The sequence below is a fragment of the Bufo bufo genome, chromosome 3, assembly GCF_905171765.1.
Source record: "Bufo bufo chromosome 3, aBufBuf1.1, whole genome shotgun sequence".
Classification (NCBI taxonomy): domain Eukaryota; kingdom Metazoa; phylum Chordata; class Amphibia; order Anura; family Bufonidae; genus Bufo; species Bufo bufo.
In genome coordinates this window covers 187,452,317-187,740,674 of record NC_053391.1, presented here as the reverse complement: position 1 = coordinate 187,740,674, position 288,358 = coordinate 187,452,317, and the positions used below count along the sequence as shown (strand labels likewise).

The 288,358-nt window shown below is 44.9% G+C and overlaps 2 protein-coding genes across 2 annotated transcripts; one reads left to right on the top strand and one right to left on the bottom strand.

The window, feature by feature from the left end:
• Positions 1-96,961: 96,961 nt before the first annotated feature.
• On the bottom strand, positions 96,962-269,291 carry TSPAN2 (tetraspanin 2). Its single transcript, XM_040423829.1, has 8 exons — positions 269,152-269,291; positions 213,602-213,707; positions 125,611-125,708; positions 121,377-121,451; positions 119,570-119,665; positions 113,259-113,339; positions 108,152-108,235; positions 96,962-97,493 (listed from the first exon to the last, which is right to left on the bottom strand). Exons 1-8 carry the CDS (start codon positions 269,218-269,220, stop codon positions 97,428-97,430), a joined length of 675 nt encoding a protein of 224 aa, XP_040279763.1. The 5' UTR covers positions 269,221-269,291; the 3' UTR covers positions 96,962-97,427.
• Positions 177,463-181,497, top strand: LOC120994932. The gene is made up of 2 exons (XM_040423828.1): positions 177,463-179,847; positions 180,770-181,497. Exons 1-2 carry the CDS (start codon positions 178,135-178,137, stop codon positions 180,785-180,787), a joined length of 1,731 nt encoding a protein of 576 aa, XP_040279762.1. The 5' UTR covers positions 177,463-178,134; the 3' UTR covers positions 180,788-181,497.
• Positions 269,292-288,358: the final 19,067 nt, after the last annotated feature.

Genomic DNA, 288,358 nt, shown 5'->3' with positions numbered 1-288,358 from the left:
CCGGACGGTCGCAGCATTCGCCCCATAAGACGCACTGCTATTTCCCACCCACTTTTGTGGGCGAAAACTCTTATATGGTGAAAAATACGGTAAATGCTCATTCACACTTGTTTAAAGGATACTGAAGATGACCTTAAAAAAGCATAAATATTAATATAATTTTTGCACATTTTCTCAGCAGTGAACATGCCCTTAGGGATAGTATTATAGATTACCTTGGCTTACTTCCATAGGGTATCAACATGTCAGTTCAGATGCTAACATGACAAGATAATTAATTCTGAATGTTTAATATGAGATGCAGAGGGACTGATGCAATATTTTCAGTGTTGCAAACTTTTCTATAACAGCTCAACAATGATTTGGTCGTGTAACCAGTGGTACAGCTATTTCTCCAGAGTGCCACAGAAGTCGTTTTCAACAGCAAAATGCTAGGCTGCATGTTGCTCTTGCGACTGTGAGCAGCTGAGTGACCTAAACATGCTACCATGGCCTGCAGTGTCTCCAAATGTGTCTCCCATCGAACACATCTGGGACGTAATTTGTTGGCAATTGCAAAGGGAGCTGCCAGCAGTGGGCATCTTCAGTGTGGCAGAACATTCCTCAGACCACCATTAATAGCCTCATAGATAATATGCCAAGGCATGTTAGTGCATGTATTTCTGTGCGTGGTGCTCCTACTCGATACCAAATAAATCAAGATGTTTTCAATATTTTGCTTCCATTTTTTTATAATATGCATATCGTTAATATATCTATTGATCCTGTGATTTCTCTAATTCCACGACTTTTCCTTTATAGTGGTGCAATTTCAATATTGAGGTGTGTATATCAACAACAATACATACAAAATCAGTCCATAATGTGAAACAGTATAATTAACTATCACTCAGAATCCTACCAAACTAAATAAAAAGATATTTGGCATACAGAACAAGTCTTGCATAAGGGGCAATGTACGTATCTGACACATATCTCTGAGTAGTCTTGAGCGAGGAAGCTCGGCCAAATACTAGTTCGGCTCGAGCATCACTATGCTCGGCACATGGCGGTATTTGGCCGAGTACCTCATGTGCTCGAGTGCAATGCTCGAGTCTCCTACCCGCACGTTTCGCGGCTGCTAAGCAGCCAATAAACGTGAAGGTAAGTACTGCCCTCACTGTAATGCCAGTAGCCATGTTGGCTACTGGCATTAAAGTGATTGGCTGGCCGGAACGCGCCATCAGGTGATATATAGTACCCTATGACTTGTGTTCGGCTCATTCTAAGTCAGGTAAAACTGAGCTTAGGAAGGGACAGAGAGTGTAAGGAGTGTAACTTAATAAAATTTTTCTACAAAAAACGTTTCATATACCCAAAAGTCCTTGTAAGGACTATTGTGTGTGACAGCAGCAATATATGTTTGTAGCGCAACCTGCGCTAAATTGCTCAGTGTTAGGGAGAGCTGTGCATAGGAGGGGAGAGACAGTGTAGGCAGTGTAATAGGAAGATTTTTATACAAAAAACTTTTCAGAGACCCTAAAGTCCTTTTAAGGACTATTGTGTGTGACAGCAGCAATATATATTTTTAGCGCATCCTGCGCAAAATACAGTGTAATAGGCCGCTGCGGACAGTTAAATTATTCACGCCACATCTACTGTGTAAATTGTGCGCATCCCTAAAATATCAGAGACATCCTGTGCACTTTTTCCATAGACGGTATCCCCTGCGGACAGTTAAATTATCCGTGCCACATCTACTATTTAAAGTGTGCGCATCCCTAAAATATCAGTGACATCTAGTGCAGTTTTTCCGGAAATGGTGTCCGCTGCGGACAGTTAAATTATCCGCGACACATCTCCTGTCTAAAGTGTGCACATCCCTAAAATATCAGTGATATCCAGTGTACCTTTTCCATAGACGGTGTCCGCTAGGGACAATTATTATCCGCGCCACATCTCCTGTTTAAAGTGCGCGCATCCCTAAAATATCTGTGACATCCAGTGCACTTTTTCCGTAGACGGTGTCCCCTGCGGACAGTTAAATTATCCGCGCCACATCTCCTGTATAAAGTGTGCGCATCCCTAAAATATCAGTGACATTCAGTGTACTTTTTCCGCAGACGGTGTCTCCTGTGGACAGGTAAATTATCTGCGCCACATCTCCTGTTTAAAGTGTGTGCATCCCTAAAATATCAGTGACATCCAGTGCACTTTTTCCAAAGATGGTATCCCCTGCGGACAGTTACATTATCTGCGCCACATCTCCTGTTTAACTTGTACGCATCCCTAAAATATCAGTGACATCTAGTACACTTTTTCCGTAGACGGTGTCCCCTGCGGACAGTAATATTATCCGGGCCACATCTCCTGTTTAAAGTGTGCGCATCCCTAAAATATCAGTGACATCCAGTACACTTTTTCTGTAGACACTGTGAAATGTGACATTACCTGTGATACCTGTCCTGTATAACGTTTCCTCATCACAAATACCTTTGTAAAAAAAATTCACATACACTTTCAAATCTTACACTACTGTACGTGTGACATACTTTCAAGCATATATCACATGTAAAATGAAGAAGGCGAGCAGTAAGGGACGGGAAGTGGCCATGATGCTGATGTTGCACGCAGAGGCCGTGGCCCTGGGCGAGGAGAAACAGTGCCTGCTGCCAGAGCACAAGAAAAACAATCATCCAAGATACCTAGCTTCATGTCCCAGTTTGCAGGACAAAACTCTTAAAGTCAGACCAGTGCAACCAGGTGGTCGGTTGGATTGCAGCAGATAATGCAATGCTTCCAGTCGGTTAAGTACCACCCTGTCATTTAAGTCCAGTCTCAGTAGCCAGGAGTCTGGTTAACAGAATCCTCACCCTGATCCTCCTTCCTCCCACCATGGAGAGTCTTGCCAAACAAGTGATCCCACACTTGGATATTCCAAGGACCTCTTTTCATCGCCATTACTTGATTTCGCCCTCTCGCCAAGCACGCTTGAAGAGGGACATAAGATCTTGTGCCCTGATTCCCAAACTCTTGAACATCTACAGTCACAAGAACATGATGGTGGGGAACGGCAATTAGTGTTTAATGAGGTGGATGATGATGAGACACAGTTGCCAATGAGTCAACCGCAATTACTGTCTCAAGAGGTTGATGAAGAGGATGAGACACAGTTGGCAATCACTGAGGTTGTGGTTAGGTCAACAAATCAGGAGGATGATCAGAGTGAGGAAGTGGAAGAGGAGGTGGTGGATGATGAGGTCACTGACCCAATCTGGGAAGGTGGAAAGCCGAGCGAGGACAGCAGTACAGAAGAGGAGGGATCTGCAGCACCGCAACAGGCTGGAAGAGGCAGTGGGGTGGCAAAAGGGAGAAGGCGGGCCACACCAGACAGGTCCGCAACTGTTCCACGGAGCAACCCCTTGCGGAAATCTCCCTTGCCAAGGGGTAGATGTTCCGCAGTATGGCGCTTTTTTGAGGAAGATGCGGACAAGAAAAGAATAGTAGCTTACAACCTGTGCCATACTAAAATTAGCCGGGGCGTGAAAACTAGCAACCTCACCACCACCAACATAATCCGCCACATGCCATCTAAGCACCGTAATAAGTGGGACGATTGCCTGGGTCCGCAATCTGTGTCTGCAGGTCACACCACTGCTTCCTCTTCCTCTGTGTTACGTGCTGGCCAATCCAATGTCGAAGGCGCAGGTCCCAGATGCATCCCGCCCTGCACCTGGACCTTCGCAAGCACCATCAGCGACCACATCCACTTCCGGGTTCCAGCACAGCGTACAAATGTCCTTACCCCAGGCATTTGAATGCAAGCACAAATATCTAGCCACCCACCCACAGGCCATAGCACTAAATGCGCAATTTTCCAAATTGTTGGCCCTGGAAATGTTGCAATTTAGGCTTGTGGACACTGAGGCCTTCCGCAGCCTAATGTCGGCGGCCGTCCTTCATTACGCAGTCCCTAGCCGCCACTATTTTTCACGGTGTGCCGTGCCCGCCTTACACCAACATGTGTCCCATAACATCACACGGGCCCTGACCAACGCAGTTACTGGGAAGGTCCACTTAACCATGGACACATGGACAAATGCATTCGGCCAGGGACGCTACATTTCCCTGACGGCACACTGGGTGAACGTTGTGGAGGCTGGGAGCGAGTCGTACCCTGGGATGGCACAGGTGCTACTGACACCAAATATTGCGGGCCCTACGTCGATCAGGGTTTCCACCAGCACCTACATTAGTAGCTCCAACCCCCACTTCTCCTCTTCCGCCTCCTCCTCCACTTCCACCTCCGAATTATCCGCGTGCAGCACCAGTTAGTCATCAGTTGGTAGCTGGAATCAATGTAGCACTGTAGTGGGGAAGCTGCAAGAAACCGTGCTGAAGCTGATATGCTTAGGGGACAAACAGCACACCGCCGCAGAGCTGTGGCAGGGGATAAGAGACCAGACTGAGCTGTGGCTCTCGCCACTCAACCTAGAGCCAGGCATGGTTGTGTCTGATAATGGCAGTAACTTGGTGGTGGCTTTGGAGCTTGGCAAGCTCAGACACATCCCATGCCTAGCCCACATGTTCAACCTTGTGGTTCAGCGGTTTCTCAAAACCTACCCCAATTTGCCTGAACTACTGGTGTGTGCACATTTACGCAAGTCACCGACAGCTTCAGCTGGTCTGTCAACGCTGCAGCAGCGCTTGTGCGACGTGAGCAGGCGCTGGAACTCCACGTTCCACATGTTGGCCAGGCTTTGTGAGCAGCAGAGGGCAGTAGTGGAATACCAGCTGCAACATGGTTGTCGCCTTTCCATTCAGCTTCCGCTATTCACAAGCAAGGAGTGGGCATGGATGTCTGACCTCTGTGAGGTTTTAAGAAACTTTGAGGAATCAACACAGATGGTGAGTGGTGATAATGCTATTATCAGAGTAACCATCCCACCAACGCTTACTGCTCACAATTAAGGACAATGATTTTCATGTGGAAGAGGTGAGGGAAGACATTACATAGGGTGATAGCCAGACCACTCTCAGTTCGTCTTCTCAGCGCGAATTGGACGATGAAGAGGAGGAGCAGGAGACGGTTGCCTCCGCTACAGAGGGTAGTACCCATGGAAGTTTAATTCCATCTGTTCTGCGTGGAGGGGCAGAAAAGGATAAGGAGATTGAGAGAGATCCTCCTGATGACGACAGCGAAGTCTTGCCTGTTGGTACTCTGGCACACATGGCTGACTTTATGTTAGGCTGCCATTCCCGTGACCCGCGCGTTATACGCATTTTAAACAACACGGATTACTGGTTGTTCACCCTTCTCGACCCCCGCTACAAAGAAAACTTCTCATCTCTCATTCCTCTGGTGGAGAGGATGAGCAAAACGGTGCAATACCAGAAGATCCTTGTTGAAAAATTGCTCCAAAAATTTCTATCTGACAACGTTGGCGGCAGGAGAGACAAGGTGAACACACAGCAGTTCCAACAGAGGCAGGGCAACACTCTCCAAAGCCTGGAACAGTTTCATGACACCTCGCCAGCACCCTCACCCTGATGCATGGCCTAGTGTCACAAAGAAGGGAAACATTCTGGAAGATGGTCAAGGAGTACATAGCAGACCGTGTCAGCATCCTCAATGATCCCTCTGTGCCTTACAACTACTGGGTGTCCAAGCTGGACACGTGGCACGAACTGGCACTCTACGCCTTGGAGGTGCTGGCCTGCCCTGCCGCCAGGGTTTTGTCTGAGTGGGTTATTAGTGCTGCTGGTGGCATTATAACAGATAAGCGTATCCGCCTGTCAACTGAAAATGCTGACAGGTTGACGCTTATAAAAATGAACAAGGCCTGGATTGACCATGACTTCTCGACTCCACCAGAGGAAAGAGTCTGAACATAAAGGCACTTTAAATGTGTTGTTTATAATGTACTGAATACACTGTATTCCCATGCACCCCTTCCACCACAAACAAGGGTATATGGTTGAATCTTCCTTTTCTCATCCTGCTCCTCCTCTTCCATCATATAAACATGCTTATTCGTCGCATATAATGCCCTCGCATATATGCTCTTCGCATTTAATGTTTTACAGGGTTAGCTCAGCTGCAGGCTCTCATATATAATTTTTTAGAGGGTCGGCTCACCAGCAGGCCCTCACCTACAATGTTTTACAGGGTCAGCTCACCAGCAGGTCCTCGCATATAATTTTTTAGAGGGTCAGTTCATAAGCAGGCCTTCACCCACAATCTTTTACTGGGTCAGCTCACCAGCAGGCCCACACCTCAAATATTTTATAGGGTCAGCTCACCAGCAAGCCCGCACCTCAAATCTTTTACAGGGTCAGCTCACCTCAAGGCCCTCCCATTTCATTTTTTAGAGGGTCATCTCACCTGCAGGTTCGCACATAAAATCTTTTACAGGGTCAGCTCACCAGCAGGCCCGCACCTAAAATCTTTTAAAGGGTCAGCTCACCAGCAGGCCCGCACCTCAAATCTTTTACAGGGTCAGCTCACCTGAAGGCCCTCGCATTTAATTTCTTTGAGGGTCAGCTCACCTACATGCCCTCGCATATAATGTTTTACAGGGTCAGCTCACCAGCAGGCCCTCGCATATAATGTTTTACAAGGTCAGCTCACCTGAAGGCCCTCGCATATAATGTTTTACAGGGTCAGCTCACCAGCAGGCCCGCACCTAAAATCTTTTACAGGGTCAGCTCACCTGCAGGACCGCACCTAAAATCTTTTACAGGGTCAGCTCACCTGCAGGCCCTCACCTAAAATCTTTTACATGGTCAGCTCACCTGCAGGCCCTCACCTAAAATCTTTTGCAGAGTCAGCTCACCTGCAGGCACTCACCTAATTATACCTAATAGGTAATTTGCGCGTATGCTGCCTTGCTTAGATGTGGAAGCCATAGCTGTTTCTCAGGCTCCCTATCCGGAATCGAACCATGATTCCCCCGTTACCCATGGTCTACATGGTTTGGGCTGAAAATAACATCGAAAGTTGATAGGGCAGACATCCGAATGTCACGGGGACGTGCGATCGTCCCCAGGTTGTCTAGAGTCACCAAAGCGGCAGCAGGCCCTCGCCCATAATGTTTTAGATGGTCAGATCAGCAGGCCCTTGCTCCAAATGTTTTTGAGGGTCACCAGCAGGGCATCAATCATTTTTTTGCAAAGCTGTGTATGATGCCCTCCTTTATGTGTAACAAAGGGTGTATTGGAGTGCCAGTTCCTTGTAATTTTTGGCAGCCCTTTCACTTAGTGCATAGGCTTTATGAGTGTAGGAGTCCCACTATATGAACAATTGTACCACAATGTGTATGAGGCCCTCCTTTATGTGATATGCAGGTTATATCGGAGTACCTCTTCCTTGTAATTTTTGGCAGCACTTGCACTTTATATACAAGTAAATATACAGGAAAGAATGTTTCCTATAAATTTTTCCTCCAAAATTGATTTTTTTATTCGGTTTTGTGCGTATTAAGCCTCCTGCACACGAACGTATTTTTTTGCGGTCCGCAAAAACGGGTCCCGTTTTTCCGTGATCCGTGACCGTTTTTTCGTCCGTGGGTCTTCCTTGATTTTTGGAGGATCCACGGACATGAAAAAAAAGTCGTTTTGGTGTCCGCCTGGCCGTGCGGAGCCAAACGGATCCGTCCTGAATTACAATGCAAGTCAATGGGGACGGATCCGTTTGACGTTGACACAATATGGTGCCATTTCAAACGGATCCGTCCCCATTGACTTTCAATGTAAAGTCTGGAGTCCATTTTATACCATCGGATGGAGTTTTCTCCAATCCGATGGTATATTTTAACTTGAAGCGTCCCCATCACCATGGGAACGCCTCTATGTTAGAATATACTGTCGGATATGAGTTAGATCGTGAAACCTCATTTCCGACAGTATATTCTAACACAGAGGCGTTCCCATGGTGATGGGGACGCTTCTAGTTAGAATATACTACAAACTGTGTACATGACTGCCCCCTGCTGCCTAGCAGCATCCGATCTCTTACAGGGGGCTGTGATCAGCACAATTAACCCTTCAGGTGCCGCACCTGAAGGGGTTAATTGTGCTATCATATCCCCCTGTAAGAGATCAGGGCTGCCAGGCAGCAGGGGGCAGACCCCCCCCCCCCCCTCCCCAGTTTGAATATCATTGGTGGCCAGTGCGGCCCCCCCCCCTTCCTCCCTCTATTGTAATAATTCCTTGGTGGCACAGTGTGCGCCCCCCCGCCCCCCCCCTTCCTCCCTCTATTGTAATAAATCGTTGGTGGCACAGTGTGCGCCCCCCCCCCCTTCCTCCCTCTATTGTAATAATTCGTTGGTGGCACAGTGTGCGCCCCCCCCCTTCCTCCCTCTATTGTAATAATTCGTTGGTGGCACAGTGTGCGCCCCCCCCCTTCCTCCCTCTATTGTAATCGTTGGTGGCACAGTGTGCGCCCCCCATTGGCCCCCCTCCCTCTATAGCATTAACAACATTGGTGGCCAGTGTGCGGCCTCCCATCTACCCCCCCCCCCCCCCCCGATCATTGGTGGCAGCGGGTTACTAGCAATAGTACAATAGTAAAAGATTCATACTTACCTGGGAGCTGCGATGTCTGCTTCCGGCCGGGAGCTCCTCCTACTGGTAAGTGACAGTTCATTTAGCAATGACACTTACCAGTAGGTGGAGCTCCCGGCCGGACACGAACATCGCAGCAGCCGGTAAGTATGAATCTTCTACTATTGTACTATTGCTAAGTAACCATGGCAACCAGCGTCCTGGTTGCCATGGTTACCGATCGGAGCCCCAGCGATTAAACTGGGACTCCGATCGGAACTCCGCTGCCACCAATGATGGGGGGGGGGGGGAGATGGGAGGCCGCACACTGGCCACCAATGTTGTTAATGCTATAGAGGGAGGGGGGGCCGATGGGGGGCGCACACTGTGCCACCAACGAATTATTACAATAGAGGGAGGGAGGGGGCGCACACTGTGCCACCAACGAATAATTACAATAGAGGGAGGGGGGGGGCCGCACTGGCCACCAATGATATTTAAACTGGGGAGGGGGGGAGGGTCTGCCCCCTGCTGCCTGGCAGCCCTGATCTCTTACAGGGGGCCGTGATCAGCACAATTAACCCCTTCAGGTGCCGCACCTGAAGGGGTTAATTGTGCTGATCACGGCCCCCTGTAAGAGATCGGGTGCTGCCAGGCAGCAGGGGGCAGTCTTGTACAAAGTTTGTAGTGTATTCTAACTAGAAGCGTCCCCATCACCATGGGAACGCTTCTGTGTTAGAATATACTGTCGGTTCTGAGTTTTCACGAAGTGAAAACTCAGCTTTGAAAAAGCTTTTATACAGACGGATCTTCGGATCCGTCTGTATAAAAACTAACCTACGGCCACGGATCACGGACACGGATGCCAATCTTGTGTGCATCCGTGTTCTTTCACGGACCCATTGATTTGAATGGGTCCGTGAACCGTTGGCCGTGAAAAAAATAGGACAGGTCATATTTTTTTCACGGCCAGGAAACACGGATCACGGATGCGGCTGCAAAACGGTGCATTTTCCGATTTTTCCACGGACCCATTGAAAGTCAATGGGTCCGCGAAAAAAAGCGGAAAACGGCACAACGGCCACGGGTGCACACAACGGTCGTGTGCAGGAGGCCTTATTGTCAGTCTGTAAAAGTGCCGTACTATTCGGACAACATCGGTCCCAGCAGCGACCTGCGAGTACAAGATGCATCCAGACATCCTCCCCATGCTGTTCTAGAACTATTTCGGTGGTGTTTCCATAGATTTCTGACATTTTACTATGAACCAGGCACCCTCCCCTCTTCAGAGCAGGGGATACCTGGTTTAATGCTCGGGTTCTCCCAATGACTTCCATTGTGCTCGGTCGAGCACTCAAACATCCCAATGTGTTCAGCCTGTGCGCGGTGCTCGATCAACACTATCTCTGAGTATTGCTGCATATTCAGTAACCTAGTGGCAAGTTTCACAACAGGTTTTTATGTAGTCACCTAAAATAATAAAACAATCACCTCTAAAATTACAAGTAACTGTTTAAAAATAAAAGCTTGATATAAATACTATGCAATGTTCTGATCTTCTTAATCCAGATATAAATACTCACATCTGTCTGTTAAGATAATACAAGTTTATGACCCTTCGTACTACATTAGTCATCCAAAGAATGTTTAAAATGTTTCTAGAAAATCTACCTTACCTTCAGTTAATAAAATCATGTTTAATAATGTATGCTATGTTTAATTAAAGATGAATTGAGACTGGAATTTTGACATTTTTGCGAGTAGTCTCATGACTCAGATAACCATTTATTTTAATAGTATTGTAGATGTCCTCTATCTAAAATGAGAATTATTAGGTTATGAGGTTACTGGGAGATTGCTTTGAGTCGGACCTTGCGCTCCTGTAATTCGCCCACTGGCTCCTCATATTGCCCATACGGCCTAGGTAGGTTTAGCGTTAGGTCCCGAGCTACTTGAGAAACCTTGGCGCGGTGCTCGGGCTCAGACATGTCCTCACGTAGGACATGTTGGCTAATCTCTCAATTTTAACACCAGTTTGAGGGCTTAGTAAGACCGCAGAGTGCACCTGTTTTTGTTTTTGTTATATTATATATACTGTTTATCACATCCACACATTTGCTATCCTGTGTAGGATGTCCATTGTGGTACTTGTGGTTCGCTGCAGGCATCCTCCATTGTATGCATTTTTACTGGGGATTGCCATTAGCAGGGGACCACAAGTGCAGGATCTGCCCCCCGGTATAGATGCACCACTGCATGTGGGGTTGACCACTTCCTGCTTTTTAATACCACGCCAATTTGTAGTTTGTATCTTTAATTTTTTGGAGGTGTAGAAACTCCTAGTCTGAATGTGCCTTTATTTCCATCTACAGGCAGCATTCTGGTGCACATGTGAGGCCCGGGCTATATCAGCCAGTCTTGGGTGGGGCTCAGAGCTCTCTGCCTCCTCCCATTGTATGCATGGTCACATGCTGGAGGTTACTGGGAGATTGCTTTGAGTCGGACCTTGCGCTCCTGTAATTCGCCCATTGGCTCCTGGTATTGCCCATACGGCCTAGGTAGGTTTAGCGTTAGGTCCCGAGCTACTTGAGAAACCTTGGCGCGGTGCTCGGGCTCAGACATGTCCTCACGTAGGACATGTTGGCTAATCTCTCAATTTTAACACCAGTTTGAGGGCTTAGTAAGACCGCAGAGTGCACCTGTTTTTGTTTTTGTTATATTATATAAAATGAGAATTATGGCAAAAAATGACAATCCAGCTCCTGATCAAAGTGAAGTTGCCCAACTCGCCTCCAAAATTGCCTACCAAAGTTAGAAATAGAGAGATAATCATCGACCTTGGACCTGGGCATACAGGTAGCTGCAGGAGTGGTCTGCAAGAAGACCATGGTGATCTTTAGATGAAAGCAGATAACTTTAGGGAGTAGGGTGCGTACTTTCACGCTGGTATAGGCATGATTAAAAAAAGTTAAAGAAATACTAAAAAAGAATCCATGCAAATAAATTCATAGATGCACATAAATTCTGAATAATTCTGTACATTGTATGTTGCATTACAGGAGTACATGGAGGCCTATACCTTCTAAATGTACATGGTCATTTTGTGACATGCCTAATTATCGAAAATTCTGGGACACTAGCTTCCCGGCTATTGGAATTTTGCTGTATATAATCAATAAAGAAAGCTTTAAGAGTTTTCTGATTTTATGTAAATAAGGAGAAATCTTTGTATAATGGTAAGGCTACTTTCACACGAGCGTTCGGGTGTCCGCTCGTGCGCTCCGTTTGAAGGGGCTCACGAGCGGCCCCGAACGCATCCGTCTGGCCCTAATGCATTCTTAGTGGAGGCGTATCCACTGAGAATGCATCCGCCTGCCAGCGCTCAGCCTCCGCTCCGCTCAGTGAGCGGACACCTGAACGCTGCTTGCAGCGTTCGGGTGTCCGCCTGGCCGTGCGAAGGCGAGCGGATCCGTCCAGACTTATAATGGAAGTCAATGGGGACGGATCCGCTTGAAGATGACACCATATGGCTCAATCTTCAAGCGGATCCGTTCCCCATTGACTTTCAATGTAAAGTCTGAACGGATCCGCTCAGGCTACTTTCTGACTTAGAAAATTTTCTAAGTAATAATGCAGACGGATCCGTTCTGAACGGATGCAAACGTCTGCATTATAGGAGCGGATCCGTCTGATGAAACATCAGACGGATCCGCTCCGAACGCTCGTGTGAAAGTAGCCTAAGGCCTCATGCACACGACCGTTGTTTTGGTCCGCATCCGAGCCACTGTTTTTGCGGCTCGGATGCAGACCCATTCACTTCAATGGGGCCACAAAAGATGCGGACAGCACTCCGTGTGCTGTCCGCATCCATTGCCCCGTTCCGTGGTCCCGCAAAAAAAATATAGCATGTCCTATTCTTGTCCGTTTTGCGGACAAGAATAGGCATGTCTACAAATTGCAGAAGGCACACGGGCGGCTTCCGTTTTTTGCGGATCCGCGGTTTGCGGACCGCAAAAAACAGCACAGTCGTGTGCATGTAGCCTAAGCCTGTAACTTTAAAATCACAAAGGCTTCAAAAGACCCGCACATCAGCTGATGGACGTCCTGATTCTAATGATTTGAATCGACCCCCTTTTCACCCTGATGGACTCTTATGGCACATAGCGAATATTCAAACCATTTAAACCCTTGAAGTGACAGAGCTGCAATTAACCTCTTTATCAAAGAATCTCTACACGGAGGGCTACATCATTCACACTGCACCTGCTGAACTGCTACAAACAGGTACCGCTGAATCTGACTCCATCAGCCACGTGGGACGCCACCGTGTGCTATAGTCAGACGGTATTTTGCAAGAGTTAGTGTGTATTTCGTTTTGCCATACAGGGAATATTGACTAAATATTATTTAATCGATAGAATAACTACAAGTTTATATCGAATTTCAGTCTGGACATTCATTCGAAATTTTTTTTAATTATTTATTCGAATATTTATCTTCACACAGTCGAAAATTTCAGTTTGGACATTCATTCGAAAATTTGCATATTTATTCGAATATTTATCTTCACACAGTCAAAAATTTATTCTTATAGTGTCGAATAATCCAATATCGATTCTCTTGTTTTTTTCTAATTAGGACATATCCCTTTTATTCAAATTGCATATATTACTCTTGGGTAAACCACCGCGTTTAAGTATTTATGCTTTTTATCTGAACAATTTGTATAATTTGAATATTATTTTTAATGTGTATCTTTATTGTGTATTTTGTTTTATTGTTATTTTGTTTTTAGATCTATATATTGGTGTAATAAATCTAATAATTTTTAAATAGTCTTTGCGTGGTCCATTGGGAGAGTGCTCAGCCTCTCTGTATACAATATTAATCTTTTTGACTGGGTGAGTCATTAGGCTTAGTAGCACCCACCCATAGTTATAGGCGATAGAGAGCCACCATACTCTTTATATTAACTTTAAAATCACAGCCTATGGAAAACATAAAAAAGAAAAAAAGTTTTATTGTATGGGTGATATAGGCAAAAGAATGAATATTGCAACATAGATGTATCCCCTGACTGTACTGATGTAAAAGGTTTTATTGGTCACCGTGCTCATAAATGTATTGCCTGTTCTGATGAAGTCACAGGCAATGCATTTTCCATATCGAAAATAACGACCCAATAGCCAGCAAGCCAGGTGGATGGTAAGGATTCTGGAAGCAGCTATGGACCAACCTGTCCTTCAAAATTTGGCCACTACAGCAAGTAATTGACGAAACTTCTCTCACCAAATGACCCACATCAGGGTCAGACCGAATGATCCCCCAATATCTGGACAGAAACTATTTTACCGCTTTATGGGTGGCGGTAGAGTACAGTCAGGGGATATATCTACTTTGCAATAGTCATTCTTTTGCCTATAACACCCATACAATCGGGGTGTGACCTCTCTCCTTTTAATAATTGTGTATAAAGGATGAGCGAACCAGTTCGTAATGAATCAGGTTCATTATGAACTTTGATACATTTCGGCCAGCAGACGAACCCAAGCCTTTTCTGGTTTGTTTCAGACTAATCCAGTAAAACAGCGCCATATTACTGCACATGTTGGTAGGAAAACGCACTAACGAGGAAGAAGAAAGGTTCTCACATGACCCTGAGAGGAAGGGGGGTGGGCGGCTTGCCCTGACTGGATCATTCAGGCAGTCTGTCAGCCTGGGAGCCAATCAGTGCTGAAGCAGACAGGGAAGTGCCCTTCAGAACGTCATTCTGTGTTGGGCTGTGTATAAGGGTGGATGGGTCTTGCAGTCTCTGCCATAAAAACAATCTTAGCGATAGTCAAAAGTCACAATCAAGCTTCTATTCTACTGCCAGGGACATTGAAGGGAAAGGCTAGAATTAGAAAGAAGAAGAATTGTGTAGGATAGGGACAGGCAGGGAAAGCTGTCAGCCAGGGAGTGATAAGTGAGGAGCTGAGGCTGAATATGCCTCCTAGCAGAACTGAAGCTGCTGCAGACCTCAAAAGCAGCTACCTGGAAGGACCCTTATTGTGGGTTGAATTTTCTGAATCTGCATATTTTAATGAGCAAAAGTCATTGGGCACAAATCTGTTAGTGGCACCCACACTGCTGTATTTTCAAAGTCAACTATCAGTGGCGTGTCTTCAATGTGTTTGTGGAAAGGGAAGTGCATTGTATTGCGCCTCCCTGTCTTTAACCCCTTAGGAACCCATGATGTACCGGTAGGCACCTTGGCTAAAAGCGCGGGGGGGTCCCGTGACCCCCCCCCGTGTTGGCGGCTTTTGCGGCTTTTACCTGGTGCGGCGGCGGTGGCGGTGGTGGTGCCATCGGGTCCCCATAGGGCTGTGGGGGGGGACCCGATGGCATGGAAGGCATTAAAATAAAAACTGTGCTAAATAAACCATTTTTTGTCACGTTACATCGCAAAAAGTGTAATAGCAAGCGATAAAAAAGTCACACGCACCCCAAAATAGTGCCAATAAAAACGACATCTCATCCCGCAAAAATCATACCCTACCCAAGGTAATCGCCCAAAAACTGAAAAAATTATGGCTCTCAGACTATGGAAACACTAAAACATGATTTTTTTTGCTTCAAAAATGAAATCATTGTGTAAAACTTACATAAATAAAAAAAAAAGTATACATATTAGGTATCGCCGCATCCGTGACAACCTGGTCTATAAAAATATCACATGATCTAACCTGTCAGATGAATGTTGTAAATAACAAAAAATAAAAACGGTGCCAAAACAGCTATTTCTTGTTATCTTGCCTCACAAAGAGTGTAATATAGAGCAACCAAAAATCATATGTACCCTAAACTAGTACCAACAATACTGCCACCCTATCCCGTAGTTTCTAAAATGGGGCCACTTTTTTGGAGTTTCTACTCTAGGGGTGCATCAGGGGGGCTTCAAATGGGACATGGTGTCAAAAAAAACTGTCCAGCACAATCTGCCTTCCAAAAACCATATGGCATTCCTTTCCTTCTGCGCCCTGCCGTGTGCCCGTACAGTAGTTTACGACCACATATGGGGTGTTTCTGTAAACGACAGAATCAGGGTCATAAATATTGAGTTTTGTTTGGCTGTTAACCCTTGCTTTGTAAAAGTAAAAAAAATATTAAAATGGAAAATCTGCCAAAAAAGTGAAATTTTGAAATTGGATCTCTATTTTCCATTAATTCTTGTGGAACACCTAAAGGGTTAACAATGTTTGTAAAATCAGTTTTGAATACCTTGAGGGGTGTAGTTTCTTAGATGGGGTCACTCTAAGGCCTCATGCACACGACCGGTTTTTTTTGCGGTCCGCAAAACGGATTTCCGTTGATTCGTGATCCGTGACCGTTTTTTCTTCCTGTCGGAATATTTATGCTGTCTCCGATTGACAGTCTATATTATTTATGTGAATAAATTAAAATCTATAATGAAGGAGATTATAATTTATTATCATAAATATCAAGCTAAAACAAGCTCGTGATCTGCGTTAAATTGAAGACAAAACCCAGTTACAAACAAAATATATATGTAATTTATTAATACAAATTTTAGTACAAAATAATATATATTAAAATTGGTGATAATAAAATTCAATCAATGATATGCAAAATAGTAAGAAAGTCAAAAATAATTAGGAATATATATCTACACAATTATGCCTTCTTATAATGATACCCCTCAATTATATTTTAAATCAATTTAGTACTTGATTTCTCTCAGCCGACAAATGTCCGATTAAACCCAAATGTGGTTTATCTTTTATCTATACAGATATTTATACATATATAATCAACCGTACCGGTCTAGAACTGAATTTAGTTCCTTGGAGATAATACCGTGTTTTCACCAGTATATTTTTAATCTCCCTGTATTGGATTAATTTTCAGGATGATGCTGCAGGTACACCCCAATCTTATTCCAAAACAGATACTATACGCAAGGTATGGTTAATTGAATATATATAGATATGTATTATATTAATTAATTATCCTATAAAATATAGGTAAGGTTATACTATACCCAAAATGTCAGCTAGCAGAAATCAGTTTCAATGGTTCTAAGATGGCTGCCTCCAATGACTGAAAAGGTGGTCAGGGCTGGATCTGGTCTTTTCCCTTGATGATCGTCCCTTGATGATGATAGTTAAAGAGAGAGCTCCAGAGATAGATTCATGGATGGATCTGGATGGATGCATGGATCCTTTCTGTCAGCTCAGACCATCTTTTTATCCTATCTTAGAAAGGGCTTGGCCAAGCTTTATCATTAACTAGTGACCTCACTTATAACCAATAGAACCTCCCTCTAGGGAAAATACACCCGAGATCTTTAGGTTACCCTAACACTAGATGGCACTAGTACTCCATACAAAATCAAGGCATATTATTAGTTCTCTTATTCATTTACTAATGATACACTTTAACTAAGGTTTCAGACACAACCTTGAGGAGATCTTGAATAGACAATGACTTTTGTATCTCGTCAAACACCTCGCATATCCCTTAATCTTTTGACCAGACCTAATTAAATCAAGATACACATGACCATACTCAAGTCATTGTTCTGGGGAAAAGACAAGGTTTGTTTATGGTCACCTGTGTACACATTTCTCCATACAAGAAAACCTCAAGCAAAGAAATAATTTACTTGAGTTTCACACTGAGAGAAATTCTACAAAAAATGACAATAATGACAGTAATTTCTAACCTTAAAACTGAATATATCTATAAGGACCACACTCTTATATATACAGTACAACACACGTATTTAAATTGATGATATAAAATCAATCTACTCATACACTGCTTAATATAAAAACCCCAAAGAAAGATTAGAGTCTTTCTATACACTGAAAATCATCAAGACTCAGCATATGTCTAATACATTGTCTTATCTAGGCAATTACTAAAAACAGACTTGGGTAAACACCTTGGAACAGATTGTGAATCTTAGGTTAGTAATTCCGAGTTAAAATCTTGAACTCACTCTGCCCTCTTAAAATAAGACAAAATGGTTGTTCTTTAGGCTCATGTTCAGACATCTTATATAGGCCTTATACTTATAGACTTTATTTATACCCAATAGTTCTGACATTCCGTGGGTCTTACTTGATTTTTGGAGGATGCACGGACATGAAAAATGAAAAAAAAATCTAAGTCAAGTTTGCCATTGAAATGATAGGAAAAAACGGACACGGATCACGGACACAGATCACGGACGCGGATGACAATCTTGTGTGCATCCGTGATTTTTCACTGACCCATTGACTTGAATGGGTCCGCGAACCGTTGTCCGTGAAAAAAATAGGACAGGTCATATTTTTTTCACAGCCAGGAAACACGGATCACGGATGCGGCTGCCAAACAGTGCATTTTCCGATTTTTCCACGGACCCATTGAAAGTCAATGGGTCCGCAAAAAAACCCGGAAAACTGGACCATGGACGCGGACGCACACTCGTGTGCATGAGGCCTTATGGAGTTTCTACTCTAGGGGTGCATCAGGGGGGCTTCAAGTGGGACATGGTGTAAAAAAAAACAGTCCAGCAAAATCTGCCTTCCAAAAACCGTATGGCATTCCTTTCCTTCTGCACCTGGCGTGTGCCCGTACAGTAGTTTACGAACACATTTGGGGTGTTTCTGTAAACTACAGAATCAGGGCCATAAATATTGAGTTTGGTTTGGCTGTTAACCCTTGCTTTGTAACTGGAAAAAAATTATTAAAATGGAAAATCTGCCAAAAAAGGGAAATTTTGAAATTGTATCTCTATTTTGCATTAATTCTTGTGGAACACCTAAAGGGTTAACAAAGTTTGTAAAATCAGTTTTGAATACCTTGAGGGGTGTAGTTTATAGAATGGGGTCATTTTTTGGTGGTTTCTATTATGTAAGCCTCGCAAAGTGACTTCAGACCTGAACTGGTCCCTAAAAATTTGGTTTTTGAATATTTCAGAAAAATTTCAAGATTTGCTTCTAAACTTCTAAGCCTTGTAACATCCCCAAAAAATAAAATATCATTCCCAAAATGATCCAAACATGAAGTAGACATATGGGGAATGTAAAGCAATAACTATTTTTGGAGGTATTACTATGTATTATAGAAGTAGAGAAATTGAAACTTGGAAAATTGCAATTTTTAAAAAATTTGGGGTAAATTTTGTCTTTTTTTATAAATAAAAATGAATTTTTTTTACTTAATTTTACCAGTGTCATGAAGTACAATATGTGATGAAAAAACAATCTCAGAATGGCCTGGATAAGTCAAAGCGTTTTAAAGTTATCAGCACTTAAAGTGACACTGGTCAGATTTGCAAAAATGGCCAAGTCCAGATGGTGAAATAGGGCTTTAGGGGTTAAAGGGGTTGTCCAAGTTATTTTTTTGTTCTTTCCATGTTCCTAACTAGGCAAAAGTAACAGCTTTCCAATTAACTTACTTTATCTCCAGTGGCTGGTTTCTCAGATTTCACTGAGGGTCACATGACCTGTGATGTCAGCTTCTCTCCCTGCTCTGATAATGTTCATTTACAAGGCTGCAAACGAGATGTCACTGTGCTGGCCACGCCCCCTTCACTGCCTCTCTCCTAGGATTCTTAACCCCTTCAGCTGCACACACTGGGTAGCCACTAGCTGCAGCAGTGACAATTCTGGGCAAAGTAGCTGAAGGACTAGAGAGAGCATTGCACAAGAAGGTAGGGGGAAGATCCTGTGTGTATTAGCAGTGTCATTATACAGCTGGGACTTGTAGTTCTACACTTACAACATGCTGCAGAGTCTCCCAGCAGGCAGACATGTCACTCAGGACAGCTCTTGTATTCACTCCCTTAGCAGTGTCATTATACAGCTGGGAATTGTAGTCCTACACATACAACATGCTGCAGAGTCTCCCAGCAGGCAGACATGTCACTCATGGCAGCTCTTGTATCCACTCCCTTAGCAGAGTAGGGCGAGGGGCAGAGAGTGTTTTTATTGCATGTAAACAAAGGGCTAGAAAATAACCAGGGAAATGAGGAAATATATATACAGTTGCAAGAAAAAGTATGTGAACCCTTTGGAATGATATGGATTTCTGCACAAATTGGTCATAGATGAAGATCAGATCACATTTTAAGTCACAACAATAGACAATCACAGTCTGCTTAAACTAATACCACACAAAGAATTAAATGTTACAATGTTTTTATTGAACACACCATGTAAACATTCACAGTGCAGGTGGAAAAAGTATGTGAACCCCTAGACTAATGACATCTCCAAGAGCTAATTGGAGTGAGGTGTCAGCCAACTGGAGTCCAATCAATGAGATGAGATTGGAGGTGTTGGTTACAGCTGCCCTGCCCTATAAAAAAACACACATCAGTTCTGGGTTTGCTTTTCACAAAAAGCATTGCCTGATGTGAATGATGCCTCGCAGAAAAGAGCTCTCAGAAGACCTACGATTAAGAATTGTTGACTTGCATAAAGCTGGAAAGGGTTATAAAAGCATCTCCAAAAGCCTTGCTGTTCATCAGTCCACGGTAAGACAAATTGTCTATAAATGGAGAAAGTTCAGCATTGCTGCTACTCTCCTTAAGAGTGGCTGTCCTGTAAAGATGACTGCAAGAGCACAGCGCAGACTGCTCAATGAGATGATGAAGAATCCTAGAATGTCAGCTAAATGTTAGCATATGCTAATATACCTGTTAGCGAATCTACGATACGTAAAACACTAAACAAGAATGGATATCATGGGAGGATACCACAGAGGAAGCCACTGCTGTCCATAAAAAACATTGCTGCACTTTTACAGTTTGCACAAGAGCACCTGGATGTTCCACAGCAGTACTGGCCAAATATTCTGTGGACAGATGAAACCAAAGTTGAGTTGTTTGGAAGAAACACACAACACTATGTGTGGAGAAAGAGGCACAGCACACCAACATCAAAACCTTATCCCAACTGTGAAGTATGGTGGTGGGGGCATCATGGTTTGGGGCTGCTTTGCTGCGTCAGGGCCTGGACGGATTGCTATCATCGAAGGAAAAATGAATTCCCAAGTTTATCAAGACATTTTGCAGGAGAACTTAAGGCCATCTGTCCACCAGCTGAAGCTCAACAGAAGATGGGTGTTGCAACGACCCAAAGCATAGAAGTAAATCCACAACAGAATGGCTTAAACAGAAGAAAATACGCCTTCTGGAGTGGCCCAGTCAGTCCTGACCTCAACCCGATTGAGATGCTGTGGCATGACCTCAAGAAAGCGATTCACACCAGACATCCCAAGAATATTGCTGAACTGAAACAGTTCTGTAAAGAGGATTGGTCAAGAATTACTCCTGACTGTTGTGCACGTCTGATCTGCAACTACAGGAAACGTTTGGTTGAAGTTATTGCTGCCAAAGGAGGTTCAACCAGTTATTAAATCCAAGGGTTCACATACTTTTTCCACCTGCACTGTGAATGTTTATATGGTGTGTTCAATAAAAACATGGTAACATTTAATTCTTTGTGTGTTATTAGTTTAAGCAGACTGTGATTGTCTATTGTAATGACTTAGATGAAGATCAGATCACATTTTATGACCAATTTGTGCAGAAATCCATATCATTCCAAAGGGTTCACATACTTTTTCTTGCAACTGTATATTTTTTTGTTTGCATAAAACTTGCTTAGCTTAGTTATATATTGCTGCCCATCAGATTTTAAGTGCTATATATATTTTTTTCTTAACTCGGACAACCCCTTTAAGTTCCAGAAACCAGATTTGCAAACCGTTCTTTGTGTGACTGTGTACATTCAGGCAAATAAAAAAATGGCGTGGTGTTACACAGGCAGGAAGTGCTCAAACCCATATGCAGTTGTACATGTATATACAGGGGAGCAAATCCTGCACTTGTGGCCCGTTGCCAATGGCGATCCCCAGCAAAAATGCATACAGTAGAGGATGCCCGCAGCGGACCACAAGTACCACAATAAACATCCTACACAAGATAGCAATTATGTGGATGTGATAACCAATATAGTAAAATAATAATATTAACAAAGACAGGTGCACTCTGCGGTCTTCCTAAACCCTCAAACTGATGATAAAATTGAGAGATTAGCCAACATATCCTACTGTGGAGGACATGTCTGAGCCCGAGCACCGCACCAAGGTTTCTCAAGTAGCTCAGGTCCTAACACTCACTTACCTGTGCCGTATGGGCAATACCAGGGGCCAGTGGGCGAATTACAGGAGTGTAAGGTCCGACTCACAGACAACTCACCAGTTACCTCCAGCATATAACCATGCTTGCAATGGGAGGAGGGAGGAGTCTGTGAGTCCCACGCAAGACTGGCTGATATGGCCCAGGCCTCGCAGGTGCACCTAAATCTGCACCTTCCTGCCTGTGTAACACCACGCCATTTTTTTATTTGTCTGTATATAGAGAGGCTTGGAGGTATATAAACTCCAATTTAAATGAGCCTGTTTTCCATTCACAGACTACATTTAGGTGCACCTGTGAGGCCTGGATATGTTGGCTAATCTCTCAATTTTATCATCAGTTTGAGGGTTTAGGAAGACTGCAGAGTGCATCTGTCTTTGTTAATATTAATATTTTGCTATATTGGTTATCACATCCACATAATTGCTATCTTGTGTAGGATGTTTATTGTGGTACTTGTGGTCCGCTGCGGGCATCCTCCACTGTATGCATTTTTGCTGGGGATCGCCATTGTCAACGGGCCACAAGTGCAGGATTTGCTCCCCTGTATATACTGTACATGCACAGCTGCATATGGGTTTGAGCACTTCCTGCCTGTGTAACACCACGTCATTGTTTTATTTGTCTGTATATAGAGAGGCTTGGAGGTGTATAAACTCCAATTTAAATGAGCCTGTTTTCCATCTACAGGCTACATTTAGGTGCACCTGCGAGGCCTGGGCCATATCAGCCAGTCTTGAGTGGGACTCGCAGACTCCTCCCTCCTCCCATTGCTAGCATGGTTACATGCTGGAGGTAACTGGTGAGTTGTCTGTGAGTCGGACCTCACGCTCCTGTAATTCGCCCACTGGCCCCTGGTATTGCCCATACGGCACAGGTAAGTGAGTGTTAGGAGCTACTTGAGAAACCTTGGCGGGGGGATCGGGCTCAGACATGTCCTCCACAGTAGGATATTTTGGATAATCTCTAAATTTTATCATCAGTTTGAGGGTTTAGGAAGACCACAGAGTGCACCTGTCTTTGTTAATATTATTGTGTACATTTAGGCCCAAAAATGGCAGGGCAACAGAGGGGCTACGAGCAAAAGACCCAAAGCCAAAATATGGGTAGTATCGGCACCAGCTATTGGGACAGAAGTAGTAGTAGTAGGCCGCAGTTGTCCCTGGCTTTGGAAAGGCACAACATTATCATTGAGGAGAAGGAGGATGATATTGTGGATTGGATGGCTCGTCCTTGCAGCCCCAGATAAGGCTTTCAGTTGAGTCCTGCTTGTCTTCAATGCCCCTTCGTAGTGGGGCACCTTCCTTTTTGCAATAAAGTGGCAAGAAAACCCTACCACGCCCTATGGCAGACAGTCAAGCGAGTCTTCCTGATAATGACTTGTGTGAGAGCAGTCAACGTTTGAGCTGCCCTGAGGAGGAGGTTCAGGAGGAGACTGGGGACCCTATGCATAGCTGTGTTTATGGTGGTGGTAATAGTGGCACCTGTAGCCACTGCATTGGCATTGGGGGCAGCAACAGTGGCAGTCGGGCAAATGCAAAGCAGGGGAGGGGGGCCAAGGAGCCCACCATGATATCATACAGTCTGATAAAAGTAGCGAGGATGGCGAGGACTCCAATGACGATTGTGTGCTGGACAGGACCTGGAAGCCCGATCGGGGTGCTGAGGAGGAAGCAACATCAGAGGAGTAGAGTGGTGGCAGCAATAAAGAGCAGAGGTGAAGTACCTTGACCCTATCAAGGTAAAATTTTTGGATGCTTGGTAACCCAACAAGCCACCGTGTGTGTTTAAACAACATCTGCCCCCAATAAGGGCCAATTTTTGGAAGCTTTGGAATATGAAAAACCATAACCCATGTGACGGTGTGTTTTTAAACATGCTGTTTGTTAATGCCATCAAACATGCATTCACCCATAGCTTGTATATCAGTGTCACTCAAACATCATTTACTATTGCTGTCACTGCATTCAAGAGCTTGGGGAGGGGGCAGGAGGGAGGGGAAAAGAAAAAAAAATAGACAAAAAGAGATAGCAAGTTTTCCTAAAAATCCTAGGAGACTGGAGGGTGTTATATACGAATTTTCCAAACTTTTTGAAAAGTTCGGAGAACCTGAATTTGGCAAATCTTAACTGATTCGCTCATCTCTACTGTATTCTAATAAAGCTTTTTTGTTTTCATTTTAAAATGTTTTCATAGACAATGATTTTTGACGAGATTGATACTCATACCTTGTATTTTTCATTGTCCGTGAGTTTTAATCCTGGAAACTTTACAATATTCTCTATATGTCAACTCATTGAGATCTCTGCTGCCCATGAATGGAAACATCCTTGTTTACACCTAAAGGCAGAAAACCTGTTTAAACCACATACTTCTCCCAGATTATGGTTTGCTGCAAAGTACTTCATCTAGGAAGATCTGTGTGAGAATCCGTCTATTTACTGCCAGCAAAGAGAGCTTGACAAAGGTGAAAAAAACACAGAAAGTTGCAGATGTTTTATCATGCGATAATTCCCAGCAATTGCTTTTTACCTGGAGTTTATCCGTGAAGAATTGTCTGCTTTTAGGCTAGGGCTACACAACAACACCGGTCGCGAAACACCTGTCGCAGCCAGGATCGCTGAAATCCAACACCTTTTGGAAGTGGCTCCCTATGAGTTAAAGGGGTTATCCGAAGTCTAAAAGATCCCCCACAATGTCCGGGGGAAGGGGGGAGCAGACATTAGCAGGCCACAACGATGACCAGCCTCCCTAGCAGCTAGATATTTTGCTTAGCTATTTTCCATTATCATGTCCCAAGGCTTGTTCAAAATTTGGACTTTGACTTATAGGGAGCCACATCAAAAGGTGGCACTTTTGAGACAGTTCTCTTTGCCTGGGAGATATATATTATTTTCCCATGAAGCATTGCCACTAAGTCTCCATACATAGCTGGTCTCATTAAGGAGAGCCAGTACCCTGACTAATCTAAACTAGTGATAGAATTTAAGCAAACCATTCTATTGGAGAGTTCAAAAATCGATGCATTCTGGATGTGTATATAAGATTAAAATTAGCTTTAGACATGTTCTAACTTGCAAAAATATGTGTTGCTGCTGATGACTAGCTACTTAAAGGGGCTATCCCATGACTAATTTAAAAAAAATTAAAATCAGACATTATGTAGTACATGACAATCTCTTTCTAACAAAGCTAGAACCAGCCCTGTACCTCACATGGATCCCGAGATCTACCCATTCATTGCTCTGCTAGATTTATATCAACACTACCGAAATAGATACCTCAACCATTGATTGGATCCACATTAAAGTGCTGTCCTAGCCTATGGCAATAAATACATATAAATAACCTACATAGAAAATGCCAGACCGCTGGTACTAAATTATTCTTTATTACAAAATCACATTAAACAACATACATGATTAAAAGAATCAGTGCAGGAGATAAAAAGCAACATCATTGGAGGAGACATACAATGAACGGAGTCCCTATCCTAGAACATTGTTCAGAAGACATGATTATGCATACAAAAAATTATACATGATAGGAAAAAGGGACATTTACCCATACAGAGTCTCCTCCAGGATGGCGCCAACCCCAACGCGCGTTTCGGCGTACCTTCGTCTGGGTACGTACCAGTTACCTCCAGACGAAGGTACGCCGAAACGCGCGTTGGGGTTGGCGCCATCCTGGAGGAGACTCTGTATGGGTAAATGTCCCTTTTTCCTATCATGTATAATTTTTTGTATGCATAATCATGTCTTCTGAACAATGTTCTAGGATAGGGACTCCGTTCATTGTATGTCTCCTCCAATGATGTTGCTTTTTATCTCCTGCACTGATTCTTTTAATCATGTATGTTGTTTAATGTGATTTTGTAATAAAGAATAATTTAGTACCAGCGGTCTGGCATTTTCTATGTAGGTTATTTAGATTTATATCAAGTTGACAGCTCAAGGGAAGCTACAGCTAAGGGGGCGTGTCTTTTCTGCTACAGCTAAGGGGGGGTGTCCATGCTCTGCCTTTCACAATTCAGGAGGAAGTTGAAGGATGAAACTGAGCATGGGCGGCCTTCTCAGTGAGCAGGACAAAGAAATAAAATAAAATAACAGCAGGTGGCGCTATACAGATACATTTAATTGAAAAACTCAGTGGCTATGCCACTTTTTTTTTTATTACATATGATTACAAAAGAATTCAGATCCAATTCAGATGCTGGTTTGAAAACTGTAGAATATTTTTCATAGAACAATCCTTTTAAAGAGACTTTCAAGATGTTTTAAAAAATGCCAGAGCAGAGGGCCACTTTTTAAATGTCCACCTACTGTCACACCACTGCTCCCACTGCCGTTATGATCTGAGCTGCGCCTGAGTGGAGGCATGCCATTCATCGTTTACATAGCTGCTCCAGCCAATTAATGACCTTGGCAGTCATTCATGCACTTGTGACTGCTGTGGCCAGTGTATGGCTGCAGCGGTCATATGAATAATTAACTGTACTTGCAGGCCTAGTGGAGGCAGCACAGCAATACTGGACATGTAATAGGTGAATTTAATTTTTTTCTTAATTTCAGAAAGTTCCTCATCTGCCACTACCATTTTTTCTAAATAAGCAAAACAAAAGACCTACTAACAGATCTTATTATAAGTAAATGGGGGTGTCCGTCCTGAGACAAATATGGCAGACCATTATGCATGTTAAAGCATTAAAAGCAAAAGTCACAATGCAGAGGTCAATAGAGCCTGAGGTGTAAATACTGTACATGTAGTCCTTACAACATTAGGAGAAAGGTATTTACATCCATATTGGAAGAAGGTTAATAATCTAAGAAGGATTATATCTGCATTGGCCTTACTTTGTTTTTGTTTTTACATTTTCAGTTAAGTAATCCAATGAAACTCAAGTTGATCTGGAGGATCAGTCACCTGTCATCTGCTCCTGTCTCTGAGTTAAGCAGTCTCTAGGACAGCATTTGTCACTCAGGCATCTCATTGCGGTGACCTCATGAGCTATATTGTTTCGTTACAACAGAATGATCTCTTAATTCTTCTGATGATCACATTGAAGTGGATGAAATCCGGACTCCAAGGGTAGAAATATAATCCATGGGAATTTTCCACAGTTCATTAGTGGAGCCATGTTAAACATTACATAGATCTGAAAGAAGCTTTTTAGCAATTGTGGAGGAGCACTACTTATGGTCTTTATGTTGTTCAACTGTATATTTCAGATTTTTGTACTGGCACTGATTTCTGGAAATTGTGCAAGAATCAAAGAAAGTTGAGTCTCTGTCAGTTTCATCTTCTGCCTATACAAAGCTTGAATGAATTATTTTATAATATATAAAATAAATTGATCTATGTTGTTCCCCCAACCTTGGTCCCTCCATCCAAACAATGTGCAGGGTCTGCTGGCCACCATTGTTCCCTTTAAGCTGCAGAGCTGCGCGGCCGCGCATCTTCCATAATGCCCCCGCTTAGGGCCTCTTTAGGCCCGCTCACCCCTGCAGCCACGTCCTGGACTTCACCAAACTGCCTGTTCTGAATTCTAGGGCAGCTCACCCCAGCAATGCAGGCAATTTTCGCTGAGTGCACTGCTGGGCTGGGCAGCCCCAGAACGCAGAACAGGGATGGTATTTCCTAGTGGGTTAAAGGACCTTCCTGATCATCACCCATGTGACCAGTATGGGAGTAGCCGGAGGAACAGAGAGCTGTGTTTCTGTGCTTACAGAGAGGAGCCCAAATGGAATGTGGTGAGGCCTAGCTGTGTGTGTGTGTCTGTCCGTGTGTTTGTTTGTCCCTGGGAGGTAGCTGATGGCATGGGGGAACTGATGGCACTCGGGGGGAGGCTGATGGCACTGGGGGAGCTGATGGCACAGGGGGAGCTGATGGCACTGGGGGAGCTGATGGCACTGGGGGGAGCTGATGGCATAGGGAAACTGATGGCACTGGGGGGAACTGATGGCACTGGGGGAGATATTGGCACTGGGGGGGAGCTGATGGCATTGGGGAACTGATGGCATGGGGGAACTGATGGCACTAGCTGATGGCACGGGGGGGAGCTGTTGGCACTGGGGGGAGCTGTTGGCACTGGGGGAGGCTAATGGCACTGGGGGGGAGTTATTACCGTGTTATTTGTGTTGTTACATAGAGGGAACACTGCTGGCCACCCTACCATACCGCACAGTGATGACCAACTCTCTGCACAGATTTCATGAACCATCACATTTAAATAATTATTCTAGAGAATTGCTGTATATAGGCAGTTTTATGTCACCTTTGTAGTCATACAGTGCTTTAGCTATACTAAGGTAACACATTTGCTATACTAAGGTTTAGCAGGCTTCCACATTACAAAGAACTATATTTTATCATAGTGGCTTTTCATCCAGCTACTTCCCCCTGGTTTGGCTTGATTAACAAGTCTTTTGACCTATTGATTAAGCTAAGCAGGGTAAGGAGTAGCAGGAGAGGAAAAGCTTAGCAGACATGTAGTATACGGGAGTTGTAATACCCGTTACTACCAAAGGTCACTTGGTGTGCTGTCGTCCCTCCATATTATGGGAAGTTGCTATATGTCAGTTTTATAAGATGTAATGTGTGTATTTTCCTGTCACTGAAACTTGCACTTACAGGCCTGCTAGGGGTGTCATTCCTACTTCTAGTCCATAGAGGGAGCTAGGGAGCCCTAGTTTATATAAGGCCAGACAGGGAAGTGCAGGGAAAGACGGAGTCTAGTATCTGTAATCTACAGTTGGAGTTTAGACAATGTCTGAGACAAGTCCAGGCCTGAAGCCTGCTGTTCAGGAGAAGATTCCCTCCTGAATACCCATATGCAGAAGCAGGAACATCTTAGCCTAAGGGCCTGAGGAACCATTCAGAAGCTAGGAGAGACTGAGGCAAAGATCAGAGGAGCCAGAGGTACTGAGAGAAACAGAGGAGGTACTTATTTAAGCCATCATCAAGGAGATAAAGCCAGACTTAGGTTAATGGGCCTTGGTGAAGAATTGCTACGTTCCAGGATCAGACAGAATTAGAGTGCTAGCTCCTGTGCTGCAAGTCCTGTGTTCAACACTCTGTAATTACCCTGCTGTACTGAATTGCCTGCATCGACCGAATTGCAAAATCGACTGTATGCTGAGGAACTGCGTTTCCAATATTGTCTCTGCCTGCAAACTACTAAAGTTGAAGTTCTGTTTTAACACCACGTTTCCTCAAATTTATTCCTGCATCCACAAACGGCGTGCCACCGTTTACTTGGCACTGGCGTCACGAACTATTCCTTACCTATACCTGCCCTTGCAGAGAGTCAGCTGTACCAGGTTAGTGTATATTGCACTACATCACCCAGAAACACCTACTACACACAACTTGAGTACACTGCACTTCTCTTTTGGCGTCACGAACAGGATACGCACGCTTTCTAGTGCAAGAAGCGTGAACTTTGTGCCTTATACCGTTGCCCTGTGACCAAAGTGACATTTTCCTGTTTTATTCAAGTGGACTTTGTGGATTAAAAATCATACCCAAAGTGTGTCAAAAACTTCTAAAAAGCGCTGTACAGTATTGCGCTGCACAGAGGAAGAAAATCGCCGCATTGGAGTGTGGTTTTGTGGACTTTAAACATTCCTGCTTGCCGTCAGTGAATCGACAGCGTTTGTACCTAAAGATGGCCGCTGGGCTTGCTGAATTTACTGCTGCGTCACCTTCATCCCGAAAAGGCGGGAAAAATTGGCGCCTTTCTGAGGAAAAAGCGGGAAGAAGGTCAAGGGCAGGCGCCACGGCTTATCTGGACATTTGCATGTCTACCAGCATGGACACCGCCTTCCATATACTGGAATACCTGGGGGGCGGCTCCCCAGTGCAGTGGGAGGAGCTGGCTACTCTAATTGACGCGACCCTATCGCTCTCCTCAGAAGGATCGAGCATGTTGGATTGTGAGCAGAGTGTTGCTGCAGCGTCCGTACCAAGGATTGAAAAGATGACTGACACCGGTGTAGAGCCAGAGGAGGCTCCACCGGCCTACGCTCCGGGACCGGAGCAACCCGCCTGCCGCACCAGGGAGAAAGAACCCGAGCCCTACTATGGCTCATGGAGGGACTTTTTTCAGCCATCGTTCAAATGGTCTTCCCTGATGGCGGAGATTCGAGAGGCCGCTATCAAGCGAAATACCAAGACTAAGATCGTGTATGAGGAATTGACCAAGACCATTCACGAGAAGCATACACACACCCAACCCCGCCTGGAAAGGAGAAAGGGAGTGGTGCTGTCGTTTGACAAACCCCGTGGCTACGGGTTTATTCAGGACTATCTTACTGGCAGAGACCTCTATGTCAATCGAAGGTCTGTCAAAAGAGACTACCTCCCTTCGTACCAGCACAGCCTCCGCGAGGGAGAGGAAGTGGAGTACACCCCTGCCGAGGGCCTGCGAGGCCCCTATGCGACTGCTGTGACCCGTCCGAAGCAAGGACCTGAGGATTGGGAGGCAGAAGAAGGAGAAGACTACTCTGGCTGCGAGCGAGAACCGGAACGCTCTCCAGAGCCGGCCCATCACGCCTTTCAGGAGCGGAGCTCCTTCATCGGGCCGAACGTCTTCTGGCAGCCAACCGTGTTGGAGAAATGGGTGAGCCCCTATCCTTCCCCCGAGCTGCCTCGTCGGGAGAAGACAATATCTGAGCTGGAACAGTTAAAAGGACTTAGTGCTACCTTTGAGAACATCCGGATGGGACGGAGACCAGATGCAAGTCCAGAACCTGAAGAGGCCGAGTCTGCGTCATCGGTGACTGTACCTGCGCCGGCGGCGCCAGCAGAGAACAGCGACTCCGACACAGAGAGTATCGGTGAGCAGATCGTCCGGCTGGAGGAGAAGTTGCGGGAGTTGCGTAAGACCTACACCGCCAGGATCCAGACACCGCCGAGGAAGGATGAGGTAAGGGTGCCTGTCACCACCCGCCGTCCGCCTTCTGTTGTCACCGCTCTGTCAGTGCCCCAGACCGGATCCACGATTGCCGTGAATTGCTGCACCCAGAGCACCGGACCGCTTGCTGCGGCGGCGCCAAGCATGTCACACCCTGCAGTGATTATGCCAGGGCCGGCACGGTCCATCAGAGGGTTCACCCCTAGGCCTATGGGGCCAATACCTATTAGGGGCCCCTTTACCCTACAGCTGCCCCCTGATACTGTTATGTGGGCACATCCTCCTGTAGAGGACTACTACAGACGATACCTGCCAGCAGAGCCAAGTAGCTACAATATGCCACTGTGATCAGCCTGCTAGGCCTTTGATTTATTTCTTCAGAAGGTGATGTTAACCCTTCCAGGACAGGAGTCCTATGTTGCTGGTCCTTTGTTGCAGCTGCCAGTTTGTCCACGGCTCAGTGGTAGGTGTTGACCACTGAAATCACAAAGTCAGCAAGGCCACGTTTGTTTCCAGGACCTCCTGCCTGCTTTTGTTACCCCACACCAAGTTGTGCCTGTTCCTTTGTTGCACCTTTTACCCTTCACCCCCTTTTCAGGTTGATCAGGGGTATTACAGCACTTGTCTTTGCTGTCCATTTTATTGTGCAACCTGTTACCAAAGAACCGTGCCCGGAGACAGACTCAAAAGTACCTGAGCCTCTGAGATTCTTACTCTTTTAAAAGTATTGTGCCCAGAGATGGACTCCACCGCATGAGAGCCTCTGTGATTTAATAAGAAATAACCTGGGTACGGACTCATGTTTGTTCTTTGAGCCTCCAAGAACTTTTATACTGTTTTATCCATTTTGCTGTTCTATCATGGACTTATTCATTGTCATGGACTATCCTGGTTCTAATGTTACGCTGTGCCAGGTCAGCGCCCCCGTTCCATTCACTATCCTGAGAGAAGAGAACGACGCCCCTTGTCACTACCCTGCACCTTTGCCAATTGGACCTGATGTAAATGTAAATGCAGATTAATTACATGTATGTATGCCTGCATGTCTCTATTTTCTATTTCAGGTAGAGATTCCAGTTGGGAGACCCATGATGGAGTACGAGGTCGTACTCAGCTTAAAGCAGTGGGGTATGTAGTATACGGGAGTTGTAATACCCGTTACTACCAAAGGTCACTTGGTGTGCTGTCGTCCCTCCATATTATGGGAAGTTGCTATATGTCAGTTTTATAAGATGTAATGTAATGTGTGTATTTTCCTGTCACTGAAACTTGCACTTACAGGCCTGCTAGGGGTGTCATTCCTACTTCTAGTCCATAGAGGGAGCTAGGGAGCCCTAGTTTATATAAGGCCAGACAGGGAAGTGCAGGGAAAGACGGAGTCTAGTATCTGTAATCTACAGTTGGAGTTTAGACAATGTCTGAGACAAGTCCAGGCCTGAAGCCTGCTGTTCAGGAGAAGATTCCCTCCTGAATACCCATATGCAGAAGCAGGAACATCTTAGCCTAAGGGCCTGAGGAACCATTCAGAAGCTAGGAGAGACTGAGGCAAAGATCAGAGGAGCCAGAGGTACTGAGAGAAACAGAGGAGGTACTTATTTAAGCCATCATCAAGGAGATAAAGCCAGACTTAGGTTAATGGGCCTTGGTGAAGAATTGCTACGTTCCAGGATCAGACAGAATTAGAGTGCTAGCTCCTGTGCTGCAAGTCCTGTGTTCAACACTCTGTAATTACCCTGCTGTACTGAATTGCCTGCATCGACCAAATTGCAAAATCGACTGTATGCTGAGGAACTGCGTTTCCAATATTGTCTCTGCCTGCAAACTACTAAAGTTGAAGTTCTGTTTTAACACCACGTTTCCTCAAATTTATTCCTGCATCCGCAAACGGCGTGCCACCGTTTACTTGGCACTGGCGTCACGAACTATTCCTTACCTATACCTGCCCTTGCAGAGAGTCAGCTGTACCAGGTTAGTGTATATTGCACTACATCACCCAGAAACACCTACTACACACAACTTGAGTACACTGCAGACACTTCTACACATTTTCAGCTCTTCTTAACCCCTTAGGGACGCAGCCCTATTTCACCTTAAGGACCAGGCCATTTTTTGCAAATCTGACCATTGTCACTTTAAGTGCTGATAACTTTAAAACGCTTTGACTTATCCAGGCCATTCTGAGATTGTTTTTTTCATCACATATTGTACTTCATGATACTGGTAAAATGAAGTAAAAAAAATTTCATTTTTATTTATAAAAAAATACCAAATTTACCATTTTTTTAAAAAAAATTGCAAATTTCCAAGTTTCAATTTCTCTACTTCTATAATACATAGTAATACCTCCAAAAATAGTTATTACTTTACATTCCCCATATGTCTACTTCATGTTTGGATAATTTTGGAAATGATATTTTATTTTTTGGGGATGTTACAAGGCTTAGAAGTTTAGAAGCAAATCTTGAAATTTTTCAGAAATTTTCAAAAACCCAATTTTTAGGGACCAGTTAAAGTCTGAAGTCACTTTGTGAGGCTTACATAATAGAAACCACCCCAAAATGACCCCATTCTATAAACTACACCCCTCAAGGTATTCAAAACTGATTTTACAAACTTTGTTAACCCTTTAGGTGTTCCACAAGAATTAATGGAAAATAGAGATACAATTTTAAAATTTCCCTTTTTTGGCAGATTTTCCATTTTAATAATTTTTTTCCAGTTACAAAGCAAGGGTTAACAGCCAAACCAAACTCAATATTTATGGCCCTGATTCTGTAGTTTACAGAAACACCCCATATGTGGTCGTAAACCGCTGTACGGGCACATGGCAGGGCGCAGAAGGAAAGGAATGCCATACGGTTTTTGGAAGGCAGGTTTTGCTGGACTGGTTTTTTTGACACCATGTCCCATTTGAAGCCCCCTGATGCACCCCTAGAGTAGAAACTCCATAAAAGTGACCACATCTAAGAAATTACACCCCTCAAGGTATTCAAAACTGATTTTACAAACGTCGTTAACCCTTTAGGTGTTCCACAAGAATTAATGGAAAATAGAGATACAATTTCAAAATTTCCCTTTTTTTGGCAGATTTTCCATTTTAATAATTTTTTTCCAGTTACAAAGCAAGGGTTAACAGCCAAACCAAACTCAATATTTATGGCCCTGATTCTGTAGTTTACAGAAACACCCCATATATGGTCGTAAACAGCTGTACGGGCACACAGCAGGGCGCAGAAGGAAAGGAATGCCATACGGTTTTTGGAAGGCAGATTTTGCTGGACTGGTTTTTTTTGACACCATGTCCCACTTGAAGCCCCCCTGATGCACCCCTAGAGTAGAAACTCCATAAGAGTGACCCCATCTAAGAAACTACACCCCTCAAGGTATTCAAAACTGATTTTACAAACATTGTTAATCCTTTAGGTGTTCCACAAGAATTAATGGAAAATAGAGATCCATTTTCAAAATTTCACTTTGGCAGATTTTCCATTTTAATATTTTTTTTACTTTTACAAAGCAAGGGTTAACAGCCAAACAAAACTCAATATTTATGACATACGGTTTTTGGAAGGCAGATTTTGCTGGACTGTTTTTTTTTACACCATGTCCCATTTGAAGCCCCCCTGATGCACCCCTAGAGTAGAAACTCCAAAAAAGTGGCCCCATTTTAGAAACTACGGGATAGGGTGGCAGTATTTTTGGTACTAGTTTAGGGTACATATGATTTTTGATTGCTCTATATTACACTTTTTATGAGGCAAGATAACAAGAAATAGCTGTTTTGGCACCGTTTTTATTTTTTGTTATTTACAACATTCATCTGACAGGTTAGATCATGTGATATTTTTATATACCAGGTTGTCACGGATGCGGCAATACCTAATATGTATACTTTTTATTTATTTATTTAAGTTTTACACAATTATTTTTGAAGCAAAAAAAATCATGTTTTAGTGTTTCCATAGTCTGAAAGCCATAATTTTTTCAGTTTTTGGGAGATTACCTTGGGTAGGGTATGATTTTTGCGGGATGAGATGACGGTTTTATTGGCACTATTTTGGGGTGCGTGTGACTTTTTGATCGCTTACTATTACACTTTTTGTGATGTAAGGTGACAAAAAATAGTTTATTTAGCACAGTTTTTATTTTTAATTTTTTACGGTGTTCATCTGAGAGGTTAGGTCATGTGATATTTTTATAGAGCCGGTCGATACGGACGCGGTGATACCTAATAATATGTATACTTCCCCCCCCCCCCTATTTTTTACCAATTTTTTTAAACTTTATTTGGGGAAAATGATGTTTTTGTTTATTTTTACTTGAAACTTTTAATTTTTTGGGGGGAAAACTTTATTTTTTCAACTTTATTTTTTCACTTTAGTTTTTGTCTTACTTTGGGACTTGAACTTTTGGGGGTATATTCCTTTACAATGCATTCCAATACTTCTGTATTGGAATGCATTGGCTGTATGAGTAATACTGTGTGTATTACTCATACAGCTTCCAGGGCCTGTGAGATCCAGGGGGCTGGATCTCACAGGCTCTTCACCGGAAGGCAGCACAGATGCCTCAGGAAGGCATCGCGCTGCCTTCCATGCCATCGGGTCCTCCCCACAGCCCCATGGGGACCAGATGGCACCGCCACCGCACCAGGTAAAAGCCGCAAACCGCAGGTCTGAATCGCGCATTTAGCCTAGGTGCCTGCTCAATGATTTGAGCAGGCACCTTGTTCCGATCACCGCCCGCCGGGCGGCGGTGATCGGAACAACACATGACGTACCGGTACGTCATGTGTCCTTAAGGACTCGGGAAACATGCCGTACCGGTACGTCATGTGTCCCTAAGGGGTTAATACTATTCTGTCTCCATAGTTCTTTATAATGTGGGATCTTGTCTCTGCTTCATGCTGCCTAGTTTAGGTAGCATAAATCTACGGACAGATTCCCCCCTTCCCCACTGATTAGTCCGGTGGCTTTGTGGCTGCAGAGAGGAGCTGTTTTATAATGCAGGTAGATTCACATTCTTAAAGGGGTTCTCCGGGAATTAAGAAAATGAAAATACTTAAATATTAGTTTATTATAAATATATTCCCAAATACCTTTCATTAGTTATAATGGCTCGTTTTGTCTGGGGAGCAATCATTAGGAGAAATAAAATGGCAGCCTTCCTATTAGTACACACAAAACCTGTCCTAATCACACAGGAGGACGAGTTACTTCACAACACTCAGCTAAAGAGCTGCCTCATCCTTTCTCTGCTCTGCTTGTCAGTGAATATGGTCCTGAATACATATGATAAGATCTTTAGCTGAATCTCTGTAGGAATAGTCCATGAGGAGACATTAAGTACAGAGAGGATGGACAGACTGTGGTAATGGAGACTGCATACAAGTGCTGCTGCTCATTATACACACCCTCCGCTCTGTACTTCATGTCTCCTCATGGCCTCCATTCCCACAGAGATTCAGCTGAATATCCTATTAAACTGTATTCAGGACCATAATCCCTGACAAGCAAAGCAAAGAGGAGGATGAGGCAGCTCTTTAGCTTAGTGTTGTGAAGTAACTTGTCCTCCTGTGTGATTAGGACAGGTTTTGTGTGTACTAATAGGATGGCTGCCATTTTATTTCTCCTAATGATTGCTCCCCAGACAAAATGAGCCATTATAACTAATGAAAGGTATTTAGGAATATATTTATTGTAACTGCGGCTGCTGTACCCCGCTTTTCCCCCACTTACCGCCGTGGACCTGGGCACTGTGTTCAGCGGTGATCCTTCCCTCCACCGCTGCAGTCCTCAGCTTTGGTGCTGAGGATTCCGATCCACAGGTTCCACTTAGTCCTGGCCACAGCATGCTTGCTGCTGGTTTCTGGTTACACTGCTGTAGGGGCGGAGCACATCACTCCCTGGGCTCCATGAGTTGGGTCATGTGACCTCGCTGACCAACCCAGGCTCTCCTGCAGGTAGTACAGTGGCTCAGCCCCCTTCTGAGATGCCTCAGTGTCAAGGTCCTTGTGTTTGCTAAGTTCCTGATACTCACGTGTGCTCCTGATTTATACTTCGTTCCTGGATTCCGCTACTTGTCTGTTACCTGCCTGCTTGCCTTGATTCTCCTGTTGCCGATCCGGATTGCCTGACCTGTACATATGACGCCTGCCCTGACCTTTTGCCTGTCTGACTACGCCTCTGCCTCATCCTTCGGTTCTGCACTGTTGCTCCTGGTAACGACCACGCCTGCCTGACTACGCTTGTATTTCTGGTACCTACTCAGGTATCTACTGGTTCTCATGGACCAGCTGCCTCGTGTGCCTATCCTCCTCAAGAAGTAGCGACCTGGTGTTCCTCCTGGGAAAGTCTATCACCACCATCAGGGGTACTGTGAAGAATCGAGGGGAACACTTAGACAATGCCCTTAGAGGAGGTGGGACATGTGGCCCAGTGGGTTCACACCTGCTGGTTTGAGACAGTACACCGAGGCCATGGACCCCGCTGGTCACTCTAAGCCTGTCGTGCAGGAATTACTACGTGAAGTGAGGCGCCAGAGTGAACGTCAGGATGTCTTGATGCAGTTCATGCAAAATGTTGTTGCTCTTCTGGACCCTATCTCTTCTCCAGCTACTGCAGGGTCGTCAGTCATGGCTACTCCTGTCATTTCCACACCGATGAATCCGGATTTGTGTGCTGCCAGGGTACAACTCCCGCTGCCATCACACTATGGTGGAGATCCAAAAACCTGTCGTGGATTCCTGAACCAGTGCCTGATCCACTTTGAGTTGCATGGGCAGAAGTTTCCCACTGAGCGGTCCAAAGTTTCCTTCATTGTGTCCCTGCTGTCTGATGAGGCCCTTGCTTTGGCAAATCCTATGGAACTTGGAGGACCAGAGACCAGTAATCTGCAGACTTTACTGGCTACCTTCCGGCTGGTCTTTCAAGAGCCTAGCCGCATGTCCTCCACTGCATCAGCTCTGCTCCGTCTACGACAGGGTTCCTCGTCTGTGGTTCAGTACGCCATCCGGTTTCGTACCCTGGCTGCCGAACTTGCTTGGAACAATGAGGCTCAACTGGCAGTGTTTTGGGAGGGCCTTCCTGACCGGATTAAGGATGAAGCAGCTGGTCGCGACCATCCGTCTTCTCTGAATGACCTGATCACCTTGGCCACGAGGATAGATATGCGTTTCAGAGAACATTCTAAGGAGGTCGCAAGCACTAGAAGACGACCTCATTTGGCTCCATCCTTCCCGAGGTCGGTTCTTCCTCTAGTGTCCACCCCATCTGAAGAGCCCATGCAAATAGAGCACCTTCTATTGTCTGACCTGGAACATTTACGCCGCAAAGCAGAGAACCTGTATCTGTATTGTGGAGATCAGTAGTAGTGACTAGGAAGGTCTAATATGGTTCACTGGATAGTGGACCAAACTAGACTAGTCAAAAAAGTTTGACCCCCATGAGAAGCGCCAAATTCCAGAGTGTTCCAGAAAAGAATCCAAATGACCAACAGGGTGATCTAGGAAGTGTTAGCTAGCGGATGATGAATGAGAGGTGACCCAAGAAAAAGGGGTAATTGGTAGACCACACAGTTGACTCCCTAATAGAATACACACTGTGAGATTCACTAGTAGAAGATATTCACATGGACTAACCATATAAATACTGGAATAGCCAAATAAATGCTAGGTGAATGATAAAAAGTTAAATAACTCACTTCACAGGGGGGTGGCCTGCTGGATGAACTCAAGACACCATCAGGGACCAACAACCCCCCAGCCAGGATTGCCGGGGGGGTTGTTGGTCCCTGCTGGTGTCTTGAGTTTATCCAGCAGGCCACCCCCCTGTGAAGTGAGTTATTTAACTTTTTATCATTCACCTAGCATTTATTTGGCTATTCCAGTATTTATATGGTTAGTCCATGTGAATATCTTCTACTAGCGAATCTCACTGTGTATTCTATTAGGGAGTCAACTGTGTGGTCTACCAATTACCCCCTTTTTCTTGGGTCACCTCACATTTATCATCCGCTAGCTAACACTTCCTAGATCACCCTGTTGGTCATTTGGATTCTTTTCTGGAACACTCTGGGATTTGGCGCTTCTCATGGGGGTCAAACTTTTTTGACTAGTCTAGTTTGGTCCACTATCCAGTGAACCATATTAGACCTTCCTAGTCACTACTACTGATCTAATTCACACGCTGATCTCTTTCAGCGTGAGCACCCCCTTAGCTGCCTCTCCTGTTCTTTTCTTTCTTTATTTCACTTTCTTGTTCTTATTCCACCATTTTTCTCTACCCTCCATCCGCTGGTGCCTCTAGCTATATCCTATCTCTTCGAGTGCAAAGAAAAAGGGGATCAGTCAGCACATCCCAAAGCGCAGGGGCATGTTGTTATGGCTGAGAACAACACTGTAAAACAAAACATGCAATGCAACAGCTCTCTGCAAACCAAATAAAGTACAAAAATGCATAATAATTGCTAGTGCTATACTTATAAATTAGAGATGCTTGGCAAATCATTTTGTACAAAATTATTTGAGCCCGTCTGCCGCACGTCAAGGCGATCTCTGTAAGACGGGTTCCTAACACTAAATTCTACCTGTTATGTGCCCTGACGGCTACCATACAATTCAGGGAGTGTAGGTTCCATATGCATGCTGGGCCTGCTTTAATTTCTGTCATTTTTGGTGCCAAAATGGCCTCCATTATATCCAAGGAATGCAGGTACCAACATGCATGCCAGGCCCACTCTTGGAGTCCTCCACTAGATTGGATTATTCCTCGTTTTTTTCCTTTCTTTATATCTGTATTGTGGAGGCCAGAGCCACTTTGTGCATATATGCTCACAGAAGCCGGGAAATGCCAATGTCTAGGATCAGTTGGAGAGGTGCTATCACTCAGACATAAAGCAGATCCCGGTAGATTTCATTTACCAACTCCTGGAATACTGCGGGAGCATTGCACAGGCCGAAAGGCATGACTAGATACTTGTAGTGTCCATCATGAGTGTTGAAAGCAGTCTTCCATTCATCGCCCTTTCGGATGCGGACAAGATTGTATGCGCTGCGCAGATCGAGTTTAGAGAAGACCTTAGCCCCCCCGGATCCTGTCAAAGAGTTTGGAGATTAGCGGAGGATGGTATCGATTCTTGACAGTGATAAAGTCCATCGAGATATGGGACCAGGGTCTACTGGGAATGGGTAGGGGTAGTAGATCACCAGCAGGGCGAGTCCTAGGGGATTAGACCTAGCACAAACCTCATAGGCCGATACATAGAACTTGACATCCCTAGCTAGAGTGGGCCACCAATATGATCTAGAAACCAGCTCCAGCCCAGAATACCAGGATATCCACAAAAGGCAGAATCATGACACTCACCCAACAGTCGGAGACAAAGCTGTACGGGAACAAACAACTTATCTGTTGGGGTGGGTGCCGGGGCCAGATGTTGTTCAGCCTTAATGAGAGCCGTGATATCCTGGGTCAGGGCTGCTAGAAAGATATTAGCTGGTAGAATGGATTCAGGTGGTGCATCTGTAGGCTGAAACGCACAGAAGCTCAGAGACAATCCGTCAGCCTTCACGTTTCTACTTCCAGGCCGGAAAGTGATGGAGAAATCAAAACGTGTAAAAAACAATGCCCATCTGACCTGACGGGGATTTAACCTCTTAGCAGACTCGAGAAACATTAGGTTCTTATGATCAGTGACAACAGTGACACAATGTTTTGCCCCTTCCAGAAAATGCCTCCACTCCTCAAATGCCCATTTAATAGCCAGCAATTCCAGATTCCCTATGTCATAGTTTCTCTCGGTGGGGGAGAATTTTCTGGAAAAGAAGGCACAAGGCCTCAGGTTAGTAAGGCTAGCGGGACCTTATGAGAGGACCGCTCCTGCCCCGTCCTCGGACGCATCCACCTCCACAATAAAAGGTTTCTCCTGATCTGGCTGGATCAGAATGGGAGCGCTACTGAACGCCTTCTTTAGGGTTTCAAATGAAGTTAAGGCCTCAGTAGACCAATCCTCCAAATCCGCCCCTTTCTTAGTGAGGTCGGTCAACGGTTTAGCAATTACCGAAAAATTCTTTATGAATTTACGGTAGTAATTGGCAAACCCTAGGAAACGTTGTAAGGCCTTTAAGGATGAAGGTCTTACCCATTCCTTAATAGAGATGTCCCGAACTATTCGCCGGCGAACAGTTCCCGGCGAACATCGCTCGTTCGCGTTCGCGGTGGCGGGCGAACATATGCGATGTTCGGTCCGCCCCCTATACGTCATTATTGAGCAAAACTTTGACCCTGTACCTCACAGTCAGCAGACACATTCCAGCCAATCAGCAGCATACCCTCCCTCTCAGACCCTCCCACCTCCTATTAAAAAGCAAGGACAGCATCCATCTTAGATTCATTCGGAAGCTGCAGTGTTAGTGAGAGCAGGGAGAGTGCAGCTGCTGCTGATTTAATAGGGAAATCGTTAGCTAGGCCAGTGTTCTGTGTCCACTCCACTCCTCAAAGACTCATCTGATCTGCTGTAAGGACAGCGTCCTGACAGCACCCCAAAAAGCCCATTTTAGGGCTAGTACATCAGTCTGCTTTTTTTTTCTCTGTAATCTAATTGCAGTTGCCTGCCAGCGTACTGTGCCCACTACTGCCAGTGCCCAGTGCCACCACTCATATCTGGTGTCACAGTAGCTTGCATTAAAAAAACAACAACAATTTTTTCACTGTAATCTAATTGCAGTTGCCTGCAAGCGTGTGTGTCAGGCCCACAGCGTGTACTGTGCCCACTACTGCCAGTGCCCAGTTGCACCACTCATATCTGGTGTCACAGTAGCTTGCATTTAGAAAAAAATATATATATTTTCACTGTAATCTAATTGCAGTTGCCTGCAAGCGTGTGTGTCAGGCCCACAGCGTGTACTGTGCCCACTACTGCCAGTGCCCAGTGCCACCACTCATATCTGGTGTCACAGTAGCTTGCATTTAAAAAAAAAACATTTTTTTTTTCACTGTGATCTAATTGCAGTTGCCTGCCAGCGTGTGTGTCAGGCACACAGTGTGTACTGTGCCCACTACTGCAGGTGCCCAGTGCCACCACTCATATCTGGTGTCACAGTAGCTTCAGTGGCGTAGCGTGGGTTGCCAGCACCCGGGGCAAGCCATTTATTGCGCGCCCCCCCCCCTCCCAACCTGTGGACACGCCCCTTTTACAGATAATATAGCAGTCCTATATAACACCACAGATAACATGGTGGTAACTCTCTAAGTACAGATGATGTAGTAGATGGGTATAAGGCCCCACACAGTGTGACCTGAAGTCTGGGGCCAGGATGCGGCAGGGTTGGCCAAATTCTCAATCCACCACCCAACCCTACCGTGAAACAAATATGTGTTTGGACATTACATACATCACTACAAAATATACAGTATAATATAGCAGCACACACCTCATCCATCCAGTGACATCTCCTGTGATGTAGACTTTCCTCAGCGTCTTCATTCGGAGATAAGACCGCCATGACACCTTCTTTCAGCCGCGTCTCATCTCTGCAGAGTTTTATTATTATTAGTTATTATTATATATAATGGCCCCCTCTGTATAATATATAATGGCCCCCTCTGTATTATTATTATTATATATAAAATGGCCCCTCTGTATAATTATTATATATAATGACCCCTCTGTAATATTAGGATATATAATGTCCCCTCTGTATTATTAGTATATATAATGTCCCCCTCTGTATTATTATTATTATATATAATGACCCCCTCTGTATTATTAGTATATATAATGTCCCCCTCTGTATTATTATTATATATAATGGCCCCCTCTGTATTATTATTATATATAATGTCCCCCTCTGTATTATTATTATATATAATGACCCCCTCTGTATTATTAGTATATATAATGTCCCCCTCTGTATTATTATTATATATAATGGCCCCCTCTGTATTATTATTATATATAATGTCCCCCTCTGTATTATTAGTATATATAATGTCCCCCTCTGTATTATTATTATATATAATGGCCCCCTCTGTATTATTATTATATATAATGTCCCCTCTGTATTATTAGTATATATAATGTCCCCCTCTGTATTATTATTATATATAATGACCCCTCTGTGATATTAGGATATATAATGGCCCCCTCTGTATTATTATTATATATAATGACCCCTCTGTAATATTAGTATATATAATGTCCCCCTCTGTATTATTAGTATATATAATGTCCCCCTCTGTATTATTATTATATATAATGACCCCTCTGTAATATTAGGATATATAATGGCCCCCTCTGTATTATTATTATATATAATGACCCCTCTGTAATATTAGTATATATAATGTCCCCCTCTGTATTATTAGTATATATAATGGCCCCCTCTGTATAATTATTATATATAATGACCCCTCTGTAATATTAGGATATATAATGGACCCTCTGTATAATTACTATATATAATGTCCCCCTCTGTATTATTAGTATATATAATGGCCCCCTCTGTATAATATATAATGGCCCCCTCTGTATTATTATTATATATAATGTCCCCTCTGTATTATTAGTATATATAATGTCCCCCTCTGTATTATTAGTATATATAATGGCCCCCTCTGTATAATATATAATGTCCCCCTCTGTATTATTAGTATATATAATGGCCCCTCTGTATTATTATAATATATAATGGCCCCTCTGTAATATTAGGATATATAATGGCCCCTCTGTAATATTAGGATATATAATGGGCCATTATATATCCTAATAATACGGAGGGGGCCATTATATATCCTAATAATACGGAGGGGGCCATTATATATCCTAATAATACGGAGGGGGCCATTATATATTATAATAATACAGGGGGGGGGGTCATTATATATAATAATTATACAAGGGGGCCATAATATATTCTACAGGGGGCCATTATATATTATAGTTATACAGAGGGGCCATAATAAATGATAATTATACAAAGGTGCCATTATATATTATACAAAGGGGCCATTATATATAATAATTATACAAGGGGCCATTATATATTATACATAGGGGCCATTATATATTATAATTATACAGAGAGGCTATTGATAATGGGCCCTCTGTATAATTCTAATATACTGTATAATGGCCCCCCTGTATAATTATTATATATTATGGCCCCACAGTATAACTATAAATTATAGTTATACAGTGGGGCCATAATATTTACGGTAATAATTATACAGGGGGGCCATTATTAATAGCCTCTCTGTATAATTATAATATATAATGGCCCCTATGTATAATTAATGATGGCCCCCTTATATAATTATTATATATTATGGCCCCAATGTATACCTATAAGCTGCCACATCAGAACCATGAATGCCAGACTGCCACGCCACCTATTTGGCCTGGCAGAGATCTGGCACTTCACTCATTGATTTATTACCATTATTATTGCATGCTGCTCAGCCTGGCTCAGACAGTGGTGGCACCATCCCCCCACACACAGACTCAGGGACAGGGAGGGAGGTCATCATTGTGACATCTGACATGGCCACCCACTAACTCCCTTTCTACCTCTGCTCTGTAGTAGTCTCAGGACAGTCTGGACGGCTCACTGGCCCAGGGCTCACTCAGACTCAGGGCCTGGTCAGTCTCTGACTCAACAGTTCTCTGTCTGGACTGGAGTCTGAAGTGACACAGTGCACACTGACTAGTGGACTCAGTCTGTCTTCTGCCGCGGCGCCGCCTCCTGCTCCTGGCAATCTTCTGCTGGCTCTGGCTCCCGCACTCCGCACTGTGTTTCCCGCCTGGAAAGTGGGCGGAGCCGGCGGGAGCCAGAGCCAGTCAGACTGTCTAGTTGTTAACAGTTAACTAACCAACACAGTAGTGCGCCCGCCGCGACGACCGCACAAATGAATCATCAGGGCCGGGCGGGCGCACGCACTAAACAGCTTTCTGCCTCAGACTCTGGCCGGCCGTTGCGCGTCCTGGAAGCAGGGGGAGGTCATCGCAAGGAGCTAGTGGCACAGTCAGACAGCATGTATCGGCACCCAGGGTCAGCCAGACAGCACGCCAATCAACGCATGCTGTTGCCACCACCAGAATGCCGTCATTGCAAAGCTCAGCAGTGTGGCATTTTTTTTGCGTGTCTGCCTCTGATAACAGCGATGCCATTTGAAACCTGTGCCAAAAGAAACTGAGTCGTGGGAAGTCCAACACCCACCTAGGTACAACTGCTTTGCGAAGGCACATGATCTCACATCACAAACGCCTATGGGATCAACACAGGATGAGTACAAGCAGCACACAAACTCAAAGCCACCATCCTCTTCCTGGTCCAGCATCTTCAGCCACGTCAACGTGCTGTCCTTCTTGCCCCCTCTCAACCATCCGCCACTCAGCCTCTCACCTTCAGCGGTTCCTGCTCATCTGCCCACAGTCAGGTGTCTGTCAAGGAAATGTTTGAGCGTAAGAAGCCAATGTCACCCCCTTGCCCGGCGTCTGACAGCTGGCTTGTCAGAACTCTTAGCCCGCCAGCTTTTACCATACAAGCTGGTGGAGTCTGAGGCCTTCAAAAAAAAATTAGCTATTGGGACACCGCAGTGGAAGGTACCCGGCCGAATTTTTTTTTCACAAAAGGCAATCCCCAACCTGTACTCTATTGTGGAAAAGGAAGTCATGGCATGTCTGGCACACAGTGTTAGGGCAAGGGTCCATCTGACCACTGATACCTGGTCTGCAAAGCATGGTCAGGGCAGGTATATCACGTACACTGCGCATTGGGTAAACCTGCTGACGGCTGCCAAGCATGGAATGCGTGGCTCTGCAGAGGAGTTGGTGACACCGCCACGACTTGCAGGCAGGCCTGCTGCCACCTCCTCTACTCCTCCTACTCCATCCTCTTCGCTAACCTCCTCGGCTGAGTCCTCTTCTGCTGCTGCGTCTTGCTCTACATCAACTGCACCCCCCAGCTCCCCAGGGGCTATTCCACATCCCGGATACGACAGTGTCACGCCGGCTTGGGGTTGACTTGCCTGAAAGCAGAGAGTCACACTGGACCAGCACTCCTGTCCGCCCTGAATGCACAGGTGGATCAGTGGCTGACTCCGCACCAACTGGAGATCGGCAAAGTGGTGTGTGACAACGGAAGCAATTTGTTGGCGGCATTGAATTTGGGCAAGTTGACACATGTGCCGTGCATGGCACATGTGTTGAATCTGATCGTACAACGCTTTGTGCATAAGTACCCAGGCTTACAGGACATCCTCAAGCAGGCCAGGAAGGTGTGTGGCCATTTCAGGCGTTCCTACACGGCCATGGCGCACTTTTCAGATATTCAGCGGCGAAACAACATGCCAGTGAGGCGCTTGATTTGCGACAGCCCGACACATTGGAATTCAACTGTAATGACCGGCGTCATGCAAAGGGAGGGAAATGGAAAGGCCCTGTCCAAAGGAGAGGGAAAGGTGGTGACCCCTGACTCACCTTGCGGCTGGCACCTGACTGCCCTGACGTCCCTAGACGGGTTCCTCACCCGTACGCCGATCACGTGCCTAAACCCTGGCTTTCCCTAAGATGAGCCCTATGTAGTGAACGGGGCGGTGGGATCACTAGTCCGCACCGCTGACACTAAGAGGAAAACACCAAGGAGAGGACAGACAATACAGACAAACATATAATCCCAGGTGGGCGACAACAGCAGACCACCAAGGCCAAACAGGGATCCGGAGGGTAACGTTCTGGAACAACAACCAGGGAACCCAGTTACACAGCTCCAGTGGGTCAGTATAGAAGTCGAGGCAGGAAGCTCTATATCTGGCAATCAGAGAAGTGTGAGAGGGGAATATAAGGAGGTTGGGAGTGCTGGACAAGAAACAGCTGAGGAGAAGAAGCTACGGATCCCTGAGTGAGCCAAAAAGGGTTGCAAGGCAAACCCAGAAAGCTACCATAAAGAAACAGCACAATCTTACTACATAGAGCGCGCAGCCACCCGCTGCGACTTCCTGACCCCGGGTATAACGGAGTCAGGCGTGGCTCTTGACACCCTCGTGACATCAACACTCCTAATGTTCGACCACCTGCTCCAACAAGAAAAAGTATTTGTATGACCGGGTTGCTAGGACAGCCTCTGCGGAGCTGGGTATTTTTTTGCCACGCTACTGGACGCTCATGCGCATTGCCTGTAGGCTCATGCGTCCTTTTGAGGAGGTGACAAACCTAGTCAGTCGCACCGAAGGCACCATCAGCGACATCATCCCATTTGTTTTCTTCCTGGAGTGTGCCCTGCAAAGAGTGCTGGATCAGGCCATAGATGAGCGTGAAGAGGAAGAGTTGTGATCACCATCACCACCAGAAACAGCCTTATCAGCATCGCTTGCTGGACCTGCGGCAACGCTGGAAGAGGAGTCTGAGGAAGAGGAGTCAGAGGAGGAATGTGGCTTTGAGGAGGAGGAAGACCAACCACAGAAGGCATCCCAGGGTGCTCGTTGTCACCTATCTGGTACCCGTGGTGTTGTACGTGGCTGGGGGGAAGAACAGACTTTCAATGAGATCAGTGAGGACGAGGAACGGGACATGAGTAGCTCGGCATCCAACCTTGTGCAAATGGGGTCTTTCATGCTGTCATGCCTGTTGAGGGACCCTCGTATAAAAAGGCTGAAGGAGAACGACCTGTACTGGGTGGCTACGCTACTAGACCCCCGGTATAAGCAGAAAGTCGCTGAAATGTTACCGAATTACCGGAAGTCGGAAAGGATGCAGCAGTTCCAAAACAAGTTAAAAAGTATGCTTTACACAGCGTATAAGGGTGATGTCACAGCACAACGGGAATCTAACAGGGGAAGAGGTGAAAGTAATCCTCCTCCTACCACGACCACGCCGGCAAGAACAGGACGCTTTACAGACGTGTTGTTGATGGAGGACATGCAGAGCTTTTTAAGTCCTACTCATCGCCACAGCCCTTCGGGGTCCACCCTCAGAGAACGACTCGACCGACAGGTAGCAGACTACCTCGCCTTAACTGCAGATATCGACACTCTGAGGAGCGATGAACCCCTTGACTACTGGGTGTGCAGGCTTGACCTGTGGCCTGAGCTATCCCAATTTGCGATAGAACTTCTGGCCTGCCCCGCTTCAAGTGTCCTGTCAGAAAGGACCTTCAGCGCAGCAGGAGGTATTGTCACTGAGAAGAGAAGTCGCCTAGGTCAAAAAAGTCTAGATTACCTCACCTTTATTAAGATGAATGCGGCATGGATCCCGAAGGGACTGACAGTGGAAGATGCATTTGACTAAAAAAGGCCTGATGAGATGCCTTGGGCTATAAAATGGTGCACACTCTGCTGTATTTAATCTCTGCATGCCGGATGACGTGCGTGACTTCTCCGCCACCAACTAGGGTTCAAGCCGCAATGTTTTAGTGCACTTTCTGCCTGGAAAACATCAATTTTTCCGGCCGCTGCTACAGCAGCAGCTGCAACAATACCTAGTTTTTCAGGCATGTGTACATGCCTAATTTTTCTGGCCTCTGGTGCTGCACTGTGGCTGCAAAAACAAAACAAAAAAAAAAAAGGCACATACATGTGTCAATTCCCCTTCGTGATCGTTACCTTGTTGTAGTGAAGGGGCTTGCGTAACACAATGAAGCGATCACCTCTATGAGTGTGTTGGCAATGGCAATGTTGGCACACCCCAGATGAGATAAGGTCGTTGCTTCATTGTGAACAGACCAAAAGCGATCGGCTGGATAATTTTGCATAGAAAAAACATTCATTTTCTTTGTGATCATCTAAGGTGATTATTAAAGCCTTCTAGTCCAACAATGGGCCCACACTGCAGAATCATTGTTTTCTGGGTCACTTAACTGTCACTGAACTACCTCAGCACGACCATAGGCTTTGAAAAACCCCCATCGACTGCAATTTCCCAAACGTGAGCACGAGCACAGTCATCACTACACCAAGATTGACGCATGGAGGAATAAAATTTATGTCATAAGTGTGTCAACTATTGACAACTCTTTGCGGTTGTCTAAACTCTATTCCATACACGTCCCCTGATAGGAATAGTACTACTTAACATACCACTCATATCGGGTAGCACAGTACATTGCACGGCGCACGCGCAGTGCCCCAAATTGGAAGTAAGAGGCCCAACCAAGCATCTTTTTCCATCTCCCGGTTCCTAAAATCTATTCCATACACGCCCCCTGATATGGGAGGTAACAGGGATTAAACTGATAGGAATAGTACTACTTAACATACCACTCATATCGGGTAGCAGAGTACAGTGCACGGCGCACGCGCAGTGCCCCAAATAGGGAGTAAGAGGACCGACCAAGCATCTTTTTCCATCTCCCGGTTCCTAAAATCTATTCCATACACCACACCGGCCCCTGATAGGGGACAAAACAGAGATTAAACTGGTAAGAACAGATTTTTTTTAATTTAAAAAAAAGAGGACAGCCTCTGCGGAGCTGGGTATTTTTTGGCCGCGTTACTGAACGCTCATGCACAATGACTGTAGGCTCATGCGTCCTTTTGCGGAGGTGACAAACCTGGTCAGTCAAACCCAAGGCAACATCATCGACCTCATTCTATATGCGTTTTTTCTGGAGCGTGCCCTGCGAAGAGTGCTGGATCAGGCCGTAGATGAGCATGAAGAGGAAGAGTTGTGGTCACCATCACCACCAGAAGCAGCCTTGTCGTCGTCGATTGCTGGACCTGCGGCAACGCAGAGAGAGGAGTCTGAAGAAGAGGAGTCAGAGGAGGAAGGTGGCTTTGAGGAGGTGAAAGACCAACCACAGCAGGCTTCCCAGGGGGCTTGTTGTCACCTTTCGGGGACCCTTGGTGTTGTACGTGGATGGGTGGAGGAAGAGACCTTCAATGACGTCTGTGAGTTTGGGGTTGTGCAAATGGATTGTTTGCGGTTGTTTGCGGTGCGTTAAACGGGGAGTTTGGTCTGTCAGAGTTTGGTCTGTCACTGTGAAGCGGGCGTAACCCTTACACTACCTGATCGATACAACATACCTGATGTTTTAAAGCACGTTATTCCAAACAATTTAGGAATGTTAGGTGATTTATGCTCTTTATGGATTAAAACCCGACTCTGCGTCAACTACGTAATTTTCCATGGGAGTTTTGCCATGGATCCCCTTCTGGCATGCCACAGTCCAGGTGTTAGTCCCCTTGAAACAACTTTTCCATCACTATTGTGGCCAGAAAGAGTCCCTGTGGGTTTTAAAATTTGCCTGCCTATTGAAGTCTATGGCGGTTCGCGAACATTTGCGGAAATTCGCGTTCGCGAACGGAAAATTTTATGAAAATATCAAAATGCCGTCAAGGTAGACAATGACAAATTTACCCAAGAACTCCCTGAGAATATCATTCATTAAGTTTTGGAACACAGCTGGGGCATTGCTGAGTCCAAAAGGCATAACCAGATATTCAAAGTGCCCAGCCTGAGTATTGAACGCTGTCTTCCATTCGTCTCCCTCCTTGATTCGGATTAGGTTATATGCCCCTTTCAAGTCAATTTTAGAAAACCAGGTCGCCCCTAGTACCCGGTTAAACTAATCCAGAATCAATAGGAGGGAGTATCTATTCCGGATAGTAATCTTTTTTAATTTCCGATAATCGATACAAGGTCTGAGACCACCATCCTTCTTCTTTACAAAGGAAAACCATGCCCCCATCGGAGAGACAGAGGGTCTAATGTGCCCCTTAATGAGACTTTCTTTAATATAATCCTCCATGGCCTTGCGTTCAGGCTTAGAAAGATTATAAATACGCCCCTTAGGAAACCTGGCACCCTCTACTAACTCTATGGCGCAATCATAAGGTCTCCGGGGTCGATGATGAGAACACATCAGTATATTCCTTAATTACTGCGGGTAATGTATCAGATTCTACTGAAACCCCAACCTGTACCACGGACAAGCACGAATCGCACTTAGGTCCCCATCTCACCAACTCTCCTCTAGTCCAATCTATATTGGGGTTGTGTAATTTGAGCCAAGGCATCCCCAGTACCACCTCGACCGGTAAGTTCTCTAGGACTAATAGGGAGCATTTCTCAGAGTGACACACCCCCACAATTAGAGAAATCTCTGAGGTACACAACCTCATCGTACTACCCACCAGGGGAGTGGCGTCGATAGCCATGATGTGGATAAGCAGAGGTAGAGCAAAAATTGGAATACCCAGTTTTATTGCATACTGAGCCACAGTCAATAAAGGCCTTACCGACCACTTATTTACACCCAGAGATATTGTTATAGGTACTAAAAGCTTACTTTTTATAATATCAGGGTGTACCTCGTCTTTAGGTTGCCTTGCCTTGGAAGATTTGACGGAGAAGATCTTCTTAGGACACTGGTTAATCCAATGGTCAGGATCTCCGCAGTAAAAACACACTCCACGGCGCAGATCCCCTCGGGTTATGTGACCTGTATGGGTTCTTCAGAAGAGACCTCTGCTCTGTTCCTGGGACAGACCTCAGGCTGGACCACCACCTGAGAAAAGAACTGTCGTTTCTGTCGTCTCTCTCTAACCCGTCTGTCAAGTCGAACAACTAGGGTCATCTTCTCTAGAGTCTCTGGAAGCTGATAACTCACTAGCAGGTCTTTCAGGTTATCTGACAGATCTGACCTGAACTGACTCTTAAGGGCTGGTTCATTCCACCCTGAAGGAACACACCACCTTCTAAATTGGGTGCAATACTTCTCCGCGGGTTGATCGCCCTGAACCAGTGCCTTAAGAGCGGTCTCGGCTACCAGGGCCCTGTCCGGTTCATCATACAGGGTACCCAGGGCCTGAAAAAAAACCTCTACTGATGCTAAACAACTGGCGTCAACTGGTAAAGAAAACTCCCACTCCTGGGGATCACCCTGTAAATCGTGAAATGACAATGCCCACGCGTTGACTCTCAGAGCCGGAGGACAAGGGCATAAACGTAAATAAAGTTTACAATTCTCCTTAAAAGAAAGAAACTTCCTCCGGTCTCCAGAGAAGGGCTCTGGAAGCTTAATCTGTGGCTCCATTTGCGGACTTGAGGCCTGAGGTATGGAAGAGCCTTGTCCTAACTCAAAAGAACTGAGTTTTTCCCCTAGCTCCTGCACTATCAGCGTCAGGTTAGAAACGTGATCTGTCAGGGTCACCAGAGGATTCATGATACAGTGGTTAGATAGGGCCTGTTATTCTGTAACGGTTGCGTACACACACACACCGGCATCCCGTGACATTACCTGGATAATATACTGATCTACTCTCCAGATCTGACCACTCACCGGAAGCATGCATGTGTAGTTTTACGGCGGTCGAGAGAGAATCGACTTTATGCCAAACTCGAGAAATGCATCTTTGAAAAATCTACCGTACCGTTTCTTGGATACATCATCTCAGATGCCGGGTTGCAGATGGATCCTGAAAAATTGAACGCAGTAATGGACTGGCAGGGGGCTTCACACAGGGGCTTCGTGCTATACAGCGCTAATTTCTATAGTCAGTTCATCCCGAATTTTTCATCCCTTACATCTCTGATCTCCACTCGAATGCCAAAGACTGGACTCCTGAGGCAGAGGCCGCCTTCGTCCAATTAAAGAGGTCCTTTGCTTCTGCACCTGTTCTGCGTCATCCTGATGTCTCCTCCATAGGAGCCGGTGCTGTTTTACTACAGAAAGTTTCCAAGTGCAAGATGTTGACATGTGCATTCTCCTCCAAGCTCTTCTCATCTGCTCAGAGGAATTACTGTATAGGAGACAGAGAACTTCTGGCCATAAAACTTGCTTTGGAGGACTGGCGTTATCTATTAGAGGGGGGACAACATCCAGTGATAATCTTTACTGATCACAAAAACCTCACATATCTGCAGACTGCCCAGCGTCTAAACCCTCGTCAAGCATGGGCGTAGGAAGCGCGGGGGGGGGGGGGGGGGGACGGATCCCCCCCAGGAAATAATGCGGGGGGGGACAGGTTTGGTTAAATCCCCCCCAGCGGCAGTGTGTGCGGCGGCGGCGGGGCAGGCACTGAGATGAGCGCTTCCATTGTGGAAGCGAAGCGCTCATCTCCATAGTGATCTGACTGTTTGTATCACCGTCCTCAGGACAGCGATACAAACAGAAGGCTGCGGAGGAGCAGGGTAGGGAGGTGTGTCCCTTTCCTGTTCCTCTAATAGGCTGCCGGCACTACTAGGCCGGCAGCCTATCAGAGGCCGACGCAGGCGGCGCGATGACGTCATCGCGCCGCCTGAGCCGTACAGCGCTGGAGTCGGGACACAGGCTGGAAGAGTCCTACATCGCATCGCTCCTAAGAGGTAAGTATAAGTGTTAATTATTTTTTTACTGGCACATAATGGGGGGGCCCTATTACTGGCACATGATTGGGGGGGGCGGCCTGTTATTACTGGCACATAATGGGGGGCCTGGTTATTACTGGCACATAATGGGGGGGCCTGGTTATTACTGGCACATAATGGGGGGGCCTGGTTATTACTGGCACATAATGGGGGGCCTGGTTATTACTGGCACATAATGGGGGGGCCTGGTTATTACTGGCACATAATGGGGGGGGCCTGGTTATTACTGGCACATAATGGGGGGGCCTGGTTATTACTGGCACATAATGGGGGGGGCCCTGTTATTGCTGGCACATGATTGGGGGGGGGGCCTGTTATTACTGGCACATGATTGGGGGGGGCCCTGTTATTACTGGCACATGATTGGGGGGGCTGTTATTACTGGCACATGATTGGGGGGGCCCTGTTATTACTGGCACATGATTGGGGGGCCCTGTTATTACTGGCACATTATTGAGGGGGGCTGTTATTACTGGCTGATGAGAGGCGCTGGGGGGCTGATGAGAGGCACTGGGGGCTGCTGGAGAGGCACTGGGGGCTGCTATGAGGCATGGGGCTCTTATCTGAGGTCTGATTGGGGGTCATTCATATTGGGGTCTGAGCTGAGGTGTGATCTGAGGTCTTATTAACATTGGGGATCTTATTGGGGCTGTTAGCTGAGGTCTGATTAACATTGGGGGTTTGATTGGTGGTCGGACCTGAGGTGTAATGAAAAATATTTTTTTCTTATTGTGCCCACTTCCAGCCCGGAGCCCAGAGCACTGATCCGGAGCAGCTTGGAGAAAAAGGCCTCACAGTCTCCCACACTCCTTCTGCCCGGCCAAGCCAGCACCCCTGAGTCTTCAGAACTGTAAGTTTATACCCGGCGAGCAAAAATGCTGTCCCCCCCAGATTTTTGGGGGTTCCTACACCTATGTCGTCAAGCCAGGTGGACTCTCTTCTTCTCCCTTTTTGATTTTGAGCTGCACTTTCGCCGAAGAACATCAAGGCGGATGCGCTGTCTAGGTCCTTTGACTTCTCCGAGCAGTAGGAGGAGTCTCAGTACATTGTAGATCCTGCCCGATTGATCACAGTGGCTCCTGTCCTGATAAAAGAAATCCCTCCCTGAAAGACATGCGTGCCATCTGTCAAGAGGAGACGTATTTTAGCTTGGGGGCACAACTCCAAACTAGCCGGTCACCCAGGGATCCGCAAAACCACAGAACTTGTGAACTTCCTATTTGGGTGGTCGTGGACCACTTCTCCAAGATGGTGCACTTCGTTCCTTTGACTGGAATGCCCTTGGCTGCGGGACTTGCTAAACTGTTCGTGAAAAATATAATCCGTTTGCATGGTTTACCTGGGCATATTGTTTCTGATCGAAGGGTCCAGTTAACTCTAAGCTCTGGAGAGCTCTCTGCCAACTGCTAGAGATCGACCTAGACTTCTCTTCCGGTTATCATCCCCAGACCAATGGGCAGGTTAAGCGGGTCAATCAGATATTGAAGAACTATCTTCTGCATTTTGTTTCAGCTCAACATTACAACTGGGTACAATTGCTACCTTGGGCAGAGTTCTACTATAATAACCACATTAGTGAGTCCACTGGATCCTCTCTTTTCTTTGTACCCCTCTCCCTGTTCCTATATCTTCTAGGGTACCAGCGGCGGATTATTCTTTTAGGGATTTTTTGAAGATTTGGCGTGATACCAAGGTCTGCATCAGTAAAGCAGTGACCTGCATGAAGATGAATGCAGACAAGAAAAGAAGAAAACCACCTCAGCTTCAAGTTTGCCCCTAGGTTCCTTAGACCCTTCGTAGTTTTGAGGAGGATTAATGAAGTGACTTATAAGTTACAGCTACCGCTCTCTCTACATATCCCCAATCCCTTCCACGTGTCCTTGCTTAAACCTGTAGTCCTTAACCACTTCTCGACGGCTCCATCTACTCCTACCGAGATATCTAAAGATTCGGAGGGGACATTCAAGGTCAAGGACATCTTGGACTTCAAGAGCCGTGGCAAGAAGACCTACTATCTGGTGGACTGGAAGGGCTTCGGTCCTAAGGAGAGGTCATGGGAGCCAGAGGAGAATATTCATGCGCCGGACTTGATAAAAAGGTTTTTGTACCGTCATGGACTCAAGAAGAGGGGGCGTAAGAGGGGGTACTGTAACAGCGGCTGCTGTACGCCGCTGTTCCCCCGCTTACCGCCGTCGACCTGGGCGCCATGCTCAGCGGTGATCCTTCCGTCCACCGCTGCAGTCCTGGGCTCTGTCACTGTACGTGCTGTGGTGCTGAGGATTCCGCTCCACAGGTTCCACTTAGTCCTGGCCACAGCATGCTTGCTGCTGGTTTCTGGTTACACTGCCCTAGGGGTGGCGCACATCACTCCCTGGGCTGCATGAGTTGGGTCATGTGACCTCACTGACCAACCCAGGCTCTCCTGCAGGTACTACAGTGGCTCAGCCCCCTTCCCAGATGCCTCAGTGTCAAAGTCCTTGTGTTTGCTAAGTTCCTGATACTCACGTGTGCTCCTGATTTATACTTTATTCCTAAATTCTGCTACTCGTATGTTCCCTGACTGCTTGCCTTGATTCTCCTGTTGCCGATCCGGATTGCCTGCCTGTACCTTTGCCGCCTGGATCAGCTGCCTCGTGTGCCTACCCTCCTCAAGAGGTAGCGACCTGGTGTTCCCCTCGGGAAAGTCTATCCCCACCATCAGGGGTACGGTGAAGAATCGAGGGGAACACTTAGACAATACCCTTAGAGGAGGTGGGACATGTGGCACAGTTGGTGCACATCCGCTGGTTCGTGACATTTATAATAAAGTAATATTTAAGTATTTTCATTTTCTTTATTCCCGGAGAACCCTTTTAAGGTGGATTTAAACTGCCCAATATTAAGGCAGATTCTTCCTGCGAATGCTCGTTCCCAACAATCTGCCCATCTCAACGCTCCTTCATTGGGTGATCCTGTTGTTCGTGCAGGCACGCACATGATCATTTCTGGGCAGCAGATCGTGCTGTCTAAACAGTGATCTGCTGCTCAGAAACAGTGCAGCTGTATGAGGACGAGCGATTACAATAGCAACCACTCGTCCTCATACTGTGAAGGAGATCACTGCATCAAAATACAGAGGTCTTCTTCAATGAATGAGCAGCGGACTGTCAGGAAGGAATGTGTTACATTGGGACGTGTAAACCTACCTTTAGTCTTAAAAGACAGAAACATGCAATGCGACAATAAACTGCAATATAGAGTACAAAATTGCATAATAATAACAAGTGCTACACTATAAGTGCGAGATACTTGGCAAATCGTTTTGTACAAAATTATTTGAGCCCGTTTGCCGAGCGTCAAGGCGATCTCTGTTAGACGGGTTCCTACGCTAAATTCTACCTGTTAGGTGCCATGACGGCTACCATACACTTCAGGGAGTGTAGGTTCCACGTACCTGCATTGAATACTACCTGTTAGGTGCCATGACGGCTACCATACACTTCAGGGAGTGCAGGTTACACAGCAGGCCCACTCCACGACACCACCGGCGCCAAACGGCTACCAAGGATTGCAGTGAGAGTCCACAAACTATCTCACTCCTGGTGCCATGGCTTCAGTGAGTGAGGGGGAGCAGGCCTGACTATGTACTAATTTAGCGTAGGAACCCGTCTAACAGAGATCGCCTTGACGCTCGGCAGACGGGCTCAAATAATTTTGTACAAAACGATTTGCCAAGTATCTCGCACTTATAGTGTAGCACTTGTTATTATTATGCAATTTTGTACTCTATATTACAGTTTATTGTCGCATTGCATGTTTCTGTCTTTTAATGTTGTTCCCTGCCATAGCAATGTGCTACTGCGATTTGGTATGTGCTGACTGACCCCCTTTTTTGGCTTTTCTTTGCAGTTTGTACTGGAGGTGTGTCTGCCTCCTCAGTCATGCACTCCTGACCATCCTGTCTACCCTATAGGCTGATTTTAATTAGTGTTAGTACATAGTCAGGCCTGCTCCCCCTCACTCACTGAAGCCATGGCACCAGGAGTGAGATAGTTTGTGGACTCTCACTGCAATCCTTGGTAGCCGTTTGGCGCCGGTGGTGTCGTGGAGTGGGCCTGCTGTGTAACCTGCACTCCCTGAAGTGTATGGTAGCCGTCATGGCACCTAACAGGTAGTATTCAATGCAGGTACGTGGAACCTACACTCCCTGAAGTGTATGGTAGCCGTCATGGCACCTAACAGGTAGAATTTAGCGTAGGAACCCGTCTAACAGAGATCGCCTTGACGCTCGGCAGACGAGCTCAAATAATTTTGTACAAAACGATTTGCCAAGTATCTCGCACTTATAGTGTAGCACTTGTTATTATTATGCAATTTTGTACTCTATATTGCAGTTTATTGTCGCATTGCATGTTTCTGTCTTTTAATGTTGTTCCCTGCCATAGCAATGTGCTACTGCGGTTTGGTATGTGCTGACTGACCCCCTTTTTTGGCTTTTCTACCTTTAGTCTTGTTAACAGGGAATCTGTTGACCTGAGAGATGTGCATTTGTCAGCTAAATTTTATGGTGTTGGTCCTATCTCACTATGTCCCAGGCATTGCTGAGATGGGACCAACAGTATGCAGTAAAACTGACTTATTCTATTAATTCTCCCGGTCACTGCGATTACAATATAAATATATATATATATTTTTTTTTCTTGTTTTAATACTGAAAAAAATAAAAACTTTGGAAAAAATAACTTTTTCTTTTTATTGCCATATTCTAACCCCCCCCCCCCCCCCCATAAACTTATGTCTACAGAGCTGTGTAAGGCCATTATTTGAACCATAAAGCACATGCCCAGACAGACACACCGAAAGATCAGGGCCGTCTTTGCCGCAGGGCAAAAGGGGCAGCTGCCCGGGCCCAGTTGCTCCTGGGGGCCCAAGGGAGCTCCGTTTCCCGTCTCCCATTCACTAGTGACTGCTTCGCTAGGTTAAAACATTCGGGGCCTGGGCCCCTGATGTTTTGTCCCAGGCCCTGAATGTCCTGCCTGCTAGATACAACTGTATTGCCGTACACAGAACGGCAATACAATTGAATCTAATACACTGGGAAGAGGTGAAGGACCTGTGGTGACATCACAGGTCATGTGATCAGCAAAACAGGCTGTGATAGGATGACCTGGATGATGTCACCATCATGTGACAAGTGCAGGATTGGACCGGAGTCAAGAGGAGAAGGAGCCTAATGCTGATGCCTGTACATGAGGAGAGGTAAGTGAAGGGAGAGGCAGAGCAATGCTGGGAGTTGTAGTTATTTAACTAGGATGTATGTTAGGGCTGAAGGGAGGGATGTTATTGACATGGAACTGTGTGCTTGAGGTGGCTGAGGGAGGGAGTGATGTTATTTACATGGGACTGTATGTTGAAAGTGGATGGTGGGGGGAATGATGTTTATGTACATGGGACCTAATGTTTAGGCTACGTTCACACTTGCGTTAGGGGATCCGCTTGTGAGATCCGTTTCAGGGCTTTCACAAGCAGCCCCAAATGCATCAGTTTAACCCTAATGCATTCTGAATGGATGCGGATCCATTCAGAATGCATTCGTTCGGCTCCGTACAGCCCCCCATTCCGTTTTGGAGGCGGACCCCAAAATGCTGCAAGCAGCGCTTTTGTGTCCTCATGGCCTTGGAGCCAAACGGATCCGTCCTGACTTACAATGTTAGTAAATGGGGACGGATCCCTTTGCATTGACACAAAATGGTGCAATTGTAAACGGATCCGTCCCCCATTGACTTTCAATGTAAGTCAGGACGGATCCGTATTGGGACTTAGAAATTCAAATCTAATACAAACGAATCGGTCCTGAACGGATGCATTCGTTTGTATTGTCGGTGCGGATCCGTCCTGTACAAGTACGGGACAGATCCGCACGAACGCAAGTGTGAAAGTAGCCTTAGGGGGTGATGTTTACATGGGATTGTGAGTTGGAGGCGGCTGGGGAGGAGGTGATGTTATTTACATGGAACTGTATGGTGGAGGGAGGATTATAACTGCAGGGGGCACTGCAGATCCAGGGGACATTATAGGCGGTCTTATTACTACTGGGGGCTCTATTGGAGGGTCTTATAGATCCGCCTTTTTTCTACTAAGCGCACTATGGGGGCCTTATTACTACTGAGGGGTCTGTAGGAAGCTTTATTACCACTGGGGGAACAATAGGGGGCCTTATTTCTACTGGGGACTCTGTGAGGGTATTATTAATATGGGAGGGCTCTTCTAATAATGGTGGCATTGTTGAGGAGCATTATCACGGTTGGGGCAGTGTTACTAATGAGGGCATTCTAGAAGGGAATTACTATTGGTGGGACTATGAGGAGCACTGTTACTATGGGGGGCAGTAATGTTTCTTCAGGATAGTATTGGGGGGGCATGGGCGTAACTAAAGGCTCATGGGCTCTGGTGCAAGAGTTCAGCTTGGGCCCCCCTTCCCTCAATGCTTTGTGTGTCTTCTTATGTGGCACAAGGGTCTTTGGGCCCCTTCATGCTCCTGGGCCCGGTAGCGACTGCTACCTCTGCACCCCCTATAGCTACACCCCTGGGGGGGGGGCACAGCAAGCAGCAGGATAACACTCTGCAGAGACGAGGAGGCTGAGAGAAGTTGTCCAGACCGAGTGGAGAAGATGATGAGAGAGAAGATCTACAGAGAAGATGATGACAGAGAGGAGACGTCACCTGGAGGCCCTGGACGTGACAGGTAAGTGCTGCTGTATAGCAAGTACAGCAAAGTGCGGGGGGTGGGGGGGGGCGGGATCCAGGGGGCCCAAGTAAATTCTTGCCCAGGGTCCAATCAATATTAAAGACGGCCCTGCGAAAGATCACAATTTAACATATAAATCTTTATTAGAAACAATAAAAAATCTGTTGCTAGGCATGCGCTTTCTGGTTCTTCAAACAATAGTCATATAAATACATGCAGACTGCACCCCTTAATACGTTTGTGGTGCACAATGTTTTTATTTATTATATAGAGCTCTGTAAGGGCTCTTTTTTGTGGGATAATCTGTACTTTTCAGTGATACCATTTTGGGTTGTGTATGAGTTTTTGGTCATTTTATCTTAACATTTTTTGGGGAGGTGAAGTGATGAAAAAAATTTTAATTGGCCATTTTGGATTTTTACTTCCTTTACACCATGGAATAAATATTTTTATATTATGATCATTTTTGGACATAGCGATTCCTATGACATTTTTCCAATTGTTTATTTTCATTTTGAGGAAAGAGTGATTTGAACTTTTATATTTTTAAATTATTATTTTTAAAAACTTTTTTTATTTATTTTTTAACTTTTTTCTATAACATGCAATCATTGGAATGCTATTTTCTGCTATTTTTTTTCTGCAATTAATTTATATTCATTACAGAAGACAGTTTTCAGTATACTCCAATGCAGTGCTGCCATCTGTAGGCCTAGATGTAACAGTAATAGGTTTCAGAGTCTCAACCAGGATCCGATCTATTACTACAGTGTAACTGCTTCCCCCATCTCAGAGTGGGGAGGCTGTTACAAGCAAGAAAGATGCCGAGGTCACATTTGACCATGGCATCTGAGGGGTTAAATGTCCACAATCGGCATTACCACTGATCCAAAGCGAGCGCCATCTTTGAAGACCCGACATGTGGGGTACTATTATGTCACGTTAGGAAAGATTAAATCAAGAATGCATCGTAATGCATTAGTAATCTTAGTATGGAAGTATGTAGGAGCTTGGCTGTGAGTCGGTCCTTAGCACTTATCAGACTGTGTTCACACACGATAGGTAATTTAGCAGTATGACCCACGCCACACTGAGATACCTTGACGGTGTGCACAGGGCTCCGATATGTTCCTGACTGGAAGATATTGGCTAAAGTCTCAGCTTTTAACATCAGCGCGAGGGTCTAGCCACTATGGTCAGTCACATATTTTTTTGTGATTTATGTATTTTTATATTTTCATCCACACATTATTTCATCTTGTGTAGGATGTTCTTGTGTTTTCATGTGGTCCGCTGCCAGCATCCTCCATTGTATGCATTTTTGCTGGGGATTGCCGTTAGCAACAGATCACTTGCGGAGGAATTTCTCCCCCGATTGAATGTGCTAATGTGTCATGGTAGGGAGTGGGGGAAACCCCACACCGTACAATGTTGCCAATTACTAGGTCATAGGCAGGGAAGAAGTGAACTGGTCACCCCCTAAAGCTTCCCTCAAATAGCCCTAGTCTCCTGACTGTATGAGCCGCCTTCAATGGTAAGGGGGCTAATACCCACGAACCTAGGAATCTAGGAATCTCTGCATCGCCCTCAACATCGTGACAGGGCAGAGATCTCCTGTTCATCCATCACCACCTCCAGAGGACCAGTAGCGGACAGGGAGAAAGACAGAATGCAGCAACTGCACGGCAGGTAAGTACACAGTGTAACAACAGAACACTAGCAACAACCAACACTTACCTGCCGCAGCAGAGATGGAAAAATGGCACCAACATCTACCCAGACCTCCATGCAAACACCAGATGCACGGAAGCTCCAGGCAGGACAGCACACTTTCTTGAAAAGTAGTTCCCCCTCCGGGGAACCAACCCCCTTCCGAAGGACACACACACAAAAGGGGAAAACGTCAAATGTCCATGCAGGCCAGTACACACCTACATGAAGCAAACACCCAGACGTATAACAAACCTCCAACTCAAACCCACACCATAAATTATGCACCAGAAGGGGAAGGAAGACAAGGAGGAAACACACAGTATGACATCACAGAAGACATTGCTGAGAACATTGATGTCAAACATGGATGGCCCTCAGATCTCATCAATGCACAGAGCAAGCATCTCACATGCAAGGCAGACAAACCAAACTCATCTCAGTCTCCAAGCCAAAGGATATAACGAGACCTGAGACCACATCCAACTCACTACTTTGCTCCAAACCAGCCAGTGAATTAACCCCACGCACACCAGACAGGAAAGGGAAACAACTAAAAGGGAAATCATACATGCATGTGTGGCCACCATGTCACGGCGCCAACCACAGGCCGTGACATAATGATTGTCATTGGTAACATTCTGGTGCACCTGGTAGCCTGTGTCACATGGCCTGTTATAGGTGGTGCTCGCAGCCTCCTCCTCCCTCCAACCCAGTGTATTAGCGATCTTACTATGGAGGTATGTAGGAGCTTGGCTGTGAGTCGGTCCTTAGCACCTATCAGACTGTGTTCACACACGATAGGTAGTTTAGCGGTAGGACCCACGCCACACTGAGATACATGCCTTTTTTAACTGGGCACTATCCTCCTATTTTACTAGTCACCTTCCATTTATATTAATGGTCACTGTCCTCCCTATTTTATTGGTCACTATCCTCCTACTTCACTGGTCACTGTCCTTCTATTTTAATGAACACTTTCCCTCCCTATTTTACTAGTCACTGTCAATTTATTTTAATGGTCATTGTACTCCCTATTTTACCGGTCACTTTCAGCTCTATTTTGCTGGACACCGCCCATCCCTATTTAAATGGTCATTGTCTTTCTGTTTTACTGTCACTGTTCACATAACCATATGAGGGATTATTTTTTGTGGGATAAGATGCATTTTTTTGAATCATTTAATTTAGCATGTTTTGTATTGGAAAACTGGCAAAAAAATTCTTTGTAGGGTAAAATTGAAAAAACAACAATTTTTAAAGTTTTGACATTATAGTATTTACTGTTCGTTAAAAATGACATGATGCCCTTATTCTGCAGCGCAATACGATTGCAGCAATACTAAATTTGTATCGTTTTTATTTTGTTTTATTACTTTAAAAAAAAAAAAAAAATTTTTAAAAAAATCTAAATTTTCTTTACATCGCTATTTTCTGGCAGCCATACATTTTTTATATTTCGGTCTACAGACTGAATGAGGGCTTGCTTTTTGCCGGACGAACTGTAGATTTTATTGGTACCATATTTGGGGTACGTACAACTTTTTGCTAATTTTTATTCAACTTTGTGGGGGGACAAGGTGACTAAAAAATAGCAAGTGCTGGCTGATCTACTTGTCATAAAAAATAGCGAATCGCGTGTTTTTTTTGTTAACCACCTCCGGACCGCCTAACGCAGGATCGCGTTCCGGAGGTGGCAGCGCTGCGCACAGTCACGCATATATGCGTCATCTCGCGAGACGCGAGACTTCCTGTGAACGCGCGCACACAGGCGCGCGCGCTCACAGGAACGGAAGGTAAGAGAAATGATCTCCAGCCTGCCAGCGGCGATCGTTCGCTGGCAGGCTGGAGATGTGTTTTTTTTAACCCCTAACAGGTATATTAGACGCTGTTTTGATAACAGCGTCTAATATACCTGCTACCTGGTCCTCTGGTGGTCCCCTTTGTTTGGATCGACCACCAGAGGACACAGGTAGCTCAGTAAAGTAGCACCAAGCACCACTACACTACACTACACCCCCCCCCGTCACTTATTAACCCCTTATTAGCCCCTGATCACCCCTGATCACCCCATATAGCAGGGGTGGGCAATTATTTTTTCGATGGGGCCACATGAGAAACTGAAAATATTTTGGAGGGCCGGGCAAAAAGGCTAAACTCAATACTGCATAAAATCACCGCGTCCTGGCACAGGCGGGCGTGATGACATCATCATGCCTGCCTGCGCTGGGATTTCACTACCAAATAGACCTCAGGCCTGTAGCCTATGACAAGTCTTGTCGCCATCTGCAAATTTTAAGGCGCATTGGCGACCATTTTGGTCGCCATCTGGAGCGCTGTATTGCATCAGTGACATGAACACTCTCCACATAGAATGTTATATTACATCAGTGACATCACCGCTCTCCACATATAAGTGATATTTTACATCAGTGACATCACCGCTCTCCACATATAATGTTATATTACATCAGTGACATCACCGCTGTCCACATATAGGCGATATATTACATCAGTGACATCACCGCTCTCCACATATATGTGATGAGCGGTGATGTCACTGATGTAATGTATTACTTACCGGTATATGTGGACAGCAGTGATGTCACTGATGTAATATATTACTTATGTGTGGAGAGTGGTGATGTCACTGATGTAATATATCACTTATAAGTAATATATTACATCTGTGACATCACCGCTCTCCACATATAAGAGGCATATTACATCAGTGACGTCATCCCTTGGCGCTGGGGTGCGCAGCCAGGGCCGGCCTTAGGTGTTCAGGCGCCCTGTGTGAGCTAACCTTGTGGTAGTGTTACCTGCAGTCCTATGTAAAACCACAGATAACACTAGTGCTAAATAATGTAGTAGTGTTACCTGCAGTCCTATGTAAAACCACAGATAACACTAGTGTAGATCATGTGGAAGTGTTACCTTCGTCCTTAGTGTGCCTCCCTGTGTCTATCGCACGGACTCCATGCTGGCGCTGCCTCCTCTTCCATCTTCTTCCCCGCACAGAACGTTCTGAAGCAGCTGCGTCAAGACATAGGAACACTGTGGGCAAGGTGATACACACAGGGAGAGACATACACACAGGGACGGGGACACACACAAAGGGACAGACACACTCACACACACACAAAGGGACGGACACACACAAAGGGACAGACACACACGGACGGACACACACAGGGACGGGGACACACACACAAAGGGACAAACACACACACACAGGGATGGACACACACACACACACACACACAAAGGGACAAACACACACACACAGGGATAGACACACACACACAAAGGGACAGACACACACACAGGGACGGACACACACACACACAGGGACGGACACACACACACACACTGGCACACTCAACATCAGCAGCAAGTCCAACCCTTAATGACCCCCACAATCCCTGGGGGGGGGGGGGGGGGTGTAGTAGCAGGCAGGAAAGCACACACTGTCCCCCTGTCCTATATGAGCCCCCACCCCCACCAAATACCTGTAAGTTCTGTTAGTTGCTTGGCTTTGGCTGTGGCTGCTGGCTGGGGCTCCGCCTCCTTCCTCTTTCTGCCTGTGCGGCAGCTGCATCACGCTCCAGCAGCCACTGGTCTGCTCTGTTAAAGAGACAGGCAGGCCAGGCAGCAGAGCGGAGCGCAGAGCGGCCGCGGGCCCCGCCCCCTCCTCACTCCGGACAGTGACTCCGTGCTGTTACAGGGCCGGCGGCGGCGGCGGCAACAAAAATGCCGGGGGCCGGATTAAAAGGTCCGCCGGGCCGTATACGGCCCGCGGGCCGTAGTTTGCCCAGGTCTGCCATATAGACTCCCTGATCACCCCCCTGTCATTGATTACCCCCCTGTCATTGATCAACCCCCTGTAAAGCTCCATTCAGACGTCCGCATGATTTTTACGGATCCACTGATAGATGGATCGGATCCGCAAAACGCATCCGGACGTCTGAATGAAGCCTTACAGGGGCGTGATCAATGACTGTGGTGATCACCCCATATAGACTCCCTGATTACCCCCCTGTCATTGATTACCCCCCTGTCATTGATTACCCCCCTGTAAAGCTCCATTCAGACGTCCGCATGATTTTTACGGATCCACTGATAGATGGATCGGATCCGCAAAACGCATCCGTACGTCTGAATGAAGCCTTACAGGGGCATGATCAATGACTGTGGTGATCACCCCATATAGACTCCCTGATCACCCCCCTGTAAAGCTCCATTCAGATGTCCGCATGATTTTTACGGATGCACTGATAGATGGATCGGATCCGCAAAACGCATCCGGACGTCTGAATGAAGCCTTACAGGGGCATGATCAATGACTGTGGTGATCACCCCATATAGACTCCCTGATCACCCCCCTGTCATTGATTACCCCCCTGTCATTGATCACCCCCTGTAAAGCTCCATTCAGATGTCCGCATGATTTCTACGGATGCACTGATAGATGGATCGGATCCGCAAAACGCATCCGGACATCTGAATGAAGCCTTACAGGGGCGTGATCAATGACTGTGGTGATCACCCCCCTGTCATTGATCACCCCCCTGTCATTGATCACCCCCCTGTCATTGATTACCCCCCTGTAAAGCTCCATTCAGACGTCCGCATGATTTTTACGGATCCACTGATAGATGGATCGGATCCGCAAAACGCATCCGGACGTCTGAATGAAGCCTTACAGGGGCGTGATCAATGACTGTGGTGATCACCCCATATAGACTCCCTGATCACCCCCCTGTCATTGATTACCCCCCTGTAAAGCTCCATTCAGATGTCCGCATGATTTTTACGGATGCACTGATAGATGGATCGGATCCGCAAAACGCATCCGGACGTCTGAATGAAGCCTTACAGGGGCATGATCAATGACTGTGGTTATCACCCCATATAGACTCCCTGATCACCCCCCTGTCATTGATTACCCCCCTGTAAAGCTCCATTCAGACGTCCGCATGATTTTTACGGATCCACTGATAGATGGATCGGATCCGCAAAACGCATCCGGACGTCTGAATGAAGCCTTACAGGGGCGTGATCAATGACTGTGGTGATCACCCCATATAGACTCCCTGATCACCCCCCTGTCATTGATCACCCCCCTGTCATTGATTACCCCCCTGTCATTGATCACCCCCCTGTAAAGCTCCATTCAGATGTCCGCATGATTTTTACGGATGCACTGATAGATGGATCGGATCCGCAAAACGCATCCGGACGTCTGAATGAAGCCTTACAGGGGCGTGATCAATGACTGTGGTGATCACCCCATATAGACTCCCTGATCACCCCCCTGTCATTGATCACCACCCCTGTCATTGATCACTCCCCCTGTCATTGATCACCCCCCTGTCATTGATCACCCCCCTGTCATTGATCACCCCCCTGTAAGGCTCCATTCAGACATTTTTTTGGCCCAAGTTAGCGGAATTATTATTTTTTTTTCTTACAAAGTCTCATATTCCACTAACTTGTGTCAAAAAATAAAATCTCACATGAACTCACCATACCCCTCACGGAATCCAAATGCGTAAAATTTTTTAGACATTTATATTCCAGACTTCTTCTCACGCTTTAGGGCCCCTAGAATGCCAGGGCAGTATAAATACCCCACATGTGACCCCATTTCGGAAAGAAGACACCCCCAGGTATTCCGTGAGGGGCATATTAAGTCCATGAAAGATTGAAATTTTTGTCCCAAGTTAGCGGAAAGGGAGACTTTGTGAGAAAAAAATTAAAAATATCAATTTCCGCTAACTTGTGCCAAAAAAATTTTTTTTCTATGAACTCGCCATGCCCCTCATTGAATACCTTGGGGTGTCTTCTTTCCAAAATGGGGTCACATGTGGGGTATTTATACTGCCCTGGCATTCTAGGGGCCCCAAAGCGTGAGAAGAAGTCTGGTATCCAAATGTCTAAAAATGCCCTCCTAAAAGGAATTTGGGCACCTTTGCGCATCTAGGCTGCAAAAAAGTGTCACACATCTGGTATCGCCGTACTCAGGAGAAGTTGGGGACTGTGTTTTGGGGTGTCATTTTACATATACCCATGCTGGGTGAGAGAAATATCTTGGTCAAATGCCAACTTTGTATAAAAAAAATATGGGAAAAGTTGTCTTTTGCCAAGATATTTCTCTCACCCAGCAAGGGTATATGTAAAATGACACCCCAAAACACATTCCCCACCTTCTCCTGAATACGGCGATACCACATGTGTGACACTTTTTTGCAGCCTAGGTGGGCAAAGGGGCCCATATTCCAAAGAGCACCTTTAGGATTTCACAGGTCATTTACCTACTTACCACACATTAGGGCCCCTGGAAAATGCCAGGGCAGTATAACTACCCCACAAGTGACCCCATTTTGGAAAGAAGACACCCAAAGGTATTCCGTGAGGGGCATGGCGAGTTCCTAGAATTTTTTATTTTTTGTCACAAGTTAGTGGAAAATGCTGTTTTTTTTCTTTTTTTTTTTCATACAAAGTCTCATATTCCACTAACTTGTGACAAAAAATAAAAACTTCCATGAACTCACTATGCCCATCAGCGAATACCTTGGGGTCTCTTCTTTCCAAAATGGGGTCACTTGTGGGGTAGTTATACTGCCCTGGCATTCTAGGGGCCCAAATGTGTGGTAAGGAGTTTGAAATCAAATTCTGTAAAAAATGACCTGTGAAATCCGAAAGGTGCTCTTTGGAATATGGGCCCCTTTGCCCACCTAGGCTGCAAAAAAGTGTCACACATCTGGTATCTCCGTACTCAGGAGAAGTTGGGGAATGTGTTTTGGGGTGTCATTTTACATATACCCATGCTGGGTGAGAGAAATATCTTGGCAAAAGACAACTTTTCCCATTTTTTTTATACAAAGTTGGCATTTGACCAAGATATTTATCTCACCCAGCATGGGTATATGTAAAAAGACACCCCAAAACACATTCCTCAACTTCTCCTGAATACAGAGATACCAGATGTGTGACACTTTTTTGCAGCCTAGGTGGGCAAAGGGGCCCATATTCCAAAGAGCACCTTTCGGATTTCACAGGTCATTTTTTACAGAATTTGATTTCAAACTCCTTACCACACATTTGGGCCCCTAGAATGCCAGGGCAGTATAACTACCCCACAAGTGACCCCATTTTGGAAAGAAGAGACCCCAAGGTATTCGCTGATGGGCATAGTGAGTTCATGGAAGTTTTTATTTTTTGTCACAAGTTAGTGGAATATGAGACTTTGAATGAAAAAAAAATAAAAAAAAAATCATAATTTTCCACTAACTTGTGACAAAAAATAAAAAATTCTAGGAACTTGCCATGCCCCTCACGGAATACCTTGGGGTGTCTTCTTTCCAAAATGGGGTCACTTGTGGGGTAGTTATACTGCCCTGGCATTCTAGGGGCCCAAATGTGTGGTAAGGAGTTTGAAATCAAATTCTGTAAAAAATGACCTGTGAAATCCGAAAGGTGCTCTTTGGAATATGGGCCCCTTTGCCCACCTAGGCTGCAAAAAAGTGTCACACATCTGGTATCTCCGTACTCGGGAGAAGTTGGGGAATGTGTTTTGGGGTGTCATTTTACATATACCCATGCTGGGTGAGAGAAATATCTTGGCAAAAGACAACTTTTCCCATTTTTTTATACAAAGTTGGCATTTGACCAAGATATTTATCTCACCCAGCATGGGTATATGTAAAAAGACACCCCAAAACACATTCCTCAACTTCTCCTGAATACAGAGATACCAGATGTGTGACACTTTTTTGCAGCCTAGGTGGGCAAAGGGGCTCATATTCCAAAGAGCACCTTTCGGATTTCACAGGTCATTTTTTACAGAATTTGATTTCAAACTCCTTACCACACATTTGGGCCCCTAGAATGCCAGGGCAGTATAACTACCCCACAAGTGACCCCATTTTGGAAAGAAGAGACCCCAAGGTATTTCGTGATGGGCATAGTGAGTTCATAGAAGTTTTTATTTTTTGTCACAAGTTAGTGGAATATGAGACTTTGTAAGAAAAGAAAAAAAAAAATAAATCATCATTTTCCGCTAACTTGTGACAAAAAATAAAAAGTTCTATGAACTCACTATGCCCATCAGCGAATACCTTAGGGTGTGTACTTTCCGAAATGGGGTCATTTGTGGGGTGTTTGTACTCTCTGGCCATTGTAGAACCTCAGGAAACATGACAGGTGCTCAGAAAGTCAGAGCTGCTTCAAAAAGCGGAAATTCACATTTTTGTACCATAGTTTGTAAACGCTATAACTTTTACCCAAACCATTTTTTTTTTACCCAAACATTTTTTTTTTATCAAAGACATGTAGAACAATAAATTTAGAGCAAAATGTCTATATGGATCTCGTTTTTTTTGCAAAATTTTACAACTGAAAGTGAAAAATGTCATTCTTTTGCAAAAAAATCGTTAAATTTCGATTAATAACAAAAAAAGTAAAAATGTCAGCAGCAATGAAATACCACCAAATGAAAGCTCTATTAGTGAGAAGAAAAGGAGGTAAAATTCATTTGGGTGGTAAGTCGCATGACCGAGCAATAAACGGTGAAAGTAGTGTAGGTCAGAAGTGGCCTGGTCTTTCAGGGTGTTTAAGCACTGGGGGCTGAGGTGGTTAAAGAGTACCACCATGCAGGAACATTTTTTCAATATTTTAATAGTTAAAACATTTTTGGACTCAGCGATACCTGATATGTTTTTTTTATTGTTTATATATTTTTATATGTAAAATATATAAACTTTAATAATTTTATTTGAACTTTAATAATTTTATATTTTTTTTTTTACTTTTTACTTAATAACTTTTAGCTCCCTTGGGGCTCTTTCACACGAGCGGATCCCATGCGTGGAATCCACTACGTGAAAGAGAGCCAAGCCCCGTTCCGGACAGCAGAGACACGGAGCATAACATGATTGATAATGCTCTTTGGTCTTTGCCTCTCTGTGATCTTTTTACTACAAAATCACAGTGACAACTGTATCTCACTGTGAATTTGTAGTAAAAAGATCACAGAGAGGCACGGAGCATTATTAATCATGTTATGCTTCGTGTCTCTGCTGTCCGGAACGGGGCTTGACTGTCTTTCACGCAGCGGATTCCACGCACGGCATCCGCTCGTGTGAAAGAGCCCTTAGGGGGCTAGAACCTAGGATCTTTTGATCCCTTGTCCCAGTCACCATAATAGAGATCTATTATGGTGATTGACATTCTGACAAGCTCCCTGGTGAGCTGAACCTCGTGCAGGGAACACGCTTAAAGGGGTTGTCCAGGTTCAGAGCTGAACCTGGACATATCCCCGTTTTCACCCAGTATCGCGCAAGGCAAGGGTTGTTTGTTCACAGACAGTTCATTTTACAGGCTAGGGCAGCGCTAAAGCCTGCCCATTAGTGTCCGTGATGTCACCGGGCTCACTGCTAGGTGGAAGCCTCCGTCTAGCATTACCATGGAGAGCCCAGTATGTCACCGGATCTCCAGAAAAAGCCTTTGCCCTGAGCGATTCAGCGATACTCATGTCAGAGGAGCTGAGGGGGGGGGGGGGGGGGGGGGGGGGGAGGGGATATGTCCGGGTTCAGCTCTGTACCTGGACAATCCCTTTAAGCAGACAGCGTATCATGGCAAGCCTGGGAAACTCCAGCAGGCCCCAGGCTGTCATGGTAACCGATCAGAGCTGTTACACGTGCAGAGAAACTGCAGCGTATTACAGTACCATAAAAGTGTATGAGATTACACAAATCTCATGTGCACTTTGCAGAATTTTTCTGAGTGGAGATTGACCTGCATTGTGGATTTCCAAATCGGCAGCATGTCAATTATGTTTGCTGTTTTAGCTGCAGATTTCACCCTTTTCATTGCAGATATTGGTGCGGATATGCTGCAGAAATGCGCAGAAATCCGCAAGGAAATGTATGTGGATCTTATATGCATTCAGATGCACCTGTGTGCAGATGGCCTTACTGGTCACTGTCCACCTCTTTTACTGGTCACTGTCTTCCTTTTTTACTGATCACTTTCCCTCCCTATTTTAATGGTCAGTATCCTCCTGTTTTGTTGGTCACTGTCCATTCTATTTTACTGTTGAATGTTCTGCCCTATTATAGTAACAGAACAGTTGTGGAGCCACAGACTGTTTGGTAACTGATCTATATGGTAATATGTCAATATATAATATTGGAACAAGTTTTCTTTACATAAGGCAACATGCACACGAACGTTGTTTGTTTCCGTGTCTATTCCGTTTTTTGTGTGCGCCCCGTGGCCGTTCTGCGGCCAGAAAATTGTGGGCCGCAACGCATGAACAGCCACCGTGGGGCAGCCGCAGCGGATCGCGCACCTATTCACTTTAATGGGTCCGCGATCCGCTCCTTCCGCAAAAAGATAGGACATGTTCTATCTTTTTGCGGAACGGAAGCACGGAACAGAACCCCAAAGAAGCACTCCGTAGGGTTCCGTTCCGTGCTTCCATTCCGCACCGTTCCGCATCTCTGGATTTGCGAACCCATTCAAGTGAACGTTCGTGTGCAGGAGGCCTATCCCACAGTATGTTTTCACATTAATTATATTACACAGTGGAAGTTGAAATTGCTATTTGTTTTTTAAACCTCACCCAAAAGATGTTAAATAAAATTGATTTAATAAAATATATGTATAATGTATCCCAAATCAGTTCCTATAAAAAGCAACAACTTTAGCAACAGCTACACTGAAAAAGAAAAAAGTGATGATCACTGGAACACAGAGAGGGAAAATATTACTGTTCCTGAAGACTAAAATGTGTTATGGTACTAAGGGGTTAAATGCACTTAAGTCTTCTGAGTTGTGCATGAACTATATTTATTTAAGACATAAATTCTAAATCTACAATAAAAAAGTGACATTTTAGGAGTTTTTTTCCAATTTTAATGTGACTTAAGAGGTTAAAACAAAAACTTTTCTGAAGGTGACAATAAATGTTGTTTTGCATATACATTACCGATTTGTTGTATAAACAGTGCTATTGTGTTCTACCTTAGTATAAGCAGAGACCTGTCAATCAAGCCAGTCGTGAGGAAGCCAGTTGGGTCTCCTCATGCTCGCACTCTCTCTCTCTCTCTCTCTCTCTCTATATATATATATATATATATATATATATATATATATATATATATATATACCTGACCCTGGTTATCTTCTTTTTCTGATGCTGACCTTGAGTGCCGAGGCCCCAGTGATAGTGCCACTCCTGACAGCAGACCTGCCATCATAAATGTGCTGGAGGAGACACTGCCCTATACCATTATATCTGTGATGGCAGTGCACTACCCTAGGCAAGGGGTATCTGCAAATGGTTTGTTATGTAATATACTGTTATGTATTGTCATGTTATATATTGTACCCAACATAGGCCTCTTTCACACTTGCGTTGTCCGGATCCGTCGTGTACTCCGTTTGCCGGAAGTGCCCGCCGGATCCGTAACACCGCAAGTGAACTGAAAGCATTTGAAGACGGATCCGTCTTCAAAATGCGTTCAGTGTTACTATGGCACCCAGGACGCTATTAAAGTCCTGGTTGCCATAGTAGTAGTGGGGAGCGGGGGAGCAGTATACTTACCGTCCGTGCGGCTCCCAGGGCGCTCCAGAATCACGTCAGGGCGCCCCATGCGCATGGATGACGTGATCCATGCGCATGGGGCGCCCTGACGTCACTCTGAAGCGCCCCGGGAGCCGCACGGACGGTAAGTATACTGCTCCCCCGCTCCCCACTACACTTTACCATGGCAAACAGGACTTTAGCGTCCTGGCAGCCATGGTAACCATTCAGAACAAGCTAAACGTCGGATCCGGTAATGCGCCGAAACAACGTTTAGCTTAAGGCCGGATCCGGATTAATGCCTTTCAATGGGCATTAATTCCGGATCCAGCCTTGCGGCAAGTGTTCAGGATTTTTGACCGGAGCAAAAAGCGCAGCATGCTGCGGTATTTTCTCCGGCCAAAAAACGTTCCGTTCCGGAACTGAAGACATCCTGATGCATCCTGAATGGATTTCTCTCCATTCAGAATGCATGGGGATAATCCTGATCAGGATTCTTCCGGCATAGAGCCCCGACGACGGAACTCTATGCCGGAACAGAACAACGCAAGTGTGAAAGAGCCCATAGTTATGTATGGATGGCACAGCCAGGGTTAACAATCCTGTTTCAGCCCTTGTAGAAGGTGATATATGGGCAGGACCCACCTCTAACCTTGGGGAGAGTCCAGGCTGGAGTTCAGAGAGAAAGGAGGCAAAGTCCATGTGCTCCCTCTTCTTAGGCTCGGAAAGCTATAGAGACTCACCAATCTCTGCATAATCTACAGACAGAGAGAGAAGACCATACTTAATCCATATATCATTGTCTGGAAAGAATTGCACTGTGTACAGTTGGAACTGTGTCTACTATAAATGGATGTACTAGAACCCCTTTTTTGCTCTTAGGTAATTGTTAGCGGTTTTCTTCAGGCAGGTTTATGATGGTTATATGATGAGGCATCAGACCTCCAACCCATGAATATTTCCCTGTGCAACGAATATCCGGTTTGCTTCTGATCAGGAGGTAAATAACCAGCCCAGACTGAACTTAGGTTGTTAAATATCTGACATCTTTATTTTTCAGCACATACTTATAGGGCTTTTTGGGGGTGGGCGCATATTGTCTCTCAAGATCCAATTGGAACAATCCTGGTATTTCTTAGGAGGCCTTGGGAACATGTGTTGTCAAAATACAGTTGAAACTTTGTTAAACAATGCTGGTATCTGCTATATACAATACTTGCAAAAGAGCTATTTTACATGGAACAGGTTTTCCTCTACATGCTATTAAGTTGAATAGGTTAACACAGTTCGTTGTCATTGTATGTGAGGTGAGATGTTAAATAGCCTTTTGTTCAGGGATGCTGCTATTGTGTCCAGCACTGGCAGGGTGTGAGCTATGTTAATTCGAGGTACTGCATTTCCACAAGAGATGAGGCTTGTATAATATATATCTAATCTGTGATGTATCAAAAAGTAAGATTATGAAAATCCCTTTCAATCCAACCATTGATCCCAACTTTTATATATATAAAAACGGGATCACTGTACGTTTTCCTCCATCTAAGGCCGTGTGTATGTATATGTATATGTATATATATATATATATATATATATATATATATATATATATATATATATATAAACATGTTCATAGACTATGAAGGAGATAAAAAAAAAACTTCTGTGTAATTTGGCGCACAGTAGGAAAAAATCTCCTGCATAGTGAAGAGAGAGAAGAAAGAAAAGTAAGAAAGAAGATAAGGCATGCAAGCTCTACACATAGATAGGATATTCGGGTTAGATCGTTTACTGGGCTAACCCCGCCCTCCATGGCACATGGCTGCCCAGTAATGTTACATATAGGCAGGTACATTCCACCTCATGCCTTGACCAATAGAAATACCCTTTAGACCTGGAAGGTACACATTCGCACATTTCCAGAGAGTGGCGGTGGGTGGCGCTCAAACACTCACCATCCACTACCACACCCAGAACATGCGCAAATGCTCCCAAATGAATCAGCCTTCTTTTAAACAAATGTGGCCCTAATCGGACAACATCTATTTAATCTGGTACAAATATGTTACTGACCCACAGTGAATCTCTGTTAGACATGGTTCCGAAAGGGGGGATCAGTCCCTGAGGAAGGTCTTTTAAAACAGGGTCGACCAATAAAGGTGATATAGCATTCACATGGACACCAGTCCCACCAACCAATATTTCATGTTGGGGCCCCCATGGTTCAGTGAGACCAGCATCAGTGTGCCATACCCCACCGTTGCTGATGAGGACCCGCTGGCAGCCTTCACTAAGAACATTGCTCTCAGAGCAAGCAGCCATTGGATCCCTCTCAAACCAACGGTGGCGGCTTTCACATGGGAAGTAGGGACCAGAGTGCTGATTTATAGAATTTCCCTTGCAACAACCTGACCCGATCACGCTCTCATAACCGTAATCAGGTCAGACCTTACACAGGGAGGCATATAGAAAATAAACCTACATACCATTCCTAAGCCAAAAGGAAAGTCTACTATAGTCATCCTATGCTTAATAAAACATTCCACGACAGTTCCCTCCTCTCTGTAATATGTCCCCTGTGTTCTTTGAGTCTCTTGCTGAATTTTCGGTTTCCTCAGCTTGCCCTCGTCGATTGTGATACTCCTTGGGTGTCATTGCCTCCATGATGATGCTCCATCCTTCAGTTCGATTCTTCGGGGAGTTGACTCTGAGCGAGGTCCTGATGTGGTAAGGTGTAGCGTGGTGTGGCGATGAACGTTTAGTTGGACATCCTTTCCATCAAAGACATAGGTTGATCCATGGTGTATCTGGGAGCTGCGATTAGGATGTGATTATCTGCACGTGACTGGGCGATCCGATCGATCAAACAGCAGGAGCATCTCACCAGGATATATATGATAAAGAGAAAAACAACAACATGAGGATATATATACTCCTATTTCCTTCAACCAGTTACCTATGGAAAACAGGAAATCTCCAAAACCACCCAAAGCTGCGAAAGGATTCTATCCCTCAGTAATAGCCCTATCTCTGTCCTGAATTACAGTGACCTTATCCATATGGGCCTGGACTTTATCCCTGGTATCTGCAGTCCTCTTCTATAAACTCACAGAAACCCCCCCTAAGAACCTAAAAGATAATCCAGTGCCATCTTTTCCTGTAAGACGAGGGTTGGGTTGGTGCACCTGTTGGCAAGGGAAACAAGAGCGAAATATCATCATAGTCAATGTTTAATTTCTTAATCAGTTTTGCCACATATTCCTCTTGTATCTGCTGCAAGTCTCTAGGCATCAGAATTAATGGACTCATTGTCCATGGGGTTGGGAAGGGTCTTCCCATCCAATTTACTACTCCTCCCTTTGACCATAGACCGTTAAGAGTCTTTGGTCAGCCCTTGAATCTTTAATGCCCTTGCATATATTGTTCTACTGGGCTGTGCAGACTGTACAATAGGCTGATTAGCATGCTCAGACAAAACTTGTTCCTCAGGTTCTGTAAAGCCAGGAACCTGTGGTAGAGTCAAGTGTGCGCATATCTCATCATCTGATTCTGTTGTTAATTTTGTTTCTACAGGGTACAATGGCAGATATGGGGGTGGGACAGGAGTTGGAGTCACAATGGGGGTTTTACTTTGTTGTCTTGTGTTTGAACTGCACAAGTCAGTCCAAAACTTTTGCACAGATAGCCATGCTTGGCCACAAGTTTTCATATACATTTTATTCCAGTGAGGGTCTCCTTTGTACCATGGAAAAGTGTCTATGTCATTCAGACATAGCCCCTTGATCATGGCCATATGAAAGTCTGAAAAAGACCCTTCTTTTGGGAACGGGTCAGTACATTTCATTCCTTCTGTCCATTTACACATATTATCAACCCAAGGATCAGTATAAAATGGACCTAAACACCTCTGGACAAACATTTTTGGACTTTCTCCCAATTCATTTTTAGGAGACAGTTTTACCATAGAGTGATTCGCAGCAGACTTAGGAACATGATTTTCAGTTCTAAATTTAAAATTCAGCTTCTTTTTGGGATCCTCCTTACCATAAGAATTGCCCATTTTTACTTAGCTAAAATATACAGTGAGATCAGCTGAATTTGGAGGTTTATCAAAGGATGTTTGTGTTCAGTGCAAAAATACTTACTGATAAACCTTATGCTTATCAGTTTATGTGGGTTTTTTATCCTATTTCTTCTAATTCAGGTTCATAACTACTCCTGAATTTATGGCAGATTTTTAAACTATTCTGGATGGTATTACTTCTAATTCAGGCTCATATTACTCCTGAATTTATGGCAGATTTTAAACTATTTATGGCCAATTTTATACCTTCAATTTCAGCATGATCTCACATATAATCTATACATAATCTATACACAGTCTATACAGTAAAATTCAACCTTATCTATATATAATGACTAAATATGCTTAAGCAACTATACAGCAATATACAGGTTTTAGCAAAGGATATTCGTTGCACACAATACTGTTTTTCAGATTAGGGGACTACAGACCCCATTTTTTTCAGATCCCTCTATTTCTTTAGGAATATCAGATTCCTCTGGGACTTCAGATCCCTCTATTTCTTTAGGAATATCAGATTCCTGGGAGACTCTTATCAGAAGCGCTTACCGGGTTCAAATAATCCACTCTTACAGTATAGGGCAGTAATAATATATATCTTAAATATAGAATCACTTACCCGATACTGTATTTTGGTGGATCCCACCTTCTGACACCAAACTGTTAGCGGTTTTCTTCAGGCAGGTTTATGATGGTTATATGATGAGGCATCAGACCTCCAACCCATGAATATTTCCCTGTGCAACGAATATCCGGTTTGCTTCTGATCAGGAGGTAAATAACCAGCCCAGACTGAACTTAGGTTGTTAAATATCTGACATCTTTATTTTTCAGCACATACTTATAGGGCTTTTTGGGGGTGGGCGCATATTGTCTCAAGATCCAATTGGAACAATCCTGGTATTTCTTAGGAGGCCTTGGGAACATGTGTTGTCAAAATACAGTTGAAACTTTGTTAAACAATGCTGGTATCTGCTATATACAATACTTGCAAAAGAGCTATTTTACATTGAACAGGTTTTCCTCTACATGCTATTAAGTTGAATAGGTTAACACAGTTCGTTGTCATTGTATGTGAGGTGAGATGTTAAATAGCCTTTTGTTCAGGGATGCTGCTATTGTGTCCAGCACTGGCAGGGTGTGAGCTATGTTAATTCGAGGTACTGCATTTCCACAAGAGATGATGCTTGTATAATATATATCTAATCTGTGATGTATCAAAAGTAAGATTATGAAAATCCCTTTCAGTAATGAGAGATATTTATTCTACCTCTAGCCTGTTTTTTTTAATCCTACACCAGGGGTAGGCAACCTCCGGGACTCCAGCTGTTGTGAAACTACAACTCCCATCATGCATACTTGCTCTGCTCTTCTAAAAACTCACATAGAAATGAATGGAGCATGCTGGGAATTGTAGTTTCACAACAGCTGGAGTGCCGAAGGTTGCTGATCCCTGTCCTACACCATACGCTGGCAATGCACCCTACAACTCCTGCCAGGCACCTACAACAAACCTACAACACCAAGTGCACCTCAGGTACCATCAGGCAGGAGTCTCAACATCAGGGAGTGCCACTGTGGTAAAGAGCCATTACCACTCTCATCTTCCACCCCAGCTCTCCTGGGACACTGCAGCAGGTCTGTGAGGTCAGTACAGCTGACACATGCCCTATCTAGATTCAAACTGCAGTTTACCAGTTGAGGATCACTAATATAGCGGAATTCTGTATAGGTGGCACTTTATTATTTAGCCAGGGCCAGAGTTAGACGGCAGCGTCTAGGGTCCTCAACCTTAAAGACCCCTTAGCTCAGGGAATATCTGCTCCTAAGTGTGGAGAGTGACATGCATGTAGTGGAGCTTGTGAGGAGATATGGATGGCAGGCGACATACAAGGAGGGAACATGTGGAGTAGTCTCTGAGTGAGAGGGAGCAACAAAGAAGGGACCATGAAAAAAAGTCTTTGAGAGAGGGAACATAAGGAACAGTCTCTGTAGCAAAAGGAGAAATGTGGAGCAGTCTGTGTGAGGGCCATGGGAAGCATGAGAAAGGGGAATAGTTTGTGACAAAGGGTGCGTTAGAGCACTCTGTGAGATAGAGGGGCAAGGAAAGCAGTCTAGATAACAGGAGGGCATCTGAGCATCATTCTCTGGAGTACTATCTGTGTGGCAATGTTATTTTGTGGTGATTATTGTTTTCAGGAGAATTTTCTGGTGGTGTAACTAGTTATGACACCACTATATGTAAAGTACAGTATTTTAGAGCACAGTGCTACACAGTAGGTACAGTAAGCAAAAGGGGCAGCAGAATGCACAGAACTTGGGGTAGCACCTAGGTTGGAAAAACCTTGAGAGGGTGCTGGAAAAATGAGGAGCAAAGGTGTCTTGACAGAAAACTACCTACACAGTTGGCTGGAGGAAATCTTCATGGAGGTCTAGGCAACATAAAAAAAGACATAAAATGTAAATCAGTCCAGTCAGAGGGGGGTCACCTGTGAGTCACTGAATTTTATTGTATTGCATACACTTTTATGGTCTGCAGAGCACTAGGGCAGAACCGGTATCTACCACTATATGGTCAATGTATGGTTTTGATATTGGTCTTTCTACAGTGGTTTCTAAAACAGTATAATTATATTGAGTCACTATATGATATTAATGGTCATGGTGTGTTGTTATTATTTGGGCACTGTAAAAGTGGTATTATTAGTCTCTGTATAATTTGTTGTTTTTTAAAGGGGTTCTCCGGGCTTTTAATATTGATGACCTATCCTCAGGATAGGTCATCAATATCAGATCGCCGGGGGTCCGACACCCGGCACCCCCGCCAATCAGCTGTTTGGAGAGGAGGCGCACGCCGTGCCAGCGCTGCCTCCTCTTTACTGTTTACCTTCTCACTGTCGCCTCTGCAGCGGTGAGCAGGTGTAATTACACCTAACCGTCCCATTAATTTTAATGGGACGGATCGTTCCCATACACTTGTATAGGAGCGATCCGTCCCGTTAAAATGAATGGGACGGTTTGGGTGTAATTACACCTGTTGCAGAGGCGACGGCGAGAAGGTAAACAGTGAAGAGGAGGCAGCGCTGGCACGGCGTGCGCCTCCTCTCCAAACAGCTGATCGGCGGGGGTGCCGGGTGTCGGACCCCCGCCGATCTGATAATGATAACCTACAGTATCCTGAGGATAAAGCCCGGAGAACCCCTTTAACAGTATGGAAGTAATATTTAAAGGGGTTGTCCCATTACAAGAAGTTATTCCCTAACCTGCACTTGTACTCAGCTATCTCTTGCAGCCCCATAGAGTTGAAAAGAGTGGAAGTATGCATGCGTGTCTGCTGCTCAAACAAGGTAATACAGGCCTCTGTTCTAGTTATTGACTGGGGCCCCAGCAGTTGGAGCCCGCCAATCAGACACTTATCCCCTTATTACTGCCAAGGAGAGGGAGATGGCAGCTGGTATGAACCACTGCTGTAAGGTGCCTGCACACGGTGCAGATCTCTGCAAGAAATCTGCGCCAAACCTGAACATAAATCCACACTATTTATTGTGGTTTTGGCACATTTTCTTGTGCAGTTTCATCGCAGATCTCACCCTTCCATTGAAAAGGGTAAAATCGTCAACAACAATTGACATGCCGTGGATTTAAAATTTGCATAGCAGGTCAGTTTCAGCACCTAAGAAAAAAGTATACAGGAGAAAAACTGCTCATAATATGTGCAGGTAGCCTAACAGTAGGAGACAGTAATTTAATAATTAATAAAAAATAATAATTTTTGTTTCTTTGTATCATTACATTATCACAGTTAGGCTGTGTTCACATCTCCATTTCGGAGATCCAGCTACCTGATCTGGCACAAATGCGGGTACCCCGCATTTATGATATGTTGGAAATCGGCCAGATCACCTCATTGCAGTCAATGGGGATCTGGTGGTGAATTAGAGGATCCGGAAGGCTGCTCTGTGCCAGAACAGCCTGCTGGATCTCCTAACGGAGATGTGAACTCAGCCTTAAGCAGATGGTGAGAATGTCATTGGGTTTTGAAATGAAATTTAATAGGTTAAATAAATGAAAAGAATTTGAAACCGAGGCTTAGGCATGCCCTGATTATTTGGTGTGTGGTTTCCTAAGCTCAGCACACTCAGCAGAGGAGGATAGCTATCACAGTACCTGCAGAAGCATGAGCACATACAGTATGTTATGGTATGCATGTTTATAAATACACACAGCTCTTCAGACGGAATTGATATATGTTTGTAAATACGATCTGATGTATATTTGCATTTATATTTGTAAATGTTATGGTACGCTCAATGCTTGATTCTTGGGCTTCATACTTTTTAAGGCTAGGTTCACATCTGAGGTGGAGGATCCATTAGAAAGAAAGGGTGCACCCTAGTGGTGGATTAAAGGGAATCTGCCACCGGAAATTTACTGTTAAGCCAGGCATGATATGATACCTTGTAGGGCTAGCTCAGCTGAATGTAATAATACCTTTCACTTAACGATCTGTTGCTTCATTTTGGAGAAAAAGTACTTGCAGTTCATATACTAATGAGCAATTAACTGCACCGAGGGCAGAACCAAGCCACTCAGTGCACCCCTGCTGCCCTGGCTTTCTCTGCCAGGTCCTCCCTCTCCTTATTAATTGACAAGGCTAGCTTCATGCATAGTCATCTTACCGGCCCTGTCAATCAAGAAGTATATGGAGGGGTTGGCAGAGGAACTGTATGGGTGCACAGAGTGTCTTGGGTCTGCCCTCAGTGCACTTAACTGCTAATTTGCATATGAATGTAAGTGCTTTTTCTCCAGAATAAAGCAACAGACCACTAAGTGAAACGTATCATTACATTCAGCTGAGCTAGTCCTACAGGGTATTGTGCCTGTTTCCTCCATACAGATTCCCTTTAAACATACTACAGGCCGACAAGGTCTGAAACATGCAAATCAGATTGTGTTTCTTTCATGCTGACTCTGCCATGGAAGTTTCACTTTTGCCACTTTCCTATCATCATGGATTTTAACCTTTTCCCTACCACTACACAACTTTATACGTCGGCAATAGAGAGTTCAAAGATGGAGTCCGCTCCAGAGCAAAGCGGGGGCCATAGCCACAAATTGCTTTAACAATTTAAATTTCAAACACATTCACATGACCCCTGCTCCCCAGTTCTTCTCTCTGGAGCACTATGGAACTTCTGTTTGCAACAAGCTTTTCTTTATCCATGACCTCTTTATTTTTCACAAACTCACCTTTCTGGGTCCCACAGCAACATGTCTGAAATCCACAACTCAACAACATGTCTGAAATCCACAAGTGAAATGACACAACTACTGCTGCATTCTTCTATAGCAAACTTCCATTTATCCACATTCCCTGTCCTGGCAATAGACATGGTGGGGTTGTCAGCAATGCCTCTCCAGAATATTATCACTTTATTTCCGAAGCCCAAATTATCGGATTTGAATCTAATGACAGATCGATTGCAAGCTGATGAGATGATCTTGTTTCCTAATATCCATATTATCTTTATTTCTGCAAGAGATTAAGACAGGTCTAATATATAGTCTATATCTTTCGGATTTCCATCTACCAAGCTTTTTAATTGTATTTTCCTTGAGTTCTATGTACGCATGCGTAGCTGGCCCTATTCGAAACGAATGAGCAGATATTTTTTCTCTCTTAGATTGAAGTGTTCTTTACATTTTGAAAGGATAAAATTGAATTGAAATTTTGTTAAAGGTGATTTGTCTATATGCATGAAAAGAGGATCTGGTATTTTAGGCCTAATAAGTGTCCAGTCTTTTGTGTTAAAAATTTAATAAACTGTTTGAATAACTGAACCCTTTCAGTATCAAAAGCGTCAGTACTCAAAAGGTTAATGGTAACATGTTTTGTAGTGCCCTGCAAATTGCAGTCACTAGTGCCTGTATTAGGAAATGATTTCTCACCCTGCTTTGTAATAGCTGATGCAGGTGCTTTGATGTCTGTTGGAGCTATGCTGGCGGTTGCTGCAGGAGACCATTGATGAGTATGGCGTTTCTTCTCCTGATGTCTCGAGCTATGTGGCGCAGCGAATTTAACATTCCTGTGTTTTATGGGGCCCCTTGAAGGAGGAGAGTAACACTTATTTACTTTTCTTCTCCTTTTCGCAGGTGCCGGGGAGGACGGAGCGTCGCAGTAAGGTCGCTCTGGTATGATGTCAGAGCGCAGGTCCGGCTTTGTGCTCCTAACAGCAGAGGGAGCGCAGACTGGAAGAGTTGATTGCAGATCCGGATATTCACCAGCAGGATCATAGGTGAGGCATCTTCTGAGCCATGTTTCTCCATGAGTTTCTGCTTTAGCAATTAGTTGTTTTAAAAGGTCTTCCATTCTTCTGCTTTCTTTTTCAAGTCCAGTTTCTTCGCTGCTGCTTACTGGTATGAGCACTAACTGTCATGTCCTTTCTTTTATAGGTACTCACGTGCAGCAGTTGACCTTTTCTCCAATCAAGCAGCCGGAAGATCTTCTCGAGGATGTCAGACTGTACCATGTGGTCATCTGTTACCAGGTAAGAAAGACACCATACATAAATATTGCCCAAAGCAGGTGTCATGACACCATGTCACCCCTTAATTGCATGGGCAATTAGGTCTGGTCATTCTCACATATTCTGTGTTCAAGTGCCCCTCCTGTCCATAAACTAGCATTCCCTTGTAAACTTAAAACGTCTCGATATTCACACACTCTCTGACTCTCTTTTACCACTCTCCACCATATATTCATGATGCAGATGCAGCCACTATGGTCTATACCAGCACAAATATTTCAGTTCAGTACTTATATATTCTCTGTTCTACAACCCCAAACAATTATTTAATAGTTTTAACACCCTAACCGATCCCTCAGTGCTCTCTCCCACACCACTCATCTCAGATAAAGGCTTTGCCACATATTTCAAACAAAAGACCCACAACATTAGAGTAATCATCTCAGATGAAGGCTTTACCGCATATTTAGAGGTGCAGGCCTCTACATACGTTTGGCACTTCGTCCAGCAGGCCATGCAACAGCCTTAAAAGGGGTTGTCCGGGTTCAGAGCGGAACCCAGACATATCCACATTTTCACCCAGGCAGTCATTGTGATATGAGCATCAGAACATTTCATGCTCCGATGCTCTCCCTTTCCCTGCGCTGAATTGCACAAGGCAAGGGCTTTTTTGTTTATAATAACACACTGCTAGCCCAGCAGTGTTCCCGGTGACGTCACTGGCTCTGATGGGCGGGGTTTAGCCATTTTACAGTCTAGGGCAGCGCTAAAGCCCACCGATTAGTGCCGGAACTCCATAAAATGCCTTTGCCCTGCGCTGGATCGCGCAGGGCAAAGGCATTTTATGGAGTTCCGGCACTAGGAAGAAGAGCATCGGAGCATGAAATAACATAACAGGAAGCTGCCTGGGTGACATTGTGGGTATGTACGGGTTCAGCTCTGAACCCAGACAACCCCTTTAATTTTACGCCAGCTCCCTTACTGGCATAGATTTAAACCATTTTCTACACCAAAAAACGCTGTGGAAAATGGCAGGGAAAAGTCTTAAATTTTACCACACAAATTGCGTATGACAAAGTTTGCAACCTAATAACGCCACAGAAGTGGCATAAATAGTTTAATAAATGTCCCCCTTAGTGTCTCCTACATACCACCTCCTTATCCTGCCCTCTGTCTGTGTCCATCAAGGCACTGTCCTGGGACCCTTTTCCATTAATACTTTCGACCCGGGACAGCTTGTAGCGTCCCATGGCTTTCAGTACCGCTTATATGCTGATGACACTCAAATTTATTTCTCTAGCCCAGATGTCACTTCAATGCTATTGCAGCATCCAACAGCAGAGGAGCAGTACACTGAAAAATGGGTTAAAAATGTACTTTTATGTGAATCAGCATTTACTGTATTAAATGTATGCACAAGGTGTTAATAGGCCATAGTATCCACCACAAGTCACTAGATGGGGCTATTTCCCTTTCCCCATAATAAAAAAATGGATCAGTATAGATCTAGTATAGACTGAGTTTAGACTCTGAAGTGTGAACACATGCTAAGTGGCAGTCTGAGAGAGAAGCCAACGCTGGGTTAGGTGACAGCCAGGGCAGGCAAGAAAATACTTGGAAATTCATGTTAGATGTAGAAGAGAAGGGGTAGTGAAAACTTTTGGAGAATTGTTGTCTTTGGGGTATGGCAACCTGTCCAAACTATGCACAGCATATTCTAACATTAGGGTCCTCCCTAAGGTTACATTACAAAGTCTACAAAAACATATGAAAAGTGCATTTGTGTACCAACTGTCAATTCATGCCTACTGAGAACTGTACTGATGTGCTTACATTTGAAGCTTCAGTAAGGCCCCATTCACATGAGAATATTTTTGGTCCACATCCGATCCACATTTTTTGTGGATTGGATGCGGACCTATTCATTTGAATGGGTCCGCAAAAAATGTGGACAGCACACCGTTTGCTCTCCGCATCTGTATGTCCTTTCTGCAGTCCTACAAGAACATGTCGGACGGACTAGAAAAGGCATTGTTACAATGGATTCCCCAAAAAATTGATGCAACATGGATGTTACACGGATGTCATGTGTTTTTTAGGATCCGCGTTTTACGGACCGAAAAATAAATGCGGTCGTGTGAATGCACCCTAAAGAACCGTTTGCTGTTAACCTGGATTCATTATTTCCTGACCCGCTACACTGCACCAACATCCACAGGGAATCTGCCTTGCACCTCACAGCAACTTGAAACTCCAAGGTCACCTCAACTGACACCAGGCAGAGAGGGCCCCAAAGGGAAGAACAGGTGCTCCCTTCCCATCACTGAACGGCTGAGCATCAGAGCGAATACTAACTACAACCACCATTCTTGTTAATATCACTCCTATCCTATCCTCTGCTTTCCTTTCCTGCATCTCACTGCAATATACAGAACAACATACAAGTCCGTCCACAATCTACCTCCTTACATTTCTGACCTTATCTCTGGATACTTCCCCACAAATAATCTCTGATCATCACAGAAACTACATCTTTGCTCTTATCTGCTCCTCACACAGTTGTCTACAATAGGGATGCTCAATCTGCGGCCCTCCAGGTGTTGCAAAACTACAACGTTGTCCAGACATGCTGGGAATTGTAGTTTTGCAACAGCTGGAGGGCCGCAGGTTGGGCCTCCCTGGTCTACAAGACTTCCCACATGCATCTCCAATACTTTGGAACTCACTACCCAAGGACATTCAACTTCCCCCACCATCCAAACTTTCAAAAGCTCAGCTCTTAAAGGGAACCTGTCACCTGGATTTTGGGTATAGAGCTGAGGACATGGGTTGCTAGATCACTGCTAGCACATCCGCAATATCCAGTCCCCATAGCTCTGTGTGCTTTTATTGTGTAAAAAAAACGATTTGTTACATATGCAAATTAACCTGAGATGAGTCATAGCTTGAAAATATGACTCTTCTCTGGTCACACAAGTAAGATATGACTCTTTTATGTTAATTTGCATATGTATCAAATCAGTTTTTTTACACAATAAAAGCACACAGAGCTATGGGGACTGGGTATTGCGGATGTGCTAGTGGCCATCTAGCAACCCATGTCCTCAGCTCTATACCCAAAATCCTGGTGACAGGTTCCCTTTAAGGAAATTTTTCCAAAAGAGTTAATGCAATGTTCTTAAAGGGGTTTTCTGCTTTCCCTAACTCCCAGCACCCTCACAGATCAGCTGTATGAAGAAAATGCACCGCTTCTGAAAGCAGGAGCACTGCATTCTTTTCATACAGCTGATCATTGCAGTGTAAAAAAGCTACCTAACAGTTAACATTTGGTAGACTCTATAGGTTACCAAGTAATAGACTAGGTCCACCTCCTGGTGAGCTACAGGAAGACCAGGCATCATAAATGTTTAGAACCCACAAGGCTGGTCAGGCAGCAAAGTATTGTGTGTGTCTATGGCAAAAAACTTTGCTGCTTTGGAGAGGGAATACTGCTAAAGCATCCCCTATAATTTTACATGGCTTGGCCACCTACGAATGAACGGACGTTACATTCATTATGGTCTATTTGCTGCTACTGAGGATTGCACTGTGATCTGCCTTGAAACTGTGCTTTTGATGCTATTTGTACTTCTGTTCCTGTCATGAAATTCAGTAAAGAGAAGCCGTATTTATTGCAATCAACAGGGCTGGTTATTGTTTCCACCAATCGCCAGTCCCTGCAACCGCCCTCCTGCCTTTCACCCTGCCAACTGATCAACATCAAGGGCAACCCAGCTAGCACTATGCAGGAACCTCAATATCAGGGAGTACCCAGAGGGAAGTAATTCAGTTTACGGCCCCAGAGAACACTGGAGGGAGGACTCCCGCTGTGAACTGAGTACTACTAACACCCTTGCAGCTCAATGCACCATCCTTTGTAGATTGTAAGCCTTCACTTGAAGGGTCCTCTCCAACTCTGTACTGTTTATGTCATCAAGTTAGCACATGTTTCGTGCATTAGGTTTTGTTTTATATAGTGCACTTGAAAGAATAATGTTTTTAAATATTCTATTTATAGTTTTAACGTGTATTCAAAATATTTGAGAATGAATAGGCTTACACAGGCTAAGTGAATAAATATATTTACTAAGTGTGATTAAATATAAAATAGGACAGACAAATTACATACAGAATAATAAAAAGTAAATAAACATCACTAGCCTAAATATGCAATATGGGGTAGGGCTCCAGTCAGCCATGCTATAACACATGGCTGTCTACCATGTTAAAACACATGTTCGACAACCCAGGGTGTACAAGAGATAGGGCAAATCAATACTTACATCCTACCTAGGATGAAGTTCCAAGTGGAGTCCCCACTAATGCATGTGTGTAACCAGAGCTATACACCTTGGCCCAGCCCCCAGTGTGAATCATGCATGTCCTGCGATGTGTCTCTGAGATCACTACTCGGGACTGTGGTCTTATCAACAGAATGGGGAAGGATAGGTATGTCTAACCCGCATTATTACAAGGAATATCTTACACAGAATACTAAATATAATATAAAAGAGACAGAATTAAAAGTGACAGAACCAATCAGTACTTAATAATACCCTTACAATACAATAGTCTATAATCTTAAATGATACAATACATTTATTGTTGTTACGGTCCTAACAATATCAAATATATGTGTATTATTTAAAGTTTTAAATCTTTATTATTATTAACTTTGGTATTTTTAATCCCATAGAGGGATTTTCAATTAAATTTTTTAATATTTTTTTTTTTTCTTCAAGTATATTGTACTGGAATATATCTATATGCCAGTTCATTATCTTGCGTATTAATAGTACACAGGCAGTTATTGTAGCTGGCCAGCTAAGACATGTCCTAGGTTGCTAGTATAGCTTATATGTGTATACAGCTGGACCTGCTAATAACCTTAATACAGTTCCTATGTTTATGTGTTAAAGACAAAAGCAGAGTTATTTACTGTGACATCATGTTTTGGATGTTATATAACTGTTATATTTTGTGTTCACAGAAGCAGAAAAGATAATATGCCTTTAAGATTCATTTTATAGTGTAAAGTAAGCTCAGTGACACAGCAGAAACAACAGAAAGCATAGTGTTAATCTGTTGTTGCTGGGCAGAAGTCTAGACCAATCACAGCCAGCTTCTCACACAGCAAGAGTTTTCACCAATCACAGCCAGCCTCACACACAGCCTGTCTGGGAATTCCCCTAGCAGGAGCTGCTGGAATCATTATTCACCAGAGACAGGAGCTGAAGAGACATTCACTCCACTGAGAGCTGAGTTTTATGGGAACAAGTGGCCAAAATAGGTAGTTAAAACAGTTATATAATGTTCATATTGTTAGTATTGTGTTTAGATATATATGTGTTTACAGTTCCTCCAATTGCAACCATACAATTGCAAATACAAATTGCAAGCTACAAATTGCAAGCATACAATTGCAAGCATTCAGATTCCATATTGCAATTCAAATTGCAATATGTATGCAATTCAAATCAACCATACCAGATCATACTCAACCAATCTGCAAATAGTCACTGCTAACTGCATACTGCAAGTAGAACTACTAGTTAGACCTCAGATATACCTCTCAGAGAGATCATAAAGTGCTTAAATAACTTAAAGTGACAGTACGGATACTGAAGAGAGAAATATATCCACCATTTTATGTTGAATGACAAGATTGAACAGTTGAACCACCATCTTAATCATACCGCCATTTTGTGATATCTTTTCAACACATGTTATGTACATGGACTATCTGCTGCGGAGGTGGCAGTGTTATATGAAGAAAAGTTAATAAAGAAGTTATTTCAAGCATTTGTTGTGCTCTTTAAACCTACTGTTTCCATAGAACGGCGCTAGAGGAATTACAGAGTAATAGACAGTCTGGTTAGACTAAAAGTCAGAGATATCAAAATTCTTCTAATGCCACAGCGCAAAAGGCACTTCATAGTGCTGCGCCTGCCACAGTTATTATGGCATACTTTATCTATCTATTAATAATGGAAGACATGGTCAATAAACCTAGAGTTCCTCAATTAACCTCTTGACGGCTGCCCACTGTCTCTTGAAGGTCTCTAGTCTGCAGCAAAAAATGTTGCCATTGCAGATGAGTGAGTTAAATGGCTGCCAGAGCACTCCAGCAGTAAGAACTGGCTGTTATTAGCAGCCTGTGTTCTTAGCTCTGGCTCCTGCATGTCCTGCATGACAGCTGGAATTGGACAAAGCCATTTTCCCGAAAAGGGGGCAGGGAGGGGTCGAGCCAGTCAGCCCAGCATAATTATTTTGTGGCAGAAAACTGGCATAAAAGAAGACTGAATTCTATGCCAGCTCCGAACTGGCATGCATTTCACTTTAGGCACACGGACTGCCAGAGGATGTGCCTAATTTATGACAAGGTGTGCACCTCATCATAAATTAGGCATATCTTCCGGCAGCGCAGGGGATATCATTGACTGGCATAAAACGCTGGTCTCTGATAAATCTCCCCTTAAGCCTTTGCCCAAAGACTTGCTTCCATCCGAACATTAAATATAGATTACGGTACTGTGTTCGTTTTTTCTTTTGCAAAAACACCATCGTTACAAATCGAACTTATGGTTCCATTTAGACTATGTTCACATTTGCGTTGTGACTTTTTTCACATTTATGTCAATAGACAGAAAATGAATATCATTTACAATTTTACTGAAATTATATAAATGGATGTTACATTAAAATTAAAGGTGTTCTACAACAGTTTTCATATGGCCAGGCAGGGTGCAAGGGCTCTGATTCTAGTACTGAGCTCCCATCTCCTCTGCTTCTGGTCCCTGCTGGACTGGAAGTATGACGTGCCATCTACATGTATGCCACCACTGGCCCATGAATAGACTTAGTGAGTGGTGGCAGTGGTTACATGCTATGGCTGCACAAGTCATAGCTGAGGCCTGAAATGGAGGAGAAGGGAGTTTGAAGCTGGAACCAAACTGCTGATGACAAGTGGGTCTTTATTTTTTTAAACTCCTGCACCCTGCCTAGTCATATAAAAAGGAGATCCTGGCCTCAACGACTCCCATTATTTACTTACAAAGACCAATCAGAAAATTAACATAAAAAATACTAAGTAATTGTGATATTATGTTGGTTCAAAGTCAGGTTCTACAGCTGACTGTAGCATGAATGGACAGATGCTAAATAAAGACAAGAGCAAGTGTGCCAGTAAAATAGTCTTACCCACTGACCAAGTTACAGTAGTTCTCTGAGCTACCAAATGCTAGTGGTAAACATCAGTATCTGCAGCAGCCAATAGATAGGGGCCACACTCTAGGGGTCAAAAGCTACATGTAGCACCTGAAGAGCTGGTTATAAATCTTGCAGAGCCGTCATATTGGCTTGGAGTGTTAAGTATTCTTTTACCGGCCAATACTGCCACCTTGCGATGTATGCTATATTTTGTTCATATCGAATTTAATATTAGTCAAAGCCAATAGATTTGCTCAGACACCTGTTTAGAGCAGGTAACTGCTGAGCACTTGTAGCGTAGTTTACTACAGGAGGCAGGCACCACATTTACTGCAATGGCAATGTTCCCTGGATTATAAAGTGGAATAGCTTGCTGATATTATGTTACTCGCAGTCTATTTTTATACTTGGTGCTTGGTTTATATCCATAATTAGATAATTTCATTTAACGGGAACCGGTCACGTTGAAAATGGTGTCTGAGCGGAATACATGTTACAGAGGAGGAGCTGAGCAGACTGATATATAATTTTGTGTAGTAAAGATTCAGTAAACCTTGTACTTCATTCCGGCTCATTCTGGGCTTTGAAGTCAAGGAAGCGGTCCTATCAGTGATTGACAGCTATCTGTAGGCACAGTCATAGAGGGAAGGCTATCCATCACTTATAAGACCACCTATTTGGCTTTTAAATTAGCCGTATGAGGGTTTGTTTTTTGTGGGAAAATTAGGCACCATTGGAAAAAATTCCAAATGGACTGGAATAAAAAAACAACAATTCTGCCATAGTTGTGTTTCGTAATGTGTTTCTCTTTTACATCGTTGCCTATGCTGTAAAACTGACCTGTTACTGTAATTCTCCGGGTCAGTATAAATATAGCAATACTAAATTTATATAGTTTTTCTCGTGTTTTAATACTTAAAAACAAAAATAAAAAAACAAACTTTTTCTTTGTATCGCTGTATTCTGACCCAGATAAGTTTTGGATATTCATGTCTACGGACCTATGTGAATGCTCATTTTTTGTGGGGCAATCTGTACTTTTTATTGATATCATTTTAGTGTAAATGACTTTTTGTGCACTTCTTATTCAATTTTGGGAGGTGAAGTGAAAAAAAAATCAGCAAATTACCCAACTTGATTTTTTTTGTGATATGGCTAGGCTTGAGCGGATTGAGCTTCGAATCATAGATCGTTTTAATGCAGATTTTTTTATGTATTGCCTCCGTGGGGGTTATATTAATTTCACCTAAAGTTGTGCGAGACTTCAGTGAATGAATTCGGTATTCATTTCTACGAAGTGTTAGAACGAATCGACTTCAGATCTATGATCTGAAGCCCCATTTGCTCAACACTAGTTATGGCATTGAACTTATGGGATAAATACATTTACATTTCAATAGTATGAGCATTTTGGGACACAGTGATAGCTTTATTTTTTATTGTTTATTTTTATTTGTAACATGGGGAAAGAGGATGATTTTAATTTTTAAAAACTTGTTTTTCACTTACTGTCACGACCATGGTCATGGTCGTGACTCCTGGACCCGCATGCAGTTGCCTGCGGTTTGGTCTGTTGTCAACCACATGGTGAGGGCTGCTGGTATGTTGCCTCACGTGTGGTTGCCGCTGGCAACATGATGTGGTTGGCAGTGTAGCAGCCGGAGCTGGACGCTTGGCGGCTCGCTGTCACGGCATGCGTTTGCCTCTGGCAACGTGTGGTTTTTATGTATGCACTTCCTGTCTGGTGTGCACGGGATTTATGTTATGTGTGCACTGTGACACTTTTCTTCACTGGTGTTGCCCGTGACAACGTGTGGAGTTGTGTGCATGTGGTGGCAGTGTCTCGGCCTTCTGGCTGATCCCCAAGACATGCTTGCCACGCATGCCGTTGCCGGTGGTAACAGGTGGAGTGTGTGCTTCTTTGTGCTTTTCCCATTTAAGTAGTTTCCATCCCTTGCCTGGTGAGAAGGGTTAATTCCCTTCTTTCTGTGTGAATACTGGGTGTGTCTGACTATGGGTGTGGCTACTTTGGGCTATAAAGCCTCAGTTGAGACCTGATGTCTGAGGGGTACTCCAGCCTTGTTTGTAATCTGGAGGCACCCTCCTGGTCCCTTATACCATCAGCCAGTGTGGGCCACCCTTGTGGTCATAAACTTATGTTAGACATTATTGTTTCTTTTTATATTATATGTCTAGTGGTGTCTCTATCATTATTGCAGCGTATGGTCCTGGGTTCCTGTCTGATGTGTGGTGTGTGCTGTGTCTATCTAGGTTGTTGTGGACTGCAGCACTTGTGCACGGGTCCCAGGCTGTGTGTCTGTGGCAGGTAGGTGTGATACTAGTTTCAACTACCTGCCATTGCCATATGTCTGTATATGTTTCCCTTCTCCTTTATAGCTTGGCCAGTGAGACTCCTGTTGCTCCGTGTCTAGGAGGAACAGGTCGTCTTAACCTGCTCCTAGTCCAGGGCCACCCAGAGGGCTAGTAGGCATTATAGGTTCCAGTGTATGAGCCCTCCCACCATCAGGGTCGGCTCATACGGCTAAGAGACAGGGTCAGAATTAGGGATGTGATAGGAGGTGACCGGCTCCCTGATTCCTGTCCTGGCCTAACAGCTATGCTTCAGAGAGACATCGCACGGCTGAGGGTTTCCCCCATCCTCAGCCGTGACGCTTACATCCCCCTAGGGAACTTGAACATGCGATCTGATCACTTCTCCCATAGACTGCAATGAATTACCATTGCAGTCTATTGGGGATCCACTATGTTCCTATAGAGCCCTGCCACGTAAGTACATTGCTGTTGCTGGCCAGCTCCCTCAATCTCAATGTAATGGGGCTGAAAAGACCTCTCAGAGGCTGTGGTTGCAATTGACCATAGCATCTGAGAGGTTTAAAGTTCGTAATCAGCATTAATGCTGATCGCGGACAATGTCTCCGGGTGTCTGCCATGTAAAACAAGAGGCACTCAGCTCCTCCCCTTCTATAAGATGATGTCTGCAGTGTGCTTTACCTTTGAAGCACACAAATGTGTATTAGCGACCCAGATAAGACTTTGTTCATTCATTTCTCTTTAAGTGTACTTACCATTTTTAATAACTAGGTCCAATATTTTAGCTGATTAGCTTTATAATCATTATAAAGTAGTGAGAGCTGTTTTTCCTGATGCACAGCTCAAAATAGTAGTAGTACCCACTAAGGTGAGCTCAGGGTGGGTTTACATCACCTTTTATGCCTCCGTTTGACGTACAAGTTAGGAAAAAAGGATACAAAAATGCAGCACACCACATTCTTGTATCCTGCACAGTCCAGTAAAAAATACGTATACATATTTTTTATTTTTACAATGGAACTCTATGGGGAACGGATGCCACTGTATGGTATCAGTCTGAGGCATCCGTTTAACGGATTTGTTTTTTGTATATGTTAAATGGACAGGAAAAACGTGATGTGGACTCAGCCTTAGTGAGGTGGAATCATTTCCAGCTGAACTCGATGTTAAATCTGTTTTCCAGCCTGGAGATATTGAGAATATCCTGAGGTCATTAATATCTGATCTGTGGCCATGCTGGCGTCCTGCTGCGCAGCTCCATTTCACCTGAATGTGGCTTTACAAAAGAGATTTTCCTTGCTGCATTATTATACTGTACTAAGTGCTCTAGAAAGAAAGAACACTTGAAACCCCTGCAGATGCTGCACTTGCAGCCGGGGGCCTCATATTTCATTTCTTCAACACATGTATATAACAAAGTTTTGGCAATTTTGGTCAACGACTTCAGTCTGCCAAAAGTGATGGGTCGGGTTGGAAAATTTTGAATGTTGTCACCCAAAATTACATGTTTATGGAATGATTGGCCAAACTAGGACGAATTTTTGCTATTGTGCTGCAGCCAGTTTAGTCTGGCATGTTGCTGGTGCTCGTGTATGGCAGGTCTACAGAACAGCTTCATCACGCGGGGACATTTTGGCCACTGTGTGGCACTGTTCCCACATGCAATTTTCCTACGTGAAAATCATTTAGACCTTTACATTTTACAACGTGTCTTGAGTTTGCATTACTCTGTATACGGTAGATCACGTCATTTGTCCCTTCACAAATAAACAAGCAAGTAAACAGGTCCTCTTTTAATATTTAATATCCTTTATAGTCAAAAACATAAATGGTCTCAAATGATATACATTAATCTACTTTCTTTACAGGAACTATACAGCAATATCGACATTTTCACTTAAATAGGTTGGAACTACATATAAACATAAGGCCTCAGTCATTTCACACAAGAAAAAGGAGCACATCAAATCTGTACAGTAGTAAATTACATAATGCAACAGCTTCAATATATGCCATGACATGCAATGTGGCGTCGCCTCTTTCATGCTGTAATGCTTGATAGCCACATATCAGTCGATATCATTCAATGTCAACTCCTTCACTGTATAAACTATAGAACAACTCAAGCCATTCCGTCATTGTACATTGATAAAAGCCCTTTATTATACCAGTGGTGATCAGGCTTGTAACATGTAGAATATTCCTGGCTTCATGCATCCCAATAGTCTTATCATTTAACAGACATGTTTAAATCTTTCCACTCCTGGGTGGAGATAAGTGACGTCCTATCAACTGACACCTCGTTTGGGAAGAGTAAAGGTGGATTTACATGTCCAGATATTGGGGCAGAGCGAACGCTCGTTCCCAACAATCTGCCCATGTAAAAGTGCCACAGATCACCTGATGAACGAGCGAAATGCTCGTTCATTGGGTGACATGAATAACGATCTATAGTGCAAGCACCTAAATGATCATTTCTGGGCAGCAGATCGTGCTGTCTAAACAGAGATCTGCAAAACAAACACTGCAGTTGTATGAGGACGAGTGATCGCAACGAACAGCCGACTGTCAGGAACGAATCCTTCCTTCTCGACAATCGGCTTTAGCTCTGTGCATGTAAATGCACCTTAACTAACATACAGCTGACACATTTACTGATGACTCGTCCAGATAATAGCCAGGAGCCATCTCAATGTAGAAACTATACTGTGACAGCGATTTCAGGGTGTACAAACACAAAAGTACAGTAAGAACGAACGGTTAACCGTTTTCTTCATTTTTCACTTGAGTTTTTCTTTAAGTACTATAATGTTTGTGCATTTTAATACTAATGTATGTTAAAGGGGTTTTCTATGATTTTGATGTTTATGGCCTATCCTCAGGATAGTTCATCAACATGAGATTGGCGGTGGTCCAACTCCCACCGTCCCCGTGAATCAGCTGTATGAATAGACCATGGCACTCCACGAGTGCTTATGCCTCTTTCTAAGCCTGTGACGTCACATTCATTGGTCACATGGCCTAGGTGCAGCTTAGTCCCAAGTTCAAGTACATGGGCCTAAGTTGCAATACCAAGCACACTGGCTATCAAATGGACGAAGAGGTGATTGTTAGACTGTGAAGAGCCCACGGCGTTCAGCTGAGCTCCAGTAAGCACCACAGCTTCCTCAAGCAGCTGATTGGCAGGGGGGGGGGGGGGGGGGGGGAGTTCTCTGGGAGTCGGACAGCTGCCGTTCTCCAAGAGAAATCCCAGAGAACTCCTTTAACTCATATTAGTTTAGCTTTAGGGCTCTTGCTAATGGGAATTTTAGGGATCTGTGTTGTCCAGATGGGTTCCTTGTTGGTCTCTACTTCCTGGGCCCTCTCGAGACAAGAAATATGAATGCTTAGCCAATCACTGGCTACAGCGGTGACCACCTCAGCTGACGAATACCTGAGCAGTCACAATTCTGTGTTGAGGGGGTCTAGAAAGTAGAGATTGGTGGTGGACCTGTGAAGCATTGGGGCTGAAGTTTCAGGGATCTGTATGACATTTTCTTACGCAATTTTGCCATGTTTAAAAAATGTTTAGTTGCTAGAACAACCTCTTTAAGGCTTGGCTCACTGTATTCCTTCCGAAACTCAGGTATTGATATTATATAAAAAAGAGACCCTTTCTTTCTTATCTCAGACAACCCTTTGATAAAGCCTATGGCAGATTTATCAGAATTAGGAATCTGTAAACTTAAAAAAAATTACAGAGAATTGTGTATTTTTTTGAAACAGGAGCTAGATGAAAAAACTTGCTTCCTAAATCTGATCCTCACTCCAACTTTGAACTTTCCGACTTCACAGCAGCCTGCAACTGGAGCACTGTGTACAGATGACAAACTCCTGTCAAGTGCAGCCTGCAATGTGTAGTTACAGGGAGGAATTCTGAAACCCACTGACTGAGAGGTGTATCTCGTTCCAGCTTCAAAGCAGAGCTTTTTCCCCCCGCTTTATAAGCTATTCTTTAAAGCCTTAGCAAAAATGTAGCTTCATGAGGGGCATTTTTTAACTCCAATAACCTTTGTAATCTAGTATATTGCATAGCTTTATACAAAGCACACTTTATAGCACTTTGCTATTTTACATAGCTTGGTTACAAAAACAGAAATATTGTCCAAGCAGATGGGTGTCTAACAGTCCCTGTGCCAGCAGGTAGCGCTTTCATCCTGATTGGGAGAAGAAGGCACAATGCATGGGATTATCACAACATATCTCTGGAATTGCGGATGGCACAACACAGGACCATACTGAAGATCATGCCGAAGATCTGTAAAACAAAACAAAACAAAGAGTTAGCTATGGGTAGAAAATATTAATTGCATGAAGTTCATGTAGAATAACAGAGGTATGAATTGTACAGTTGGCTTCTATGGGTCCACGGGCAGTTCGCTGTGCATGAAAAATATGGCCATCTGAATCAGGCCTAACGTCTGTGCCAACATAGCGTAAGCAATGATTTCACGGTGTTATAGTGTGGAGGGTCACACTCCATTAATAAGGGGAATAACACCCCCTTCTCAATTTTTTCATACAAAGGAATAGCACAACTTGAACTTTGTTGAATTAAAAAAATTACTTTTTGATCTTGATTTCAGATCTGAAATCCTCGACCCTAAACATACAGTACAGACCAAAAGTTTGGACACACCTTCTAATTCAAAGAGTTTTCTTTATTTTCATGACGATGAAAATTGTAGATTCACACTGAAGGCATCAAAACTATGAATTAACACATGTGGAATTATATATATAACAAACAAGTGTGAAACAACTGAAAATATGTCATATTCTAGGTTCTTCAAAGTAGCCACCTTTTGCTTTGATTACTGCTTTGCACACTCTTGGCATTCTCTTGATGAGCTTCAAGAGGTAGTCCCCTGAAATGGTTTTCACTTCACAGGTGTGCCCTGTCAGGTTTAATAAGTGGGATTTCTTGCCTTATAAATGGGGTTGGGACCATCAGTTGCGTTGAGGAGAAGTCAGGTGGATACACAGCTGATAGTCCTACTGAATAGACTGTTAGAATTTGTATTATGGCAAGAAGAAAGCAGCTAAGTAAAGAAAAACTACCTGAACCCAATCGAGATGGTTTGGGGTGAGCTGGACCGCAGAGTGAAGGCAAAAGGGCCAACAAGTTCTAAGCATCTCTGGGAACTCCTTCAAGACTGTTGGAAGACCATTTCAGGGGACTACCTCTTGAAGCTCATCAAGAGAATGCCAAGAGTGTGCAAAGCAGTAATCAAAGCAAAAGGTGGCTACTTTGAAGAACCTAGAATATGACATATTTTCAGTTGTTTCACACTTGTTTGTTATGTATATAATTCCACATGTGTTAATTCATAGTTTTGATGCCTTCATAGTCATGAAAATAAAGAAAACTCTTTGAATGAGAAGGTGTGTCCAAACTTTTGGTCTGTACTGTACTTCAGATTAATACTAGGATCTATAGTCTTTTCTCTTTGTTGTCTAGACAGGATACATGTTTCACTCGCCAGAAGATTTCAAATTACAGCAAAAATGAATCACAACTACACAGATGATAGTCAGTTGTATTACTTAGTGGTTTGTGTGGTTTTAGACTTGAGCAATATCCAGGTTGCGAGCAAAATAATGGAATTAGACATTTTTGATGTATTAGATATACTTTGGTTTAATAAAGTAACACAGGGCAGAGACAGCCAGCAGAGAACCCATATATACAAACTATGTGTTGGTTCCTCTCCAGTTGGGGGCATCTTCCTTGTAGCTCCTTGCATAACAGATGTATAGAGACTTATTCCCCCGCAGAACTAGACATGTTTCTGGTAAACATAAAAATATTGCAGGACAAAAGCCAATAATCCACTTGATCTAAGGTATGAGTCTGAATGAATACATATGGAGCAGTCATACCTCCTACTTTTATTTGGACAAAGAAAAAGAATGTGTGGGGCACAGAATCCAAGAGTAATTTTGCAGACAAAAGCCTCATCCTAAATATATGTACCTGGAAACCCAGCTGCAAATTCTGGCATAAATTGCACCAAAAAGGTAGTGTACATCCCATGTGCAAAAATGTGAATGTGTTTGAGACGCTTTTTCCATCTTACTAGACAGTTTTGAAAAGTGTTCATAAAAATGGGGCATGTAGTTTAGAATATTCTTAAAATCTGCCAGATTTATTAGGGTGTACGCTATTATTTTGGTGCTCAATCTTGGTGTTAAGTAAGCCAGCCAAGAGGTTGTCCAAGATAACAATTTTTATGGCCTATCCTTAGGACAGGCCATCAATATCAGATATCAGCTATTTCATGAGGCTGCAACATTTGGGGTGAGCATAACTCTTTTTTCATGTCACTCCGTACACAGAAATGCTGTAGAAACTGTACTGAGTAATACAGCCTTCTTCCATTTGCTTGAACGTGACAACACTGCAGTACCCTGACCAACTGCTTAGCCCCATACACTGCACTGTGTGTTCCAACAGTTTTCTGATTGCTTTGACTGTAGTAAGCAGAAACCTTCATGTCAATACTGCAACCATTTATACAAACAATGGGAGAAGGACTGGCAGCACCGAAAATGGCAGGGGAGAAAGAGGACCCAGCATGCATGTGGAACCTGCATTCCCCGTATTTTTATGGTGGCTGTTATTGCACATAATAGGTAGTATTTAGTGTTAACTTTTCCGTCTTACAGAGATCTCCTTGACGTTTGGCAGACGGGCCTAAATAATGTCGTACAAAATGTATTTGCCAAGAATCTCAAATTTACAAAATAAGAGTAGCATTAGCACCAGAATATTTTCTATAACTTTGGCATTATTGTACGAAATTTGTGTTTGCAGAGTGCTGTTGCATTGTGTTTTTTTTTTCTAGGGGAGAAAGAGGGGCGTATACAATAATTTTTTATTGTACATTAAGCTACATGGGGAAAATCTGTCATTAACTTGGACAACCCCTAATAACTACCACTTATGTTATTAAAATAGAATATATGTATAGAATGTCCATGTAATTTAGTACTTGGTATAAGCACATACAGTGTTTGACATTGGTTCACTTTTTACTCTTTTTAACTCTATATTTGCACAGACAACTAGAAATTGTGTAAAAGATGAACAATTGGAAATGAAACAGTCTAAGAAGTAGAAATATGCCCAAACCAGGAATGCTGGGAAGTATGGTGGCTTGCTGTTGTTAGTGAGTCCTTCATCTACTCCAGGTGGAGCAGCCGCAATGCTTTGTGATCAGCTGGCAGGTTTCACTAAGATAGGCTGACTGTTGGCTGGAGATGAGAGCTTATCTATCAATTTTACTGGAAAAGAACATACAGTAGATAGTCTATATGAAATGTGCTTGCAAGAGAATTAAATCTTTATATTATATGAGTTATAGTTGGGCATGGAGGCATACATGTTCAGTATGGTATCTACATTTGACCACAGATGTTGCAGCTGGGCCTCTAGATCCTGCACACTCATAAGTTGCTGAAGCTGGCGTCCCAGCTGGTCCCAAAAATGGGTCGATAAATCTGGCAACTAGGCAGGCCAAGGACAGGCCAAGAACGCGTTGCAATCTGGTGGAGACATTCCTGGGAAACCCTTGTGTGTGTAGGTGAGCATAAAGCCTTATTCACACATCCGTGTCCGTGCTCAAATCCGTGAGCAGGTGGTCAGTGATGTGTAACACTCCAGAGTTGTGTTACTACTCGCCTCTACCCCGCTACTATCTGTTAAGAGCCTTTACATTGTCATCTGATGTAATTTGTATTATGTCTTAACAACTGTGCATCTAAAACTATGCTAAACACAATTGTTATTGCAATTTTAGAGGTTCACCAGCAGGTGGCAACATCATTGCTAGAGATAGTTTTAATGTTATGGCCGTTCAGAGTGGAATGATCCTGTTCTATTCTGCCCCCCTGTTGAAGAGAGGTGGAGGTATCCGTCTTCTTGCAGCAAGAGAGGAAAAAAACTGTTAGAACCAGTTGAGTTTACCCCTGTATAGGGAAGACAGCAAGGACCAAGTCTCGGTCTGAGACTTAGTCATATTCCCAGTCTGAGCCCCTTTAGCCTCAGCTGGATGAAAAGAAAGCAGAAAACTCCAGACAGTCTCCAGAGTTCCAGGAAGAAAGCATCCCCTGAGAAACCATCTGAGAGATAAGTCCAGAGACCTAGGAGAAGCCATTCCTTCTCAGCTAGTCTGTCCCCACAAAGCAGAAGTTAAAGAATAGTGCAGAAGATTAGTTCCTGCCACAATTACAGAGCTACCAAGCAGACGACTTATCCTGCAAGCTCACATTTGAAGAGCAGAAGCCTGCCAATCATTGCTAAAACCTGCTGGGACCAGAGACCAAAGCTGTGTACTGCTTGGATACAAGTTATCTTCAGTAAAGAAACGTTTGAACTTCATCTAAAGGTCTGGACATCATTTCTGCTGCAAAATTCCTCTATTACTCCTACCATCACTACACTCAAATTTATTGCAAGCGAGCCAAGAGCCAGGAGTCCATCCGTACCTAGGTAGGAGACACCGTTGACACAATTACCACCACCCTATAGAGACATTATAGTCCATTACACCACTCAGGCATTCCTAATCTGGGACGTGCGTTATAACACCTTGGAAGGGCCCTGGGGTAGTACCCTGCGCACGCTGCAATTGGCATCACGACAAAATCAGAACTTTAAAATACCCGTATCCTGGCCCACTGAATAAGTGGCATCAGCGTACAAGTTCCTGGTCACTGCAGATGCATCTGTGAAGCTGTCCGTGAAGGATCCGTGTTGGGTCCGTTTGTCCATTTATTGCTGTCCGTGTTGCATCTGTGTTTCACTGACACTGAACAACTGAAAAATAATTTTCAAAGCATCTCTTCTTATGATCCGTGAAACACAGATGCAACACGGATGGCATCTGTGTTGCATCCGTGGTTTTCACTGACCCATAGACTATATTGGACGCGATGGATCCGTGAGCGGACAAAATAGAGCATGCATCTGTGCTAAAAACACTGACCCGCGGACAATACTAAAACACCGTTGTCTGAATACACACATTAAAATGAATGGGGACGTGTGCTGTCAGTGGAGAACACGTACAGCACACATCCGTGAAACACTGACGTGTGAATGAGGCTTAAGGGCTCGTTCACACGAACGTGTGCTGGCCGTTGCCATATTGTGGACCGCATTTGAAGATCTGCAATACACGGGCACCGTTCCGTGTGCATTCCGCATCAGGGATGCGGACCCATTGACTTCAATGGGTCCGCAAATCAGGAGATGCGGAACGGAAGCACAGAACGGAACACTACAGAAGCACTACGGAGTGCTTTCTGGGGTTCTGTTCCGTGCCTCCACACCACAAAAAGATGCATTGCGGACCGCAATTTGCGGTCCACAGTACGGGGCACGGGCTTCACACGGTCGTGTGAACAAGCCCTAATCCTGCTAAAAATGCTTTTGGAAGCCCTGCCATAAGAGGCAACACATGTGGTCACAGGATGCCCTGCACATATCACTGAGCTGTTAGTTTCCTTCTTATCAGGGTGACTGAGCCATAATACCGGAGCACTATAGAGGGCCATTACTAGGGGAAGTCCAGGCAGCATGCTGGAGGTAGGGCTGGCTTGGTGGTATGGGCCATTGCACAGCAACAGTCTGAAACAGGTTCCAATGACACTTTCTTTACATATGGGATTATTCTAATGGCGTTAGGCTTAGTGGCCAGTGTAAATCTGCATCACTTTAGGATTTCCTTTTTAAACACAGTGACATTAAAAAATTAGAAACGAAAATGGTGTAAAGTAGAACTGGCTTAGTTGCCCATAGTAGCCAATCAGATTCCACCTTTCATTTTCCAAAGGAGCATTGAGTGAGGACACATTCCCATATGCATTTTGTGTATATGTGAGGACATTTATATGAGTAGTAGTTAGAATCCATATATGCAGATTTGATTGAGAATTTTGCAAGGTTAGGACTTTTCTAAAACATATATGGGGTCATTTATGTTGAGGCTACTTTCACACTAGCGGCAGGACGGATCAGACAGGCTGTTCACCCTGTCGGATCCGTCCTGCCGCTATTTCGCCTTGCCGCCGGACCGCCGCTCCGTCCCCATTGACTATAATGGGGACAGGGGCGGAGCTCCGGCGCAGCACGGCAGTTCCTGGTGAGAGGCCGCCGGACTAAAAAGTCGGACATGCAGTACTTTTAGTCCGGCGCCCCATTATAGTCAATGGGGACGGAGTGGCGGTCCGGCGAAATAGTGGCAGGACGGATCCGACAGGGTGAACAGCCTGTCGGATCCGTCCTGCCGCTAGTGTGAAAGTAGCCTGAGAAGTACGCCACTTTTGTTGTATTTTTGTCGCAGATTCGGTCGCAACAGGGATTTGTGGCCAAAACTGCAACTTTTTTCTGCTCACGTCACTTTTCCGAGGTGGCGGTAAAAGTAGGTGGGGAAGGGGGTAGGCCGGCCAGCCTGTCAAATTTATCATTTTCTACACCTGTTTTTGGTGTAGAAAAATACTTAAAGAAGACCTTTCACCCTAAGTATCTAAACTGACTATATAGACGTGTAGAGCGGCGCCCAGGGATCCCCCGGCACTTACTGTTATCCCCGGGCGCCGCTCCGTTCTCCGGTTATAGCCTCCGGTATGTTCGTAGTTAGGCTCCACCCAGGGGAACCTGCCGCGCTCTCCTTCTCCTATGCTGTAGCGCTGGTCATTCGCAGCGCTCAGCTCATAGCCTGGCTATGAGCTGAGCGCTGCGATTGGCCAGCGCTACAGCATAGGAGAAAGACGCCGGCAGGTTCCCCTGGGTGAAGCCTAACTACGAACATACCGGAGGCTATAACCGGAGAACGGAGCAGCGCCCGGGGATAACAGTAAGTGCAGGGGGATCCCTGTGCGCCGCTCTACACGTCTATATAGTCAGTTTAGATACTTTATTCGGGTGAAAGGTCCTCTTTAAATTTATACCAGCAAGGGAGTTGTTCATAGATTTAAGCAAGTCGCACGGCCAGCGCTTAAGTTATGTAGAGGCCAGCATCTCTATATAACTTAGGAGCAAAAGCGTCAGACCAGGGTTATTAAGACCAGCGTCTAAAACGCTGGTCTTAATAAATTACCCCAATGGTTCATAACTAGGGTGCATTCACACGATCATAAGTGCTTTGCAGCCCGCAAACACAGATAGTGGCCATGTGCACGCGGCATCACGGTGCCGACCCATTGACTCCATGTTGCGGCAAAGTATGGGACATGGCCTATCTTTTGCGGTGTGGCCACACAGAAGTGGAAGCCTGCTTGCGCGCCACAAAAGGTATGACATGTCCTATACTTAGCTGGAACAGCAAAACAGTTAAGGTCGTGTGAATGCTGCCGTGACAAATAATCAGAAATTATATCAATTGTGGACACGCTCGTTTTCTAAAAGGTTATCCTTTTAGAAAATGAATAAACTATGTAGCCTCTGTCTAAATTAAAGACCATAGCGGTAGTAACATAGAGAAACTGTCTTCCTACAGGCAACCTGTCACTATGATGATTTACATTTTTCCATTGCTAGAACTAGCCTCTAAATATACAGTATGATAGGAATCATGAGTCAGTGTGATTTTATTAAACCTATAGTTGTCCAACCTTCTCACTGGAAGCTTAGGCCTAGATCTATCATAACAAACCCTCTGTAACGGGGTGCCGAAGGCGCACTCGGTCTCCCATCAGCCGCAAACCTGCTGCTTAGCTTAGAGCGAGGATCTGTGTTCGGCCTTGTTCCAAGGGCGGCTTTGCTAGCTGGGAGGCTCCCTGCTCCTAGGTCTGCCTTGAGCGCCGAGCTGATCACTCGGTGCTCGACTTGCCTGTCTGTCAGTCATGTGGCGCTGGCCACGTCACATGACCCTCACTCCCCACTATAAATACAGGCAACCTGCTGGCTACAGGTTGCCTGTGATTTTGGTCCATTAGGCTGTGTATTATTATTGTTATTTAGCTTACCTTTGGATTTGACCCTTGATCTGCTTCCTGACACCTCTTCTGCCTGCTCCCTGAACCTTGACGCTACCTCTCGGATTTTGACCTCGGCTTGCTTTTGGATTTTGTCTTTGCCTCTTCCCTCGTACTGAAGTGACCTCCTGGACTGACCCCGGCTAGCTGACCCACCTCGCCCTTCCGTTTTTGGTGGTACCTTGCTTGTTCCACCTCTCTGTCCGCTCGAGTGCTACCTCTCATTGGCTGTACGCTTCCCTGCTGTCTCTATCTCTCTGCTTGCACTTACTCAGGTCAGGGACTGTCGCATAGTTGTGCCCCATCACCTAGGGTGGGTGGTGCAAGTAGGCAGGGACAGGGGACAAGGTGGCAGCTCAGGGGGTGCACCTCCGCTCTATCTTTATACCCGTGACGCTACCCCGTGACACCCTCATTCTGCTATTAGGCTGTAGTTTTCTATTAGATGCATTTCAGCAACAATGTATGTATATGACGTGCACAGTGTATAATTTTCTCTATTAAAGAATTATATTTACAGAAGTGATTTCTGTGAATATTATTCTTTAGAGCTACACTGAAGGGTCTGGCTCTTCTTTTCATGGAGCTGTAGAGTTGGATATTTCAAATCTTCTATTTTTATTAGCCCAAATAGATCATTCATTTAGTGAGCCTCTGAAAGACTATAGTTCAGGTGGAGACTGAGATAGTTCTAAAGGTAGCACCAACATTTTAATAAAAGCAATCCTGCCAACCAAGAAATCCAGTTCTGACCATCTTAACGAGGACCTGTTCTAGTAAATACTTGTATTCTTCATGAAACACTATTTCTGGATGATCCTTCCTTAGGCTGGTTTCACACGGGTGTTGCGGGAAAAGATGCGGGTGCGTTGCGGGAACATGTGCGATTTTTCACGCGCGTGAGAAAAATCGTCAAGTTCAGAAGTTCGGGTTTGGGTTAGGTGTTGTGTAGATTTTATTTTTTCCCCTTATAACATGGTTATAATGGGAAATAATAGCATTCTTAATACAGAATGCATAGTACAATAGGGCTGGAGGGGTTAAAAAAATAAATAAAAATAATTTAACTCGCCTTAATCCACTTGTTCGCGCAGCCCGGCTTCTCTTCTGCCTTCTTCTTTGAGGAATAGGACCTTTGATGACGTCACTGCGCTCATCACATGGTCCATCACATGATCTTCTTACCATGGTGATGGATCATGTGACTGACCATGTGATGAGCGCAGTGACGTCACCACAGGTCTTTTTCCTGTGCACAGCAAAGATGAAGACAGAAGAGAAGCCGGGCTGCGCGAACAAGTAGATTAAGGTGAGTTAAATTATTTTTTAAAAAATTTAACCCCTTCAGCCCTATTGTACTAAGCATTCTGTATTAAGAATGCAATTATTTTCCCTTATAACCATATTATAAGGGAAAATAATAATGATCGGTCCCCCTCCCGATCGTCTCCTAGCAACCGTGCGTGAAAAATCGCACAGCAACCGCACTTGCTTGCGGATGCTTGCGATTTTCACGCAGCCCCATTCCCTTCTATGGGGCCTGCGTTGCGTGAAAAACGCACAAAATAGAGCATGCTGTGATTTTCACGCAACGCACAAATGATGCGTGAAAATCACCGCTCATGTGCAAAGCCCTATAGAAGTGAATGGGTCCGGATTCAGTGCGGGTGCAATGTGTTCACCTCATGCATTGCACCCCCGCAGAAATCTCGCCCGTGTGAAAGGGGCCTTAGGGTACAAGTAATAATAATAATACAGGTACACACTGAGCTTGCTCTCAAGTATTGCAGTGTAGCAAGGTAGCTATAGAAATGAATGGGGTTGCAATGCAAGTGGGCGTTTACTGCGATCTTAGAATTGCAAAAAATACAACCTTAATGAAATTTTAGCGATTTTGCATTCGCGGCAAAGGTGTGATTCTCGCTGTGAACCCATTCACTTCTATGGCTGCCTTGCTACACTGCAATAGTTTTGCGCGATTCATGTCGAGCGACCAGGATCACGTGTAACTGTACCCTTAGATTTGTCCGCTTTGTTATTCCTTTTATAATTTTATAAACAAATTGACATTTGGGGTGTGTCCCTGTACACTCTGACACTGTCCTACTAGAGATGTCAGTGTCAGACTGTGTGAACTTCTAGGAGGAATCACAGACAAATAGCACAATGCAAAGGTCTAAGATTCTTCAGAATTACTATTTTTGTAGGGGGAATACACTTATACACTTATTTACTAAAACAGACTGGTCATAAGAGCTGACAGGGGTTGTCCAAGTTTTTAAAAAAATGGTTCAAGGCAGGGAAGGTAATAAAATAATAAAAGAAGTTACAACCACTGGTTCAAACCCGCTCTTCTTCAGCACCACCACTGCCCGCTGTGGCAGCTATGATGTTATGTCTTGACTGAAGTGATGACACCCAATGATGTACCACACAAGACTGCTGAAGCCAATCACTGGCCTCGGTAGTATAGAGCATCTGACTGCTGAGCCCAGTGATTGCCTGCAGTAGTCATGTGTGATATAAGGGCACATCACTACTGAAGCCATGTAAACAAAGCCGGGCCAGGAGGATCGGTGTAGCACTGCTGGAGCATAGGGGATTTGAACAGGGGAGTTATGTTAACACCTTTCTTGTCTTTTACAATTATTTAATTTAGACAATGCCTTTAACGATGTTCAGGGTTAAAGGTTTTTTTTAAGATTAGGAAGAAAAGATATGCATATTGTGTGGGACAGCCCATTTATTGTGTATGGGATGTGTCTGGTATTGTCGGACTGAGTTTGTGTGAGATACCTGAACCATACCATGAACAGAACACACACTGTACAAAAAAATCGGCCATGTTTATCTCATAAAATTCCCTAAAACTGATAAGGTTTGGAATAGATTTTGTATGATTGGTAATACTTCAGTGATGCACATAATACTCACTGTTATTCCTGCTGTAGCCACTGCAAGTATTCCCACAATTTGGAAATAATGATGCAACACCTTCTCAATCGCTTGCAGGCAGTCCTGTGAAGGGACAGAAATAGGCATGATAGAAGTCATTTTTCATTACAATACCCAGTGAATAATTAAGACATCTATTCTACTTAGGTTAGGTCTCCATGGGGTCTTCCATGAGTTGCCTTTAAATCGTGGGATACGTGAGACCACGCTTCAACTTCAACTCCTTCTAGTCTACAATATTTAAATCAGTAGTTTGATGGCTGATACAATAGAACAATGTAAATCTCCACACCAGGCTTACACTTTGATGTTGACCTTGCTAATGTGACAAAGTGAAATAATTTTGTTACATTTTTAACTAAAGTTACATACATTTGTTACTAAAATGGCACAAATGGTGCCAAATGTGTCCACGTCCTAAAATTGAATGTGAACACTTTTTCTTATAAAAAGAAAAATCCTAAAATAAAGTAAATAACAAAAATAACTTACCATATTTTTCGCTCCATAAGACGCAAAGTGGGGGAAAAATGTCAGTTCGTCTTATGGGGCGAATACTAATTGGTACTGGAGGACTGGGAAGCGATGAATAAAGTGCTCACCGGGCTCTCTACTCACCGCTTCCTAGTCCTCTGCCGTCGGCAATGCTGTGACGGCGCACTGTGTGAGGATGCTCGGTGACCTCACGCTGTGTGCGTCGGGTCATGGCACAGTGCGCGGCAGGAAGAAGAGAGCTGGATCCTAGGAGCGTCGGCATCTGGAGCAGGAAATGTACGTTGATTTTTTTTATTTTATTTATTCTGCTGCATGGGGGGTCTGATCTGAGGCATAGGGGTCTCATCTGATGTATGGGGATCATTCACATTGGGGTCTGAGCGGAGGTCTGATTGTGGGTCTGAACTGAGGTCTTATTAACATTGGGGATCTGATCTGAGGTCTGATTTAGGGTCTTATTAACATTGGGGGTCTGATTGGGGCTGTGAGATGAGGCCTGATTAACATTGGGGGTCAGATTTTTGGTCTGACCTGAGGTCTAATGAAAAATATTTTTTCTTATTATTCTCCTCTAAAACCTAGGTGCATTTAATAGGGCGAAAAATACAGTAAGCTTCTCTTCAAGTGTAGGCACTGTAAGAAAGTACAAGGAATCATCGTGGATAATAGGTATGTGTCACCGAGGTTCCTGGCCTCCGTGGAGTAAGAGCCAGTTTTCATGTGTCAGCAGCAGTTGCTGTGTGACACCTTGCTATCTAGTATGGCTGTAAATATCTGATTCGGGATGGCTCTTATTGGGAATAGTCAAAGTGCTGGGTGGGTGACTACTCCCCAAGGTCCAGGCCGGGATTTGACAGGCCTATAAAAAAAAAAACAGCCAGCAGTGTCAGGTGGGTGGATTACTCCTCTCTGACACTGGAGCTGTGTGAAACACTGCTGAGATCTGAGGCCTGTGTGTGGACTGAAAGCTGAAGACAGTGTGTCGGGCGAGCAGGCCGCCTAAAGCCTGCAGGTGGACTTTCTGAGCCTGAGCATTCAGCCGGGTGTGGATTAAACACCCAGGATCAAAGGTGAATGTTTTTCTATATGAACTGTTTTGGGTGTGAATTAACACCAATACTGAAAATTAGGGATGTCCCGATACCATTTTTTTAAGACTGAGTACGAGTACCGATACTTTTATTTAAGTACTCACCGATACCAATTACCGATACTAATTTTAACAATAAAATACACACACATGTATTTTCTGACCACTGACCAACCAAAAGGCCCAAAAACAGAACTATAACATTCCAAGGAGACATTATACTGTATGGGGGCAGGCACAAGGAGACGTTATACTGTATGGGGGGCAGCCACAAGGAGACGTTATACTGTATGGGGGCAGCTACAAGGAGACATTACACTGTATGGGGGGCAGCTACAAGGAGACGTTATACTGTATGGGGGCAGCTACAAGGAGACGTTATACTGTATGGGGCAGCTACAAGGAGACATTATACTGTATGGGGGCAGCCACAAGGAGACGTTACACTGTATGGGGCGGCCACAAGGAGACATTATACTGTATGGGGAAGCCACAAGGAGACGTTACACTGTATGGGGCGGCCACAAGGAGATGTTATACTGTATGGGGGCAGCTACAAGGAGACGTTATACTGTATGGGGGCAGCTACAAGGAGACATTATACTGTATGGGGCAGCCACAAGGAGACGTTACACTGTATGGGGCGGCCACAAGGAGACGTTACACTGTATGGGGGCAGCTACAAGGAGACGTTACACTGTATGGGGGCAGCTACAAGGAGACGTTACACTGTATGGGGGCAGCCACAAGGAGACGTTACACTGTATGGGGCGGCCACAAGGAGACGTTACACTGTATGGGGGCAGCCACAAGGAGACGTTACACTGTATGGGGGTGCAGCCTCCAAGGAGACGTTATACTGTATGGGGGCAGCCACAAGGAGACGTTATACTGTATGGGGCCAGCCACAAGGAGACGTTATACTGTATGGGGCCAGCCACAAGGAGAGGTTATACTGTATGGGACGGCCACAAGGAGACGTTACACTGTATGGGGCGGCCACAAGGAGACGTTACACTGTATGGGGGCAGCTACAAGGAGACGTTACACTGTATGGGGGCAGCTACAAGGAGACGTTACACTGTATGGGGGCAGCCACAAGGAGACGTTACACTGTATGGGGCGGCCACAAGGAGACGTTACACTGTATGGGGCGGCCACAAGGAGACGTTACACTGTATGGGGGGCAGCTACAAGGAGACGTTATACTGTATGGGGGCAGCCACAAGGAGACGTTATACTGTATGGGGCCAGCCACAAGGAGACGTTATACTGTATGGGGCCAGCCACAAGGAGAGGTTATACTGTATGGGGCCAGCCACAAGGAGACGTTATACTGTATGGGACGGCCACAAGGAGACGTTACACTGTATGGGACGGCCACAAGGAGACATTATACTGTATGGGGCAGCCACAAGGAGACGTTACACTGTATGGGGCGGCCACAAGGAGACATTATACTGTATGGGGCAGCCACAAGGAGACGTTACACTGTATGGGGGCAGCCACAAGGAGACGTTACACTGTATGGGGCGGCCACAAGGAGACGTTACACTGTATGGGGCGGCCACAAGGAGACGTTACACTGTATGGGGGGCAGCTACAAGGAGACGTTATACTGTATGGGGGCAGCCACAAGGAGACGTTATACTGTATGGGGCCAGCCACAAGGAGACGTTATACTGTATGGGGCCAGCCACAAGGAGAGGTTATACTGTATGGGACGGCCACAAGGAGACGTTACACTGTATGGGACGGCCACAAGGAGACGCTACTGTAAGGAGTCAGGACAACAATTTTTGAAGCCCCCCCTTCTCAGTATAATAGTCTTGTGGCCATCATACAGTAATGTATATTTCTTCTTGACCTAATGCCTGCTTTTAGAGATCAATGTGCAGCTTGCAGGCAGGAAGGGAAGGACCAGGGCCATAGAGGACAGACACTATCACCTTTAGAGGGACTCGCTCCTGGCAAACACAGCTCTGCTGCAGTGAATGCAGTGGAGCAGACTGTGATGTAATTATAGTTATTGCAGGGACTCGGAGAATCGTCTGAGAGTTTATTAGTTAAAACGAATCGAATGAGTCAGAGACTGTCACCCCAGACTTCCTGCTCTGCTACATGCACCCTGTACACACACAGCTCCACTACATGCTATGCTAATAATGCCCCCCCTTCCCCCCGGACGGACTTACAGGGAGCCGCAGAGCAGGAAGCCTGACAGGGACTCGGTGACACAGTCTGTGACTCATTCGATTCTTTTAACTAATAAACTCTCAGACGATTCTCTGAGTCCCTGCACTGTGAGTCAGTGCTGGTTGCCTCTGATTGGTTGGAGGGCGGGGAGGGGCGGGGCGGAGCTAGCTTCCACTCTAGGCTCCAATTACACTGCCTGCTGCTGCCTGTGAAGCTGTTAGCTGTGGGAGATGCAGGGGCCGCGGACGGACACATAGAAGCGGTGCACAGGTATCGGCAGTGGTATCGGGGACATTTGCACGCGTACATGTACTCGTGCAAATGCCCGGTATCGGGACATCCCTACTGAAAATGGACTGTCATGCTGTGAACATGAAACTAGTGTGAATAAACACTGCAGTTTTTGAGTTACAAACGTGTCTTTGTCTCTGCACCCGCTTGTCCTGTCTACCAGAGCGAATCCCCACAGCACTCATTTATCATGCATTCTGGATAAAACCGATGTCCTATCCTATCAGAATGCCACTGTGGTATGCCACCAAGTGCCCACATCATACAGAATGGAGTTGTTCTAGACCTACAAAAAAAATAATCCTTGTCCTTGTTTTATGTACACAGGAGGAGATTTATCAGGACCAGCGCTTCCTGCACCTGTCTTCATATCCCCTAATTTATGACGGTGCACAGGCCTCGTCAAAAGTTAGGCACATCCTCCAGCAGTCCGTGTGCCTAAACAGAAATCTACGGCAGAAAACTGGCATAAATAAAGACAAATTTGTCATGGCAACAAGGGCAACAATTTTTTTAACAAGTCCAAACACACAGTTTGCGATTTTTAATGCCACTTTTCTGGCGCAAACTGACTGATGAATCCCCCCCGCCACCTTTGGTCCTACGACTGCAATAAAAGGCTGGAAAACAGGGCATTACAGACAATCAATCACTATTAGTGATTACGTGTTGTTTCCTGTCAATTGATTTTCAAAATTGCAAAACTGGAATACTCCTTTAATAGAAAGTCTATGAGCCTCTCTCTATAGATGAGAGAGTTCTATGTGAGCGCTTCTTTCTCCTCACTCTGATGAATGGTAGGGTTCTCAGTGCTCAGGCCCCATTGCTCAAATGCTCTGATACGTCACAATGACAGATAAAATGTTTTGCTCCTTGGAGACTAAATGCAGACTCTCACATAACATTGGGGATGTAAGCATGTAACACATGGTGAACATTGGAAGCACATTGATTTTGTCACTGGCTAAAATTGTAGGTGAGATAATAACACTGGACAACATGCATGCGACATACCTTGTGCTCCTTATGTTCCTCTAAGCAAAGGTTTCTTACGTTTTTTGCACTCTCGGGGTCTTCATTACCACAACATTTTGCCTGAAAATATGATCATATTTTCATCATGAATGTTAAATATGCAATAAAAGTGTCCACAAAGATCTGCTGAGGCAAAAATTCACTAGGATACAACATTTCTAGTTGAGCCAATGGGTACACTTACAGACAGGTCCATAAATATTGGGACATCTACACAATTCTAACATTTTTGGCTCTATACACCACCACAATGGATTTGTAATGAAACGAACAAGATGTGCTTTAACTGCAGACTGTCAGGGTATTTACATCCAAATCAGATAAACGGTGTAGGAAATAAACAGTTTGCATATGTGCCTCCCACTTGTTAAGGGACCAAAAGTAATGGGACAATTGGCTTCTCAGCTGTTCCATGGCCAGGTGTGTTTTATTCCCTCATTATCCCAATTACAATGAGCAGGTAAAAGGTCCAGAGTTAATTTCAAGTGTGCTATTTGCATTTGGAATCTGTTTCTGTCAGCTCTCAAGATGAGATCCAAAGGGCTGTCACTATCAGTGAAGCAAGCCATCATTAGGCTGAAAAAACAAAACACACCCATCAGAGAGATAGCAAAAACATTAGGCGTGGCCAAAACATTCTTAAAAAGAAGGAACGCATCGGTGAGCTCAGCAACACCAAAAGACCCGGAAGACCACGGAAAACAACTGTGGTGGTTGACCGCAGAATTCTTCCCCTGGTGAAGAAAACACCCTTTACAACAGTTGGCCAGATCAAGAACACTCTCCAGGAGGTAGGTATATGGGTGTCAAAGTCAACGAACAAGAGAAGACTTCACCAAAGTGAATACAGAGGGTTCACCACAAGATGTAAACCATTGGTGAGCCTCAAAAACAGGAAGGCCAGATTAGGCTAAACGACATCTAAAAAAGCCTTCACAGTTCTGGAACAACATCCTATGGACAGATGAGACCAAGATCAACTTGTACCAGAGTGATGGGAAGAGAAGAGTATAGAGAAGGAAAGGAACTGCTCATGATCCTAAGCATACCACCTCATCAGTGAAGCATGGTGGTGGTAGTGTCATGGCATGGGCATGTATGGCTGCCAATGGAACTGGTTCTCTTGTATTTATTGATGATGTGACTGCTGACAAAAGCAGCAGGATGAATTCCGAAGTGTTTCGGGCAATATTATCTGCTCATATTCAGCCAAATGCTTCAGAACTCATTGGACGGTGCTTCACAGTGCAGATGGACAATGACCCAAAGCATACTGCGAGAGCAACCAAAGAGTTTTTTAAGGGAAAGAAGTGGAATGTTATGCAATGGCCAAGTCAATCACCTGACCTGAATCCGATTGAGCATGCATTTCACTTGCTGAAGACTAAACTGAAGGGAAAATGCCCCAAGAACAAGCAGGAACTGAAGACAGTTGCAGTAGAGGCCTGGCAGAGCATCACCAGGGATGAAACCCAGCATCTGGTGATGTCTATGTGTTCCAGACTTCGGGCTGTAATTGACTGCAAAGGATTTGCAACAAAGTAATCACTGAAGGTATATTGGCAAAGGATCCTTGCTAATGTATATAATGTATCACTGAGGGCAAGGACCTAAAACTTAACTTATTTATAATCACAATAAAATAAAATTACAACTTGGATAAAGCATCCTAATTGGTGCGTAGAAATCTATCAACGGTAAACAAAGGGCGGTAAAAGGCTGAGAAACTGGGATACAGGGAATAACTATCCCTAAACTTTCCCTCCACAGCTGCTCAGCCCAGAGATACACCTTAATGGTAGGTGTACTCTGCCCACGTACCTAGGACTGAACTGTCCTTGAAAAGACCCTATTACAAGATGTATCCCAATTTCACAGGTCCCAACGCGTTTCCCCCTCTTAATGCAACAGAGGGTTCATCAGGGGACAATACCTAAATGGGTGAATACAGAAAAAGTGTGCGGCCTCTTAATGGACTAACAGCGCATTGATATAGGGGCAAAAATGGAACCAGTGGTACACACATGTACTCCTACGATACAGAGTTTATGGCAAAACAATTCGGCAGAGTTGTAACCAACAGATAGAAACAACATAAGTCACAGTCCCTTAGCATTCATACTATGCAACAGTGCAAGGACTAATATTATATGCACCATATATTCATGATATGCTGAGTTTGAAACAGAGGGGTTATAAACAAACCAATCAATGAGACCATAATCACAATTGCTTGACAGTCATACTGTGACACAATGCATGAGCTGATATTACCTGCATCACTGCGTCCTGTGTTGTTTCCATTAGATACTAAGTGGGATCATACATACCAAGCAGCTTGAGGTGCAAGTAGAATTAATACAAACTCTCAATCTGCCAACTGTGTGACCAGAGATGTGTTCCTGGGGCCAGATGATAGCTCCATTATACCTGGGAAGTGTCTGATTTAAAAAAAGGGGGGCAAGGAGGGTGTGGGCTTCACATGCAATCTCCTGATTTGCTGGCTAGCTGATCACTCAGGCCATCTGCTACAAGATAGGCAGGGTGAGTAATGAGAAACACACCCACAGTCTCCAACATGGCAACTTCTCATGTGGCGAGAAAAAAAAATGGGGGAATTGGGAAAAATCTGCAATCTAGTGCAGTTATATAGTTATTACCCCCCCCCCTACCCGTGTTACACACGAGAGAACCGCAACACCACGTTCATATTGATATTAGCCTAAAGTACACGTCCCAGGAAAATAACACCAAAGTATATTCCAGATTTATAATTAATGGATATCAGAGGTGGTCAAAATAAAGAGCTGCCATAGCAATAAAAACTATTAACGCTTCCCGCGTAGATACATGGATTCCTATACTATTGGAGGTGAGGTTACTTATATATAAGGGACAAGGAAAACTGGGTTAAATGAAGCATGAGAATGTCAACCTCTCATTAAGTCCTCCGGGTGACTGGGACCGAAGCCTATAGATCCACTCGGTTTCTTTCTGAAGGATCCTTCGGTCCCAGTCACCCCTTCTAGGAGAGGGTATCACCAATTCCAGTGCCGAAAATGATACGGCCTTGGGATCGCCATTATGGTGCTCCCAAACATAGTCGGCCGCCGGAGTATTATTCTTTTTTTTATGTCATTAACATGGATTTGCAACCAAGTATTAAAAAGTTAAAGTTTGATTTATGATTATTATTGTCCCATTACTTTTGGTTCCTTAACAAGTGGGAGGCACATATGCAAACTGTTGTAATTCCCACACCGTTCACCTGATTTGGATTTAAATACCTTCAAATTAAAGCTGACAGTCTGCAGTTAAAGCACATCTTGTTCGTTTCATTTCAAATCCATTGTGGTGATGTATAGAGCCAAAAATCTTAGAATTGTGTGGATGTCCCAATATTTATGGACCTGACTGTATGTACTATACAGATTATGCCATCACATGACCATGACAGATATTTATCTCCTGTAAGTAAAAAATGAGTACAGCCACATGGTATGGCCACGCTGCAGTTGGGACTATTATTCTGTGTTAACGGCCGTGCAGCAACCTGCAAAATCATGTGGCCATTAACAATTAATACTAAATAAACAATTTGGTTCTATTTAGTTAATCTGACCCCGCTGAGGTTTGAATGGCCACATGGCTGCGCTGTGTGATGGTGCCAAAACATTTCCCATAACAGCAAGCAAAGATCTTGGAAACCATAAGCAATTTCTACAGAAAGAATATTAGAATATTGTTTAACTTTTTATAAAAGTCTCAATTCAAAAGCTTCTGAAACCGTTTGATTGACCTTCTGCAAAATTCTGATCTGAAGTGCAGCAGAAATGATATTCAAAACGCTTTCCACTTCCTACATTTTTGTTGGGTAATTATAGAGGAGTAAAGAGGAAAACTGCTCCGAAGTTAAGAAACTGCAGCAATGGGTTGCAGCCACTCTGCATGATCCTATTTTTAAGCTGTGAGCTTAAAGGGAACAGTTTAGAGAGGGCCTACAGACACTGGCCTAGCTATAGGGGTCGCAGCGGTCGCAATTGCGACCGGGGAGTCATGGGGGCTGCAGCTTTACCCCCCTCCTCATTGGTGGCAGCGGCAGTTCCGATCGGAGTCCCAGCAGTGTAAGCCGGGGGGTCCGATCAGTTACCATGGCAGCCAGGACGCTACTGAAGTCATGTCTGCCATGGCCAGTTACTGACCGCAGCATACTTACATGCGCTGTGGCCGCCGGGCACTCCTCCTTCTTGTAACTCGTCACAGGTCTGTGCGGCGCATTGCTATAAGTATAAGCAATGCGAAGCATAGTCCTGTGACGAGTTACAAGAAGAAGAAGCGCCAGGCGGCCACAGCGCATGTAAGTATGCTGCAGAGTAACTGGCTATGGCAGACATGACTTCAGTAGCGTCCTGGCTGCCATGGTAACCGATCAGAGAATTACACTGCTGGGACTCCGATCGGAACTGCCGCTGCCACCAATGATGGGGGGGGCTACCAATGATTTTAATACAGGGGAGGGGGGGGTCCGCACTGCCCACCAATGATTTTAATACAGGGGAGGGGGGGAATAGCACACTGCCCACCAATGATTTTAATACTGGGGGAGGGCACACTGCCCACCAATGATTTTAATACTGGGGGAGGGCACACTTCCAACCAATGATTGTAATACCGAGGGGGGGGGGGTGCACTGCCCACCAATGATTTTAATACGGGGAAGGAGGGTGCACTGCCCACCAATGATTTTAATACTGAGGGGGGGGAGGGTGCACTGCCCACCAATGATTTTAATACTGAGGGGAGGGAGGGTGCACTGCCCACCAATGATTTTAATACCGGGGAGGGCGCACTGGGGGCTGATGGAGATGGTACTGGGGGCTGGTGAGAGGCACTGGGGGCTGATGGAGAGGGTACTGGGGGCTGATTGAGAGGCACTGGGGGCTGATTGAGAGGCACTGGGGGCTGATTGAGAGGCACTGGGGGCTGATTGAGAGGCACTGGGGGCTGGCGAGAGGCACTGGGGCTGATGGAGAGGCACTAGGGGGTGACGGAGAGGCACTGGGGGCTGCTATAAGGCTACTGGGGGCTGCTATGAGGCTACTGAGGGCTGCTATGAGGCATGGGGCTCTTATCTGAGGTCTGATTGGGGGTCATTCATATTGGGCTCTGACCGAGGTGTGATCTGAGGTCCTATTGGGGTCTTATTAACATTGGGGATCTTATTGGGGCTGTCAGCTGAGGTCTGATTAACATTGGGGGTCTGATTGGTGGTCTGACCTGAGGTGTAATGAAATTATTTTTTTTCCCAGAGCAGCTTGGAGAAAAAAGGCCTCGCAGTCTCCCACACTCCTTCTGCCCGGCCAAGCCTGTCAGCACCCCTTAGGCCAAGCCAGCCAGCACCCCTGAGGCCAAGCCAGCCAGCACCCCTGAGGCCAAGCAAGCCAGCACCCCTGAGGCCAAGCCAGCCAGCACCCCTGAGGCCAAGCCAGCCAGCACCCCTGAGGCCAAGCCAGCCAGCACCCCTGAGGCCAAGCCAGCCAGCACCCCTGAGGCCAAGCCAGCCAGCACCCCTGAGGCAAAGCCTGTCAGCACCCCGAGTCTTCAGAACTGTAAGTAAATTATATATAAGGGGCGCTTATAATATGAAAGAGACGAATTATGTCAGAACGGGTCTTCACCTACACGTGTATCAGCACTAGATATATACCCCTTACTCTCCCTAATACCCAAACTACACAAGATACATATCCCTACCTTCTGTCTAATACACATAAACACCCCACGATATGTACTTTCACCTTCTTGTGTTACAGACCCCTGTACAATTTAACAATCTTCTTTAATACACAGACATTTAGATTCATACATTTCCTACACTGGCACAAATGCGTTGCCAGGGACCAACTGTCTGTGCTCAGTCCTACGCGTAACTGTCGCAAGTGCATGAGGAGCTGAGGATGTGGCGGCGAGGTCTGAGAGGGGTGGGAGATCCGGGGGGGGGGGGGGCATAATTTTTTTTGCTATGGGGCCCAGTCATTTCTAGCTACGCCCCTGCCTACAGATGTCCTAGACTCCACTGCACGGTCACAGCTGGTGCTGCTACAACCCCTACAGCTGCTCCACTGAAGCCTACTGAGATATTCTACTGACGACTTTTCCTGTTCTTACTTGCGTTACGTGCTGTGTTGTCATGGAGACATTTCTGTAGCTCCAAGTCACCAAACATGCCAATATACCCACATGATTGCCAATATTTAAATAGGGAAGGACATATATATTGCAGTACTTACTAATGTGTGAAAATCCAGTAAAGTTGTGTTTTCTTCTTTATGCTGTATATAGTTGTTGTAAGCATCCCTGTAGATCTTTTTTGCCTCTTTAACAGCCTGAGAAAAGAACATGATCCATAAAATAATAGGCCATACAATTATTTATCACATTCTGTGGTTAGAAAGCCTACAAAAACTTCTCTGTTTTAAAGGGAAGGGAATCTCATCAGACTCTTTGCTGCAGCAGACTCTTATTTCTAAGTACCGCAACAATTTAATATAACTTGAACTTTGTTACAGAAACACTTAGGGTGGAATTCATCACAGAGCGGCGTACACTGATCTATGATATCCCTGTGCTGTCAGAAGATGCGCCTAATTTACAGCTCGTCATAGATTAGATGCATACCCCGGCATCCTGTGCATTTGAATAGAAATCTACGCCAGCCCCTAGCTTGCATAGATTTCAGTCTTCTTTTTACTCTAGAAAACTGGCGTAAAGGAAGATAAATGTGCGGGGCCCACTGGCTCCACTGCTTCCCCATTTTGTGGCGAGGGTGGGGGAGAAACGCCACACAGTGTTTGTGACTTTTTTATGCCAGAAAGCATGGGGGAAATGATAAATTACCCTAATAGTGGCTCAAATGGCTAGACAAGCAAGAAACCTGTCGTCATGTCAGGATTCAAATGCTGCCAAGTGACATAATCGGTAGAGACAATGTGGATGCCACCATTTTTATTCATATGTTCATGTTATAGGATTATACTCATCACAGTCTTATGATTTGCTGAAATCCTGATAACTGTTCCATTTTTCCATCTTGCAGAATGGTGCAGATTAACTGTCTATGACGGACTGAGACTGCAAACAACAAAATGACCACCTCTAGGACAGAGGAGGAGAAAGTCTAAAAGATGGTCAACCAGTATGTGGCAGACCACCCAGTATATCGTATACCACCATGCAGCGGGAAATTGGTGCTCGATCTAGACACCAACTCATGGCACCCGCTTGTATTGGTAGTTACATGGGGATCACTTGAATGAAAATATACCGTAGATCAAAGAAAGCTTTAGTATTTTACCGAAACAGTAATTAGCACATTACTTTACACCCTGCATTGAACATTTTCTGGTCACTCTTAGAAACAGACAACAAGTGTGTCAACAGACGCATGGGTAACATTTAGCTTTGCTTTGATCATCTGTACATTGGCTAGCATAAAGAATACACTTCCTATAATACAAATGACCGGATTAAGCCATTAAAGAAGGCTGGGATATCGCAGCTCTGAAGCCTGAAGATTTGTGAATGCAGCTCTGCTTAATATTAGAGCTGTAACTTTGGATCAGTGTAAGATTAGTCCTACGATGGACTTTTAACTTTTCCTGTGTGTATGATCATGTAAACTATAAGTAATGTTCATATGCTGTACATTATTAACGCTGAAACTTCTGCTTTAACCATGTTGATCTTCAGTTCAGAACGTAATACAAACAGTGCAGCGCTGTGGTCCTACGCTTGTATAGTTTGCCCACAAATAAAAATCATATTGTATTTGTGAGAAACAGTAAAATGAGATTGTTAGCCTCACCCTGGCAACTGATGTGAGCGATTATTGGTACATACACACTGTGAAATAAGTTTATCCAGTATAAAAGTATATAAATCAAATGTGGAAGCTGCTAACAAGATAAGAGGACTGAATAGTGTTTTTTTCCAGAGAAGATTTGTGGTTGCTGGAGGTTCACCAGTCATAACTTATAATCATTTGCCCTCTTCTGTGCCTGTAGATTAATAATTCTTTTTAAAAAATGTATATTTTACCTCTTGTTTCCCCAAAAACGCAATGACTCCAGCGGTAACTTCTGCAGCAAAAATTACCAGTAAACAGACAAAGAACTAAAAGGGAGAGAGCAATAAACATTACCAACTATGCATATACACAGGTTACCTATAGATGAAAAGCCTTTTCATTTGTTTTAACTACAAAAATATTAAAGAAATGTTTCTCAAGGGCCCTTTACATGGGCCGACAATTGAACAGATCATCGCTAACCAGCGTTACTCGTAACATTTGTTAGCGATAATCTGGTGGTGTAAATGCACTGCCAATTACCCGATGAACGAGAAGAATGCTAGTTCGTCGGGTAATTGAATCGTTAGTGCAACATAAAAATCCTTGTTTCTCAGTGGCAGATCGTGTTTATACTGCCGGGAGATTAGTCTGTGTGGGGGAAGAGCAATTAATGATCGCTCCTCCCCATACTCTGGAGGAGATCGGTGCATGTAAATAGCGACAATCTGTTAGATTCCGTGTAAGGGGACCATCAGTGTCTCCTAAGTATCATGGCCAGATGGAGAAGACATTATGTATAATACCTTTCACCACTTGGTATAGCAATGGTAAACCTACACTTGGTTACTAGGAAACGTTATATACATAGCAATTCCATTCTGTTCTCTGAATCACATCCTTTATGAATGATCTGAAAAGAAAGCAGGGCAGTGCAGAGTGGTGGATAATGCCTTGCAGCAGACTACTGTATATGGTAGCTGTAGTATAAGAGATGGAGAATTTACACTCAATGCAGTTTCCTTGAACAAAACAACTACATTGAAGGGGTATTCCAGTAGGTAAATGTTATCCCCTATCCCCCTATCAACTATTAGATTGGTGGGGGTCCTACTGCTGGGACCCCCACTGATAAAAATAACCCTGTACCCCCTACAGGCCCCTTGCTGCACCCCTGAAATTACCAGAGTGGCTGGTCGCATATGTGTGCGGTTGCTCCATTCATTTCTATGGGATTTCCATTTCACGGGAGCAGCACAGGGCCTGCAGGGGTACGGGGCCCCGTTCTTGTGATCATGAGGGCCCAGCGGTAGGACCCCCACCAATCTGATAATTATTCCATATCCTACTGGAATACCACTTTAATAGTATCATGACTGGGGTTTAGTTGTAGTATCAGGTACAACCACATTTAGGGCTTTGCCCATGTACCTAAAGCAACAGTACTGATCTCCTGACTCTGGGAACTACTGTCAATACCACTTTGATGGCCTATCCTAAAGTTAGGCCATCAATGGAGAATTAATTGGTGAAGAGTGAGCATACTCTTTAATGATTAAGCTATAGGTTCAAGTCCTGTAAGCTGTGATGTGGGGCCTTCACGGATCATACTTGTTTTTCTATCATACAATGCCTTGCAAAAGTAGTCACCCCCCCCCCCTCACCCTCGTTGTTGTGTTGTATTACATCCTAGAATTAAAACGGATCTCTGAGGGCTTTGTACCATTTGATTTATACAACATTCATACCAATTTGAAGGTGCAAAATATTTTACTGTGACACAAAAATAATAAGGACAAAAATAGAGAAATGTGCATAAGTTAATAATTTGTGAAGCCGCCATTTGCTGCAATTACAGGTGTAAGTCTCTTAGGGTATGCCTCTATTAGCTTGGCACAACTAGACACTAGGATTTTTGCTCATTTTAACAAGCAAAGCTGCTTCAATTCCTTTAAGTTAGATGGGTTGCGTTGATGTACGGCACTCCAAGTCATCCCACAGATTCTCAATTAGACTAAGGTCTGGGTTTTGACTAAGCCATTCCAAGACATTTAAATGTTTTCACTTGAACCATTACAGTGTAGCTTAAGCTGTCCCGCTGCAAGATGAACCTCCCAGTCTCAAATCTCTGGCAGACTGAAAGAGGTTTCCGCAAGAATTGTCCTGTATTTCCATCTTTCCTTCAATCTTGAACAATTTTCCAGACCCTGCCACCACCATGATTTCTTGTGGGAATGGTGTTCTTCAGTTAACGGGAAGTCTTGGGTTTGCGCCACACCTACTGTTTCCCATTACGATCAAAATGTTCAGTCTTAGGGTCCATTCACACGTCCGTATGTGTTTTGCGGACCGCACCTCGCCGGCACTCTCATAGAAAATGCCTTTCCTTGTCCGCAATTTCAGACAAGAATAGGACATGTTCTATTTTTTTGCGGAACGGAAGTGCAGATCCGCAAATGCGGACAGCACATTCCGGCCCCATTGAAAATGAATGGGTCCGCACCTGTTCCGCAAAATTGCGGAACGGATGCGGACCCATTTTGCGGACGTGTGAATGGACCCTTGGACTCACCTGACCAGAGAACCTTCTTCCATGTATGTGTGGGGTGTAGGGCTTATAGAGGTCCTAAGGAAAGATACCTTCATCTCCACTATGAATCTTTGGGGCTGCTTCAGTGTTTTTATTGGTGTCTTTTTTAAATTTTTGATTAATGCCCTCCTTGCCCAGTCTATGAGTTTTGGTGGATGGCCTTGCTTGTAGATGTGCAAAATTCTTGCCATTTTCTTGATCTGATTTAATTGTACTTTGCGAAATGTTCAAAGTTTGGGATATTTTTTATAACCCAGAACTTTGTCTCCGCCCTGTCTGGAGAGCTCCTTGGTCTTCATGTTGCTTGCTCAGTAGTCTTACAGACTCAGGGGTCTTTCACAGCAGATGTATTTATACTCACATCATGTGATAGGTCATGAGACACTTTGATTGGACATCTGGGAAACTTAGTCAACTAATTATGTGACTTCTGAAGTTAATTTGTTCGACCAAACCTTATTTAGAAGTTTCATAGCACAGGGGTTGAATGCACTCACCGCTTTTCAGCTTTTATTTATTTAAAAGGGATCTTTTTTCATTCTACTGCCACAATTTGATCATTTTGTCAGGTTCATTACATAAAATCCATTTTAATTTCAGGTTGTAATGCAAGAAAACAGGAAAAAAACACCAAGGCACTGTATCCCACAGATATTCAACTGGGTTAAGGTCTGGTGAATTTGGAGGCAAAGTCAACACCTTGAACTCTTTTTCATGTTCCACAAACTATTCTTGAACATTTGCAGGGTGGCAGGTGGCATTATCCTGCTGGAAGGGGCCACTGTAGGGAACACTGCTGCTATTATGGGATGTACAGTACTTAGTCGGCAACAATGATAAGGTAGGTGGTGGTGTCAAAAAAATATCCAGGTGAATTCCAGGACCCAAGATATCTCAGCAGAAGAATGCCCAGAGAATTGTATACTGCCTCTGCCGGTTTGGCTTTTACCAATAGTGGGCAGCATGGTGGCTTGCAGCGCTGGGGTCCTAGGTTTGAATCCGACCAAGGAAAACATCTGCATGGAGTTTGTATGTTCTCTCCGTGTTTGAGTGGGTTTCCTCCGGGTGCTCCGGTTTTCTCCCACACTCCAAAGACATACTAATAGGGACCTTAGATCGTGAGCCCCATTGGGGACAGTTGGATGCTAATGTCTGTAAAGCGCTGCGGAATATAGTAGCGCTATATAAGTGCATAAAATAAAATAATAGTGCATCTGGTTGTCATGTCATCACTTCCCCAAGTAAGCAACACACACCCGACCCACTGTATGATACCATAACAAGCAATATTCATTGCTCCACAGTCCTGTTCTCATGCTTTTTTATTTTATTTTTTGCACCTACTAACTACTACATAATATATGGAAGATGCAACAAAACTGCCGTTTTGGAGATGCTCTTACGCAGTATTTTAGCCATCACAATTTGGCCCTTGGCAAAGTTGCTAATATCATTTCACCTTCCCATTCAAGATAATTAACGTTATTAACTTCAGTGTGATATGGCTGATCACTTCATAGCCTCACTAGCATTAAAACGTGTACTTTTAGTTACTGAAGGACAAAAGGCTGAGGCTTAGTTTTCATCTCATAATTGCTCAGTCAAATGTTGATTCCTTATATCTAAGATCTATGTGGACTTTGGAAGAACAATGAGTGTCCCAAGAAAAGGGTCCTCATATCAATCTTCACTGGTTTGTGTCCATGGCCTGATAAGCCTATGTAACATTTTCATAAACATGAACCTACTGGCCTTTGCACTTCTTTGCAACCTGTCTGTCTTGTATTGAATTAGTATGTGTGGCAACATGACACCACTGTCTGGCAGGTTTAATACATGGAATGATACATGGGTGCAAACATGACATTGTTGACTTATCACACTTGTTCTCTTACCGCTCCAAGCAAGCACTGAGATTCACGAGCCGCTCCGCAGCAACCAAAGAAGCCAATAAGCATCATCAGAGCTCCAGCTCCTATCAGCACATAAAGACCTAAAGATGAGATAAAAAAACATTTTAAGAATAGCCTAAAATAGTAGAATATCTAAGCAAAGTAAAAAGGGTTAACACTCTGCAGTCAAAATCTGAACGGCACAGCGCAGGTGCGAGATTTAACATGTGCTCAGGGCTGGCAGGAGGATGCGAACACTGCCTGGCCCTGTCAATCAAGACTTGCAGGGAGGTGACAGAGGTGGGAGAACGGAGCCTCTAGGAGCAGGAACTATGCCCCCCCCCCCCCCCCCTGCACCTAGACGCTTATTTGCATATTCTGAAAGTTACATTTATGGAGTAACGGGGGCATGGATAAAACTAGGAATAGGCTAGTTAGGTTCAGCTGACATTAGCACATAGCTACTAATGTCAGCCAGTTTAATTTAGGTATTTCTGGTGACAGAAACCCTTAAATAACTTTAATAATATACAACAGATGAAAAGGAACATCTTTCTTTGCTCAAATTTGGATCTCTGGAAGAAGGTGAATTTATGTGCCATCTTTGTGGTGTGTGTGGATTGTAAAGAATCAAATCGAAGCATTACATTATAAAACCCCCAATTAACACCCTAAGAGTAATAATAAAGTATTAACATTGTAAAAACATAAGACTGCGTATATTTTTCCTTTAAAACATGCTCATTTTAAGTTTATTTTTATTTTTTTCCTTTAAACTTTCCCACCTAGTTACTTTACACCTTCTGTTTTTTTTTTAAAGCATGTTGTACTCACCTTCCTAAACCCTGCTGCTCCTGTTTAGATGCCTCCAGGGTTCCCTGTTGGTTTCTCCTTCCTGTAGCCACTCAACATGGAAATGTGCTGGGCTGACCAGTGGTTGACTGATAGGTCACAGTTCCTATGTTTAGAGGAACCACAAAGTAGAGTCCAGGAGGGGACCTGGGAAGTGTCAATACACGAGCAGTGCGGGATTGGTGAGGTGGGTATGACTTCCAGATAGATAGTACAGTACTCACAAGGGAAGTAAATCTTTGTTGCTTATTTAACAAAAATATTAATAAAAACAGCAGATACAGACAGTGGCATAATACAGGCAACAACAGTTTCAATGCTTCAAAGCCTTCATTAGTATGTTCTTTTAACTTTTTAAGCCATTCTGACACCAATTTTTTTTTTTTTACCAGTCCCTTTAAAGCAGGGATGCTAACCTGCAGTCCTCCAGCTGTTGCAAAACTACAATTCCCATCATGCCCTGCTGATAGCTGTAGGCTATCTGGACATCCTAGGAGTTGTAGTTTTTCAACAGCTGGAGGGCCACAGGTTGGGCATCCCTGCTTTAAAGGGACGCTTGTATCAGAAAGAGTAATTTTTTAACTCAATCATAGAATATTATTTTTTTTAATTTTGAAAATGCAATACAAATTTTTGTCCTTCTGTAGCAGCTACTAAAGAGCTAAATCTCCTGTATAGATCTATTGTCAGTTTACTGCTGCTGTGAGGGGAATATGTAAAGGGTGACTTAATAATAGTATTTGTAGAAGTGGGATAAGAGTATGACAAAAGAGGAAGTTAAAGAATCAGGAAAGGAAGCAGAATACGTAAAACAGAAAACTGGCGTAAAAGAAGATAAAGGTACCAGACTCAGTGGTCCCGTCCCCTCCCTCGCCTCCTTCTCAGGAAAGTGGCGAGGGTAGTGTAGAAACACCACTTGCGTCTAAAAACGTAGAGGCTGTTAATATATGATAAAATCTATTTTGAAGGAAGTGTCCCTTTAATCTGTTAGTGGAGGGATTTTTTTTATCCCATACAGCACAGCACAAGGTAAAAATATCACAAGTTCACAAAATACCATTCCATACCCAGTATACAAAGTAAAACAACACATGTGTGTTCACGGATGTGGAATCCACCCCTTAAAAGTGATTTCTTCAATATAATCTGTAGGCCCTGTTATTTACATGGAGACTCATAGCAGTAATGATATTGAATGTAAACCACATATAGAATTTTATATTATTTTAATCAACGAAAGGTGCTGTGCCAAACGATAGGTCAGGGTTGGGAGGTATCTTGAAATCTGTACTTAATCCAAAACTATACAGTGCCAGTTAAGCCATGACATTTATAGGAAGGACAGCTGTATGTGAAGTGTTTCTGTAGACCCGCTTAGAAGGGTAATATTTCTCAGGGGATGTCCCAGGGCTCTCTGCGGTCATCACACCCACTATCTGCCAGTTACTTTCTGTCTGAAGTAGATGCTATTTTAGCCATGGAAGGCTCATATATTTAGTCTCAGCTGCAGTCTGGCAATATCAACTGCCAGACATGTGAGATCTCCTTTCACCCAATAAAATAGAGTTTGGTTAGGGGCCCATCATGCACACGACCATTTTTTGTGGATCGGATGTGGAGCCATTAATTTCAATAATTTTACATTGTTGACTAGAGGTCATTGTAAATCTCCCCTTAACGTGGAGCTGGTGGTGTACTGTCCAAAATCAAGTGACAGTTTCCGTTTAAATATAAAATTCTTTAGTTACTAATCGTTAGCACCTTTTCAATTCCACCAGTAGGGGGTGATATTATATAGAGAATCTGAGCCACTCCTAAACCACTCCTTTTAATTACGTATACAGATCAATAAATAAACTAGCAATGGAAGGAGCAATGAAGGCCTGCGTTTTGGGCAGTGGAAGAGTTAATGTACTGATAGGTGGCACCATTTCTTTGGGCTGTAAAATCCAGACGACACTTCATCTAGCACCACTTATATGACCCATTATTCCACTATACAGCTTCATGCTAACTATTCTGAGTTGTTCCAAAACATTTAGAATCTGGAATGTGAAGTGTTTTTCCACTGCTTGAAGGGTTTCCTAAACTAAGATGCTCATTAATCTTGTACGGCTCAAGGCAAAACACAGGCTATCAGCAGACTTATATAATTGTTTTATTGAATGCTACCCCATAGTTCTAGTACTACACTACACGCTTTATTTAGGTGTTGGAATCATTTACATATAAGTTGTGATTACTACATGAAGGTGTAAAAATCTTGGCCACAATTCCAATGGTTTGCAGGCCATAAATAATATAATATAGTAAGATGACTTTAGTATCCAATAGTCCCAAAATTTGGACAGTCCATGTTCCTTCTGGTAGCTCTGTTGGGTGCTCCTTACCAAGAGCAGTGGGACAGATTTACTACTAATTACCGTTATGTGTCAGAATGCATTAAAAAACTGGCATACATGCCTTGCCCCAGTTATTAACACTTTTTTTTCCTGCCTTGTCCAACAAGGGACATGGCTTTGCAAGAAAGGGGGTGTTGCTTAAAAGTGACACTGTGTAATAAATAAAAAATCACCTAATTTGATGCATTTTTGGAGTAAAACTAATCCATCAAATTGGTGGTGTAAAAGTTCTGCTTTGGCTTTTCAACTTTATAGTACAGAAATAATTTATGATTAATAGTAACTGCCAAATATAATAGCAGCACTGGAAAAGTTCAAGTACCTAAGTAAAGATATAGGGCCAGATTTATCATTAGCTCAAGTCAGAATAATGGAGTGAAAAAGTCGAAAATGCCTATAGCCTGAACGCAGCTCCCCCCAGATCATCGCCCTGAAAAATCTCAGGAGCCTCATTGAGGAGTTTAGCTGGTCGCTGCTAAAAATTTCCATTTTTCTTTTTTACTGGAATCAAACATACAATTTTTGATGCAGTTTTTTGATCAAAAGGAGTAATACGTATAAAAGAAGGACCTACATATCTCCTTGCTGCTGGATCCACTTCTTGCTTTGACTCAATAAGCTGCATACAAAAATATTTGTATGTGTGATTCCAATGTTAAAAGGGTTTTCTGGGAATACTAACTTTAAAGAGAAGGTCCCTACCATGCCTTGCCTCCTGAAAGAGTTACAGTAGGCCTTCAAGCCACTCCGGTCCTGTCGGCTGGCTCCCATTCTTTCATCTTCTGGTCCCTGGCTTATTTTCTTTGCATGGACATAGCCAAGTGCGTCACTGCAGCCAATGACAGGCTAGAGAGGTGACATGTTCATGAGTGAAGGCTACAGATCTACCCTTTTAAGTTAATATTTCTAGAAAACCCCTTTAAGGGCTTGTCTATGATAAGACAACCCCTTTAAAGGGGTTGACTGGGCTCTATATATTGATAAGCTAACTTTAAGATAGGTCATAAATATCAGATCATGAGGGCCAAACATCTGGAACACCCAACCATTAGCTGTAATTAGCAGCTGCCGCCGGCGGAAGTAACACGGTGAAAAGAGCTGGAAGCAGGGCTATGAACAGCTGATCAGTGAGAATGCTCCAACCAATCTGATATTGATGACCTATCTTAAAGGGGTTTTCCAGGATTTTAATATTGATGACCTATCCTCATGATAGGTCATCAATATCAGATCGACGGGGGGGTCCGACACCCGGCACCCCTGCCGATTAGCTGTTTGAAGAGAAGGCTGTGCGCGGTTCTAGCGGAGCCTTGTCTTCATTGTTTCCCTGCGCGCTGTTGACATCTCATTGGTGAGCAGGTGTAATTACAAGAAGCCGTCCCATTCACTTCTATGGGACGGCTCCTTCCTATTTAAGTGTACAAACCCCTTTAAAGATTTCTCAATAAATGAGGCTATGTGGTACTCCCAAATGTAGTGGTGCTCCAGTAGGATCCTAATCCATCTTTGTATATGAAATAAAATATTTCACACTCTAACGTCAATTGCTTGTGAGTTTACTCTGTAGCAATACACAGACGCATTAAAACGTTTCAGTCGTGAACACTGACCTTCTTCAGACACTGATAAAATAACAATAATAATGTCTCAAGTTACAAGTTCTATCTTAAAGAATGGTCCTCAGTATCTACAGCCCCGAGAACCCATTTCAGTTCATTTAAAAAATAAAAACATACATGTGGATATTGTGGGGAAATCAAGGTTTAATGCAAGGAACAGCGCTAAGAAGGGAACCACGACAGATTCCTGGTCAGAGATTTCTTTGATAGCCTCATCACATCTGGGATCTTGTACTTATTATAACGCAGAATGTTGTGTGCCTAGTAATATTCTATTGCACCATACTTAGACGTGACAAACAACTATGCCTGATGGTCTCAGGGTGACTAATACAGAAAGAAGTAACACATCTAAGCTTTGTGAAGTGAAAACACGGAAATCCATAATGAAATAATGTTCTGCCAAGAGCCAGTACATGATTCTTTGAGAGTGGATCGTATTACTTCTAAAATACAGAGGAAAAATTATCTATTCATTTTTATCATTACAGGATAAATACAATCTTATCTCATTTTTATACAATTTCCACAGCAACAAAAAACCTAATAATTGAAAATTGAATGTCTGTATAACGAATATGAAACAGAGTCCTGACTGAACATGAGCAAACATGATGTTAAATTCAGAAATATATTTCCTATACAAATGCATCCAAGCGGAGAGTGAATGCAGAGGTGGCCACACATGTACTCGGCTCTTTCCATTCACTTTTATGGTAGTCATGAGAACAGCAGAGTCATGAGTCCCTCAGATGTGAAGGGTGAGAGAAGCACACATGTGCGGCCACCTCTGCCATTGTGCCACTGACTGCATCAGCATCCGGGATCTCACCTCTGGCACCTGCATCTCTTACACTTTTATGGTATGTCCTATGGATATGCCAGGGCATACTTATTATTTAAAAAATGGGTTAGAATGGGTTAAAAATAACAAATAATTATTACTCACCTCACTGATTCCTCTGCTGCTGCAACTGCTCTGGGCCTGATGTTCACTGCTTCCTGGTCCTGGGCTTGACTGGCTGAGAGGGGTCACCACTGCAGCCACTCACTGGCTGAGAGGGGTCACCACTGCAGCCACTCACTGGCTGAGAGGGGTCACCACTGCAGCCACTCACTGGCTGAGTAGATAGCCCAAAGCATTCCTGTGTGTCAAGCCTGGGAGATGGAAGTGGAGAGCAGCAGTGACGGGGATTGGTAGGTAATGATTGTTAGTTATTTTAACAATTTCCCTGCAAAATCCCTTTAAAAGTTGTAGTATTTCTTATGGTAACTTCCAAGTAGCTGATGATGCTGCTCCAATGCCATGCCAGCTCAGGCTTGTGTATAGCACATTGGGGGCATGTAGAGAATCAGAAGTTTGGGAGCGGAAATTGCAATCTATGCCTGGAGATTGCAAAGACCTCAAAGAGGACAAAAAGTGGCAACACATCTTCATTCCCTCAGCCCCCCTCAATCCAGGGCATTCTTTCTTTTGTATGTGTGGACAGCACCCAGTCGCCAGCTTACTGTATTCATTCATTTTATTTGTTAGCTGAATGCAGTGGTAAGGAGACAGGTGGGAATAAGAAAATAATGCCCTGCAATCCGAGGGGCATTGAGAAATAAAGGTATGATGCTGGGTTAACTTTTTGGAGATATGACATGGCACATTATGGCAGATGGACAGTGAGAAAATGTCAGAAGATGACAACCATGGCCGTCCCATAAATCAAGAATCTGATTATTGTCCACAGCAAAAAAGGGTTGGCCGGGAATTCATCATTTCTAACAGGTGTCAGCAACCTACCTCCTGTACTGAAAGGATCATACTTACCATCTCTCCACCTCTCCAATCCTCCGCGCCTCCATCTTTCAGTTCAGGGTTTGTTTCCTTCCTTCCCAGCCTGGACATGGTCACTTGTCAGTAAACCTTTGGCTTTGGAGGTAACATGTCTCTTAGGCCTCATGCACACGACCGTTGTGTGTTTTGCGGTCTGCAAATTGTGGATCCGCAAAACACAAGATGGCGTCCCGTGTGCGTTTCGCAATTTGTGGAAGGGCACGGACAGCCATGATATAACTTGCCTATTCTGTCCGCAAAACGGACAAGAATAGGACAGGTTATATTTTTTTTGCAGACCACGGAACAGAGCAACGGATGCGGACAGCACACGGAGTGCTGTCCGCATCTTTGCGGCCCCATTGAAGTGAAAACAACGGTCGTGTGCATGTATTTTTCTATGTATGTCATAGCCCTTTAATGCCAATATGGATGAGAGATAGTGTTTCCCCACTGAAGTCTATTATTGATTTTATCCCTTAGGACAATAAATCTTGATCTTGTATAATCTTTTACTTGCTAAATACCTCTCTGAGTAATATTAAACCTAAAGGTACGCTTTTTCCAATCTATTTAAGGTCAATACAGCAGCTTCTATGTAACCTGAGCCTGTAAATGTATTAGAAATTCAAGCACATAAAAATAATCTCTTGCCTCTCGCATGGAAAATGAGCTTCATGGGAAATTCTACCAAAGTCTTCGAAAAGATTAATGATATGCCTTTCAAACATTGCTGGTCTCTTTTGGAGCTTTCCATGTTGTGCTAATGAGAAATCACATCTAAAAAGCTTCGCTCTGATGAGGACTCAGAGCTCAGCTGCTTTGTTTGGATTTCCTGCCTGAAGTTTATCTTGAGATGGTTATAAAACAGCAATAAGACCATAAGATCTTCAGATCTTTTACCATATACCCATCGCTGCTTCCACAGGCCTTGAAGGAACATGCCAGGCAAAACTTACACAATGGGGGAGAATTTACCAAAAACTGGTGTATATGTCTTCCAAACCACTGTGCAAAACAATTAAGGGAACACTTAAATCACACATCAGATCTTGTTAAACGAAAGATTCAAACTAAAAAGTACCCCCAGACTCTTTCACATCTGCACCATGTGCTCAGTGTGAACCTGCTCTCATCTGTGAAGAGAACGGGGCTCAAATGGCAGACCTGACAATTTTTGTGTTCTCTGGCAAATGCCAATCAAGTGGCATGGTGTTGGGCAGTGATCACAGCCATCATGATGGCCTCATCTGTGTTCTGACAGTTTGGTAGGTTAGTAGCCCACTAGAGGTCAATTTTCAGGGCTCTGGCAGTGCTCCTCCTGTTCCTCTTCACACAAAGGAGCAGATACCATCCTGATGCTGATGGATAGTCTTCTACAGCCTGTCCAGCTCTGCTAGTGTAACAGCCTATGACCAGTTATCAAGTTAATATTCTTGAAACTGTGCAGGTAGACACAGCAAACCTCCTTGCGATGGCACATGTGGGTTTGCACCGGGCATCGAATTATCAATACTTTTTTGATACTTTTTACCCAGTTCGGTTCCATACCGGGATTGACATTTTTCAATTTTAATCTGCGCTATTGGGCAGCTTTGTATCGGTTCCTATTGAAGAACATGGCACGCACAAAGAGCAGTGTTCTCATAAGCAGAATAGACATTTATTTACTTACAAGAGCGCTGTCAACAAATTGCATATAAAACTCCCCTTCAAACGGCACAATAGCAGGTTTCACACATCGACATAAAACTTCACTAAAAAGCCCGACCCAGGTTTCGCTTCGCTTCTTCAGGGGCAAAAACACACTCAATTAAAATGGGGCGGTATTTAAGCCTCTGTCCGTCTCACATCATATCCTATCTCTTAATTTATTTTAAATCATCTTAAAACCACCTTTCATCCTACTAGATCCATGTCATTCTATTGTTGTCCATGACATAATGGACAACATAGGGTTAATGTGAGGTACTGTACAAGATACTATGTCGCGCAGGGCAAGGGCTGTTTGTTTACATTCTCATACTGCTAGGCGGAGGCTTCTGCCTAGCAGTGTTCCTGGTGACGTCACCGGCACTGATGGGCGGGCTTTAGCGCTGCCCTGGCTATTTTACAAGCTAGGGCAGTGCTAAAGCTCGGCCATTATTGCCGGTGACGTCACTGGGCCCACTGCTAGGGGGAAGCCTTTGCCTAGCTTACCCATGGAGAGCCCGGTAAGTCACTGGATTTCCAGAAAAAGCCCTTGCCCTGTGCAATTCAGCGCATGGCATGAGAGATCATCCGCATGGGAGATCATCAGGGCATGAAATGCTCCGATGCTCATGTCAGAGAGACTGAGTGGGGGAAGAAGGGGATATGTCAGGGTTCAGCTCTGAACCCGGACAACCCCTTTAAGACTGCTATATTTATTCAGTAAAAATCCTGTATGTCTTACCTTTCTTTTCATGTATTTCACTAGTGATACTTTTTCTACTGAAATCTTACTTATTTCTATTTCTTATTTCTTCTTCACATCATTTCTCAGCCATCTTTATTGTAAATCTTGCAATCTTACAGACATACATGGGTGGGTCCCTGTCAAAAATCCTCCATGCACTTTAAAGTAATGTTGCAGAAAAGTGGTTATTTGATGTAAAACTGGGTAATACTAACCATGGCACACATGGCTGAATTTATATCTACAATGTATCCTTTATGAAACTTTTTAAAAAATGTCTCTAAAGTCTGAATTCCTTTTTCCTTCCCCTATAGCTCTGTATGTTTTTTCTTAGTAGACTCATTTTAATTCATAACCCCTCCCAATGCTTCAAAGCCAGTTATATGGTCACGCCTGTTCCTAGCATTCTTGGCCTTACTATACACTGCTATTTTTATCTGAGTTATTGCTTCTCAAGCTTTAAAACAGATACTTTATGATACTCAACAACACTAAAAAGCTATGTCAAGCATGTGTATCATGTGACAATCTCTGATTGTCCCACCGGCTCCCAGCTATTGTCTACGGAGCAGATAGAAGGTGCTTTCTAACTGTACTGCTCTGATTTTACTTGATATAATGGAAAATTGTAGCATTTTTTCAAATATGTACATTACGATAATTTCACTGAACAGTACGTCATCAGAGCACATTTCAACAGGGACATGATACGCTATGATTTTTTTATGGTCGGTGCAGTAGACAACGCAGGCACTATCTATAGGAAACTATAGGCACCATAGTTTGTTTACGTGTGTAACCCATGGGCGAGGTAGAGCTAAACCACTGTCTGAAACTATACTGCTGAAACTTTGAACAAGTACTAAAAGCAACCACATGTGTGTCCACCCTTACCTTTGCTTGAATTTGGTTATGGATTCCACATTCTCATGAAACAAATTCAATATTACATCAAGACCGCTAGCAAAACCCTTGATAGGCTGTGTAACAAAATATGATGTAGATAGATAGATACATTTTAGATTTTCTTAGATTATCTATAGCTGATTGTATGTCAGTGTCTTTTGATCTATTAACCACTTGCCATCTGGGCCATTTGCCCCCTTCCTGACCAGGCCTAATTTTGCAAAACTGACATATCTCACTTTATGTGGTAATAACTTTGGAACGCCTTTATTTATCCAAGTCATTCAGAGATTGTTTTCTCGTGACACATTGTACTTCATGATAATCATAAATTTGAGTCAAAATATTTCACCTTTATTTATGAAAAAATCCCAAATTTACCCAAAAATTTGAAAAATTCACAATTTTCTAAATTTCAATTTCTCTGCTTTTAAAACAGAAAGTGATACCTCATAAAATATTTATTATTTAACATTCCCCATATGTCTACTTTATGTCGGCATCATTTTGGAAATGTCATTTTATTTTTTTAGGACGTTAGAAGGCTTAGAAGTTTAGAAGCAATTCTTCAAATTTATAAGAAAATTGCCAAAACACACTTTGGCCTACATAGTGGATACCCCCATAAATGACCCCATTGTAGAAACTACACCCCTCAAGGTATTCAAAACCGATTTTACAAACTTTGTTAACCCTTTAGGCGTTCCACAAGAATAAAGGAAAAATGGAGATCAAATTTTTAAATTTCACTTTTTTGTCAGATTTTCCATTTTAATCAATTTTTTTCTTTAACACATCGATGGTTAACAGCCAAACAAAACTCAATATTTATTACCCAGATTCTGCGGTTTACAGAAACACCCCACATGTGGTCATAAACTGCTGTATGGGCACACGGCAGGGCGCAGAAGAAAAGGAACTCCACATGGTTTTTAGATGCCATGTCCCATTTGAAGCCCCCTGATGCACCCTTACAGTAGAAACTCCCAAGAAGTGACCCCATTTTGGAAACTAGGGGATAAGGTGCCAGTTTTATTAGTACTATTTTTGGGTACATATGATTTTTTGATCATTCATTATAACACTTTATGGGGCAAGGTGACCAAAAAATTGGTTGTTTTAGCACAGTTTCTATTTATTTATTTTTACAGCGTTCACCTGAGGGGTTCAGTCAAGCGACATTTTTATAGAGCAGATCGTTACGGACATGGCGATACCTAATATGTATACTTTTTCTCATTTATTAAAGTTTTACACAATAATAGCATTTTTGAAATAAAAAAATTATGTTTTAATGTGTCCATGTTCTGAGAGCTATAGTTTTTTTTATTTTTTGAGAGATTTTCTTATGTAGGGGCTCATTTTTTGCGGGATGAGGTGACGGTTTTATTGGTACTATTTTGTGGGACATACGCGTTTTTGATCACTTGGTGTTGCACCTTTTGTGATGCAAGGTGACAAAAATTGCTTGTTTTAACACAGTTTTTAAAAAAAAATTTTTTACGGTGTTCACCCGAGGGGTTAGGTCATGTGATATTTTTATAGAGCTGGTTTTTACGGACGCGGCAATATCTAATATGTATACTTTTTTTTATTTGTTTCACTTTAACAACAATAATAGCATTTTTGAAACCAAAAAAATGATGTTTTAGTGTCTCCATGTTCTAAGAGCTATAGTTTTTTTTATTTTTTGAGAGATTTTCTTATGTAGGGGCTCATTTTTTGCGGGATGAGGTGACGGTTTTATTGGTACTATTTTGTGGGACATACGTGTTTTTGATCACTTGGTGTTGCACTTTTTGTGATGCAAGGTGACAAAAATTGCTTGTTTTGGACACAGTTTTTTTTTTTTTCTTTTTACGTGTTCATTCCGAGGGGTTAGGTCATGTGATATTTTATAGAGCTGGTTTTTACGGACGCGGCAATACCTAATATGTATACTTTTTTTTATTTTTTCTATTTTAAAATTTTTTTTTTCATTCCTTACTTGGGGACTTTTTTTTTTTTACATGTGAAACTTTTTTTTTATTTTTTTTTCTTCAACCTTTTATTTTTTATTTTTTTATTTTACACTTTTCGTCCCCCATAAGGTCATACAAGACCTTTGGGGGACACTTACTTCACTTTTTTTTTTTTTTTCACAGTTGATTTCTCCTGTAACTGGGGCTGACATAGTAGCCCCAGTTACAGGACAAATACACCCCTATAGAGGCTGTACAGCAGCAATCCTGGGCTGTACAGCCTCAGAGCAGGGCTAATCGAGGTCTCTGAGAGACCTCACACAGCTCCTGCAGACTCCGGTCACGGCGGTCACATGACCGCCGGGCCGGAACAGGAAGCGCACAGCGCTTCCTTCTCTGCAGACACAGCGCTCGGTGAGCGCTGTGTATGCAGCGATCTAGAAGGCAGGGACACCTGGGCACTGTCCCTGCCTTGTCTTAGGGTTGCCCTGCTGTCACTGACAGCGGGCAACCCGATCAGCAGCTGCACGATTAGCGTGCAGCTGCTATTTCTGAAAGGACGTTCTAAAACGTGCTTTCAGAAATAGACGTCCACCCATAGGACGTTTATATCCTATGGGCGGACGTAAAGCGGTTAAGGATTTATGCAAATTGTGCCTCTAGATGCTAACCAGTCTGCAAAAAGGTGAGACACTCCACATTCCCAGAGGAAACTCCATTTAGCACTGGCCTGCTACTTAAAAGCCATATGGGCATACTAATGAAGACCTGGAAGGGGACACTAAAAATGCAGGGCAACCCCAGACATGATGACTGCTAACCGAGCACGTGGTCTAAGCCATTCAGTAGGTGGATGAAATAATATCAGAAGCCATAACTCCGACCTCATAACACCCACATCCTTAGAACCCAAGTAATTGTGTTCAGCCTGACATGGGCTTCGGGGAGAGTCTAGACACCCCGTACTGGACAAGAGGCATTTCTCGGTGTTCAGGATCTGGCCTTCTGGAAATCATAACTCGATCATATTTGGTGTCTTTTTGACCAGGACGAGGCGACTCTGATTATGGGATCTTACCTGTACCCGCAGTACCTGTCATACGGCAAGAAATTGCCGTGATTCATATTGCCACATCGTTCAGCCGTTTGGGAAGGTGGGGCAAAAACCTGAATAATATCAGACGTCCCAGAAGGTTGGACCGAAAGGAGGGAGGATCCATCACAGCCCACCCCTCGGCTGAGGGGGGATAAAAATGGGTGGTTGGGAACAGTTAGGTGTCAGCCATTTTGGGGATCCACATCGTTTGGAGTGACTGCCCGTATCCTCAGATGTCCCCACAGCCGGAATATAACTGCTGCATCTCAGTAAGCCAATATTCTGTATTTTATCCCTTTTATTTTATCTGTTCACTGCATTGTTATTGTATGTATATTTTTGTTTTTTATCTTTTATCTGACACTTTCTTTTTGTATTGCACTGTACTATTGTGTATTGAATTAAAAAATTTATAAGTCCCTTCCTTGTTGTCTTATAGAACTTGCTCTTTCGGAGGGAATAACGTTACCAGTAGTGTTTCAGAGGATTTTAGGTCCCATATAGATAACTTGTGTTACGGTGTTACTTTTGGGTTGAGAGAATATGTGAGTATAGGCCTCTATTGCCTTATAGTATAGGTGGTGGCAGAAATTGGGGTGTTAGAATCTAGGAGAGTAAGTTAGCATAATGGCGTCATCTAGAATAGGTGGGTGGGAATTTATGTGGTAAATTGATGAGCTCACTAGTATAATTCACCCCCGTGACGTGACCCAAGAGTAGGGATCGTGACAGGCTGCAATTCACATCCCAACCACTGAAAGAGAGCATGGACATCTTGTGACATAATATCGCAAACCCATGTTTTGTTTTTTCTTTTTTGAAAGCTGGTCATCTCAATTTTCAAATATTTTTTAACTTTTAAAATGTAGCTTTAACCTTTATTTTTCCTATTACATACCACTTAAATTCAGCCCAAATAATATGCACATTACAGACGTCATCCTCTAAATTATAATTATTAAAGCTAGTTTTCAGGTATGTAATTTAGCAGAACCATCACTAACAACAGAATAATGAAATGGACATCACTGTCCTACAATTACATCTTGAGGGGGCATTCACACGACTGTATCCATTTTGCAGATCTGCAAAACATAGATACCGATCGTGTGTGTTCCGCATTTTGAGGATTAGCGCAGCCCACCCTTTGCCAGAAATGCCTATTCTTGTCCACAAAACGGACATGAATAGGACATGCTCTATTTTTTGGCGGGGCCGTGGAACAGATATACGGATGCGGACTGCACAGGGAGTGCTGTCTGCATCTTTTGCAGCCCACTGAAATGAATGGGTCCGCATTAAATCTGCAAAAAATGTGGATCAAATGTGGACCAAAAATGTGGTCGTGCGAATGCACCCTTAGAGGCATACAGGACTAAGCAGTAGCTGTAAAAAAATATCTGGTGGGGAAACAAGGATGTGATATTTTTCTAACATGGGTTATAAGTAAGTCAGCAGCGCGCAGAGGACAGTAGGAGGCTGTTACAGAGTGCACAACTAGCTTTTAGTTTCTATGGATTAGCTGTAGTAGGAAAACCAGATGTCTACAATTCTGTTTTTGTATCCTTGCTCATGGGGCTGCAGAACCTGAATAGATCACTTGAAAGCTCATTTTATATAGAGCGACCCTGCATAACCAACATGTAAGGCTACTTTCACACATTAGTTAGGTGCGTATCCGTCTGGTATCTGCACAGACGGATCCGCACCTATAATGCAAACGCTTGTATCCGTTCAGAACGGATCCGTTTGCATTACCATGAACCAAAAAAAACAACAAAAAAAACATAAAAAAAAAAAAAAATTGTTCGGATCCATTTTGACTTACATTGAAAGTCAATGGGAGGCGGATCCGTTTTCAATCGCACCATATTGTGTCAGTGAAAACGGATCCGTCCCCATTGACTTACATTGTGTGTCAGGACGGATCAGTTTGGCTCAGTTTCGTCAGACGGACATCAAAACACTGCAAGAAGCGTTTTGGTGTCCGCCTCCAGAGCGGAATGGAGGCAGCACGGAGCCAAACTGATGCATTCTGAACGGATCCTTATCCATTCAGAATGCATTGGGGCTAAACTGATCCGTTTTGGGCCGCTTGTGAGAGCCCTGAAACGGATTTCACAAGCGGACCCAGAAATGCTAGTGTGAAAGTAGCCTAATATTTGCATGGTTCCACCCACATGGTCCTGGTTATAAAATAGCCCTTCACATGGAAATGTTACTACGTGAACATAGGATCTTGGTCATAATCTAACCAAACATTTTGGAGTTCCACAGTTCGTTTCGCTTTCATCTTTTAATTTTTTTCATTCTTGCAAATCATAAAACTACTACAACAATCCAGCAAAACAAGCTTACACTAAACATATCTGGTATTTTCAAAACTACCCAGTTAAAGGGTTTCTATCACTTTGTTTCACCTATTTAGCTTTCAGACACTAGCGATCCGCTAGTGTCTGCTTTATCTAACCATCCTAATATAAGAGCTTATTGTCCTGCCGTTTAGCTAAAAAAATAACTTATATAGATATGCAAATGAGCCTCTAGGTGCTATGGGGGCGTGATTAGCACCTAGAGGCTCCGTCTACCTTAACAAACTGCCGCCGCCCAGCGCGTCCCTCCAGCCCGCCCATCTCCAGCTGAAGCGATCCTCTCCGTGCGCGTCTCTGTTCTGCGCATGCGCAGTGAATGTCTGATCGCTTCCCTGCTCAGACATCTCCACTGCGCCTGTTCCTCGGAGCACTATGACGTCATCGGCGCAGGCGCAGTGGAGATGTCTGAGCAGGGAAGCGATCAGACATTCACTGCGCATGCGCGGAATACGAGGAGCATCGCATTCCGGAGGAGATGGGCGGGCTGGAGGGACGCGCTGGGCGGCGGCAGTTTGTGAAGGTAGACGGAGCCTCTAGGTGCTAATCACGCCCCCATAGCACCTAGAGGCTCATTTGCATATCTATATGTTATTTTTTTAACTAAACGGCAGGACAATAAGCTCTTATATTAGGATGGTTAGATAAAGCAGACACTAGCGGATCGCTAGTGTCTGAAAGCTAAATAGGTGAAACGAAGTGATAGAAACCCTTTAAATGGATTGTGTCACCTATATTTCTGTCTGCCAACTAAAAACTCCAATAGTGACAGTCTTTTTTCTAATCTAATATTTTTATTTTGTGTTTCTCTTTTTTTTTTGGGGGGGGGGGGTTTTTTTAAATCCATTTTCCATGCAAAATTATGGGGGGAGCCAACTTTCCTAAGCTGGTGTTAAGAGCATTTAGAGTTTCCTATACATGGCCTGTGTCATGTGTACACGACTGCTGAAAAGTGATCTGTAGAGAACAGGAAGATGGACAATACTTCTCCAAAAACGCAAAGACCTTAACATCTCTTCATTATAAAGTTTCTTCATGACTTCATATATCCACAGCTACTTCAGGGAGAGAGTAATTCCTCTCCCATTTAAGTAAATGCCACAGTCTCTATACTTAGCTGATCACAATTTTATATTTATGACCTATTCTGACATCTAATCAAAATCATATCACAATCACAATCCCTTTAAAGAGGACCTTTCACCGATTATTACCCTATGAACTAAGTATACAGACATGGAGAGCGGCGCCCGGGGATCTCACTGCACTTACTATTATCCCGGGGCGCCGCTCCGTTCTCCTGCTATGCCCTCCGGTATCTCCGTTCCCTAAGTTATGGTAGGCGGAGTCTGCCCTTGTTCTTCTGTAGCGCTGGCCAATCGCATTGCAGGGCTCACAGCCTGGGAGAAAATAACCTCCCAGGCTGTGAGCTCTGTGCTGCGATTGGCCAGCGCTAGAGCAGAACAAGGGCAGACTCCGCCTACCATAACTTAGTGACTGGAATCTCCGCCTACTATAACTTAGTGAGGGGAGATACCGGAGGGCATAACGGGAGAATGGAGCGGCGCCCAGGGATAATAGTAAGTGCAGTGAGATCCCCGGGCGCCGCTCTACATGTCTGTATAGTTAGTTCATAGTGTAATAATCTGTGAAAGGTCCTCTTTAAGTCCCAACTTCCTTGCAGGCATTCATGGTGAAGAATGGAAGATTTCATACCTCACATTAGACAGCACCAGACCAATTGCAGTTCAAGGTCCCACTTTCCAAGGTATGTAAGTATAACAGTTAATACTTCGTCAGCTAGTCTCGTTTTCTGTATCTCATGTTTAGGCTTTTCCTCATACTCACGTCTTGCCATTTCAACCACTGCTATACCAAGCTGTCTACTTTTATGACACTCAGACTTGTGCCTGTGCTTATATAAAATTTATATTTGGACTATTGTGCTCATATGCTTGTATTGCCCTGGAGCAAGGGCACGTTGGACTCTGGATATTTCTGGAATTTTCCCCTATTGCTAATAAGTAAAGCCATTAACTCACTACTTTAGTGCACTTGGAATGGTTAACGTGCACTATGATTTATGTGATTGTTTACACTTATATCGTTGCATATTGTTAAACTGCATTTTAAATGTTTATTGTAATACAGGGATTTCCAACTTGTGGCTCTCCAGCTGTTGCAAAACTACAACTCCCAGCATGCCTGGACAACCTACAGCTCTTAGGGCATGCTGGGAGTTGTAGTTTTGCAACAGCTGGAGGACTGCAGGTTGAGCATGCCTGTTGTAATACATCATGTTCATTTGAATTGTTATTGCACTATATCTGCACTGCACTGTGGAAAGGGTTAATGTTACTGAGAGACTTTGAGACTTTCTATTTATCCACTAAGAAGTTAGAAGTCTTCCACAGTTACTGTAAGGGACCATGCAAAGTTTTGAGGGGGAAAAAACATGTTACCTCTGTTGTTTATGTCTGAAGACTGGTTTATGTCTGGAAAAACTGCTTAGTCATTCCCACAGATTTGTATTGAAACTCTGTACAAGTCTATGACAGACTGAAATTGCAACTTTATTTCTGTTGAGGCTGTGCTTCTCCACTCCACCCCTCCTACTGGAAGGTTCTAGTTCAGTCCTCTAAAAATATGATATAATATAAGGAGAGCAGTTAGAACCCCTAGTTTTCTGTAGATAGAGACCAGTGTTTAGTAGAAAGCCTCTGTGTCACGACTGTGACTGATCCAGACAGGTCTGGGAGGAGAAGGTCGCAGCGACTTGCTACTCGCGATAGCTTGTGAGTTTGCTCCGTGGTTCAGGGTATGTCATCTGGGTTTTGCCTTGTGAACCTTTTGTCCTGACTGGGAGTTTGTAGGCATCCTTCTCAGGTGAGTCCTGTCTGCCACTCCCAGCTACTATATTAGTTTCACTTTCACTTGCAGTCATTGCCAGATTAGTCCCTTACTTCCAGTTCTATTCTGACCTTTGAAGGAGAATCGTTTGATGGTGTTGCTGTGGAGCTCTTGTCCGGCGTGACTGTCGTGATTGGGATCGCCTTCTCTGCTCGTGACTGATAAGTCTATCTCTAATATTGTTTGTTTGTTGCTGTCTTCCCCTGCTGTTCTCCTAGACATGAGTGATGGTGACTAGTGCTCCCATCGGCCTTTCCTGACTCTAGGCTTTAGGGTGACTGAGGGTTTAGGCATCCTGCTCGCCGCACGGGTTCACACCCCGTCTAGGGTATCAGGGCAGACAGGTGCCAGCTTAGGGTTAGTCAGGGGTGGCCATACTATTCCCATCCGTAGATAAGGGTCCCCCTTCCCCTCCGTCTGGTGCGACACGACTGCTGCTGGGGTAGCGGTCGTGACAGTATATCTGGCCTTTTTAAAAAAAAAAAAAAAAGTGACATTTCTTTTTTTTTGCTTGCTGTTTTGCTTTGTATTTTTCTGTTCCCCTATGGATCCGGTTACAGTTTTGGCGAAACAATTTAAGGGATTATCCCTTGAAGTGGCAGGATTAAAAGCAACAGTGCTGCAGCAGCAGCAGCAGCAGCCATCCTTGGGTTCCACCGTTGCTACGGGAAACCAAGGTACTCCTGAGCCAAAAGTGGCTTTACCTGATAGGTTCTCAGGAGGGAGAGACCAATTTGTAACCTTCAGAGAAGCTTGCAAATTGTTCTTCAGGTTACGCCCTAGATCCTCCGGCGGTGAGGAACAACGGGTGGGTATTGTAATTTCTCTCCTGCAAGGAGATCCGCAGGCTTGGGCTTTCTCCCTACCATCAGACTCTCTGGCCTTACGATCAGTGGAGGAGTTTTTTTGAAGCCCTGGGTCTCGTATATGATGACCCGGCAAGAGAACCGGTCTGCTGAACTATATTGTTCCGAATTCCGTAGGTGGGCTACTGATACGTTATGGAACGACTCGGCCCTTAGGAGTCAGTTCTGCCAGGGGTTGTCTGAAAAATTAAAAGACGCGCTGGCGGTATACGAGGTCCCTGGGTCTCTGGAGGCTGCTATGTCTCTGTCCATAAGAATCGACAGACGACTCAGGGAGAGACTATTCCATTTTACGGAGGCCTCTATAGGGCAGGGATCGGTTTGTTATGATCCAGTCGAACCAATGCAAATAGGGGGCGCCAGTAGACGGGTGAATCCTCCTAAGTTCCGCTGTAGGTCAGAGGTTTGTTTTCGTTGTGGGGGGAGGGGTCATTTTGTAAAGGTTTGTCCCTCAGAACCCAAGAGACCACAAACAAAGGAGCCGCCGGGAAACTAGAGTCCCCAGATTGTGAGGAGGATAACAGTCTGGGCGTATTCGTTTCCTCCATACGCATGTCTCAGTTTTTGTTGTCCGCTACCGTTGAGGCGGGCAATAAGACTGAGATCTGTTCCGTCTTTTTGGACAGTGGGGCGGGGGTCAACTTGGTGGATTCACGGTTTGCTCAGGCTCTGGGTTTTACTCCAGAACCGATACGCAGAACTATTCCTGTTTTTGCCATCGACTCCTCCCCTCTTACTCAGAAAGAGTTAACTCAGATCATTCATAATATCCATCTGCAGGTAGGGGACCTCCATAAAGAGCATATCTCGTGTTATGTCATGGACGGTCTTCCGGCTCCTATGGTATTGGGGCTTCCCTGGCTGGTGACTCACAATCCAGTGGTGGATTGGCAGGCCGGGGAGATTGTGGAGTGGAGTGAACATTGTAAGGACAACTGCTTGAGTAGTAGGTGCTCTACACTCTCTGCAACATCTTTACCTGCCTTTCTGTCAGATTTTATGGATGTGTTCTCTGAGAAGGGTTACCACCTCATCGTCCATCTGATTGCCCGATTAATCTACTACCTGGGGCCAAACTACCTAAAACCCGGTTATACAATCTTTCCGGCCCGGAGAGGAAGGCTATGAAAGATTATATTTCGGAGAGTTTGGCTAAGGGACACATCAGACCCTCTTCTTCACCTGTGGCTGCAGGGTTCTTTTTCGTTAAAAAGAAAGATGGGGGCCTACGTCCTTGCCTGGATTTCCGGAAATTAAACCGGATAACTATCCGAGATCCCTATCCTCTTCCTCTCATTCCCGACCTCTTTAATCAGGTTGCTGGTGCTAAATGGTTCTCCAAAATGGATCTCAGAGGAGCCTATAACCTGGTTCGCATCAAAGAGGAGGATGAGTGGAAGACGGCTTTTAATACTCCGGAAGGGCATTATGAAAATCTGGTCATGCCATTTGGTCTTACTAATGCGTCTGCGGTATTCCAACATTTTGTCAACGATATTTTTAGTCACCTTATCAGGAGATTTGTTGTGATATATCTTGATGACATCCTGGTCTATTCCCCGGATCTGGATACACATAAGATCCATGTGAGACAAGTGCTGCAGATATTAAAGGGCCAACAAATTGTTTGCTAAGTTAGAAAAATGTGTGTTCGCCGTAAAAGAACTGCCATTTCTGGGGTATGTGTTGTCAGATTCAGGTTTTCGCATGGATCCAGAGAAAGTCCGGGCGATTATAGACTGGGATCTGCCTGAAAACCTGAAGGCATTGCAACGCTTCCTGGGGTTTGCCAATTTTTATAGAAAGTTTATAAAGAACTATTCCTTGGTGGTCAAACCACTGACGGACATGACCCGAAAGGGATCCGATTTCTCCAAATGGTCACATGCAGCCAAAACTGCCTTTGCATCTCTGAAGGAGAGATTCACCTCGGCCCCTATTCTCGTACAGCCAGATGTCTCGCTTCCTTTTATTGTAGAGGTTGACGCATCAGAGGTGGGGGTGGGAGCGGTACTATCTCAGGGCCCGTCCCCTGGTGAATGGCGTCCGTGTGCTTTCTTTTCGAAGAAATTGTCTACTGCAGAAAGGAACTATGATATTGGCAACAGGGAACTTTTGGCTATTAAGTTGGCTTTTGAGGAGTGGCGTCATTTTTTTGGAGGGGGCGGTTCATCCCGTCACGGTGATTACTGATCACAAAAACTTATTATATCTGGAGTCTGCTAAACGTCTCACCCCTAGACAGGCTCGGTGGTCGTTATTTTTTACTAGGTTTAATTTTGTAATAACCTATCGCCCGGGGGCAAAAAATACTAAGGCGGATGCATTGTCTCGAAGTTTTCCTGGAGGGGGTGATGTTGAGGTACCAGAGCCCATTTTGCAAAAGGGGGTGGTGGTCTCTGCATTACAATCAGGTTTGGAGGGGAGGGTGTTGGAAGCTCAGGGGGACGCCCCGGCCTCCTGCCCCTCGGGTAAACTGTTTGTGCCAGAAAATTTACGACTGGAGATACTAAAAGAACACCATAACTCCACACTGGCAGGACACCCAGGTAGTAGGGCAACCTCTGAGTTAGTGTCTCGTCGGTTCTGGTGGCCTAAATGGCGCCAGGAGGTGTTGAATTTTGTGTCTGCATGTGCTACTTGTGCTCGTTCTAAGGTAGATCATACTCGTCCGGCAGGGCGTCTTTTACCTCTGGCCATCCCCAACAGGCCTTGGACGCACCTGTCAATGGATTTCATTACGGATCTACCAGTATCAGCGGGGAAGACTGTTATTCTTGTAGTTGTTGACAGATTCAGTAAAATGGTGCACTTTATTGCTCTTGCCGCATTGCCTAATGCTAACACACTGACTCAGGTTTTTATTGACCACATCGTGAAGCTTCAAGGGGTCCCTTCCGATATGGTTTCGGATCGTGGTACCCAATTTGTTTCTAAATTTTGGAAAGCTTTTTGTTCTCGTTTAGGGGTTCATCTGTCGTTTTCTTCATCTTTTTATCCACAGTCCAACGGTCAGACTGAACGTACCAATCAAAACCTAGAGACATATTTGAGATGCTTTGTTTCCGAAAATCAGGAGGAATGGTCATCTTATTTACCGTTAGCCGAGTTTGCCATTAATAATCATCGTCAAGAATCCACTGATAAGTCACCATTTTTTGGTGCGTATGGTTTCCATCCTCAGTTTTGTACGTTTAGTGAGGGGGGGGCCATCTGGGATTCCCGAGGAGGAACGATTTGCGTCTTCACTTTCTTCAGTGTGGCAGAGTGTGCAAGAAAGTTTGAAGAGAATTGGTGGTAGATACAAACGTGCGGCTGATAGGAAGCGCTCTGAAGGTCCGGGGCTGATAGGAAGCGCTCTGAAGGTCCGGACCTTGGGGTGAATGACTTGGTGTGGTTGTCTACCAGAAATATCAAGTTGAAGGTTCCCTCGTGGAAATTAGGTCCGAGATTTATTGGTCCTTATAGGGTAATTAAGATCATTAACCCGGTGGCTTTTCGTCTGGAGCTACCTCAGACTCTAAGGATCCATAATGTCTTCCACAGATCTCTGCTTAAGAGATATGTAGAACCTCCTGAACCATTGCCACTACCGCCTCCTCCGGTGGTTGTTGATGGCAGTCTTGAGTTTCAGGTAGAAAAGATTGTTAATTCACAATATGTTCGCCGCTCTTCAGTACCTGGTGCACTGGAAAGGTTATGGTTCCGAAGAGAGAATGTGGGTTCCAGCATCAGAGATAAAAGCGGACAGACTCATTCGGGCTTTTCATAGCTCCCATCCGGAGAGGCCTGGTCTTGAGGGTCCAGGGGACCCTCGTAGAAAGGGGGTACTGTCACGACTGTGACTGATCCAGACAGGTCTGGGAGGAGAAGGTCGCAGCGACTTGCTACTCGCGATAGCTTGTGAGTTTGCTCCGTGGTTCAGGGTATGTCATCTGGGTTTTGCCTTGTGAACCTTTTTGTCCTGACTGGGAGTTTGTAAGCATCCTTCTCAGGTGAGTCCTGTCTGCCACTCCCAGCTACTATATTAGTTTCACTTTCACTTGCAGTCATTGGCAGATATAGTCCTTACTTCCAGTTCTATTCTGACCTTTGAAGGAGATCGTTTGATGGTGTTGCTGTGGAGCTCTTGTCCGGCGTGGACTGTCGTGATTGGGATCGCCTTCTCTGCTCGTGAACTGGATAAGTCCTATCTCTAATATAGTTTGTTTGTTGCTGTCTTCCCCTGCTGTTCTCCTAGACATGAGTGATGGAGACTAGTGCTCCATCGGCCTTTCCCCCACTCTAGGCTTTAGGGTGACTGAGGGTTTAGGCATCCTGCTCGCCGCACGGGTTCACACCCCGTCTAGGGTATCAGGCAGACAGGTGCCAGCTTAGGGTTAGTCAGGGGTGGCCATACTATTCCCATCCGTAGATAAGGGTCCCCCTTCCCTTCCGTCTGGTACGACACGACTGCTGCTGGGGTAGCGGTCGTGACACTCTGCCAGACTGCACGAGTGACCAGAAGAAGATGCTGAGACGGGGACACTCTGTGTCACCGCCAGTTCTGTGAGAAGGTCTGACAGACGTCCTTCTCTACCTCTTGCATGATGTTCTTTGTTTTGGTTTCACTTTCTCATCTCATTTCCTTCTCCCAGGTGTCACCTATTTAGACTAATCCTCTTTCCTTTATATTCCCTCCCATACTGCCTCACTTTGCGATTTATTCTACTTCCTGGATTGAAGTGTTCACTGCTGGAGGCTTCTGCTGCTGCTTGTTCAGATAACTCCTTTCATGTATTGTGTTTCCTTGCTGGCTTGATTCTAGGTGACCCTGACTCCCTCCGTATGAAGTGCAGGGAGGTCATGTCCCCTCACTATTATAGGGTATTCAGGTGTCACACAGTCTTAGGTACGTGGGCATACAATCGTCTACCTCTGAGACCCTTGTATGTGCTTAGCAGTCAGGATGAGCTCTTAGGGTTTTATAGGGGTCACCTATATGCTCCTTAGTTTGGGATCAAGCCAGTCGGACGTTTATTCATAACTTCCAGCTATCTGCAACATCATCCGTGACACTCTGCCACAGACCCTAGGTCACCAGTCCTTTTGACCAGAGGACCAGCCTGACAACTGAGCCACAGACCCTGGGCCACTAGCACTTTAGCAAGGGAACCAGCCTTCTGAGAGAGAAAGAAGGAGAGCTAGCTCAGGTCTTTCCTTCACAAAGCATTCTACTGCCACAGAGAAGAGTGGAGAAGCCAGCTCAGTGCCCTGCCTGTATTGTTTTGCACTTGAGTTTCTTCAGTAAAGAAGCACACTGGTTAACTGCAAACCCTAACTCTCTGTATATTATTGCAAGATAATGTATATGCAATAAATATTGCAATTTCTACTTTTTTTGTGTACAGTTTCCTTTTTGGTAGCACCCTCTGCTGTTTACACAGCACTGGTCCACTGTCCTGCATTTAGTAGTTGACCGACATGACCTGCTCCATTCCCTCCCCTCAGTGTCGTTGTATTGATCTCATGGTGAAGCAGGTGACACCTTTCATTCCTAATTCTAAAGTAATAGAAATATATACACTGCGTGCAGAATTATTAGGCAAATGAGTATTTTGACCACATCATCCTCTTTATGCATGTTGTCTTACTTCAAGCTGTATAGGCTCGAAAGCCTACTACCAATTAAGCATATTAGGTGATGTGCATCTCTGTAATGAGAAGGGGTGTGGTCTAATGACATCAACACCCTATATTAGGTGTGCATAATTATTAGGCAACTTCCTTTCCTTTGGCAAAATGGGTCAAAAGAAGGACTTGACAGGCTCAGAAAAGTCAAAAATAGTGAGATATCTTGCAGAGGGATGCAGCACTCTTAAAATTGCAAAGCTTCTGAAGCGTGATCATCGAACAATCAAGCGTTTCATTCAAAATAGTCAACAGGGTCGCAAGAAGCGTGTGGAAAAACCAAGGCGCAAAATAACTGCCCATGAACTGAGAAAAGTCAAGCGTGCAGCTGCAAGATGCCACTTGCCCACTTGACACCAGTTTGGCCATATTTCAGAGCTGCAACATCACTGGAGTGCCCAAAAGCACAAGGTGTGCAATACTCAGAGACATGGCCAAGGTAAGAAAGGCTGAAAGACGACCACCACTGAACCAGACACACAAGCTGAAACGTCAAGACTGGGCCAAGAAATATCTCAAGACTGATTTTTCTAAGGTTTTATGGACTGATGAAATGAGAGTGAGTCTTGATGGGCCAGATGGATGGGCCCGTGGCTGGATTTGTAAAGGGCAGAGAGCTCCAGTCCGACTCAGACGCCAGCAATGTGAAGGTGGAGTACTGGTTTGGGCTGGTATCATCAAAGATGAGCTTGTGGGGCCTTTTCGGGTTGGGGATGGAGTCAAGCTCAACTCCCAGTCCTACTGCCAGTTTCTGGAAGACACCTTCTTCAAGCAGTGGTACAGGAAGAAGTCTGCATCCTTCAAGAAAAACATGATTTTCATGCAGGACAATGCTCCATCACACGCGCCCAAGTACTCCACAGCGTGGCTGGCAAGAAAGGGTATAAAAGAAGAAAATCTAATGACATGGCCTCCTTGTTCACCTGATCTGAACCCCATTGAGAACCTGTGGTCCATCATCAAATGTGAGATTTACAAGGAGGGAAACAGTACACCTCTCTGAACAGTGTCTGGGAGGCTGTGGTTGCTGCTGCACGCAATGTTGATGGTGAACAGATCAAAACACTGACAGAATCCATGGATTGCAGGCTTTTGAGTGTCCTTGCAAAGAAAGGTGGCTATATTGGTCACTGATTTGTTTTTGTTTTGTTTTTGAATGTCAGAAATGTATATTTGTGAATGTTGAGATGTTATATTGGTTTCACTGGTAAAAATAAATAATTGAAATGGGTATATATTTGTTTTTTGTTAAGTTGCCTAATAATTATGCACAGTAATAGTCACCTGCACACACAGATATCCCCCTAAAATAGCTAAAACTAAAAACAAACTAAAAACTACTTCCAAAAATATTCAGCTTTGATATTAATGAGTTTTTTGGGTTCATTGAGAACATGGTTGTTGTTCAATAATAAAATTAATCCTCAAAAATACAACTTGCCTAATAATTCTGCACTCCCTGAAGCTGTATCTCTCTGTAGACAGTGGAAAAGGAAATTGTGGGGGCATTACATACAATATGTATCTCTGGAGCTATAAGTGAGGGACACATTTTCTATGTAGGGGTCAACAAGAAGTAATTGCAATGCATCCTGGGAGATGCAGCTGTCCACAGAAAGGAAGGAAAGTCCTGAAGATCAGTAAGAGAGTGCTAAAAATAACTCAAGATTTGTGGGATAGCCTCTTTAATTTTCATGAGCACTTTGTCAAAGAATAACATAAAATAACTGCAATTTCATAATTTCCAACAGACTTTAAGTGCATAAAGCCAAATAAATTTAAAAACTTTTTCCAACTAATTTTATACAAGTAGTAAGGATTCATTTTGTAGCTAGAAGGGTATTATGATGAATTGAGATTTCTCTTTTTTCTGATTTTAGTAATAAGTAAAGCATTTTTAGCATCTTTTACATCATCCCAGGCAAACGTTCATGTGTTTTTATTAATTGCTCTCAGACCCAGTTCATTCCAGCGGCTTGTCACCACCACTTCCACTCACAAACAATGTTTGGAGGTGAGTATTCATCTGTAACAGGCCATAAATTGTAGCACAGAAGGGATTACAATGTGAAGAATATGAACTAATCAGGGAATATGTACGGCCAGTCTTAGGTCCAACGTTTAGAGAAATGCTGTATGATTTATCTCTTTTTAGACTAGAATCATTTATAAAAATAGTACATTTGGGAAGCTGAAAATACATGAAAACACAGCCAAAATAAAGTCCATGTTACAATCCTGGCAAACTTTTCGCACACAGCTTAATGCAGCGTACTCAAGTTAGGTTTAGAAATGTTCCTGGGTGTTGTAGTGCAATAGACACTAACCTGAGACGGCTGACTCTCTGCAAGGGCAGGTGATGATGAAAAATGTTCGTGACGCCAGTGCCAATTAAACGGTGGCACACCGTTTGCTGATAGCAGGAATAACTGAGGAACCACGTGATGTTAAAGCAGAACTCAAACTTTAGTAGTCATCATATAGGGACATTAACGGAAACGCAGTTCCTTTGCAGACAGTTGATTTTCAATACAGTTGATGCAGGCAATATATGTATAGCAAGGTGACTTCAGAGTGTTAAACACAGGACTTGCAGTACAGGCAGCTTGCACTCTATTCCTGACTGATCCTGGAACATAGAAAATCTTCTCCAAGGCCCAATACCCTAGCTCTGGCGTATATCCTTGGTTTTATCTTTATCAAGTACCTCCTCTGTTGTCTTGAGTACCTCTTGCTTTTCTGAGCTTTGCCTCTGTCTCTCTCTCAGCTTCCTCAGGCTCTTTAATTGAGGGGTTCCTGCTTCTGCATAGGTGAACTCAGGAGGGGAACCTTCTCTTTGAATCTGGAACCCGGTTACAGGGGCTGCAATACCCTCTCCTGGTCTGCAGGCTTCAGGCCTGGACTTGACTCAGACATAGTCTGATCTCTCACTCAGTCTGAAGTCTCTCTTCACTACTCCTCCTCCTTTCCCTGACTGGGCCTTATATAAACTAGGGCTCCCTAGCTCCCTCTAGTGACTAAGAGCTGGAATGACACCCCTAGCAGGCCTGTACATGCAAGTTTCACAGTAACAGGGAAATACATAGCATTACAGTTTATAAAGATGACTTATACCAACTTCCCCATAAATAAGGGGGACGACAGCACACAAGTGACCCTTCTGTAGTGACGGGCATTACAGTCCCCGTACACTACATACCCCACTGCTTTAAGCTGAGTACGACCTCGTACTCCATCAGGGCTCGCCCAACTGGAATCTCTACCTGAAACAGAAAAAGAGACATGCAGGCATACATACATGTAATTCATCTGCATTTACATTCATATCAGGTCCAATTGGCAAAGGTGAAGGTTGGTGACAAGGGGCGTCGTTCTCTTCTTCTCAGGATAGTGAATGGAACTGGGGCGCTGACCTGGCACAGCGTAACATTATAACCAGGATAGTCCATGACAATGAATAAGTCCATAATAGAACAGCAAATAGATAAAACAGTATAAAAGTTCTTGGAGGCTCAAAGAACAAACATGAGTCCGTACCCAGGTTATTTTCCTATTAAATCACAGAGGCTCTCGTGCGGTGGAGTCCATCTCTGGGCACATTTCCTTTAAAAAGAGTAAGAATCTCAGAGGCTCAGGTTCTTTTGAGTCTGTCTCCGGGCACGGTTCCTTAGTATCAAGTTGCACAATATAAAACAAGTGCTGTAATACCCCTGATCAACCTGAAAAGGGGGTTAAGGGTAAAAGGTGCAACAAAGGAACAGGCACAACTTGGCGTGGAATAGCAAAAGCAGGCAGGAGATCCTGGAAACAAACTTGGCTTTGTTGACCTTGTGATTTCAGTGGTTAACACCTACCACTGAGCCGTGGATGAACTGGCAGCAGCAACAAACGACCAAGAAACATAGGACTCCTGTCCTGGAAGGGTTAAGCTTACAACATCATATTTCTAACAAAATAAATCAAAGGCCTAGCAGGCTGATTCACAGTGGCATGTCATAATCACCTGGCTCTGCTGGCAAATACGGCCTGTAATAGTCCTCTACAGGAGGATGTGCCCACATAACGGTGTCAGGGGGCAGCTGCAAGGTAAAGGGGCCCCTAATAGGTATTGGCCCCATGGGCCTAGGGGTAAACCCTCTTGTGGACCGTACCGGTCCCGGCATACTGATTGTGGGTGATGCTGCATTGGGTACCGCCGCCACAAGCGGTCCGGTGGGCTCTGTGCAGCAGTTCACAGCACTAGCGGGTCCTCTTTGGGGACGCAACGGAGCGTGGTGACAGAAGGTGGTCTACGGGTGGTGACAGGCACCCTTACCTCGTCCTTCTTTGGCGGCGTCCGGATCCTGGCGGTCACGATCTTGCGCAGCTCCCGCAACTTCTCTTCCAGCCGGACAATCTGGTGACCGATGCTCTCCGTGTCGGAGTCGCTGTCGTCTGCTGGCGCCGCCGGCGCAGGTACATTCAACGATGGCTCGGACTCAGCCTCTGCAGGTTCTGGTGGCGCATTGGGTCTCCGACCCTCCCGGATGTTCTCCAAGGTAACCCGAAGTCCTTTTAAGTTCTCTAGGTCCTGTATGGTCTTCTCCCGACGAGGCAGCTCGGGGGAAGGATAAGGGCTCACCCATTTTTCCAACACGGTTGGCTGCCAGAAGACATTAGGCCCAATAAAGGAGCTCCGCTCCTGGAAGGCGTGATGGGCCGGCTCTGGAGAGCGTTCTGGTTCCCGCTCGCAGCCAGAGTAGTCTTCTTCTGCCTCCCAGTCCTCAGGTTCTCGCTTGGGACGGGTCACGGCAGTTGCATAAGGGCCTCTCAGGCTCTCGGCAGGGGTGAACTCCACTTCCTCTCCCTCGCGGAGGCTGTGCTGATAGGAAGGGAGGTAGTCTCTCTTGACAGATCTTCTGTTAACATACAAGTCTCTGCCAGTTAGATAATCTTGGATGAACCCGTAGCCACGGGTTTTGTCAAAGGACACCACCAACCCCTTTCTCCTTTCCAGGCGGGGCTGGGTGTCGGTGTGTCGTTCATGGATAGTCTTGGTCAATTCCTCATAATAGATTTTAGTCTTTGTATTCCGCTTTATAGCGGCCTCCCGGATCTCTGCCATTAGTGAAGACCACTTGAAAGAGGGCTGAAAGAAGTCTCTCCAGGAGCCATAGCAGGGCTCCGGTTCTTTCTCCCGTGGCGGGCAGGCGGGTCTCTCCGGTCCCGGAGAGTAGGCCGGCGGAGCGTCCTCTGGCTCTACACCGGTATCAGTCATCTTTGGTATTTCAGGCGTGGACGTTGCAGCAAAGCGGTGCTCACTCTCCAACATGCTCGATCCTTCTCTGGAGAGCGACAGGGTGGCGCCAATAAGATCAGCCAGATCCTCCCATTGCACTGGGAGGCCGCCCCCCAGGTATTCCAGTATATGGAAGGCGGAGTCCATGCTGGCAGACATGCAAATGTCCAGATAAGCGGTGGCGCCTGACCTTGAACTCCTTCCCGCTATTTCCTCAAAAAGGCGCCAATTTTTCCCGCTTTTTCGGGATGAAGATGACGCAGCAGCTATTTCAGTAGTCTCAGCGGCCATCTTTAGCAAAATCCGCTGTCTATTCACTGACAGCAAGCAGGATGATAAAAAGTCCATAAAACCACACTCCGGTGTGGCGATTTCTTTCCTCTTGATAGCGCAACACTGTACAGCGCTTTTTGGAGGTTTTTGGCACACTTTTAGTATGTTTTTCAGTCCACAAAATTCACTTTAATAAAACAGGCAATTTGTCACTTTGGTCACAGGGCAACTGTATAAGGCACAAAGTTCACGCTTCTTGCACTAGAAAGCGTGCGTATCCTGTTCGTGACGCCAAAAGAGAGGTGCAGCGTACTCAAGTTAGGTTTAGAAATGTTCCTGGGTGTTGTAGTGCAATAGACACTAACCTGAGACGGCTGACTCTCTGCAAGGGCAGGTGATGATGAAAAATGTTCGTGACGCCAGTGCCAATTAAACGGTGGCACGCCGTTTGCTGATAGCAGGAATAACTGAGGAACCACGTGATGTTAAAGCAGAACTCAAACTTTAGTAGTCATCATATAGGGACATTAACGGAAACGCAGTTCCTTTGCAGACAGTTGATTTTCAATACAGTTGATGCAGGCAATATATGTATAGCAAGGTGACTTCAGAGTGTTAAACACAGGACTTGCAGTACAGGCAGCTTGCACTCTATTCCTGACTGATCCTGGAACATAGAAAATCTTCTCCAAGGCCCAATACCCTAGCTCTGGCGTATATCCTTGGTTTTATCTTTATCAAGTACCTCCTCTGTTGTCTTGAGTACCTCTTGCTTTTCTGAGCTTTGCCTCTGTCTCTCTCTCAGCTTCCTCAGGCTCTTTAATTGAGGGGTTCCTGCTTCTGCATAGGTGAACTCAGGAGGGGAACCTTCTCTTTGAATCTGGAACCCGGTTACAGGGGCTGCAATACCCTCTCCTGGTCTGCAGGCTTCAGGCCTGGACTTGACTCAGACATAGTCTGATCTCTCACTCAGTCTGAAGTCTCTCTTCACTACTCCTCCTCTTTTCCCTGACTGGGCCTTATATAAACTAGGGCTCCCTAGCTCCCTCTAGTGACTAAGAGCTGGAATGACACCCCTAGCAGGCCTGTACATGCAAGTTTCACAGTAACAGGGAAATACATAGCATTACAGTTTATAAAGATGACTTATACCAACTTCCCCATAAATAAGGGGGACGACAGCACACAAGTGACCCTTCTGTAGTGACGGGCATTACAGTCCCCGTACACTACATTAACAAGAGATGTTAGAGTATGTCATTGTGTTTCTAGGTATTTGAAGAGGAGCTATCATCATATTTTCATAAATGGAGGCTCGAGTGATGACGTTTCTGGAAGAGGAAACATTTCTTAAGCTGGCCATATACATTATATAACTGTCTAGATACCCTCTTCAACCCTGGAGCATTGCGGCATAGAGTTAGCAGCTGCTGCTAGAGGGAATTTGCTACATATTGTGGTATTTTGTTCAGTGTATTGTACAACAATATGCAAAAAGCTCCTAAGCTCCCTCTAGTGGTGGCTGCTGGTAGCCAGAACAGTTAATTTTTTCCTGTAAGAACTTCTATGAGTCAATCAGTCCACAGTGTAATGTAAATGATTTTGTCATTTTACTTATAGAAAAAAAATACAATTTGGATCCCAAATTCTGAGACTTAGGTGTCAATTTTTGTCTGGAATATTGTGATAAAATACAACATATTTTGCAGGATACTCAGATATATTCAGTTTGTGATTTATAACAAAAATATAATTTTTTTTTTTTTAAATAGCACACACCCCTAACTGATCCCCTGCTAGACCCGTTCTGACACTGCCAGGTGTCCAAACATCCTTTAATTCGCTGCAGCAGAAAATGATGAGGTGATTGTGCCAAAGATATTTTTTGCTGGACAAGCTCTTTAAAGAATTTGCAGCCTCTTTTTAACCCTTAACTCACTATAATGTACCCATGCATCATGAGCGTTAAGGGGTTGTATGGAGTGGGCTCATGGTACAGCTAACACCTGCCAGCATTGACTGGGAATGGAGACAACTCCGATCCTGATCATTTAACCCCTCAGGCGCCAGCCTCTGTCGTGATAGACAGGGGGAGGAAGCTCCCTCTGCCATTCAATCTTAGCCACAGACGTGAAATCATCGGCTTCTGAATAGTTCTTAGACAGCCTATGGCCTTTTGAAGGTTCCCAGGCCTGTTATAGGGAGCTGCCAGTGAAGCCAAGCTTGAGGCACAGCCTGACAGGCAGTCTGTAATATTCCCATATACTGCAATAGTATACTATTGCAGCCCTTTGGGTTAAGCGTACAAGTCATCTAAAAGTACAGTGAAAAAAAGTTCAGTTTTTTATTAAAAAAAAGAAAAATTTAAATAATTTAAAATCACACCCTTTCCCAATTTTACGTTTTAAAATAAACATTGAGGAAGAGCTCACACATGGCAACTCAGATCCTGACATGTCAGGTCAGGAAAGTCAGCTTTAGGGCTCATGCACACGAACGTATTTTCTTTCCGTGTAGAGTACGTTCTTTTTGCGGACAGAAGTTACTCCGTGTGCATTCCGTTTCCGTATGTCCATATTTCCGTTCCGCAAAAAAATAGAACATGTCCTATTATTGTCCGTATTACGGACAAGGATAGGACTGTTTTATGAAGGGCCAGCTGTTCTGCAAAATACAGAATGCACACGGATGTCATCCATTTTTTTGCGGACCGCAAAATACATACGGTCGTGTGCATGAGCCTTTAGGCCTCCTGCATACAAAAGTTTATTTTTCCATTTACGTTCTGTTTTTTGCATTCCGCATACGGACCGTATACGGAACCATTCATTTCAATGGATCCGCAAAAAAAAACGGAAGGTATTCCGTATGCATTTCCGTATTTCCGTCCCATTCAAAGATATAACATGTCCTATAATTGCCCGCAAATCACGTTCCGTGGCTCCATTCAAGTCAATGGTTCTGCAAAAAAAACGAAATGCATCCGTAAGTCTTCCGTATCTGTTCCGTTTTTGCGGAACCATCTATTGAAAATTTTATGCCCAGCCCAATTTTTTTATATACTTACTGTTTAAACATTATTGTTTGCTTCCATTTCTGATCCGCAAAAAACGGATCACAAGCGGAAACCAAACGGAAAGGCAAAAAGGAACGGAAACACTTCTGAAACAAAAAAAAACTGAGCATTTTAAAACGGACCGCAAAACTATACGGTCGTGTGCAGGAGGCCTTAGGAAAGGCTTTGCTGATCTAAAGGTATCTTTACACGATAATTGAGCAATGTAAAAGCAATGAATGATAGAGCGACCACCGACAATTGATAGATTTATCGTTGGTACGATTGTTTGTGTGGGCACAAAAATCTTTGTTGGACGTTAACTATTTCATACGTGTAAACAGGAATCGTTCACTGCACGCGTGATTAAAGACGATTACGCCATGGGTGTGTTTAAAAGGGGTGTCTCAGCAAATGACATTTATCATGTAGAGAAAGTTAATACAAGACACTTGCTAATGTACTGTCATTGTCCATATTGCTTCCTTTGCTGTCTAGATTAATTTTTCCATGACATTATACACTGCTCGTTTCCATAGATACGATGGATTGCAGGGTGGTCGTAACCATGGATGTGATAGAAAAATAATGTGATGGAAAAATGAATCAAGCCAGCAGAGGCAATGTGGACAATAACAATACATTAGTGACCAGACTGGACACGGATCCAAAACACGGTTGTGTGCATGAAGCCTAAGCTTGTTGAGTGTCAGAGACACACTCTACTACTTACCATGCTATCAATGCTATACAGTAGTTTTGGCCAGTATTTTTTCACTAGCCTCTGAACCATCTAATTAAATTGCTGTTTCATTGATGACTTAATTTTGGCCAATATTAACCCCTTAGTGACCACCAATACGCCTTTTTATCGCAGTCACTAAGGGGTCTTAGGCTGGGCAGCTGGCCCATTCTAAGCGTTGCACAGGTCTCCCGCGCAGTGGAGCGCGGGAACTTGGCTCCTACACGAGAACTCCCGCTTTAATGGCATGAGCGCCTTTCCGGGCCGTTTAACCCCTTACATGCTGGGGGCAGTGCCGATGTCAGTACAAGCAGCTCAGAGCCTAGTCAAGGCCCTAGACCTGCCTCCAGCATGTCCCAGCAGGCTTTGCCTTTCTGGTGCAGCCTGCTGGTGAATGTCAGTATAGCACTGACATTAAAATACATTGCACTACAGGAACATTGCAATGTATTTTAGTAGCGATCAAAAGATTGCTTATTACAGTACCCTTGTATTAACTATTACCTTACTATTTAATAGTTTATTAAATAAATTAAAACAAGAAGTTTTATTAAATAAAAAATCCAAATAAAAAAAATACACCTTTTCTCATTGAAAAAACACTTTTCAATGGAAAAAATTGCAAAAATAAAATCCACTCCACATATTTGCAATTATTATGTCATTTATCCCATACGATAAATGCCCTAAAAAATGCCAGAATTGCTGCTTTTTGCTTAAAAAACTGAATAAAGGGAGATCAAAAGGTGTTTATATACCCTCAAATTATACCAATGATAACTACAAGGCATCCTGCAAAAATCAAGCCCTCGAACAGCTCTGCAGAAAGAAAAAGAAAAAGTTATGGGTCTTGGGATGCGGCAATGCAAAAACATTTTCTTTTTAAAAACGTTTTTATTGTGCAAAAGTAGTAAAACATAAAAAACTATGGTGGAGATTTATCAAACTGGTGTAAAGTAGAACTGGCTAAGTTGCCCATAGCAACCAATCAGATCCTACCTTTCATTACTCACAGCTCCTTTGGAAAATAAAAGGTGGAATCTGATTGGTTGCTATCGGCAACTGGGGCAGTTCTACTTTACACCAGTTTGATAAATCTCCCCCTATATTTATTTGGTATCACTGTAATTGTACTGACCAAGAAGGTTAAGTTATGTTATTTTTGCTGAAAAATGAACGCTGCAAATTTTATAAAAGATAAAAAAGCTTAGTCGCACTATTGCTGTTTTTTCCTACCTCCCTCCCAGAAAGAGTTAATAAAAGTTAAAGGGGTTTTCCAGCCTATCTTTTTGATGGACAACTTGTAGTTTCAAATGGCACCATTTTGGGGTACAGAATAACATACTGATTAAAGGGGTTCTCTGAGTTCAGGGCTGAACCTGGATATAACCTCTTCTTTACTCGTTAGGCTGGGACTAAAACAGCCTCTTAAACAGCCCATTTGTGACGGTGACATCACCAGGCTCACTGCTAGGCGAAAGTCTCCACCTAGCATAGTAATGTGAGGCCCGGTATGTCACCGGCTCGCAACAAACAGAGTCTTGCGCTACGCAATGCAGTGCAAGGAAGGGGGAGAATCGGAGCAAGGAAATGCTCAGATGCTCCTCTCATACATAGTAAATGATTAAAGAAGAGGCTATATCTGGGTTCAGCCCTAAACCCAGACAACCCTTTTAATCAAGTACGTTATTGCATACACCAAAATGGCGCCATTAAAAACTACAAGTTGTCAGGGGCGTGGCCAGCAGCCGGCATGAGAGCATGCGCTTGAGTGTAGTTCCGATATCCCTCGTCTATCCTGCATCATCCTGACAAACTGCCGAACTCCACAGCTAAGTGGACGGTGTGCAGGCGTAAGAGAAGACCCCGCACGCCGACCATGGGTCCAAACAAGGCGCAGGCTGCAGCTGAGAAGCTTAAAGAGTACGCCCGTACAGGGCCCAACATGGCGCTGCTCTTACCCGCGGCCAAGCTGCCCAACAAGTGGAGCCGGGAGATGCCGCAGAGGCTGAATTCACCCTAAAGGCTGCCTACGAGCAGCTCCTGTCTGCTATCTCCTCTTGCCAGTCCTCACTTACTGGGAAGATAGAGGAGGTGCGCGTGGATCTGGGCCTGCTACGACACAATGTTCAACAGTTGAGAGATCGGGTCAAACACACGGAGAATCGAGTGTCTGCTCTGGAAGACTTGACCAGGCCCATGGCGGTGAAAGTACAGGAGCTGGAGCGCTCCGTTGGTCAGTGGCAGCAAAAATACGACGATCTGGAAAATAGGGCCCGACGCAACAATGTCAGAATCCTGGGCCTCTCGGAAAAAGCAGAGGGCCGGGATCCCGCCACCTTCCTGGAATCCTGGTTCAAGGAACAGTTTTCTGACGCACCATTTTCTACTGCCTATGCTGTGGAGAGAGCGCATGGAGTTCCCGCCAAATCTCCCCTGCCTGGGGCCCTCCCTAGACCTCTCCTGGCATGTCTGCTAAACTGGAGGGACAAGGACCTCATCCTCAGTCAGGCCAGGAACAAGCAGGAAGTCAGACATGACAATGCGCGCGTCTCACTGTTCCCGGACTTCTCCGCTGACCTTTAGAAGAGGCGAGGCACATTCGTATCGGTCAAGCGTCGCCTCCGTGAGTTAAACGTTCAATACTCCATGGCGTACCCAGCGCGGCTCCGAGTTGTGGACGGCGACAAAACCATCTTCTTCACCGATCCTAGAGAGCCTGAGGACTGGGTCTCCAGGAAGCCCTGGACCGCGCTGAGGCGGTAACTGAGCATCACTTGCAAGTATTTCTCTTACCGGGCCGTGGTTGACGGCCTCTTGAGCTTGCCATCTGTTAATATACTCATTTTGTTGAGACTTGATATGTTATCTGCCCCCCCCCCTTTTATTTTTTTGCTGCCCTGCTTCCTTTGCGGCTTTCCACCCTGTTAGCTCCACAGGCGTGATCCATGGGGACTATGGGGGGTCATACTCCTTAGGCTCCATTCACACGTCCGTGGTGTGTTGCGGACCCGCAACACACCCGCCTGGCACCCCTATAGAAATGCCTATTTTTGTCCGCAAGCTGCGGACAAGAATAGGACATGTTCTATCTTTTGCGGAGCTGCGGACCTGAAGATCGGGGCCGCGCTCCGCAAATGCGGATGCTGACAGCACACTGTGTGCTGTCCGCATCCATTCCGTCCCCATAGAAAATGAATGGGTCCGCACCCGTTCCGCAAAATTGCGGAATGGATGCGGACCCATTTGCGGACGTGTGAATGGAGCCTTATTGTGACAGACGCTTTGCCTGTGAGATATACAGTTATCTATTATCGTTGGCACTATAACATTACACTGTTGTAGAGGGTAGGAGCACTACCTGCATAGTTATTACACCTGACTACGCTATGCAGGTCCCCGAGTTATTAGCCACTATGTTAGTCGGCTTTGGTTCCGACGATTTTATGTTTATCTTGGTTTTTCTCTGCATCATGTTCAAAACTGTTCAAGTTTACTTACCTCAAGTATGGTTAAACGGTACACCACTTCACACTGGTTGCATGGGGGGCGCTGATAAGTAGGGATTGCGGCTCCGGGTGCTCACTACCTGCACCCTGGTTGAGCATACATTCTACTGATATTCTGCAAGTGCACACATGGCCTCCATGAGGGTCTTGTCTTGGAACGTGCGGGGCCTAGGTGACCCTAAGAAAAGAATCACTGTGTTCTCTCATATACACTGCCTTAATCCACACATTATAGGCCTCCAGGAACCCCATCTGACTCCAGAAACGGGTAACAAGCTCAGGAAACCCTGGGTTCAACACCTTATCAACGTGTACGGTAGCTCTCACTCCAAGGGGGTCGCCTTGATGGTCTACAGAAGTCTTAGGTGGGAGGTCCGTCAATCTGTTGTGGACCCAGAGGGACAATATATCTTTCTGTATGTGCACATCAATTGTGCCCCATTTGAAGTCATTAATGTGTATAATCCTCCTCCTGCCTCTCTTTCCCTCCTGCAGGCAGTGACAGGCTTGACATGTGGAGGGCCAGGAACCCGGGAGTACTCTTGCTTTACCCCAGCTAGAGGTGCCTTGTCTAGAATAGACTATATGTTTGGTAATGCCCCGGTATATACTGATCTGGTGGAGATACGTTATGGACCTCAGGGACCATCGGACCATGCCCCGATACTGGCGGTGCTCGCTTTATCTGACCCTGCCGGTCCGGGATGCAAGATGCGTATTCATCCTTTCTGGTTGTCCCTCTTCGGCCTGAACGATAGGGTCAGCTGAGGATGTTCTTGGAGGTCCAGGACGACTCGACAGAGACGCCCTGTTGCTCTGGGAAACTATGAAGGCTTACCTTAGAGGAGGTCTTAAATCGTCCATCTCTTACGTTAAGAAGGACTCGCAGCGTAAAGAGAATGACCTACATGCTAGATGCAAGAAAGCCGAAAAGGCCTTTACGGAGACTCCCTCCGAGGAGAGTAGGCTAGAAAGGCTCTCTAGGGGGAGATTATATATGATGCATTTGGAAGAGAAGAGTAAACGCAAACTCTTCTTCCTTAAGCAACAGGCGTTTGAGACGGGAAATCAAGCTGGCAAGCTGCTTGCACATATTGCGCGCAGCAACACTATGTCCCCCCCAGTACTCTGCATACAAGATGCTGATGGGCATGTGGCTGAGTCGGTGGATGGCATACTGACGTGTTTCCGCAACTTTTATCGGGATTTATATAGATCCGATAGAGCAGCAACATATACAGAGCATGATCTGGAGGCATATCTCCGGGTGGTGTCTCATCCTCGGCTAGGAGACCTGGACAAAGGTCTAATGGAGGAGGATGTCACGCTGGAGGAGATCACGCGGGCGATCAGCGACCTCCCGTTAGGGAAAGCGCCAGGCCCGGATGGCATCCCGATTGAGGTCTATTCTAAATATGTTGATGTTCTGGGACCACAGCTCCTGAACTTGTACAAAGTCGCGCAGTCCCGCGGATCCTTGTCGGACTCGATGTACGATGCCACAATAGTGGTGATTCTGAAGCCTGACAAGAACCCGTTGGACTGTGGATCTTATCGTCCAATTTCTCTTCTAAACTTGGATTATAAAATCCTGACCAGAATTTTGGCTAATCGCTTAAATAAAGTGATCACGTCAGTGGTCCACAGAGACCAATCCGGCTTTATTCCAGGCAGATCCACCTCCAATAACATACGGAGAGCGCAGGTAATTGCACAGATTGGGGCGTCTGAGAAGGCACGGTGGGCTATGGCTTCTTTAGATACTGCCAAAGCCTTCGACTCATTAGAATGGTTGTTCTTATTGACCGTGCTTAGGAGCTTTAGCTTTGGCCCCAAGTTCATTAAATGGATAGAGATATTGTACAAGAGCCCCACAGCCAATATCCAACTCAACGACAATTATTCTGACACGTTCCCCCTTCACAGAGGCACAAGGCAGGGTTGCCCTCTGTCGCCTTTACTATTTGCGGTAGCAATAGAACATCTAGCCCTTAGATTTAGACAGGACCAGGTATATGCAGGCAACGGTATGGGAGGTAGGGAGGACAGAATAGGATTATATGCGGATGACCTGATCCTCTTTATGTCTGACCCGGAGGTGACTCTTCCTAGAGCGATATCGATTATTGAACAATTCAGTCAATATTCTGGGCTGCACATAAACTGGGCCAAGTCAGCCATCATGCCTCTCTGGTCTCACGATTGGTCTTCGCATTGCCATAATCTGCCGGTGGTTGACCATTTTAAGTACCTAGGGGTAATAATTACGAAAGAGCTGCATCTGTCTTATACCCTGAATATTGAGTCCCTAGAATCTGTATTTCAGGATAAGATAAAAACCTGGGGAGCCCTACCACTGTCCATCATGGGAAGACTGAATTTAGTGAAAATTGTATTATTACCCAAAGGTCTATACCTTCTGTCTCATGCTTGCACGCCGGTACCCCGTTTTTTTTTTTTATCGCATTCATGCCCAGATCACCTCTTTTCGGGGCAAGGCTAGAAGGAAACTCTCACTCTCGGTGCTACAGAGATCGAAGCTGCAGGGAGGAGCCTCCCTCCCAGACTTCTTCCTCTATTTTATAGCTAGCCAACTGCTGTTCTTGAGGCACTGGAATACAAATGCTCCACTGCCCAATGCTGAGTTCTACTTGCATGATCATGTGCGGATGACCACGCTGTGGCCTGTTCCGGAGGGCTCCAACTCTCCGCGCGGACGCCTCCTGCCACTACACAGATTGGCACACCAAGCTTGGAAGGCTTCTAAGCTGAATATGTACACCGATCTGCCTGATGCAGTCTCCATATGGGACAACTCTATGTTTCCCCACTTGGCACTGCTTGAGGGGATTGCTGACTGGAGACGACACGGAGTTCTGACCTTGGGAGACGTGTATGAGGGGGGACAGTTGCGCTCCTTCTCACAAATTCAAGAGAAATTTGAAGTGCCTCATATGCTTTTCTATAGGTATCTTCAATTAAGACATGCACTGCAGGATCAGTTCCAGGGTGCGGGGAGAGGTATATCTAACTTTACCATTATTGGAGTATTAAGGTCTCAAGGGCCGAAGGGCATTATTTCTGCACTGTACACGCACCTGCTCAACTATCGCATGACTGTGTCCCCATTGACGGTTGAGAATAGGTGGAGGTTGTCTATACCTTCTTTGACTTCTGAAGACTGGTGAGAGATTCTGTTAGCCCCAACGAAAGTGTCGCCTTCTATTAATAATAAACTAGTGCAATTATTCATACTACACCGCAGCTACCTCGCTCCCACCAGGCTACACAAAATGGGACGACTCACCCATAATAGGTGCCACAGATGCGAGGAAGACTGTGCTGATTTACAGTAGTGTGCCTGATGCAATATCCTTCTCTCCTCCGTAATCTTATTGTAACCTCACCTTAAATGACTTATTTAATTCTTGATGTTCAGTATGCATTATATTCCATGAATCTGTGCCATTCTTTTTGGCCCCTGCATGGGCAGACATCATGCCTTATGTAAACCATACTTGTGCTGTTTACTCCTAATAAAACGAGTTAAAAAATAAATAAAAATACAAGTTGTCCATCAAAAAACAAGCCCTCATACAGCTACGTAGATTAAAAAATAAAAAAAAGTTGTTGCCTCTGCAGCCATGACGTCATCTTCTTGGCTGCAGCCAAACATAGGATGGCGGTGAGGATCGGAGCGGCAGCATTGGAAGAGGCAGAGGATAAAATAGGTGACTATGTTATTTTATCACAAATGAGAACAATGAAGAATACTAACACTGGCATCAATGACCTTCATGACAGTCCTAATTTGCATGCATTGTGAAAATCGATGAGTTAAAAGTACACTGCAAATGACACTATAACACTGCTCTACGGTATTATAAGTAGAAGTAAAGATGACACTATCAGCAGTAGGAACTACCTACCAAGAATATGTAGTTCTATGTCTGGCCTAATCAGTGCATTGGTTCATCATGAAAATGGTTATATCCATTTGCCGGAAAGCATCCTGTTTTGGAAGGCGCTGTCAGATGTCACAAGAAGAGACTGCTTATTTTCCTGAAATACCCCCTCTCCTCTGCACAGGCCATGTCTGGTATTGCAGCTCAGACCTGTTGAAGTGAATAGGGCTGAGCTGCAATACTAGACACAACTTTAGACATTTTAAGTCCTGTTGAAAACGGAGGTTTCCCGGATACATTTGGTCCCATTGTTTGCTAAGGAGTAGCCTAAATTGGTCTGCAACACAGGCCTTAGGCATTACAAACGCACTGTCCTACCCCGAGACACTGGAGCCATCATAAGTCACTAAGTATTTACTTATGGAGGGGGGTTAGCAATCTTTTATTTTTTTGAGGGGCAAGGACTTTGGCCCAGAGATTCCTTTTCAAAGCTCTTAGTGATCATCTGACAAGATGCAAAAGTGAAGTTCTCGCATAAGGTGATTTACCCTTATTAAAACAGGAAAAGGGATTCTTCATGGTGCTAGATTACAACTGCATACGATCGGCACCTGTAATGAAGAAAGAGTCAGGATGCATCGTAGTCTCGGCAGAAGTAGTCAGTATTGAATAGGTTAATTTAATTTGCAGCTCCTGTTTCCTGGAAAATGACCAAATACATTCTCCTGGCGCCAGCTCTCCTTTCTAACAGCTGTACACGATGTGCCTGCTTATGGTCATTCCAATTTTACAGTATAGAGATAGTAGATTTAATGCGGACGAGATGTGATCCACTGGGAGAGAAGGAATATCTTCTATATAGGAAAGACATAGGAGCAGATTGTAAAGGCATTCATCTCATGTTCCTATTTCTGCTCCAGTGTGCAGGGCGGGGCTGTGACAACATGCATCTGTCATAACATAGAAACTAGTTGTCACCATTAATAGATAAAATATCTGCAGAGAAAGCCATATGGAAGGTATGGAGTCATGTCTATCAATGTTAAACATACCTGTCTTAAAGGGGTATTCCCATCTCAGAAGGTCAGAATTTTTATGAGTGAGAGTCCATCTGACACAGAATGAGTATACAGTCACAGGACTCCTAATACAACAAATTTCCCCCCAAAACTGGGTAATGATACAGCAGGGTGGCAACAAGGGTTGTCTTGACAATGACTTGTAAACTAGATGAATGGCTGTCCATATGATACATGGAGGTCACAAGTTTGGGAACCCTCTCTATTATTTCTATATGTCCTAACAGAGGATGTGGACAAGGATGGTCCTGATAGGACAACACTTTTAATACTACAAGACGTCTGGGGATGCTGTAAACCCTCCATGATAAAACAATAAATGGAAATCTTATGTAGATAACTTCAGAACAGCCGGTAGAGATGCCCTATGCTTCCCATGCTGTTAGGAGAAAACAAAAAGTTATTACAGATAAGTGAAACTCAAGAAGTCAGGGGTCTTGAGCCAAGACTGTGTGGAAGCCAACTTAACAAATCTCATTCTACTTGCAAATGCAACATTTACGCACAATTTTGTTCTACATTTCAAATGTTTATAAAGAGTCTGTCAGCAGTTCTGACCATGCTAAACTGCTGCCAGCACCAGGTAGGGGCTGGGGAGAGCAGTACAAAATACATTTTGTGGAGCTTTTATCATCAGGAGTAATGTAATTATGAAGTTTTATGCTGCCATATTTTGTGAAGTGTATTGAGCTGCTGCATAGCCCAGCCCCTCTGCTCTGAGTGCTGGTTGGATGCTAACGCTGTTGCTCAGAATAAAGGGGAGGAGCCAATGCAGACAGCACTTCACAGTTAAAGTAAATGTGTCACCAAAATATTTATCTGCCAGTTAACGTTTTTATTTTATTTCCTGAACATGATTATGGGGGCTCCCATCTTGCCTGAGCTGTTCTTATCAGCATTTAGAAAACATTAAGAAAATTGCTTTACGGCAGTCCCATGGTCCCATGGTCCATAGATGCAATGGTCAGGAGGGGACCTCAGTGACTTCTATGGGAGAGTTTTTTAGGCATGATCTGTGACCTGTGCAGAGGTCATTGTACAAGGAAAGAATAGATAAGCTTTGATAATCACCTATTGTGAATGGTGGATCATGTTTCATCTATACACAGAGGTGATATTACAGGCAGGATACAATGTGTGTCTGTACAAAAAATACCCCCTTGCAATGTGTACCAGTACAAAAATACTCCCTTAGGCTACATTCACACGTCAGTATTTTTCTATAATCCGATTTTCTGTCCGTTTTTTGCGGATCAGTTGTTCCTGAAAATGTTTCCGTATGTCATCCGTTTTTTGCGGATCCGCAAAAAACGGAAACATGTGAAAACTCAAATCCGACAGTATATTCTAACACAGAGGTGTTCCCATGGTGATGGGGACGCTTCTAGTTAGAATATACTGAGAACTGTGTACATGACTGCCCCCTGCTGCCTGGCAGCACCCGATCTCTTACAGGGGGCTGTGATCCGCACAATTATTGTGCGAATCATAGCCCCCTGTGAGAGATCAGGTGCTGCCAGGCAGGAGGGGGCAGACCCCCTCCCTCCCCTGTATTAAATGTGACTAGTGCGGCCCCCCTCCCTCTATATTCATTGGTGGCCAGTGCGGATGTGACCAGTGCGGCCTCACCTCTTCACCCCCCCCCCCCCCATCATTGGTGGCCAGTGCGGATTCCCAGTATTAATAAATGTGACCAGTGCGGCCTCACCTCTCCCCCCCCCCCCTATCATTGGTGGCCAGTGCGGATTCCCAGTATTAACAAATGTGCCCAGTGCGGCCTCACCTCTTCCCCCCCCCCCCCCATCATTGGTGGCAGCGGAGAGTTCCGATCGGAGTCCCAGTTTAATTTGCTGGGGCTCCGATCGGTTACCATGGCAGCCAAGACGCTATTGCAGTCTTGGCTGCCATGGTTACTTAGCAATAAATACAAGCATTATACTTACCTGCGACTGCGAGCTGCGATGTGTGTCCGGCCGGGAGCTCCTCCTACTGGTAAGTGAAAGGTCTGTGCGGCGCATTGCTTTTAGCACAGACCTGTCACTTACCAGTAGGAGGAGCTCCCGGCCGGACACACATCGCAGCTCGCAGTCGCAGGGAAGTATAATGCTTGTATTTATTGCTAAGTAACCATGGCAGCCAAGACTGCAATAGCGTCTTGGCTGCCATGGTAACCGATCGGAGCCCCAGCGATTAAACTGGGACTCCGATCGGAACTCTCCGCTGCCACCAATGATGGGGGGGGGGAGGGAAGAGGTGAGGCCGCACTGGTCACATTTATTAATACTGGGAATCCGCACTGGCCACCAATGATGGGGGGGGGGGGGGAGAGGTGAGGCCGCACTGGGCACATTTATTAATACTGGGAATCCGCACTGGCCACCAATGATGGGGGGGAAGGGGGAGAGGTGAGGCCGCACTGGGCACATTTATTAATACTGGGAATCCGCACTGGCCACCAATGATGGGGGGGGGGGGGGGGAGAGGTGAGGCCGCCCTGGGCACATTTATTAATACTGGGAATCCGCACTGGCCACCAATGATGGGGGGGGGGGGGAGAGGTGAGGCCGCACTGGTCACATTTAATACTGGGGAGGGAGGGGAGTCTGCCCCCTGCTGCCTGGCAGCCCCTGATCTCTTATAGGGGGCTATGATATGCACAATTAATCCCTCAGGCGCAGCACCTGAGGGGTTAATTGTGCAGATCACAGCCCCCTGTAAGAGATCGGGTGCTGCCAGGCAGCAGGGGGCAGTCATGTACACCGTTCTCAGTATATTCTAACTAGAAGCGTCCCCATCACCATGGGAACGCCTCTGTGTTAGAATATACTGTCGGATCTGAGTTTTTCACGAAGTGAAAAATATGATCTGTAGAAAACTTACTGGGAATCCGCACTGCCACACTGGCCACCAATGAATATAGAGGGAGGGGGGCCGCACTGGTCACATTTAATACTGGGGAGGAAGCCTAATTTCCAGGAACGGAATCCGCATAAAACGGATGACATACGTAATGACATACCATCCATTGACTTTGTATTGGTCCAGGATCCGATTTTTGCGGAAAAGAATAGGACATGTTTTATATTTTTTCGGACATGCGGAACGGAACAACGGAAACGGACAGCACACATTGTGCTGTCCGATTTTTTACAGGACCCATTGAAAATGAATGGGTCCAGATCTGGTCCAGATCTGTTCCTGAAAAAACGGAACAGATCAGGAAAGAAAAAACGGACGTGTGAATGGACCCTTATAATGTGTGGCACTACAAAAATACCCCCTTATGTGTGCCAATACGAAAAATGCTCCCTTATAACATGTGCCAGTACAAAAAAAAACTTTTAGGCCCCTTTCACACGGGCGAGTTTGCAATGCGTGAGTTGTACGTATTGCACCCGCACTGAATCCGGACCCATTCATTTCTATGGGGCTGTTCACATGAGCGGTGATTTTCACGCATTTTTTAACTTGTGCGTTGCGTGAAAATCGCAGCAAGCTCTATTTTGTGCGTTTTTCACTCAACGCAGGCCCCATAGAAGTGAATGGGGCTGCGTGAAAATCGCAAGCATCCGCAAGCAAGTGCGGATCCGGTGCGATTTTCACGCACGGTTGCTAGGAGACGATCGGGATGGGGACCCGATCATTATTATTTCCCCTTATAACATGGTTAAAAGGGAAAATAATAGCATTCTGAATACAGAATGCTAAGTAAAATAGGGCTGGAGGGGTTAAAAAATAAATAAAAATAATATATCTCACCTTAATCCACTTGTTCGCGCAGCCGGCATCTCTTCTGTCTTCATCTGTGAGGAATAGGACCTTTGATGATGTCACTATGCTCATCACATGGTCCATCACATGATCCATCACCATGGTGATGGACCATGTGATGAACGCAGTGACGTCATCAAAGGTCCTATTCCTCACAGATGAAGACAGAAGAGATGCCGGCTGCGCGAACAAGTGGATTAAGGTGAGTTAAATTATTATTATTTTTTTTTTAACCCCTCCAGCCCATGCTATTATTTTCCCTTAATACCATGTTATAAGGGGAAATAATACAATCTACACAACCTTGAACCCAAACCTGAACTTCTGTGAAGAAGTTCAGGTCTGGGTACCATATTTAGTTTTTTATCACGCGCGTGCAACGCATCCGAACCTTATCCGGACACGCTCGTGTGAAAGAGGCCTTCGTGCCCCCTGTAGAACAAATGTCCCCATGGTGGCCAATTTAGAATGTGTGCCAGTACAAAAATCCTCCCATAAGTACAATAAAAGCCCCCTTATGTGTCAGTACAAAAAACTACCCCCTTTAAGTGCCCCCAGTAGAACAGATGTCCCCATATTGGCCCCCTTATAATGTGTGCCAGTGCCAATGTCCCCATAGCGCTTTCTCCAGTTACAAAATAATGACCCCCTCCCCATTGTGGCCCAACAGCATGCTGCCAAATAAAAATATTAAACTCAAATACTTACCTCCATTCTGCTTTGAGCGATGCAGTGCAAGACACAGACCTCTTCTAGTCTGTGCCCTGACCTCTATGCAGCCTGGCTCGGGCAGAGTGATAATGATGACCCCGGCCTCTGATAGGCTACAGGAACTAGGACTAAAGCCTATTAGAGGAAACGGTGGGCCAGGGAGACATCAATCCAGTGCCCCATCGCGGCATTCAACTGTAATGCAGTCCTGAGTACAGCGATGCAGTTAAATATGTAGAAACGAGCCTTCCACAATGGAAGCGTTTATTGCCCATGGGCCTTCCGCTGCCCTCCCCCCCTCTTAACCCTACTTGGTGCTGCCTGAGGCAATCACCTCACCTCGCCTCATTGGCTGTGCACCCCTGCATTAACCCCTTCAAGACAGTTAATTTTCCATTTTTTCATTTTTTAATCCCAGCCTTCCTAAAGCCATGACTTTTATTTTATCATTCACATAGCTATATGAGGACTTGTTTTTTGCGGAACAAGTTGTATTTTCTAATTGCATTTATGGTTGCATACCATGTCAACATTCCAAAAAAATTTTACCACAGTTTTATGGGTTTTGTTTTTACAGCGTTTCCTATGTGGTAAAATTGACCTGTTACATTCATTCTCTGGGTCAGTACGATTACAACGATTCCACATATGTATAGTTTTTCTTGTGTTTTAATATTGAAATAGAAACTTTGGAAAAAAAAGTTTTTTTTTTGTTTTTTTTTGCATCATCACATTCTGACCACCATAACTGTTTAGGCTACTTTCACACCTGCGTTAGGTGCGGATCCATCTGATATCTGCACAGACGGATCCGCACCTATAATGCAAACGCTTAGATCCGTTCAGAACGGATCCGTTTGCATTACCATGAAAAAAAAAAAAAAAAAATAATAATTTTTTTTTTTTTTTTTTTTTTTTTGTTCATGATAATGCAAACGGATCCGTTTTGACTTTACATTGAAAGTCAATGGGGGACGGATCCGTTTGAAAATTGAGCCATACTGTGTCAACTTCAAACGGATCCGTCCCCATTGACTTACATTGTAAGTCTGGACGGATCCGTTTGCCTCTGCACGGCCAGGCGGACACCCGAACGCTGCAAGCTGCGTTCAGGTGTCCGCCTGCTGAGCGGAGCGGAGGACAAACGGAGCCAGACTGATGCATTCTGAGCGGATCCGCATCCACTCAGAATGCATTAGGGCTGGACGGATCCGTTCGGGGCCGTTTGTGAGAGCCTTCAAACGGAACTCACAAGCGGAGCCCCGAACGCTAGTGTGAAAGTAGCCTTAAATATACGGAGCTGTGTCAGGGATGATTTTTTGAGGGGCGATCTGTAATTTTCATTGATACCATTTTGGGGTATGTATGACTTTTTGATCACTTTTTATAAAAAAAATTGTGGGAGGTGAAGCGACCAAAAACCAGTGAATCAGCCATTTTGACTTTTTTTTCCATTTTCTTTTTTCGTTTTAGCACACAGCGATGCCCTTGTTGTTTAATTTTTTTTTATTTGTTTATGTATTTTTATTTTAACTTTGGGGAAAGAAGAGGGGTTTGAATTTTCATATTTTTTATATTTCTAAAAACTTTTTTTTTACACTTTTTAATATAGTTCCCCTAGGGAAGTTGAACAAGCAATCATTAGATTGCTTCTCTCATAGACCCCAATGCATTAGCTACAGGCAGGATATCCATAGGAACTTATTTGTGCTAGCCTCGGATTATTCAGGAGGACTGAGCTTGCTGCAGACACCATCCGGCTCCCCTGATTCTCGCTAGGGGGAGCCGATGCATGGCTGGGAGCGCACTCCTGTTTTTATTTATTTTTTATCACCCAGATGCCTTGGTCACAGGGTTAAATGTAAGCAATCAAAGTTAGCACGCGGCGGCTATGGTGCCCGCAAGAGGTGCCATTTTTCAATACCCAACCACCGACGTAAAATTACATGAGGAGGTCAGGAAGGGGTTAAAGTACGTACACATGGGATGTAAAATACAGCGGAAAAGTCCGCTGCGAATTATGGTGTGGCTCCATAGCAAAAAAACATATGAATTACATGTGTGTTTTTGCTGCGAATTTCATCCTTTCCATTGCAAAGGGAAAAATCCACAGTGGAGATGTGCTCTACTGTAGCCAACCACCACAAAAGGCACATCACTCCTGAAACCAATTATTGGCTGCAGTGGAGCAAGTGACCACTGCACCACGTCAAGGTCGCCTCTATTTGAGTGGTCCCTAACACTAGTTCCTACCTGTTTATGGGCCATGATAGCCACACAAAGTCCAGGGAGCGCAGGTACAGCATGCACGCCAGGCACACTCTGCTTTTAACCCCGTCCAGTGCCGTGACAGCTTTCATCGGATCCAGGGATGCAAGTACCAACATGCATGCTGAGCACACTATATACTTCTCCTGGAGCCAAATGGCTACTGGTAGGTGCTGTAAAAGTAGACTCAGTTTTATAATGACTTTAAAACCAGCCTCCAGGGCAGACTAACTGGTCAAGTGTGCATGACTGCATGGAGATCGCCACGCCTTCAATATATACTACAAAGGAAAAATGTGGGGGATTCAGTCAGCACAACCCTGTATGCAGGTGCACATCACTATGGATGCATAGAGGCAGGGCGGAGTGCTGGTTGCAGAGTGCTATTGCATTTGTGTATGTGTATTTCGCCATAGCGATGTGCACCTGCACACAGGGTTGTGCTGACTGATTCCCCCACATTTTTTCATAATGTACACAATGATATCACCATGTAGTATGATATACACACTGATGTCGCAATGTAAATATAATGTACACAACAATGTCACCATGTATACAATTAAGTCACTATGTAGGTATAATGTACATACTGATGTCACCATGTAAGTATAATGTGCACAATGATATCACCATGTAGGTATAAGGTACACAATGATGTCACTAAGTATAATGTACACAATGATGTCACCATGTAGGTATAACGTACACAACAACGTCACCATGTAAGTATACTATACACAATTAAATCACTATGTAGGTATAATGTACATACTGATGTCACCATGTAGGCTAAATGTGCACAATGATATCACCATGTAGGTATAAGGTACACAATAATGTCACTGAGTATAATGTACACAATGATGTCACCATGTAAGTAATGTACACAATGATGTCACCATGTAAGTAATGTACACAATGATGTCCCCATGTAAGTATAATATACACAATTAAGTCACTATGTAGGTATAATGTACATACTGATGTCACCATGTAGGCTAAATGTGCACAATGATATCACCATGTAGGTATAAGGTACACAATAAAGTGAGGCCGGACGAAGCGGCACGCTTCAGGGGAGGCCGGCATGAGGGGTTTTGTGAGCAAGGGTCAGGGAAGGTAAGGGTTAAGTGGATGAGTGCAGGAAAAGGGGGGAGGAGCTAGAAAGGGGCGGGGAGCGGCAGGCTGAAGTAGTGGTGAGGCAGGTCAGCGCCCGCCATTTTAGGAGCAGAGAGCCAGCATCTGGCAGAGAGCCAACATCTTCTGAACTGCAGCATCGGATTCAGCAATGGCAGAAGCAGTGGAGGTGATGCTGCGGCGCTTGAGGGAAGCGGCGGACACCAGGGGCAGCGACTGGCTGGAGCAGCAGGTGACCGCATTGCTAGGGGGGGCGGAGGTGGGTACGTCTAGCCCTACTCCAGCAGCTACACGGCCGCGGCGGGTACGGCCGCCGGCGCGCCTGAGCCCTGATTTACCCCCCCGGGTCCGGCGCCGTGTCAGGAGCCCCACAAGGGACCCTCCACGCCGGGAGCATTCTAAGGCTACTGCGACCTCCCGGCGTGGGAGGAATCCATATGTCCGGCGGGACCCTCCAGAGGCTGTGGGGCCTTCCCCTCAGCCCATCGCGGCAGCAACAGGGGAGTCAGGACCTGGTTCTGCAGGATCCCCTCCTGTCCCCAGGAGTCGGAGGCCTGCTCAGCGTGGGAGAGGTAGTGGCAGCAGAGGCAGCAGCGGGGCTGCGCGGTCGGCCAGGGCGGCCCGGCGCAGGCCCTTACAGGATGAGCCCCTTTCAGTGGCACACGAGGCTGCGCCTGTAGGTGCCAGGGACGGGCGCAGGCCTTGCCATGATGCGCTTCTTACAGAGGAGGAGGACGAGGCTGTTCTGGACGGCTCCCTGCCCCAGAGCAGGCCTCTTGGGCATGAAGACAGGCGTGCAGATGCTTATATGGAGGACAGGGAGTTGCGCAGGCCATTTCCTGAGGGCGGACAGTTTGCTACTGGTCCTGACACCGTGGAAGACAGAGTGCGTCCCAGAGCCATTCCTAACGCACCCAGCAGTGATCCGCCTGGGGTGCTGCCGTCGAACAGCGCAAGTACCCATCAAAGGAACGTCGTGGATCCAGGAGTCGTCCGTCAGGAATCAGGACCTGCGGCTGCCGGGTTCACAGCACCCGGGCAGTTAGGTGAGACATCACTGGGAACACTGTTATCTATATTTAATATGGCGCCTGGGGCGGGGGGGAGCAATAGTGCTATTATCGGTGGTTTGGGGCGCTTGCTGTGTGGTTTAGCTGGGGTTAGTCAGGATAGGGGGGCAATGGGGGCTACCCCCTTAGCAGCGTGGGGGTTGGGGGCAGAATATAGCAATGTACCGGCGACCGCTAACAATAGTAATGTAGCAGTGGCCAATAGCACAGGTGTAGCCGAATCAGTGTCAGTGCAGACGCAGGCGGGAGGTGAGGAGGATAGGCCCAGATTAGATGACGCCGCAAAAGGGGAGGTGTATGTTTGCTTTGAGGGTCCCCTGGGAGCGCATTTGAAAACGGAGGTGCGTGAGAAAATTTGGAAGGGAGAGTATATAGAAATTTTTTCGCTGCTTCCGTTGGAGCGGTTCAACCTTGATGTGGTAAAAAAGGACGGAGTAAGAAAGGAGGATGATGATAAGCGTCGCTATCGCCTTATCCCTAGGTCATTTAGTAATTGGCTACAGGCCTTTGCTATTTTGGCAAGTGTGATTGGGGAGAAGAGTCCGGAATGCTGTTCCCCTTTATTTTGCTATCTGGATGCTATTGGGGAAGCCTATAGAGTGTATGGGGGTTCCGGGTGGTTACGGTATGACGAGCAGTTTCGTCAGAGGAAAGCAGTCCGTCCTAATATGAGATGGGACCATAAGGACATTGCGTTATGGATGAGGGTGACAGCGCCAGGTAGGAGTGGTCAGTCCTTTCGGAGTGAGTCAGGGGTTGGGGTACAGCAAGGTACAGGGACGCCCCCAGTTGGAAGAGGATACTGCTTCCTTTTCAATGAGGGAAGTTGCAAATTCGGCCAAAAATGCAAATTTAGGCATGAATGTTCCGTGTGTGGCGGGGGCCATGGGGCTAGCAGATGTTTTAGAGGGGGTAGACAAAGGGGGGGGGATAGTTTTGCAAAAGGGGCAGACCCCAGTGCGAGTGGAAAGGATGGTGGGGCATCTAAATAGATATCCGAACCAGGAGTTAGCTGAATTTTTGTATTCAGGGTTTAAGTTCGGTTTTCATATACCTTCACACCCGTTACCAGTCTTAGAGAAGCGGAAGAATTTGCGCTCGGCATTGCAGTTCCCGGACATAGTGACAGGAAAGTTAGCTAAAGAGGTTTCCCTAGGGAGGATGGATGGTCCGTTTGTTACATCACCCATCAGTAACTTGCGAGTTTCCCCTTTGGGTTTGATCCCTAAGAAGGAGCCTAATAAATTTAGGCTCATCCACCATTTATCATTCCCTAAGGGTGCGTCGGTCAATGAGGGCATTGACCCGGAACTTTGTTCTGTGGTTTATGCTTCCTTTGATGCGGCTGTGGAATGGGTAAGGAAGCTGGGTCCGGGTACCCTGTTGGCAAAATGTGACATTGAAGCGGCATTTCGGTTGTTGCCAGTTCACCCGGATAGTTTGTATTTACTGGGTTGTTTTTGGAATGGCGCATATTTTGTGGATAGGTGTTTGCCAATGGGCTGTTCAATATCGTGTGCATATTTTGAGCGTTTTAGTTCTTTTCTGGAGTGGGTGGTGGTTCAGGAATCAGGTTGTCACTCTGTCATTCATTATTTGGATGATTTCCTGTGTTTGGGGCCGGGGGGATCTAGGGTTTGTTCGTTGTTGTTATCCACATTACAGTCTGTTTTTGAGTGTTTTGGAGTCCCGTTAGCGGTGGACAAAACGGTGGGGCCGGCTACTGAGCTAAGCTTTTTGGGTATTGTCATAGATACACAGCGGATGGAGTGTAGGCTACCAGTAGACAAAGTGTCAGATTTAAGAACAGAGGTGGCGGCGGCATTGACAGCAAAAAAGATTCGTCTGCGGGACCTGCAGTCTTTGTTGGGCAAATTAAATTTTGCATGCAGAATCCTACCTATGGGCCGCATTTTTAGTAGGAGGTTGGCTTCGGCGACAGGAGGGGTGGTGTCTCCCCACCATTTTATTAGACTAGGCAGTGAGTTGAAAGGGGATTTGAAAGTTTGGGATTCCTTTTTAAAACAGTTTAATGGCAGAGCATTAGTTATGGGGGGGGTGGTTGATGCGTTTGATTTCGAATTGTTTACGGATGCTGCGGGTGGAGCGGGTTTTGGGGCGTACTGTGAAGGGCAGTGGTGTGCGGGTCGGTGGCCTGAGTCCTGGGTACGAAAAGGGTGGGTAAAAAACGTGGCATTGTTGGAACTCTTCCCCATTGTGTTGGCAGTCACGCTCTGGGGGGAGAAGTTTCGGCACAAGAAGGTTCGTTTCCATTGTGACAACTTGGGAGTTGTGCAAGCCATCAACAGTGTAACGGCTTCTTCCCCCCCAGTTATTTGCCTATTGCAGCAGTTGGTTCTCCGGTGCTTGTCCCTTAATGCTTGGGTGTTTGCGGTGCATGTGCCTGGTTCCTCTAACTGTATAGCTGATGCACTTTCTCGTTTTCAGTGGGAGCGGTTTCGCCAGCTGGCCCCGGAGGCGAGTCAGGTCGGATTGGTGTGTCCAGAGTCGTTGTGGGAGATCCTGGAGGTACCGTAGCTTGTCTGTTGCAGGCATCATTGAGTGAAGGCACGTGGAGGATGTACGATAGGGCTTGGAGTAGGTGGCAGCAGTGGTGTAATGACCTAGGGGTCGAGGTACTGGACGGGGAAATTCCGTTGTTACTGTTCATTGGCCACGTGAAGGATCAAGGTTGGTCGGTTGCCAAGATCAATGGTTGCATGGCGGGCTTGGCTTTCGGATTCAAATTGCGGAATTCCCCGGACATTACTAAGTCCTTTTTGGTCCGACAAATTTTGAAGGGTTATAGAAGGTTTCAGCGTGTCAAAGATTCCCGCCTACCGGTGTCCTTTTCGTTATTGTTACAGTTAGGGGAGCAGGTAGCTGGAGTGTGTCGCTCGGCTTGGGAGGTGAGCTTATTTAGACTAGCCTTTGCTCTGGCTTTTTTCGGAGCCTTTCGTTTAGGGGAGTTAGTGTGTGCAAGTGTGCAGCGGGAAGGGGGTCTGAGGAGTGAGGATGTAACGTTATATGACGACAGGGTGCTGATTTATCTGAGATTTTCAAAGACGGATCAGGAGGGGAGGGGTCATTTAGTCTCATTGTTTGAGGTGCCGGGATGTCTAGTGTGTCCAGTACGGTGTTTGCGTGATTTTCAAGGAAGGGCAGGGGTCGCGGCAGGCCCGATTCTCAGACATGAGGATGGCTCCTTTTTATCGCGATTTCAATTTATAGCGGTATTCAAGAAATGTTTGCGTAATCTAGGAATGGACTCTGGCAAGTTTACGGGTCATTCCTTCAGGATAGGTGCTGCCACGGAGGCTGCTCGCTTGGGGGTGCGAGATGAAGTGATTAAGCGTATTGGGAGGTGGGAGTCGGAGCGTTTTCGGCTGTATGTGCGTTTAGGGGCAGTTTAAGGCTGTGTCTAACCATGTTTGTCTCGTTCTTTTTTCAGGTGATGCCCCGTTATTAGTTTGGATCCTGGGCCATTCGTTCGTGTTCTGGGGGGCATTACGAGCGGATGTTCGGCAGAATGGGCGGCAGCTGGGGTTTGATCGGGGGACAGCCATAGTAAGATGGATCGGACGCAGAGGTATGGTGTGGGGTAGTGTTTTGCAGGAGGTTCATCGGCAAGCCAGGTTAGATAGAGTCCCAGATATCTTGGTGTTGCATGTTGGGGGAAATGACCTAGGGGTCCGACCTTGCAGAGAGTTGATCAGGGATATACGTTTTGATTTTTTGCGTTTGTGGTCCCTCTTCCCGTCAGTTGTCACTGTGTGGTCGGATATTGTCCCCAGGAAGGTCTGGAGGGAGGCGAGATCGGTTGAAAGGCTGAATAAGGCTAGGATTAAGCTGAACAGGGTGATTGGGCGGTTCTGTGCCAAACATGGGGCGGTGGTGGTGAGGCACCCCGAGTTGGAAGCAGGAACAGGAGGCTTTTGGAGACAGGATGGTGTCCACCTCAATGCGGTGGGCATTGATTTGTGGTCACTGGACTTGCAGGGAGGTATTGAAACAGCCCTCCGGGTGTGGCGGAACGCGCGAGCTTAAGGGCTGTCAAGCTGCGCGTTGTTGGCGGGGGGAGGTCATAGAAGCTGGGGCTACTGGATGGTAACGGTGAATGAGAGGGCCTCAATGGTGGGGCTGGACTCTCAGAGTTGGGGCACCTGGTTGGCTTGGTATGGCGTCCGTCAGTTGGTGTCCCCGAGCTTGTGGTACGCGGCTGGGGGCAAGATGGAATTGCCGTGGTGGTTTGTGGTCGTTTAAGGTGCAGTTAGGCGGCTTCTAGGACCTCCCTCGTCAGTTAGACATGTATATATTTATATATATATGTCATTGTTATATCAAGTGTTATGTTTATTCATGTTATTTATATTATTTAATAAAAGACGGCTGCTGTGGCCGATTTAATCCAAACAGTGGCTGTGTGTGGTTATTGGGAGAGGAAATGGGGAAGGTTAGTTAGCTAAATGATGGGGTAGTGGACCCGAGCGTAGCCAATAACCCTACTCAAGTGAGGCCGGACGAAGCGGCACGCTTCAGGGGAGGCCGGCATGAGGGGTTTTGTGAGCAAGGGTCAGGGAAGGTAAGGGTTAAGTGGATGAGTGCAGGAAAAGGGGGGAGGAGCTAGAAAGGGGCGGGGAGCGGCAGGCTGAAGTAGTGGTGAGGCAGGTCAGCGCCCGCCATTTTAGGAGCAGAGAGCCAGCATCTCCCTCCCTCCCTCCCGTAGTGTGTACTTGGATGTTTCAGGGCGGCAACGGTATATTATAGAGGGGATGCATATATAAAAAAAAAAAAAAAAATGTGTATTTTATAAATAAATAAATGTATAAAAAAAAAAAAAAAAAAAAAAAAATGGACAAGGGGTGGTGGACGGAGTGTGTCGTTAAGTGTTGCGTTTGTCGCAGCAGTCGTGGCGGGGGGAGGTCATAGAAGCTGGGGCTACTGGATGGTAACGGTGAATGAGAGGGCCTCAATGGTGGGGCTGGACTCTCAGAGTTGGGGCACCTGGTTGGCTTGGTATGGCGTCCGTCAGTTGGTGTCCCCGAGCTTGTGGTACGCGGCTGGGGGCAAGATGGAATTGCCGTGGTGGTTTGTGGTCGTTTAAGGTGCAGTTAGGCGGCTTCTAGGACCTCCCTCGTCAGTTAGACATGTATATATTTATATATATATGTCATTGTTATATCAAGTGTTATGTTTATTCATGTTATTTATATTATTTAATAAAAGACGGCTGCTGTGGCCGATTTAATCCAAACAGTGGCTGTGTGTGGTTATTGGGAGAGGAAATGGGGAAGGTTAGTTAGCTAAATGATGGGGTAGTGGACCCGAGCGTAGCCAATAACCCTACTCATGTCACTAAGTATAATGTACACAATGATGTCACCATGTAAGTAATGTACACAATGATGTCCCCATGTAAGTATAATGTACACCATGATGTCTCCATGTAAGTATATGGTACATATGACATCATCTGGTAAGTATAGTGTAAACATTGATGTCACCGTGTAGGCATAATGTACACACTGATGTCACCATGTATGTATAATGAGCACAATATTAATATCACCATGTAGGTATAATGTGCACAATGATGTCACCATGTAAGTGTAATATACACAATGATGTCACCAATTAAGTATAGGTACATAATGATGACACCATGTAAGTATACAGTAGATATAATGTCATCTGGTAAGTATAGTGTAAACACGGATGTCACCATGTAGGCATAATGTACACAATGATATCACCATGTAAGTATAATATACAAAATGATGTCACCATGATAAGTATACGGTAGATATGACATCATCTGGTAAGTATAAACACTGATGTCACCATGTAAGTATAATGTACACAATGATGTCACCATGTAGGCATAATGTACACAATGATATCACCATGTAAGTATAATATACAAAATGATGTCACCATGATAAGTATACGGTAGATATGACATCATCTGGTAAGTATAAACACTGATGTCACCATGTAAGTATAATGTGCACAATGATGTCACCATGTAGGTATAATGTACACAATGATGTTACTAAGTATAATGTACACAATGATGTCACCATGTAAGTATAATATGCACGCACATGTCATCATATAGGTATAATGCACACATATGTCACCATGTAGGTATAAGGTACACAATGTCATCAGGTAAGTATAATGTACACATTGATGCCAACATGTAGATGTACTGTACACAATTATGACACCGTGTATGTAGGCATAATGTGCACAATGATTACACACTGGCCCAAATTTACTAATAAGTCTAAGCCTAGAATCTGTTTTAAAAATTTCAGCCCAATTCTGGTGTAAAATTAGGTCTCAAATAGGCTAACCAATAGTTGGTATACAGCTGGACAAAAGTGTCTAACTCTACCACAGGTATGACCCAGCCTGAGCCCCTGTGATACATGTGGTGCAGGTCTAGACAGGTCTAAGTTTACACCATCTCTTGGATTAGTAAATCTGGGCCACTGATGTCACCATGTACATTTAATGTAGAAACTGATGTACAATGTACACAATTGTCATGCTAAAAAGAAAAAAAAGCTGGCATCTGACAGTTCACACCAGACAATACACCGATGTGGCTCCTAAGGCTAGTTTCACACTAGCGTTAGACATCGCTGACAGGCTGTTCCGGCAGGGAGCAGCCTGCTGGAGATGTCTGGATCTGGTACTTCTGGATGCTACCTGACACTTGCCGGCCCCATCGACTATAATAGGGACCGGCGGAGATCTGTCCGCAACCCGGAAAACATGCCAAGATCAGCCGGGCGAAAACTCGGTCTGCACTTCGTCAAGCCTCACAGATCCACAGTGGATTCACCACATGAGAATGTACACTTAAAGGGGTTTTCCAGCAGTCCAATATTGATGACCTATACTCAGGACAGATCATCAATATCTGATGGGTGGGAGTTTGTGGCCTAACAGCTCACAGCTTACCAAGCATAGCGCTGTACATTGTATAGTGGCTGTGCTTGGTATTGCAGATCAGGCCTATTCACTTGAATAGGACTGAGCTGTGGCTAGGTCATGTGACAGATACAGTCAGGTCCATAAATATTGGGACATCGACACAATTGTAACATTTTTGGCTCTATACACCACCACAATGGATTTGAAATGAAACGAACAAGGTGTGCTTTAACTGTAGACTGTCAGCTTTAATGTGAGGGTATTTACATCCAAATCAGGTGAACGGTGTAGGAATTACAACAGTTTGCATATGTGCCTCCCACTTGTTAAGGAACCAAAAGTAATGGGACAATTGGCTTCTCAGCTGTCCCATGGCCAGGTGTGTGTTATTCCCTCATTATCCCAATTACAAAGAGCAGATAAAAGGTCCAGAGTTCATTTCAAGTGTGCTATTTGCATTTGGAATCTGTTGCTGTCAACTCTCAAGATGAGATCCAAAGAGCTGTCACTATCAGGGAAGCAAGCCATCATTAGGCTGAAAAAAAAAAATCCAATCAGAGAGATAGCAAAAACATTAGGCGTGGCCAAAACAACTGTTTGGAACATTCTTAAAGAGTAGGAACGCACGGGTGAGCTCAGCAACTCCAAAAGACCCGGAAGACCATGGAAAACAACTGTGGTGGAAGACAGAAGAATTCTTTCCCTGGTGAAGAAAACACCCTTCACAACACTTGGCCAGATCAAGAACACTCTCCAGGAGGTAGGTGTATGTCAACAATCAAGAGAAGACTTCACCGGAGTGAATACAGAGGGTTCACCATAAGATGTAAACCATTGGTGAGCCTCAAAAACAGGAAGGCCAAATTAGAGTTTTCCAAACGACATCTAAAAAAGCCTTCACAGTTCTGGAACAACATCCTATGGACAGATGAGACCAAGATCAACTTGTACCAGAGTGATGGGAAGAGAAGAGTATGGAGAAGGAAAGGCACTGCTCATGATCCTAAGCATACCACCTCATCAGTGAAGCATGTTGGTGGTAGTGTCATGGCGTGGACATGTATGGCTGCCAATGGAACTGCTTCTCTTGTATTTATTGATAATGTGACTGCTGACAAAAGCAGCAGGATGAATTCTGAAATGTTTCGGGCAATATTATCTGCTCATATTCAGCCAAATGCTTCAGAACTCATTAGACGGCGCTTCACAGTGCAGATGGACAATGACCCAAAGCATACTGCAAAAGCAACCAAAGAGTTTTTTAAAGGAAAGAAGTGGAATGTTATGCAATGTCCAAGTCAATCACCTGACCTTAATCCGATTGAGCATGCATTTCACTTGCTGAAGACAAAACTGAAGGGAAAATGCCCCAAGTACAAGCAGGAACTGAAGACAGTTGCAGTAGAGGCCTGGCAGAGCATCACCAGGGATGAAACCCAGCGTCTGGTGATGTCTATGCGTTCCAGACTTCAGGCTGCAATTGACTGCAAAGGATTTGCAACCAAGTATTAAAAAGTGAAAGTTTGATTTATGATTATTATTCTGTTCCATTACTTTTGGTCCCTTAACAAGTGGGAGGCACATATACAAACTGTTGTAATTCCTACACCGTTCACCTGATTTGGATGTAAATACCCTCAAATTAAAGCTGTTAGTCTGCAGTTAAAGTGCATCATGTTTGTTTCATTTCAAATCCATTGTGGTGGTGTATAGAGCCAAAAATGTTAGAATTGTGTCGATGTCCCAATATTTATGGACCTGACTGTAGATATGCCATCATTGGCCTAGGAAGTAGGGTGGCCACTTGCTTCACCCCCAAAAGCAGGACACTAGCCACCCCTCCATTGCCGGCAAAGGGGGAAAAAAAAAAAGTATTGGTGCTGGGGGAGGGCCGGGAGTGCTTCTCTCCCTCTCAGTCAGCCACGTTCGCCGGCTCTAGTGACTGACTGGGGATGAGAGAAGCCTCGGTCAGTTGCTGCAGCTCACCCTGAGATAGCACAATGCTGCTGTCTGAGCGTGAGCTACTGAAAAGGAGGACATCCCTGTGTCCGTCAAAGCCCTGTTCCAGACTGAGGACAGGGAGCCGGAAAACGGGACTGTCTGGCCTAAAACCAGACGTCTCGCCTACTACGAAGAGGTTGCGGGAGTCAGGAGTCAGACGTCCAACAATCAGATAATAATAACCTGTCTTGAGGATAGGCCATCAATAGTCACCTCCTGGAAAACCCCTTTAAAAGAATATTTTACAGAACAGGGCGATAGGGCTTTCAAATCAATCCTGTTAAAAAGAGGGAACCTATTGTTCATGAGAGGTGAGGGTCTCCTGTGATATTTGGGATTGGGAGTGTCTATTAGACCTACCTGGAATAATAAGGTCACCTTGTCCCCTCTTTATTTATATCTGAAATTGTGCCGCCAGGTCTGTGCACTCAGGGCTCAGAGATTGTGTCGGATTGCTGGCAATAAGACATTCAGCTTCTCATCGTTGCATACAGGGGATTATTATTCCATGTAATTAATGGGAAGCTGCCTTACTCTCCTGACACTAGCGTCCATTCAGCCTGCAGGTAATTAGACCATCGCTTCCTGATCCGTAAAGCGAGGTATTTGCTTCATTTTAATGTGGCCTATATGTACTCACACTACTAGATGGAAAATGTGATGGGGTACTGCAGGGACAAAGGGTATGTTGTGTGGTACAGGGCATGAAAAGGGCCCTTATCCCGTCTCCTGGAACTAGTTTTCCACTACATTGGGCTGACTGTTCTGTGGAATATTCCATCTACTGCTGATTTTCTGTCCCCTCTATGGAACACTCACAGAACGAGATCTACTGTGAAACATGAATGTATCTAACAAGATCTGTAGCGTCTTCTCACACAGTGCCATGTAGGTACAATAAGGGTAAGTCTGCCCGTGACTGACATAATCAGCTGCAGAAAAATAAGGGACCAGAAAATGCTGCCGATTTGATGCAATGGATCAAATGTGCCCTCAAAATCAATAGTACAAACTGACATGCTGCAGCCTTAGGCCTCATGCACACGGCCGTTGTTTTGGTCTGCTTCCGAGCCGCCGTTTTGGCGGCTCGGATGCGGAGCCATTCACTTCAATGGGGCCGCAAAAGATATGGACAGCACTCCGTGTACTTCAATGGGGCCGCAAAAGATATGGACAGCACTCCGTTGCTCCGTTCCGTGGCCCCGCTAAAAAAATATAACGTGCTATTATTGTCCGCGCTTTGCGGACAAGAATAGGCATTTATATTGAAGGCTGTCCATGCCGGAACGCGCACGGACGCCATCCGTGTTTTGCGGATCCGTGATTTGCGGACCGCAAAACACACCACGGTCGTGTGCATGAGGCCTTAAAGGGGTATTCCAGTTGTTAGAAAATATCCACAGGATAGGGGATAACTATTAGAGTGGTAGAGATACTGCCGCTGGGACCCCCACCGATCATGAGAACGGGGGCCCTATACCCCCTGCAGCCCCCCTGAAATGAATGGAGCGGCCGGTCAGGCATGTGCCGCTCCATTCATTTCTATGTGCTGCGCGCATTTCAGGGTGCTGCCGGGGATACATTGTCGTGATCAGTGGGGTTCCCAGCAGTAGGACCCCCACCAATATAGTAACAACCGGAATACCCCTTTAATCCTCCCCGCATTCAGAGTCAACTCTATTTTCCTGTCGACAGAGATAACATATGAGGACTAACTTCCGTTTTTTTAGGGGGATCGATTGAAATGAATGGGCCTCATGCACACGAAATGTATTTTCTTTCCGTGTCTGTGCCGATTTTTTTTTAAAGACCATATACGGAACTATTCATTTCAATGGGTCCGCAAAAAAAAAACCTGAAGTTACTCCGTGTGTATTCCGTTTCCATATGTCTGTATTTCCATTTCCATTATGGACAAGGACAGTACAGTTCTATTAGGGGCCAGCTGTTCCGAGCCGCAAAATATGGAATGCACACGGATGTCATCTGTATTTTTTGCGGATAGCAAAATACATACTGTCGTGGGGTCCGTGGAAATTTTACTGCAGATCTCACCTTATGCATTGCATCCACAGTGAATATCCACAGCATAAGGCCTCATGCACAGACCCACTTGTCTCTATGGGTCTGCAAAGAAAACTAACAGCACACGGATGTCATCTGTGTGCTGTCCGCCTCCGTGCAGCCAGGTGGCATTCGTCAGGTCTCTGTTCTATTCTATTATCCTATTAGGCATCCAGGCGCATAATGCTCCCCGATCGCCACCGATTGTTGACAAAGGTCACTCGATTGACCGAAACGTTCGGATATTATATGTTGTTTAATGTAACGTGAAAATGACTCTGGATATGAATTTACTGTATGGCATACAATAAATATCTATGATTTATTAAAAAAGGATTGATAAAGATACTCCAGAAGTTCCGTGGATTATTATACACTCTGTCCTATTCTAGATTTATTTTTCTTTTTTTACAGTGGGTCCGGAGAAACTGCGTCCATACTTTGCTGATCTGCAATTTGAGGGCCACCAAACATATACGGTCACGTGTAGGACATGCAGTGGATTCAAAATATGCACCGCCAGTTTACCTGGCAGATTTTTCTCACAGCATGTGAGTGAGATAGATAATCCTCCATTTTTTAGTTCACTGGGTCTACACCATGAACACAGCAGTGCTGACCGGGTTCTGCTCTGTTCCTAATGCAGTATGGACGTACTATACCTCAACAGGATGTATCCAAAAGGGACCTGAAGTGGGAGAAACGTATATCACACGAGGGCAAAGAACTGCATTAGACTCCGATGTAAGTGCCAGGGCGGTCAAGTCTGGCAGGCTGTGGGCTCTGCAGTTCTGCTGCTGCACCTCGATCTGTCAGATTTAATCTCTGATATATCCAGCCGTGTCTGCAAGGGCTCAGAGAACAGCCGACCACGTCATTCTGTTTTTATCGCTCATGTCTATGGACTGGAGCCGCTAGCTATAACACGCTTATAATGGCAGTATAACTACTGGGACTGTTCTCCATAAAAACACTTTCCAAACACAAATTGGGTTATGAATGAAGCTATACCACTTAAAAGACTGGTCTGTTCATTGATGAGTTGCAGAACAGCTTTTAAGATGTCTCTGCTGCCAAAACAGCCTTTCCTTAACTTCACTTCAATAAGGTATCAGAAAAAGGGCGAAAGCAATGTGCATTATGCCTAGGGGGCTGCCGTCTTTAAAGGGCATCTGTCAGCAGTTTTGTACCTATGACATTGGCTGACCTGTTACATGTGCGCTTGGCAGCTGAAGACATCTGTGTTGGTCCCATGTTCATATGTGTCCACATTGCTGAGAAAAATTGTGGGGGTCCTATATTAAACTGGTGTAAAGTAGAACTGGCTTAGTTGCCAATCAGCTTCCACCTTTCATTTTGGACAGCTCCTTTGGAAAATGAAAGGAGGAATCTGATTGGTTGCTATGGGCAACTGACCCAGTTCTACTTTACCCCAGTTTGATAAAATGATAAAATGACCCCCTATGTTTCAATATATGAAAATGAGCCTCTAGGAGCAACGAAGGCGTTGCTGTTAAACTTACAGGCTCTGCTCTCCCTGTAACTGCCGCACCCTCTCCACTTTGATTGACAGGGACATGTGTGACGACGATTTCACTCCCTGGCCCTGTCAATCAAAGTGCAGAGGGCAAGGCAGTTGGCACAGCTTATTTTTCTCAGCAATATGGGCACATATGAACATGGGACAAACACAGATGCAACAGGTCAACCAGTTTCATAGGTACAAAATCTGGTGCCTCAATAGGCTTTGATATATGTCTAATGTTTTCTATGGATTTCGACCACCACAGGGAAACAAAGATATATACCGTATCACCTAGGTGATAAGCGTCTGACTGCTGGGACTCCCATAGATGCCAAGAATCGGGGGCCTTTGTACCCTATTCCTCCTCATCGTTTCGTAACTCTGAACATAACTTCTACTTCTTATCTTATCCTGAGTTATAGTTGAAGTCACACAGGGCAGATTGGTTGCAACATTTCTGAAACTGCTTCATTCACCTTAGTGAGGCTGGCAGAAATCCATGTGCTTGCCGCTGAAACAAACCCATTCCGATTCAGATCTAAATTTTCATTTGCAGATATTTCTGCACCAAATCATTTCCCCCCTATAGTCCAGAGCTGAAGGCTTCAGAGCTGAAATCTCAGTAGGACTGTGGATGTATCTCTGGACTAAGGGAGCCTGTAACCTTACTTTTTCACAGATATATATACAGTATATATATATAAAAATATATATAGTAAGAAGGTACAAGGAATCATCGTGGATGATAGGTACGTGTCACCGAGGTTCCTGGCCTCGGTAGAGTAAGAGCCAGTTTTTATGTGTCAGCAGCAGTTGCTGTTTGACACCTTGGTACTTAGCATGGCTGTAATAGCTGACGGCTTTTACTGGGAGTAGTCAAAGTGCTGGGTGGGTGACTACTCCCTACGTTCCAGGCCGGGTTTTGCCAGGCATAAAACCAGCCAGCACTGCCAGGTGGAGGGATTACCTCCATCTGACAGTGGAGTTCAGGAGGTCTGTGTGCTGGAGAGCGGAGACCCGTGTGTCAGGTGAACAGGCCGTCTAAAGCCTGTATTTGAACTTTCTGAGGCAGAACTGTCACCAAGGTGACTTCTGTTATATTAACTTGCCATTGGGTGTGAAGTAACACCAACACTGCAAAAGTGATGTTTTGTTTTTGGCATCATGGGTGAATAAACACTGAAGTTTGAATTACGAACTTGTATTTTGCCTCTGTACTGCGCCCGCTTATCCTAACTACCAGAGCAAATCCCCACAATATATATATATCACCGAAGTTCCTGGCGTTGGTGAGGTAAGAGCCAGTAATTTTAAGTGTCAGCGGCAGCTAGTGCTGACTGACATTATTGATTATTTAGTGTGGCTGTAAAGCCGATCCGGGCCGGCTCTTACTGGGAGCAGCCAAAGTGCAGGGTGGGTGGCTGTTCCCCACATTCCAGGCCGGGTCTTGGTTTGGGATCAAAACCCAGCCAGCAGTCTCAGCTGGGTGGATTATCCTCCATCTGATAGTGGAGCTTTGTCAGTCTGGGTGTTGGAGCCTGAGAGTTTGGGCCGGGACTAAGGCTTGCTATATTGTTTGGGAAAAAGCACGTGGACTGCTGCTTCACCCAAGGACTTATGTGCTGCAGCCTCGTGTGAACAAACACCAGACTCAAGGTGACTGTTTTTCCCTGAAACTGCCTTTTTTGTTGTCACTTTACATATGTGTGAATAAAACACTGCACTGTTTAAGTTAAAGACGTTGTCATTGCCTCTGTACTGCGCCCGCAAGCCTGTCTACCAGAGCAAATCCCCACAATATATATATATATATATATATATATACACACATACACACTGCTCAAAAAAATAAAGGGAACACAAAAATAACACATCCTAGATCTGAATTAATTAAATATTCTTCTGAAATACTTTGCTCTTTACATAGTTGAATGTGCTGACAACAAAATCACACAAAAATAAAAAAATGGAAATCAAATTTTTCAACCCATGGTGGTCTGGATTTGGAGTCACACTCAAAAGTAAAGTGGAAAAACACACTACAGGCTGATCCAACTTTGATGTAATGTCCTTAAAACAAGTCAAAATGAGGCTCAGTAGTGTGTGTGGCCTCCACGTGCCTCTATGACCTCCCCACAACGCCTGTGCATGCTCTTGATGAGGTGGCGGACGGTCTCCTGAGGGATCTCCTCCCAGACCTGGACTAAAGCATCTGCCAACTCCTGGACAGTCTGTGGTGCAACGTGACGTTGGTGGATAGAGCGAGACATGATGTCCCAGATGTGCTCAATTGGATTCAGGTCTGGGGAACGGGCGGGCCAGTCCATAGCATCAATGCCTTCGTCTTGCAGGAACTGCTGACACACTCCAGCCACATGAGGTCTAGCATTGTCTTGCATTAGGAGGAACCCAGGGCCAACCGCACCAGCATATGGTCTCACAAGGGGTCTGAGGATCTCATCTCGGTACCTAATGGCAGTCAGGCTACCTCTGGCGAGCACATGGAGGGCTGTGCGGCCCTCCAAAGAAATGCCACCCCACACCATTACTGACCCAATGCCAAACCGGTCATGCTGGAGGATGTTGCAGGCAGCAGAACGTTCTCCACGGTGTCTCCAGACTCTGTCACGTCTGTCACATGTGCTCAGTGTGAACCGGCTTTCATCTGTGAAGAGCACAGGGCACCAGTGGCGAATTTGCCAATCTTGGTGTTCTCTGGCAGATGCCAAACGTCCTGCACGGTGTTGGGCTGTAAGCACAACGTCCACCTGTGGACGTCGGGCCCTCATATCACCCTCATCGAGTCTGTTTCTGACCGTTTGAGCAGACACATGCACATTTGTGGCCTGCTGGAGGTCATTTTGCAGGGCTCTGGCAGTGCTCCTCCTGTTCCTCCTTGCACAAAGGCGGAGGAAGCGGTCCTGCTGCTGGGTTGTTGCCCCCCTACGGCCTCCTCCACGTCTCCTGATGTATTGGCCTGTCTCCTGGTAGCACCTCCATGCTCTGGACACTACGCTGACAGACACAGCAAACCTTCTTGCCACAGCTCGCATTGATGTGCCATCCTGGATAAGCTGCACTACCTGAGCCACTTGTGTGGGTTGTAGACTCCGTCTCATGCTACCACTAGAGTGAAAGCACCGCCAGCATTCAAAAGTGACCAAAACATCAGCCAGGAAGCATAGGAACTGAGAAGTGGTCTGTGGTCACCACCTGCAGAACCACTCCTTTATTGGGGGTGTCTTGCTAATTGCCTATAATGTCCACCTGTTGTCTATCCCATTTGCACAACAGCATGTGAAATTGATTGTCACTGAGTGTTGCTTCCTAAGTGGACAGTTTGATTTCACAGAAGTGTGATTGACTTGGAGTTACATTGTGTTGTTTAAGTGTTCCCTTTATTTTTTTGAGCAGTGTATATATATATATATATATATATATATATATATAAACTTAATAGATCATAACAATAATTGGCCAGAAAAAAGGGGTCCTGCTTTGCCTATGGGATGGGGTTATTATTAACCCCTTTAGCAAACAAATCAGGAAGATCTACAAGTTGTATACAGTACATAATAGGCAATTCTAATACCAAATTACAGTGACAATACTGCATACAATAGGCTGTTCACATCTGCATTAGTTATTTGCATTGTTCTGCTCTGTCATAGCAGGAGAACAATGAGAAGAACAGAAGTGCTGGATTCCTTACATGACACCAACGGCCCCTGCAGACCACTGCCAATAACGGGCATGCTTCACTATTTTGTCCTGCATTTTTTATGGAAACTGCGACAGAAGTTTTCTCTGCAGATGTGAGCACAGCCTAAAATGCTAAAAGGTGTATATCTTAAGAATATCTAAAGAAACATTTCTGCAGTGTAGAAATAAAGAACAGGTTAAATTCCATAAATGACTAAAAGTGCTGGCACTGACGTACTCATTTCATACCTCACATGGCAGGATGTGGCAGAAAAAGTGTACATTTTATTATGTGGAAGAAGTGAAAATAGACCTAACAGAGCTATCTGTAAAACGCATTATCACGCAGCCCCGGCACAGATCGTCAAAGAATGAAAACTGCATGTCTTCTGGTGGCTGGTACAGAAGCAATTCCTCCCTAAATAAAATACCCGGTGGGTACACGGAACACAATAATACGCTAATGACATTCAGTTCTGTAACTCTCAGTAATGAACTGTTACATGTCAAGCGGCACAGCGAACCTGGCACCCAAAGGCTATAAAGTGGTGAGGAAATGAAGTAAAGCTCTGAGCACACTAGCAGAAGAACATCTAGTTCATCCTAGAAAGCCAATATAGCCAAGGAGGTAGCGAGATTAGATTTACCAAAGCATGCTCCATAGGCTACAATACACACACATTCAGAGGCAGACTGGCCATAGACCCTACATGGAAATTTCCCGGTGGGCCGATGCCTAGGAGGGCCACCCAAGCCCTCCTAACGGCTGCCAGGTTCTTAATGATCTGATGCTCTCTTATGCACCTAGCCATCAACCGCAGGTGCCCTCCTGAATTCAACTGCATCAACGTCCTCAGGACAACGATATAGTTGAATACTGTGGCACAGGTGGCAGTATTTTGTGCTGCACTGTGGTATTTGGTTCAGCTGGGGCAGTATATTGCTCTGCCCTATGGTATTGCTGGCCCTGCCTACTTCTGTACTTCTGTTGTCCCTGCCTAATTATGTTGCCCCACCTTCTGTCAATTTGGACCCGCCTGCAACATGGGGCCACTTTTACCTTCTTTTTCCAGGGCCACTTTTAGTTTACAGTTTGCCCCCTGCACACATCTATGCTTTAATAGGCACCACCTCAATTAATTCAACCATAAATTAGGTTGTATAAGCACTATTTAAAGTGGTACTCAAGAATTTTGTTATTGATGGCCTATCCTCAGGACCCTATCCGATACCTCACACCCCCGCCGATAAGCAGTTTCAGTGTGAAAATATACAGCTCTGTCAGTTGTGCAGTGGATGATGGTGGTTACTGCAGAACTGCTCCCGTTGAAGTCAGCCTAAGGCATCCTTCACACGACCGTATGGCTTTTTCAGTATTTTGCGGTCCGCAAAAAATACGGATGACATCCGTGTGCATTCCGTTTTTTGCAGAATGGAACATCTGGCCCCTAATAGAACAGTACTATCCTTGTCCGTTATAAACAGAACGGAAACGGAAGGCATACGGAGTACCTTCTGTTTTTTTTGAGGATCCATTGAAATGAATGGTTCCGTATACGGTCTGTATACGGAACGCAAAAAACGCTTGTGTGCAGGAGGCCTAACCCTGTGTTGACATCTGTATTTACAAACCCAGCAGGCTGTTCCGGCAAAGTCACTGAATCCGGCCTAGCCAGAAAATGGCGTGCACTACTGGATCCCATTGACTATAATGGGATCTGTTGGGAATCCGGACGCTTTCCAGCAAAAATACCAGGTTTTGGCTGGAGAAAAATTTATACATACCTGACTTTTTGTCCGGCTGCTTCTCTGCATTTTGCTGGAAAGCGGCCGGATCCCTGCTGTATCCCATTATACTTAGGCCGGATCCAGTCAATTTGTAAATGCAGGTGTGAAAATACCCTACAAGTAATGAATTACTGTATAATGAAAAGTTATACTTTGTGTTGCAGTTCTTCACCTTCATTTGTTGTCAGAGAATGTAAAAAGCTGAAAACCTACAACTATGTAGACCATATGTATCCAGTTGTGGCCTACAGACTGATACATGTAACAGAGTGTACATTGATACATTGTTGCAAAATATTTGCACTGGTCTATTTAGACAGGATTACTTAGGACTAGAGTTGAGCGAACACCTGGATGTTCGGGTTCGAGAAGTTCGGCCGAACTTCCCGGAAATGTTCGGGTTCGGGATCCGAACCCGAACCGAACTTCGTCCCGAACCCGAACCCCATTGAAGTCAATGGGGACCCGAACTTTTGGGCACTAAAAAGGCTGTAAAACAGCCCAGGAAAGAGCTAGAGGGCTGCAAAAGGCTGCAACATGTAGGTAAATCCCCTGCAAACAAATGTGGATAGGGAAATGAATTAAAATAAAAATAAAAAAAATAAAAAAAATGACCCAATATCAATTGGACAGAGGTCCCATAGCAGAGAATCTGGCTTCACATCAGCAGAGAATCAGTCTCTTCATGCCATAGCAAAGAATCTGGCTTCATGTCAGCAGAGAATCAGTCTCTTCATGCCATAGCAGAGAATCTGGCTTCATGTCACCCACCACTGTAACAGGCCACTGTCACATATTTAGGCCCCGGCACCCAGACAGAGGAGAGAGGTCCCGTAACAGAGAATCTGGCCTTATGTCAGCACAGAATCTGTCTTCATGTCATAGCAGAGAATCAGGCTTCACGTCACCCACCACTGGAACAGGCCACTGTCACACATTTAGGCCCAGGCACCCAGGCAGAGGAGAGAGGTCCCGTAACAGAGAATCTGGCCTTATGTCAGCACAGAATCTGTCTTCATGTCATAGCAGAGAATCAGGCTTCACGTCACCCACCACTGGAACAGGCCACTGTCACACATTTAGGCCCAGGCACCCAGGCAGAGGAGAGAGGTCCCGTAACAGAGAATCTGGCCTTATGTCAGCGCAGAATCAGTCTTCATGTCATAGCAGAGAATCAGGCTTCACGTCACCCACCACTGGAACAGGCCACTGTCACACATTTAGGCCCAGGCAGAGGAGAGAGGTCCCGTAACAGAGAATCTGGCCTTATGTCAGCACAGAATCTGTCTTCATGTCATAGCAGAGAATCAGGCTTCACGTCACCCACCACTGGAACAGGCCACTGTCACACATTTAGGCCCAGGCACCCAGGCAGAGGAGAGAGGTCCCGTAACAGAGAATCTGGCCTTATGTCAGCGCAGAATCTGTCTTCATGTCATAGCAGAGAATCAGGCTTCACGTCACCCACCACTGGAACAGGCCACTGTCACACATTTAGGCCCAGGCACCCAGGCAGAGGAGAGAGGTCCCGTAACAGAGAATCTGGCCTTATGTCAGCACAGAATCTGTCTTCATGTCATAGCAGAGAATCAGGCTTCACGTCACCCACCACTGGAACAGGCCACTGTCACACATTTAGGCCCAGGCACCCAGGCAGAGGAGAGAGGTCCCGTAACAGAGAATCTGGCCTTATGTCAGCGCAGAATCAGTCTTCATGTCATAGCAGAGAATCAGGCTTCATGTCACCCACCACTGGAACAGGCCACTGTCACACATTTAGGCCCCGGCACCCAGACAGAGGAGAGGTTCATTCAACTTTGGGTTGCCCCGCAATATAATGGTAAAATGAAATTAAAAATAGTATTGAATGAGGAAGTGCCCTGGAGTAGAATAATATATTGTTAAGGGGAGGTAGTTAATATCTAATCTGCACAAGGGATGGACAGGTCCTGTGGGATCCATGCCTGGTTCATTTTTATGAACGTCAGCTTGTCCACATTGGCTGTAGACAGGCGGCTACGTTTGTCTGTAATGACGCCCCCTGCCGTGCCGAATACATGTTCAGACAAAACGCTGGCCGCCGGGCAGGCCAGCACCTCCAAGGCATAAAAGGCTAGCTCTGGCCACGTGGACAATTTGGAGACCCAGAAGTTGAATGGGGCCGAACCATCAGTCAGTACGTGGAGGGGTGTGCACAGGTACTGTTCCACCATGTTAGTGAAATGTTGCCTCCTGCTAACACATTCCGTATCAGGTGGTGGTGCAGTTAGCTGTGGCGTGGTGACAAAACTTTTCCACATCTCTGCCATGCTAACCCTGCCCTCAGAGGAGCTGGCCGTGACACAGCTGCGTTGGCGACCTCTTGCTCCTCCTCTGCCTTCGCCTTGGGCTTCCACTGGTTCCCCTGTGACATTTGGGAATGCTCTCAGTAGCGCGTCTACCAACGTGCGCTTGTACTCGCGCATCTTCCTATCACGCTCCAGTGTAGGACGTAAGGTGGGCACATTGTCTTTGTACCGGGGATCCAGCAGGGTGGCAACCCAGTAGTCCTCACACGTTAAAATGTGGGCAACTCTGCTGTCGTTGCGCAGGCACTGCAGCATGTAGTCGCTCATGTGTGCCAGGCTGCCCAGAGGTAAGGACAAGCTGTCCTCTGTGGGAGGCGTATCGTCATCGTCCTGTGTTTCCCCCCAGCCACGCACCAGTGATGGGCCCGAGCTGCTTTGGGTGCCACCCCGCTGTGAACATGCTTCATCCTCATCCTCCTCCACCTCCTCCTCATCCTCGTCCTCCTCGTCCTCCAGTAGTGGGCCCTGTCTGGCCACATTTGTACCTGGCCTCTGGTGTTGCAAAAAACCTCCCTCTGAGACACTTCGAAGAGACTGGCCTGAAAGTGCTAAAAATGACCCCTCTTCCTCCTCTTCCTCCTGGGCCACCTCCTCTTCCATCATCGCCCTAAGTGTTTTCTCAAGGAGACATAGAAGTGGTATTGTAACGCTGATAACGGCGTCATCACCACTGGCCATGTTGGTGGAGTACTCGAAACAACGCAACAGGGCACACAGGTCTCGCATGGAGGCCCAGTCATTGGTGGTGAAGTGTGTCTGATCCGCAGTGCGACTGACCCGTGCGTGCTGCAGCTGAAACTCCACTATGGCCTGCTGCTGCTCGCACAGTCTGTCCAGCATATGCAAGGTGGAGTTCCACCTGGTGGGTACGTCGCATATGAGGCGGTGAGCGGGAAGGCCGAAGTTACGCTGTAGCGCAGACAGGCGAGCAGCGGCAGGGTGTGAACAGACGGCCCGCACTTTATGCAGCAGCTCTGACATGTCAGGGTAGTTGCGAATGAACTTCTGCACCACCAAATTCAGCACATGCGCCAGGCAAGGGATGTGCGTCAAACCGGCTAGTCCCAGAGCTGCAACGAGATTTCGCCCATTATCGCACACCACCAGGCCGGGCTTGAGGCTCACCGGCAGCAACCACTCGTCGGTCTGTTGTTCTATACCCCGCCACAACTCCTGTGCGGTGTGGGGCCTGTCCCCCAAACATATGAGTTTCAGAATGGCCTGCTGACGTTTACCCCGGGCTGTGCTGAAGTTGGTGGTGAAGGTGTGTGGCTGACTGGATGAGCAGGTGGAAGAAGAGGAGGAGGAAGCTGAGTAGGAGGAGACAGGAGGCAAAGAATGTTGCCCTGCGATCCTTGGCGGCGGAAGGACATGCGCCAAACAGCTCTCCGCCTGGGGCCCAGCCGCCACTACATTTACCCAGTGTGCAGTTAGGGAGATATAGCGTCCCTGGCCGTGCTTACTGGTCCACGTATCTGTGGTTAGGTGGACCTTGCCACAGATGGCGTTGCGCAGTGCACACTTGATTTTATCGGACACTTGTTTGTGCGGCTGGGAACAACATACTGTGGGACAGCAAGTGACATGAGCTGTTTGAAGCTGTGTGTGTCCACCAGCCTAAATGACAGCATTTCATAGGCCAGTAGTTTAGAAATGCTGGCATTCAGGGCCAGGGATCGAGGGTGGCTAGGTGGGAATTTACGCTTTCTCTCAAATGTTTGTGAGATGGAGAGCTGAACACTGCCGTGTGACATGGTTGAGATGCTTGGTGACGCAGGTGGTGGTGTTGGTGGTACATCCCATGTTTGCTGGGTGGCAGGTGCCAACGTTCCTCCAGAGGCAGAGGAAGAGGCCGAGGCGGCGGCAGCAGCAGCAGAAGAGGCCGAGGCGGCAGCAGCAGAAGAGGCCGAGGCGGCAGCAGCAGAAGAGGTAGCAGGGGGAGCCTGAGTGACTTCCTTGTTTTTAAGGTGTTTACTCCACTGCAGTTCATGCTTTGCATGCAGGTGCCTGGTCATGCAGGTTGTGCTAAGGTTCAGAACGTTAATGCCTCGCTTCAGGCTCTGATGGCACAGCGTGCAAACCACTCGGGTCTTGTCGTCAGCACATTGTTTGAAGAAGTGCCATGCCAGGGAACTCCTTGAAGCTGCCTTTGGGGTGCTCGGTCCCAGATGGCGGCGGTCAGTAGCAGGCGGAGTCTCTTGGCGGCGGGTGTTCTGATTTTGCCCACTGCTCCCTCGGTCTCACCACTGCCTCTTCCTCCGAACTCTGAAAGTCAGTGGCACGACCTTCATTCCATGTGGGGTCTAGGACCTCATCGTCCCCTGCATCGTCTTCCACCCAGTCTTGATCCCTGACCTCCTGTTCAGTCTGCACACTGCAGAAAGACGCAGCAGTTGGCACCTGTGTTTCGTCATCATCAGAGACGTGCTGAGGTGGTATTCCCATGTCCTCATCATCAGGAAACATAAGTGGTTGTGCGTTAGTGCATTCTATCTCTTCCACCCCTGGGGAAGGGCTAGGTGGATGCCCTTGGGAAACCCTGGCAGCAGAGTCTTCAAACAGCATAAGAGACTGCTGCATAACTTGAGGCTCAGACAGTTTCCCTGATATGCATGGGGGTGATGTGACAGACTGATGGGCTTGGTTTTCATGCGCCATCTGTGCGCTTTCTGCAGAAGACTGGGTGGGAGATAATGTGAACGTGCTGGATCCACTGTCGGCCACCCAATTGACTAATGCCTGTACCTGCTCAGGCCTTACCATCCTTAGAACGGCATTGGGCCCCACAAAATATCGCTGTAAATTCTGCTGGCTACTGGGACCTGAGGTAGTTGGTTCACTAGGATGTGTGGCTGTGGCAGAACGGCCACGTCCTCTCCCAGCACCAGAGGGTCCACTAACACCACCACGACCATGTCCACGTCCGCGTCCCTTATTAGATGTTTTCCTCATTGTTCCCGTTCACCACAATTTTGAGAATGGCAAATTTGGGAATAGTTTTTCAACCCAGAACAAAAAGTGTGCTTTTACGGTCACTACAAATAACTTGACCAGCTAAAACAGTACAGATTTGGTTGAATAGAAATGTGAGGCCTGTTTTTTTTTGCGCTGTGTGACAGGTATAGGTTTAATCACAGAATCAGACTTCTATCTGCACGGTAGCGTGTGTCTTAGGTTTTTCTGAATGACACTATCAGCACCTTCAATGTAAGATATCCTTTTTGGGATAGATTTTAAGTAGGCCTCATATAGCAGAAACTAGTTATTTTGAGAATGGCAAATTTGGGAATAGTTTTTCAACCCAGAACAAAAAGTGTGCTTTTACGGTAACTACAAATAACTTGACCAGCTAAAACAGTACAGATTTGGTTGAATAGAAATGTGAGGCCTGTTTTTTTTTGCGCTGTGTGACAGGTATAGGTTTAATCACAGAATCAGACTTCTATCTGCACGGTAGCGTGTGTCTTAGGTTTTTCTGAATGACACTATCAGCACCTTCAATGTAAGATATCCTTTTTGTGATAGATTTTAAGTAGGCCTCATATAGCAGAAACTAGTTATTTTGAGAATGGCAAATTTGGGAATAGTTTTTCAACCCAGAACAAAAAATGTGCTTTTACGGTCACTACAAATAACTTGACCAGCTAAAACAGTACAGATTTGGGTGAATAGAAATGTCAGGTCTATTTTTTAGGCGCTGGGTGACAGGCTCAACTTGCCCCTGATGTAGTATATGGCCAAAAAATAACCACACTATTGATGGTTAAATGCACTTGGGTGACACAGGCTCAGCCTGCACCAGATTTAGTATATGGCCAAAAAATAACCAGACTGTTGATGGTTAAATGCACTTCGGTGACACAGGCTCAGCCTGCAGCTGATGTAGGATATAGCACAAAATAACCACACTATTGATGGTTAAATACACTTGGTGATAGCTTGTGCTGGCGCACCACAAGTCACAAAATGGCCGCCGATCACCCCAGAAAAAAGTGATCTAAAAACGCTCTGGGCAGCCTCAAAAAAGTGAGCAAGTCGATATTAGCACTTCAATGATCCACAGCTGCAGATCGATCACAGAATGAAGTCTTTTGGAGGAGTTAATCTGCCTAATCTCGCCCTAACGTCGTAGCTGCAACCTCTCCCTATGCTTGAATCAGCAGAGTGACATGCAGTGCTATGTGACCCAAGCTTATATAGAGGCTGGGTCACATGCTGCACTGGCCAATCACAGCCATGCCAATAGTAGGCAAGGCTGTGATGGCCTCTTGGGGCAAGTAGTATGACGCTTGTTGATTGGCTGCTTTGCAGCCTTTCAAAAAGCGCCAAGAAAGCGCCGAACACCGAACCCGAACTTTTACGAAAATGTTCGGGTTCGGGTCCGTGTCACGGACACCCCAAAATTCGATACGAACCCGAACTATACAGTTCGGGTTCGCTCATCCCTACTTAGGACTCTTGCACACGACCATATGGCTTTTTCAGTATTTTGCAGTCCGCAAAAAACGGATCCGCAAATATACGGATGACGTCCGTGTGCATTCAGTTTTTTGCGGAACGGAACATTTGGCCCCTAAGAGAACAGTACTATCCTCGCCCGTTATCCGGACAATAACAGGACATGTTCCATCTTTGAACGGAGTACCTTCTGTTTTTTTTGCAGATCCATTGAAATGAATGGTTCCGTATACGGTCCATATACGGAACGCAAAAAACGGTAAGTAAACGGGGAAAAAAAAACGTTTGTGTGCAGGAGACCTAAGGTGGGAATTTTTCAAACCCTTGATTCTGGATTCATAAAGTCGCAAAGTCGGACTTTGACTTTTCGGGTTTACTTACGGAGAAAAAAAAAGTGACCCTTTGCATTTTTAAATCTCTCACTCCAGTTAAAATGTGGGTGGGAATGTGGGCACGGTTAGGGCTCGTGCACACAAACGTATTTTCTTTCCGTGTCCGTTCCTTTTTTTGCGGGCCATATGCGGAACCATTCATTTCAATGGGTGCGCAAAAAAAAGGAAGTTACTCCGTGTGCATTCCGTTTCAAATGTCCATTTCGCAAAAAAATAGAACATGTCCGATTATTGTCTGCATTAAGGACAAGAATAGTACTGTTCTATTAGGGGCCAGCTGTTCCGTTCCGCAAAATATCGAATGCACACGGACGTCATCCGTATTTTTTGTGGATCCGTTTTTTTTTTGCGGAACGCAAAATACATACGGTCATGTGCATGAGGCCTTAGCCTGTCACTGATTTAAGCCACATTGATGAACAGCGACTTTTTAAACAGTCAAACAAATTGTCACAACCTTACTCTAGTAAAGGGGTGGCGTAGAAAGTGGAGTAACGTCTCATCTCAGATTATTTATTACTATCCTGGTAAGATCAGTAAAGGAGTACTTTTTTAGTATAATCTTGTTTCAGTGTTTTAGTGGCAAACATTTGTGCTATACCAAAGGCTTGAGTTTGGAGTGCCTAAAAGGATTATCAAGGTACAAATAAAGAATAAAGTTACGCAACTAAGGCCAGGTTGACATCTGCGTTGTGAACGCCGGCACTGTAATCCGGTCACTGTATCCGGAGTACATGCCGGCTTTCGGCCGGACAAAAAATGCTACATGCAACATTGTCTGGCTGAAAGTCGGCATATATGCCAGAAAGCGGCCGGATTACCACCGGATCCCATTGCAGTGAATGGGGCAGTGCACTGTGGTTTCCGGCTATGCCGGGTATGGTGAACTCCAGCAGTCTGTTTCTTCGACGGAACAGACCGCTGGAGTTCACAACGCAGATGTGAAGCCAGCCTTACTATTGTGCATTGTATTCCAGATCTGAATTGTGTCTTCATTCAGGGGCTGTTCAATGTGGGTGACTGATACCCAGTCAATGTGGCAGGTGTCCATGCATGTGTACGAACAGTACTGTACTGTATGTAGTATAGATACCACTGCTCTCTGCTACCACAACGTGCAGCCATGTACAACCCACACATTCAGAACCTTCTCCTTATTTTACTTTACTCTGAATAATGTTTAGGCATCTAAGCCAGCAACCAATCCAGAAATTACCTAGTAAATAACTATATTAGGCTACTTTCACACTCGCGTTTGGTGCGGATCCGTCATGGATCTGCACAAACGCATCCGTTCAGATAATACAACCGCATGCATCCGTTCAGAACGGATCTGTTTGTATTATCTTGAACATTGCCAAGACGGATCCGTCTTGAACACCATTGAAAGTCAATGGAGGACGGATCCGTTTTCTATTGTGCCAGATTGTGTCAGTGAAAACGGATCCGTCCCTATTGACTTACATTGTGTGCCAGGACGGATCCGTTTGGCTCAGTTTCATCAGACGGACATCAAAACGCTGCAAGCAAAGTGGAATGGAGGCGGAATGGAGGCAAACTGATGCATTCTGAGCAGATTCTTATCCATTCAGAATGCATTAGAGCAAAACTGATCCGTTTTGGACCGCTTGTGAGAGCCCTGAGCGGATCTCACAAACGGAAAGCCAAAACGTGAGTGTGAAAGTAAGTAGCCTTATTTACACCACGTGACATCAATAAGAGTTCACATTTATTGTAAACTATCAAAAGAAGGTAAAATAGACTATGGTGGAACAGGTCGCCCACTTCCAATAAATTCTTCCTTTTTCAGACGGCGTCTTGTGTGTCCGTTTACCGGAAAGCTCCCGTCTCCATTACATGAAACAATAGATGTGGCATCTGTCCCCCATAGGGACCCACGTAAAAAACAAAAACAAAGACAAAAACATCTGCAGCGCTATTCTATGCTGCTACAAAATGGAAACCCTGACGCACACCGTTAAGCCGAGGCCAAAAGAACACTCTTTCGCATACATGTAGTGTAATGGGGCCTATAGATCTGTTTTTAATGGAAGCGCCCGATGCTTTCCCAGGTAATTTATTACAGTTGCAAGAAAAATTATGTGAACCCTTTGGAATGATATGGATTTCTGCACAAATTGGTCATAAAATGTGATCTGATCTTCATCTAAGTCATTACAATAGACAATCACAGTCTGCTTAAACTAATAACACACAAAGAATTAAATGTTACCATGTTTTTATTGAACACACCATGTAAACATTCACAGTGCAGGTGGAAAAAAGTATGTGAACCCCTAGACTAATGACATCTCCAAGAGCTAATTGGAATGAGGTGTCAGCCAACTAGAGTCCAATCAATGAGATGAGATTGGAGGTGTTGGTTTCAGCTGCCCTGCCCTATAAAAAACACACACACCAGTTCTGGGTTTGCTTTTCACAAGAAGCATTGCCTGATGTGAATGATGCCTCACATAAAAGAGCTCTCAGAAGATCTACGATTAAGAATTGTTGACTTGCATAAAGCTGGAAAGGGTTATAAAAGTATCTCCAAAAGCCTTGCTGTTCATCAGTCCACGGTAAGACAAATTGTCTATAAATGGAGAAAGTTCAGCACTGCTGCTATTCTCCCTAGGAGTGGCCATCCTGTGAAGATGACTGCAAGAGCACAGCGCAGACTGCTCAATGAGGTGAAGAAGAATCCTAGAGTGTCACTAAACAAGAATGGATTTCATGGGAGGATATCACAGAGGAAGCCACTGCTGTCCAAAAAAAACATTGCTGCACGTTTACAGTTTGCACAAGAGCACCTGGATGTTCCACAGAAGTACTGGCAAAATATTCTGTGGACAGATGAAACCAAAGTTGAGTTGTTTGGAAGAAACACACAACACTATGTGTGGAGAAAAAAAGGCACAGCACACCAACATCAAAACCTCATCCCAACTGTGAAGTATGGTGGTGGGGGCATCATGGTTTGGGGCTGCTTTGCTGCGTCAGGGCCTGGACGGATTGCTATCATCGAAGGAAAAATGAATTACCAAGTTTATCAAGACATTTTGCAGGAGAACTTAAGGCCATCTGTCCACCAGCTGAAGCTCAACAGAAGATGGGTGTTGCAACAGGACAACGACCCAAAGCATAGAAGTAAATCAACAACAGAATGGCTTACACAGAAAATACGCCTCCTGGAGTGGCCCAGTGAGAGTCCTGACCTCAACCCGATTGAGATGCTGTGGCATGACCTCAAGAAAGCGATTCACACCAGACATCCCAAGAATATTGCTGAACTGAAACAGTTCTGTAAAGAGGAATGGTCAAGAATTACTCCTGACCGTTGTGCACGTGTGATCTACAACTACAGGAAACGTTTGGTTGAAGTTATTGCTGCCAAAGGAGGTTCAACCAGTTATTAAATCCAAGGGTTCACATACTTTTTCCAGCTGCACTGTGAATGTTTACATGGTGTGTTCAATAAAAACATAGTAACATTTAATTCTTTGTGTGTTATTAGTTTAAGCAGACTGTGATTGTCTATTGTTGTGACTTAGATGAAGATCAGATCACATTTTATGACCAATTTGTGCAGAAATCCATATCATTCCAAAGAGTTCACATACTTTTTCTTGCAACTGTAAATGGACACACAAGACACAAGCCTAAAGGGCGGTCATGAGGTTTCCCTTGAACCTAGGGTAGGTGTCTCAGCACAGCTTATTGTGCAGAAACCAGACCTAGGGCGGTCATGAGGTTTCCCTTGAACCTAGGGTAGGTGTCTCAGCACAGCTTATTGTGCAGAAACCAGACCTAAGGTTCTTTTAGTAACATTTATTAGTCATCAATACTTATCCAGATTACCCTGCGTGAAGATACATTTCAATGTTCATGCCAGAAAATTCTTTACTATATTAATCTACTCCTGTGAAGGAGAAAATAATAAAGATATACTGTAATTCTAGCAGAGGGGCTCTTAATTTATACAGGTGACAGGGTTCATCATGACACCAGATGCCTATGGTGTTATGAATCTTCTCGGGCACAGATCTTGCCGATGTGGGACACTGGTAATTTCACAAGACAATGATCACAGTTGGTATTGTGGTCTGTATACACATTAGCATCATCCTCCTCTTATGCAAAATATGCCGAGGGCTGTATATTATTGTACATCATATTGCTGCATCTTGTTTAGCTTGTGTAAACTTGCGATATAAGACAGAAGGAAACCGTTCAGTCCCAGAATTACAGATTGTAAATATATAGTTAGGCAGGTATAAACTTAAAGGAGATTCCCAACAAAACAATTTGGAAATTGTAAAATATATGGTGGCAGATAATAACCAGGCACGCCGGCCTATGATAACCAGGCCTTCCGCTGGAGGCTGCGCTTAACTTATACCGAGGCATAAATATTAGGAGCAGAAGCTGGCAGTCCATGTGCCTGTACCAGTCGCGTAACTATTGCGGTCATAGAGGTTGCAATTTTAACCGGGCCCCTAAGCCAGGGGAGCCCTGTGGGAGTTTCAGAGGGGGACGGCAGTGAATGACAGTGCACGGAAGGCTATGAGGCAGTAGAATGGCGCAGGAGGTCGTGATGACACCACTGCGAACTCCTGCGCTGGGTCACGGATCACAACATCTTGCCATCCGTGACCCAGTGAAGGAGGTCGCAGTGATGTCATTGCAACCGCCTGCGCCAGGACGTGCCACTCCAGAGCCTGTATAGCAGCATGGAGCTTAACCCAAATAAGTATTTTGGCACAACTGGAGGGGGCATACAGGTAGGGGCATTTTACTACAGGGGGACTACAGGTGGGAGTTTTATTTCATTTCAGCCAGTCATAGTGGTACATTAGAAACAACGTTTCGGGCAGAATGAAATGCCCTTCATCAGGCAGTGAGGTGACCACATGTAAGGCAAATGGCCAGCAGTAGTGGAGGGTATTACAGTATGGCGGAAATAAAGGGGGGAGAGAATTATATACATACCACCACTATAGAGGAAGAGCATTACATAACCACTGCAAAGGGGGCATTATACGGTACTATGGGAAGAGTTCAGGGGGGGGGGGGGGGGGGGGAGAAGTACATTATATAAAAACTGCCAGTACGGGGGGCATTATATTATTGGGGGGCCTACAGGCTGGAGGGCATTATATATACTGTCACTATAGAAGGCATTATACTACTGGGGGACTATGGGGGGGGGGGGTAAGCATTATATATACTTCCACTACAGGCGTGCATTATACCACAGGGACGAGTACATTATATATACTGCCACTACAGGGGGCATTATACTACAGAGGAACTACAGGAAGGGGTGGGTGGGTAACATGATATATACTACCACTACATTGGGGCATTATACTATAGGAGGGATGAGAGCATTATACATGCTAGCACTACAGGGGGCCATTATACTTCAAGGGGCACTAAAAGGGAGAATTATGATACAGGGGGACTTTAGGGGTGAGGACATTATACATACTAGCACTATGGGAGGGTGGCATTATAATACAGGGCGGAGCACTAAATATGTGCATACTGACACTAGAGGGGGTCATTATAACTATACTGGACACTGCAGTGGGACATTATAAACAGTGATGGTCAGTTTGCAGTGTTCGCCAGCGAACACATGCGGGCTGCCATCTTTAGTAAGGTAGACTCACCCGTCCGGCGATGCACAGGTAAGCCCTTACCTGTGCCGGGAGCCGGTCTGAAATGAAATGCAGTCACCGGGAGCAGGCAGCTCCAAGAACAGCCCGATGAAGGCCCCCGGTGGCTGTTCTCAGAACTGCCTGCTCCTGGTGACTGCATTTCATTTCAGACCGGCTCCCGGCACAGGCAAGGGCTTACCTGTGCATCGCCGGACGGGTGAGTCTACCTTACTTAAGATGGCAGCCCGCATGTGTTCGCTGGCGAACACTGCGAACTGACCATCACTGATTATAAATACTGGGACTACTACAAGGAGTATTATAAATACTGGGGTCACTATAGGTGGCTTTATTACTACAGTGCACTCTATAGGGGTGCCTTATCGATTGGCCTTATTACTACTGGAGGCTTTATAGGGCGGCCTTGTTACTACTGGGGTCACTACTAGGGGCCCTATGGGCGCATTGTTAATACTGGAGGTACTGTGGGGGTATTACTATTAGGCACAATATGGAGGGTATTACTAATGGGATTGGTATTAGGGGTACTCCAAGGGTACAGGCTGCCTAGAAGATATGGGCAGGGCATGTGATGGTCTTGAAGCAAGCGTGAATCGGCACTTCCAAACCATATGTGGTGAAGATGCGCAGTGTGGAAGCTAGCCCGGGCCAAGTGATACCAGGGATGCAGGTAAGCTGCCAGCAAAGCATGGAGCCTGACTGCAGAGGGTGACCTGCAGTGTGAGGGGAGCTTGAGGTATGAAGTTGAGGTTGAAGTCTGGAGTTGAGGTGTGAAGGTTTTTTTTTTTGCCAGAAAACTGGCATAAAAGATGGCAAATGAAGCGGAGATGCTGGCCCCTACCTGCCCTCGTCACGACCCATTTTTGAGAAACACCCAGATATTTGCACATGTGGTGTTGAAAAAGTCACAAACATGCAGTTTGCAACTTTATCACGCCAGAAAACTGGTATATATTTATGATAAATCTGCCCGATGAACTTGCTAATATACTTTGATTTTCAAACCCTGCATTAGATGGCTGGATTTCAGTTCCCCATGGCTGGTGCTGGAAGTTGTGCTTCTGCTCTAGCTGTGACGTGCTGACTCAGCTGCCTCCTCCTCTGTGCCGGTGACATGATGAGGAAGGCTGGCTTACTGGCTCAGTTCTCTTCTCAGTCACGACTGATTCAGAGCCAGAGATTAGGGTTGGCTTAGGTAACGAGCCACACAGTTAGGGGGGCGATGTTCGGACAGTGTAAGCATTGATGGATGAGAACACATCCATTGGCGCTCATTTGCACCGGCCTGAATGGCGTAGGAACGATTGCTACTGCAGTGGTTCCTCCCTCGTTCATGGGCAGCGCATCCTGATTCCACAGGGAGATGTGCCGCTGATAATCGGGCAAGCATTAACTTGTTCATCGGCTGATCAGCTGCTTGATTGTATGGGCCAGTTATTGAGAACGAGCATCCCTCGGCCTACATATCCTTAGCCAAGCATGTCACCGACACAGAGGGGGGAGAAGCTCCCTGCCTGTGTTGGAAAGAATGCAGTCCATGAGACTGGAACTGAATTCTGGAAATCTATGCAGTTTTGAAAGTCAAGGACAGTAGTAAGTCAATTTATTTTATACGGTATTTCTTAAGCAACAGTGTTTCTTACTTTCGCCAGACAATTCCTTTAATGGTTCAAGTGGATCATACTTTTTCAGAGTCATAGTAACTTAAAGGGGTTGTCTCATAAAGACAGCCCCTGTGAATAGGCCTTATCCTCATCTATATACCAGAGCAGAGCACCTCTAAGAAACAGGAGGCCTTGCTCTGGCAGACTCAAGCGATCTAAAGAGAAAAAGTAAAGCTTAAGACAGCAAAATCAGATATTTCATGAGGCTGTGACAAGTCAGATCTGCAGCCATAATCTGATAGCAGCGACAACATCAATCTGAAACAAGAGTGTTTTTGTTAGGAAACCACTTAAAGGGGTACTGACGGGGTCCGAAAGGGGGGAGGGAGGAGCTGTTCTAGAGAGAGGTGCAGGCGCTAGAGGTGGAATCCATAGGAATCAGACATTCATGGCATATCCCGTGAATGGTCCAGAATTGTTTGCATTGGGAAAACCCCTTTAGAGAAGAAAACAAGAAGAAAATAGAAGATGGACAAATTCTTTCCTGCTCGCTGATGAACATGAATAAGGGCTCAGGTAGGTATGGGTGGGATGATAACGTTGTGCCAGCACCCTGTCACTGCATAAGCTGTACCACCAACATTGCACACAGCGGTACAGTGCTATATTCGGATCTTAGGCAGCCTACTGTATGTGTCATCTGGAAATCCTTGCTTGTAAAAATAGCCCTGGATACTCCCAGCAGAAGAAGTAGAATGTTACATAGATTTTTTCTTTCTGAGGTTTTAGTCTGTGTTTATTACATGCTCACTCCTAAAATGTTTTTCTTATCTATAAATCTTGCAACGTGATAAGTATATGACCATATTATCAAGATGGTATTTCCTTTCCGTAACCATATCATAGCACAAATATCATGTAAACTGGTCAGGAAGACTAAGGTTTTACTTCACATTTTTGTACAGCTGTGAGACAAGATGGTAAACCCCTTGGAATCTGGATCTCTGTAAGAAATGTTTCTTCACCTAAATATTTTTGAGACGCACCGGCCCATAAGACGCATCTAGGTTTTAGAGGAGGACAATAAGATAAAAATATTTTTCATTAGACCTCAGGTCAGACCAGCAATCAAACCCCCAATGTTAATCAGACCTCAGCTCACAGCCCCAATCAGACCCCTAATGTTAATAAGACCCCAATAAGACCTCAGATCAGACCCCCAATCAGACATCAGCTCAGACCCCAATGTAAATGACCCCTAATCAGACCTCAGATAAGAGCCCCATGCCTTTGATATGCCTCTAATCACCCCCATATCAGCCCGCATGCCTCTCATCAGCCCCTATGCTTCTCATTAGTCCCCATTATCAGCCCTTATGCCTCTCATTACCCCCCTTTTTAGCCATTATGCCTCTCACCACCCCCATTATGCCTCTTATCACCCCCATTGCCTTAGATCAGCCCCAAGCAGCCTCATGTTTTATAAAATAAAATAAAAACACTTACCACTTCTGCTCCTGGACGCCGCCGCTCCTCACCGCCCGCAATCTTCTTCCTCCTGCTGTCGGCTGTGCGGTAAACTGGCGCGCACAGCGTGAGGTCAGAGAGCGCCCTCATGCTGCGTGCAGCCACTGCACAGCCGACAGCAGAGGACCAAGAAGCGGTGAGTACAGAGCCTTCACCGCTTCTCGGTCTTCCAGTACTAATGAGCGCTTCCATAATGTAAGTGCTCATTAGTATTCGCCCCATAAGATGCAGGGGCATTTTTCCCCCACTTTGGGGGGGGGGGGGGGGGGGGAATGCGTCTTATGGGGCGAAAAATCCAGTACCAAAGTTTTCACCCTATAAGAGGCACTTTTTTCCCCAAAAGTGGGGGGAAAGTGTCAGTGCGTCTTATGGGGCAAATACTAATAAGCGCTTCCATTATGGAAGCACTCATTAGTAGTGATGAGCGAAGAGAGCTTTGGCTGTTGCTTCGTTCATAACTTCGGAATAATACTGTACGGAGATCTGTCTCTGTACAAAATTAAAATGTGCCAATGAGCTGAAGTTAGCTATTCGCGAAGATGCACGTGACTTTGTTGAATAACTTCGTCAATTGATGTTTAAAGTGGAAAACCACTTTAAAACTTGAAACCGAACTCACTAAACTAAGAGTCATGCATGTCAGCTTTTAGCTTAGTGAAGCAGGCACAGACAGGAGCCCGCTCTGCTCAGCTAATCCTGGCTTAGCACACGGTTACAGGGTACCCATGTGCTATGCCAGCATTAAGAAAACCTCGGGGGGGGGGGGGGCACAGGCAGTAGCAGCAATGTGCGTGACCAGTAGATCAGAGAGGAGGATGAGGTCATCAATATCTGATGGGTGGGGGTCTGACTCCAGACGACAACACAGATCAGCTGTTTGGAGATGGCGTGGCGCTCTTGCAAGAGCTGCATCCTCTTCAATGTTTAGCTGCACACTGACAGCCATTCGTCCCACTCACTTAAATGGGAGAGAAAATTCTAATTGCATTGCATTGCATTGCTGTCACTATCTAGATGGCATGCAGGTAAATACTGAAGAGGGCGCAGACTTGCACGAGTGCAGCGGCCTCTTCAAAAAGCTGTTGGGAGTCGGAGTTGTGAAGATAGGCCATCAATATCATGGCATAGCACTACCCCTTTAAGGCTTATATATTGTGTTTTAAATGGAATTTAAAAAAGTAATAAATTCAGCTCACCCTTTAACCTTGCCACATGTGAGCTGGTTCATGGAAAACGCTTGAACGGATCCAATATCATAAGTAGAAAGGAAATATCCGGGAAAGCAATTCTTTAAAACTTTATTAATGGGAAATCAGCATGGATAAAAGCTCCAATGCTTTGGCTGACGCGTTTCGAACAACATGGTCTTATACACTTATATACTTATATAGTATATTTCCAACTGAATACAAACATATTAGTGCAATCCTTTGCTTCTAGCCAATCACGAACACCAATCGGCCACTATAATAATACATACAATAAGAACCTTGTAACATCCAAACATTATGGTAAACCTCGTCATATATTTAATCAGACTATAGACATTATACTTTACATTAAAATATGTTAAATCATGTCTGTGATATAACCCTCTGCAATGTCTAGTGTTCAGAGCAAAGATCCAAAAGGCTTCCCAACACAGACCTTTCTCTGCCCCTGTTAGGCACCTTAACTCTTTCAATGCCAATACATTTAAATGCAAATTGGAAAATGCTTGGAAACTGCTGATGGATTACTAGCATTACTAGAGATGTTTATTTTAGGGAACAGGTAGTGCATCCAATGTACTATATACTACATTCTGCAAAAGACCCCTGCATCAAATGCTCGAATCTAGTCAACTCCCTTCGGCCCCTGCCTTGGACCATTGATTGACAGGACCAAGGGAGATTTTGTACCTACTGCCTTGTCCTTGTCAATCAATGTTCCAAAGGGCCTGAGTAGTGAAAGTAGCGGATCTTCTGTGCAATGAGAGCAACGGAGCAGCCGTTTCAAAAAAGCTGTCTTACATTTAGAAGCAGCGGTGGATCCGCCAAAGTTATGTAGAGAACGGTGCCTCTACATAACTCCGGCGGATCCACCAGCAACTAGAGGTGATATTAATAAATGACCCCCCATGTGTTTAAAGGCACCAAAATGATGTTAATGTCTCTGATTATATCTGCATAATGTTCTGCGCTAAACAAGAAATATAGTGAAATAGCAAACACATAAGAAAGAAAATAATTTTCATGGTACTTACCAATAAAAAAGAATGCAAACACTTCTTCATCTCCGTCACTTAATTCTTTTATATTTCCACCAAGAAGAAGCCACAACCCAACACCAATTATCGCTGATCCTGCAAGCTGAAAATATATAAAACAAACATAAATACCATAATACAATGAACAATATTCACTGGATATAAAGCATGTACAAACCTGAAATGAATATAAAGCATGTCAATTCTAAAGTGAAAAATGTCTGTTCGGTGGGGGTCAATGATAAGAGCAGCAGTGCGCATACTCAACCACCGCTCCCTTTAAATGGGGGACATGGGACCCCTGCTCTCATAATTACTGGGTGTGCCAGAGGTCAAATGCCCAGTGTAGTTAGGGGATATGTTGTTACTGTGACAACCCCTTTTAAGGGGTTGTCTGGAATTCTAATACTGATGACCTATTGTTAGGATAGGCCATCAATATCAGATCGATGGGAGTTCGACACCTGTTTTCCTACCAACTAGCTGATTAAAGAGGCCATGGTCTTCTGAACAGTGTTGTGGTCTCTACATTGCTAACTGTGCATAATGTATTTATAGTAGGTATTCTGTTGGGAGAGGGCAAAGCGGCAAGAACCAATTACAATTTCCTATGTGTACTTAAACCATGAAGAGGCCACGGTGTTCAACGGAGCGCTGCAGCCTCTTCAACTACAGTAATTGGCGGGGTGCCAAGAGCCAGACCCTCATCACGCTAATATCAATGGCCTATCCTAATGATAGGCCATTAATATTAAAATCCTGGATAAACACCTTTAAGTTTGTTTAATCAACTGTTCAACACTTTCCATTAAAGGAGGTTTCTGGGGTTTTGATGCTGATGGTCTATCCTCAATATAAGATTGGCGGGGGTAGGACTCCTGGCACCTCGACGATCAGCTATATGAAGAGGAAGCGGAACTCTGTGAACGCTTAGGCCTCTTCCTAGGCCATGTAATGTCCCGTTCATTGTTCACATGGTCTAGGCACAGCTCAGTCCCATTCAAGTGAATGGCACTGAGCACAATACCAAGCACAGTGCTATCAAATGAACGGCGCTGTGCTTGGTTAGCTGCAAGTAGAATGCTGTGTTCACTGGATCTCTAGTGAGTGCCGCGGCCTTCTCAAACAGCCGGTCGGCAGGGGTGCCGGGAGACGGACCCCCGGTGAACTCATATTGATGATGACCTATCCTGAGGATAGGCCATCAATATGAAAATCCTGGAGAACCCTAGTCTAGTACACATCTCATCCGTAGCCCATTTGCTCCCTCCATGATCCCTCATACACAGACCTGTGTAGTCTAAAAACAGATCTTTCAGACTGCACTGATTTTGTGGTTCACACCTTAACCATAAGAAATGAGTTGCACGTTCGTGTACATGCCGTCAGTTTTTATGTTATTAAAGGCAATAATTCATGAATACTTTATTCACTATCATATGGAGAATGAAGTTTTAAGATTAAATAAAATCCTGTAATGTAGGCGTTCTGCATAATCAAATGCCAGATATATCTAACTAGTGGCCAACTGCAAAATGAAATGATGGAAATCGACACATGCTTAGGCTTCCTTAACCAGATAAAAGAGTCCATTAGAACACAAATTAACCTAAATTATTCAAATATAATGGATAGGCATATTCATAAATTAGATTTTGTGCCCAGTGCTCGTTTAATACGCTGATACTGGATGATATTGATTTGAATTTATGAGATCATGAAGTCCTCCTCTGCGTTAAGAGTCTGGCATAAGGGTCTATTGTGGTGGGGCAGGTCTTCTCTGGTTGTGCAGTATGAGACCCTCAAGCTCATGTCTTCAGGCAGCAATATATTTTAATCCAGCAGTTTGGTTAAATAATGTAAAATGAAAAATTTTAAGGAGTTGTCCAAGATTAGAAAAAAGGGTTTGCTCATTTTTAGAGACATGGGATGTCTCTGGTATTGCAGTTTGTCTTGTAATTAATGTAACTGACCTGCAATACTAAGCAAACACTTTTAAATAATCCTGAACAATCTCTCTCCAAGGGCTCCTTCACACGACTGTGCTTTTGGTCCGCATCCGAACCGCTTTTTTGGCGGCTCGTGTGTAGACCCATTCACTTCAATGGGGCCGCAAAAGATGCGGACAGCACTCCGTGTGCCGTCCACTTCCGTTGCTCCGTTCTGTGGCCCCACATAAATTATGAGGCATGTCCTATTCTTGTCCGTTTTGCAGACAAGAATAGGCATTTCTATAATGGGCCTTCTGTTCCGTTCCGCAAATTGCGGACCACAAAACACGGCACGGTCGTGTGAACAAGTCCTAAGGCTACTTTCACATTAGCGGCAGTCTTAGCCTGCTGGATCCTTGCTGCCGCTCGAGCACGCGTGCCACCAGAAGACTGTGGGAAACAAGATTCTGGTGTGGTGAAACCAAGATTGAACTTTTTGGCCTCAATATTTGAGGAAACCGGGCACTGCCCAATACCATACTTACAGTGAAGCACAGTGGTGGCAGCATCATGTGAAGGTATTTTTTAGTGACTGGGACAGAGAGACTGGTCAGGGTTGAGGGAAAGCTGAATGGAGAAAACTACAGAGATAGTCTTAACAAAAAATACCTGATCCAAAGTACTCTGGACCTCAGACTGTGCCGAAGGGTTACCTTCCAAAAAGACTATGAACCTAAGCACACAGCCAAGACAACACAGGAGTGGCTTAGGGACGACTCTGTGAATGTCCTTGAATGGCGTAGCCCTGACCTGAACCCAATTGAACATCTCTGGAGAGAGTTGAAAATGGCTGTCCACCAACAGTCCCCATCCAACTTGACAGAGCTGGAGAGGTTATGCAGAGAAGAAAGGCAGAAAATCCCCAAATCCAGGTGAGAAAACCTTGTGGCATCATGCCCAAGAAGTCTAGAGGAAGTCATCACTGCCAAAGGTGCTTCAACTAAGTATTCAGTAAAGGGTCTGAATTAGTCATGAACGAATCGGTCTGTACCGCTACCTGCTAATCCCAATTCATTCATCACATTAACTTAGTTGGGTTAAAAGTACCGTTCCCCTACCCCCTGTATATTGTATTGTTCCCAATGCGGTCAGAATAACACGGCCGCAGGTCTCGTGAGACCATGTTAATCTCACACATGCGCTGTTACTGAATAAATATACTCATTAAGGATTCCAAACCTGGATTTGTTAATAAATGTGGCACATTTATTCATGCACATGACGTTACTCCCAGTAATGGAGATTAACATGGCCTCACCAGACCGGCGGCCATGTTAATCCTGCTGCATAGGGAACAATACAATATACAGGGGTTGGGGGAAGTAAATTAATTTGATGAATGAGTTGGGATTCGTACGTAGCAATACAAACCGATTCGCTTATCACTCCTTTCATCACACTTTTTCCTTTTCGATAAATTAGCAAAGATTTCTAACAATCTGTTTTCACTTTCTCAAGATGGGCTAGTGAGTGCAGAACGAGGTGGAAAAACTTGAAGTTGTTTTTTTATGTTAGCACCAGGCCGCAACCATAACAAAATGTGACAAAAGTGAAAGGGTCTTTCCGAACGCATTGTATGCCTTTGGACATCTACCCCCTCCAGAACAAACCTAACCACCTCATCCAAGTATTCACATTGCCCACGTGTCATACACAAACAAGATTTCGCTATTCTCCTAGTTATAGCTGCTATTTCCATTTATGAAGCACGTCTTAGATAATGACAGGTTAAAATGTTATGGTGCGCAGCTTATGTCACCCTGGCTCCCTAGTGACACTGATACTGCTGAGACTATGATTATTTTCCATATTACGTAGGTCAATTCCATTTTCAGAATTTCCAGCACCATTAGGGTATCCTATAATTACAAGTGTGCACCACTCCTACAAGTTAGTGGCTGCGAAATAAAAGATGTTCATGCCATTTCTATGTTTTCCAACCATGTCTGCCAGTCTTTCCAACCTCACAGAACGGCTGGAATGTAATGCTAAATCTTCTTTTTATATATGTATTATTTAGCAGGTTTATTGTTTTGCATCAAGTTTTAGATCGGTTTTTCCACATTGTATCCGGGTGTGCTGCTTACATTTAGACACGTCGGGACCTGAACCTTACCTGAGAGATGTGGTTTCTGGAAACTGCGTCTCATTCGCACAACAATCTAAATAGCAGTAGAGAGGTTATGGAAACGTTCTACCGATTTCCTATTCCAGGGCTAACCATTTTTAGGATTATGTGCAGGTGCCACGACCCTTTCAAACTGTTGATCAGTGGGCGTGTCAGGAGTCGGACCACCGCTGATCTGATATTGATGATCTATCATCAGAGTAGGTCATCAATATCTAACACAGCACAACCCCTTTAATTAAAAAAAATAAAACGTGCTAACTGGAAACCATCAACAAGCAGCTGTTAATTGTTATAGTGACAGCCCAGACTATAAGTTGCTGGGATTTCAGTTTATTTCTTGTTCACAATGACAGATGACACCTAACAGTACCCTGCCATCAGACAGATCAGGATAGTTCAATCCTATTAATGTGAAATGTCAGCAACCCTTCTGTGCATGACTTACAAGGGTTTTTCCATGAGAACATTTATCGCCTATCCACAGGACTGGGGACTATGCATGATCGCTGGAGGTTCAACTGCAGCGACCACCAGCAATCCCAACAATAGGGGCCCTCAAGTCACCTGTGTGAATGGAGCGGCAGCGCCCACCACTCCATTCACTTCTAGCGGACTGTGCTCTGCCATTTCTGGCAGTCTCATTGTGATAAAGTGTGCTGCAGAGCAACTGCTTGACTGTCGCTCCATTCATACTGGGTGAAATACACAATATCCCTATTATTCTGATCGATGGGGTTCCTGTGGATAGGATAAGTTTAAATCTTGGGACAACCCCTTACCATATATAAAAGATATTAAAAGAAAATCTATAAAAATAAAATATATAAAAGACACATATATAAAATATATCAAAGCCTCATTTATCTTATAAATAGTGGAGATTGCGCTAGATTTCACAATCCCTCGTCACAAAATGTGAAAACCAGACTCTTTGGATGTGCAGGTGTTACAGACCTCTGGCTGCCCTGGCCGCAATAAGATCAATAAGACTAGCCCAATGTAAAAGCACAGTAAAAGCAAAAGTGCAAACATTTTAAGTAGGTGTGGAAAAAAATTCTGCAAAGGAAGAATGCTTTCAAAAATAGAAGTGTTAATAGTTTATTTTTATCAATTTACAAAAAGTCTAGAAAAATCTCAGAGGTCCAGAGCACCATTTTTCTGCACCCCAGTTCCTATGTTTTTGTGGATAGTCGAGTGGAAACAAGGCCAAGCGACTCAATTATGCCCAAAAACATTGGAACTAGGATGGAGAAAAATGGCTGTAACAGAAGGCGGTTTGTTGGTTTGTTCGCCGAAGAGTTGGAGAGCGGTACAATGCAGGCAACAGTGAAGCATGGTGGAGGTTCCTTGCAAGTTTGGGCTGCATATTAGCAAATGGAGTTGGGGATTTGGTCAGGTTTAAAGGGATTCTGTCACCAGGATTTCACTTACTGAGCTGTTAACATGACCACATCAGTCTCCATGATTTATATTACAATATACTAGTATTACTGCGCTGTGTCTTGTAATTTGTCTATAAAATCGCTATTATTAATATGCAAATTACCTAAATAAGGAGCCCAAGGGGCTGTTCCTCGGTCCATTTGAGCCCAACCGCACCCCTTCTCCTTCAGCCCAGCACCGCCCCACTTCTAATTTTTTTACTTCTTATCGCCGACCTCATATGCCTGGTGCGCTGTAATCTCGTGCATGCGCCGTGGAAAGACCAGTCAGCGCATGCACAATGTGTTCTGTGAGGCTAATGCCAGGACACCGCGTGGGCGCTGACAGTTCTATCCACAGCGCATGCGCGAGATTACGGCGCACCAGGCATATGAGGACGGCGATGAGGAGTGAATAAATTAGCAGTGGGGCGGTGCTGGGCTCAAGGAGAAGGGGTGCGGCTGGGCTCCAACGGACAGAGGGACAGCCCCTTGGGCGCCTTATTTAGGTAATTTGCATATTAATAAAAGCTATTTTATAGACAAATTACAAGACACAGGGCAGTAATACTAGTATATTGTAATATAAATCATGGAGACTGATGTGGTGATGTTAACAGCTCAGTAAGTGAAATCCTGGTGACAGAATCCCTTTAAGGCTAGGTCTACACGACGACATGTGTCGCGCGACAGATAGGGCATAACTACACTGCAACATTTGTCGCGCAACTTTTTGTTGCAACAATTTTTATAATGATAGTCTATGGTGTCGCAATGCGACATGCTGCGACTGCAGCATGTCGCAGTGCGACACCATAGACTATTATTATAAAAATTTATAAAAATTGTCGCGCGACATTGGTGCGACAAAATGTCGCGCGACACATGTTGCAGTGTAGTTGTGCCCTATGTGTCGTGCGCCACATGTCGTTGTGTAGACCTAGCCTAATGGTGTCCGCAATCATGAGACTGGATCCAAATCTGACTGAGTTCCAAATCCCTGCGGAGTTCCTTCAAACATGGAGTGCAAGTCTACCTAGAGGAATTGATGGTGTTTTGAATGCAAAAGGTGGTCACACCAAATATTGATTTGATTTAGATTTCTCTTTTGTTAATTCACTTTGTATTCTGGTAATTGACAAAAATGAACTATTAACACTTCTGTTTCTGAAAGCATTCTTACTTTGCAGCATTTTTCCCCCACACAGTACTGTATAAGATTTTATATTTGCTGAGTAGAAATGTTAATCAAAGGTGAAGCTGTACTAAACGAATTTCTATGGCTCAGACATGAATACCTGAACCTAACAAAGAATTGTTGACAAAGGATGACAATTCCAGGAAGATTACAAATTACGGGATATTCCCTTGAGATTAAGACCAGTTGCTGACTATGTTATGCTGAAACACTTGACAGGAGAGGCTATTGCAGTGTATCCGAAACACTGAAATGGCGTCTGACTTGTGGACTATGTATAATCAGTTGTACGTTATCAGCTACTCCTGCTCCAGTTTTCCTGAGAGTCTGGAATAAAACACAACAGGAAATATGGCAGTGCTTAGCCTAAGTGAGATTACGGCAAGCAGGTTCTTCTCAGAAGCTCTATTGTTAGACTGGGGTGGTGCAGAATTCGCTAGTCCTTGAGAACTGAAACACAGGAAACCACGTTTTGCACAGTGATGGCAAAAACCTCAGAGTTTGTCTTTATTTTACAAGATGTGAATACCAGTTAGCTGCTGTTTACTTACTTTACAGCTAAGGTATGTGTATACTCAGGGACATTCCATACTCCTGGTCTAAGACACGGTATACAAATTCTGCAAACACTAAAACCAAGAAATTTCTCTAGTTACCTAGAGTTACAGACGAGCAGAATGAAAACACATCAGCCAAGCATACACACTCCTATGTCTTTCAATTTCAACTTCTAAATCTGAAGCTGTAGTTACAGTTCACATTAGCTTTTGTGTTTTATCCGCATATTAGAAGCTCACCTCTATATGGCGTACACCAATCAGCCATAAAGTTAAGGCTACTTTCACACTTGCGTTAGGTGCGGATCCGTCTGGTATCTGTACAGACGGATCCGCACCTATAATGCAAACGCTTGCATCCGTTCAGAACGGATCCGTTTTCATTACCATTTATTTTTTTATGATAATGCAAACGGATCCGTTTTGACTTACACTGAAAGTCAATGGAGGACGGATCAGTTTTCTATTGTGCCAGATTGTGTCAGTGAAAACTGATCCGTCCCCATTGACTTACATTGTAAGTCAGGACGGATCCGTTTGGCTCCGCATCGTCAGGGGGACATCAAAACGCTGCAAGCGTGTTCCGGAAAAAACGGATCTGGTTTTGCGGTCTGCGCATGCGCAGACCTTTAAAAATGTGCAAAAGATAAATACCGGATCTGTTTTTCCAGATGACAACCGGAGAGACGGATCCGGTATCGCAATGCATTTGTGAGACGGGTCCGCATCCGGATCCATCTACAAATGGTATACGTTTGCGTACAGATTGCCAGTTCCGGCGACGTAACTGCCTGCCGAAATCCAACAACGAAAGTGTGAAAGTACCCTTACTGGTAATACAACCATCTGCATCTGTTATGAATGGATCCGGTTGTATTATCTTTAACATAGCCAAGAAGGATCCGTCCTGAACTCCATTGAAAGTCAATAGAGGACGGATCAGTTTTCTATTGTGTCAGATTGTATCAGAGAAAACGGATCCGTCCCCGTTGACTTGCATTGTGGGTCATGACGGATCCGTCTTGCTCTGCATCCCAGGACGGAAAGCAAACCGCAGCATGCTGTCCGGTATGAGAACGGAATGGAATGCATTTTGGAGCACTCCGTTCTGTTACGTTTTGTCCCCTTTGACAAAGAATGGGGATAAAACGGAAGCGTTTTTTTTCTGGTATTGAGACCCTATGACGGATCTCAATAACGGAAAATAGTAATGCTAGTTTGAAAGTTGCCTAAGCTATAACTAAGGACCGGTACAACATAAGTTATATAATGTGTTCACAAAGTTACGGAACCTTTTCTTCTATAAGAAAACTGTACCATGGTTTTTGAAGGTGAACATAGGAGAATAGTTACATAAAGGGTCCAAGTGTAGGCTTTCTGCAGGGAGAAGGAATAAGAAGTGTTGAAAGTCAGCTGTATATCTAGTATTAGAGACACCTAAAAATTTTAATACAATCCCGTCTCCTGGTACTAAATTATGCTTCTAATAAAGTAGTACAATCAGTCACAGTCTACCGTATATGGCTGGCTTTAGTGGATTAGTTGGCAGTGGGTCCCAATTTCTGGCCTTACACTACAATGTGTAATGTAATCTAAGCGTCACACAGCTGAATAAATGTAATCTGTATGTGACTGCCAAAACAAACTATTTCTTCAATCTGAAGCTTTATTAATAATATTCAGAAAGCTATTACAAAGATAGGCGAAGGACAAATCCCCAGCATTCACGTATATAGCAGTAATCTCAACATTGTTATAGTATTTTTCTATATATACTATACAGCATTGCATAAAACATTTTACAGACTTTACAAGGGCAAATAAAGACGTACAAGTCTGAAACCAAATAGGCGGAAGATCCTAGACCGCCTTTCTCACTAAAACAGCCCCTTCCTATTTTCCCAATGAAGGAACATGGATGTAATTGAGCGGGGACTCGGGACCCTCTGTATGAGTCAGAGTGGACCCAACAGGCGAAATGTATATAATAAAACCTACTAATATACTTTCTGATATCCCGACTTCTGCTGCAGATTTCCCTTCGGATTTCTGATGTGGATTTTCATGGATCCACCCTCAGATTTAAGGCTCGTTCACACAAATGTGTGAAGCCCGTCTCCGTGCTGTGGACCGCAAATTGCGGTCCGCAATGCACGGCCACCATCCGCGGGGCAGGCGCATGGGGATCACAGACCCATTCACTTGAATGGGTCCGCGATCCTTCCGTTCCGCAAAAAGATAGAGCAAGTTCTATCTTTTTGCGGTGCGGAAGCACGGAACGGAACCCAAGAAAGCACTCCGTAGTGCTTCCATAGTGTTCCGTTCCGCATCTCCGGATTTGTGGACCCATTGAAATGAATGGGTCCGCATCCGTGATGCGGAGTGACCACGGAAAGGTGCCCGTGTATTGCGGATCTGCAAATGCGGTCCGCAATACGGCAACAGGCAGCACACGTTCGTCTCAACGAGCCCTTAGCCCCATTCAATAGAGCTAATCCACAAGCTGCTGTTTGTCGCAGAATACTAGGGCACATTTATCAAGACTGGTATTTTAGACGCCGGTCTTAACAAGCCCTGCGCTTGCGGTGGATCTGCCGGAGTTAGGGCTCATGCACACAAACGTATTTCCTTTCCGCGTCCATTCCATTTTTTTTTTTTGCGGACCGTATGTGGAACCATTCATCTCAATGGGTCCGCATGTCCACTCCGCAAAAAAATAGAACATGTTCTATTCTTGTCCGTTTTGCGGACAAGGACAGGCATTGTTACAATGGATCCGCAAAGAAACGGATGCAACACGGACGACAGACGGATGTCAACCATTTTTTTTTTTTGCAGATCCGTGTTTTGCGGATCGCAAAATACATATGGTCGTGTGCATGAGCCCTTATGTAGAGGCACCCGTCTCTACATAAACTTTGGTGGATTCACTGCCGCTTCTAAATGTAAGACAGCTTCCTAGACCATTTTCTATGCCTAAAACAGGGGTCAAAAATTAGGAATGAGATGGGACTGCAGGCAAGACCCCCTTCCCCGCCCACTTTTTTTGACCTGGCGTGAGCGGGGAAAAGTTGCAGATTGCTGTGCAAAGGACCTTTGCGCTTCAATCTGCGCCAGAAAAACTCAGAATTAAGAGTACTTTCACACCTGCGGCAGAGTGATCCGGCAAGCAGTTCAATCGTCAGAACTGCCTGCCAGATCCAGCAATCTGCATGCAAACGGACAGCATTTGTAGACGGATCCGGATGTGGATCTGTCTTACAAATGCATTGCAAGAACGGATCCGGAAGAACGGATCCGGCATTGTAGTATTTTTAATGCCGGATCCGGCACTAATACATTTCAATGTAAATTAATGCCGGATCCGGAATTCCAGCAGCTGATCCGGAATTTGGGACGGAGATAATACCGCAGCAATGACTGAACTGAAGACATCCTGATGCATACTGAACGCATACTGAGCCCCTATGACGGAAATCAGTGCCGGAAAAGAAAAACGCTAGTGTGAAAGTACCCATAGACGTATTTCTGTTTAATAAATGACCCCCACAATTTTTTCTCTTTAACATGGATTATGAACTATGGCACCGTTAGCTATTATAATCAATGAGTAGTTACTGTTAGGTATTTTTTTGCTTCAGATTTCGGCATTGAAAAACAAGCAAAAAATAAAAAACTAAACATTTGAACATACCATACATTTTATTATTTTTTATTTGGGTAACAATCAAATGTATTTCCCTGGACAACCCCTTTAAATGCTTACATGCTGACAAGGTTAAGAAGAGGCAGAGAAGCAATTGAGATTTAGGACGTAAGGAGGGTACGGCCACACCTTCAAGTTTCTAGATGCAGTTTTGGAAGTCAAAACCAGGAGTGAATTTATCAAAAGAGAAGTCATATCCTTAACACTCTCTCCTTTTATGATCTACTTCTGATTTCGGTTTCCAGACCTGCATATGTGGCCGTACCTAGTAGTGATAACTACAGCAAGGTTCATTCATGGCTAGAATGAGCTCATAAATGCAGTATATAGAACAACCGACTTAGAAACTCAATACTAATTAATTTGTTTTCTAAGGGTTGGAACGAAGGGAAAATAAATTGGCTGAAAAATATGGGCCTGCACCAGAGGAGAGCTCTGCCAACGAGAGCCCTGCTTATTCCTACTGCCAGAGAGTCTGCTGTCAGATTCCTGTAAGGGGTTTTACAAGGAGAAGGAAATTCTGAACTGCAGTCACTTCTGTTCTGAACATCAGTGACTGTTTTCATCCTTGTCTTACTAGACGGTCATCCAACAGTACTGACAGTCAAGAATTCCTCCTTAGGCTGTCCGAAGCGGAGAGGAGGATTTTGTGCTGCGTGTGTTATTTGGTCCGATGCTATAGCAACATCAAAGAGTAATGCTAAGGTTTAATACTGTTTAGTCATGGACTTCTATCTAGTTCTCTGTCTACAAAGAGCACAATCCCCCAATAAAACACAGTATGTGCCCTGCACAATCTCATATTAATATGAAATATGAAAATACACTGTGAAGTGTGTATTCTCCTTGTTATTGCACTGGTTGCTGTATTCTGTCTGAAAACAATGAGTAGTTCCTAATTTGCATTACAATTTCCAACACACATAATGTACGATCTCCACCAAATACATTTAATATTTGACCCTCTACTTCAAACTAGGACCACACAGTGTGGATCCCAGGAAAGAAAAGACCTAAACAGTCTTTTCTCCAATGTAAAAACTGTAATTTTTCTATATGGTACTCCACCCATTCTATTTTACATAACGGGGTTGTCCAAAAAAAATATTTTGCAGTTTTCAGACCAGCATCTGGATCTGAATACTTTTATAATTGCATAAAATTTAAAATGTAGTAGCTTACTTCTGGGATTCGCGTCCCCACCTATCCCTTGGTTGAACTTGATGGACTTATGTATTTTTTCAACCGTATTAACTATGTAACTATGTATGTAGTATAGCCACTCAGTTATTCAATAAAATGTATCTGTACAGCGCCACCTGCTGTTTTTTTTCTTATTATTATCCTGCACACTGAGATGGCCACACATGCTCAGTTTCATCCTTCAACTGCCTCCTGAGCTGTGATAGGGAGAGCTGAGACACGCCTCCTGAGCTGCAGCAGAATAGACAAACCCCCTGAGCTACAGCAGAAAAGACACGCCCCCGTAGCTGCAGCAGAAAAGACACGCCCCCTTAGCTGCAGCAGAAAAGACACGCCCCCTGAGCTGTCAGCTTGATATAAATCTAGCAGAGCAATGAATGTGGAGATCTTAGGATCCATGTGAGGTACAGGGCTGGTTCTGGCTTTGTTAGAAAGAGGTTGTCATGTACTACATGATGTCTGATTTACATTTTTTACATTGATCATGGGTTAACCCCTGCAATGCAACGGAACCCACTCAATCTCAACTATATCTTTCTTATATACGGGTGCCCATAACTGTATGTACAGGGGAGCTGTCCCCTCTCTTGACATGTCTGTTTTAGTAACTACTTGCATTAGCCATGTAATAATTCTGGAGCATCTATTCTTATGACTCCGTGTTGTGCCATTTCTCTATTATTCCTTCTTGTAGTTTGTAATAAATGTTCAACTGGGTGTTACCAGTTTGGGGGGGCGGGGGGGTCTCCTTGCACAGTCTGACACCATTCAATCAGTGCTGCCATTGTCAGACTGGGCAGGGACACCCCCCCCCCCCCCAACTGGTAACACCCAGATGGACCTTTATTGCAGGCTGCTGGTAATTAATTTATAAACTTCTAGCAGGGATAGTAGAGGAATGGCACAACATACAGTCATAAGAATAGATGCTCCACAACTCTTATTACACGGGGAATGCAAGTAGTTAATAAAACAGATATGTCAGAAGAGCTTACAGGTTCCGTTTCAACTGTTCATGTGTGGTTTCACTAAGGCTAAGTAACCATGCAGACAGAGAGAGAATGAGGCAGAGACACACACAAAGAGGCGGCTGCAGCCTCTAGTAGCTTTTCTCACCACAGTGCTAGACTGCACGAGATCCACGGTGCTCTTCCTACTTCTGAGTTTATGTAAGGCTAGTTTCACACTAACAGCAAGGAACTCCGGCAGGCTGTCGGATCCCTGCTGCCGCTAGTGCACGTGTGCCCCCGGACTACCGCTCTCGTCCCATTGACTATAATGGGGGCGGGGCAGAGTTCTGGCGGCAGCGCATGCCGAGAGGCGCCGGAATAAAAGTAAGTACGACATGTATCTCCTTTTTTTATTCTATGTGTGCACATACTTACCAACATTTAAAAAGTAAAAATCAGGATGTGCAATTCCCACCCCTTGGACCACCAGGAATGCCTGGAATGACCACAAAATGGCCATTTTGGGAGTCTGCAGAATCCTAGCCCTTTTCACAGCCCAATTCGCAGGATTGCCCAGGCAAAACCTGCACTGTTGGTCGGTATTTGTGCAGTGTATCGGAGACTCCATAGCAGCTAGCCTAGTCTCCATCATCACATCCGAACTGATCAGAGGATACAAACGGTCAGAAATGGTGTGATGCTCATTTACCCACACACGTGACATAGTACACTGAAAGGCTAGTTATGTGGTAAGACAGAAGTGTAACTGTAAGTCTCTGTGTTAATATTCCAAGCAAAATATATAAGAAAAACTCTATTGGCAATCTATAAAAAAAAATCTGTTCTTCAAGGTACATCTTGTTCTGCCAAAACAAGCTATTAAGTGACATACAGTAAGAGAATAATTAAGTAAATTTAGAAGTTCAGGAAAAAGTCAGTGTTATTTTTTGACAAACATGGGGAAATGACTTTAATAAGATTACTTGTTTCTTTTTTAAGACACAGATAAGATAACAAGGAGAATGACTAGGTCGGCTCTCCGAACTAACTGCTTCATCTGTCTGCACACGTCTATGATCCTGTCACCCTTCACTGTCCCTGCACAAACAATAGGCTGGAGTGAGGATGAAATGGAAACAACAAACTCAATGTTTTCAAATGTATCATTCCCTGTGGCACAATAAGCCTCACGTTCCACAACATAGAGGCATACATTGTTCGCTGAAGAACAGGCCCTAAGCAATTAAAGTAATTGGATGATAGGGGACTGGAAACGGATTCAAAAGTGCTCCTGAATCTTAAGGGGGTTGTGCAAGAACGGAGGGGGGGGGGGGGGGGGTTGGCAAACCAAACCCCCCACTTGGCGGAACCTGCAAATGGAAGATTACTTACCTGCTTCCCAGCCCTGCTCCTTCTACTCCAGGCCTGCAATGTTCCACTAGGCTCCCTCAATGTCAACATCCGGTTTGGAATGGCCGAAGACAGTCACTGGCCGCGACGGTCATCGGCTCCCCTTACGTCATGTCAAATGGTCAAATGAGACAAGGGGATCCGGTCTCCGCTGCGGCCATGTCAAACTGGATGTTGACATTGTGGGAGCTCGGCGGAGCATCGCAGGCCTGGGGGAGAAGGAGCGGGGAGCCAGCGCTGGGAAGCAGGTAAGTAATCTTCCCTTTACAGGTCCGGCCAAGTGTGGCCATACCCTTAAAACATCATAGATTACTGCAGGTAACCAGTGACAGGTTTAGCAGAAGGGGAACAAACAAAAGCAAGTGGAAAACGTGGTCATGAAACCTCAAAGTAGTTACATTTTCATGCTGAGTAAAGATCCATTCACATAACCCCTATAACTGGGTAATGATTGAGAATGAGCATTGACGAGAACTGCCTGCTCATTAGTTACATGCACTTTACATGCAGCGATCAAATGACCTACACAGGGATGAACGATCATTCATCCCCAGAGAGTTCCAGTGTTTGTCGCAGCACATTCCGGTTTACACATGGGGGTATGCTGCTGAAATGCAATGATTTTATGTGCTGCATAAATGGTCAGATCACTGCATGGTAATGGTGAAAAAGTTTATGCTGAGTATCTGAGCCCCCTCCATATGAGGTGGTGCTGTGCTATACATCTGAGACACACCTGCAGTGCCTGGGATCGAAGAGAACGCCAATCTCAGCATCTGAGTAGACTGATGGAGGGGGCTCCCTCTGTCCTCCGATCGCCCCCTCATGACAACACAATCATTGGGTGTCGAATAATTGTCATGGCAGCCAGGGGACATGTCCCCTAGTCCTGCCATGTTGCTGCTCCTATTACACCCTGCTACAGGCAACTAAAAAAAGAGTAAAAATCATTTTAATGAAGCTCGTAAAATATTTTTAAATTACATCGAAAAATTGTAACTGCCACCATACATGTCAGAACTGTTAAAATATTATGTTATTTATTCCGTACAGTGAACAAGGTAAAAAAATAATTCACAATGGCAAAAATTTTTGTCACCTCGTCTCATCAAAACAATGATCAAAAACGTATTTGTACACCAAAATGATACCCACAGAGACCATCTCTCACCCTGGAAAAAATCAGCCCTCACAGAGCTGTATCGACAGTAACATAGAAAATGTGATGAGTTACAGAATATTTTTTTTCATTTAGCATTGCTGTAATCATACTGGCATGCAGAGTAAGGTTGTCATGTAATTTTCCTCACATGCTGGACACTGTGAAAACCCAACCCTAAAAACAATAGCAAGATTGCATTTCACATCATTCCCCTTTGGTGTGACTTTTTAACTTCGACTGTTTAAAAAAAATTGTCACATCAATCAGTTTTACGCCACCTTCGATACTTTCCCTAAAGGGGGTGTGCCAAGGGCTGGAAGGGGGCGTGGAAAGTGGCTCTGAAAAAAATAGCAGTAATCTATAACCCATTTCTAATAATGAGCTTTTGTATGCTGTGACCTTAATTTCTTTGCTAACGCTAAATGCTTTTGTTTGTCGTATATACACTCACCTAAAGAATTATTAGGAACACCATACTAATACGGTGTTGGGCCCCTTTTGCCTTCAGAACTGCCTTAATTCTACGTGCCATTGATTCAACAAGGTGCTGATAGTATTCTTTAGAAATGTTGGCCCATATTGATAGGATAGCATCTTGCAGTTGATGGAGATTTGAGGGATGCACATCCAGGGCACGAAGCTCCCGTTCCACCACATCCCAAAGATGCTCTATTGGGTTGAGATCTGGTGACTGTGGGGGCCATTTTAGTACAGTGAACTCATTGTCATGTTCAAGAAACCAATTTGAAATGATTTGAGCTTTGTGACATGGTGCATTATCCTGCTGGAAGTAGCCATCAGAGGATGGATACATATTCTCATTCTGTTTACGCCAAATTCGGACTCTACCATTTGAATGTCTCAACAGAAATCGAGACTCATCAGACCAGGCAACATTTTTCCAGTCTTCAACAGTCCAATTTTGGTGAGCTCGTGCAAATTGTAGCCTCTTTTTCCTATTTGTAGTGGAGATGAGTGGTACCCGGTGGGGTCTTCTGCTGTTGTAGCCCATCCGCCTCAAAGTTGTGCGTGTTGTGGCTTCACAAATGCTTTGCTGCATACCTCGGTTGTAACGAGTGGTTATTTCAGTCAACGTTGCTCTTCTATCAGCTTGAATCAGTCGGCCCATTCTCCTCTGACCTCTAGCATCCACAAGGCATTTTTGCCCACAGGACTGCCGCATACTGGATGTTTTTCCCTTTTCACACCATTATTTGTAAACCCTAGAAATGGTTGTGCGTAAAAATCCCAGTAACTGAGCAGATTGTGAAATACTCAGACCGGCCCGTCTGGCACCAACAACCATGCCACGCTCAAAATTGCTTAAATCATCTTTCTTTCCCATTCTGACATTCAGTTTGGAGTTCAGGAGATTGTCTTGACCAGGACCACACCCCTAAATGCATTGAAGCAACTGCAATGTGATTGGTTGACTAGATAATTGCATTAATGAGAAACAGGTGTTCCTAATAATTCTTTAGGTGAGTGTATATGGCTTCATATATAGAGAGACACAACACATATGCAATCACAAATGTTGACCTAGGCCACTGTCCACATACTGTACATGTCACAGAATACTACTTTGACTGTCCACATACGTCACACAATGACATTTGTTGGTTAGATTTGCCATTTATTAGTCCAAGACCTCATCTACAAGACATTGATGAAGTTACTACTGTCTTGCTGATCCTATAACCTGGGTAGAAACATGCAATAGATATGCAGTTCTAATATGACTGTCATGGCGACACTCTGCGCCTGCCGCCAATCCTCTCTCCGTGGTGGACACGGCGCTGCATCACTCACCTAGCTCCCACCAGGGCACCAGACTCCTGTGTCCTATGCTTTAGGCCACAGCCTGGCTGCAAAACCTCTTTCTGTGTGTTAGAGAGCCTTTTCCCTTAAGCCCCGCAGCGTTTAATGCTCTTTCTGATCCTGTGCTCAGCTACTTGACTAATCAGCTAATCAACTCACCAATTTATCTGTGTTACTGATCCCATTTCCTTGTCTGAGTAATTTGTCTCTACAGATCTTGCAAGGTCACTCTAGCTTGCTTGAGCCTATAAAGAACTATATTCTGTTTGTCTGCCTGTGTACTGACTGTTGCCTGACTTCTGGATCCTTATCCTCTGCCTCCTGACCAGACCTGTGCCTGTTCACCATGCTGTTCATATGCCACCTGCCCTTTGGATTGTTTCACGGATTCACAAAAACTCTGCCAGCTCTGACCTTTGCCTGTTTCCTGACTATGTGTATTGCCCGATAACTTGGTGTTTTGCTTCTGAATCTCTGACCTCAGTGGATCAGCAGCCAACCACAGTGGGACTATTCCAAGAGTTAGCAGCCTTATGGCTCCTCTGCAGCAAAGTCCAAATCCCTATATAGGGGTTAAAGGGTGAATACCAGAGGACCACCAGGAAAATGCTCTTAGGTCTAGCCCAAAGTCAAACTGGTTGGTTGACACAGTGGTTACACACCCACTGCCGTAGCAACGATGACATATGCAGTATGAAAAATTACCAATATTTAATTAACATTAGGTTTTTGGAACAATATTCAACAGGCTTTAGAATTGCTAAAGATTCCTTGGTGGATTCCTCACTAGAGCCCTCCGTTCACTGTTCAACAGTTTTGACAGTATTGTATAAGCAAGTTTAGAGTGGTGGCTTATTGTTTGATTTTATTTTTTTTTTGCTTTGAGGAACATTTAAAAATTTGGCAATTTCTTGTAACCATTTTGTATCCATGCTTTGCACTTATAGTGCCAAGTAGGCTGAAGGCAGCATAAAGCAGTGACAGACACACTCGTAATAGAGGTGTGTCACTGCAGTAGTTTTCAGATAACCACAGTTTATTAGGTGCAGCTTTGGGTTGAGCATTGTTGAGTTCAGCCAGGAGTCCTCCCAATTCCTTATATTCATGGGTTTTAGGCTCCTCCGGCTTACATGCTGCTGATTGACAGCCTTCTCCCTATGCACAGGCTGAACTCAGTAAACTGTGAGCTTATGAAAATGTCTGCACATTGCATGCACAACTTGAATAGATGAAAATCCTTCTGAACTAGTTGAAACAAGCACAAATGATATCATGTGGGGAGGAAGTAAGTCTGAATGAAGCAATTCTACTTATCAGACTTATCAGTAATGGAAGCTAAAGTATTCCATACTTCCAGGGATATTTTTTAGCAGCACATCTCCGAAGGATGAAGCTTACGTCATAAATGACTTAGTCAATGGGACAGAGGGGAAATTACGGAACAGTTATAAATTATTGGAATTGGAGGAAGAAAATAAAAATAAAATGCCCTGTAAGTAATACTCACCACTTCCTGGGCTTCCTCGCCGCTCGCTGTGCTGTAACTGCGCACAGCGTGAGGACGTGGACGCGTCGTGAACGCATGCTCTGCAGAGTCGGGTCACAGCACAGCAGCGTGGCAGAAAGAACAGGAAGAGCGTGGATGTCAGGAGCGGCATCAGCGTTCGGAGCAGGAGAGGTAAGTTAATTGTGAATTCTTTCAATGTCTGTTCTGAGCCTGATCAGAGGTCTGCTTGGCGGGACATTCACACTGGGCTCTGATCTGAGGTCTGCTTGGGGGGTCACTCACATTGGGAGTCTGATCTGAGGTCTTCTTGGGGGGGTCATTCACATTGGGTTCTGATCTGAGGTCTGCTTAAGTGTCATTAACATTGGGGGTCTGAATTGAGGGTTCTTCACATTGGGGCTGTGATCTGAGATCTGATTGGCGGTCTTATGAACATTGGGGATCTGAGCTGGGGTATGATTGGGGGGTCTTATTAACATTGGTGGTCTGAGCTGAGGTCTGATTAACATTGGTGGTCTGATTGTGGCTCTGAGGTGAGGTCTGATTAACATTGGTGGTCTGATTGTGGCTCTGAGGTGAGGTCTGATTAACATTGGTGGTCTGATTGTGGCTCTGAGGTGAGGTCTGATTAACATTGGGGGTCTGATTGTGGCTCTGAGGTGAGGTCTGATTAACATTGGGGGTCTGATTGGGGCTCTGAGCTGAGTTCTGATGAAAAATTTTTTTTTTCTTATTTTCCTCCTCTAAATCCTAGGTGTGTCTTATGGGCAGGTGTGTCTTATAGGGCAAAAAATACAGTATGTGTCAAGTTTTTAAGGATGGACAAATTCTTCAACTTGACACCTTTAAGGTTGTCTATGACACTCTTTCACTCAGATAAAAGGTCAATTTTTACATTTAATCCACATAAACGGTATTTATTGTTTTTGTAATCTGGTAAAAAAAAAAAAACACTCATGGAGAGGTATAGCAAATGTGAAAATCTAGTGTAAATGTAAAGCCTCATGCACACAGCTTGTCCACATTTCGGTGCGGATACAATGGATCCGCAAAATGCTGATACCTTCCATGTGCATTCTGCATCTTCCTTAACTCCCAACTACAGAAAAAAAAAAAATTCATCCACAATATAGACCTCAATAGGACATGTTCTATAATTTGCGGCATGGCTATAAGGATCTGACAAAAATACTGATGTGTAAATGGCCCCATAGAAATGAATGATCAGTGTGCTATCTGCAAAAGATGCTGATAGCACAGGGATCAAAAATATGGTGTGCATGAAGCCATAGTGGGGGGGGGGGGGAAGAGGTAGAATACATTCAAATATATAAAGAATATTAAAGGGTCTTAAAGGGGATGAGCACTTTCTGCTTAGTGTTGACCAATGTGTTTGTGAGATGATTATATGGTAATTTGTAATATAGCCTTTGTTGAAATTCAGCAGCATTTTCTAGATTTGATTAGATTTTCTGCTGTCCACACAGAGGTCATGTCCATAAGATGGCTGCTGATGGAGGGTCATGTGATGTCTCCTTCATTCAAACACACTGCACCTGCACTAAACTCCCAACAGAACAAGCACAGATGGCAGGTGTAGAATGAAGGAGACATCACATGGAGGTGATTCGCTGGATCACATGACCCTCCATCAGCAGCCATCTTATGGACAGGACCTCTGTGTAGACAGGAGAAAAGACTTTGTAAATAAGGAGGCATACCTTATGAAATACAGAAAATGGTGGAGATTTTAAACAAAGACTATATTAGTAAGTGTGGTGTCATATAATCATCTTACAAACACATTAGTCAATGATACCAGAAAGTGGCCAACCCCTTTAATGCTAACCATAAACTGATTCTATTTAATATCATTTATCATTTATATTACTCCCCTACATTCATTCCTCAATAAAACTAAGTGCAGCGAAGATGGTAAATTCTCCCATTGTGCCTACCTATATTATCTGTAACTGCCCTGTAGTGATATAATATTGGATGGAGGTGCTTCAAGCAATTGAGAAAACTAACATAGCTCTTAGGTTCTTGAGTCTTAACCCTTAGGTTTTTGAGTGATTGTGTGATATTAAATAATCTACAGGAAGCAACAGCCAGGGGGAATTTCAGGACATTTGTATTGTGGTGATGTGTACAGTATAAGTGCTGGGAGGTGTGTATATCCCACCCAGATACCTCAGCTGGGTGAGATGACTGAAATCTAGAAAGCTGCAGTGGTTTCATCAAAGTGTAGTTTGCTGAGACAGTTTTGTCTAGATGTTGTTCTGGGCTGGATTTCAGGTGGACTGGGGGATAGGTTTGGTAGTGGGATCTGCCAGTCCACACCCTTCCACTACATGTATTGTCTTTTGCCGGAGGTGATCGCAGGTGAGCCCTGCTGTTGTAATCAAGGAGAGATAACACAACCCTCTGTGTATGACTTGGAGGGAGAAAGGCTGAGGAAGCCTGAGAGAAAGGGGAGCCTGAGAGGCTCTGTGTGGTCTCAGCCAGGAGGGCTGAGGGGCCACAAGGCTTTGTAAAGCCTGAAGTTTGGGTGGTCCAGCGATGCCTACGCAAAGAGGGTCGCACGGTCAAAGTCAGGAGGACTTCTGGACCATCTCCCCCCAAGGGTGCTGGTGTGGTCACAGCCTAGAGGCTGCTGGACCGTATATGGCTGAGGAAGCCGGATCTCATCCTGTGTGTGAATGGCGCTCTATAGGTGAGGTAGAGACAACACGTGTAGAGCCCAAACGGGCAGGTGTTTATTTTCAATGTTTATGTGTATGATGGTGCTGAAGTGCCGAAATAAAGCACCTTTTGGACTTGAACCCCATTGTCAGAGGAGAAGTCTGTGATTGCGACCCCCTGAGAGAGAGCGATCCCTTACAGTATATAGAAACATATTTCTTGCCACATTAGTTATAATGTTAGTACTCCAAAGATTCTCCAAACATAACATGGGACAATTGGGTAAATAAAGTTAAATCATATGAGAAAATGTATCAAAGGGCAGGTCAACAGAAGAACTGGAATAATATATAAAATGTAAAATTATGTATAATCCTCCTCCGGTTTGTTTTGTCCTTTTTTGCATTTTTTTTCTCCTTCTGGCTGAGGAAAGGATGGGATTCAGGGAGGGAAGAATAGGGGTTTTAACTGATATAACTTATTTCTGTAATGAAAATGAAAATCATGGTAAACACCATCTGAAGAATACAGCTTAAAGGGCTTCTGTCATCAGAAACATGGACCTAAAACCATCTCACCTAAGACATGAGCCCTTGAAAACTGAAGATCATGGTCTGGGTTCCATCAGCCTCCATTCCTGCATTCCCAAGAAAACTGCACTTTTGTAATATGCAAATGAGCCTCTAGAAGGTGGTGTCACTGTGCCATTGTCATGGTCATTGTGCCTCACTGTTCCCAGAGGCTCCGCTCACTTTTCAGGCTGCACCCCAACCACTAAGACTGACAGGCCAGGCACTGAAAACATATTCACGCATGGCCTCGTCATATGCGCAATAAAGGCATGGAGACCATCAGGAAGAAGGCCAATCTATCTCTTTACGAGTCATTTGCCTATTACAAAAGGGCTCTTTTCTTGGGAATGCGGGAACAAAGGCTGATGGGACTAAGACCATGATCTTCAACTATCAAGGTTTCATGCCTAAGGTGAGATGGCTTTAGGTCCATGTTTCTGATGCCAGAAGCCCTTTAAATCCAGTTTCAAACTAGCGTATTACAACTCCAGCTATGCACACGTATTATGAATGAATGCCCTGACTCTATGGTGCTATACACCCATACTGCACCAAGAATACTTCCACACATGCCTTAGGCTACATTGCCTTAAAACATCTTGCTACTGGTGACCCATTAGTCTGAACACACAGTTCTATGGCTGTATTTGTACATGTATTTTTTTAGGCCCCCTTATTGTCTCCTTTGCTGGCTGGATTAATTTTTCCGTGATATTATACACCGCTTGTTTCCATGGTTTGTTTCCATGGTTATGACCACCCTGCAATCCATCAGTGTGGTGGTCATGCTTGTCTGGTGGCCTGGACCGTGGGATCGCACACAGGCTGGTGCTTTTTCCTATAGTGACCACCACTAATGGATTTCAGGGTGGTCATAACAATAGAAATGAACAGTTTATAACGTGATGGAAAAATGAATCCAGCCAGCAAAGGAAGGAATATGGACAATCACAATACATTAGTAAGCGGCTTGTATTAACTTTCTCTACAGAATAAATCCTACTTACTGAAAAGAGACAACCCCTTTAAAAAAGTGATACGGCCCTTTATTATACAACCCAGCACATGCAGAAAGTTTGTAGAGATTCTGTTTCGTGCATAAATAGAAAGTTTTTTTCAAATTCTAAATAAATGATTCTCTCTTCATCATACTGCCATTGACATTGTTTTATATACAGCCTTCTGAATAATCTTTTCGAGCCCGCGCTGTATACACAGTGTGCGCATTCGAACGTCATGAGAAATAATGAACATTTTTTTTCCCCAGAATTTTATTTCTTTTTTTCTCCGCTGCTCTGTATTTTTAAAACTGAGCTGCATGACAACTGTTGTTTGAAGAAATGATCTGCTTCATGACCAATGGGTATTCTATCCTAACAATTGGGCATGGCTGTAAAAACAGGCGCTTTGAAACGGGGCAGTGAACCTACTGGCTATAGATCTCCTGCGCTCTGTACGCACTGAGTATGACAGCTTTATAAAGGCTGTATTTATGAGATATACGTTTTACAACAACACTGTCTCCCTTTAAAAGGAAAGGATTAGCACAGAGCCATCGAAAGCAGAAAATGTGTCCACGCCTGGTGTCCAGGAACATAGCCCAAACAGGAAAGTAAAAGGGATTCTGGGACATCTGATGCCTTGCAGAAAGCTACAAATGTCAAAACAGAGAAGTGTTTTGAGCTAGACCAGACGTGTTGAGATCAGAGCAGTGAACGGTCAGTCCCTTGCAGGACTGTAGTGAACTGGTGGCAGTGCCATGTTTAGAGCAGTAAATCCTAATGGATCCACAAGGACCTCAGATGGCAAGTACATTAGGTCAAATAAGGTAACGCCAACGATGTGTTAACCAACTTTTCTATGTATTCATAGCAATACATGAAAAAAACATTGTAACTTTACAGTCTGTCGCAGCAAAGTACGAGGTACAAGTCATTAAATATGTTTTTATATTAAAGGGGTTGTCCAGTTTCAGCAAGAAGGGGGGACTTTAAAAAGGTAGCACTTTCTCAGGGAGAGCCGCGCCCCCGGAAGAACGCAGACGCCGAAACGTGCGTTGGGGGTGTACGGCTCTCCTGAGGAATCATCTCCCCCTTACTTCATGGGTAGGTTTATGGGATTCTATTGTCAGTAATATGAGGGCATTGTGTTTGCTTTTGCACTTTATATCTGTTAGTAGGTTTGGGAAGCATAGATTGATAGTGATTCACTGTGACTGCCAGTTTATTGTTTTGTTGTTTTTTATTTTATTTTATTTTTTATACAATTTAGGTAGGTGCATACACTTTTTCCCTTTTTGACATTTTCCCTTATTTTAGGGTTTAATATATATTTTACCTTTGTGTTGCACTACCTCTTTGTATTGCTACCTTGCGATTTATTACTAACAAGACAACTTCTGGTGCAATTATTATTATTATTTTATTTTTTTGTGGCAGCCCCAACTGATCACTAATCTTCCCTTCCACCTCCAGGGACGTTTTAGCATTTTATTACAAGCCTCCATTTATATATATCTGTGTTATACTATTCCTCAGGAGTGATTCGTACCACATCTTTTGATGTACTTTTGTGTCTTTTGTCATATTTATGTATTTAATAAAATTACTGATTATTTTAGCCTGTTTAGTCTCAGTTTGCTTTATTTAGGAATACTTCATGATGCTGAGCTGGCTTCTTTAGGGTCAGACAATTTTGCCCAACATTTATGTGGGTTTTTCTTGTGTATGTTAACCTGTGCATGCTAAACTTTACAGCTGCAGCAAATCACTGGCCTTAGGCCACTTTCACACTGGCGGTAGGCTTTTCCGGGTGGCTGTTCCCGCGGGTGACCAGTCTGCCGAATCCGTGCTACCGCAAGTCCACCGTGCTGGCGGATGTCCACTCTGGCCGCATTCCCTATAATGAGGGCGGGCCGGAGGTCCGGCCGCAGCACGGCAAACATGCCGACAGGAGGTAGGAATAAAACTACAGCACGCTGCGTTTTTTGTCTGGCCGCCTCTCGGCATGTTTGCCGTGTTGCGGCCAGACCTCCAGCCCGCCCCAGTGTGAAAGTGACCTAAGCAACTCACTGCTTTGACCAGTGACTGACTGCAGCATTTACACTGCTGATATGTTGTCACAGCTGCAGCCAGGTTAACATAGCATGGCGGGATAAATGGAGAATGGCAACAGAACTACTGTGTAGGTACTGCTGAATATTCTACTTTGTCCAGTTTTTTGCTGTAAACAGACACCTAAAGACACATTATTATACCAGCTGTCTGCCGCCCCACTCCTTCTGGTGGGTATGGCTGCTGCAGCGAGCACTTAGCTGCTCTCTCCTGCTGTCTTACAGGCGGTCCATGCTAGCTGATATTTAGCCGCTCCCTCCTGGCAGGTGCGGCCTCTGAAGTAGCACTGTTGTGTTCACTCTACACAGGCTGCTTCTCGCCCGCTCTGCCTCTCCCTGCCCATAGGGCATGCACGGATGTTCCCTCTGGCTCTTGAAGAGCCAAGGGGTGCAAACCTTATTCTTCCCCAGCCTATGGCTGGCCACCTCAGAGTATTTAGGGCACCTTCCCCTGTGGCGGAATAATCACCACGACTAAAGGAAACTCAATACTAATTGGCTTAATAGCTGGACAATTATTTGAGGGGAAAAAAATACTCTCATAGACCAGACATTTTTTTTTTTTTCAAATTTATTTGTACAAACTGAAGAAACAAGAACAAGATGTTCAAAAATAATGTATTTAGTGAAATGAATGCATGAAATATGTTCTCTAGTGTCCACAATTATAAATGCACTGTAATATACTGAAGTAGAGGTAAAAATTATATTTAAAAAAAAGGCTGTATTTAAAGGGGTTGTACAACTTATATAAATATATCCTGCCAAACAGATATCTGTTATATCACTTTCCCCAAATACCACCAATTATCAAAGCTGCCTTATTGTTATTAGCCTACCATTACACCGTGAGGCAAATCTGTTTTGATATTCAGTTCTTCTAGGCTACGTCCTGCATTGGAACCTTGTAATGTAGAATGCAGAAAGCGTCATTGGTAAGAAAAAGGGGTGGGGTTAGTGTCACATGTCCTGCTGATGTCAGGACACATCTCACTGCCCAATCATGAAGGGAAAGCAGAGACATGACAAACCACAAAGTAGGATTCAAGCATGGGGGATAAGAGAAAATTGCAAATGAGGTAAATAAATAAAAAATAACAATCCAAGGCGGAATGGGAGCTAGAGTAACTGATGAAACTAGAGGAACATCTGCCAAATGTAGTCTATCAGCATGTTGGTGTTCCTCCTTATTTCCTGTCGGATGTTTCCAGATACCGGAATGCTGGATAGGTCACACCTGAATAAACGATTCACCAATGTTGCGCTGGACTCCATGATCACCAGATCTAACACTTCTTTCTGTGGGGCTACATCAAGAACTCAGTATCTGGCTCACCCCCGACCTCCAGCCATGGAGATGACACATTATTGAAAAAAATGGAGTCCATAGCTGAGTGAAAATAAAGCCGACAGCGCTGCCACTTCCGCGTTCAGTGACGTGAATGCCACGTGCGCAGTATTCACCGTCACTGCTCTGAAAGAAGTTGAAGACGTTCTGGCGAGCAAGTGCGCAGGCCACAAGATCTCAGGTCAATCTAAGGCGAGCGGGAGGCGTGGTTTGAAGGAAAGAGGCGTTAGTATTGAGTCTGTGGAGCAGTGCTCATACCACATAAGCCCGCCTCCTGGTGCTCGAATAGCTCATTTCCATAGGAATAAAAGTACAAATTTCTTCTGAATGCAGGCATGTACAGTGAAAATAAAGATATCGTTTTATCAGCTTCATCAACCCTACCAGGCTATATGCCTAGTTGTATAAGGTTGATCCTGGTGACAGAGCCCCTTTAATTAATAAGATTTATTAGCTTTACAACTAGTGCACAAAGCCATACTACACCAGTGTGGTGTTTTGAGTCAGAATAGGACACCCCTAGGGCCCTCCTCTACATCTTTTTGCCTACATGCCGATGGAATTCTCTAACTAAGATATAGGGGAAAATACCTCCAACATATAGCACCCAAAGAAGCAACATACTGTAGCACTGTGGCTCTGTACTAAGAAACTGTATGCATGAAGTGTAAGGTGCGGTTCCTTGGCTGTAGCAGCAGCTCTACAGATTTCGATTCCCAATCAACCAGGTGTTGGTGGTTTTGCCTCTCAATGTGCTTCTGAAATGGCTTCAGTAGGACATTGAGAGGCAAAACCACCAACACCCGGTTGGTGAAGAGGGTTTTATTCTGAAATCAATCAGTGCAAACAGCATTCATAGTCATGCCCCCTTGACATTACATTTTCTCAATAACACATTGGAAAATAGGCAGAACATAAATTAGTAACATATAGGTATAACATATACTTTGAAGATTCAATGACTAGCGTGGTTTCATGTTAGAAAAATCTATTTGATGATATATATTTTTTGTTAACCCGCCTGATAAAGGACCCTCTGTTCCCAAAAGCCTTGCAATACATATATTTTTTTCTGGTTACCCAATAAAAGTTTCACTGCTATAATACACTGCCTGTCCAAACAAAAAGTCGCCACCTAAGCAAATAGTTATGAGCCTCCTATTGGATAATTACTGCATGGGCGATTATCTTTCAGCTGGCAATAAGTTATTTAACCCCAACTGGTGCAATGAGTTGCTTCTCATTTCTTAAACAACCATGTCGAAAGACACATCTCGTGGTCGTGAAAAAGATGTTAGTCTGTTTGAGAAGGGTCAAATCATTGGCACGCATCAAGCAGAGAAAACATCTATGTAGATTGCAGAAACTACTAAAATTGGGTTAAGAACTGTCCAACGCATTATTAAAAACTGGAAGGATAGTGGGGACCCATCGTATTAGAGGAAGAAATGTGCGGGGAAAAAATCCTGAATGATGGTGATCGGCGATCACTTAAAAGTTTGGTGAAATCAAATCGAAGAAAAACAACAGTAGAACTCAGGGCTATGTTTAATAGTGAAAGTAAGAGCATTTCCACATGCACAATGCGAAGGGAACTCAAGGGATTGGGACTGAACAGCTGTGTAGCCGTAAGAAAACCACTAATCAGTGAGGCAAACCCGAAAAAAATGCTTCAATTTGCTAGGGAGCATAAAGATTGGACTCTGGAGCAATGGAAGAAGGTCATGTGGTCTGATGAGTCCAGATTTACCCTGTTCCAGAGTGATGGGCGCATCAGGGTAAGAAGAGAGGCAGATGAAGTGATGCACCCATCATACCTAGTGCCTACTGTACAAGCCTGTGGGGGCAGTGCTATGATCTGGGGTTGCTGCAGTTGGTCAGGTCTAGGTTCAGCAATAGTATGTGCTCCAAGAATGAGGTCAGCTGACTACCTGAACATACTGAATGACCAGGTTTTTCCATCAATGGATTTTTTTCTTCCCTGATGGCACAGGCATATTCCAAGATGACAATGCCAGGATTCATCGGGCTCAAATTGTGAAAGAGTGGTTCAGGGAGCATGAGACATCATTTTCACACATGGATTGGCCACCACAGAGTCCAGACCTTAACCCCATTGAGAATCTTTGGGATGTGCTGGAGAAGTCTTTGCGCAGCAGTCAGACTCTACCATCATCAATGCAAGATCTTGGTGAAAATTTAATGCAACACTGGACGGAAATAAATATTGTGACATTGCAGAAGCTTATCGAAACAATGCCACAGCGAATGCGTGCCGTAATCAAAGCTAAAGGCTTTTTTTTTGGTGGCAACTTTTTTTTTTGTACAGACAGTGTACATTTGTCCTTTTTAACACAAAAGTTTAATATTCATGTTTTATCCTCAGGATAGGCCGTCAATATCTGGAAAACCTGGAAATCCCTTTTAACATCACAGATTCAATGAAAATGTGGAATACTTGAGCAAAGCATCAGCTGTCTCTTGGAATGGTCACATTATTTCACTAGCCGTATAATGTCCATTGTCTTCAACACAAAAATAATAAACGTATTTGAAAATATACGTAACTGAAAAGGAGTGGAGACATATGAATGTGGTTATGGCTCCACTGCTTTGTGCTTACAGCTTGCTTGCTGTTGTAAGGAACAACCATGATGTATGCTTTGCCCCACATTTTGATGTTGTGATTTAACTAAGGACTTGTATGCGCCCATCAGATCCATTTACAGCATCTAATCTTCTTCAACAACACTTCTCTCATACAGATGAGGCCACCATTATCTTCACTGGTCTAACGCGTTACCTCAACCAAAACACATTGCAGTAATACAAATCACATAAAAAAGTGACCATCCGGGCACAGCTGGTGTCAAATACGGTAATGCTGGCTACATCTCCACCTGCATTGCTCTAGCACACAAATGGCACACACTGCCTGAACCTACCACAAGAACCACCTGGACCACACATGTGATTCAGGACTGTCACACCATAGCTAACTTAGAGCTCGAAACACTTCAGCTAACTCTCTGTATGATATTTTCAACATGTGAAATAAACTCTAATTTTATTCGGAACTTTAAAGTGCTGAATATCTCATAATCCTAATTGTGCCACACTCTATGCTGCTAAACTACAAACTCAAAGCACATCCTCCGAGTTGTAGTTTTGGAACAGAAACCAGGTTGGAGCTGACTGGTCTAGAAGCCATTGATATTGCGGTGTCTGAAGCTACAAAGTTCATCAATGACAGAGAATATATTTTTTATAAGAAATTAAGTTACAAGAGGGAAGTTATGGTGGATTGGGTACATCTCAACACTACAATGACTAGAAAGACAGATTTTTTTTTTTACTAAGCCCTAAATAGGCATATTTCAGACACAGATGGTGGCTCAATGGTTAGTTGTGCCGCTATCTGTGACTTTGCCCTCTCACACTAGGTCTAAAATTGTGGGCGTGGTGTGGGCAGGAAGGGGAGGGGCCGGCAGGCCCGTCTCATTCATTGTTTTCTATGCCTATTTTAGGAGTAGAAAATGGTCTAAATGTAAGACAGATCGGAAGCTATCTTACATTTAGAAGTGGTGGTGGATCCGCCGAAGTTATGGAGAGGCCAGCACTTCGTCGGAACCACCGCCAGCGTAGGGCCGTTATGAAGACTGGCGTCTAAAATGCTGACCCTTATAACTGTGCCCCTAAGGGTCAATTCAAATGACTGTATTTCGGCCTGCATCCGATCCACATTTTTTGGGGCAGCAAAAGATGCAGACAGTACACGGTGTGCTGTCCACATCCGTTTCGCCGGCCCTGCAAAAAAAATAGAACATGTCCTATTCATGTCCGTTTTGGGGACAAGAATAGGCACTTGTTACATAGTGCGGGACCTGCGGAGGGGGAAAATGCAGGATGTGCACAACTGCTATCCGTGTTTTGGGGGATCCATGATTTGCAGGCCGCAAGACGGATACGGTTGTGTGAATGCGCCGTTAGAACTAGATCATGTACTACTGCCTATGATATACCGTATTGTTGGAATTACCATTTGACTAATAATTCCCATAGAGGTGACATTAGGAGATACGAGTACTATTAGCAGAATATATTTTCAGAGGTAAACCTGGTAAACCTCACTACAAGACATTATGATGATTATAAAGACGTTGTTAAAGGGGTTATGCCATGATTGATGTAAAAAAGGAAAATCAGACATGATAGGCTACAGGGGTCGGCAACCTGTGACACACGTGGTGGCATGCAGACCGCATTCTGCTGGCATGCCAGCCGTCACCTATTGACAGCAGGACTTTTCAGTCTAGTCACCATTTATTTGCCCCGTTGTATCTTCAACATGACGCGTCTGCTAGGCCTGCCCCAGCAGCCTGGCAGCCACGGAGGTGGTTTGAAAAATATGTTTTCACGACACAACCCTTGTAAGCACTACTGTCATCAGACTGGTGCTTTTGGTATTAGATGATTATTATGGGTACATTCACACACAGGTTTTTGCTGGCATTTTTCTTCACTTTTGTGCTATTAGTGCCATTTTTCTGCACGTACTTTTTTCCAGCTCCAGTGTCTTTTCCTGTTTTTGTTAATTAGGTGGCCTTTTTTTTTTTTTGTCTTTCTGGCTTCTTTTAAAAAAATGCAGCCTGCTGAAGCCCTTGCGTTTTTTTCAGATATTTTCACATCACCTTCTCTACAGGGGAAAAATGCCATCAAGGAAATGCTAGTGTTAGGCCCCTTTCACACGGGCGAGTATTCCGCGCGGATGCGATGCGTGAGTTGAACGCATTGCACCCCCACTGAATACCGACCCATTCATTTCTATGGAGCTGTTCACATGAGCGGTGATTTTCAGGCATCACTTGTGCGTTGCGTGAAAATCGCAGCATGCTCTATATTCTGCGTTTTTCACGCAACGCATGCCCCATAGACGTGAATGGGGTTGCGTGAAAATCGCAAGCATCTGCAAGCAAGTGCGGATGCGGTGCGATTTTCACGCACGGTTGCTAGGAGACGATCGGGATAGAGACCCGATCATTATTATTTTCCCTTATAACATGGTTAAAAATAAATAAAAAATAATTTAACTCACCTTAATCCACTTGCTCGCGCTGCCGACATCTCTTCTGTCTTCTTCTTTGCTGAACAGGACCTGTGGTGAGCATTCATTCCAGGAACAGGACCTGTGGTGACGGTCATCACATGATCTTTTACTATGGTGATGGGTCATGTGATGGATCATGTGATAACCGGAGTGACGTCACCACAGGTCCTGTTCCTGGAATGAATGCTCACCACAGGTCCTGTTCAGCAAAGAAGGAGACAGACGAGATGCCGGCAGCGCGAGCAAGTGGATTAAGGTGAGTTAAATATTTTTTTATTTTTTTAACCCCTCCAGCGCTATTGTACTATGCATTCTGTATTCAGAATGCTATTATTTTCCCTTATAACCATGTTATAAGGGAAAATAATACAATCTACAGAACACCGATCCCAAGCCCGAACTTCTGTGAAGAAGTTCGGGTTTGGGTACCAAACATGCGCGATTTTTCTCACACGAATGCAAAACGCATTACAATGTTTTGCACTCGCGCGGAGTTCCCGCAACGCACCCGCACATTTTCCCGCAACGCCCGTCTGAAAGAGGCCTTAAGGCTCACTAGGGTTCATTTACAACGGCCCTATGCTAGTTTGCAACTTTTTCAACGCCATGATGTCTAAATTTAGATGTAAGTGGAGTTATTATGCCTCCCTCTTCACTTTCCAAAATCGGCGTGGGCAGAAGCGTGATGTGAGCGGGGCAATCAGCCCAGACACATTTACCATCATTTACGCCAGCTTACTGGCATAGATGATGACTGAAATCTATAACAGCTGTGAGCTGACATAAATTTCAGTCTAGGTGACAGACTGGTAGAGGATGCTCCTAATTTATGATGAAGCGTGTGCTGGTCTTGATAACTAACCCCCACTGTTTGCAAAAAATGTCTGGAAAAAAACACCACAAAAGCTCATGATTAAAGAAGTAAGAAGAGACCGGCAGCTACGCGATCAAGAGGAGAAGGCGAGTTAATTATTTTTTAACCCTCAATTGACCACCTACTAAGCATTCTGTATTAAAGAATGCTATTATTTTCCCTTATAACCATGTTATAAGGGAAAATAATTACATCTACACAACCTTGAACCCAAACCTGAACTTCAGTGAAGAAGTTCGGGTCTGGGTACCACAGTCAGTTTTTTATCACGCGTGTGCAAAACGCATTGCACCCGCGCGATAAAAACTAAACAACGGAACGCAATCGCAGTCAAAACTGACTGCAATTGGGTACCTACACGCGCGGGTTTGCCGCAACGCATCCGGACCTTATCCAGACACGCTTGTGTGAACTCAGCCTAAAGGTCCTTTTACACGGACTAATAATCAGATCAATGCTCGTTTCCAATAATTGGCCTGTGTAAAAGGTGGCGCCAATCACCTGATGAACGAACAAACACGTTCATCGGGTGAATATGTTTTTCACCCAGTACCTAAAATCATTAGGGGAGTCTTATCAAACTGGTGGAAAGTAGAACTGGCTTTGTTGCCCATAGCAACCAATCAGATTTCACCTGTCATTTTCCAAAGGAGCTGTGAGAAATGAAAGGTGGAATCTGATTGGTTGCTGTGGGCAACTAAACAAGTTTTGCTTTACATCAGTTTGATAACTCTCCCCCATTGCTTCTCTGTAGCAGATCGTGCTGTGTAAGGGCACCTTCACACGCAGCAGATTTTGTTGCCACTGAAAATCTGTTCCATTCACCTGAACGGGGCTTGCAGAAATCCATGTGCTTGCCCCCCCTCCCCCATTCAAATGAATGCAACAAAATCCGCAGAGTGTGAAGGCAGCCTAAACAGCCATCTGATGCTCAGGAATAATGATTTTCTATGAGGACAAGAGATGGCTGTACGATCGCATGTCCCCATACAGTGGAGGTTCTGCATGTACGATACAGTCCTCATCTCTGCTGATGATCAGGCAATTATTAGAATTCCCTGAAACACTGGTCTGTGTAAAAGGGAACTTTAGTGAGCTGATGAAATGAATAGAGACACAAGGGCACCGATGAGGTTCCTGAAGGTTCTTGATTAGGGTCGCTCTTCTCAGCAGCAGTCACTACATATTTTGACCTACGAGACTAAGGGCTCTTTCACACGAGCGGATGCCGTGCGGGTAATTCGCTGCGTGAAAGAGAGCCAAGCCCCGCTCCAGACAGCGGAGACACGGAGCATTAACATGATTTATGATTTATGAACTTTATCTCACTGTGATTTTGTACTAAAAAGGTCACAGAGAGGCACGGAGCATTATCAATCATGTTACTGCTCCGTGTCTCCGCTGTCCGGAGCGGGGCTTGGCTCTCTTTCACGCAGTGGATTACCCGCACGGCATCCGCTCGTGTGAAAGAGCCCTAAGATCTTCTAGTGCTCAAAATCCCTGCCCAGGAGCTATGCAACTTACCTCTCAAGCCCAGTGAGACGACTGTTTCGGAAATATGAATATAGACTGTCTGCAAAAAAATGGGAGTCTAAGTATGCGGTTCCTTGATCCAGGTTTAGTTTATTATAACTACCCTGTTTGTCATTTGTAATACAGTTTGGATCTTATTGTTTATATACTTTAATAATGTAATAAAAGCTGTTTTATAGATTACTCGGTTTCCTGGGTCTGCCACCCAGCATTGCACTGGCATCCTGCCTTGTGTTAGACTCTTTTATCACTAATCTCAATAGATTGTGCAAACCTAAAAATGACAGATGTAGTGTCAGCGCCTGCAAAGGCCCATTGTAGTGACATTCCTAATGTCTAGCTCTAGGCAATGATCACGCTGCTGAAAAATGTCATTCATCTGTGGTGTGAGAAACTGTTCTGTGGAAACCACCATGTGCACTGGTATTCACCAATAGAAGGTAATCAGTGCAATGTCATATAATTATAGTACATGTCCTCAAACAGCTCCCACGTCTGAAAATAATACTCGCTTGGGAAGGGAGTGTAAATCAGGATAATGCACACGGCCGTTCCGTGCATTGGGGACCGCAACTTGTGGTCCCCAATGTAAGGGCAACATCCGTGCAGCGGCCGGAGCGGATCGAGACCCATTCAACTTAACTGGGTCCGTGATCCGTCCGCACAGTAAAAAAATAGAACATATTTTTTGCGGTGCAGAGGCACGGACAGAAACACCACGGAAGCACTCTGAAGTGCTTCCGTGGGGTTCCATGCCTCCATTCTGCACCCCAGCTCCAGATTGTGGACCCATTCAAGCAAACGGGGCAACGGCCGTGTGCATAAGGCATAAGGCTGGGAATGTTATAATATGTTAGGAGCCAATAAGATCGAGTACTTTGATGGGGAAAAAGCCGCAGGATGGCCGGGTGGAAACCGCCTCTCCTTGTTTTCAATGGGAGGCCATGGTTTACAGCCGTGACCGCGCTAACAAAGGACAAGTTGGTTCTTGGTCTGGTTGTGAAAAAAACACGTGGCTGCATGAATAGCATTGCAGCCTCCGATTGAAAACAATAAGAGGCGTTTTGGGGCATGCTCCAAATCCCAATGTCAAAACGTTGCATCTAAATGGCCCCTTATCCTTAAAAACACCCAAACATAGCACGTCTTATACACAAAGATCAGTCAAAATATTAAAAGTGAACAAGATTATATCGTGACAATGGCACCTAAACAAGAGGTAGAATAAGGTAGGATATATTAGGCAGATTAGGTGCTGGAAGCAGGAAAAATGGGAAAGGATAATGATCTGAGCGACTCTGACAAAGGCCAAATGGCAATGGCTAGACAACTGGGTCAGGGAATCTCCAAAAAGGCAGGTGTTCCTGGTATGTAGTGCTTAATAGCTACCAAAAGTGGTCCAAGGCAGGCCAACCCATGAACTAGTGACAAGGTCTTGGACACTCGAAGCTCATGGGGAGCAAAGGCTAACCTATCTGCTTCTATCCCAAAGATGAGCTACTGTACCCAGTTAATGCTGGCGATGAAAGAAAGGTGTCAGAACACACAGCCATATGAGTCCAGTAAAAAAACACTATTCCAAGATGCCTTTTACCATACTTGATTGGGGAGCCTAGGTACACCATTCACTGCCCAAAGATATCCTGGGTGTGGTCTGACCCCTGTACTATCTATCTATAATGACACAGTGAAGGGTTGTGTCTGGAAAGGCGGGTATTTTCCTCCCAGCATGTGCGGCTGGACTGGTTCCCAGCCAGGTGAGGTCAAATACCGGACCAGCGTTTAAGTGCCAGTCCGGGTCTTGGCAGCACCTGGCTGTCCTTAAATAGGCAGCTGGGAGATGTCTCTGTTTTTGGGATCTGAGGCTTTGTGCCGTGCTGGAGGGCTGAGAGCCGCATGCTGGGGAAACAGGCCCCCTAAAGCCTGCTGTAGACTACTGGAGGCAGAACTGCCAGCAAAGTGACTTGCATTATATGAACTTTCCATTGTGTGTGAATTAATACCAAGACTTCAAAGTTACTTGCTGTTTTGTGAAATTGCCTCAAGTGTGAATAAACACAGACATTTGAGTTAATAACTTGTATTTTGCCTCTGTACTGCGCCTGCTTATCCAATTTACCAGAGCGAAAACCCACACTATCTATCTATACAGTGGGAAAAATAAGTATTTGATACACTGGTGTTTTTACAAGTTTTCCTACCTACAAAGAATGAAGAGGTCAGTAAAAAAAAAAAAACATAAAAATCACATTGTATGATTTTTAAATAATGAATTTGCATTTTATTGCATGAAATAAGTATTTGATCACCTAGCAACCAGCAAGAAATCTGTCTCTCACAGACCTGTTAGTTCTCCTACCCTGCACTCATTACCTGTATTAATTGCACCTGTTTGAACTCATTACCTGTATAAAGGACATCATCCACCAACTCAATAAATCACACTCCAACCTCTCCACCATTGCCAAGACCAAAGAGCTGTCTAAGCACATCAGGGACAAACTTGTAGACCTGCACAAAGCTGGGATGGGCTACAGGACAATAGGCAAGCAGCTTGGTGAGAAGGCAACAACTGTTGGCACAATTATTAGAAAATGGAAGAAACACAAGATGACTGTTAATCTTCCTTGGTCTGGGGCTTCATGCAAGATCTTGCTGCATGGGGTAGGGATGATTCTGAGAAATCAGACCAGAACTACACGGGATGACTTGGTCAATGGCCTGAAGAGAGCTGGGACCACAGTCTCAAACATTACCGTTCGTAACACACAACGCTGTCATGGATTAAAATCTTGCAGGGCACGCAAGGTCCCCCTGCTCACGCCAGCACATGTCCAGGCCTGCTTGAAGTTCGCCAATGACCTTCTGGATGATCCAGAGGAGGCATGGGAGAAAGTCATGTGGTAAGATGAGACCAAAATTGAACTTTTTGGTATCATTCCACTCGCCGTGTTTGGAGGAAGAAGAAGCATGAGTACAACCCCAAGAACACCGTCCCAACCGTGAAGCATGGGGGTGGAAACATCAGACTTTGGGGGTGCCTTTCTGCAAAGGGGACAGGACGACTGCACCGTATTGAAAGGAGGATGGATGGGGCCATGTATTGTGAGATTTTGGCCAACAACCTCCTTCCCTCAGTAAGAGCATTGAAGATGGGTCGTGGCTGGGTCTTCCAGCATGACAATGAACCGAAACACACAGCCAGGGCAACTAAGGAATGGCTCCGTAAGAAGCATTTCAAAGTCCTGGAGTGGCCTAGCCAGACCTGAACCCAGCTGAAAATCTTTGGAGGGAGCTGAAACTCAATATAACCCAGCGACAGCCCCAAAACCTGACATATCTAGAGGACATCTGTGTGGAGGAGTCGGCCAAAATGCCTGCTATGTAACATTCTTATTATACAGTGCAGTTCTTCATAGAGGTTACTGCAAACAACAGCATTTCCCAAATCTAATTTCCCATGTAAAATTAGAAAATTAGATTGTTGTTCCCACTAAAATCCAGCCTTGTATCCATAAATCACAGTGCACTGTGCTATAAAAAAAAAGTTGGGAAAAAAACCTCTTACATATTGGGGCATGTCACAAATTAAAACCAAAACAAGCTACCAAATTAACTGGTCATTTAGCAAAAAACAAATCATGTAATATCAGCCTTAGGCCTCTTTCACACGAATGTGTGCTGCCCGTGCTGTGGACCGCAAATTGCGGTCCGCAATGCATGGGCACTGACCGTGGGCCAGCCGCATGCGGATCGTGACCCCATTCACTTAATCGGGTCCGTGATCCATCCGTTCCGCAAAAAGATAGAACAAGCACGGAATGGAATCCCACGAAAGCACTCCGTAGTGCTTCCGTGGTTCCATTCCGTTCTGCACCGCATCTCCGGATTTGCGGACCCATTCAAGTGAATGGGTCCGCATCCGTGATGCGGAGTGCACACAGCCAGTGTCCAGTGTATTGCGGACCCATCGTATGTGGCCCCTAACTCGGTCTCTTCACCACTCTGGTACTGATGACCTGTCCTGAGGAGTTAAAGGGGTTGTGCACAGGAAAACATTCTCCATTTTACAAACCAGCACTTGGATCTGAATACTTTTGTAATTGCATGTAAACAAAAAAAAATTTGTAAAGCCAGTGAGCTTTTCAACAAAATGTATCTGTATAGCGCCACCTGCTGTTTGTTCTTTTCCACCTCACTGAGGTGGCTACATGCACTCAGGGGGAGATTTATCAAAACCGGTGTGAAGGAAAACTGGTTTAGTTGCCCAAGGCAACCAATCAGATTTCACCTTTCATTTTTCAGAGCTCTTTTGGAAAATGAAAGGTTTAAACTGATTGGTTACTATGGGCAACTAAGTCACTTTTCCTGTACACCAGTTTTAGGGTACTTTCACACATTAAACTGATCAGTTTTATCCTAATGCATTCTGAATGGAGAGCAAACCGTTCAGTATGCATCAGGATGTCTTCAGTTAAGTCACTCTTATGGTATTTGGCTGAAGAAAATACCACAGCATGCTGCAGTATTTTCTCCGTCCAAAATTCCAGAACACTTGCCGGAATGCCGGATCCGGCATTATTTTCCATTGAAATGCATTAATGCACCAAGTGTTCCGGCAAAACGGATCCTGCATGCGCAGACCTTTAAAAATGCAAACAAAATAAATACTGGATCAATTTTTCCGGATGACACTGGAGAGACGGATCCGGTGTTTCAGTACATTTGTTAGACGGATCAGCATTTGGATCCGTCTGCACACGGATTTCCGGATCCGGCAGACAGTTCCGGCGACGGAACTGCCTGCAGGATCTTCACAACGCAAGTGTGAAAGTACCCTTAATAAATCTCCCCCTTAGTTTAAATCTTCAACTGCCACATGTTCTGTTAGAAGCTGCAACAGATTGGACACTCCCCCTGAGAAAGGACGCACCTCCTGAGAAAGGACACACACACACACGCACCTCCTGAGAAAGGACACACACACACACACACGCACCTCCTGAGAAAGGACACACACACACACACACGCACCTCCTGAGAAAGGACACACATGCACCTCCTGAGAAAGGACACACACACACACCTCCTGAGAAAGGACACACACACACACCTCCTGAGAAAGGACACACACACACACCTCCTGAGAAAGGACACACACACACACCTCCTGAGAAAGGACACACACACACACCTCCTGAGAAAGGACACACACACACACCTCCTGAGAAAGGACACACACACACCTCCTGAGAAAGGACACACACACACCTCCTGAGAAAGGACACACACACACCTCCTGAGAAAGGACACACACACACCTCCTGAGAAAGGACACACACACACACCTCCTGAGAAAGGACACACACACACACCTCCTGAGAAAGGACACACACACACACCTCCTGAGAAAGGACACACACCTCCTGAGCAAGGACACACACCTCCTGAGCAAGGACACACACCTCCTGAGCAAGGACACACACCTCCTGAGCAAGGACACACACCTCCTGCGCTGACAGCTCGAAAAATAATTAACAGAAGAATTAAAACAATGAATGGGGAGATCTCTGGATCCATGTGAGGTACAGGGCTGGTTCTAGTTTTGTTAGAAAATACAGTGTCTGATATTCATTTTTCACATCAGTTAATGCATAACCCCTTTAAGGATTAAAAAGATTGTTGATGGCGAAGAATCCCTGTTTTATGGCTGGTTCAGCCCCTGCAATGGAGATGTCTGCTCAGCATAGAATATGCTGCAATATCTAGCATCCGCTACAATCACTGTGTGATGCACATGCGGGGGGCTTCAGGGGGAAATTTGCTCTTTGTAGCAGTTCTCCATTTCTTCTAATTCTTCTAAGTGAAGAGCAGCACACCCCTTCCCTGTTCCCTCTATACAGGCCAGATGGAAAGTGGTTTGTCTAATTTACAATGTGGACTGTGAATTGTAAATGAAGCCTGATGCTTGCAATACATTGCAAATACATACATCATTAATCTGATGCCATCATATACCTGTCACATTTACTCCCGTGCTGCCCCTTCTGGAAATGTACATTAGTATAAGGCCCAGCTGCTCAAGGCATCGGTTGTTGAAATAAAGGGTAAAAGCAATAGTCTGTGTGTCCAGGGTAAATAAAAAAGAGGCTTTCCATTGCCAGGACAACAGTGATTCATCATCACCCGCTAGAAAGGGATGATTTTTTTATCAGCAATAAGATGGCGCCATATGAATTATTGATATAAAAATATTTAAAGTTGTCCACTGAACAGATCGATTCCATACAAGTGAGGAAGTTACTGACGGAGAGACACGGCAGTATCACCTATGGTCCCACTAAAGAAACCCAAAAGGACACCATCACAGACAATGAGATCTGTTAGGCTCTGTTTAATTTAGTTTTGGGCCAAATCCGGCACTTTCCTTATTTTCATTGTTCTTCTCCTCGATCAGAGCAGAGCAACGGAAAGGACTAGCGCTAGTGTGAACATGCCCTGATCTACAACATTTCCAAAGCTGATGCCGTGTCTGGCATGGACACAAAATCAAACACAATTACGTATTGATTTTCATTGCAGCAAAAAAAAAAAACACTTAAAGGGTAACTGTCATGTTTTCATGAAAAAATCTATTTTAGCATATGTTACTGCAGCAGCATTATGCATAAAGCAATCTTTCGTTTCTTCACATACCACTGTTTTCCTTGAGTTTTTCCCTTAGTTACAGCTGTTTAAACATTTACAATATGAGGACCTTCTCAAGATGGCTCCTCTGCCAGTTCTCTGAGGCCAAAACTGCTTTCCCTCACTTCACATACACACTTGCTTTAGCTAGCAGCTACCTGCCAGCCTATCAGATTGGATTACTGGATTTTAAGGGAGCAGTGGAAAGGGACAGGGGACATTAATGAAAGCTGTTATTATAAGGTAATTACAAATCTTTTGACAAGCATTGACAGACTAACTCAGGTATACATGCCTAGCTCTAATAAACTAGCAGATAAAAAAAAAATATGACAGTTACCCTTTAAAGGGTACCGCCACAAGGTCAGGTTTCTAAATGGCAAAACCGGGGGTGAATAAAAAAAGAAAAAAAAAAAAGAAAAAAAAAAAGAGGAGAAATCATATCTGTCAGTGATAGGCTACTTTCACACGAGCGTTCGGAGCGGATCCGTCTGATGTTTCATCAGACGGATCCGCTCCGATAATGCAGACGTTTGCATCCGTTCAGAACGGATCAGTCTGCATTATTACTTAGAAAATTTTCTAAGTCAGAAAGTAGCCTGAGCGGATCCGTTCAGACTTTACATTGAAAGTCAATGGGGAACGGATCCGCTTGAAGATTGAGCCATATGGTGTCATCTTCAAGCGGATCCGTCCCCATTGACTTCCATTATAAGTCTGGACGGATCCGCTCGCCTCCGCACGGCCAGACGGACACCTGAACGCTGCAAGCAGCGTTCAGGTGTCCGCTCACTGAGCGGAGCGGAGGCTGAGCGCTGGCAGGCGGATGCATTCTCAGTGGATCCGCCTCCACTGAGAATGCATTGGGGCCAGACGGATGCGTTCGGGGCCGCTCGTGAGCCCCTTCAAACGGAGCTCACGAGTGGACACCCGAACGCTCGTGTGAAAGTAGCCTTACTTTGTCGTTTTATGAACCACTACTGATTTTGGCTTCCAAAACTGTAACAGGAAACCTGACCGTGTGGTCGTACCCTCAATCTATGTAACAAAAACTAATAAAAATATGAAAACCATCTACAATTATAACACCACAAGCATACACCAAGGAGATGAACTAACCATACAAGATTTAAAATGTACTAACGATGACAGATCAAAAGCTTTGATCATAAATTTCTCCAAGATCTTCTCGGCTAGTCATAAAACCTCATAAAACCATTAAAAAAATCTCAAATTAAAATCAAAAGTAAAAGCAAGACAAGCACTTCCTATGTCTTAGGACACTTTCATATGGTCAATATGTGGTCAGTATTTGTAAGCCACCGCCAGGAGTGGACCCTACAGAGAAAACGTATAATGGAAATATCTGTGCCTCTTGTGTTTTGGAGACGCTCCTGGTTTTAGCTTAGAAATACTGATGTAAAATACTGACCAAATACTGACTGTGTGAAGGAGGCCTTAAACCCATTCAACCCTAATCATAGCTGCAAAACAAGGTCCAGAAAATAATTAGAAGGGTATACTGGCCGGAAGCATTCATCACCTCAGCACTGGTTAGTTAAATGCTAGGTCGATGGGGGTCCCAGCTGCAAGCTAAAGGAAGTTCAAATGGAGGAGCGATCCAGCATGCACCAGGCCTCGCCAGCCAAGCGTTGGTGGTTCTCCATCTTTAAAAATTAAAATGTATCTCCTTTTTTTTTAAATGCCTGTTCAATAATCCAAAATATTCAATAATCCAGCACCTCTAAGATCTAAAACTACCAAACCTATTAGTTAATGTTAGCCATGTGTCCCTGTGTGGTGAAATATAACTGTTAAACCTGTATATACCGTACTTCATAATATATTGTGAAATTGCACACACAAGGATGTGGTAGGTAACAACCTTCCACCTATTTCCTAATGTTCATCATTGCTATACTGCACAGTGCATCGTCACTCTTTCCTCCCACCATCAGACGCCTACAGTCCATCATGCCGTACATGGCCTGCAGGGGTTAAACTATATAAACCATTATAGACTGCCCTGCTTTGTCTTCTAACCACCTATTTCCAGGAGGGGAACCAGTGCTGAAGTATGAAATGTGCTGCTACAGCCTGGGAGATACAGAAGGACATGAGTAGTCTGCAGCAAGGACTGCGGCTCTTCCACACTGCTTTCTAGAAGAAGAATCTTCTATGCAATGTATGTAGAAAAACACTATATAAAAAGCTCCATAATCATTTCTCTATAAAACTGCAAGTGCACTATGGGCCACTTTTACACGGTCAGTATTTGGCCAGTATTTTGCATCAGTATTTGTGAGTCAAAATCAAGTGTAGAACCTGCAGAGAAGAAGTAGAATTGAAATATCTGTTCTGTGTTTTGGACCCATTCCTGGTTTTGTCTTACAAATACTAATGAAAAATACTGACCGCGTGAATGTGGCCTGACCAGTTGCGTACATACAGGGGTCGCAGTTGCGACCGGGCCTGGCACTCCAGGGGGCCCAGCCACCTGTGGACCCCTGGCCCCGCAGTAGTGCCACTCAGACACAGGTGTGGGGCTGGGCCCGCGGCGGCGGCAGGTGACAGGGAGATGAACGCTTCCATTGTGGAAGCGTTCATCTCCAAGGTGATCTGTATCGCCGTCCTCAGGACAGCGATACAGATTGCTGTGCTGCGGCCGGGCAGGGGAGGGAGGCGTCTCCCTTCCCTGTTCCTCTGATAGGCTGCGGGCCTTGTGTCGGCAGCCTATCAGAGCGGTGCAGGCGGCGTGATGACGTCATCGCGCCACGCCGCCGCCTGAGCTGTACAGCGCAGGACACAGGCCAGAAGAGGCCTGCATCGCATCGCTGCTAAGGAGGTAAGTATAAGGGTTTATTTTATTTTTTTTAATACCGAACTTTACTTGGGACATGAGGAGACACTTCATACTGGAAAATGGGGGGGGAAGGAAGGTTGGCACTACTTGATACTGGAAAATGGGGGGGGGAGGAGAAGGTTGGCACTACTTGATACTGGAAAATGGGGGGGGAAGGAAGGTTGGCACTACTTGATACTGGAAAATGGGGGGGGGGGGGGAGTTGGCACTTGATACTGGAAAATGGGGGGGGAAGGTTGGCACTTGATACTGGAAAAAGATGGGGGGAAGGTTGGCACTTGATACTGGAAAAAGATGGGGGGGGGGAGGTTGGCACTTGATACTGGAAAAAGATGGGGGGGAAGGTTGGCACTTGATACTGGAAAATGATGGGGGGGAAGGTTGGCACTTGATACTGGAAAATGAGGGGGGGGAGGTTGGCACTTGATACTGGAAAAAGATGGGGGGGGAAGGTTGGCACTTGATACTGGAAAAAGATGGGGGGGGGAAGGTTGGCACTTGATACTGGAAAATGAGGGGGGGGGAAGGTTGGCACTTGATACTGGAAAATGAGGGGGGGCTGTTGGCACTTGATACTGGCACACGGGACGGTTGGCACTTGATACTGGCACAATATTGGGGGCACTATTGGGGACCACAGGGCACAGTATTGGGGTAGTAGGATGTTTTGTCCAGAAGATGGTAGGATGATGGAAAAGTAGTAAACTAAGATTTTTTTGGGGTCAAACTGCAGAGATTAAAAACGGCGTAAAAATGGTGGTCTGTTCTGAAAGGAGAAGACGAGGACAGAGAACATCTACATCGAAGGAGACGTCACTGGATGTAAGAGGTACGGGCGTGATTTATGGGTGGGGCTGTGTGTGTGTGTGTGTGGTTTGAGGGCGGGTGGGGACACAGGGGCCCCATAATCTCCTATTGCCCGGGGAAATGCCCCTCCCGAGACCGGGGGGGGGGGGCCCATGGATCAGTTTCGCACCGGGGCCCCATGGATTGTGTGTACGCTACTGGGCCTGACTAAATACTGACCGCGTGAATGTGGCCTAACTAAATACTGACCGCGTGAATGCGGCCTAACTAAATACTGACCGCGTGAATGTGGCCTTACTAAATACTGACCGCGTGAATGTGGCCTTACTAAATACTGACCGCGTGAATGTGGCCTAACTAAATACTGACCGCGTGAATGTGGCCTTACTAAATACTGACCGCGTGAATGTGGCCTAACTAAATACTGACCGCGTGAATGTGGCCATAAGTTTCAGATTATATTGCAAACTTCAATCAGAAAGGCATACAATTAAAAGGAACACAATATATATATTTTTAAATGCACAAAGATGGAATAATACAGGAAATCAACTATAGGGGTCATTTATTAAGACCAGTGTTTTAGATGATACTGGCCTGCCGGACCGCCCTCTCCACCCCCACCTCACTTTTTTTAGTCCTGACATGAGCAGGGAGAAGTTGCTGATTGCGGCACAAATAACCTCTGTGCTGCAATCTGCGCCAGAAATACACCGACAATAAATGACCCCCTATGTTAAAAAAAAGCATAAAGGGGAAATCTGTTCTGCAATCTTTTAATGCTATATTCAGAAGGCCAGCCAGAGAAGTATTCAAAAACCTTATCCAGGGAATTTTGGGCACTACTTGCATGAAAACAGGACTCTCGTGGGTCCACCTTGGGTCTACAAATATCAACCGAACAGTTGAAAACAATGGCAGGGACACCCCACCAATTTCAGTACTGTGGTCCTCAGGTAGTGAAATGTGAAGATTTGTACATGGCTGACCATTCCACCATGGACTCATGCGGATATGTCTGGAGGGAACCGATGGCCCAATTGGTCATATTGTATTCAATGGGATCCGCTTTACTATTCATTACCAAAAATGATGTCCTGCAGAGTAAACATTTTTTTAAGAAAAAGAAGGTTGAGAACGGTGTAAAATAATAAAGTCCTAGTCACTTTAAGAATTCCCTGCTGCTGTCATTCTGATGCTACCTGGTACCCCACCAGTCTCGGCTTCCTAGTCCCTCTCGACTCACTGGAAATGACCGTTCAGCCAATGACTGGCCCGCCTCAGCCGGTGATTGTCTGAGCAGTTAATCCCTGTGTGTCGAGAGAGAGTAGAAGGCAGAGATGGTCAGGGGAAAGGAGGACATCTCCTGCCTGGAGTACCATTGCATGCATGTTTCAAATTGAACTATAAGACCATTGGGCCAGTGCCTACAAGGGCCCCTTAAAGTGCATCTGTCAGCAGATTTGTACCTATGTCACTGGCTGACCTGTTACATGTGCGCTCGGCAGCTGAAGACATCTCTGTTGGTCCCATGTTCATATGTGTCCACATTGCTGAGAAAAATACATGCAAATGAGACTCTAGGAGCAATGGTGGTACAATATTCATTCAGGCAGGAATGGTGGCAGAGGGAGCAGAATCCCTGCCTCATATATGAGATTGGGCCCTATAAATGGAGGCCCTTTCATGGACTGTACAGATGATGGGTATCCTCTGAACTCACCACTACCTGAAAAGCCAGCAGCACAGCTTTCCTACGGGAGCTTTACACTGAAACGGACCGTTGATTTCGTGCCCTCTGCTTCTAAGACCTTGGTATAAACCGGAGATTTCAGCAGGCGGGCGAAGGAACCAAGGTACGGAAATGTATGGCTTACATCCAGTAAAGTGGGCCGCAGCCTCCTGCAGAACAGTGTGACCAGGGCTAGTACGTCTGCTAAGTGGCCACACGCACCGGGTGGTAACATGACCGCCTGAGAATGTGACAGTATGCTCTGAATATTTGTACAGGTTCCCAGAAGAGCAGAGGCACAGAGATTTGTAAATTCTCCTGCCGGTGGCTCCCTATGCCCTTCCTGCAGGTGATGGATGGGTTTTCTTAATGTACAGTAAATGTGCAAATTGCTATTTTAGTCTCAGCCGTAGATGCATTTATAAGCCAGACATGCAGCACTTGGAGTGCAGAGGACAGGACCATCTAATTCCTTACCATTAAAGGACTGATACAGATCCACATGGACAGTGCAGGACCCTCACAGGCCCAGCTGTCCTGAAAGTGAACGTAGTGGCAGCTGCTTCATTATATCAGATGCCTGTGGGGACCTGGTAAGCACTGGAACTGGAGCAGCTGGGGATAGGTAAGGCCATGTCCACACGTGACTGAAACCCGTTGTGGATTTGTATGCAGGACTAGCAAAGTGGATGACATTTTAGGAAGTCTCATTTACACGGTGCATTGACCTGAGGTGCAGAGCTCCGCCAGTTCCAGAAGAGGATGCTGCATACAAGCGGGCTGTCCGCAGCACTATGCTGCCCACAGTGTGCATAGTGACAAACCTGCTGATTTTAGCTGTCACTGCTGTGATGGCAGTCTGGACTTGATGAAGCTCACAGCGCAATCCTGCGCTGCGACAGAGATGAATCCACTACTGCATGCTGCCCTCGCTCTCCCCAGCCTTCAGATGATGATTGACAGTGTGTAACAGGAAAGAAACAATTGAGGGGCAGCATAGCGTAGCTGACAGGTCCCGCAGCTTGTATGTACCATTCTAGCACCTAATCCCCCCATAAGACTGTCTTCTCTGCTGCTCCCATCATCTCCTCCAATTCCAGCACTACTCCATCAGTATCTCGCACCATCCAAACGACCTTCCTTCAAAAAAGCTTACAGCCTGCAATAACCCTGTCTCCACTATACAGCAATATAAAAAGCTTTGGCCACAGTGCAAATTCCAAAACACGACCCCACATACCATGTGCCATTTTTAATATGAGTGTCTTCTCATGTGACCAAGCTGCACCCCACAGAGTTGCCCCCCTTAATCTCACGATAGAAAACAATACAAATACAGTAATTAGGTGGAGGGTCTACCCATAACCGCTGCACCATCCGAGCTGCGCCTCAGCTGCTGAGGTCAGACTGATAAATGCTGGATGCACTTTAGGCTACGGGCTTTCTTCCCGCTCTACCCATTTAACACCACATCCATCAGTCCACTAAATACAAAATGTATTGATGGAAAGAGCGCTTCTTTGTTACCAGACGCATGAATATTAAATGATCGTTTAAGGGATCTTAAGTAATGAAGACCATATAAAAAATGCATGCCGTTTGGCGGCTCACCAGTTCCTGTAAATATAAAGTTTTAGGGTATGTCTCTCCATTGAAGGTGACATATTTGAAGGGGTTGTCCACATTGGACAAATACGTAGTCTCACTTAGTATCAAGCTGCAGGGACCACTCTCACAGCTAGCATGTGACATGGTGGTGGTCACAGTGGTCAAACCACAGTCATTCAGGCCTTACTGGCCTATGACTCGTTTTCTGGCAGTTGTGAAAATACTGACAACTACTCTGCCACATTAAACATTATTTATAGTGTAGAATATATAAAAGAAAATTACTGATAATACTTAAATATTACTTTATTATAAATATACCCCCAAATACCTTCCATTAGTTAGAATGGCTCGTTTGTCTAGAGCAGGGGTGGCCAACCTCGCAGCTTCATTTGCGGCTCGGAGGGGAGCGCACTCGCCTCTACATATGCGGCTCGCAGGGGAGCAGGCCAGCTATTCCTGTACTAGGGATGTCGTAGGTATCGAAATATCAGAAGCACAGGGGAGAAGGAAGCAGTCCCCCCTCCCCCCTGCGCTGCTGCTGCCGCCACTGCCACCAATGAGAACACAGAGGGGAAGAGGAGGGGAGGGGCTGTGGCCACTGCCACCAATGAAGTTAACTCACTCATTTATTCAAATACAGGAGGCAGAATCATATAGCCCGCACCCGACCTCTATGAGAGGTAGCTGAGATCCGCGGCAGTTAACCTCTTAGGTGCTGCACCTGAGGGGTTAACTGCCGGGGATCGCAGCGCCGTCATAGAGGCCAGGTGTCGGCTATGTGATTCTGCCAGCACCCGCCTCCTGTATCTGTATTAAAGGTCAATTATCATCGGTGGCGCAGTGCACCCCCCCACCCCCTTAATACATGGAGGCCCGCGCTCTGACCTGATGCTGCGCATGTCAGGTCACTGTGGAGAGGGCGCCACAGTCCTCAGAGCGGCGGCAGCAGAGGTTGGATAAGCCTCCTACACAGTGTGTTTTTTATTAAAATACTGATCATGGGGTCTTATCTGACATGGGGGTAGTATGAGCTCAGATAAGACCCCCAAATCCTCATCAGACCCACAAAATTCAATGCTCACATAAGACACCAAAAATCAGACACCCCATGCTCACATCTCCCCTATGTCAAATCACCCCCCCCCCCCCCCACACACACATGATCTCAGAATAGGGGGGTCATCTGAGCATGGGGTGTCATCTGAGCACGGGGCGTCATCTGAGCATGGGGCGTCATCTGAGCATGGGGCGTCATCTGAGCATGGGGCGTCATCTGAGCATGGGGCTGAAACGATTACTTGATTGAATCGAGTAATTCAACACAAAAAAATCCTCGATGCAAAAACCTTTGTGAAGTGCTTGCTATTACTTACCACTCCGTGGTCACCCACCGGCCCGTACCACGCTGCACTGGATCCTGACACATCGTCAGGTCATAGCGCACGTAAGCGTGCGCTATGACCCGATGCTGTGTGACGTCAGGATCCAGTGCAGCACATGGAGAAGAAGAGGAAGGAGCTGTAGAGCGGCACCCCTACAGGAAAGGTAAGTATTTTATTTCGCTGTGGACATGGCACTGAAGGGGGACAGCCGGCAATGGATGGCATGGAGGGGCAGATGGGAGTGGGGGACATGGAGGGGCTGATCTGATGTCACTGGGGGAGTGGGGGACATGGAGGGGCTGATCTGATGGCACTGAGGGACATGGAGGGGATGATTTGGTGGCACTGTGGGAGTGGTGGACATGGAGGGGCTGATTTGGTGGCACTGGGGGAGTAGGGGATGTGGAGGGGCTGATCTGATGGCACTGGGGGACATGGAGAGGCTGATCTGATGGCACTGGGGGAGTGGGGGACATGGAGGGGCTGATCTGGTGGCACTGGGAGACAAATGTAGGGGCTGATCTGGTGGCACTGGGGTGTGTGGGACATAAAGGTGATTTCGTCACAGAGGGGCTGATCTGATGGCACTGGGAGAGTGGGGGACGCGGGGGGGCTGATCTGGTGGCACTGGGAGACATGGAGGGGCTGATCTGATGGCACTGGGGGACATGAAGGGGCTGATCTGATGGCACTGGGGGACATGGAGGGGCTGATCTGATGGCACTGGGGGAGTAGAGGACATGGCAATGGATGGCATAGAGGGGCTGATGGCACTGGGGTTGGGGAGAGCTTAAGGCACTGGGGGCACGGACCTGATGGCACTGGGGGAACTGATGCACTTGGGCTAATCGCACAGGGGGGAACATAGGGTGTTGGGGACTGATGGCAGGGGGTCTGATGAGTTTTTATAAAGGAAAACAGGGAGCTTTGCACTTTGGATTGCTGTGTCGAGATTCTTAAATGAGGCTCCACAGTGTTTTCTGTAGCTGGTCTCCCTAAGATCAGCCAATGTTTTGTTTGAGTAGTCTCCAAGGCATTGCTCCCGGTTAGCCAGAATCCTACTCCACACTGATGAGGGGCAACACCCCGAAACAGCTGTCTGTGGATGGATAACTGGCTTAGGTCTTCCCTGTCACATCCTTAAAGAGGACCTTTCACCGATTATTACACTATGAACTGACTATACAGACATGTAGAGCGGCGCCCGGGGATCTCACTGCACTTACTATTTTCCCTGGGCGCCGCTCCGTTCTCCCGCTATGCCCTCCGGTATCTCCGCTCACTAAGTTATAGTAGGCGGAGATTCCAGTCACTAAGTTATGGTAGGCGGAGTCTGCCCTTGTTCTGCTCTAGCGCTGGCCAATCGTAGCGCAGAGCTCACAGCCTGGGAGGTTATTTTCTCCCAGGCTGTGAGCTCTGCAATGCGATTGGCCAGCGCTACAGAAGAACAAGGGCAGACTCCGCCTACCATAACTTAGGGAACGGAGATACCGGAGGGCATAGCAGGAGAACGGAGCGGCGCCCGGGGATAATAGTAAGTGCAGTGAGATCCCCGGGCACTGCTCTACATGTCTGTATAGTTAGTTCATAGGGTAATAATCGGTGAAAGGTCCTCTTTAAAGCTTGTAAAAGAGCGGGATCTTGACATAGGGGCCACTTAATATGGTGGATTTGGTGATCTCTGTAATGGGGACACCCCTTTGCTCGGTTTTCCTTCCTTTGAGGGATATCTGGCTTTCACTGTGTCGAAGACCCATAACTGGGGCTCCACAGCTATTTTGCATATAAAGGAAAACAGTCTATTAATTCATTTTTTCTTATTAGGTTACTCGAGTAATTGTAAAAAATAATCGATAGAATACTTGATTACTGAAATAATTGTTTACTGCAGCCCTACATGGGCATCATCTGAGCATGAGGGCAGTCATCTGAGCATGAGGGCAGTCATCTGAGCATGAGGGCAGTCATCTGAGCATGAGGGCAGTCATCTGAGCATGAGGGCAGTCATCTGAGCATGAGGGCAGTCATCTGAGCATGAGGGCAGTCATCTGAGCAATCTTGAAACACATTGTGAAAAACAAAGATTGCCAGAAGTCTCACTAAAGCTGTCTACATTACAGGTAGGAAAGGTGGTTTACTTTTAAATGTTTGATAACTCAATTGCAGTAATACTGTCGTGTGCACACATATTTGTGTAAATGTATAGCTTGTGGCTCCTGGCAGTCATACTTTTTTTTTTTTTGTGTCTGTAAGGTTGGCCACCCCTAGTCTAGAGAGTAATCATCAGGGGAAGCAAAGTGGGCGCCGTTCTATTAGCACACACAAAACCTGTCCTAATCACACAGCAGAACAAGTTACTTCACAACACTGAGCTAAAGAGCTGCCTCATCCTTCTCTCTGCTCTGCTTGTCAGGGAATATGACCCTGAATACAAATGATAAGAACTTCAAGCTGAATCTCTGTAGGAATGGAGTTCATGAGGAGACATGAAGTACAGAGAGGAAAGACTGTGATAATGTGGGGCTGTGGTAATGGAGACTGCATACAAGTGCTGCTGCTCATTATCCACACCTCCTCTTTGTACAGTACTTCATGTCTCCTCATGAACGCTATTCCTACAAAGATTCAGCTGTGTCCAGGATCATAATCCCTGACAAGTAGAGCAGAGAGGAGGATGAGGCAGCCCTTTAGCTTAGAAAACTCCTTTAAATTGCACCTCGCTTTTTGTAATGTAAATTCATCCATAATTCTGTGCTGGTTATAAATCTTTACATGGGTCAGTGGTCCATTTCTCTCGAACAGAGCTTCAAATTCCTTCCTGCCCTTCTCATAGCCATAAGGTTCATGGGGCGCAATTATTTTAGAAAATAAAGATAACCTTACAGCCTGCCGGAGTTCATCGCATCCAGCATAGACGGAAACTGCTGGAACATCACCAGGTCCCCATGACTATAATGGGACCTGGTGGGGATCTGGCCTGTTGCCGCCATTAGTGCTACGATTCGGCCGGACAAATACCGCTGCAAGCAATGGTTTTTGTCCGACTGCATCCCGCCCTAATGCCGGAAACAGGCCAGATCCTTTCTGGGTTCTATTATAGTCAATGGGCCCTGGCTGGGAAAAACAGCCTGCAGAAACAGTTTAGCGCCAGTGTGAAACTAGCCTTACTCTTTCTAGGTGTTATCCAATTTTTAGTTCTATAAATTAGCAAATTAAAGGGGTTTTCTGAGATTTTGATATGGACCCCTGCCGATCAGCTGTTTGAGAAAGCACGGGCGCTCCTGTGAGCACCAAGCACAGCGCCGTACATTGTATAGCGGCTGTGCTTAGTATTGTGCTCATCCCCATTCACTTCAATGGACCGGATATATTAGAAAGCTGCTAACATTTCATAACCCCATGAATACACTTTATTTGCTGAAAACGTAATACCCCCTTGGATGGGAGCACGGTCGGGGGCACCATCTTGAGTTTTCATCACCACCTCAAGTATCTGAAGTATCAGCTGTTCCTTCCATTTCATTCTGAATTGTACTAGTGTGTCATGAGTGCTATCATCCTGGTTATGGATGTCTCTTTATAGTGTTTTCTTTTTTATTCAGTGTCTATATAGATACCCCCCCCCCCCCAATCCTACGATCCCCTTGCTCTCTACCCTCTTTTATTCCCCCCGTCTCCTATATATAGACGTGTTGATCGTGCACCAGCCACCCTAACGTTCTCATCTGACATCATCTCTTCTTCACCACGCTATTTTCATCTTTAACCCTGCCTTGTCTGCTTGTCGGCCGCCTCCCCAGGAGTGGCTGTGACCTCAGCTGTCCCTTAGCTCTGCTCCCCTCAGTTGTTGCTGTCCCTCCAGCCTCTGTCCTCTTCTTTATCCATGTGTATTGTGTTCAGAATTCCTCGCCCCTCTCTCCGGGTCATTGGCGCCATAGAGCTGTCGTGCTAATGAGGTCGGTGTATTCTCATGAATCCAAACACTTTCATTCTTTCCAAGCAAAGTCCCCTTATATTCTGTCGCTCTTAAATCACCGCCGTTCTCTGCATCGCTGCATTTTTCTGACCCGTTCAGTCTTTAAAGGGTTACTTGTGATGGCGCACGGCTAGGATCTGATCTTGATAATGATGGAGCAGCAGTGCTGGTTCGGTGCTGCGATCTCTTCGTTGTTTCCTCCTGCACAGCAGCACTCTGGACCACGCGCTGTGATAGGAGGCTCCCTGCGCAACCTGGGCGCCGCCGTGCAAGCCAAACTTAGAAGGTTACACAGGGCTAAATCAGCACTGTGACCCCTTCATTCTCAGCATCGGCGGTGGTCCCAGAGGTCGGGCCATAACCGATCATAAATTGATGGCATATGGGACTATTCCTCTCATGGTGACTGAAAAAAATATACATAAAAAAAGCTTAAAGGGGTATTCCAGTGGAAAGAAAAAAGGTTTGCAATGGGCTACAAATGCTTTTAAAACATGCTTTAACAAAGCCTAGACTCACCTCACTGACCCCCACCGCTGACGTTCCGACGACGTCCGGGTGCGCGCTGTGCTGCACTTCCTGCTCCTGTTTCACCACACACAGGAAATGGCCATACCGTTCAGCCAATCACTGCTGAGGCGGGCCATGTCTGTAGCCAGTGATTGGCTGAGTGGTATTCACACCCATTTCCTGCTGAGTCAGGAGCACAGCGGAGACCCGAGCGCTGTCAGAACAGCGGTGGGAGTTTATTGAGGTGGGTACAAGCTTTCTTGTTTTTATTATATTTGCAGCGCTTCGCAAGCCTTCGCAAAAGGGGTTTTCTGAGATTTCGCCACTTGGGACCCCCGCTGTTTGAGAAGGCACCGGCGCTTGCAGCTTCTCTCAGCTCACCAAGCACAGCGCCGTACATTGTATAGTGGCTGTACTTGGTATTGCAGTTCAGTCACTTTGCCTATCCAAAGCTGGAGAAGGCCGCCGCGCTACTGCGAGCACCGATGCCTTCTCAAACAGCTGATCAGCGGTATCCTGGGTGTTGGACCCCCAACAATCAGAAACTGAAGATAGATCATCAGTTCAAAAATCTTGCAAAACAATTTAAAAAGGGGTTGTCCAGGGGGGGTAAACATTAATGGCAAAAAAACATAAAAGAAGCCATACTTACCCTTACCGATCCCCAGTCCCACTACCAAAGCTTTCAGGTCCATGCTGGTCTGTCTTTCCACCTTGGAAATGTCTGTACAGCAATTAATTGGACAACCCAATAAAAGAGGACCTGTCAGCAGGATCAACCCTATTAAACTAGGCATACAACATGCTAGGGTGCATCCTGATGATTAACCTGGATAGCGAACATCCGTTGCGCCGTTCCACAGAAACAGGGTTCAACTGCATATGCAGATTAGAGTTTTAGTGCCATAGGGGGCGTGACAAATGCAGGACAGCAGAAAAGCTGAGGCACACTGAAGGCCCCTTGGGCGTGACCCTCGGTGCACTGCAGCCCTAATCTGCATATGGAATCAAATTCTGTTTTTCTCTAGAACGGTGCAAAGGATTTTTACCATACAGGTGTCGTTTTAATCAGCAGAATCAACCCCAAGGGCCAATATTTGTGATTTTAATAGGGTTGATCCTCTTCAAACAGTTGGCTGATACATTCTACATAGGTAAAAGTGTATGGGCATATTAGGTTTTGGAATAACTGTAAATGGCAGATCTCATTCAGAGCCACCACGTGTTAGACGGTGTACATCAGAAGGGTTTCATCACAGGGTGGCAGCTGTCAGTCAAATGACCCACATCTGGATGCCAGCGCAGCGGCAGGTGATAAGACATATATAACATTAGTGACGGATACAGAAGACGCTGTATGTCAGTGAATGCCTTCCTCCTCTCAGGTGACAGTGAAGATGAACTTCACCTACACAATGGAAATCCCAGGACATAAGGAGATGAAGCCATGGGGTGGACACCAGAGATGGAATTGTGCACTTGGTCCATGGGCTAGTGCTTGTCTGCAGGAGGGAAGTCCTCACCAGTATATTCCAGTATATCCCAGTATACATGTGAAGCTGGGAGGCAGCTGTCCTGGCCGCACATACATGACAGAGCCCAGGTAATGAGCAGCTGGGTGCCTGCCCCGTCACCCTCCTCACCGTCCACCTGCAGCTCCCTGTCACCAGCCCTCCTTCCCCGCCTCTTACCAGGAAGATGAGGTTGAAGGTGAGCAGCAGGTACTTGATGCATCGCATGGAGCCGCTGAGTCTCCCCATCCCGGCTACAGCCCCGGCCAGCAACAGATGTCACAGCACCGAAACCCCGGCTCACACACTGCACGGGAACCCCGCCCTGCCAAGGCACGGCCACGCCTACCATGGCTCAACCACGCCCAGTATGAAAGCGTTCTGCCCTGTTTCCCGCCCTCCGCCGCTTCATAGACTGGCGAAGGTTCCTATAACAGGCGGCTGATATTAGAGTAGCCACGCCCCCTAGAGGCCGGAGCGCTGACTGACAGGGCAGGGGCGGCTGAGCTGTGTGGTGAGAGGCGCTGTACTTGGACCTGCAGGAGGCTTATGGAGAGGAGCAGTTCCACACACGTTTGCTTCTCTACACATGAAATGTGTTAAAAACTATGAGAGAAAAAAAAATATTTTTGGAAATAGATTTCTAATGTGGCAGTCAGTTTTATCATCTGGCAGTACATCAAGCACATCTCCTCAGGGTCGGTTCACATGAGTGAAAAAAAATGGCCATTAAAAAACGGATAAACTGCTTTAATGGACGCTTTGCATTCGTTTTCTTAGGCTAGGTCTACACAACAAAAAGGGTACAGCTACATTGCGACATGTGTCACGCAACATTTTTTATAATGATAGTCGATGGTGTCGCTCTGCAGCACAACAGTCGCGCAGAAATCAAACTTCGATGGATTTTTTGCGACTGTCGTGTTGCATGGCGACACTATTGTCTAACATGGAAAATGCGCGACATTTCTAAATCACATGTCGCCGTGTAGCCCTAGCCTTACAGTCATTAAAAGCTGATTAATTTCATAGGCTTTTATTCAAATCCCAAACACTGCAGTGCCCTCAGTATACATAAATGCCCCCAAAGTGCCCGCTGGACATCCAACGGCCTCATTAGTGCCCCTAGTATAATTAATGGCCTCATTAGTGCCCCTAGTATAATTAATGGCCCCATGAGTGCCCTCCAGTATAAAAAATGGCCTCATTAGTGCCCCTGGTATAAGTAATGGCCCCATGAGTGCCCTCCAGTATAAAAATGGCCCCATTAGTGTCCCTGGTATAAGTAATGGCCCCATGAGTGCCCTCCAGTATAAAAATGGCCCCATTAGTGTCCCTGGTATAAGTAATGGCCCCATAGTGCCCCTAATATAATGAATGGCCCCCATGGTGCCCTCCAGTATAAATAATGGCCCCATTAGTGCCCTCAAGTATAGAAAATGGCCCCATTAGTGTCCCCAGTATATGTAAGTGCCCCCATAGTGCCCTTCAGTATAAAAATGGCCTCATTAGTGCCCCCAATATAAGTATTGGCCCCCATAGTGCCCCCAGTATAAGTAATGGGCCCCATAGTGCCACCAATATAAAGAATGGCCCCATTAGTGCCCCCAATATAATGATCTCCCAGCGCCCTCAGTATATATAATTAATCGCGTTGTGCCCTCAGTAATTAAAATGCCAAACCACCTGCCACCCCAAACCGCCAGTAGTGGCAACACGAGGGAACACTTGCTCCGCTGTGGAGGCACCAGGACCATGTGACCGTCAGGTCCTGCTGCCTCCAGTGCAGAGCAAGTGTTCCCTCACCTGCAAGTGGATAAGGTGAGTATTTTTTTTATTTTAAGGCCTCATGCACACGACCGTTGTTGTGTTCCGTGTCCGTTGTTCCGTTTTTTCGTGATTTTCTGCGGACCCATTGACTTTCAATGGGTCCGTTTAAAACTCGGCTAATGCACCGTTGGTCATCCGCGTCCGTGATCCGTGGTTCCAGTCCGTCAAAAAAATATAACCTGTCCTATTTTTTTCACGGAAAACGGTTCGAGGACCCATTCAAGTCATTGGGACTGTGAAAAAACGCGGAGGCACACAAGATTGTCATCCGCGTCCGTTTTTTTCCTATAATTTGCATGGCAAACTTGACTTAGACTTTTATTTACTTTCCTTCATGTCTGGTGATCCTCCAAAAATAAAGGAAGACACACGGAAACGGATCACGGAACAACGGAACCCCATTTTGCGGAACGGAACACGACACTGGTCGTGTGCATGAGGCCTAATCCCTGAAAGTCCCTTTTTTACACAGTATACCCATTTTTAACAGCTGATAGACAGGTGCACTCTTGTCTAAATGGCCATTAAAAACAGCCCCATTGAGTTCAATGAGGTCTATCTCGCCGTGAAAATGGGCAAAAATAGGATGTGTCCTATTTTTTTGACGGACGCTATTCACTGGCTGTTAAAAATAAACGCCATGTGAATGAACCCTCCTCATATCAGATTGGTGGGGGTCTGACTCCCAGCACCCTTGCCAATCAGCTGTATGGAAAGAATGCAGCTCTTGTGCAAACACTCAGCTCCTTCATCCCACTCACTTGAATGGTACAGAGCAGTTGTGCTTCATGTGAATGGGAAGGAGGAGCTGTAATCAGGGGCGGAACGAGCGGGCCCTCACATGTAATGGGAGCGCTTTGACGGGGCCCGGCATGAAGTACAGTGAGAATGCCGGGCCACGTCAGAGCGCTCTTCAAACATGAGTGGGCGCAGGAGGCAGGGGGAGGAAGGAAGGAAGGAAGGAAGGAAAGAAGGAAGGAAGGAAGGAAGGAAAGAAGGAAGGAAGGAAGGAAGGAAGCTCTCCGCTCCCTACTTCACTGTTCTTCTGAGCTCAGGCGCTCCCCCTGCTGGCCGCACATCCCGCTGCTGGCTGTGGGAGGAGCGCTGAAAGCCCAGGAATTGGCCTTCAGCACAGCCAGCAGCGCGATGTGAGTGTGGGAGCACGTCATCTGGGAAGAGGGTATGTGTTATTTTTCCCATAAAGCTGCAGACTGGAGGCAAAAGGGGGCATCTTTACTGAGGGGGCGGACTAATCTGGAATAACTACTGTGAGGGGGCACCTAATCTGGAATAACTACTGTGAGGGGGCACATATGTGGGCATAACTACTGTGAGGGGGCACATATCTGGCATACTGTGAGGGGGCACATATCTGGCATACTGTTAGGGGGCACATTTCTGGCATAACTACTGTGAGGGGGGCACATATCTGGCATAACTACTGTGAGGGAGGCAGTGCCATATATCTGTCCATAACCACTGTGAGGGGGCACATATCTGGCATAACCACTGTGAGGGGGCACATATCTGGCATAACCACTGTGAGGGGCACATATCTGGCATAACCACTGTGAGGGCCACATATCTGGCATAACCACTGTGAGGGGGCACATATCTGGCATAACTACTGTGAGGGGGCACATATCTGGCATAACCACTGTGAGGGGCACATATCTGGCATAACTACTGTGAGGGGGCACATATCTGGCATACCTACTGTGAGGGGCACATATCTGGCCATAACCACTGTGAGGGGGCACATATCTGGCCATAACCACTGTGAGGGGGCACATATCTGGCATAACTACTGTGAGGGGGCACATATCTGGCATAACCACTGTGAGGGGCACATATCTGGCATAACTACTGTGAGGGGGCACATATCTGGCATACCTACTGTGAGGGGCACATATCTGGCCATAACCACTGTGAGGGGGCACATATCTGGCCATAACCACTGTGAGGGGCACATATCTGGCTAAAACTACTGTGAGGGGCACATAATCTGGCAGCAGGATAACACCGTTGGGGCACAGGGGTGGGGAGGATAATTGAACCTTCTAAAATGTCTGTGTGACAAACTGCAGACGAGATGTGGCTAAAAAAATTGTCATGATGTTCTGGTCCTAATTAAGATGACATGAGGGTGTCACGACCTATCGCTGACCCTGTTGTACCTGGGGTCAGAAGGTCGCAGTGGGCGGCTACTCGCTCGTTTTCAAGGGATCACTCCATGACCTAGTTGTGGGACTGGATTCCGGTTCAGGTTTTCCTGCTTAGGTTTGCGATTCTTTTTGTCCCATTTAGGAATCTGTAGCTTTTCCTTTCAGCTGTTCTCTGTCAGCCACTCCCAGCTACTATATATTCTCCCTTTCTACTTCACTTATTGCCAGATATAGACCTTCCTTCCAGATTTTTGAGTTGGCGGGCAGGGCAGCCAGGTGCCAGTGCCAGGTGAGTTAGGGGTCACCACTCCTCCCTCTCCCTAGTGAAAGGGTATCCTCCTTTGCTACTCTCTACACTACACGTCTGTTACCTGCCATATCAGACGTGATAGAAGATGAGGAAAGGGAACATCTACATCATAGGAGATGCCACTGGATGTATGTTATAGGTATATAGAACTGTATTTTCCTGTATGTTTGGTAGCATTGAAAGACCAGGTAGCTAAGGCAGGCTCTGTGCTGTGGCTTGCGTCTCACTCCCTCCTCCATATCTTAATTAGAGACAAGTAGAGGAAGAGCACAGAAAGTTGAAGCTGGTACTGGCCACCACAAAGGGTTGTTTCTGGGTAGGTATTTTGCTGGGACAGTATGTTGTGTTGCACTGTGATATTTGGTTATGCTGGGGCCGTATTATGCACTGTATTGTGGTACAGTATTTGGTTCTGCTGGGATGGTATTTTGTGCTGTACTGTGCTATTTGGTTCTGCTGGGACAGTATTTTGTGCTGTACTGTGGTATTTGGTTCTGCTCAGACAGTACTTTGTGCTGTACTGTGGTATTTAGTTCTGCTGGGGAAGTATATTATGCTGCTCTGTGGTATTCGGTTCTGCTGGGGTGGTATTGTGCACTGCACTGCCAGTTTGGACAAATCTATAAAATGGTGCCACTTTGTTTTTTCCAGGGCCAATTAAAATTTCCAGTCTGCTCCTGTATATCTGTCAGTATTGAACTGACAGCCAGCCTATTACACCCTGTCTGTGGCAGGACCTAATAGGCTACCATATATGGTACTTGTGTTGGCCCCACCTTCTGTCAGTTTGGACCAATCTACACAATGAGGCCACTTTTTTGTTTTTTTCAGGTCCAATTTAAATTTCCAGTCCATCACTGTATACCTTTCAGTATTAAACTGACAGCCAGCCTAGGGTCTAATCTTTAGGCATCCACCTGCCATTGCAACCTTCTGCTTCCTACAGTCTAATTGTGGGGGAGATGATGGGGCGTCAGTCACTTCATCCTTTAGGTTCCACAGTTACTATTGACCACAGCATCTAAGCGGCTAAACGGCTGGGATCAGAGTTATCTCCGATCCTGGCCATTATATCTGGAGAGTGCTGTGATATAAGGGTACACATACAGTTACAGTACATTTGGAAAGATGTTAATAAAATTTACTAATATAACTTATGTTTCTCACTATAAGACGCACATTACAGCAAGAAAAAACATTGCTTAAAAGTGCCTGAGTCTCTGCCTTCCTTAATGATCTGGCAGAGCACTCATATAGCATTCTGCCAGATCATTGATTTCTGCTTATCACTGCCGCCTCCTAGCTCCTCTGTACTGACTGCTTTCTGCCCGGCTCCCTCTGCCTTTCCTGCTCTGTGCTTGGCTACTTTTGCCTGGTCACTTACCTGCTGTGCCCTTTGCTCCTGGTTCCTGTTGCCTCAACAGCAATAACATTCCTGTTAGTGCTGCTGAAGCAGTCAGTGCAAAGTGCAGAACAGCTTCTTTTGTAAATGTTCTGGATTGCATGTGCAGGTTTAAAGATATGCAATTCACCTCGCTTTTCAAAAAGAAAAGATAGCTGAGCCTCCGATACCACCAGGCCAGGCAATGCTCCTCTAGGTTTCTGGGGGAAAAAATATGCAAATTAGCTTTCCTTCCAAAAATAAAAGATAGATGAGCCTCTGATACCACTAGATATAAGGTAACGTATGTCAGTGCTCAGCCTTATAAAGGAAATTTGTCACCACATAACTACAAGTAAATTCTGCCTCTGTAGAGATGCGCTTGGCAGCTAAATAAAATGCAATTTGTCCCATCTTGATGCAACAAGGAGGGGGCAATGAGGTGCAATGACAACACCCTCATCATTATTATTTATTATTAAAGCACCATTCATTTCATAGTACTGTACATATGATAAGGGGTTTACAAACATAATAAAAAATCAAGTACAATAAGCATGAACAAGACAAGTTACAAAGTAATACATAAGGAGAGAGGACTCTGCCTGCAAGGGCTTACAATCTACAAGAGGTGGAAGAAGGAGGTTTTAGCTGGTCATGGCAGTATAGTGGCAGCAGGGTTACTGTAGGTTGTAGGGTTTTTAAGTTTCTTTTGAAGGTTTCAATGGTAGGGGAGAGTCCAATATTTTGGAGTAGAGAGTTCCAGAGTATGGGGTGCATGGGAGAAATCTTGGAGGCGATTGAGGGAAGACGAGAGTAGAGAAGGTGGTGTTGTGAGGATCAGAGCTTGCGTGTAGGAAGGTATTGGGAGATCAGGTCACAGATATATGGAGGGGACAGGTTGTGAACAGCCTTGTATGTCATAGTAGATACTTTGTACTGGATTTTCTGGGCAACGGGGAGCCAGTGAAAGGATTGGATAAGAGAAGAGACAGGAGAGTAATAGGGGGAGAGGTGGATTAGTCAGACGGCAGAGCGGAGGATAGCTTGGAGGGGTGCGAGAGTGCTAGATGGGAGGCCACAGAGGAGGATGTTACAGTAGTCTAGAAGGGAGATGATGAGGGCATGTACAAGCATTTTTGCACACTCTGGATTGAGGAATCTGGATCTGAGAGATATTTTTGAGTTGGAGGCAGCAGGAGACGGAAAGGGCTTGGATGTGCGGAATTGAAAGTTACCTCAAGGCAGCAGACTTAGTTGACTGCGGAGAGTGTGCAATGACTGTGCCAGAAAGGCCTGATGAGTGGGCTGAGTGAGATGGGGGAAAAATGATATATTTAGTTTTATCCATGTTAAGTTCTAGAAAACAAGAGGAGAAAACAGAGCCTATACAGGATAGGCAGTGTGGAATTCTGGGTAATATAATGGTGATATCTGGACCAGAGAGGTCAATTTGCATGTCGGCAGCATAGAAGCAACACTGAAAGCCATGAGACTCTATGAGTTGTCCCAGTCTGAAGGTGTAGATTGAGAAGAGCAGGGGTCCTAGGACAAAGCCTTGAGGGACACCAAGAGAGAGGGGACGAGGCAAGGAGGTGTTGTGTGAGGAGATACTAAGGGGTCATTTATTAAGACTGACGATTTATACAACGGTCTTAATCCCCATGTGCTGGCGGCGATGCACCAAAGTTATGTAGAGGAGCAGGCCTCTACATAACTTTGGAGCTTGGTTCCGCGGGCCGTGCGAAATGGTGTAGACTACGGCAGCTCCCTTGCATAGAAAATGGTAAGTTACATAGGACGTACACACAACGCCATGGTGCCTTTTTCCACCACCTCAGAAAAGTGGCATGAGTGGGGAAAAGTCAGAAAAACCCCTTTGCGACTAAATCTGCACCTAAAATACACTAAACAATTTCTTAATAAATGACCCCCTAAATGTCCAGTCTGTAAGGTATGATGTGATTCAGGAGAAGGCCAAGTCTGTGATGCCAAGAGATGCGAGAGTTTTTAGCAGAAGGGAGTGGTCAATTGTGTAAAAGGCGAAGGATAGGTCATTGAGGAGGAGGACAGAGTAATGGTGTTTGGCTTTGGCAGTTAGCAGGTCATTGGTGACTTTGGTAAGGGCAGTTTCAGTGGCAGGGTTGGAAGCCAGGTTGTAGATAGTCAAATAGGGAACAGGAGGAGAGGTGAGAGGACAGTTCAAGGTGGACATGTTGTTAAACTAACTTTGAGATGTATGGGAGTAGTGATATGGGGCAATAGTTAGACAAAGAAGATGAGTCAAGGCAAGGCTTTTTGAGGATGGGTGTGATGGTAGCATGTTTAAAACAGGAGGGGAAGACACCTGAGTTTAGGGATAGGTTGAAGAGATGGTTTCGGACAGGGATAAAAACTGTGGTGATGTTGGGGATGAGATTGGGTCAAGCGCACAGGTGGTGAGATGAAATCTCCGTCCAGGATGGCGCCAGCCCCGACACGTGTTTTGACGATCCATCGTCTGGGGGTGGCTTTATCACTGCAGAGCATTATTTAAATAGCACCCATCCAATCAAACACAAACATAATCACCTGTCTCAGAAGTATATTGGGCGAGATGTAATCAATGTCCACCTCTATGGTGTCGTCTGCAGACAAGTGACCACTTGGGTCACATGATTACATGATCCGCGAGAACTCACAGGGAACTGACCACAGCATCAATATTATATATTACATAATATTAATATATTGATCCTGTGTTCAGCAACAGGATGCAATGTTCTCTTTCCTTATCGTCCTTCAGGCAGCACACACAAAGGGTTAATGTCTTGCTCCTTCTGTCTAGGACAGAAGATAAATCATTAGGAAATCAGATTAATTAACCCCCCCTATAAAGGAGTGCACACCCACTAGGCAGACGTGTTTTTTTTCTTCTGTCTAGGACAATGAAGCTCACACATCCAGAGGCTCCTGCTGCTGTGAAGGCCAGTATGGTTGCTAAGCCTGATCTTATATACAGTTGCAAGAAAAAGTATGTGAACCCTTTAGAATGATATGGATTTCTGCACAAATTGGTCATAAAATGTGATCTGATCTTCATCTAAGTCACAACAATAGACAATCACAGTCTGCTTAAACTAATAGCACACAAAAAATTAAATGTTACCATGTTTTTATTGAACACACCATGTAAACATTCACAGTGCAGGTGGAAAAAGTATGTGAACCCTTGCATTTAATAACTGGTTGAACCTCTTTTGGCAGCAATAACTTCAACCAAACGTTTCCTGTAGTTGCAGATCAGACGTGCACAACGGTCAGGAGTAATTCTTGACCATTCCTCTTTACAGAACTGTTTCAGTTCAGCAATATTCTTGGGATGTCTGGTGTGAATCGCTTTCTTGAGGTCATGCCACAGCATCTCAATCGGGTTGAGGTCAGGACTCTGACTGGGCCACTGCAGAAGGTGTATTTTCTTCTGTTTAAGCCATTCTGTTGTTGATTTACTTCTATGCTTTGGGTCGTTGTCCTGTTGCAACACCCATCTTCTGTTGAGCTTCAGCTGGTGGACAGATGGCCTTAAGTTCGCCTGCAAAATGTCTTTAAAAACTTGGGAATTCATTTTTCCTTCGATGATAGCAATCCGTCCAGGCCCTGACGCAGCAAAGCAGCCCCAAACCATGATGCCCCCACCACCATACTTCACAGTTGGGATGAGGTTTTGATGTTGGTGTGCTGTGCCCCTTTTTCTCCACACATAGTGTTGTGTGTTTCTTCCAAATACACCCTGTACAGAATTATTAGGCAAATGAGTATTTTGACCACATCATCCTCTTTATGCATGTTGTCTTACTTCAAGCTGTATAGGCTCGAAAGCCTACTACCAAGTAAGCATATTAGGTGATGTGCATCTCTGTAATGAGAAGGGGTGTGGTCTAATGACATCAACACCCTATATCAGGTGTGCATAATTATTAGGCAACTTCCTTTCCTTTGGCAAAATGGGTCAAAAGAATGACTTGACAGGCTCAGAAAAGTCAAAATAGTGAGATATCTTGCAGAGGGATGCAGCACTCTTAAAATTGCAAAGCTTCTGAAGCGTGATCATCGAACAATCAAGCGTTTCATTCAAAATAGTCAACAGGGTCGCAAGAAGCGTGTGGAAAAACCAAGGCGCAAAATAACTGCCCATGAACTGAGAAAAGTCAAGCGTGCAGCTGCCAAGATGCCACTTGCCACCAGTTTGGCCATATTTCAGAGCTGCAACATCACTGGAGTGCCCAAAAGCACAAGGTGTGCAATACTCAGAGACATGGCCAAGGTAAGAAAGGCTGAAAGACGACCACCACTGAACAAGACACACAAGCTGAAACGTCAAGACTGGGCCAAGAAATATCTCAAGACTGATTTTTCTAAGGTTTTATGGACTGATGAAATGAGAGTGAGTCTTGATGGGCCAGATGGCTGGATTGGTAAAGGGCAGAGAGCTCCAGTCCGACTCAGACGCCAGCAAGGTGGAGGTGGAGTACTGGTTTGGGCTGGTATCATCAAAGATGAGCTTGTGGGGCCTTTTCGGGTTGAGGATGGAGTCAAGCTCAACTCCCAGTCCTACTGCCAGTTTCTGGAAGACACCTTCTTCAAGCAGTGGTACAGGAAGTCTGCATCCTTCAAGAAAAACATGATTTTCATGCAGGACAATGCTCCATCACACGCGTCCAAGTACTCCACAGCGTGGCTGGCAAGAAAGGGTATAAAAGAAGAAAATCTAATGACATGGCCTCCTTGTTCACCTGATCTGAACCCCATTGAGAACCTGTGGTCCATCATCAAATGTGAGATTTACAAGGAGGGAAAACAGTACACCTCTCTGAACAGTGTCTGGGAGGCTGTGGTTGCTGCTGCACCAATGTTGATGGTGAACAGATCAAAACACTGACAGAATCCATGGATGGCAGGCTTTTGAGTGTCCTTGCAAAGAAAGGTGGCTATATTGGTCACTGATTTGTTTTTGTTTTGTTTTTGAATGTCAGAAATGTATATTTGTGAATGTTGAGATGTTATATTGGTTTCACTGGTAAAAATAAATAATTGAAATGGGTATATATTTGTTTTTTGTTAAGTTGCCTAATAATTATGTACAGTAATAGTCACCTGCACACACAGATATCCCCCTAAAATAGCTAAAACTAAAAACAAACTAAAAACTACTTCCAAAAATATTCAGCTTTGATATTAATGAGTTTTTTGGTTTCATTGAGAACATGGTTGTTGTTCAATAATAAAATTAATCCTCAAAAATACAACTTACCTAATAATTCTGCACTCCCTGTAATTCAACTTTGGTTTCATCTGTCCACAGAATATTTTGCAAGTACTGCTGTGGAACATCCAGGTGCTCTTGTGCAAACTGTAAACGTGCAGCAATGTTTTTTTAGGACAGCACAGGATTCCTCTGTAGTATCCTCCCATGAAATCCATTCTTGTTTAGTGTTTTACATATTGCAGATTCGCTTACAGGGATGTTAGCATATGCCAGAGACTTTTGTAAGTCTTTAGCTGACACTCTAGGATTGTAGACGAAGTAGAAAAATGCTCCAGCACCAAAGGACGTTTTGTGCAAAAAATCCCGGTCTTTATTAAATTCTTCACCAAAATACAGGTACAGACAGCGACAGTGGCACAGGAACCCACTGCTCCCCACGATCTACGCGTTTCGAACGGTGTCGTTCTTACTCATGATCTGAGGTGTCTGGCGTGCACCCGGCTGAAATAAGGCCCAACCCTGAGTCATCCGCCCATAAGGAGGAGTCTCAGAAAACCAGGGTGAGTCAAAAATCAGCCAGGTGGACGCGAGACACCTGTGCAAACAGGTTCACCCGTGGCATAAAACATTTCCATACCTGAAGTGCTACAACATATAATACTATATATAATATGATACAATAGATAAAACTTAGCAAAATGTAATTATTCTACTCCAAGACAAAGAAAAAACCATATAGTACCAACAGACATATATACATATGATTCATGATTTGACAGTCCAGCAGGGTATAAATGCACTGAGGTTGTTCATTAAGAAAATACAGGTGATATGTATCACAGGGAAAGCGTATCGGAGGAAGAGAAATGCATGTATGTATATGTGTGTGTATATGAACACACACATACAATACACGCGGGGTTAATATGGAGTGGAATTGATGAATTTCCATGGTCCTATGTCAGCGAGGTCCAGATCCACCAAGTTCCCCACAGGAAGCTAAATAAGTAAAATAAGGTGTTGAACTATTCACTCCCAGCGAATTAACGCAAGGTGTGAATAATGACATCAGTATTCATAGGCAGAAACTGATCCTACATACTGAAATAGTTGTGGTGCATCTGGGCGTCACCGACAAAGTCACCACCTCACCCAAAATTTATCTTCTATCCTTCACATCCATCTGTTGAAAAAAACGCTCTGTCTAAACTGTGACATATTCTCCAGTGGACGTGCTGTTCTGTAAAGAGGGAACTAGACATGTTGTTTCATTATATTGTAACTTCATGTAGCCCAAGTGAAAGTAAAGAGGACTACAAAGTATAACTGAGACAGAAATTTATAAGTATTGTATATGCCTGTTTGAAAACAAACCCGCAGTGTATTTTATTATTATTATCTATAATATTAATCTCAGTATAGTTATGTTATCCTCCTAATATACCACACTTGGGACAAACATTTATGTATCAATAGTTCTTATGTGTTTTTAGTATATATATGTTTTAATATTATTTGTTGCTGCTGCTACTGACACTCTAGGATTCTTCTTCACCTCATTGAGCAGTCTGCGCTGTGCTCTTGCAGTCCTCTTTACAGGACGGCCACTCCTAGGGAGAGTAGCAGCAGTGCTGAACTTTCTCCATTTATAGACAATTTGACTTACCGTGGACTGATGAACAGCAAGGCTTTTGGAGATACTTTTATAACCCTTTCCAGCTTTATGCAAGTCAACAATTCTTAATCATAGGTCTTCTCAGAGCTCTTTTGTGTGAGGCATCATTCACATCAGGCAATGCTTCTTGTGAAAAGCAAACCCAGAACTGGTGTGTGTTTTTTATAGGGCAGGGCAGCTGTAACCAACACCTCCAATCTCATCTTATTGATTGGACTCCAGTTGGCTGACACCTCACTCCAATTAGCTCTTGGAGATGTCATTAGGGGTTCACATACTTTTTCCACCTGCACTGTGAATGTTTACATGGTGTGTTCAATAAAAACATGGTAACATTTAATTCTTTGTGTGTTATTAGTTTAAGCAGACTGTGATTGTCTATTGTTGTGACTTAGATGAAGATCAGATCGCATTTTATGACCAATTTGTGCAGAAATCCATATCATTCCAAAGGGTTCACATACTTTTTCTTGCAACTGTAGCTGGAAGTGGTTTCCAGAGTCTCATGTATCTTATGAGGTGCTGGAAGTGTGTTCAGAGTTATATGCATGTTATAGAGCTGGAGGTGATTTCGAGAATTAATTGTATGACGTATCTGAACTGGAAGTGGTTTCCAATGTTATATGCATGTTAAGGAGATGGAGGTGTGCTCCAAAATTAACTGCATGACATTACTGAACTGGAAGTGGTTTCCAGAGTTTATTTTCCCCATCGGGTGTTCCATGGGATGATTGAACTGAGATTTATCCTGGAGTGTACCGGGTAAGTTTCTCATATGCATCGGGTGTTCCCTGCAAACTATCAATGTATGTTTCAGGGTGTGTCCCTGTGAGAAGTGCTGGTTTGGCTGTTACAAGTGTGAGATGGGGAAACAGCTCTCCTTGTCTGAACACTGTGTGATTAAATTAAATGTTCTGGACTGACAGTCTGCTGTTTGGCCACAAGATATAGTTGTTTCCTAAACACAGCTACAGACTGCACATATATCTCCATATTCATGAGAGAGGTGGGGTTTACACAGAGTCTGGAGAGAAGAGAAGGAGAGAGCAGCCATCTTAGAGGGAGGTGAAACTAAGGAACTGTGTGAGCAGAGAATCTGACGGCATCCAGGTGTGAGAGCATCCCTCAGTGACCAGAGCTGCAGTTAAGTGAAGCTGATCGTGTCCAAGATCCGGATTCTGTCCAGAGGAAGAAGGATTGCTGCCAGGAACGCTGATGAGAGCAGAGGAACAAAGCAACTTACACTGCGGTACCGCATGCTTGTTGGAGAGACACTTGTTCTGTTTAGAGTCACCAGCGGATGCAAAGCAGACCCGGGTCGGTAAGATCGTGCACGCACCTCATCACATTGTTGGCGCCTAGAGACTGAGACTAGGCCTGTAGTTAGTTAGTTAGGGTTTCTGTTTGTGTCAGGCCATTAGTGTTACTACTGTTCATTGCAAGGACTCCATAAATTAAAGTTACATTTCACATTGGAGAGCTGATAAAATTCTCACAAACTCAAGCCAGGCTGGTGTTTTCTTACTCAGGGGGAATACTCAGGCACATGCTGCAGGACCAGTTTTGGAAGGGGGAATACTGTAAAACTTGGTAAGATTGTAAGTTGTTGTACCACACCGCAGGATAGCCCGTAACACACACCCATAGAGTGGTTCCTGTTTTTAGGGTAATAACAGGTAAGGTGTGGCAGTTTAGTTGTGCCTCCATTAGGTAAATTACTGCACTTTCCTCTTCATCTATTAGAGGGCCCCGTGCTGTGCAGCACAAGGGTCTCAGCCTTCGGGCTGGGTGTATGTAAATTTATTGTATGTTCCTAGCATTTGTGGTTGTTTTTATTGCCACATTTAAGTAGAATTATTTTTTGCCAAAAGCTGGTGTTGGGGTTGCTTTCCTCGTTCGTGACTTCTCTGTATCCTGGGGAGCTCACCCCTGTACACGGCTTACACAAGCACTTTTATTACCTTCAGGCCTGCAGGCGGTGTCTCCTTCTCAGAAGCCATTTTGCAGTTGAAGTATACAGGTGCAGCTGAGCTAAACTTGATGGGTAACATGTTTATGTATAACTCTGTGCCATGTGTTATCAGAGTCGGTTTTGGCTCAGCTACATTTGTGGCTCTGCACAGGTGTGAGATCTTACTGCAGCAGCGGAATCACATCAGCTTTAAGGATCCTGTGTCCTGGAACGGCTAGAAAGCCCTGGAAAGTGTGAACAAATTAAAGAATCTCATAAAGCTAATGTTAGTATGTGCACCAACGGTGGACAATGTAGGAGATGTCTGCACCATTGCCTCTCAGCTGAAGGTCTCCAGTGCTGACATGGTGCAGAGGTTGTGGAATGGTTTACTTTTCAGTGGTCAGAAGCTTTCACTCCAGTCCTTTCTGCTCATATATCTATAAGACCTTGCTTATCTACAACTCCTTTTACCTTATCTCCTGCCTCATCTCATCTGGATGTGGACTCTGTCTCTGTGATCAGGAGGATTCTGAATATCTTTGTTTCATGATGGCGTTCCTTAATTTACCTTCCTTATTAAAAACTGTGCTAGCTCACCTTGAAATGGTTGCACCTAGAGGGGATAAGCCCAAGATTGATGGGGAAAAAATCAAACTCTATGGTATTTCCTGATGATCCTATATAAAGGATTGGCAGGAGTGTGGTCCCAGTCAGACAGGTAACATTATGTGGGAGCTAGATTACAGCAGTGTGTTACAGATCTTGCAGTCTCAGCACAGTGGAGTAACCCCCCTAAGGTAATATCCCAGTGGCCAGTCTGGCTAGGAAGACTTTCTGGCAGTCGGTTATTCCCTGTCAGGGTACTTCTAGTCAGAAAGATTGTTTCCCTTCTGAAACATAGTAATTCCTTGTCTATGGCAGAGTGCAAAGCGTCTTTGGCTTCAGTTTCATAGGGATTGGGATTGCTTCCCCATGAAGTCTCACTTAGTCAACTAAGATTGGGAGTCCATTCACAGAACCATACACGATTTTTCCAGACCACATGTTGCGGATCCATAGGACACGGATGCCGCTGTGTGCATTTTGCATTTGCAGTTCAGAACACCCTGCCCTTGGATGGTAATGCCCATTCTTGTCCGCAATACGGACAAAGGTGGGACATTTTCTATCTCTTTTCGGGGCCGCGGAATGGATGTGCGGATGCGGACAGCACACAGTGGCCCTGAAGGTGCCTCTGAGTTCATGTGTTCCCCATAGACACACTGTGCAGAGGGACTTTCTGTTAGCGCCATTTTGTTCCTCACCAAATTAATTCTATTTAGAATATATCGTTGTTACAGAGCGGTCTCCTTTCCACAATATACCTCTAGGTCTAGTTTCATTCTTGTCATTTTCATTCCAAAGATCACCTGAGAGGGGCTCAGAAGGGTCATATAGAGAAGAATAAAGTTCTAAGTTTCAGGCTCTCCAAGCACTAGAAAGTAGAAATTTGGAACAGGGAAAAATCAAATTTAGGACACCAGGCTTCCAGTGGGAGCAAAAAAACTTTTCTCAAATTGTGCAAAGATTACGTCAGACACCTGGATAGAATCTTGTACCCAGGTTACTTCCTAAGGCTAAAGAAATTGCCCCCCAAGGCAAATAAGTCAACCCTTAACAAAGCCTCATATGGTGGTTCTTTCAGGACTTCACAGGAAAATCTTGACCTCTTTCGCAGGAAATTTCTGGGGTCTTTTCAAGACTGTATACTGTGACAAAGCCACAGGTAAGATGGAGGCTAGATCTGACGTGTCTAAATAAATACCGGAAGAAATTCATGATGTGAATTTCTGTTTTGTTATCAACATTCGCCAGAAGGACAATTTTATGGCCATCACTCACCAGGGTTTCTCTTCTTCAATTCACTGGCCTTTGGTTTTTCATCATCGCCTGGTGTTTTTAGTAAGTTAATTGTGGCGCTAAGGCTACTTTCACACCTGCGTTTCGGGTGTCCGCTTGTGAGCTCCGTTTGAAGGGGCTCACAAGCGGCCCCGAACGTATCCGTCCAGCCCTAATGCATTCTAAATGGACGCGGATCCGCTCAGAATGCATCAGTCTGGCAGCGTTCAGCCTCCGCTCCGCTCAGCAGGCGGACACCTGAACGCTGCTTGCAGCGTTCAGGTGTTCGCCTGGCCATGCGGAGGCAAGCGGATCCGTCCAGACTTACAATGTAAGTCAATAGGGACGGATCCGTTTGAAGATGACACAATATGGCTCAATCTTCAAACGGATCTGTCCCCCATTGACTTTCAATGTAAAGTCTGGACGGATCCGTTCAGGCTACTTTCACACTTAGAAATTTTTCTAAGTTATAATGCAGACGGATCTGTTCTGAACGGATACAAACGTCTGCATTATAGGAGCGGATCCGTCTGATGAAACATCAGACGGACCCGCTCTGAACGCTAGTGTGAAAGTAGCCTAACTCAGTCCTTAGCTTCCAGTTAGACTCCAGAAACTGGTTGCTTAAGCTCTCACAGGAGTGGATCCAGAAATCAAGGTGGATGTCAGATCTAAAGTCCCATCACCAAGTGCTAGTCAGGACCCAGTGGAGTAACTAGAAATAACTGGGCTCCACAGCAAATATTTTAATCGGGCTCCCCTAGCAACTTCTGTGCAAGCCTTCCCTGTCCCGTTCAACTGTAAGACCGTGAACCAGGAAGGGCTCCCCAGGATACAGCGAAGTCACAGATGAGAAAAGCGACACCGACACCAGCATTTGTGCAAAAACAGAAATTTTACTAATATTAGTAATAAACATAGCAATAACCATAGTAACAAATACAGCAATATAAAAGTACACAAGATACCCTATACTCCAGGTTCAGAGTGCCTGTTCCTGTCCAACTGAAAAACCCTAACATGGCGACGCACACAGCAGAGCCTGAAAGTTGATACTGTGCCGCAGGGGAACAGACCTGACCGATGGCGCACACGGCAGAGCCTACAAGTCAATACCGTGCCGCTGAGTCACTGACCTGAGTATATACTGTATCCGCTGGTTGCTCTAAACCGAACAGCAAGTCCCTGCCACAACATGTGATCCTGAAGGACCTGTAACTTTGACCCTCTGTTCTGATCAGCTTCCTGACGCCGATGCTCATCCCTAGGAACAGAATCTGGATCCACATTAACAGTATTAGAAACCGTATTTAAGCAATGGTGGCTGTTTCACCCTCTTACACAAACGTCACTCCTGCGCTAGTCAGATCGCTATCAGATCAGGCCAGGCAGCCACTCTGTCTACAAATATATAGTTTCCTGACCTCTTTGATAGAAGTCGTAACATGGGCATTAGTGGACATTGCAAACCAGCATTGTTTAAGGAAGATACCAGTGTTTATCACGTCTGGTTCGTCTTGTGGTGATCAAGCCAGAAACTCGGGAAGACCTGTCTTGATGGCTTTGTCTGAGAAATACTGAACAAGGTAGATTTTTCTGGCCATTCCATTATCTCTAGTCAGGAAGTACACTTCGACATTTTCTGAGTTTAGGGGAGTTTGTCTCCTCAAGAGATGTATCTGTGATCCAGTATCATCAGAGACCTGGGAGCAATATATCTAGCTCTTCATTTAGGGCAGGCTCAAGAATCAATCAGTGGTGGGGCAAACGAATAATATCTCCACCATGTGCTATATCAACAATTGGCACAGGACTCGCTCTGATCCACGGAACAGTCAATACAGTCAAATTATGACTTGGGCAGTGGAATATCAAACCGTAAACAGCCATCCACATTAAAGGTATTCTGAATGTTCAGATGGATCTGTTAAGTAGCTCACAGTTGAAGTATCAGTGACTGTATTTTTAACAGATTGTGTGCAGATGGTGTACCCCTATTTAGATGCAATTGGGACAGCCTCCAATACAAAGCTCAAGAAGTTCTCCCTGAATCCAGCGGATCCACCAGAAAGAATAGATGGCCTGTCTTTCAGTTGGTAAGGAATCTTTCATCTAAATTTTTCTCCATTTCCCCTCATATCCTGAGTGCTCAGGAAAATGAGACGAGAGTCTTAGCCATGGCCATAGTGCTCATCTGGCCAGAAGGGCATAATCCCTCACTGGCTACAACTTTCCAAAGGAAATTATTAGAGATACAGTGCAGCCGAATCTTCTGGTTCAAGCAGGCCTACAACATCCACACCGGAGATGTTTCAGCTTACAACCTGAAATATGACGGTTCAGGACTGAAGCAGGGCTTGTAAGATGTGGTTGTGGAAACTTTGCAGAATCTTGATCTGTCTGAAGTCTTACATTTTTTTTACAGGACGGTTTCCAGTTTGGGTTAAAACCTAACACTGTTTGCATTTCACGGCTGTCACTGCTTTGATAGATGGAGCCTTCGTGCATTCATGCATTTTTTTACGTTCTTTATTCAATTTAATTTAATCGGTTAAGCCTCCTTTTCCAGCCTGGGCTCAGGCTGTTCTCCTCAAGACCCTGGTTGAATCTCTTTTTGAGCCTCATACAGAAGCACCATTAGTTGGATGTATCTGGTGCTTGCCATTCAGCCTTTGGCCTCTTTCACATGACCGTATCTATTTTGTGGTCTGTTTTTCACGAATCCGTTGTTCCGTTATTTTTATTTTTTTTGTTGTGTTTCCGTTCCATATTTCCGCAAAAACATCTCCGTATGGTTTCAGTATGTGATCCGTTTTTTGCTTATCGCAAACCGAAAGAGAAAATTTATAATCATTACTGTAATGTTTGTAAACACGTGGGCATGGATCCGCAAAAAAACGGATGACCTACGGATGTGTTCCGTATGCAATCCGTATTTTTTGCGGA

What these genes read in the sequence shown, in the direction of transcription:
- LOC120994932 (XM_040423828.1), top strand. Translation starts at nt 178,135, where the DNA reads ATGAGGGAAGTTGCAAATTCGGCCAAAAATGCAAATTTAGGCATGAAT.
- TSPAN2 (XM_040423829.1), bottom strand. Translation starts at nt 269,220, where the DNA reads ATGGGGAGACTCAGCGGCTCCATGCGATGCATCAAGTACCTGCTGCTC. An exon ending in CGTTTTTGGGGAAACAAGAG is followed by an intron (nt 119,666 to 121,376) that starts GTAAAATATACA and finishes TTCTTTTCTCAG; the next exon opens with GCTGTTAAAGAGGCAAAAAA. An exon ending in TACTGGATTTTCACACATTA is followed by an intron (nt 113,340 to 119,569) that starts GTAAGTACTGCA and finishes TCATATTTTCAG; the next exon opens with GCAAAATGTTGTGGTAATGA.